A 267039-nucleotide genomic window follows, 5' to 3' on the forward strand; every position below is an offset into this window, starting at 1 on the left:
TTATCAAGGTGAGTACCCTCACAAGCATTTGAAAGAGCACCGGGAGAAGGAGAACCAGCAGGATTGATACACTGTATTGGGTGAGTACAAGCCATTCTTACCTACCTGCACCATTGTGTTCACCATGATCCCTGATACTGTGCCAATATATTATATTTGAGGTGGAAGGCGAACAAGGAGATTTATGGTGGCATCAAGTACAAATAAGAACACCCATCCTACAGACATCACAGATTAGAAATCTTGGGGATACGCAATCTTTGGGACTATCGAAAGATCCTTCTCCATAAGAGACAGCAGGATTATTTGATTCCAAACATTCCCGATTAGGGATAAGGATTACACGTCATCTTCACAACTGCCTGACTAATATATATATATTTTTTAAGAACACCCTACCTACAGATCCAAGTCGGGACATTTTGTGTAATGCACTAGCAGGACATTTTTACAGTCCGATTACAGCAAGAAAGTGACTTAAGTACTTTAGATCTACCTTTCCACACATAAATTGTCCTAGAGCGCACCACTATCATTTATTTGTGTATACGCTTATTTAGAAGGTCGGGATACCTTTAGTAGTGGAGCAGCTGGGGACAATTTCTAACAAGGATTAAGAGCGCTGTATACCCCTATCTGTAGACTACTATTTCAAGGAGTCTGGCTGACAAACGGAGAATTGGTAAGTATGTCCGTATTACATGTGTCATGAGGTATAGGACATGCGGACTCTCCGTATTACATGTGTCATGAGGTATAGGACATGCGGACTCTCCGTATTACACGTGTCATGAGGTATAGGACATGCGGACTCTCCGTATTACACGTGTCATGAGGTATAGGACATGCGGACTCTCCGTATTACACGTGTCATGAGGTATAGGACATGCGGACTCTCCGTATTACACGTGTCATGAGGTATAGGACATGCGGACTCTCCGTATTACACGTGTCATGAGGTATAGGACATGCGGACTCTCCGTATTACACGTGTCATGAGGTATAGGACATGCGGACTCTCCGTATTACACGTGTCATGAGGTATAGGACATGCGGACTCTCCGTATTACACGTTTCATGAGGTATAGGACATGCGGACTCTCCGTATTACACGTGTCATGAGGTATAGGACATGCGGACTCTCCGTATTACACGTGTCATGAGGTATAGGGCATGCGGACTCTCCGTATTACACGTGTCATGAGGTATAGGACATGCGGACTCTCCGTATTACACGTGTCATGAGGTATAGGACATGCGGACTCTCCGTATTACACGTGTCATGAGGTATAGGACATGCGGACTCTCCGTATTACACGTGTCATGAGGTATAGGACATGCGGACTCCGTATTACACGTGTCATGAGGTATAGGACATGCGGACTCTCCGTATTACACGCGTCATGAGGTATAGGGCATGCGGACTCTCCGTATTACACGCGTCATGAGGTATAGGGCATGCGGACTCTCCGTATTACACGCGTCATGAGGTATAGGGCATGCGGACTCTCCGTATTACACGTGTCATGAGGTATAGGGCATGCGGACTCTCCGTATTACACGTGTCATGAGGTATAGGGCATGCGGACTCTCCGTATTACACGTGTCATGAGGTATAGAAATGCGGACTCTCCGTATTACACGTGTCATGAGGTATAGGACATGCGGACTCTTCGTATTACACGTGTCATGAGGTATAGGACATGCGGACTCTCCGTATTACACGTGTCATGAGGTATAGAACATGCGGACTCTCCGTATTACACGTGTCATGAGGTATAGGACATGCGGACTCTCCGTATTACACGTGTCATGAGGTATAGGACATGCGGACTCTCCGTATTACACGTGTCATGAGGTATAGGACATGCGGACTCTCCGTATTACACGTGTCATGAGGTATAGGACATGCGGACTCTCCGTATTACATGTGTCATGAGGTATAGGACATGCGGACTCTCCGTATTACACGTGTCATGAGGTATAGGGCATGCGGACTCTCCGTATTACACGTGTCATGAGGTATAGGACATGCGGACTCTCCGTATTACACGTGTCATGAGGTATAGGACATGCGGACTCTCCGTATTACACGTGTCATGAGGTATAGGACATGCGGACTCTCCGTATTACACGTGTCATGAGGTATAGGACATGCGGACTCTCCGTATTACACGTGTCATGAGGTATAGGACATGCGGACTCTCCGTATTACACGTGTCATGAGGTATAGGACATGCGGACTCTCCGTATTACACGTGTCATGAGATATAGGACATGCGGACTCTCCGTATTACACGTGTCATGAGGTATAGGACATGCGGACTCTCCGTATTACACGTGTCATGAGGTATAGGACATGCGGACTCTCCGTATTACACGTGTCATGAGGTATAGGACATGCGGACTCTCCGTATTACACGTGTCATGAGGTATAGGACATGCGGACCCTCCGTATTACACGTGTCATGAGGTATAGGACATGCGGACTCTCCGTATTACACGTGTCATGAGGTATAGGACATGCGGACTCTCCGTATTACACGTGTCATGAGGTATAGGGCATGCGGACTCTCCGTATTACACGTGTCATGAGGTATAGGACATGCGGACTCTCCGTATTACACGTGTCATGAGGTATAGGGCATGCGGACTCTCCGTATTACACGTGTCATGAGGTATAGGACATGCGGACTCTCCGTATTACACATGTCATGAGGTATAGGTTATGCGGACTCTCCGTATTACACGTGTCATGAGGTATAGGGCATGCGGACTCTCCGTATTACACGTGTCATGAGGTATAGGGCATGCGGACTCTCCGTATTACACGTGTCATGAGGTATAGGACATGCGGACTCTCCGTATTACATGTGTCATGAGGTATAGGACATGCGGACTCTCCGTATTACATGTGTCATGAGGTATAGGACATGCGGACTCTCCGTATTACATGTGTCATGAGGTATAGAACATGCGGACTCTCCGTATTACATGTGTCATGAGGTATAGGACTTGCGGACTCTCCGTATTACATGTGTCATGAGGTATAGGACATGCGGACTCTCCGTATTACATGTGTCATGAGGTATAGGACATGCGGACTCTCCATATTACATGTGTCATGAGGTATAGGGCATGCGGACTCTCCGTATTACATGTGTCATGAGGTATAGGGCATGCTGACTCTCCGTATTACACGTGTCATGAGGTATAGAATATGCGGACTCTCCGTATTACATGTGTCATGAGGTATAGGACATGCAGAATCTCCGTATTACATGTGTCATGAGGTATAGGACATGCGGACTCTCCGTATTACATGTGTCATGAGGTATAGGACATGCAGACTCTCCGTATTACATGTGTCATGAGGTATAGGACATGCGGACTCTCCGTATTACATGTGTCATGAGGTATAGGACATGCAGACTCTCCGTATTACATGTGTCATGAGGTATAGGACATGCGGACTCTCCGTATTACATGTGTCATGAGGTATAGGACATGCAGACTCTCCGTATTACATGTGTCATGAGGTATATGACATGCGGACTCTCCGTATTACATGTGTAAAAAAAAAAAAAAAAAAGTGGGGGTACACAGGACATTCTCAGGAGCATCCCCCGTCACAGTTTCCCTCCTCTCACCCCCGGCGGCTGGCAGCCGACTGACGTGGCTGACCGGCCACCGCAGCATCAGTAGACTCTGGGCACTAGTGTGCCCAGAATCTATTGGGCATGCGCAGATCAGCGGGTAAATGGCGCGGCTGCCATTTTCCCGACGATTCCTCACGGTGCATGGGCAAAACGCCTGCAAAATGGCAGCCATTTTCTGGCGTTTTGAGCAGTGCTGAGAGACCCGACGCGGGACCTTGGAGAGGTAAGTCTTAGATAATATGGGTGCAGGGTGTGCGGGGCGGGACCCTTCTGGACCCGGGGTCCCTTGTGCACTGCACACCCTGCAGGCATTATATATACATCCCTGGACATTCTGTTATTACATGTGTCCTGAGAATGATTGGACTGTCTGTATTACATGTGTCCTGAGAATGATTGGACTGTCTGTATTACATGTGTCCTGAGAATGAATGGACTGTCTGTATTACATGTGTCCTGAGAATGATTGGACTGTCTGTATTACATGTGTCCTGAGAATGATTGGACTGTCTGTATTACATGTGTCCTGAGAATGATTGGACTGTCTGTATTACATGTGTCCTGAGAATGATTGGACTGTCTGTACTACATGTGTCCTGAGAATGATTGGACTGTCTGTATTACATGTGTCCTGAGAATGATTGGACTGTCTGTATTACAAGTGTCCTGAGAATGATTGGACTGTCTGTACTACATGTGTCCTGAGAATGAGTGGACTGTCTGTATTACAAGTGTCCTGAGAATGAGTGGACTGTCTGTACTACATGTGTCCTGAGAATGATTGGACTGTCTGTATTACATGTGTCCTGAGAATGATTGGATTGTCTGTACTACATGTGTCCTGAGAATGATTGGACTGTCTGTATTACATGTGTCCTGAGAATGAGTGGACTGTCTGTATTACATGTGTCCTGAGAATGATTGGATTGTCTGTATTACATGTGTCCTGAGAATGATTGGACTGTCTGTATTACATGTGTCCTGAGAATGATTGGACTGTCTGTATATTACATGTGTCCTGAGAATGATTGGACTGTCTGTATATTACATGTGTCCTGAGAATGATTGGACTGTCTGTATTACATGTGTCCTGAAAGTGTGGGGACATAAGGACTGTCTGTATTACATGTGTCCTCTTAACATAAGTGCAACCAGCACTAGTGGTGACCTCCTATAAATGTACACTACCAGTACTAGGTTATGCCAGCCAGGGCTAGTGGCACTATAGTAGCAGTACATGGTGTCCCAATGTTATAGTATCTACTAGCCCTAGATTAACACTCTGCTGGGCCACAGTAGCACTACCTGTGTGCTGATATCACTATTCACACACAGACCTGCGGTTGTGGATTAATTTCAAAATCTCATACAATCATACATTTTTCCAGATGCACTACAGACACCAGCATGCCCAACAGAGCCGTAACTAGACTTTCTACTTCAGGGTCCATAGGGGGTCCACAGGGTTGACCTTGGGGTATAGGTTGGGAACCAAATCCGGGCACCACGCAGTTAAAGCTTTTAGCTCCCAGGATGCACTGGGTCCACTCTCCCTATAACCCCACCCCCAAGCCAGAGGCACCTCAGTTTCAGTTGGTGCCCGGCCGGAGTCGGGTCACCGTTAGCGCAGGGGGAGCTGATTAGCAGCCCCTAAGCTTATTTTATTTTTTTAGGGACAAAGTTTTTTCCATGGACTTTGGACTCTTCAGAGCGGCAGCGTCGGACTGTCCATAGGACGTCTAAGCTGCCGCTCCGTCACCCCGCTGGCGCTGAGACGCCAGTACAGATCTGGGGATCTCAGCGGGACCCCAGAGTCTGTACTAGCCGGACTCTGTGGGCGCCCAGGACTGCTGCCGGATCCATTTCAAATGCAGTCCTGTGCCTCCGGTCTCAGGGGACAGACCGGAGGCGCCGGCAGTGGCGGCGGGCCCCCCATACCCCGTGTGTCCACTAGACCACCAGGGACTTAACGATCGGTGCAGGGAGCCGGCGTCCCGGGGGTTAATAGCCGGCCAGGGGAGGCAGCCTTCCCTGTTACAGCGGCTCCTTCCCTCAGCTCAGCGCGCCTTTCAGTATCCATAGTCTGGCGTCGCTGAGCTGCTTCCTCCGCGGGCCACGCTTCCTCTGAGGTCTCCAGCGGCCATTTTATCTCTGTGGTGCAGCAGAAATCTCTCAGGATGGCAGTTGGTCCAGTCCCCCTGCGTACCTCACCATCAGGTCAATGTACACAGCGCTGTAGCCTTCCCAGACACTGAATCTGGGCAGTTGAATGCAGTGTAATAGTGCAGTATATTATATGACATGTTTATGTATATATCTGCATTGTATGTGACTTATGCTAGTGCTGACTGTCTGTACTTTATTCTCTCACCTGTCAGTGTATATCTATCCCTTTTCTTTATCTGCCCTAATACAGCTGTACTTATGGTGGTTCTGAGACCTCACATTTATATACTTGTTAATATTTGTGTGGTTTGTCACATACTGTTGCGTGCTGCACGTTGCCATATTTTAGATGGAACTGTGTGTTGCATACGCTGAAAATGGGTCCCTGCAGCTAATTTTTGGCATCAGTCAGGACCAGTATAGTGCTGCTTAATATTTCCGCCAAGAGGGTTGGTCAGATATGTCTGACCTGGAGATAGAGCGTTATACTGCACCCATTTTTACTATCCTGCAAGTCATGTGCTGCAGGTGTTAGTGCGGAGGATTTGACTCATAAAGGGTTCTGTATGTGGCGTCATCTGGTGCTGGCCTCTTTCACGACCCCCTTGGGCGGTTTGTTTTCTCGGGATCCTCTCAATTGTGGATCGCCGGGCGGGCCCCATTGTTGTACCTCACTTGGGGTTACTTCACCATACTGCCCTTTTCATCTCAGGGTATCTCGCAGCTTCTTGCACTCTTCCCCTGTGACACAGACTACCGCTCCCTGCAGGGGTTTTTCGCAGTATATGAATTCCCCCTGGTGCCACAATAGTCTGTCATTCCCCTTGCAGGGATTACCACAACAGCCACCCTGGGTGGATGTCGTTTTCTACGAAACGCTAATTGGCGTGGTTGACGCCCTGTGGTTACTTCCCAGTTGGCTCTGCCGTGAACTGGATACTGTTTGGGGCTCTTTCCCTCTTACACGGGGGGAAGCCTATTTCAGGTATTATTATCCCTGCTTTAGGGCTGGTAGCAGGTCCATTCTGGTTAGAGTGAATGTTGACCTGCACCTGTATCATACACCCTCAGTATTGCGTGCCTTCGGGTTCCCTGTTGCTGACTAGCGGGTGGATCGCATAGCGGGACTCTGGCTGTTGCCAGATAGGAGGTGTTACAACAGTGTTTGGCCTCCTGTCCCAAATTCCCTGAGGGTCATCACGAGCCCCTCCTGGGGTGGATGGGCGTGTTACTCGTCTGATTACAGACGTTACTACGCCTCCCATTCCTGCGTGGCTATAGCATGGTTGGTTAATACTATTGCATATTGGGTTGATGCATTTGTAACGTTTTTTCCCCTCCAACACGTCGGGGGTTCAAATGTATTTGGTCGCTCACGTAATATATGCAGTTGTCATAGGTGGAAATGCCTATATTGGATACCAGTCTCCTAACTTTCAGAGTTCCGGCTGCGACTGTATCCTCCGTAATACCCTATGGCTGCGCTCTGGGAATGCAGAGGTGCAGATACCATCTTTAGGGTTGATATTGTTTGGTCCTGACCTTGACAAGATTGTAGTAACATTGGCAGTATTACTAACGACAAGTTTACCGCTTTCAGCTATGCCCACTACAAGGCCTCAGACTAAGTCTGTTAAGTCTTTTTGTCCTCTGGGTCAGCCTAAAGGTCTGTTTCTTCGTAGACTGTCGGCATCTACAAGGGCCGACATATCCAGTACCGAGCAGGCCTGGACTGCCAGCCGATCCTGCTTCTGAACCTACGGATATCTCTTCAGCCTGACGGGACAGGCCTACAACTGGGAGATACCGATTTTCTCAGTTCGCCCGGTACTAGTGTCAAGTTGCCGCGGCTACGTGGGTAGGAGGGTACGCCCTCTTTGCTCAGGCGGCCTCTTTACAAGGGCCTTACAGATCCAGAAAGCTATGCAGTTGTTGCGGTAAGCGGAGCTAATTAGGCCATCCCCACTATCTCAGTGAGGGACTGGTTGTTCTGCTTTCTTTCTGGTGCGGTGGCTGAATGGTCCTCTTTGGCCTATTCTCTGTCTCAATTCCCTGAACCAGTTCCTAAAGCTACCTGGGCTCAGGAGGAAATCCCTATGCTCCATCATACGATGTTTGGAACCTGGGGACTTTATGGTATCACTGGATATACAGGACGCGTGCCTACGGGTACTTACAGAGACCTTTCCTCAGCATGGGCTGAGGTTTGCTGTATCACAGCAACACTTACAATTTTTCGGGCTCTGCCTGTTGGGACTGTCCTCAGCCCCACAGGGGTTTACCAGCGTTTTGGATTTTCTGACAGTTCTTCTGTTCAGTATATCCCAATGCTCCTGTACCTGGACGGCCTCTTGCTCTTAGCGGGATCACCGGGGTACTTTACAGCCAGGTCAGGATGACTGTGGCTTCTTCAGGGTGCAGACGTTTAATCAACGGGGAAAAAGTCCTCCCTGCATCCCTCTCTGGGTATTCTTCATCTAGGATCCCTGCTGGATTCTCAGAATCTGAGAATTCTTCTGGCGTAAGACGGAATCTCCACTCTTCCATTAGGAGTACATGGTTGTCTGCGCAGTCGACAGATGTCTTTACACTCTGGGATGCATGGTGGAATGGGCTCAGTTCCATTCCAGGCCTTTCCATAATTGGCTCATCTCCAGATGGAACGAGTTTTTTCTGTCGGATAACTGTTCAAACGATGATGCTCTCTCCGGAGGCAAGTCGGTCCCTGTCCGGGTGGCTATGGCCATCTCGTCCAGGGTTTTCTTTGCTATGGACAGTGTCTGGATCGAATCCTTTTCAGTGCAGTTGGACGTCTGTCGATTCCACCCTGTCAATTAACTTACTCTGGCATAACTCTTGTTTCCCGGTGAACCTGAAAAGGTTCAGTCCGACAGGGTCAGGACAGTGGCTTCCTTTTTAGCAACACTGTTCGTTGGGTGGCAATGACAGGTATGTCACATATTCGGACATAGTCCGAGGGTCTCCTCCCGACCATCTCGGCAGCGTTCATTTCAGGAGCTCTCCATTGGGAAGCGGGAGTCCTCAGCCGTCACGACGTGCATCCCGGGGACTAGTCTCTTCCCCAAGAGAGGTTTCATCTCCTGGTGAGCAGGGGGGGCCCCCCTGAGGTGACCCTCATGGCCTTCTGACTTTATCACACTATGGTGTTACAGTCCAGCTCTGGGGATTCTGAAGCAACCTTCAGCGACTCTTTGTCGGTGAAGTGGTCCTTCCACTTTGTGTACCTGTGTTCTCCGGTCTCCCTTCTTCCTCGAGGTCTTTGGAAGTGTTTTCAATCGAGACAGAGATGCTTTCCTGCTGGTGGCTCCTGATTGCCCCAGATGTCAGGGGTACTTGGATCTTCGGAGTCTCTACATCGATACTCCATCCCTGATGCTTCACTGCCCGGACCTGTTGTCTCAGGGTCCTTGGTTTTGCCTTGGACCTGGGTCGTTTGTCTTTGACTGTGTCCTTACAGTGGTCTTACGGCTTCCCTGGCTTTGTCATCGTTGGAATGATTAGAGCACATGGATCAGCTTTTGCTGGGACCTACCACAAACTGTGGCAGCCATAAATCTTATGGTATTGTACCTGTCGATACAATCCTCCAGTGTCCAGGATTTCCAGATATTCTGGCATTCCTTCCGGCTGGCTTGGGTTTCACACTTGGCCTGGTCTTCCTGACAGTGTGGATCTCTACACTGTCAGTATGGTTAAGATATGGAATTGCTCCACTCTGGTATCCAGTTCATCCTTTGGAGTGTTTTCTGGATTATGCCTCCATTTGTCCTCCCTAGGGACTCCATGGGAGTTAGTAGTGGTTCTTCGTTCCCTCCGGGGACAGTCAATGGAACCGCTGGTTGTGATAGCCATTACATGGTCTATTGCTTAGGCTCTCTCTTTCTCTCAGGGTGTTTATATCAACCAGGAGAGTGTCTGAATTGGGAGCGTTCTCATGTGGCTCCCTCTTCTGGAGGGCATCATGTCAGGGTGTGAGTTGCTCTCGCCCTGTGTTTCTTCTTAGTGGTTTTCAGGTTCCATATTATTCTGGAACTTATGGTACGGCCATTCTGTCCCCAGTCCTCTCGGCTGGTGTGGCCTCATTGACTGTGGTCTGGCCTCTTTGGATTTATGTGATCCGTTCAGGTTCCTTACGGAAATCGGACTCCTTATTGGTGGTCTGAGATTTCTGGTTTTCACAGGAAAGTATGGCCGGCCTATAACCAAATGTTGGCTGGATGGCCTCGTAGGTCTTCCTCAGGGGCCTACCCATGGGTAGGCCTTCCTGTTGTTGATGCTTGTTTTTTCTCGGGCCATGTGACCCTCGTGTGCGGCTCGCTGTGGCGCCTCGGCTGTTTTGCCTTACTAGGTGGCCACGTGGTCTTCTGTCCACACCTTTTTAAGGTTCTAGGCATTGGTTTCCTTTGCCTCTCAGGATGCTTCCTTTTTGGCGACGGATTCTCCTCTCAGCACAGGAGAGTCCCCACCCTTGGTTGAACTGCTTTGGGACATCCCCAAGGTCAACCCTGTGGACCCCCTATGGACCCTGAAGTAGAAAACAAGAGATATGGTAAGAACTTACCTTTGTTATCTCTGTTTCTACGAAGTCCATAGGGTCCACAGGGCGCCCGCCCTGACGCACCTGGCTTCATATGGGCTGTGTGGCTGGTCACCGGTTTTCCGTCTCCCATTTCTGTGAGTATGGTTATTGAGTGTTCCAGTTTTCTCTCTCTTTTTCTCTCCTCCTCCGGCCTTTGGCTACTTACAAACTGAGGTGCCTCTGGCTTGGGGGTGGGGTTATAGGGAGAGTGGACCCAGTGCATCCTGGGAGCTAAAAGCTTTAACTGCGTGGTGCCCGGATTTGGTTCCCAACCTATACCCCAAGGTCAACCCTGTGGACCCTATGGACTTCGTAGAAACAGAGATAACAAAGGTAAGTTCTTACCATATCTCTTGTTTTTTGGCGCCCCCCTCATTTTTCAAAAGGACATAATGCACCCAAAAAAGAGGAATGGCCTCATGGGGAAGGGCCAGGGAAGAGATAGGGGAGGCCAGGAGCTGCTGGGGATAAATAGGGACATAACATAGTGCACCTGAGAGAGGGCCATGGCCTCATGGGGAAGGGCCAGGGAAGAGATAGGAGAGGCCAGGAGATGCTGGGGATAAATAGGGACATAATATAGTGCACCTGAGAGATGGCCATGGCCTCATGGGGAAGGGCCAGGGAAGAGATAGGGGAGGCCAGGAGATGCTGGGGATAAATAGGGACATAACATAGTACACCTGAGAGAGGGCCATGACCTCATGGGGAAGGGCCAGGGAAGAGATAGGGGAGGCCAGGAGATGCTGGGGATAAAATAAGAGGAAGCTACAAGTGAGAATGATAATAAACAGAAATTTGACAGGCCCAAACAGCGCCCCCTGACCTGTGGTGCCCTGTGCCATGGCACCGGCCGCACTACCCTAGCTACGGCCCTGATGCCCAAGCTGCCTTTAAGTGGATGGGCATGCTAGTATTTTTAGTATTACACACTCCAGCATATCTGTGGCTGTTACAGTGTGGATTGAAAGATCTACAGTATGTATTCAATAGGTCGACTCCAAATGGTCAATGGGCAATAGATTGGTTAAATGTTCAACAGGGTCAAAAAGACGACTGTTAAATGGTCCACATGGACCACGGTCGACAGGGTCAAATTGGCGACACACAAATTGCTAACACCGAAAAGGTCAACACATTATTTTAACCCAAAGCCTCACCTTAACCCTCCCCCAGTGCCTAACCTTAACCCTCTCCCAGTGCCTATCCTTACCCCTTCTTTCAGTGCCTAACCTTACCCCTCCCCCAGTGCCTAACCTTAACCCTCTCCTTCCGCAGAAAACTCTATTCTTCCACCAAGTGCCTAACCCTAAAAATAATGAAAAACTTGGTATTGACCATTTTGTGTCGACCTTTTCATCATGTTGACCATTTGCATGTTGGCAATCTGGTGACGACCTATTGACTGTCTATCTAGACACTGTAGATTTTCCATCCCTGTACCGGCTGCTAGGATAGGACCTGCTGACACTAGGGGAACCACAAGTGCCAGAATGCCTTGCCATCCAGGGCATACTGATATCTGTAATGCAAAGAGGAGAAATACAGTAAAAAAGAAAAAAGTTTCACACAGAAAATTTGTCTATAAGTAAAATAACCCATAAATCTGCTGGAATTTCCGGTTATCAAGGCCACCATTTTAGTCATCGGGGTATAGAGAGTATATTAGTCCCGGCAACACAAAGCCGTATTCATTCCTGGGTGGTGACTGGGATGTGGCCTGAAATGAACGTTAAAAAAAAGGTTCTCTCATGCGCGTGTTATGGGAGTGTCAGTAAATGCGGTTACAGTCCCAAACGCATAGTCGCAGCTACAGAGGCCATGGGCTGGTGCAGGTGTCGATGGTGAACGCAATGGGGTGCGTCGATGGTGGAGTGTTTGGAACCACTGGCAGAGTTGCACCATTCACGGGCAGTGAAAGTGGACGTCTCAGAAATTGCACAATCGGGTACTCGCCAGTAAACTAGGGGAGGGCTGAAACCAGCATTTGCACATAGACAAACGCAGGGGGGGGTTCCGTCTGCCTGGAAACCCCCCTCCCCAGCCCACACCATGATCACAATAGAAATAGTAATATAATAGAATTTTACTAGTGCTGCATTTTATTCTCAGTATCACAAATTAAATAATTAGTACCACCTGTGGATCTTTTAACATGTATCAGCCAGTGATAAATAACCTGTGCACCAACTAGGAGATCTGGAAAACATGTACTGTTAGGGATGCACTGCTATAGAGCCCAATATGTACATATATGTCCAGGGCAGTGCTAGGGTCTTCTGCTGCTCCCCCAGACTCCCGGACTTGCTCCAATGCTCTGGAATCTTATTTTAGATGTGTGCCCACATCTAACATAAAAACATTCCGCTCAGGCAGGATGGCCATACTGCTGCATCTAATGGGTTACTGTGATCGCTGGTCCTGTATATGCTGGAATTATCACACACAATACACTATGTATGATGCATATTAAAGCTGTTTAAGTACTAATTATCCCCTCTTCATGGACTGGCCACACTCGCTCTAAAATCAGGCATTTGGAAACCCCCCTCTAGAAATCCTGCGTTTGCCACTGTTGCATATTACTGCAGCTCCGTAGAATATCACACCCACGGCTGCATCTGCCCACACCTATGAATCAAGCCTCAAATTCTTTTCTGTTGCAGCAGTGGTTACTTAGGGCCTGATTCAGAGCCGCTCGTAAGCGGCCGCTCGTTCGTTCTGACCGATGTTTGCTCATGCGTACGGATTGTAATACGCATGCGCGAACCAGTCAGTGCGGCCGAAAATCGTTTGTTCGCTATATAGCGAATGCCTGCTATTTTGAGTGACAGGAGGAGGCGTTTGTGGGTGGTAACAGGGGAAGGTGCTTGAAAATGGGGAGTGGAATTAGAACGCAGGCGTGCTTAAAGGTCAAAACGGGCGTTTTAAGGGTGTGCATAATTAATACAGCAGCGTCATTGACCACGTCACTTGTTTTTTTTTACTCAGAACTGCTCGCAAAATAGCGGTTGAAAAAACCAACCACAAGAATAGCGAGCAGTTCATACGCTGTTCGATGTATTCGATTAATCAAATAAATAGCGGACATGACGTATGGTGCGAGCAGCAAGGGGGCGTATTTTTCAAAATTACAACCGCAAGTTTTGCTCGCTCGTTCAGACTTAGAGGCGTGAACAGACCGCAATGAGCGATCGGTTCATTTGAATAGCCACCCCTTGTTTTAGAACGAATGACCGCAAATAGCGAGCAGCTCTGAATGAGGGCCTTAATTACCAGAGCAATTCAGCATTGCTCCAGTGCAGGGACGGCTGTTCTGAAAAGCAGCTGTCCCCGCGATCAGTAACACTGCTACTTCAGTGCGCCGTCTGACCTGCATGCATGCAAGACCTGAAGTCACCCATGAGCATGGTCGCAGGATCCCTTTTTGCAACCCCAGACCTCATTCCCATGGGAAGGAGCGGGGGTCCGGGAGCCAACTAGCGTATCCACATGTGTAACGGGTAGGAAGGATTCACCGGAGAAATCAATTTTGCACTATTCAGTTTATCTATTTTTCACGCATTTGAGCATGAAAAGCGTCATACCCATAACCACATTTGTCTCTGATAAAAAGGTATAGGCTGACGATATGGCGTGCACTGGTGATCATTCCTCTCAGAACTGTCGCACCTGAGAAAAGGATGAAGAGTTTTATACATCAACAATTTTAATGTCAAACCGCTTAGAACTTCTGCAGAGCATGTGAAATAATCTAATTTAGTATATGTAACTAGATGGGGTACATGGTGTTGCCGGGTTAAAGAATGGACTTTAAAGTACATTTGCTGCCTTAATTTTTTACATTGCAGACCAAAATTGGAGAACATTGCATATGACAATGTGCTTGGAGGAGATTACTAACTGTCAGTGCAGATGCAATGTGACAGTTGATCCTCTGACTCATTGCTCTTCCGTTGGAGCTCTGCCTTCCCCCTCACTAGTACATAGCAGCATGTGCCTTCAGATCAGTGCAGTGTTAGGCACTGGAAGACATCCTGAGCGAACTTGCAGAAATCATTGCCAAACACAAATCTGTGTAGACCAACATTGGAGACCATGACATATAAAAATGTTCTTGGAGGAGATTAGTAACTGTCAATGCAGGTGCAGTGTGACAGTTGATCCTCTGACTCATTGCTCTTCTGTTGGAGCGCTGCCTGCCAACCACTGGTGCATATCAGCCTGTGCCTTTAGATCAGTGCAGTTTTAGGTACTGGAAGACATCCGCGGTCTACCTGATGGACACTTAGAGGGGTATTCAATATGGGAGCGAAAAGTCCGTGCTGGACTTTTCGCTCCACTTCGGAGATTTTTCTGGGATAAAGTATCGGGCGGGCCTGCTTTATCCCCGTATTCAATATAAAACATCAGAAAATGGGAACCTGCGAAGTGGGATTTGCGTAAAAAAACGAAATTTACCTGAAAAAAATTGTAGGACCCCCCTAAAGTTGTAAAAACATGGAGGATCACTATGGGTCCCCCCGTTTTAGCCTGCAAATGAAAGTCGGGGATTTAAACAGCTGCGGCAGGTGCTTTTTTCCCGACATTGATGAAGTGATGCAGAAGAGCACTTAGGTTATTTTTTTCGTTTTTTTAAGTGGTCCCATCAAATTTGGGGTACATGAAAATGGGTACTAGCATATTTTGATGTCCCTAAAGTAAGTTTTTAAAAATTCTGCAATTGTGCACCTGCCGCTATAAATCTATTCTAGAAAACACCTGCCGCTATAAATCTATTCTAGAATACACCTGCCGCTAATAATCTATTCTAGAAAACACCTGCCGCTAATAATCTATTCTAGAATACACCTGCCGCTAATAATCTATTCTAGAAAACACCTGCCGCTAATAATCTATTCTAGAATACACCTGCCGCTAATAATCTATTCTAGAAAACACCTGCCGCTAATAATCTATTCTAGAATACACCTGCCGCTAATAATCTATTCTAGAATACACCTGCCGCTAATAATCTATTCTAGAAAACACCTGCCGCTATAAATCTATTCTAGAATACACCTGCCGCTAATAATCTATTCTAGAAAACACCTGCCGCTAATAATCTATTCTAGAATACACCTGCCGCTAATAATCTATTCTAGAAAACACCTGCCGCATACTTGCACAATAGCCCTGAACCTATTTCCCTAGTTTTAAACAATTTTTTCCCATTTTTTTTTTTTCACCCCAATTTTTTAATTAATTTTTTGGGGTGTCCCTATTTTTTTTTTAAAACTTTTTTTGACACCGTTATTTTTAAAATGACATTCCCAGGGGTGCAGGCTATTTTTTTTAAGCCTGCACCCCTAAACCCCAATTCTGCACTTTTTTTCGACACCTATTCAATGGTGAAAAGTTATCCCCGTTTTTTATCAAAGACTTTCGAACCTGCGATAAGTCTTTGAAATTGAATACGGTGTAAAAGTAAAACCTGCGATAATGACGTCATAGGTGCGATATTAATGCAAAAACTCAGTTTTCGCTCCCATATTGAATTCCCCTATCTGTCCCCTGCAATCTTCAAACTTACCCAAAAACCAAATCCTGGTCAAACTATACCACCATGCCAAATTTGATGGAGCTAGGTACAAAACTGTGGCATGCATAATGGACAGACACACACGCACACAATTTCTCGCTTGTTACATAGATGACTAAGGCCCTCATTCAGAGCCGTACGCTCTGAGCAGAGCGCACGCTCTGAATGAGGGCCGCCCTCCATAAAAATGGAGCGTCCTCCTGGACGCTCGTATAGCTGTGGGTCACCACCCACAGCCTATACGAGCGTGCACTTTGATGGCCGCGATGGTCTTGACCATCGCGACCATCGAAACTGCGAGCCGGAGCCTGCGGTTGAGGTTTTCAACCGCAAGCCCCGGAGTGATTTTGGCTCTATCAGAGCCAAAATCACTCCCACTGACATCACTAGTGATGTCAGTGGGCCGGCTTCTGATGGGAGGCGTTCCCGTGGAAACGCCCCCGTCGAGGAGGCACGCCCCCGGCACGCCCCCGGCACGCCCACCAAAGGGGGAGTGCTGTCAATCAACATCGACAGCACGCCCCCTTTGATCAGACACAACGAGCGAAGGACTTTCCTTCGCTCGTCGCGTCTGGCGCATGCGCACGACGGAGCTCCCTCCGTCGTGCGCATGCTCAGTGCAGAACATCGACCCACTTGCGAGCGGACAGCCGCTCGCGAGTGGGTCTGAATCAGGGCCTAAAAGCTCAGGTTGGCAATAACAGACTAACTTCAAAACAGTTCTTTTACTACTATTATATTTTTTGTCCTGAAACCTTTTAACATAATATTAATCTCTTGGGGGGATAAAAAATGTTACTGTTATTTATTGGGTATATATTCGTGGACTGTTGCATAATTATCGATAATGTCTAAAAGACTTTACGCTATCGCATTGCCTGATAAATCCCCTGTTGACGAGATGACATTGGGATATTGACGCAGTGTAGTAAATATGGCTATTAGCGGCTAATTGAATGGCCCGTTGTGTGACAGGGTCAGCTCACATTTAATGGGTCGCAGTTGTAGAGTGTCAGTATTTGGAGATTTGTGACGCCCTGTCCGTATTACTCCTAGAGGCGACCGTGAAGTGAAGGTGCCTCTTATTTTATACTGAAGTGTTTTATTCACCACAAACTCAGTGTTGTGCGTCTCACTGGAGCTGTGGACCTCATTCAGAGCCGCTCGTAAGCGGCCGCTCGTTCGTTCCTAGCGATGTTCGCACATCTGCGCATGCGTATGGGTTGTAATGCGCATGCGCGAACCAGTCAGTGCGGACGGAAATCGTGTGCTCGCAAAATAGCGAATGCCTGCTAATTTGAGTGACAGAATGAGGCGTTTGTGGGTGGTAACAGGGGAAGGTGCTTGAAAACGGGGAGTGGAGATCAGAACGCAGGCGTTTTATGGGAGTGCATAATTAACAAAGCAGCGTCATCTACCACGTCACTTGGTTGTTTTTTAGTCTGAACTGCTCGCATGATTGCGGTAGGAAAATGCAACCACAAGAATAGCGAGCAGTTCATACACCGTTCGATGTACTCGATTAATCTAATAAATAGCGGAGATGACGTATGATGCGAGCAGCCAGGGGGCGTTTTTTCAAAAATAACGACCGCATGTTTTGTTCGCTCGTTCAGACATAGAGGCGCCAACAGACCGCAAAGAGCGAACGGTCAATTTTAATTAGCCAGCCCCTTTTTCTGAACGAAGGAGCGCAAATAGCGTCCGGCTCTAAATCAGACCGTGTGTGTGAGCTTATACTTCTCTGTGCCGGGTATTATGACAGCTGAGAGCGATGTGTTACGGAACCTATTCACGTTATGGGTAATAATACTCTGGAATAATCACAGATGGCCGGAGCACTTACCAGGCTGGCACTGACACTGTGACACCAGAGAGGTTATTTACTGGTCATTCCCTTACGTGATGTGGGATTAGCAGCACATATAATACTAGGGTTACACTGTACAATAATTGACCTGCTGTAGGCTGAGATTGCTTTGCAGCCTTTTATTAGACTGCTACACAAATAACACACCTATTTTATAATATATATATATATATATTTTATAGGCAATTCAAGCAAACATATGGGAAAATATTAAACTCTTACATAAAATTGTGCCAATTATACTACTATACAATTCATGCAAATCTAGATTTAGTAGGTAAGCTCTTACGAGCAGGACCCTCTCTCCTCTTGTTTTCCCAATGTAATTATTAGATTCTATTACATAGGCCACAGACCGAATGTAAATGCTGCACCCAGATTATCTCTGCTGTGAGGAAATAATAATAGGTCTGTCTGGATGTCCTGCTGGTATTAGTACATACACAATTCTCTTTTGCAGGGTGAAGTTATGTTCGTGATAATCTGCCCCATGTGGGCACGTGTACTGTACAATGCAGCAGTACCAGTAAGTAGGGTGATGGGTGAGCGAGAAGTTAGGGGCCTGGCGCTGTAGTTGGGGGTAGGGAGACACCTCCATGTTGTGATCTTCTGCATTTATTGTTGAGTGAGGTGCGCTCTGGCGTACAGGCTGATCCGAAGGTCTCTAGGACCGGCCGGAGTACAGCCAGCAAGCCCAACCTCTGATGTGCGCTACTACGCGGTGTCTCTGTGCGTCTTTCTCCCTGGCGTCCATACAGTGTGGATGGTACCCTGAGGCTCTCCTAATACAGAGGTGCGCTATACTACCACCGCTGTATTAGGAACTGGTTATATCGTGTGGACTAACCGCCACCAGCACCAAACACCTGCGCAACCCAAACCATCTCATATACTCTGGCCAAGTGTATCACCACCACCCGGGTTTTACCAAGCTGTCTGGGACAAACTATTATCCACCATTGTCTGTTGCTCACTCTGCTACACATTACTGCTAATAGGTTATGGGTCCAGTGCCCAGACCACCGGCATCATGTTAATTCTATACTCTGATAATATTTATAATTTGTGCAATATTGTGCCGATGTCGTGTAAAATGCATATTATACGGATTTGTACAGCAGGAGAGTGCAGCAGAGTTTGGGGCATATTGGACATTGCCATGAGATTACCAGGATAGGGATCTACCTTTATCCCTCTCAAACTGAGGCCCTGATTCAGAGCCGGATGCTATTTGCGCTCGCTCGTTCAGAAAAAGGGGCTGGCTATTTAAATTGACCGTTCGCTCTTTGCGGTCTGTTGACGCCTCCATGCCTGAACGAGCAAACAAAACATGCGGTCGTTATTTGGAAAAAAAACGCCCCCTGGCCGCTCACATTATACGTCATCTCTGCTATTTATTAGATTAATCGAGTACATCGAACGGCGTATGAACTGCTCGCTATTCTTGTGGTTGGATTTTCCTACCGCAATCATGCGAGCAGTTCTGACTAAAAGACAACCAACTGACGTGGTCGATGACGCTTCTTTATTAATTATGCACACCCTTAAAACGCCCGTTTTGACCGTTTGGCACGCCTGCGTTCTGATCTCCACTCCCCGTTTTCAAGCACCTTCCCCTGTTACCACCCACATACGCCTCCTCCTGTCACTCAAATCAGCAGGCATTCGCTATTATGCGAGCACACGATTTTCGACCGCACTGACTGGTTCGCGCATGCGTACTATAAACCCATACGCATGCGCAGTTGTGCGAACATCGCTCGGTGCGAACGAGCGGCCGCTTACGAGCGGCTCTGAATGAGCTCCTGAGTACACACTTAAGCGACCCAGCGGCCAACCAGCTTACCCGTCGGCCGATTTGGCAAGCTATACAAACTCACCAATCAGCTGCTCGATCTGTCTGGCCAGATATCACAACTGGACGGGCATTTAAAAAATTGTCCGACCCAGCTGTGATGTGTCGGCGGTTATTGCGGTCAGTGTACGAATGGTCGGCGGGTCGCCCGTACACACAGGCAGATGTACCGAGATATCTGCAACACGGCTGACACAATATATCTGTAAACGACATTGTTCGTAGACGTATCGTATGTACACACCTGCAGATGCATTATGCTACATGTTGTTCGTCAGCTGTAAGCGTGTACCTAGCATTAGTAATGTACCTGGTAAGACATTTACTGTGCTGGAAGATTGGATGAGACAGAGATTCCTAGCGAGATTGTGTTTCTTGTGGAAGCTGCTGGATTGTCAGCGCTGAGAAGTTAATAAATAGCGGAGGCTGGGCGGTGAGTATATACTGAGGCTCAGACTTAATTACTATCGATTAGCAGAGGAAGGCTGATTATTACCAGTTTTCCCATTAAATGTGACCAGTTTCCATGACATCACGCAGGGAGAAGGTCTGGATGTCCTGTGCGGGGAGATGGTTAATCAGGGTCCATCTTCCAGCAGGATCCGGGCGCTTCATTAATGCGCGGCAAACGGAAGATAAATCATTTGTATATAATTAGAGCGCAGCAAGGTTACAGCTGACGTGAGGTTTCATCTTAATTACAGGAGGAATTTGTTCCATTAATTTCATTTAATTTGCATGAATGGGCAGCAATAATCTCCCACCTGTCATCTGAGGAGAGAGCAGATCTTCTCACCAGCCTGGTCACTGTGTATCCCTCTACATATGTATTACACAGCAATATAATTTATATATATATATATATATATATATTATCATATTACATACTGTATGCAGCACATTATACAGCATCATAAATTATGCTGCATTATAGTACAGCAAATTACATTATACAGCTGACATAATATAGAGGATCACATTATACAGTGTGATTTATTGCACTGCATTATACAATATCACGTTATATCTTATACTGCATTATAGTGTCACATTATATACAGTAGAGTAGGAATGACTAGAGATCCCGGTGGTCGGGATGCTGGCAGGATAAGGTAAGCATGCTAACCCCTAACCTCCCCTACCCCGCAACCTAACCCTACCCTCCCGCAACATAAATCTAACTCCCACCACCCTCCCCCTGACCCTAATATTTACGGTTGCGACGCCAGTGCTCGGGATGCTGACTACTTCCCTATAGAGTCTTATATTACAGTGAATTATAGAGAATCACATTATTCAGTTTCATATATTATACCGCATTATACTATCACATTATATAGTGTCATGTTACACCAGGGCCGGATTAACGGGGGGGCAACAGGGGCGGTCGTGAAAGGCCCCCACACCCATCGGGGTTAAAGTGAGCCGGAGGAGACGGAACTAGTTCCGCCTCCTCCGGCAACCTAACCCCGACGCCGCAGGGGGTCTCCATTTGCCAGGCGCCCGCTGGGATTGTAACCAGTGGGCGCCCGGCTTCATCACCGCAGCGGCAGCCAGAGACTGGAACTCACTCGTGAGCTCCGGCTTACACAGTGCACTATGGGAGAGACACACTAATACAGAGGGAGCATTACTATTGGGGGCATTTATACAGAGGGTACTACTACAGGGGGCACGACTACAGGAGTATTACTACTGGGGGCATTTATACTAGGGCATTACTATTGGGTACACACAGGAGGCATGGCTATTAGGGACATTACTATTGGGGGCACAACTACTGGGGGCATTTACTGTATACAGGGGGCATTACTACTGGGGACACTACCACAGGGGGCATGACTACTGGGGGCACTACTAATGGGAGTATTGCATAGAGGGCACTACATAAGGGGCACCACTCCTGGGGGCTCTGCATACGGGGCGCTGACACTACTGGGGGCTCTGCATACGGGGCACTGACACTACTGGGGGCTCTGCATACGGGGCACTGAGACTACTGGGGGCTCTGCAAACGGGGCACTGACACTACTGGGGGCTCTGCATACGGGGCACTGACACTACTGGGGGCTCTGCATACGGAGCACTACTACTGGGGGCTCTGCATACGGGGCACTGACACTACTGTGGGCTCTGCATACGGGGCACTGACACTACTGGGGGCTCTGCATACGGGGCACTGACACTTCTGGGGGCTCTGCATACGGGGCACTGACACTACTGGGGGCTCTGCATACGGGGCACTGACACTACTGGGGGCTCTGCATACGGGGCACTGACACTACTGTGGGCTCTGCATACGGGGCACTGACACTACTGGGGGCTCTGCATACGGGGCACTGACACTACTGGGGGCTCTGCATACGGGGCACTGACACTACTGGGGGCTCTGCATACGGGGCACTGACACTACTGGGGGCTCTGCATACGGGGCACTGACACTACTGGGGGCTCTGCATACGGGGCACTGACACTAATGGGGGCTCTGCATACGGGGCACTGACACTACTGGGGGCTCTGCATACGGGGCACTGACACTACTGGGGGCTCTGCATACGGGGCACTGACACTACTGGGGGCTCTGCATAAGGGGCACTGACACTACTGTGGGCTCTGCATACGGGGCACTGACACTACTGGGGGCTCTGCATACGGGGCACTGACACTACTGGAGGCTCTGCATACGGGGCACTGACACTACTGGGGGCTCTGACACTACTGTGGGCTCTGCATACGGGGCACTGACACTACTGGGGGCTCTGCATACGGGCACTGACACTTCTGGGGGCTCTGCATATGGGGCACTGACACTACTGGGGGCTCTGCATAAGGTCCCCATTGCACTTACCCCCAGTTTGTCACATTTAATATGGGGACCCCCACATGTTTGTTGCCCAGGGGCCCCCACATACCTTAATCCGGCCCTGTGTTACACTGCCTTCCTAACCTTCATACATAGACCCTACTGTGTCATATATTACATACAGTGTCACATTATACAGTGTTATATATGACACTGCATTATAATATAACACATATCCCTAGCTCATATAGATCATATATTATACAGTGACATATTCAGTATAATACTACATTATAGGGTATAACATCAGTGTCATATTTTAAACTGCTTAATAGAGTATCACATTATATAGTGAAATATATTATACTGCAAGATACAATCAGGGGCGTATTTATAATGGGTCCAGGGGGGCCCACACCGCACACCCATATTTTCGAATTCTGGGCCTGATTCAGAGCCGGACGCTCTGACCAGAGCACTCGCTCTGAATCAGGGCCCTCCTACCTAAAAATGGAGCGGCCTCCTGGCCGCTCGCATAGCTGTGGGTGACCACCCACAGCTTATGCGAGCGGCCAAAAAGATGGTCACGATGGTCAAGACCATCGAGACCATTGGGCTTGCGACGAGACCCTGCGGTAGGGTCTCGCTGCTGCAAGCCCTGGAGTGCTTTTGGCTCTATCAGAGCCAAAAACACTCCCACTGACATCACTAGTGATGTCAGTGGGGCCGGCTCCAGACGGAAGGCGTTCCCATGGGAACGCCTCCGTCTGGGCAGCAACGCCCTCGGCACGCCCACCAAAGGGGGCGTGCTGTCCTCACCATCGACAGCACGCCCCCTTTGGTGCGAGACCCATAGCGACAGCTTGGCTGTCGCTATGCGGGTCTCGCGCATGCGCACGACGGAGCTCCCTCCGTCGTGCGCATGTGCACTAGGGCACCATCGACCCGCTTGCGAGCGCTCAGCGCTTGCGAGCGGGTCTGAATCAGGCCCTCTTACCTCTCCAAGGTCCCGCGTAGGGTGTCTCAGCCCTGCACAAAATGCCGGAAATGCAGGCCAATTTCCCTGCGTTTTGCACATGCACAGTGAGGATATTGCTGTGACAATGGTGGCCGCACCATTTTCCCGGCGACCTGCACAGTAGACTCTGGACACAGACTAATGACCAGAGTCTACTGCTGCTGCGGTCAGCCGCCTGGGAGAGAGGAGGGGGCCCAGATGGGGAATGCTCCTGGGCCCCCTACGCCCCTGGATAGAATGACATTATACTGTATCCTATTTTTACACTGCATTACATTATAGAGTATAACATTAAACAGTGTCATATTTTAAAATGAGTTATAGTGTATCACATTATATAGTGAAATATATTATACTGCAAGATAGACAAGATTATACTGTATCCTATTTTACACTGCATTATTAGGGTGTAGGATTATACCATGCCCTATTTTGCACTGCATCTATCTATCTATCTATAGATCCAATGACGGCACTCCACCAAAGCAACTTTTCAGCGCCTTTATTAGCCAATACACAGAGAAAATATAAAAAATGAAAAAAAATGATAAAGAAATATTTAAAAACAATGCTTATCCTGATTCTCAGAGTTCATCAGGCAAGAGGAAGCAGCCTCAAACGCGTTTCGTCCTCTTGGGACTTTATCAAGGGTCAAACGCGCTAAGAGCCGCCTCCTGATGAACTCTGAATTATTTATCATTTTATTAAAAAAAATTATTTTCTCTGTGTATTTATGTCTGAATTTTTTTTTTTTAAGAAAAAAGATTTATATATATATTATATCTTTTATTAAGATAAAAAAAAATGTGAGAACTGTATTAAATAACCAGATACTGTATATATTTTGCACAGCACACGGCACTTTTTAGCACAATTTAGAGATTGACTTATCGCTGCTAAAACTGTCTTGTTTGTTTTATGTTTGTTTGTTATATGTATAAATAGTTTATAAATGTCTTTCGTGGAAGTTAACACTAATGTATCTTTTATCTATTTGCACTTATATCTCACTAAACAAGTTGCTATATAAATCACTTATAGTTCTGTTTTCTGAAACACGCCAGGCGCTTGAACTAACAGTATGTACACATGTTTTACTGTAAGGGTATTTAACCCAATGTCCTATACCAATTGATTTAGCCGACACCCGGTATCTAAAGGAGTGCGGTTGCCATATATATGTATATTTTTTATAATAGTATAATTGTATAGAGTAGAATTTTACTGGGTTGGCGCAATAACCATATTTTTATTCTACATACATACGTATATATATATATATACATACATACTGTAGGTGGGGGACAGGGAGGTGAGCGGAGGGGAGGAGGGAGGTTGGGGGGGAAACAGAATTACCACAGCTGTATGCAGCGCTGCTCATGCGCCTATTTTATGAACGTAACGGCGCATGCGCAGAACTGATTACAGCTGCGGTAAGGTAGGTATAGGCGGGGAAAAGTATCTATTTCTCCAAAAGCTGTCATCGCAAAAATAACAGCTTTTCGGGAATAGATACTGATGGGGAGGAGGAATGATGAATTCCTCTGGTAATTAGGTAGAACTCCATGCGAGTTATAAACCTAATTACCTCCATCAATATTTTAGTTATGATGAATAGGCCCCAAAGTGTGAATTACATTTTGTCCTACACTTCAGTATAGAGTATGTAGCGTTCCCGCTAGGCTGTTTTAGCTGGGCTCTGCGCCCTGCCCTCTTTCTGGAGGGCAAAAAGCACCCTGCCCTCGCCGCGCAGCGCACCGTTAAGACAGCCTGCGGGTGCTGTCTTCACCCACGGGCCGCAGTGTCCCGCAGGTGGGGAAATGTGCGGTGACCCGGTCACCGCCGGTGAATAGACGCTGGGCGCATGCGCCCGGCATCTATTCTACTTGTCAGCAGCGCTTGGGGGCTGCCTGGCGTGTCCGTAAGTGCCGGGCACGCACCCAAGAGTGGCGAAAAGGTGACGCATAGATGTGCCCCCTTTTCAATGGCCACGCCCTCTTTTCGGGTGTGTGCGGAGGTGCCCTCTCTAGCTCCTGCGCCCTGCCTGCTGCTGGAGCTAGAGTGAACACTAGTATGATATTGTACTGAGTAATAAGGTAACTGCATTAGAGAGTAACACATCACATTATACGGTATCAGATTACACTGCATCACAGGGAATCACACACTGCCTTACATAACATTATACTGTACCACACTGCACTATAATACTGCATCATAAGGTACCACATTACATCACAGGGAATCACACACTGCCTTACATAACATTATACTGTACCACACTGCACTATAATACTGCATCATAAGGTACCACACTGCATCACAGGAAATCACACACTGCCTTACATAACATTATACTGTACCACACTGCATCATAAGGTACCACACTGCATCACAGGGAATCACACACTGCCTTACATAACATTATACTGTACCACACTGCACTATAATACTGCATCATAAGGTACCACACTGCATCACAGGGAATCACACACTGCCTTACATAACATTATACTGTACCACACTGCATCATAAGGTACCACACTGCATCACAGGGAATCACACACTGCCTTACATAACATTATACTGTACCACACTGCACTATAATACTGCATCATAAGGTACCACACTGCATCACAGGAAATCACACACTGCCTTACATAACATTATACTCTACCACACTGCACTATAATACTGCATCAAAATGTACCACACTGCATCACAGGGAATCACACACTGCCTTACATAACATTATACTGTACCACACTGCACTATAATACTGCATCATAAGGTACCACACTGCATCACAGGGAATCACACACTGCCTTACATAACATTATACTCTACCACACTGGACTATAATACTGCATCATAATGTACCACACTGCATCACAGGGAATCACACACTGCCTTACATAACATTATACTGTACCACACTGCACTATAATACTGCATCATAAGGTACCACATTACATCACAGGGAATCACACACTGCCTTACATAACATTATACTGTACCACACTGCACTATAATACTGCATCATAATGTACCACACTGCATCACAGGAAATCACACACTGCCTTACATAACATTATACTCTACCACACTGCACTATAATACTGCATCATAAGGTACCACACTGCATCACAGGGAATCACACACTGCCTTACATAACATTATACTGTACCACACTGCATCATAAGGTACCACACTACATCACAGGGAATCACACACTGCCTTACATAACATTATACTCTACCACACTGCACTATAATACTGCATCATAAGGTACCACACTGCATCACAGGGAATCACACACTGCCTTACATAACATTATACTGTACCACACTGCACTATAATACTGCATCATAAGGTACCACACTGCATCACAGGGAATCACACACTGCCTTACATAACATTATACTCTACCACACTGCACTATAATACTGCATCATAAGGTACCACACTGCATCACAGGGAATCACACACTGCCTTACATAACATTATACTGTACCACACTGCATCACAGGAAATCACACACTGCCTTACATAATATTATGCTGTACCACACTGCATCATAAGGTACCACACTGCATCACAGGGAATCACACACTGCCTTACATAACATTATACTGTACCACACTGGACTATAATACTGCATCATAAGGTACCACACTGGATCACAGGGAATCACACACTGCCTTACATAACATTATACTATACCACACTGCACTATAATACAGCATCATAATGTACCACACTGCATCACAGGGAATCACACACTGCCTTACATAACATTATACTATACCACACTGCACTATAATACGGCATCATAAGGTACCACACTACATCACGCACTGCCGTACGTAATATTATACTGTACCACACTGCACTATAATACTGCATCATAATGTACCACACTGCATCACAGGGAATCACACCTAGCGTTACATAACATTATACTGTTATATAAGGTACCACACTGGATCACAGGGAATCATCATAAGGTACCACACTGGATCACAGGGAATCACACACTGCCTTACATAACATTATACTATACCACACTGCACTATAATACAGCATCATAATGTACCACACTGCATCACAGGGAATCACACACTGCCTTACATAACATTATACTATACCACACTGCACTATAATACGGCATCATAAGGTACCACACTACATCACGCACTGCCGTACGTAATATTATACTGTACCACACTGCACTATAATACTGCATCATAATGTACCACACTGCATCACAGGGAATCACACCTAGCGTTACATAACATTACACTGTACCACATTGCACTATAATACTGCATCATAAGGTACCACACTGCATCACAGGGAATCACACACTGCCGTACGTAATATTATACTGTACCACACTGCACTATAATACTTCATCATAAGGTACCACACTGCATCACAGGGAATCACACACAGTGTTACATAACATTATACTGTACCACACTGCACTATAATACTGCATCATAAGGTACCACACTACATCACAGGGAATCACACACTGCCTTACATAACATTATACTGTACCACACTGCATCACAGGGAATCACACACTGCCTTACATAACATCTCACTGTAACGCTCTGCACAACACTGCAAGGAATCACACTGCACCACAGGGATCACACAGTGCATCACATAACATCACACTGCATCACACCCTACCACAACAAAGAATCACCCCCAGGGCCGGTTCTACACCTTGTGGATCTCAGGGCGAGAGTTCCCTTTGGTGCCTTCCCACACCCAAAAAAAATAAAAATCATCCCGAATAGGGGATGTGGCTTTGTGGCACGCCCCCTGTTCATCACTCTAGGAAACACGCCCAGCAGAAGGTGGATGCACTGCTGCTCCATCTTCTCCCACGGCTGCTCCCAGAATGCCATGCGTGACGACGTCACGCTCTGCACCACCGGCATTCTGGGAGACTGGAAGGGATTGGGAACAGCAGCGCAGTTTGTGAATACGGTGCAGCCAGTTTATATTATGCCACCCAGAGCCTTTTCACGTTATGCCACACAGTAGTACTCCTTATACACATTATGCCACACAGTAGTACTCCTTATACACATTATGCCACACTGTAGTAGTGCCCCTTACACATTATGCCACACACGGTAATGCCCCTTACACATTATGTCACACAAGAGTAATGCCCCTTACACAATATGCCACACAGGGTAATGCCCCTTACACATTATGCCACACAGAGTAATGTCCCTTACACAATATGCCACACAGGGTAATGCCTCTAACACATTATGCCACACAGTGTAATGCCCCTTACACATTATGCCACACAGAGTAATGCCCCTTACACATTATGCCACACAGAGTAATGCCCCTTACACAATATGCCACACAGAGTAATGCCCCTTAAACAATATGCCACACAGTGTAATGCCCCTTACACATTATGCCACAGACAATAATGCCCCTTACACAATATACCACACAGAGTAATGCCCCGTACACATTATGCCACACAGGGTAATGTCCCTTACACAATATGCCACACAGGGTAATGCCCCTAACACATTATGCCACACAGTGTAATGCCCCTTACACAATATGCCACACAGAGTAATGCCCCTTACACATTATGCCACACAGAGTAATGCCCCTTACACAATATGCCACACAGGGTAATGCCCCTTAAACAATATGCCACACAGAGTGATATGAATGATCAGGTATACTGTAAATACCTTTTTCACAAAGTCTGTCAGCAGGGGCCAGAGATCAGAGTCCGGCACAGGCAGGCTCAGAGGCTGTAGCAGTAATCACAACCTAGGTTGTTGAACAAGCAGGGACTGGAGAGAGCTGATGAGTGAATGGCGGTGTGAGGACCCGTAGTACCACACGCGCCACCGCCACAACCAACACCACTAAGCTGTTGCTGCTTCCGTGTCCAGGTGGGTTGCCTGTCTCTCCCCTACAGGCTCAGTGAAGACATCGCGGCCACCGGGGGGTGCTGCACTGTGGGAGGGAAGTGGCAGTGAACCGCCGTGGTGGGCTCAGGCACTGGGCAAGCCTGGGCGGGTGCCCTCTAATTGCATGGCGCCCGCGGGGACACCTCGCCTGAGCCCTTAGGCTGTAACGTCCCGGGCAATAGCCCTGCTTGCCCGCCCCTAGAACCGCCACTGAATCACAGTATACCTCACTACACATGGTGAATCACACACATTATATAACATTACACTATACCACACACCACTGCAACACAGCATCACGGTAACTTCACTACATCATAGGCAGAGCCGCAAATAGGGGGGGGGGGCTGGAGGTGCATGTGCACCGTGTGAGCCACTGTACCCGATGCCAGTGACCTCCAGCCCGGCGCTGCAGACAGGCTCCAAGCCGGACGTCCGCTGGTAATATTTATTACCTTCGGGCGCCCGGCTCCTTCTCTGCAGCGACGCGGTGTGGCCGGAGGCTGGAGTTCTCTCCCGAACTCCAGCTTCCGGCTCTCCCCACAGGCACTATGGGGGAGACGTCATGACGTTTCCCCCATAGTTCCAAGGACCAGCCGGCGGACGGGACGCGACGCTGAATGCAGGAGCAGGGTTCAAGGTAAGTATTTTTTTTTAATAACCTGCACTACAGGGGCATTACTATTACCACAGGGGCATTATTATGGGGGCATGGGCATTACCACAGGGGCATTACTATGGGGGCATGGGCATTACCACAGGGGCATTATTATGGGGGCATGGGCATTACCACAGGGGCATTACTATGGGGGCATGGGCATTACCACAGTGGCATTATTATGGGGGCATGGGCAATAAGGGGCATTACTAATGGGGCATGAGCACTACAGGGGCATTATTATAGGGGCATGGGAATTACCACAGGGGCATTACTATGGGGGCATGGGCATTACCACAGGGGCATTACTATGGGGGCATGAGCACTACAGGAGCATTACTATTGGGGCATGAGCACTACAGGGGCATGAGCACTACAGGGGCATTACTATTGGGGCATGGGCGCTACAGAGGCATTACCACAGGGACATTATTCTGGGGGCATGGGCATTACCACAAGGGCATTAATATGGGAGCATGGGCTCTACAGGGGCATTACTATGGGGGTATTAACATATGGGCATTACTATGGGGCATTACAATATGGGCTTTACTACAGGGGCATTGCTATGGGGCATTATCATATGGGCACTACTACAGGGGCATTACCTCAGGGGACATTACTATAGGGGCACTGCTGCAGGGGGGATTACCAGGGGGGGGGCGCGCCAAATTACTGTCTTGCCCCTGGTGACAAAAATCCTAGTTTCGGCCCTGTCACAGGAAATCAAGTACAACATTATATAACATTGCACTATTATTATTATTATTATCATTTATTTATATGGCACCACAAGTGTTCCGCAGCGCCTTACAAAGTACATAAACAAATAGGTGACCAGTGACTTACAGTACAATACAATACAATACAGGATAAGGATAATATACATAGCTGCATTAGCGACCATAACACCCAGTAAGTAAAGTAAGGAGAAGCACAAGAGGGTAGAGGGCCCTGCTCGTAAGAGCTTACATTCTAAAGGGGAGGGACAGACAAACAGGCGTGACACAGATGGGGAAGAGAGGGAGGAGGGAGCATGTAGCAGCAAGTTAGGATGGGAGCTGGAAAGCATTGATGAAGTAGTGGGTCTTGAGAGCCCGTTTGAATGATTGTAGAGAGGTGGAGAGTCTGATGGGATAGGGGAGAGAGCTACAAAGGTAGGGAGCAGTGTGGGCAAAATCTTGGAGGCGGGAGTGGGAGGAAGTAATCAGTTGGCATGACAGGCGGCGAGCATTAATTGAACGAAGAGGGCAGACAGAAGAGTGAAGGGAGGATCAGAGATGTAAATGGGAGAGGAATGGGTGAGGGCTTTGCAAGCGAGTGTGAGAACCTTAAATTGGGTTCTGAAAGGGAAGGGGAGCCAGTGGAGGGCTTGTAGGAGAGGGGAGGCAGATGCAGAGCGTTTGGAGAGGAAGATGAGCCGAGCAGCAGCATTGAGCACAGACTGGAGAGGAGAGAGATGGCAATTGGAGAGGCCAGATATGAGGAGGTTACAGTAGTCCAATCTGGAGATGACCAGTGAGTTTATGAGGATTTTAGTAGCATCCCGGGTGAGAGAGGGTCTGACCTTGGAAATATTTTTGAGATGACTATACCAAATTGTGGGGGCCAGGACTGACAAAAAAGGCAGCCCCACCCTACGGTGTTTCTGCGACTCCAGTCATGCAGTGTCTCTCCATCTCCAGCCAGCCACCTTCTGTCTCTCCGGCCAGCATCCCTTCTGTTTCTAAAGCCAGCACACCCCTTCTGTCACCCCAGCATACTTGCCTACTCCGAAATGGCTGGGAGGTTATGTGGTGATGTGTGAGTGTATATGGAGGTATACTGGCTGTGTGGTGGTGTGTGAGGCTATATGGAGGTATACTGGCTGTGTGGTGCTGTGTGAGGCTATATGGAGGTATACTGGCTGTGTGAGGGTATATGGAGGTATACTGGCTGTGTGGTGGTGTGTGAGGGTATATGGAGGTATACTGGCTGTGTGGTGGTGTGTGAGGGTATATGGAGGTATACTGGCTGTATGTGAGGGTATATGGAAGTATACTGGCTGTGTGAGGGTATATGGAGGTATACTGGCTGTGTGGTGGTGTGTGAGGGTATATGGAGGTATACTGGCTGTGTGGTGGTGTGTGAGGGTATATGGAGGTATACTGGCTGTATGTGAGGGTATATGGAGGTATACTGGCTGTGTGAGGGTATATGGAGGTATACTGGCTGTGTGGTGGTGTGTGAGGGTATATGGAGGTATACTGGCTGTGTGGTGGTGTGTGAGGGTATATGGAGGTATACTGGCTGTGTGAGGCTATATGGAGGTATACTGGCTGTGTGTGAGGGTATATGGAGGTATACTGGCTGTGTGTGAGGCTATATGGAGGTATACTGGCTGTGTGTGAGGGTATATGGAGGTATACTGGCTGTGTGGTGATGTGTGAGGGTAAATGGAGGTATACTGGCTGTGTGAGAGGGTATATGGAGGTATACTGGCTGTGTGGTGATGTGTGAGGGTATATGGAGGTATACTGGCTGTGTGGTGATATGTGAGGGTATATGGAGGTATACTGGCTGTGTGGTGATGTGTGAGGGTATATGGAGGTATACTGGCTGTGTGTGAGGCTATATGGAGGTATACTGGCTGTGTGTGAGGATATATGGAGGTATACTGGCTGTGTGGTGAATGGGGAGGCTATATGGAGGTATACTGGCTGTGTGGTGAATGGTGAGGCTATATGGAGGTATACTGTCTGTGTGGTGGCTATGGGGTTATATGGAGGTATACTGACTGTATGGTGCCATATTATCTATATAATACATTAGCATTCTGTAACATCAGACTGTAGTAATCAGACACCTCAGCTGTGGACAGGCCCCGTACACATCACAGAGCAGCCCAAAGGTGGATCATGCCTCTCTGTAAACAGTGAAGTTTATGACACATGAAATAAATTTTTAGATGAAGCCGCAATGAGCTCAGTGAAGACTATAAATCCATTTTGACAGAAAGTTTCGATTTTCTCATTGTGTTTGGATAATATAATGCAGTCAGTGGCTGTGTAATTAGGTGCTCTGGCCGGAGCGGGATTGTGCAGTAATTACCGTGATTGATAGATAAGGTGCGATTGTTTGGATAACACATTCAGAATGGAACTTGTTTATGGCGTAGTAATTAGTAATTACTCGCAAACTACAATAAACAGAGGAGAGATGCCAGGAGGACAAGTAACCGAGGGCCTGATGGCGGAAGCAGCGATGATGGCAGACACTGTGGATCTTTGCATTTTCTCTACGCATAGTCTACGTCGCACTGCGCACACGTACAGATTGCTGTACCTACCGATACATGGGGCTTACACATGCAGGGTGCAGGCTGTACACCAGGGAATGGCTTGTAATAGATGCACACATGGACCCTGCAACGTCCAACTCAGAATCAGGCCCTTTAAACCAGGCATATAGATGTGTCGTCATCATCAACTCGAAAACGACACACGTCTTCGGTAGGCGCTGAATTTACGCTTGGTAAGGAATGCATTATAAAAATATGTGTACCCAAAATTCCAGAGAAAGATGTGCGCGCATGTAGTGCGACTAATATTGCGTGATGCGCAGAATTATATTGCACAAATGCGCTTACATCCTACATTCAGTCATGGGGATAATTGGTCAGTGACAGCGGATTTGTCTGTTTTTTTTTTCCCAGGAGTTTTTCCTGGAATTGTTGGAAGGTGCCACCTGTGGCTGGTTTTAGCTGTGCTCCATTGCTGGTCGTCGTTCCTACAAAGAGGCGTTTTACCTCATCTTCAAGACAACACAGGACAGTTATTTATTCTATATGTCTCAAAGGAAAAAAATTCTCCAACAGAGATTGGCGGAATGTTGGACTCCGCTGATGAATGGACTCAGGGCCTGATTCAGAGCCGGACGCTCTGACCAGAGCGCTCGCTCTGAATCAGGGCCCTCCTACCTAAAAATGGAGCGGCCTCCTGGCCGCTTGCATAGCTGTGGGTGACCACCCACAGCTTATGCGAGCGGCCAAAAAGATCACTAGCGCACGCAGGGGGGGTTTCTGGGTACCCAGAACCCCCCCCCCTGTCCAACTAATTTTTTTTTTTTTCAGAGACAGAGACAGCCTTGTCTCTGCACAATCAGCGGGCCACACTCGGAGCTGCCTAGCCGCTGCCTGTTCAGCTGCCAGTGCTTCTGCGTCAGGTGGCTTTCATACCACCAGATGCGGAAGCGCTGACAGCTGCACTGACTGTGGCCAGGCAGCGTGTAGCAATCACCAGCGCCGTCATCAGAGAATAGACTGGAGGCCCGGATAGAGAAGGGGCCCCGCTCGCCCGGCATTGCCGATCCCAGCACCCGCTATTTTTTTGGAAGGAGAGAGAGACCCGGCGGCCGTCGCGCATGATATCACGCCGCACCACTGAGAGCAGAGGACTCGCGGCTTTTGACTGAGGAGCTACAAGCATCAGGTAAGTGTGTAGTTGGCTGTCTGGGGCTGGCAGGCTGGAGGTGTTTTATTCACCTCATGTGTTGCAAGTCAAAGTAATACCATTAGCTGGTCATCGTTTCAACCCATACAGTGCCTTTGTCAAGACCTCCCAGACCCACAGCAACATGGGAAATACTGATAAGTAGGTCAAGGGGCCTATTTATTAATGTACTATCTGCAGTCAATCTTCCGAAAAGGATTGCTGCTTTATTGAGTGTTGGGGCTATTTAACTTAATGGTACTTACATTTTTAATTCACAAAGCAGTGCCCAAATTGGCCTATTTACCAAGCTCTGAAAAGCTTAGCTTTCGGAGCTGGCACCTGGTAACTAATGCCACCTAGAAATTGTGTTCGTCATTGTCAGCCTTTCAGCAACCTTTTCGCAGAGAGGGATCCTCAGACCCCTGGGTGTGCATTCGCAAGAGGTCAGCGGGTCCTATCCTCCCAGTAAAGTGATCGCATATGCTATCATTTTACCTTTTACGGGTTGGGGCTGGCTGTCTAGATAGAGGCTGGCTATCTGGGGCTGGCTGGCTGGGGTGACTATCTGGTGCATGGGCTGTCTGGGACTGGTTGTTTGTGGCTGGGGCTGATATACAGTATATGTGTGTATGTGGAAACCCCCCCCAAAAAATCCTGCGTTTGCCCCTGAAGATGGTCGCGATGGTCAAGACCATCGCGACCATTGGGCTTGCGACGAGACCCTGACATCACACTAGTGATGTCAGTGGGGCCGGCTCCAGACGGAAGGCGTTCCCATGGGAATGCCTCCGTCTGGGCAGCAACGCCCCCGGCACGCCCACCAAAGGGGGCGTGCTGTCACTCACCATCGACAGCACGCCCCTTTTGGTGCGAGACCCATAGCGACAGCTTGGCTGTCGCTATGCGGGTTTCGCGCATGCGCACGATGGAGGTCCCTCCGTCGTGCGCATGCGCATTAGGGCACCATCGACCCGCTTACGAGCGCTCAGCGCTCGCGAGCGGGTCTGAATCAGGCCCTCAGTACGTGACTTCAGAACCTGCCATGTCCATAGAGTACTGTATTGAATAAGCCGCCGTGTCCACCATCAGGAATCATGGCATCCAAAACAGATAGCCCCTACTTCCTCACACTCTCCCCGAACCTATTGCCCACTCCAACCTGCTACATGCAGGAATATTATACTCTTCCCTTGTATAAAAAACACCCTCCCAACTCTAATCTAGTCACGTTTCCATACCCCTCTCTCCCCAATAGAGTACTGCTACTGTGGGAGGTCTCTGCTGCCATAACATATGGGTAAGACACCTGCTAATGCCATATGCTCCTACAATGCCCAGCTTCAGCTCGATCAAGTCTATTTATCCCACATCAACATTCGTTTCTGGGGCCTCATTTATCAACGAGTTTTATCATGCACAACAAGTGATAAAACTTACTGTGTATGATAAATGGTGCTCCAGCCAATCAGCTCTGGGAGCTGATTGGCTGGAGCAACTTTATCATATGCAACAAGTTTTATCACTCATTGTGAATGATAAAACTCATTGATAAATAAGGCCTCTGTCAGACCTTCTGGTTGTCGTAGCTGGGGCCCGTCCCTTGAAAATCAGGTCTGTTAGGAGAGTTAGGGTAAATTAAAGAGAAAATAATTTAACTCTTAGTGAAGTTACTGATATCTGTCTAAAATTTTCCAACAAGCAGGCTGTATAAATTCAAATGGGACAAAGAAGTTACCTAACCTTAATCCCTACATTTTACCACAGGTCAAACATAAGGCCTGATTCAGAGATGTACGGTCATCCGATGAGGAACGTGTATCTCTGATAGTTAGGGGTCTATGCAGGACCCGTTCTGCGCATGTGCAGATTGATTGACATGCTCTGCGTTTGGGGGGTGGATCGGGGGTGTGGGTGGTCACCGTTCTCGGAAACGGAGGCGTGTAACCATTTTCCGGGAGGGACGAGACCATGGTCTGCGTTGGCAGCTTCCTGGCTTCTGCAGTGACCAGCACCTGGTGAGGCTGCAGGAAACTTCACCTCCGGCAGCCTGACCAAAGGAGCAATCAGGTAGTGATGGTGTCTGACACCTCTTTCTGCATTTGCATTAAGACGGACGGACTTGCAAAGCTGCTTGTGTGCGGCTCCGCGATTCCGTCCATCTCTAAACCACGCCCATAGTAAGGGAAGGGCTCAATGTTCCTCCACTCCCTCCCAAAATTTGGGATGTATGTGCGAGGGGTAAATAGGATTTGCCTATAGAAGCAAATGAATGGTTTGTACATAGTATGAAATCCTAGCTACTAGATAGTTGCCGGTACTAATACCAACACCGGAAGCTGATTGTCCAGGATCCCGACAAGGGCAGTAAGTACCCTAACCTTCCCTTGGTGGTGCCTAACCCTATAACTTCCCCGGGGGATGCTTTACCCTAACCCTGCCAGGGGAAGGGAGGTAGCCTAACCCTAATCTTCCAATGGTCACTAACCCCCCCTCCCCCTTGCCTAACCCTCCCCGGTGGGTGCCTAACCCTAATCTCCCGCCAGGCGTGCCTAAACCTAACCCCCCCCATTCCCGGGCTAAGTATCTTACTTACCAGTCTTCTACCTTCGGGATAGTGGGCAACATTGGTATCGCGATCCTCTTCTGGATATCGTTGTTGCCATTATGCCGGGCGTCAGTATATCGGCGTGGGGATCCTATCTGCTGGCATATTAAACTTATACCGTATAATATGCTTGTGTTATGTCTATTACTGTACAAAGCCAGTGTGAAGGTCCCAGACCTCACTCAGATGCACCACCACAATATATAATATAGCGCTAACCACTGTGCCACCCAATATATATATATATATATATATATATATATATGTATATTTATGTTTCTCTGCTCTGGGAGAAGCCCAGAGAGGGGATGCAGCTGACCAGTTCAGGTTCAGGGGCTAATTCCGCAGTGCAAGCAAGTGAACTGCTGAACGCAGATTCCCGATTATCGGGAGTTCAGGACCCATCCTGCGAGTGTGCTGAATGGGTCCTGCTAACACCCACGCTAGCCCTTGAATGCCTCTGCCTGACTGACAACACGGCTGTCTCCAAACTCTCCCTCATGTCCTCCTTCGGCTTGTCACAACTTTCCCAGCCACCCACAGCCTCAGTCACTCCCCCGACTGAGTCTTCTTCCACTCTTGCACCATTTCTGACCTCTCTCCTTTCCGGTTCTCGCACCACCACCTCCCCTCCTTCACCCCAAATCCTGCACAATCTCGACTCATAATCCTCCACTCTCCTATCGGGAAGCAGTCACTATGTTGACAGTCACAATGTCAACACTACCGTTTTGACATTGTTGAAATGTCGACGTGAGATATCGACAATCTGCACAATGCCAACATTAGGGTTAGGTTGTGGGAGTGGAGTGTTAGGCTGTGGGAGGGTTAGGCTGCTGGAGTGGAGGGTTAGGCACTAGGGGAGGGTTAGGCACTTGGGTGGAGGGATTAGGCTGTGGGGGAGTTAGGCACTTAGGGGGAAGGTTAGACACTTGGGTGGAGGGCTAGGCTGCTGGAGGGTTAGGCACTTGGGGGGAGGGTTAGGCTGCAGAAGGGGGGGTTAGGCTGCCTGAGGGTTAGACACTAGGGAGAGGGATATGCTGTGGGAGGGAGAGTTAGGCTGCTGGCGTGGAGTGTTAGGCTGTCAGAGGCTTAGGCACTTGGGAGACGGGTTAGGCTGCAGAAGGGAAGGGTAGCCTGCTGGAGGGTTAGGCACTTGGGTGGAGGGCTCGGCTGCAAGAGTGTTAGGCACTTAGGGGGAGGGTTAGGCACTTGGGAGAAGGGCTAGGCTGCAGGAGGGTTAGACACTTAGCGGGAGGGTTAGACACTTGGGGGGAGGGTTTGGCTGCAGAAGGCAGGTTAGGTTGCCCGAGGGTTAGGCACTAGGGAGAGAGATATGCTGTGGGAGGGTTAGGCTGCAGAAGGGAAGGTTAGCCTGCTAGAGGGTTAGTCACTTGGGCGGGGGGCTAGGCTGCAGGAGGGTTAGGCACTTGGGGGAAGTGTTAGGCTGCGGGAGGGTTAGGCACTTGGGGGTAGGGCTAGGCTGTGGGAAGTTTAGGCACTTAGGGGGAGGGTTAGGCTGCAGGAGGGTTAGGCACTTGGGTGGAGGGCTAGGCTGTGGGAGAGATAGGCACTTAGGGGGAGGGTTAGGCTGCAGGAGGGTTAGGCACTTGGGGGAAGGGCTAGGCTGTGGGAAGTTTAGGCACTTAGGGGGAGGGTTAGGCTGCGTGAAGTTTAGGCACTTAGGGGGAGGGTTAGGCTGCGGGAGGGTTAGGCACTTGGGCGGAGGGCTAGGCTGTGGGAGGGATAGGTACTTAGGGGGAGGGTTAGGCAACTGGGTGGAGGGCTAGGCTGCCTGAGGTTTAGGCACTAGGGATTGGAATATGCTGTGGGAGGGAGGGTTAGGCTGCAGGCGTGGAGTGTTAGGCTGTTAGAGGCTTAGGCACTTGGGAGAAGGCTGCAGAAGGGAAGGTTAGCCTACTGAGGGTTAGGCACTTGGGGAGGGCTAGGCTGTGGGAGGGAGGGTTTAGCACTTGGGGGAGAGGGTTAGGCTGCTGGAAGGAGGAATAGGCACTAGGGGGAGTGTTAGGGATAGAACTCTGCGTCAGCTGACTGCAGGACAACAAGACAGGTAAATGAAGCTGCTGCATCACTGAGACTGTTTTGTAGATATTCTAATCATGTCGGCATTTCACCGGTATGGACATGATGCATGTCAACAATCTCATGTCAAAAAAGCAAACCAAACCCTCTCCTATCACTGCCTTGGCCTTCCCCATCCAGACTATTACCCTGTACAACTGCTTTCTTGTCTCTGTCCTGGACGCTGCAGCCCCTGCAACTGGCAGATCCAGGGGTGGGGAGGTCTCACTGACCACCTCTCCAACCCTGGATCTGACACTGCAGCAGTAGTGGGCAAGGGCAGAAGTGCTATGGGCGGCATTGCAGTGATCGCCCCCTCCTATATCCGCTCATGCGGCGCTCTAGACCCCAATCCTGCCACTTCAAACTGACAATGCTCCTACAAAAATGCAAAAACTGCCGAACATATGGGGAGGAATCTCACTCTACTGCTGACTTCCTTCACTTGAATTCATTGTCATTGGAAGATGGAGCTCATGAGTGAGCTCCAGCCCGGCTCCTGCAGTGGGTGCACCTGCCAGTGAAAGTCTGTGTGACTCTCAATGGTTGGCTGCAAAAACAACACACTGCCACCGGTGTGTGTGTTTCTGTGTGTAGTGCAGACTGCACTCACTGCGGTCTGCCCTACAGTAACCATCGACGGGGAACTGGGACGAAGACCCCTGGCCTAGTGGCTAACCCCCTCCCACAGCCTAAGCGTCCCCCCTAGTGCCTAACCCTAACCCACCCCTCCCAGTCCAACCCTTTCGCTGGTGCCTAACCCCCCCCCCCACAGCCTTAACAAATTTCTACTATTGGGGGCCAGATACGACATTAGAGAGAAAATAACAGCGCTGTCAGGGCATGGAACTGTACTTCTGCCCTCATGTCACGTCCGCCACATTCACTGAAGGAGATTTATAAACAACCGTGCAGTTATTCCCACCCTCTGCCTCCTCAATGTACAGCATAATAAAGTTCTGGGATCTGTTGCTCCCTCTGTGTGTGATGATGAGCACAGGATAAATACAGGACCTTGTGCTGTACCACAGCACCACCTGCTGGACACTATAAACATTCCTATATCACCCCGGCATTTTTCCAGATAAGAGTGATTTCCTATTGCTGCATATTGCGGTCTCTGGGGTATATTTACGAAAGATCGAACTTAATAGATGTTGTGTTTCTGGGGATAAATCACACATTTACTAACGAAATATAACCCCTTTAGCGCTCAATAAAGGGGTTATGCCACCTTTCTGCATTTAATTAACAGTGGTAATCTAAGATTACCGCTGTTTTCACAGCATCGCTCCTGCCATCTTTTAGATGGCGAGAGCGATGCGGTCCCCATTGCCGGCTATGGAGACCCGGCGATGCTTTTTCCGGTTTCAGCAAAGCCTTCCAGGCACTGCCGAGTCCCCGTGTCATGCACACGCGCAGACGGACCGTTGCGCATGCGCATAGCACTGGAGTCCTGTTGCTGGCAGCGTTAGGCTGCCAGCAGCCCAGCGGAGGACGAGGACTTCGCGGGACCTCGCCGGAGGGGTAAGTATTAATAAATACTAGTGGCATTTTTGTTTGTATCACAGTGATATTCCTGCTGGTATTTTCGTTAGTTTATAAATGGGGCCCAAGATGTTTGATTTATCTCCAGAAACACAACATTGATTCAAAATTGACCTTTAGTAAAAATACCGTCTGTGTGTGTCCCACATCCACTCATTCAAGTCTCTTCTGTCTCACTCTGTCTCCTCTCCACTCTGGGCCTGATTCAGAGCCGCTCGCACGATGTGTATGCAAATTGCGTAGGCAGTGCTATCACACAGCAATGCATTAGCACGCCCAGTATTTCTTACAGAGCGTCACATAGTATATGCAGACACCCACCAGCCTGTTTTAAGACGCCCACTTGTGCACGTCATGTCCAGAAAATGTATGCAACCATCGGTTCATCGGATGCTATCACAGCGCTAGAGTTTGACCATACCCTGCCGCAAGCACTTCAGTGTAAGAACCAGCCAGGTGCCGTGTACTATGACGCTGTCTTATAATTATGTACACCTCAAACACGCCGCTGAGATGCTCAGGCACGCCTGCGTTTGCACCTCCACTCCCCGTTTTTAATGGCCTGCCCCTGTTACCACCTACAAACGGCCTCTCCTGGGCTGTCTCTGCGCAGCGAGCGAGTGCATTGTGACCTTTCGCTAAGGTATGCGCATGCGCACAGTCACTCTCTCTGTTGGTCTCCTCTGTCTCTGGGTGTGTCTTACTCTCTGTCAGTCTCCTGTCTGTGTGTCTCAGTCACTCTCTCTGTCAGTCTCCTCTGTCTCTATGTGTCTCAGTCACTCTCTCTGTCAGTCTCCTCTGTCGCTGTGTGTCTCAGTCACTCTCTGTCAGTTTCCTCTGTCTCTGTCACTCTCCTCGGTCTCTGTGTGTCTCAGTTACTCTCTCTCTGTCTCCTCTGTCGCTGTGTCTCAGTCACTCTCTCTGTCGGTCTCCTCTGTCTCTGTGTGTCTCAGTCACTCTCTCTGTCGGTCTCCTCTGTCTCTGTGTGTCTCAGTCACTCTCTCTGTCGGTCTCCTCTGTCTCTGTGGGTCTCAGTCACTCTCTCTGTCGGTCTCCTCTGTCTCTGTGTGTCTCAGTCACTCTCTCTGTCGGTCTCCTCTGTCTCTGTGTGTCTCAGTCACTCTCTCTGTCGGTCTCCTCTGTCTCTGTGTGTCTCAGTCACTCTCTCTGTCGGTCTCCTCTGTCTCTGTGGGTCTCAGTCACTCTCTCTGTCGGTCTCCTCTGTCTCTCTGTGTCTCAGTCACTCTCTCTGTCAGTCTCCTCTGTCTCAGTCACTCTCTCTGTCAGTCTCCTCTGTCTCAGTCACTCTCTCTGTCAGTCTCCTCTGTCTCTGTGTGTCTCAGTCACTCTCTCTGTCAGTCTCCTCTGTCTCTCTGTGTCTCAGTCACTCTCTCTGTCAGTCTCCTCTGTCTCAGTCACTCTCTCTGTCAGTCTCCTCTGTCTCTGTGTCTCAGTCACTCTCTCCGTCAGTCTCCTCTGTCTCAGTCACTCTCTCTGTCAGTCTCCTCTGTCTCAGTCACTCTCTCTGTCAGTCTCCTCTGTCTCAGTCACTCTCTCTGTCAGTCTCCTCTGTCTCTGTGTGTCTCAGTCACTCTCTCTGTCAGTCTCCTCTGTCTCTGTGTGTCTCAGTCACTCTCTCTGTCAGTCTCCTCTGTCTCAGTGTGTCTCAGTCACTCTCTCTGTCAGTCTCCTCTGTCTCTGTGTGTCTCAGTCACTCTCTCTGTCAGTCTCCTCTGTCTCTCTGTGTCTCAGTCACTCTCTCTGTCAGTCTCCTCTGTCTCAGTCACTCTCTCTGTCAGTCTCCTCTGTCTCAGTCACTCTCTCTGTCAGTCTCCTCTGTCTCTGTGTGTTTCAGTCACTCTCTCTGTCAGTCTCCTCTGTCTCAGTCACTCTCTCTGTCAGTCTCCTCTGTCTCTCTGTGTCTCAGTCACTCTCTCTGTCAGTCTCCTCTGTCTCAGTCACTCTCTCTGTCAGTCTCCTCTGTCTCAGTCACTCTCTCTGTCAGTCTCCTCTGTCTCTGTGTGTCTCAGTCACTCTCTCTGTCAGTCTCCTCTGTCTCTCTGTGTCTCAGTCACTCTCTCTGTCAGTCTCCTCTGTCTCAGTCACTCTCTCTGTCAGTCTCCTCTGTCTCTGTGTCTCAGTCACTCTCTCCGTCAGTCTCCTCTGTCTCTGTGTCTCAGTCACTCTCTCCGTCAGTCTCCTCTGTCTCAGTCACTCTCTCTGTCAGTCTCCTCTGTCTCAGTCACTCTCTCTGTCAGTCTCCTCTGTCTCAGTCACTCTCTCTGTCAGTCTCCTCTGTCTCTGTGTGTCTCAGTCACTCTCTCTGTCAGTCTCCTCTGTCTCTGTGTGTCTCAGTCACTCTCTCTGTCAGTCTCCTCTGTCTCTGTGTGTCTCAGTCACTCTCTCTGTCAGTCTCCTCTGTCTCTCTGTGTCTCAGTCACTCTCTCTGTCAGTCTCCTCTGTCTCAGTCACTCTCTCTGTCAGTCTCCTCTGTCTCAGTCACTCTCTCTGTCAGTCTCCTCTGTCTCTGTGTGTTTCAGTCACTCTCTCTGTCAGTCTCCTCTGTCTCAGTCACTCTCTCTGTCAGTCTCCTCTGTCTCTCTGTGTCTCAGTCACTCTCTCTGTCAGTCTCCTCTGTCTCAGTCACTCTCTCTGTCAGTCTCCTCTGTCTCAGTCACTCTCTCTGTCAGTCTCCTCTGTCTCTGTGTTTCAGTGACTCTCTCTGTCAGTCTCCTCTGTCTCAGTGTGTCTCAGTCACTCTCTCTGTCAGTCTCCTCTGTCTCTGTGTGTCTCAGTCACTCTCTCTGTCAGTCTCCTCTGTCTCTGTGTGTCTCAGTCACTCTCTCTGTCAGTCTCCTCTGTCTCTCTGTGTCTCAGTCACTCTCTCTGTCAGTCTCCTCTGTCTCAGTCACTCTCTCTGTCAGTCTCCTCTGTCTCAGTCACTCTCTCTGTCAGTCTCCTCTGTCTCTGTGTGTTTCAGTGACTCTCTCTGTCAGTTTCCTCTGTCTCAGTGTGTCTCAGTCACTCTCTCTGTCAGTCTCCTCTGTCTCAGTCACTCTCTCTGTCAGTCTCCTCTGTCTCTGTGTGTCTCAGTCACTCTCTCTGTCAGTCTCCTCTGTCTCTCTGTGTCTCAGTCACTCTCTCTGTCAGTCTCCTCTGTCTCAGTCACTCTCTCTGTCAGTCTCCTCTGTCTCAGTCACTCTCTCTGTCAGTCTCCTCTGTCTCTGTGTGTTTCAGTCACTCTCTCTGTCAGTCTCCTCTGTCTCAGTCACTCTCTCTGTCAGTCTCCTCTGTCTCTCTGTGTCTCAGTCACTCTCTCTGTCAGTCTCCTCTGTCTCAGTCACTCTCTCTGTCAGTCTCCTCTGTCTCAGTCACTCTCTCTGTCAGTCTCCTCTGTCTCTGTGTGTTTCAGTGACTCTCTCTGTCAGTCTCCTCTGTCTCAGTGTGTCTCAGTCACTCTCTCTGTCAGTCTCCTGTCTCTGTGTGTCTCAGTCACTCTCTCTGTCAGTCTCCTCTGTCTCTGTGTGTCTCAGTCACTCTCTCTGTCAGTCTCCTCTGTCTCTGTGTGTCTCAGTCACTCTCTCTGTCAGTCTCCTCTGTCTCTCTGTGTCTCAGTCACTCTCTCTGTCAGTCTCCTCTGTCTCAGTCACTCTCTCTGTCAGTCTCCTCTGTCTCAGTCACTCTCTCTGTCAGTCTCCTCTGTCTCTGTGTGTTTCAGTGACTCTCTCTGTCAGTCTCCTCTGTCTCAGTGTGTCTCAGTCACTCTCTCTGTCAGTCTCCTCTGTCTCAGTGTGTCTCAGTCACTCTCTCTGTCAGTCTCCTCTGTCTCTGTGTGTCTCAGTCACTCTCTCTGTCAGTCTCCTCTGTCTCTCTGTGTCTCAGTCACTCTCTCTGTCAGTCTCCTCTGTCTCAGTCACTCTCTCTGTCAGTCTCCTCTGTCTCAGTCACTCTCTCTGTCAGTCTCCTCTGTCTCTGTGTTTCAGTGACTCTCTCTGTCAGTCTCCTCTGTCTCAGTGTGTCTCAGTCACTCTCTCTGTCAGTCTCCTCTGTCTCTGTGTGTCTCAGTCACTCTCTCTGTCAGTCTCCTCTGTCTCTGTGTGTCTCAGTCACTCTCTCTGTCAGTCTCCTCTGTCTCTCTGTGTCTCAGTCACTCTCTCTGTCAGTCTCCTCTGTCTCAGTCACTCTCTCTGTCAGTCTCCTCTGTCTCAGTCACTCTCTCTGTCAGTCTCCTCTGTCTCTGTGTGTTTCAGTGACTCTCTCTGTCAGTTTCCTCTGTCTCAGTGTGTCTCAGTCACTCTCTCTGTCAGTCTCCTCTGTCTCAGTGTGTCTCAGTCACTCTCTCTGTCAGTCTCCTCTGTCTCTGTGTCTCAGTCACTCTCTCTGTCAGTCTCCTCTGTCTCTCTGTGTCTCAGTCACTCTCTCTGTCAGTCTCCTCTGTCTCAGTCACTCTCTCTGTCAGTCTCCTCTGTCTCAGTCACTCTCTCTGTCAGTCTCCTCTGTCTCTGTGTGTTTCAGTCACTCTCTCTGTCAGTCTCCTCTGTCTCAGTCGCTCTCTCTGTCAGTCTCCTCTGTCTCTCTGTGTCTCAGTCACTCTCTCTGTCAGTCTCCTCTGTCTCAGTCACTCTCTCTGTCAGTCTCCTCTGTCTCTGTGTGTTTCAGTGACTCTCTCTGTCAGTCTCCTCTGTCTCAGTGTGTCTCAGTCACTCTCTCTGTCAGTCTCCTCTGTCTCTGTGTGTCTCAGTCACTCTCTCTGTCAGTCTCCTCTGTCTCTGTGTGTCTCAGTCACTCTCTCTGTCAGTCTCCTCTGTCTCTGTGTCTCAGTCACTCTCTCTGTCAGTCTCCTCTGTCTCTCTGTGTCTCAGTCACTCTCTCTGTCAGTCTCCTCTGTCTCAGTCACTCTCTCTGTCAGTCTCCTCTGTCTCAGTCACTCTCTCTGTCAGTCTCCTCTGTCTCTGTGTGTTTCAGTGACTCTCTCTGTCAGTCTCCTCTGTCTCAGTGTGTCTCAGTCACTCTCTCTGTCAGTCTCCTCTGTCTCAGTGTGTCTCAGTCACTCTCTCTGTCAGTCTCCTCTGTCTCTGTGTGTCTCAGTCACTCTCTCTGTCAGTCTCCTCTGTCTCTCTGTGTCTCAGTCACTCTCTCTGTCAGTCTCCTCTGTCTCAGTCACTCTCTCTGTCAGTCTCCTCTGTCTCAGTCACTCTCTCTGTCAGTCTCCTCTGTCTCTGTGTGTTTCAGTCACTCTCTCTTAGTTGTCTCTGACATTCTGACTCTCCCCACTATCTTCTTCAGTCACTTCCTCTCTCTGATCATGTGACCGTAGCTGTGACAGGTCACATGCTCCCCAGTGGACACGCCCATCGCTGGACGATACCACCAACAGGGCGAGGGGGGTGCTGCTGCTGCTGCTGCTGCTAAGACCTGTCTGAGAGCGGCGCCTCCACCCGAGCAGCGGGACCTAATCCGAGCCATGGCCGGGAGGAGGGGGGAGCCGGTGCCCGAGGTACAGTCCCGGAGGAGAGTTATATATACGGGGGTGGGATAAAGAATACAGACATCCCTACAATGTACCCACCCTATATACCCCCTGCCCCATATTCATCCAACAGCCTTATATACACACATAGCCCTATATACATCTCCATCCAGCCCTGCTGTATATACTGTACCTACATTCAGCTCTATATATTACATATATACATATATATCTTCTACATTTGCATTCTATCTATCTATCTATCTATCTATCTATCTATCTATCTATCTATCTATCTATCTCTGTATATATCCTGGTGTCTGATTACCCCCTATTCTAGTTGATTGAGGTAGTGTTACTAAAGTAGTGTTTGTTTATTTTTTTGTTTGCTACCCTTCCTGGAGCCAGACGACCCTGATTTGCCTGAATAACAGCTGAACCTCTTGACCATGTTTGCATTTTTGTATGCATTGAGATGTTGTCACATGATTGACTGACTAGATGTTTGCGACAACGACCAGGTGTACCTAATAAAGCAGAGTGTGTGTGTGTGTGTGTGTATGTATGTATATGTGTATATATATATATATATATATATATATATATTATATATATATATATATATATATATATATATATATATATATGCCTCTGTGGCCCACCGCTCCTCCTGCACCCAGTCACACATACAATGTGGGCAGGTCCAGTCAGGGCCATCGAGGGGGTCCGGTTGTCTGCGGTGTTCATTTTTTTGCCGGCCTGATTGCTGGCGCATCGGCAGGCAGACATGGAGGGACAGCGCCACCTGTCGCGAGGCAATCAGAGCTGGCGGACTGCCATCCAATAAGCAGTAGCTGCTCCTGATTGACTGCCAGTCTGCAAGCTTCGATTGGCGTGTGCAACTGGCGCCAGATTCAAATTGCACCAGTGCTGCCTGTCCATGTCTGCCGGTGCGCAAGCTGAAATTAGCTGGTGGCCCAGCACAAAATCCATATCTTCTGGCTGCTGATGGCACACAGGGGGAGGCTGCTAAAGGGTCACTGGGAGGTAAGTTTTTTGGGGGGACATATTGTGTAAGGGGCACTACTACTGCATGGCATAATGTGCATATGGGGTAGTACTGTGTGGCATAACATGAATGGGCTCTGTGTGGGGGCAAATGTATGTGTTCTTTCTTTTTTTTTTTTTTACCCCTGGGGAGGGCCCTTTTAAGATCTTGCTATGTGTCCCACAAAGTTCTTGTTACGCCCTTAAACACAGGGGGCTGACTAATATACATAGTCACTTTAAAAAGGACTTAGGGGCATATGTGTCAAAGCTTGATGTGAGATATATATCACCAACCAATCAGCTCCTATAATTTTTTAAATAGAGCCTGCAAGTGTAAGTTGGAAGCTGATTGGTTGGTGATATATATCACAATTTTATCTCACATCAAACTTTGATACATATGCCCCTAACTCTGGATTTAATATGAACTTGCGTGAGTTATAAAGTTTGACACTTGCTCAGGTTGTGAAAGGATACTTTTGTAGCTTTCACACAGGTTTTTGGCAGACTGACAATTTATACTTGATCCAGAACATGTGTACTGTAAAGGGGCCTATCCATTACACGACTTTGTGAACAATCCGACCAAAACCAGGAGGTTTTGGTCGCATTGTTCACAAAGTGGAGTAATGGATAGCTGGCAAGGACCAGCGATGCGTGTGCACTCTGGGTCTTGCCGATCCCGACTGTCTACTGAACATGCCCGCTTGTCAGGATCGGCATGTTCAGAGATAGGAGGTCGGGCTCCTGCACTGACTGACGTTCAGTACGGGCACCGCACCTTGGCGACCTGAAGGCCTGAACGCTAGACGTACTGTCTATCAGGTCGCCTAGTGGATAGGCCCCTTAATGCCGGGTATCCACTACCCGATTACATAGACCGATTGCACGATTCCGACATTGTAATCGTGCAATAGTTCAGTAATCAGGCACACATCGCGGATGTAAATTTCGGAAACGACCAGCGCTGCTGCTGGTCGTTTCCAACATCAATCATCGCCCGAACATAACGTCAGGTTGAGCATGTTAGGGGGATGATTGATGTGCTTACACTGAACGACTGATCGTTCAGTGTAGGCACAGCACAGACTGTGAAACGACTGCACACTTACAATGTCTTAGTCGTGCAGTCATTTCAAAGTCTGCTAGTGGATGTGCCCCATAAGTGTCCCCATTTTAAGGGATTGTGTGACAGTGTGTGGCCCTGACGAAGTTCAAACCTAGGCAAAAACCTAATCCTGTTCTAACTATACCACCATGCCAAATTTGGTGGAGGTAGGTCCAAAACTGTCATAAAGGACAGACCGACAGGCAGGGGCGTTTTAAGAGAGGAGGGAGCCCGTGTGCACTCCTCGTGCGGGGCCCCCTCCTCTCTCCCTGGTGGCTGGCTGCCAACTGATGCGGCAGCCAACTGATGCGGCTGGCCAGCCACCAGAGCATTAGGAGAGTCCTGGCACTAGAGTGTGCCCAGAGTCTACTGCGCATGCAGTAAAAAAAAAAAAATATATATATATATATATATATATATATATACACACACATACGATTCCAATATAACCCGCACTCACTGCAGCAGACGTCATTCATAGGGGGTGCAAGCTTAATGAGACCATATGGAATGTCCAGGGTCCATATGTGTATAAATTGTAGCAGTAACGAGGGCACTCACCAATAACAGAAAAAATGAGTCCTGTTTAATAACATACCACCGGTGTAATATCAAAGTAGAGTCCAACGTTTCGGTCCCTATGTGAGACCTTTGTCAAGGTATATCCATTACCATATGCTGTTCAAGCCATAAAATGAATGCGACACATTCATTTTATGGCTTGAACAGCATATGGCAATTTTTTTAAAAAAATGTTGAATCAAAATAACCCCGCTGTGCACAGTGGTAGTTTCCACTGTCAGACGGAGGCTGAGGGAGAATGTCTCTATAGACATAAAGTGGTTTATGACGTCTGAGGATGGCATAAACCAACAGGGCTAAACTCTGAAAATCTTCTATTTTTGGAGTTTGGTACATAATGGTCAGACTGTAGTCCCTATTGATAATAATAGGGGACTGCGATCTGCACCGAGTTTGCCTTTTACAAGCCTGTTCTGTGACGTCCTCCTGCATTAGGCTATTAGTACATAGCAGGGATACATACAATTATGCACAAATTCTAGTTTCTGCATAAATATAGGAAAAAAACGCCTTGATAAATAGGCTCGATAGTCTCTTTGTCAGATCATTTATCTCCGACCCTTAAGAAATGTCACCACTATTTTCTGCTGTTCTCCATTCATAGAGTTTAAACCTTTTACGTGAATTAAGTGATAAGAATATTTTATAAAGCTATCCCTACATCTTGGGTCCCCAGGTCGGCCATGAGGGTAAACTATAGCGGCTTGCCCCAGGCTTACCCATGTCGCTGCTGCATCTGTAGATCATACGTGTTCAGTGTGACATGGCTGAACTGCCAACTCCTCTTTCTATAAGTGAATGTTGCTGTTCTTATCTCCTGATATTGGCTGCAATGCAGTCACTGAGATTTGTGTAAATGTGGAACTGATCCCCCCCCCCCACCCCCCGGAACCCTATTGTATCTGGCGGAACTCAGAGCTCAGTGCAAGTTTTGCAATATCAGTGGGCCTAATTCAGACCCGCTCGCGAGCGAAGGACGATGGTGCCCGAATGCGCATGCGCACGACGGAGGGAGCTCCGTCGTGCGCATGCTCGAGACCCGGCGAGCGACGGGGAATCCGTCGCTCGGGGTCTCGCACCAAAGGGGGCGTGCTGTCGATGGTGAGTGACAGCACGCCCCCTTTGGTGGGCGTGCCGGGGGCGTGGCTGCCAGACGGAGGCGTTCCCATGGGAACGCCTACCGTCTCAAGCCGGCCCCACTGACATCAGTAGTGATATCAGTGGGAGTGATTTTGGCTCTGATAGAGCCAAAATCACTCCAGGGCTTGCGGCAGCGAGACCCTACCGCAGGGTTTCGTCGCAAGCCCGATGGTCGCGATGGTCTTGACCATCGCGACCCTCATCATGGACGCTCGCTATAGCTGTGGGTGGTAACCCACAGCTATGCGAGCGTCCAAGAGGCCACTCTATTTTTAGGGAGGAGGGCCCTGATTCAGAGCGAGCGCTCTGGTCAGAGCGTTCGGCTCTGTATCAGGCCCAGTGTGCGGTAAGTTAGGGTCCTATGAGTTGCAGTTTTGGGGTGTCCTGTAAGTGTCTTATTCTTCTCCTGCCCTGACTCACTCAGGTGCTCATCATTGGGGCCTTAACTCCTGTAATATGAGCATTAAATACAGGTTTCATTCATCATCATTTCAGGTTGAAATCAGAGAGGATGAGGAGCAGAACGTGAAACTGGCTGAGATCCTGGAGCTACTGGTGGCCGCCGGGTATTTCAGGGCCAGAATTAAAGGCCTCTCTCCCTTTGACAAGGTGACCTAGGATGAGCTCTTGTTGTGCTGCTCCCATGTTGCATGCTGGTGGTTTCATGTGTTTTACGATGTGTCGCCCCCTACAGGTGGTTGGTGGGATGACCTGGTGTATCACTACATGTAACTTTGACATCGATGTGGATCTGCTTTTCCAGGAGAACTCTACAATTGGACAAAAGATGTAAGTTTACTTCACACACTGAGGCCCTGATTCAGAGCCGCTCGTAAGCGGCCGCTCGTTCGCTCCGAGTGATGTTCGCACATCTGCGCATGCGTATGGCTTGTAATGCGCATGTGCGAACCAGTCAGTGCGGCCAGAAATCGTGTGCTCGCAAAATAGCGAATGCCTGCTAATTTGAGTGACAGGATGAGGCGTTTGTGGGTGGTAACAGGGGAAGGTGCTTGAAAACGGGGAGTGGAGATCCGAACGCAGGCGTGCCAAACGGTCAAAATGGGCGTTTTAAGGGTGTGCATAATTAACAAAGTGTCATCGACCACGTCACTTGGTTGTCTTTTAGCCTGAACTGCTCGCAGTGATAGCGGGAAGTAAATCCTACCACAAGCACTGCAAGCAGTTCAGACGCCTTTCGATGTACTCGATTAATCTAATAAATAGCGGAGATGACGTATGATGCGAGCGGCCAAGGGGCGTCTGTACAAAATAGCGAGCGCATGTTTCGGACGCTCACTCAGACATAGAGGCGTCAACAGACCGCAAAGAGCGAGCGTTCAATTTAAATAGCCAGCCCCTTTTTCTGAACGAGCGTCCGCAAATAGCGTCCGGCTCTGAATCAGGCCCTGAGACATCCAGAGGCACCAAGATGGCAGTCAGCCTTAAAAGGGATGACCGCAAAAAATCATCATTTAAAGTCTAAAATACCCCTACGTAGCTGTACTTGCAAATGACAGGACACTTTGAAGTGCGCTTGGTAGGCAAATAGAAGTATTTGCGCAGCCACAAATCCAGAGGGGTTCTGCAGTCCTCGCCGTCTGTAAATGACCGTTCGTGTCTTGAACGGCTTCTTTCTGCAGGTAGTTGCAACCAGCGGCAGAGTACCTGGAAATTGTTTTATAACGGTGGCAGCTACGTGTCCCCTTCAGTTCAGCTCTGCACATACTGATGGATCCTAGACCAATCTGCACCCCCCCCCCCCTAACGGCATGGGTCCTGTCTGATCCTAACATTTTGTGGTAACCGATCATAGCACAAACCATTCCAATACCGAGCCCATGCTACTACTGTGCTCAGATCATGACCTGTGATGAGGCAGAACACAGGTCCAGGGTCTCAAGGTTATTCAGTGCCTTCTCCTCATATTATCGGTATAGTATTTGTATAGGCTCCCACCCACAGCGTCCGGCACACGAATAGTGTGTGAAATTCTCCAACTCCATGTTGTGCCGGTATTGCCTGTAATACACGTGCTAAAAATAATTGGGTTTCACCTGCTCAGCTCGATCAACGGGTAAAACATATATATATAGTGGCGGTCATTCCAGCACCCTGCATCTGTCACAGCCCGTGCAGTTCCTCTTTTCTGCCTGGGGTGTCGCTCTCTGGTGCTTCTAGCACTCTCAGTAGATGCAACAAACTGCTGAGATACAGGCCAGAGGGTGCTAGAAGCACCAGAGCAGAGAACGACACCCCAGGCAGGTAAGAGGAACTTCATGGGTTGTGCAGGGTGCTAGAATGAACACTAGTGTCAGAGAGGTACAGAAAAATGGGGTACTCCGGTGTTTGATAAATGAATGCAGCATCTTTACACCTTGGTTAGTCCGTCTTCGTCTGTTACTAAATGCCAACAGGAACTGTCATTCACGAGTCCTGGTCTCTTGTTTCAGAGCATTGACTGAGAAAATTGTATCTGTTTTACCAAAAATGAAATGTCCTCACCGCCTGGAGCCGCATCAGATCCAAGGCATGGACTTCATCCACATTTTCCCAGTAATCCAGGTATGATGCCATGTACGACCTGAGGCTGTGCAGAGCTTTGTTGGGTGTGATGGTGGCTGTGCAGAGCTTTGTTGGGTGTGATGGTGGCTGTGCAGAGCTTTGTTGGGTACGATGGTGGCTGTGCAGAGCTTTGTTGGGTACGATGGTGGCTGTGCAGAGCTTTGTTGGCTATGATGGTGGCTGTGCAGAGCTTTGTTGGGTGTGATGGTGACTGTGCAGAGCTTTGTTGGGTGTGATGGTGACTGTGCAGAGCTTTTTTTGGGTATGATGGTGGCTGTGCAGAGCTTTGTTGGGTATGATGTGGGCTGTGCAGAGCTTTGATGGGTATGATGTGGGCTGTGCAGAGCTTTGTTGGGTACGATGGTGGCTGTGCAGAGCTTTGTTGGGTACAATGGTGGCTGTGCAGAGCTTTGTTGGCTACAATGGTGGCTGTGCAGAGCTTTGTTGGGTGTGATGGTGACTGTGCAGAGCTTTGTTGGCTACAATGGTGGCTGTGCAGAGCTTTGTTGGGTGTGATGGTGACTGTGCAGAGCTTTGTTGGGTGTGATGGTGGCTGTGCAGAGCTTTGTTGGGTGTGATGGTGGCTGTGCAGAGCTTTGTTGGGTGTGATGGTGGCTGTGCAGAGCTTTGTTGGGTATGATGGTGGCTGTGCAGAGCTTTGTTGGCTATGATGGGGGCTGTGCAGAGCTTTGTTGGCTATGATGGGGCTGTGCAGAGCTTTGTTGGCTATGATGGTGGCTGTGCAGAGCTTTGTTGGCTATGATGGGGGCTGTGCAGAGCTTTGTTTGGTATCATGTGGGCTGTGCAGAGCTTTGTTGGCTATGATGGTGGCTGTGCAGAGCCTTGTTGGGTATGATGGTGGCTGTGCAGAGCTTTGTTGGGTATGATGGTGGCTGTGCAGAGCTTTGTTGGGTATGATGGTAGCTGTGAAGAGCTTTGTTGGGTATGATGCGGGCTGTGCAGAGCTTTGTTGTGTATGATGGTGGCTGTGTGTGGTGTAATTATCTGGTGATCTGCCTGCAGAGTGGAAGCTCTGGGGATGATTGATGACAGTCTGATTGGAGCTGTGAGTACTCCTATGCACTCAGCCCTCATCTCTGTGTCTCTGACAGTGGCTTGTGAAACGTGCCATCGAGACCAGGCAAGAAATGGGAGACTACATCCGCTCATACTCCGTGTCTCAGTTTCAGCGAGAGCACAGCCTCCCAGAGGTGCGTATTGGGAACGTCTTCTGCCACGGAGGGGATTCTCTCAGCCACATGGAGGACACAGGGCCTAATTCATTATGGATCGCGGCTGCGATTACGCACGCAGATCTTCTGCGAAAATATGCTAATGTCTGCAATCGCAAAGCCATCGCACAGCCAGCAGAGACGCCCACTACCGCTGTCTCGCATCCGTAATACCTCTGTCCTGCATATACTTCGGGAACATCGAGTAACATCGGCCCCTCCCGCACAATTACAGCAGCCTGACCTTACTCAGTAATTGCTAACCTCATCGCACGCAGTGAGCACACAAGCCGCGTATGCCGTCGCAGTGGCTAGTTTATGCACGCCCAAGTAACGGCGTTCAGACAGAGAGGCACGCCTGCGTTTCTCTAACCACTCCCCCATCACCACTCTCAAACACTGACTACCTGTCACTCACTCTGCGATGAATTTGTATCTGCGTAGTTGATCGCAAAGCGATTGCAATGCTAACTCGCGCGCACGCACAGCGGTGCATGCGCAGTATGCGTTATCGACCGATCTGCGGACGCTGTTGCAATTGCGATCCATGCTGAATCAGGCCCACAGTGCTGAATAGAGCTTCCTTTAGGAATTTGGCACTTTATAATATTCCATATGTTGTTTGGAACACCCTCTCCTATCCCCTTTAAGTCAACACGGGCCCCTGGGTACAGGGGGGGCCCACACCGCACACCCTGTACCCATATTTTTAATACCACTCTGTCGCCAGAGTCCCATATCGGCGCCAGTATCAGCGCTGTCAAAATCACCTGGAAAATGGCTGCCGCGGCCTTTTTCCCGACGCTTTGCCCATGCGCAGTAGGGAAAACACCAGGAAAATGGCCGCGTTGCCATCTTCCCAGTGACCTGCACATGCACTGTAGACTCTGGGCACACTCTAGTGCCCAGAGTCTACCGATGCGGCGCTGCGCTCAGTGCCGGAGAGAGAGAGAGAGAGGGGGACTCGGACAGAGGCTGCACGCTGGCCCCCTCCTCTCTTGAAACGCCCCTGCTCTGAGTGTCCCCAGCTGCAGGGAAGTATATATAGAGCTGGTGTGGAGATTATACAGCGGGCCAGGGGGATTCTTTATACGCTCTTAGTGCTGGGTCTTTGTGTTTGATGATGCAGCTTTGTACTTTTCCAGATTGCTAGCCCTGTATCTCTCTCGTTTTCTGTTTTATCTGGGAAAGCGAGTAATTCCAGATTTGTGACTGGTGGTGCTTTATCGGTACCTTTTTTTTTTTAACTGTGTTTTTATTGAGGTTTTGTTTGAAAACACAGATATAAAGAAAAGGAAAGAAAGAGAAAAATTTTCAGGAACATATTTCACCCTACATATAAAATATACACGTGGAGACAAAAAAATAAATAAGTTTGTAATGATACATAAGGGTTGCATAAAAATCGGATTTAAAAAAAAAATATATCAAAAACTGATTTATTTGATTTAAATCAGATTTTTTTGGATATAAATAGAATTGTTTATAAAAAAATGTTTTTTTTAGTAAACGTTTTAAATTTTTAAACGTTTATTTAAAAAAAAAAAATTAAATAAAAAGATCCTGTTTAAATCAAATTTGTTTTGATTTTTTTTTTAAATCCTATTTTATGTTACATAATTTATTTGTTACCTTGTATATAATTTATAATATCAGATATAATTAACATTATCAGACCCCTGATAGAATACAACTTCCATCTGTACCAGTTTATTATGAAATAATTGGATGAGCGGTTATGAGGACAGTTTAGCGTCTCCATCAGGAAATGATGTTGGATTTAATTTTTTTACTAACGCTATTGTAGGTCATATATCTTATTTCCAAAATTCAGCTATAGTAGCTTTTGTGGCAATAAGGATATGACAAAAGTAGGTGTCTATAGTATTTTGGAGCAGATTCAGGAAAGATATGTAATAGAGCTATCTGAGAGGTTAGGCTTATTCTAAAGTCTAACACCTCCATAATTAGTTCCTCTACATCTCTCCAAAGCGGATTTATTTTTGGGCATAACCAAAAGATACGTAATGTATCTCCAACAGCAATACATCCTCTCCAGCATAAGTTAGGCTACATAAAATTTTTCCTATCTGTGGTCAGATATATATCACTAGTGATGTCAGTGCGAGTGCTTTTGGCTCTGATAGAGCCAAAAGCACTCCAGGGCTTGCGGCCACAAGACCCTACCGCAAGGGTCTCGTCGCAAGCCCGATGGTCGCGATGGTCTTGACCGTCATCATGGACGCTCGCATAAGCTGTGGGTGGTAACCCACAGCTATGCGAGCGTCCAAGAGGCAAAACTATTAAAAAAAATAAAACGCCCTGATTCAGAGCGGCCGCTCGTTCAGAGCGTCCGGCTCTGAATCAGGCCCACTGTGCGCACAGGTACTTCTATTCATTTCAGCCCATTATGGCTGAACTCGCACACAAACAAAAACGATTCCGCAGACCATCGGAAAACACGATACTGTCACACGTGTCCCAGCGCTGCCCAGCGTGTTCATTCACGGCCAGACATGATTCTTAGTAAATACACCCTTAGGTCTCAGACGCGTCTCAGTCCCGTGTTAAGCTGCATACACACGTAAAGATTTTCTGTCCAACCATCCAAATAGTTGATTGGTTGGAATGAAAATCTAGTAAGGTATGAAAGCAAATGACAATCAGCAATTTGCTCCCAAACGCCGGAAAATGGACAAAAAATGTTGTTTGAACAAATTGTTTAGATCAAACATTTAACAAACTTGTCTGACGCCATTTTCATCTGTTTTCTGGCATTTAGGAGCAAATTGCTGATTATCAGTTACTCCCATACGTTACCAGATTCTCATTCCAACCAATCAACTGGTTGGACAGAAAATCTTTAGATGTGTGGCCAGCTTTAGTCTGTCTCTGAATGCTCCTCTCAAAAAGCCTGTTAGGCAGACGAGGAATTGGACATTGAGGATTTCTTGTGGTTTTATTAAGATTTCTGAACGGTAGAGCATGGATTGGGCGATTTTAGTGTTGCTGTAGTCACTGCACATCCAGGATCACAAAGCCTGGCAATACACTGTGTAACAGGAAGAAGCCGTTGTTTTCCTTCCCTTCCCCAACCCTGGAAACTTTGCTCTGGGATGGATGATGGAAGCTTCAGGTTACTCTCAGATTACTGACTCTTTCTTCTTCGGGGTCCATAGGCTCCACAGGGAGACCTTGGGGTGTAGATTGGATCTGTATCCCGGGCACCAAGCAGTTAAAGCTTTGCTCCCAGGATGCACTGGTCCATCCTCCCTATACCCAACCCCCGAGCCAGAGGCACCTCAGTTTGAGTTGGTGCCACTCCGGAGTCGGGTCACTGTTAAAGCAGAGGGGCTACTTAGCAGCCCCCTAAAGCTATTTTATTTTTATTTTATGATTTGGTAGTTTCTGAACCATCTTCAGAGCGCGCTACAACAGACTGTCCATTGGACGTCTGTGCTGCCGCTCCGTCACCCTCGTGACGCCAGTACCGATCTGGGGATCTCGGCGTGCTAGCCGGGCCCCGCGGACTTCCCAGACATAACAAAGGCAAACACATTAGTTGGAAACTCCACCTAAAGTGGATGCCCTTATACTGCAATTGTCGCCACTCTTCCGATCCCAATGCTGCGACTTTTAATGATGGTACTGATAAGATATTGCTAGACCATTCTTAAAAAAAAAAAAAATCTTTTTTTTTTTTCCAATAGCTGGGTGCTTCAATTACCTATTCCCATCTTGGACTAGCTCAACCAGGCTGTGGATAAGTGGTTGGAGCATCTCGTTTAAGGTTTATTCTGGGACACCAAGGTTTGGATTAGTGACAGATCTGGGAAGCCGTCTAATATCTGGGGAGACTCTTGATGCTGGACTAATTGGGGCCAGATTTTCAGCTTCAGTTGTCTCATGCTGGCGGAGATGTACAGTACTAAGCCTTGGTGAGAGATAAAGTACCAACCAATCAGCTTCTGTCATTTTTCAAATACAGCCTGCAAATTGACAGTTAGGAGCTGATTGGGTGGTACTTTATCTCTCTCCGAGACTTAGTACATTTCCTCCGGAGTCCGAATGATGGGCCTTCTGCCCATCCAGTGCAGGCAGTCGATAAAAACTGTCTGCAACTCTGGCCCGTATTCCATTAGTTTCGCAGACGCGATACTTTTTCGCATGCCGAACTTTTCGCCTATATCTCGTATTTTAGCCGCGGAAACTTATCGTGCGTGCCCCCGCTATTCGCCGTTTTCAATTCTAAAAGACGCGAAAACGGAGACACACAAATTCAGAACAGGCGAAAAGTGGTGTCAGAATCGGGGAAATCAGCCTGAACCCCCCCCCCCCCCCCCCAAAAGATGCGGAAACATTGGGGATCAATGTAGTAGTGCCCGATTAGCCCTAATGAAACAGTTTGGGGTACTTAAGTTCGCACAATTGCCTCTAATTAGCGTCTTTGCACAAGTGGTGAAGAATGGCATAAAGCAGTAATTTTAGGAGAAAATAAGTAGTCCTGGCAAATTTGGGGTGCTTGAAAATGGGTGCACGCATATTTAAAAGTCGCTAAACTGAAGTTATAATAAACGTAAAAAACGCACCTTCAGCAAACACCCGCAATCCAAAAAATACTTGCAGACCCCCCCCAAAAGTCCTATTTAGCTACTTTTTATGTTTGTACCCCCACTTTGCACTTTTTCAAAGTGCTTTTCTGGGGTGTTCCTCACTTTTTTTTAAGGTTTTTTTTTTACGCAGTTATCCTTTGGGGGCTGTCCCAAGGGTGCTGAGTGGTTTCCCCACCTTTTGTGCCCCCATCATAGCAATTTTGCACTTTTTTTCTCCACCTATTCAGAGTCGAATCTTTTTTGCCTATTACATTGCATTGCGTTTTCGTGTACGCGAAAAGGGTTTGCAATTGAATACGGAGATAAGTTTCCATCCTGGCGAAAAGTTGCAATTCAGATTTCTGGATGACGAGTGTTACGGATGGAGAAATATATTCTCTGTCTCCTCCGAGCACAACCCAGGATGTTTCCTGATAATTCTTTCCAGTTAGCACAATTTTAAAATGGTTCAGAGAAAGTATAAAAACGGAGCTCCTGCAAGGTTCCGCAGTCTGTACTTTAGTTCGTCTTTGGAAGATGGTGGCATTCTTACCGGAAGTACAATAGTTATTTTTTCTCCTTCAGGGTTTTATGTATGTATGACCACCATACAGTCCTCCATTAGCCCTTTGGATGGATGTGAAGTTTCTCACATGGAAAACTGTTTTTACTCCTTGATAATTCCACTTCCTGGGTGGTCTCAGAGTTGGAGGCCCTGTCTTACAAATGTCTTTATTTGGCTATCCAAAATTGCGGCAGGGCTTGCTGGTATGTGTAGTTCCACAGCAGTTGGAAGGCCTTGTGTTGAATACCCCTGGGTTAAAGGATTGGATGTCGATAGGGCAAGGAAGATTTAGGTTGCTCAGGCGCTAATCCATAAAAACCGATGATCTTCCCCTCCTCTGATGTCTACAAAGAGCAGTCTGCCTGTGTCAAAACTGACAGCCAGCCAGATGGGTCATCACAGTGGGTCGGCACCTTTATATTGGTGCGGGGAAACCTGTTACTGACATTGTGGCGTCACATTCTATCAGATCTGTGAGCGCCTTGTGGGCGGTGCTGCATGTCGCTGATCAGCTGTGCCGGGAAGCGGCATATATCTCAATACACACTTTCAGAACTTTACAAGTTCAATAATTTTTGCATCCAAAGAGGCAAGTTTTGGTGGGAAGTTCCTGAGCACACCAGCTCCTGTGAGCTTACCCACCTGAAGGGGCAGCTTTGGGAGATCTCACTGATCCAGTGTTCCACAGGAAGCTGGAAGAGAAAATGGGATGTCTATACTTGTGTTAAATCTTTTTCTCTTAATCCATCGGGGACACTCATCTCCCTCCCATTCACGCCCTAGTCCTCCGTGTAGGTTCACTATAGTTAGTTGCGTTTCTAAGGTCTTGTTTCTCTCTCGGTTGGTTTCTCCCTGGTTCTGCCCCACATGGGGCTTGGTTAGAAAAGTAACAGAGTTCCCCGCGTGATAGAAAATGGAAAGAATGTATTAAATATTTTTCCAAAGTCCTTTAGGAAGCTGTATACCCCATGGTCCCATATCCCCAAATGGGTTCTGAGAAATGGATCAAAGGTAAGCATAAAAATCCCATTCCCATAAGTAGGCTAAATACATATAAGTAACTTTTTTCCCTCTCACATTGACTGTTGTCATAGGGAATACTGCTTTATATCCTCCCAACATTCACTGAACCTGGCATATTATAGACACCTTTTTAGTACTTTAGAAAATCAACATCACTTTAGTATAGATATGTTGGGTTGTTTGATTAATGCTACAATCCGCACTACAAATTAAAGTAAAAATACTCTCAGTGGCTTTGAGAATGTCACCAAAGACCGAGAACATGGTAGAAGGAGTTTTGGCCGACACGTTCCTACTTGTCTCTCTCTTTCCCTTCACAGGATGATGAGTTTGCGGGTCGGAGGGAGAAGGCTGTAAGAACTATTACCGAGACCTTTGTAAGTACCTCTGACCACACACATGCCCCAAATACTGCCATAAACAAAGGGTTCAATGAAACTAGGGGCAAAGTTGTGGGTGATGCCCGCCATGTGCCATTGGAACCTGGGCATCCTTCATCGCCCCTAAATTGCAGCCCCATAGCGGTGCAGGTTAAAATGGGCGATTTAGGTACTACCCTATGTATGGCTGATGTGCGCACTGCATTGCCGTCATCACACCTACTTGAGTCAACTCCTAGATGTACCAACAATAACCAATGTTTTTCATTAAACCCCAGATAGAACCATCTCAGTTGCAGCGTTACCAAGAATAGTCCAAGCTGAGAGCTTGTGTCTTATACTTCCCCTTATACTGATTACCAGGCAGCGGCTGCCCTGTTATAGATACATAGAATTTGACGGCAGATAAGAACCACTTGGCCCATCTAGTCTGCCCCATTTTTAAACATATTGTTACCTCAACCCTTATTGGTCCTTACTTCTTCTGAAGGACGTCCTTATGTCTATCCCATGCATGTTTAAATTGCTCTACTGTCTTAGGGGTAAATTTACTATTGCTCTATTTGCAGGTCGATTTGAGGAGTGATTTAGCACTTCTCAAATCGAATGCTGTGAAAACCGTTTTTTCACTGCATTTACTATGATTCGATTTGTTTTGCGATTTGCAAAACAAATTCGATTTGAGTTGGTTTTGAAGAGTGATTTGCAGTTCGATTTGACATGTTCATATCCAAATCGAACGGCAAATCACCCTTCAAAACGAACTGCAAATCCCGACACAACGAACTGCTTCATGCTTTCACTTTCAGCATGGGCAGCTCATTCTCACACAGATACATGCAGACGTCAGTGATCAGACAGCAGTGATTCCCATAGCCCAGTGCTGGTTGTACTGAGTACAGGGAGACCCTACGTCAATTTTTCCCTGTACTTAGTCAACCAGAACTGGGTTTCAGCAGTCCGGGGCTGGTTCTGATTTGGGGGGGGGACCTCACGTCAATTTTTTTTCAAAATGTAACTATTTACTTTTTACAGTCAGATACATGCAGGCATCTCACTGATGTCTGCAGGTATCTGTGTCAATCTAACCTGCTCATGCTCAAATCGAAAATCATGAAGCAGGTCTACTGGATTGGGGATTTGAAGTTCGATTTTGAGGTCGATTTCAAATCGAACGATAGTAAGTAAGGGTTTTGTGTGTTGGGCTATGTAAAAGCACCAATGTTTTTCCAATGGTCGATTTGAGGCCGATTTGACTCAAAATTCGATTTGAAGTCCCAATTTTACATTCGATTTGGCCTTTAGTAAATACCCAAAAGCAAAATCGAATGAAAATCTCAGCTCAAATCACTCAAAATGCCAAATCGTCCTTTAGTAAATTTACCCCTTAGCCTCTACCACCCCTGATGGGGGCTATTCCACTTGTCCACTACCCTTTCTGTGAAGTAAGTTTTTCTCAAATGTCCCCTGAACCTACCACCCTCCAGTCTCAGAACATGTCCTCTTGTTCTAATACTTCTCTTTCTTTGAAGAATGTCTCCTTCCTTTACCTTGTAAAACCCTTTATATATTTGAATGTTTCTATCATGTCCCCCCTTTCCCTTCTCTGCTCCAAACTATACATATTAAGATCTTTTAGTCTTTCCTGGTACGTTTTGTGGTGTAGACCTTGCACCATTTTAGTTGCCCTAATGTGGGAGGGGCACTAGCGCACCCGTGGGCCTGCCGCAGTAGGAATGAATCGTTGGGTGTCCGTGTCGGGTTGCAGTAATGCTGCCCAGGCGGAGAATATGGGAGGGGTGGTGTTAATTATTAGGCACTAAGGGGGTGTATGCAGAGCTGCATGCGAGTTGGCCGCAGTTGCACTTACATCACTTGCATACATCAACGCAGATATTCGCCTCTATGCCGAGTTGGGCCGGCCGTACTGTACGTGCATCAGCACTATTCAAGGTGCAGCAGATGTGTCTGATTTCAGCATACACACAAACATTGTCTGCAGTTCCATCAGCGGCCCTAACTAAACAGCCTGTGTGCGAGCGTACGCCCCACCCATCCATCCGCAAGAGGAGCTGTGACTGCATTTCCCATAGAAGCGTGCGCTCGTATACGGAGCCTGCACAGTACTGAAAACCGCAAGATCCGTCCGCAAAATAGACTTTCATGCAACTCTGCGCTGGCCCCTAAATGAGTAGAACAAAATGTTGGGGCAATAGTAAAATAGCGCTTCTGATTACTGCACAATGGGAACAGATCATTGGACTATGGGCCTCATTCAGACCCGCTCGCAAGCGGGTCGATGGTGGGGCACTGCACACGCAAGCCCCGTTGCGAGTGAGAAATTCACTCGCTCCAGGGCTCGCTACAAACGGGGCGGCGACAGCTTGCCCTGTTTTGTAGGCAGGGAGGGGGGGTGGCTGGTCAAATGGAGGCGTTCCTGAAGGAACGCCTGCCATTTGTGGGCGGCCCTACTGACCTCACTCGTGAGGTCAGTAGTGAGCTTCCTGCTCTATTTGAGCAGGAAGCTGACTGGGGCTTGCGGCAGACGAGACCCTACCACAAGGGTCTCGTCGCAAGCCCGATGGTCGCGATAATCGCGACCATCACCTGGCCGCTCGCAAAAGCTGTGAGTGGTCACCCACAGCTCAGCGAGCGGCCAGGAGGATGGGTTAAAAAAAAAAAAAAAGTGGCGCCCCTGATTCAGAGCGAGCGCTCGCTTTTTGCGAGCGCCTCTGAATGAGGTCCTATATACGAAGGATAATAATTATAGCAAATGCCCTGCACAAATGATCTCAGAGCTGAACAAATGCTGGAGAGAGGAAGAAGTTCCCAACTGCAACCAAACTTCTCAGTGTGGGGGGCGTGCCGGCTGCCAGAGCGGACAGACTTGTAGCCTCGTCCATCCTTATATAGTACCGGGTTACAGGGACTTCCTGTCTCCTAGGGGTCTATGTACTAAGCAGTGATAAGAGACAGAGTGAAAAGTGATAAGGAAGTGATAAGGTGCCAGCCAATCAGCTCCCAACTGTCATTTTTCAAACACAGCCTGTGAGATGACAGTTAGGAGCTGATTGGCTGGCACCTTATCACTGACTTATCACTTTTCACTCTGTCTCCTAACACTGCTTAGTACATAGACCCCCTAATCTCTTTCCTCTCCACAGGAAATCTACAAACCGCGCAGGAAGTACAAGCGGCCAGGAGACGCAGCGGCGCTGACGGATGAGGAGTCACGTGTTCACTCCACTCTTTTGGAGTATGGCAGGTAACACGCCGTGGCTGATGTGGCAGGACTTTGTTACTTTCTGAGTTCAGCTGTGTTTGCACAGCCGCCCTGTAGAACAACCCCGTTGCCCTGTAGTGTGCACAGTATTGCATCATTCAGGGCTTGTCCCCTCGGGTTCCCAGGATTGTGTCTGGCCTGATTCTGGATGAGGGAAGTGGCTTATGTACAGATGTTGTACCATGTTTTCTGTAAGTGCTGTACAGCTATCTGCCTTACTGCAGATACGCCAGTGCCCACGGGTTCACAAACCTCTTTCAATTAACATTAGCGACACAGGACAAGTATAATAGATGCTGGTGCGATCTCGCCTGAAAAACAAGTTAGGAGATATGAGAACTGGCGCACGGGAAAAGATGTTGTTACCAGTAGCAACCGTATGATAACTAAACACTATTGAGATCTTATCCATTAGAATTTAGTTATTACGGTGTACACTTACATAGGGGACTTCTGGTACAGGTGTCCATTTATAACTGAGAAATATCAATGGGTCTGTAAGTGTATAAATATGATGATTGTGCGATGTACGGTTACATTAAATCTTACATCCGCTTTGTAGCTGGTAAGTAATTAATTTTGAGATGTATGTAAAGAAATCCTTATATTTGTTCTTATTGTTTCTGCAGGAGATATGGGGTCAGTAAGCCAGGAAAGACTGACAAGGTTTGTTCTTCATACTTTATAGTCACACTCATACTCACACTCCTTTATCCCCATCTGCTCCCCTCTCCTGCTCACACTCCTTTATCCCCATCTGCTCCCCTCTCCTGCTCACACTCCTTTATCCCCATCTGCTCCCCTCTCCTGCTCACACTCCTTTATCCCCATCTGCTCCCCTCTCCTGCTCACACTCCTTTATCCCCATCTGCTCCCCTCTCCTGCTCACACTCCTTTATCCCCATCTGCTCCCCTCTCCTGCTCACACTCCTTTATCCCCATCTGCTCCCCTCTCCTGCTCACACTCCTTTATCCCCATCTGCTCCCCTCTCCTGCTCACACTCCTTTATCCCCATCTGCTCCCCTCTCCTGCTCACACTCCTATATCCCCATCTGCTCCCCTCTCCTGCTCACACTCCTATATCCCCATCTGCTCCCCTCTCCTGCTCACACTCCTTTATCCCCATCTGCTCCCCTCTCCTGCTCACACTCCTTTATCCCCATCTGCTCCCCTCTCCTGCTCACACTCCTTTATCCCCATCTGCTCCCCTCTCCTGCTCACACTCCTTTATCCCCATCTGCTCCCCTCTCCCGCTCACACTCCTTTATCCCCATCTGCTCCCCTCTCCTGCTCACACTCCTATACCCCCATCTGTTCCCCTCTCCTGCTCACACTCCTATACCCCCATCTGCTCTTCTCTCCTGCTCACACTCCTTTATCCCCATCTGCTCCTCTCTCCTGCTCACACTCCTATATCCCCATCTGCTCCCCTCTCCTGCTCACACTCCTTTATCCCCATCTGCTCCCCTCTCCTGCTCACACTCCTTTATCCCCATCTGTTCCCCTCTCCTGCTCACACTCCTTTATCCCCATCTGTTCCAGTCTCCCTTCCTGGCACCTATATCAAAAATGTTGTCATTTATTATACAGTAGGTGAATGCCTTAAAATACACAAGTGATGATGGCATATGTGTAACCGTCAGTAAATATCTCTCTAAATGGTGATTTCTGATTTTGTACAGTCTGTGTTCTCTAGGAAAGCTTGTGTAAGGAATAACGCACACGCATTTTTATCATGGCCTTTATAGCAGCACAGCACTCCTCTGGCTTATATACACTGAGGAGTGTTATATCACATATATATTGTATTCCTTTTGATTTAAGCCCTAGCGTCCTGGCTTCCCCAGGGGAAAACAAGAACATGTTGAAAGTGACTGTTCTCATTGCTCTGTCTGACAGCCAGATGACCATAAAGTATCCGTCCCATCGGGGCTAGCCGGGAAAGGAGACGCGAGAGAGGAGGAGGAGCTGCATGCGCAGGAAGAAGTGAGTGGCCCTTGGAAACGGCCTCATCAGTAAGCGGCATCTGATCAGTGAAGCCGCCAGCAGGCTGAATGAGATGCCGGTGACCGGAGGGGCGCTCAATCAGGGCGCCCGCCATTGCTACCGTATGGGTGTTAGTATAGGGCAGTGTAGGGCGCATGGTAAAAAGGTACTGACCCCCATGAGTGCCACTCAGAACATTCTCCAGTGCCACAAGGTGGCATTAGTGCCAAGGGTTTACCTACGCCTGGTATAGGGTGATAAGCCTGCCGTTGTCTACCTTGTAGCACTGCCTGGTGAATTACAATCATTATGAACACTGTTTCCTGGTGAGTACAGCTCACATGTGATGGTTAATTCTTTTATTAGAAAACTTGCAACATGCAGTCAATAAATAACACCTAAAACCAGACAAAAACAATTATAGCCAAAAATAACATAATATATAACAAAAGTCATAGCATATCCAACAGAATCCTACATATATTTTTTCATGGCTTAACAATATGTCAAGCCTAACAGCCTACACTAGACAATACAAAACTATATACAACATACAAATCTATCACAGCACTACAAACCATCTACATAAATTACAAGTACCGAGAAAATGAAGGGCTTGATAGCTGCATGTAAACCGTTTTAAACAAAAGCCAAGTCCAAAATCTACGGGGAGTGAGAAATAAATGAGAAAATAGATAGCCATATGATGGAGAGGGAGAAGACGTCTGCCACCCACTCAAGGGGGCTTCAGTTGGAGGCAAAGCCTGGACCACCCGACGGCATCCATCCTATCCATATCCATTAACCTGTTCACCTCGTGTAGAATGCTTTCCACCACCTCTGCGCAGGGGAGAACTTTGTCTAAGGGAAACTTGACACTGTGCTCTCCACTTGTGATATCTAACCGCTAAGCGAGCCATAAAAATAGTGGTCAAATCAAATCTCCTATACCCTTTAAACGCTCCATAAGCCCACTCAGGGTCTCGCATGTAATATTATTGTCACTGTGGTTAGATAGGGGGTTACTTGAGATACTCACTTAGATAGTGTAGGAGGAGAGGCCCAGGGCTGCAGCCTGTTCCTGGATGTGCGCACGGGCTGGATGTTCTCATCGGGGACTTTAGGTTGTGGTCTTCAGTAAGTGCTGACTGTGTTGATGTTTGTTTTCTCTCGGTATAGCTCCGTATAAAGGCTTTAATGACCGGAATGGCCGCCATGGACCTAGAACAGGTAGGACTCTGTGTTATTGGATCACGATCCTGTTCTGTAGTGAGATATTTAAAGAGACAGACGGCTTGTAGGTATGAAACAGCGGCTGCTATCAAATTAGGACCTCATTCAGGGGTGGCCACAGAAGTGGCCGCAGCAGCATCTATTGGCGTTCACCCATCTGTGACTTTATGCAAATTCCACTACAGAGTCCTTCCCTGATGCACAACCGTGTGTCCGACCGTGCAAGATCCGAGACGCCCACTGTCTGCATCCGTGCACGCTGTAATACGCATTGGTGCGGTTTTAGACGCCACCATCAAATTTGCACCAGCCCTATGGCAGGGGCAGTTTCTCCAGCCGAGTGTGGCCTCCTGTATGAGCAGGCGAGCGTCTGCCTAAGCGACCACTTTCACTGACGCGGATACGCATGCTCACGACACTCTGCTAACAAGCCCATAAGACAGACCGTCTCCGTGCGTGCGCTAAGACACCTCCCTGTCACCGCCCGGGAACGCCCAATACTTTGTCACTACACTTCCCCCTGCGTGCGCCTGAAATCACACCTGCGACAAAATAGGGACACGTGCTTAGAGTATGAGACACGTTCGCAGTAGCAAAAAATCTCTTGAATGGCTGTTTTTGGAATTTCAGGGGCGCCTGACAGCGAGCACGGTGGGTCAGATCGTGGGGTTACAGTCGGATGAGATAAAACAGGTGGTTTCTGAGTACGCTGAGAAGGTGAGTGCGTTATTCGATGAATATTTGTCATTGATAAGTGCCTCGTGTGTATTGATTTGCTGTGTAACAATAATTACAAAGAGAGATCATGAATCGTGTCTCTATGAGCATGCAGAGATGTCACCGAGCGCCCCATACAGGTTGTCTCCCTCCCTCCCCCTTCCACCTACTGCGTGCGGTCACATCCGAGCTGCTGTGACTAGACTGAGATCTGCCATACGTGTCCCTCTGACTGCTCGTCTCTACGTCTTCCATTCCAGCAGTCTGAGTTTACATCAGAGGAGCGTCCGGAGAACCTGGGGGCCGCTCAGCAACAGCGCAGGAAAGTGGCGTCCGTCACCAAGCAAATCGCCCAGAAGAGTAAAATCCTGGAGCAGGTACCTGAGCGGAGCGTTTATGTCTATTTCTGGACCATAGGTCATTTTTTAGCGCTGGCGGAATTTCTAAAAAGGATGTTTATAGATGGGACACGGCAGCAACTTGAGATAATATACGTCTTCACGCAGAGCGCTTGGAGGTGTGGGGTGGGCATGGGGGAAGGGCTGGCTTTGCATAATGATGCCCATGGGGAGGGACTAGCTTTGCATAGTAATACATGTGGGGGAAGGGCTTGCTTTGCATAGTGATACCCATGGGGAGGGACTAGCTTTGCATAGTAATACACGTGGGGAAGGGCTTGCTTTGCATAGTGATACCCATGGGGAGGGACTGGCTTTGCATAGTAATACATGTGGGGGAGGGACTAGCTTTGCATAATGATACCCATGGGGAGGGACTAGCTTTGCATAGTAATACATGTGGGGGAGGGACTAGCTTTGCATAGTAATACATGTGGGGGAAGGGCTTGCTTTGCATAGTGATACCCATGGGGAGGGACTAGCTTTGCATAGTAATACACGTGGGGAAGGGCTTGCTTTGCATAGTGATACCCATGGGGAGGGACTAGCTTTGCATAGTAATACATGTGGGGGATGGACTAGCTTTGCATAGTAATACATGTGGGGGAGGGACTAGCTTTGCATAGTAATACATGTGGGGGAGGGACTAGCTTTGCATAGTGATACCCATGGGGAGGGACTAGCTTTGCATAGTAATACATGTGGGGGAGGGACTAGCTTTGCATAGTAATACATGTGGGGGAGGGACTAGCTTTGCATAGTAATACATGTGGGGGAGGGACTAGCTTTGCATAGTAATACATGTGGGGGAGGGACTAGCTTTGCATAGTAATAGATGTGGGGGAGGGACTAGCTTTGCATAGTAATACATGTGGGGGAGGGGCTTGCTTTGCATAATGATACCCATGGGGAGGGACTAGCTTTGCATAGTAATACACGTGGGGGAAGGGCTTGCTTTGCATAGTGATACCCATGGGGAGGGACTGGCTTTGCATTGTAATGCACTCGGGGAATGGCCTGGCTTTGCACAGTGATGTACTTGGGTGAGGGTCTGGCTGTGCACAGTGATGCATTTGGGGGGGGGTCTGGCTTTGCATAGTGATGCACTTGGGGGGGGGGGGTCTGACTTTGCACAGTGATGTACTTGGGTGGGGGGGGTCTGGCTTTGCATAGTGATGTACTTGGGGGGGGGGGTCTGGCTTTGCATAGTGATGTACTTATTTATTTATTTTATTAACAGTTTCTTATATAGCGCAGCATATTCCGTTGCGCTTTACAATTGTAAGCATTAATAGAACAAAACAGGGTAATAACAGACAGATATATAGGTAGGAAGGCCCTGATCGCAAGCTTACAATCTATAGGGAAATAGGCATTGATACACAAGGATAGGTGCTATGCTATATATTGCATTTTGGTCCAGCCACAATGCACAGTTTCTTGGTTGGCTGCATGATCCAGTCACACAGAAATATCGGCCAAATGTCATGAGGATGTGAGAGAAAGACAATGTGTGAGGTTATGTGTGGACTGTGAAGGGGATGTAATTAGATATGGAAACTATGAAGGTTATGTGGGCGGTTCTGGGATCTGATAAGCTTGCCTGAAGAGGTGAGTTTTCAGGGATCGCTTGAAGGATTGGAGACTAGAGGAAAGTTGTATTGTACGTGGTAAGGCATTCCATAGAGTGGGTGCAGCCCGAAGAAAGTCCTGTAACCGTGAGTGGGAGCAAGTAATGCATAGGGATGAGAGACGCAGATCTTGTGCTGAGCGGAGAGGTCGGGTAGGGAGATATTTTGAGATGAGTGAAGAGATGTATGTTGGTGTAATTCGGTTAATGGCCTTATGTGTAAGTAAGAGTATTTTATATTGAATACGGTAGAAAACCGGCAACCAATGGAGGTACTGACAGAGCGGGGCAGCAGACGATGAACGTTTGGCAAGGAAGATAAGCCTTGCAGCTGCATTCATTATGGATTGTAATGGTGATAGCCTGTTTTTGGGAAGACCAGTAAGGAGGCTATTGCAATAGTCAATGCAGGAAATAATAAGTGCATGGATTAGAGTTTTTGCAGTGTCTTGTGTGAGATATGGTCGAATTTTGGATATGTTTTTTAGATGTATGTAACATGACTTTGAGACAGATTGAATGTGGGGAACAAAGGACAGTTCAGAGTCAAGGATGACACCAAGGCAGCGAGCTTGTGGGGCGGGGTGGATGGTTGAGTTATAAACAGTGATAGATCAGGTTGGTAACTGTTATTGGCTGGTGGAAATATAATTAATTCTGTTTTAGAAATATTAAGTTTCAGGTGGCGAGATGACATCCAAGATGAAATGGCAGAAATACATTTAGTGACACGGACCAATACAGATGGAGATAAATCTGGAGAGGATAGGTAGATTTGAGTATCATCCGCATACAGATGGTACTGAAATCCAAAAGAGCTGATTAGTTTGCCAAGAGAGGTGGTATAGATTGAGAATAGCAGAGGACTTTAGACAGAGCCTTGCGGTACTCCAACTGATAGAGGTAGCGAAGAGGAGGCAGAATCAGAAAAACGAACAGTAAAAGAGCGATCAGATAGGTAGGAAGGGAACCAAGAAAGAGCTGTGTCTTTAAGACCTAGGGATTGTAGTGTTTGTATGAGGAGAGAGTGGTCAACAGTGTCAAAAGCAGCAGAGAGATCTAGAAGAATTAGGAGTGAGTAATGGCCTTTAGCCTTGGCAGTGACAAGATCACTTACTACCTTAGTCAGTGCTGTCTCTGTGGAATGTTGGGAACGGAAGCCGGACTGAAGTGGGTCCAATAAGTTGTGCGAGTTAAGAAAGTGTGTGAGGTGGGTGTAGACAAGTCTCTCAAGTAGCTTGGAGGGGCATGGGAGCTGGGAGATAGGACGGTAATTCGAGAGAGTGTTGGGGTCACTTGGGGAGGGTCTGGCTTTGCTCAGTGATGTACTTGGGGGGGGGGGGTTTGGCTTTGCATAGTGATGTACTTGGGGGGGGGGGGGGGTCTGGCTTTGCATAGTGATATACTTGGGGAATGGCCTGGCTTTGCACAGTGATGTACTTGGGGGGGGGGGGGGGGTCTGGCTTTGCATAGTGATGTACTTGGGGAGGGTCTGGCTTTGCACAGTGATGTACTTGGGGAATGGCCTGGCTTTGCACAGTGATGTACTTGGGTGAGGGTCTGGCTTTGCATAGTGATGCACTTGAGGGGAGGGTCTGGGTTTACATATTATTTTATTTTTTGGTGGGGAGGGGTTGGTTGTGTTTTTAAATGGAAAAAAAAAAAAAAGGGTCCTGGGTGCATAATAGTTTAGTGGTGTTATTACAGGCAGTACTTGACTTTTGGCCCACAGAAAGGGCTTTGTGTAGTTGCTGCTGAATCTTTGTAGTGAGTCCGTGCAGTGCGAAGCTAGCGTTGCTGTAATATCCCTCTAATAATCGGGGGACACCTATGAATTACACAGGTTCTGTGGCTGATTAAACCAAGTGAAATGCAGAATTGATGTCCGGCAGCCACAGAATCTGTGTAATTCATGAGTCTCCTTGATTAAAGGGATATTATAGCAACCATATTCGAGGCACAGACAGGACCATAAACTGTGATCAGGCCCAAACCGAGTGTAGTGCCCAATAACCCGCTGGAAAACCATAGGATCATAAAATGAGGTTGGCCATGTAGTTACCTTCCAACCGTAATAACCGGCTCCGGTGACACTGAAAGTGGTCAGGATCCCGCAGATCTTGTCAGACACTAAGAGGTATATTTGCTAAAGTGCAGGTTTATAGAAGTGGCAACCAATCAGATTCTACTTATCATGTAACTAGCACCTTCTAGAAGATAATAGCTAGAATCTGATTGGTTGCTATGGGCAACATCTCCACTTCTAAAAACTATCACTTTAGTAAATTTACCCCTTATAGATCAGCGCTTTGACCCGTGCGTGGCCAGTTAGGCGTTACAGAATGCAGAGAGAGACGTAAAGACAGCCTGGGGCCATTGCTGCTCCTAATCCATTGCTGCGTTTGCCTTGATTAACGTACTTTGTTTTTATTATGTCTTGTCTCCTAATAGTTAGTTTTGCCATAAAAAAATAACCAAGCTAAGTAATGTGCAAAAAGTATTACCATGATTATTTTAGTAAATGTTTATTAGGATAATTGGAAAAGTAATAGAACCATAGATAAGAGTACTTTTATTGGCACGATCCTGACATCTCTTTAGAACCCTGTCCTGTCTATAGTACAGTGCATTATAGAGTGATAAAGTGGTTATTACAACATATAAATATTACATGGAGCATATATCCTACAAGCCAATGTTTCCAGTCATGGGGGGCACTGCTGGTGTCAGTGATTGCACATTTCTGGGTTCTTGGTCTGTGTTTTACTTCATTTATAAAAATACATTTTTTCTTTATCAGCTGAAGGAGAAATCCTGCGACCTCCAGGCTGAATGTGAGGCCGCAAATAAGAAGCTTTCAGAGGTGAGTAGCAGTGTGGCCCCCGAGGCTGGGCCGGCGGGTGCCCCCGAGGCTGGGCCGGCGGGTGCCCCCGAGGCTGGGCCGGCGGGTCCCCCCGAGGCTGGGCCGGCGGGTCCCCCCATGGCTGGGCCGGCGGGTCCCCCCGTGGCTGGGCCGGCGGGTCCCCAAGGTGATTTGTCCCCTCTTAGTCACTCATTGATTTTTCCTGACTCTCAGGTTACAAGTTACAGCGAGAAGTTGGATGAGGAGCTTGCGGCCCTGGAGACGGTAGAGGCCAAAGCTGATCCTGCGTAAGTATAATTAGTAATATTCTGGGTGTTACACCGCTGTTAGGTGTGGGTTACATCATGGACCTCAGTCCAGAGGGATTGTGTTCCCTACTTATTTCAGACTAAGGGCCGGATTCAATTAGTCGCGAAAAGCGCAATGTTTTCGCCTCATGTCTTGAGGCAAAGTTTTCACCTGCTTACTTAATACGCGCACCCGCTTTTCGCCCTATTCAATTGTAAAACAGGAAAAAACGCATATGGGCGAATGCAGCGAATAGTGGAACTGGCGAAAAGGTCAGTTTTTAAGGGGGAACTCAGTCTGTACCCCCAATAAAGCCGAACTCACCTGGGGATTAAATATAGAAGTGTATTATTAGCCATAATAAAAGTAATTTGGGATCTTATTTTGAATCAAGGGGCTGTTATATGCATATTTACATACGTGTGGAAACATGATACTAAGCCATGCCTTTTATGATAAATAATTGCTGTAGTTAAATTGGGGGTACATGTAAGTGGGTACTAGTATATTTTGGGGTTTGTAAAGTACAGAATAAAAAAGTTAAAAATACACCTGCTGCAGCCCTCCTGCAATCCTAAAAACACCCGTCCCATCTATAGAGCACCCCAAAATACCCATACCAGTACTTAAGCCCCATTTTCCAACACTTTTTACATTTTCACCCCAAAAATGACATGTCTTTTTTGGGGTGAATTAAGATAATTTTTTTTTTTTAATAATTCCTAATTAGAGGGGGGTGGGGGGGGGTCCAAAGGGTTCTGAACCAAGTCCCCACATTTGTACTGCCAAAAAATAAGGATTTTGCACTTCTGTTCTGCCTTTTGCTGGAGAAACTTTTTTGCCTATGGAGTTTTCGCCTTGGGCGAAAACGTCGTGGAATTGAATACGGCGATACTTTGAAAACAGGCGAAAACCTTTCGCCGATCGCGGCTTTTCGCCTCTAATTGAATGTGTAACTTTGTAGGTACTCACCTGGGGAATGTGTTTGGATCATTAGCGTGCAGTGCAGGTGCCTTGGTGAGAAAGCTGTAACTGGATGAATATTACACTATGTAATAAGCGTCCAGCAGTCGTCGTGTTAGTGGGAAAGGAATATAAACCTGATTATTCTGCGAACAGACCATGACACGGTACAGGATCCAGCACATAATATTTCTATGTTCAGCATCTTGCAGAAGCTCCGATCCATGGTGGCGATGAATGAAAGCCTGAAGACTCAGGAGCAGCAGTTCCGGACCCACTGCAGGGTGAGTCTCGTGTTATCCGAGGACCTCCCAGGAGTCTCTACTAACCAGTCACTGAGTGATAGCGTCCCGGGGACCTGATGTCACTTCTTGCTGCTTAAACGCTACAGTGAATCAGATGTGCTAGAAATATAATGGATGCTTATTGGTCCTGTAGATATTTGAGAACTCTCCCTTTTTTATATACATATATAACCGTTGTATAATGAGTTTATTCCGCCATACGCAGGAGGAAATGGCCCGTCTGCAGCAGAATATCGAGAATCTGAAGACTGAAACCTCAGAGAGCGGAGAGGAGAAGGTATAGTGAAGACTTTGTGTCCGGTAACTGTGTGTGTGACCTATACACAAATGTACGTGCTGTCACATTCCGTGGAGTTTGTCTACCTTGGTAATAGACGTTGTACTGTTCTCTGCGTTGTCATTTATTCTTGTGATGGAGGAAAAGACTGAAGAATTATTTTGTACGTTCTGCTGTATTTTCAGGAGCGATCTCTGTTATTTGAGCAGCAACACAAAGCGGAAAGGGAGAAACTGCAGAAGATCCGACTCCTCCTGGTGAGATGCCTGCACTTCTGTGTGTGTGCACCCACAACCATGGGCATTATATATGGAGCTGGTTCCTCCTTTGCTTCTGTAACAGCCTCCTCTCTTCTGGGCAGGCTTTCCACTAGATATTGGAACAAGGCTGCAGGCAGTAACTTCCATTCAGTCACAAGGGCATTAGGTGGAGCACTGATGTTTGGCAATAAGGCCTGGCTCCCAGTCAGCGTTCCAATTCATCCCAAAGGTGTACAATGGGGTTGGGTTATGTTCTCCCAAACCAAATTCAGCATTTTTTGTTGGAACTCTTTGTGCACATGGGCATTGTCATTGTCCTGCTGAAACAGGAGAGGCCTTCCCCAAACTGCTGGCACAAAGATGGAAGCTCACAATTCTCTAGAATGTCACTGTATGATGGAGCATTATGATTTCCCTTCAGTAGAACTAAGCGGTCCAGGCCAAACCTTGCAAAACAACCCCACACCCTTACTCCTACTCCTCCACACGGTTGGCAGTACACATTGTAGGCAGGAAGTGTACTCCTGGCATCTGCCAATCCTGCATTTGTCCATCAGACTGCCAGATGGTGAAACGCGATACATCACTCCTGAGAACACGGTTCCACCGCTCCATATTCCAATGGCGGTGTGCTGTACACCACTTTATGGTAGGGATGTGCAGGCTCGGTTCTACTCGGTTCCGTTCGGTTTTTTTTACCGAATCTTATTGGGTATCAGCTGTCACGAGTTTTGGATAGCCAATAAGATTCGGTAAAAAAAACCGAACGGAACCGAGTAGAACCGAGCCTGCACATCCCTACTTTATGGTATTGCACATGGTGATCTGAGGCCCGTGTGCAGCTATGGAAACCCAGTCCGTGATGTTCTTGTATGTACCAGAACTATGTCAGTGTCCTGTACAAGAACCTGGTCTCTGAGGGGTGTTTCAAACATAATGGTCTTAAATGTTTCAGCCAAGTCACCCTTCCGCCATGCTGAATATATTAATCTCCATGAGTACTTAATGACAGATTTACGCTTAAGTATATCAAGGATTTCATTAAGGTTCAGGAGAACAAGGAGGAAAAGTTCAGAATTGTGTATTCTTTTATTAATGTGCTATAGTAGTAGAGGCCTGGGGCACAGTCAGATGTAGTTGGGGCACCGTTAAGGGATTTAAGTAGTCCAGTTTCATGGACTTGAGCTGAGTCCAGATGAGGGTCTTCTAAGATCCCCAAACTGCCCATATCAGTCTTCTCACAGTGACTGTATGAGGAAGAGCTCAGTGACTGGGTGACATTCCCCTCCTCATTACATTGCTTAGTAGAGCTCCTCACAGTGACTGTATGGGGAAGAGCTCAGTGACTGGGTGACATTCCCTGCAACATTACATTGCTTAGTAGAGCTCCTCACAGTGATTGTATGGGGAAGTGATATTATTGTAAGAGGTGCTCGCTCATTATCTGTATGTATAACATTTCTCTTTATCTTGTGTAGCAGAGCTCCTCGCAGTGATTGTAGGGGAGGAGCTCGGTTATCTGTGTGTATAACATTTATCTTTATCTTGTGTAGCAGAGCTCCTCGCAGTGATTGTAGGGGAGGAGCTCGGTTATCTGTGTGTATAACATTTCTCTTTATCTTGTGTAGCAGAGCTCCTCACAGTGATTGTAGGGGAGGAGCTCGGTTATCTGTATGTATAAAATTTCTCTTTATCTTGTGTAGCAGAGCTCCTCGCAGTGATTGTAGGGGAGGAGCTCGGTTATCTGTGTGTATAACATTTCTCTTTATCTTGTGTAGTAGAGCTCCTCGCAGTGATTGTAGGGAAGGAGCTCCGTTATCTGTGTGTATAACATTAATCTTTATCTTGTGTAGCAGAGCTCCTCGCAGTGATTGTAGTGGAGGAGCTCGGTTATCTGTGTGTATAACATTTCTCTTTATCTTGTGTAGCAGAGCTCCTCACAGTGATTGTAGGGGAGGAGCTCCGTTATCTGTGTGTATAACATTTCTCTTTATCTTGTGTAGCAGAGCTCCTCACAGTGATTGTAGGGGAGGAGCTCAGTTATCTGTATGTATGACATTTCTCTTTATCTTGTGTAGCAGAGCTCCTCACAGTGATTGTAGGGGAGGAGCTCGGTTATCTGTGTGTATAACATTTCTCTTTATCTTGTGTAGCAGAGCTCCTCACAGTGATTGTAGGGGAGGAGCTCGGTTATCTGTATGTATGACATTTCTCTTTATCTTGTGTAGCAGAGCTCCTCGCAGTGATTGTAGGGGAGGAGCTCAGTGGTCAGGTCTATGTTTATGACAATATTAACAAGCAGCAGCAATTATTTACTTATTCACTTTCTGGTTCTCAGTTCTTTCTGGAATCTGAGTATCCGGATAACTTTAAGTGAGATACTTGGTACCTGAGATGAGTAATAACCAGTAACAGGGGCTCATTAGTTGTATCCACTTCTCCTCATCTGTCACCAGTATTTTATGTCTGTGAATGTTTCCTCCCCTTTAATTTCTGTCCATTACATTCCAGGCGCGGAGGAACAGGGAAATCGCTATTTTGCAGCGTAAAATTGATGAGGTTCCAAGTCGAGCAGAGTTGACGCAGTATCAGAAGCGATTCATTGAGCTGTATGGACAGGGTAACGATCGCTTTTACGGGTGTAATACGGGGTCTTTAGTCCCTTCTGTTCTCATTCAGTGATGATGATCTGGGAACACATTAAAGCAGAGAGATCCATTGTGTGACATACGTACATTACATGGAGACATCCTGTGTAAACGCACACATTACTGTTTTCTAGTCTCGGCCACCCACAAGGAGACCAAACAGTTCTTTACCCTGTACAATACCTTGGATGATAAGAAGGTCTATCTGGAGAAGGAGGTGAGATGCATAGATTTACACGCATGTCTGGTCATATAGAGCGGGTGCATAGACTTACATGTGTGTATGACTGGTCATATAGAGTGGATGCATAGACTTACATGTGTGTATGACTGGTCATGTAGAGCGTGTGCATAGACTTACATGTGTGTATGTCTGGTCATATAGAGCAGGTGCATAGACTTACATGTGTGTATGACTGGTCATATAGAGTGGATGCATAGACTTACATGTGTGCTTACCTGGTCACAGAGCTGGTACACAGAATTACACGTATGTATGACTACAGAGAGGGTACATAGAATTACACGTGTGTATGGCTGGTTATATAGTGAGGGTACATATTTCACTGGTAGTATAGGGAGAAGAAGGTACAGATATATGACCTATATGTATGAGTGTCCATATAGGGAGAAGACGGTACATATATTACACGTATGTATTAATGTCAATATATATTACACGTGTGTGTGGCCATATAGGATGAAGATGGTACATATATTGCACGTATGTATTAATGTCAATATATATTACACGTGTGTGGCCATATAGGATGAAGATGGTACATATATTACACGTATATGTATGAGTGGCGGTGTATGGGGTGGAAGTTACATAAATTGCATGTGTATACAGTATGAGTGGCCATATAAGGGGTAGAGGGTATATATCTTACACGTGTATGAGTGGCCATATAGGGGGTAGAGGGTACATATGTTACATGTGTGTATGAATATCCATATAAGAGGTAGAGGGTATATATCTTACACGTGTATGAGTGGCCATATAGGGGGTAGAGGGTATATAGAACAGGTGTGTACACCTGAATACAGGGTGGCTATATTTGGATAGCACTACGCAGTGTACAGAACAGAGGGAGAGTATAGTAAAGGGTGGGCTGTACCCGGGGGCGGCCAGGCAGGAAGATAGCGGCCTATTACAGGATGGGTTTTTGGGGCTCAGTTTTTGTTCTTTTTCTCTTTCAGGTGAATTTGCTGAATTCCATTCATGACAACTTCCAGCAGTGAGTGATCCCACTCCCACTGTTCCCTGACCTCTTCTAATAGGGGCTGTCTGGCTAATGAGGGGAATATGGGACTGGAGACCAGGGGCAGTGACCAGAGACTAGGAGTGAGCTGGACAGGGGACAAGCCGTATAGTGGACAGGAATCAGGGATCACTGTGATTGAGGGGGGGCGACGAGGGGCAGTGAGTGGGGGGGGGGGGGGGCGACGAGGGGCAGTGAGTGGGACGGGCCGGGGGTGAGCAGTAGAGTGGACAGGCAGCGGGGATCACAGTGATTGGGATAGTAATGGGGGCTGGGCACCTGGGGCAGTATCAGTGCCTTCTAATGAGTCATGGCTGCTTCTACTGACAAATGGCGTGCCCCCTATGGAAGAAGCGGCTGAGACTTGTTACATGGGGTCGCTGGGCAGCCAATGACAATGTGAGTAGCATTTATACTATTCTGTGACCCATGGACTTCACAAAGAAATTAACCTTTGTAATAATAATAATAATCCAGTATTTCTACTTCAGGGTCCATAGGGTATCCACAGGATACCTTGGGGTATAGGTGTGACGTCAGTCGCAGGGCACCAAAGAGTTAAGCTTTCAGCCTCCCAGGATGCACTAGGTCCCCCTCCTATACCCCGCCCCCGGGCCAAGGCACCTCAGTTTAGTTTGGTGCCCGGCCGGAGTCGGGTGCACCTGTTGGAGTGGGGGCTAGAAGAGCCCCTGAAGCTTATTCTTCATGCAGCTGTGGCTGCACAACTGGATGTACAGCATGGACAGTCAGTCCTGACGTCCATGCTGTCTTCCCTACACCCCGCCGGTACCAGAACGCCGGTACTGATCCGGGGATGCTGGTGGGCGTCTGGGGTCACAGCTAGCGGTGACCCCAGATGCTCCGGACCATGGCCGGATTCAAGGGGGACAGAGGTAAGCAGCGGGGTCCCGCGGTGGGTCCCCGCTGATCACATGGTCCTAAGTCCCCAGGCAGGGGGCTCCCTGGGGACTGGCTGCAGCGTGGAGCCAGGCGACCAACCTGCGCTTCCACTACCCCCTGGGACAGCGGACCGCAGCAGAGCGGTAGCGCTGCGGCGTCCCAGGGGTTAAATGCATGCCAGGGGAGCGCGCCTTCCCTGTCTCACAGCCGGCGCCTCCCCCGCTGCACACAGCCCTCTCTGCATGCTGCCGACTGGTCCTGTGGCAGCGCTCCTCCCCCAGGCCAGCCTCCTCTCTGCTCCTCGGCGGCCATCTTCTCCAGAACGCATGGTGAACGCTGCTGGAAGCGCTGGACGGAAGCATCGTGGTCTGGGTCCCCCCGCATACCTCTCCTCCGCTGTGGTCAGGTCTGTGTATGCAGCGCTGTGTCCTACCAGGCCCTGTGTCTGTGTAGTTGAGTGATCAGCGCTGTTAGTGCAGGAATTGTTATTTCTCTGCATTGTATGTGACTGTGCTAGCGCTGCTGCCTGTAATCTTTTCTTCATCTAAACTGTCAGCTTTATTACTGTCCCTGTTCTTTCTGCTAAAGCCCTTGCGGTGCGGTGCTGCAGGGTGGTCTCTCGCCTATTTAATACTTAATTGGTGAGAGAGGTCACATACGTGGTGCCATCATGTCTGAAAGTGATTTTCCCCTCCGGCTACAGTGTACCACGTGCAAAGTACCGTTAGCGGAGGGGGAGGGTAGCGCGGAGGGCCTTTGCCGGCAGTGTTTGTCCATGGCGCGGCCTATTACGGTTACAGCACCGGTACAGGAGCCGCCCTGGGCTTGTTTCGCTCAGGCGTTAACAGCTTTAGTGGGCCAGTTAGCTCCGCAGCCCGCGTTTACTCCGATGGGTTTGTCCCAGCAGTCTGTGGTGTCGTCACCCATGCAGGGGTTCCCACGACAATTGGTGGTACCCCACAGTCTCCCTATTTCTACTTCAGGGTCCATAGGGGGTCCACAGGGTTGACCTTGGGGTATAGGTTGGGAACCAAATCCGGGCACCACGCAGTTAAAGCTTTTAGCTCCCAGGATGCACTTGGGTCCACTCTCCCTATAACCCCGCCCCCCAGCCAGAGGCACCTCAGTTTAAGTTGGTGCCCGGCCGGAGTCGGGTCACCGTTACTGCAGGGGGGCTGCTTAGCAGCCTTTAAGCTTAAAAGAGTTTTGTTTTATTATTTTTTTACTACTCTTCAGAGCGGCAGCATCAGACTGTCCAATGGACGTCTGAGCTGCCGCTCCTACACCCCGCCGGCGCTGCGACGCCAGTACAGATCTGGGGATCGCAGCGGGACCCCAGAGTCTGTACTAGCCGGGCTCTGGAGGAATCCCTGGGCTGCTGCCGGATCGACGGGGACAGGTAAGTCGCGTGGTCACCGCTTGCGGTGACCCGCGTGTACATGCAGCCTTATGCCTCCGGTCTCTGGGGACAGACCGGAGGCGCTAGCGGTGGCGGCGGGCTCCCCCTCCATGGAGGCATACCCCGCGTGTCCACAGCCCACCAGGGATTATAGCGGCAGCGGGAGCCGGCATCCCGGGGGGTTAATTGCTAGCCAGGGGAGGAAGCCTTCCCTGTCTAGCGGCTCCTCCCCTCAGCTCAGCGCGCCTTTCAATAATACAGTCTGGCGTCGCTGAGCTGCTTCCTCCGCGGGCCACGCTTCTTCTGAGGTCTCCAGCGGCCATTTTCTCTCTGTGGTGCTGCAGAACTCTTAGGATGTCAGTGAGCCCAGTCCCCCTGCGTACCTGGCCATTTTGGGTGAGTGTACACAGCGCTATAGCCTTCCCAGACACTGAATCTGGGCAGTTGAATGTAGCGACATTGTGCAGTATATTATATGTCATGCTTATGTATGTATATATATTTTTCTGCATTGTATGTGACTTATGCTAGTGCTGACTGTCTGCTTTTTCTCTCACCTGTCAGTGTATATCTATCCCTTTTCTTTATCTGCCCTAATACAGGTGTACCTGGGGTGGTTCTGAGACCTCACATATATATATTTGTTAATATCTGTGAGGTTTGTCACATACTGTTGCGTGCTGCACGTTGCCATATTTTAGATGGAACTGTGAGTTGCGTACGCTGATAATGGGTTCCTGCAGCTAATCTTAGCGTCAGTCAGGACCGGTATGGCGCTGCTTAATATTTCCGTCAAGATAGTCAGATATATCTGACCAGGAGATTGCACACGATACTGCACCCATTATTGCTATCCTGCAAGTCATAGCCTGCAGGAATTAGTGCGGAGGATTTTAACTCAGAAAGGTTTACGTATGCGGCACCATCTGGTGCCGGGCCCCTTGCACGACCCCCTTAAAGGGCGTTGTTTCTCAGGATCCTCTCCTTTGAGGATCGCCGGGCGGGCCCCATTGTCGTCACTCGCTTGGAGTTACTTCACCATACTGCCCTTTTGAACTCGGGGTATCTCGCAATTTCTTGCAATTTACCCCTGTGTCACAGACTATCGCTCCCTGCCGGGGTTTTTCACAGTACATGAATTACCTCCGATACCACATCGGTCTGTCATTCCCCTTGCAGGGATTACCACAACGGCCACCCTGGTGGATGTCGTTTTATACGAAATACTAATTGGCGTGATATACGCCCTGTGGTTACTGACCAGTGGCTCTGCCGTGAACTGGATGGTATATTCGGCTCTTTCCCTCTCACATGGGGGGGAGCCAATCTCAAGTATTATTATCCCTGCTTTGGGGCTGGTAGCCAGGCTCATTCTGGATATAGAGAATGTCGATCCTGCACCTGTATCATACATCTCCCGTTTTCTGCCCAGCGGGTGGATCTCATAGCGGGAGTCTGGCTGTCCCCAGATACGAGGAGTCACAAAGGCCTCCTGTTTCCCATTCCCTGAGGGTCCTCACAAGTAATGGAAATCCCCTTCTGGGATGGATTTGTATGTTAATCATCGGGTTACAGGCATTAATACGCCTCCCATCCCGGCCTGGACGGATTTTACGGATCCGTAGGTGGTAACTTTGCCTGAAATCAATGTACTCGTTTTCAGGGCCTGTTGCCCGTCCTACCATGGCCATCGCATGGTGATGCTTTTGTGACGTTTTTCCCCTCCAACACGTCTGAGGTTCAAATATCTTTTTGCCGCTCACAAAATATGCAGTGGTCATATGTGGGATTACCTCATGGGATGCCGGTCTTCTAACTTTCAGGGTTTCGGCGGCATCTGTATCCGCCGCAGTACCCTATGGCTGCGTTATGGGAAAGCAGAGGTGCACACTCCTTCCAGGGGGAAGTTCTTGTTTGGTCCTGACCTTGACAAGATCGTTGCATCATTGGCAGTATCACTAATGGGGAGATACCGTCTTTAGCTACTCCCACTACATTCGGACTAACTCTGTTAAGTCTTTTTGTCCTCAGGGTCAGCCTAAAGGCCTGTTTTTTCCTAGGCTGTCGGCCTCCACGGGGGCCACCATATCCAGTACCGAGCAGTCCTGGACTTCCGGACGACCCTGTTTCTACACCTGAGGATATACCCTCAGCCTGACGGGACAGGTCTACATCTGGGGAATTTCCAGAGTGAGGTACTGATTCTCAACGGCCTCTCATTGCTCATGCAGCCTCCTCACAGGCATTGGTACACGGGCCCTTCTTCAGAACTGATCAGGGCCTTACAATCCCAGAAAGCTATACAGTCTTTGTGGTAAGCAGAGCTATTTCGGCCAACCTCACTATCTCAGTGAGGGACTGGTTGTTCTACTTTCTTTTTGGGGCGGTGACCGACTGGTCCTCCTTTGCCTATACTCTGTCTCAAATCCCTGAATCAGATTCCAACGGTGCCTTGACTCAGGTGGAATCGTCCATGCTCCATCATCCGATGTTTGGAACCTGGGGATTTTATGGTATATCCGAGTATTCAGGATACGTACCTACGGGTACATACAGAGCCCTCTCATCAGCATGGGTTCAGGTTTGCTGTGCCACAGCAACACTTGTAAGTTTCGGGCTCTGCCTTTTGGGGCTGTCCTCAACTCCACCGGGGTTTACCAGCTTTATGGATTTTCTGACAGTTCACCTGTTCAGTGTATCCGAATGCTCCTTTCTCTGGACGGTCTCCTACTTTTAGCAGGATCACCAAGGTACTTTACCGCCAGGTCAGGATAACCGGGGCTTCTTCTCGTCACAGAAAAGTCCTCCCTGCATCCCTCACAGGGTTTTCTTCATCTGGGAGCACTGCTGGATTCTCAGAATCTGAGAATTTTTCTGGCGTAAGACAAGATCTCCACTCTTCAACTTCGAGGGTGCGGATATCTACGCAGTCGACATATGTCATTACTCTTTGTGATGCGCGGTCTACCAGAGTGTCTACCTTTTGGTAGGGTGGAATGTGCTCAGTTCCATTCCAGGCCTTGCCATAATTGACTCCCCTCCAGATGGATCGAGTTTTTTCCATCGGATCACTGTTCGAACGATGATACTTTCTACGGAGGCGAGTTGGTCTCTGTCCGGGTGGCTATGGCCATCTCGTCCAGGGTGTTCTTTGCTAAAGACAGTGTCTGGTCCGCATTCATTTCGGGGCAGTTGGACGTCTGTCGCTTCTGCCCTGCCACTTACCTTGTTGATACTTTAAGCTGTCTTGGACTTTCACTCTGGCCTAACCCATTTGTCACGGTTAACCTGAATAGGTTCAGTCCGACAGTGTCACAACAGTGGCTTCCATCTAGGCAACACTGGTAGTTGGGTGGCAATGTTAGGAATGTCACCCATTCTGACATAGTCCAAGGGTCTTCTCCTGGCCAACTCTGCGGTGTTTATTCCCGGAGCTCTCCATTGGGAAGCGGGCTTCCTCAGCCGTCACGGCGTGCATCCCGGGGACTAGTCTCTTCTCCAAGAGAGGTTTCAACTCCTGGTGAGCAGAGGGGGCCTCCCTGAGGGGATTGATCCCCATGGCCTTCTGACTCGATCACACATTACCGGTGTTACAGTCCAGCTCTAGGAGTACTGAAGCTACCTTCAGTGACTCTTTGTCAGTGAAGTGGTCCTTCCACTTTGTGTACCTGTGTCCTCCGGTCTCCCTTCTTCCTCGAGGTCTTCGGAAGTTTAATTCGAGACGGAGGGGCTTTCCTTCTGGGGGCTCCAGGTCGTCCCAGACATCACTGGTACTAAGATTTTCGGAGTCTCCTCCTCGATGCTCCGTTCCTACTGCTTCACTATCTGGACCTGTTGTCTCAGGGTCCTTGTTTTTCCCTGGATCTGGATCGCTTGTCTTTAACTGCGCCCCTACTGTGGTCCTCGGGCTTCCCTGGCTCTGTCTTCATTGAGATGTTTAGAGCAGATAGGCCAGACTTTGCTGGGATCTGCCACGGACTGTGGCATACATAATTCTTATGGTATCGTACCTGTCGATACGATCCTCCGGTGTCCAGGATTTCCAGATATTCTGGCATTCCTTCCAGCTGGCTTGGGTTTCACCCTTGGCCTGGCCTTCCTGACAGTGCGGATCTCTACACTGTCGGTATGGTTAAGATATGGAATTGCTCCGCTCTGGTATCCAGTTCATCCTTTGGAGTGTTTTCTGGATTATGTCTCCACTTATCCTCCCTAGGGACTCCTGGGGAGTTAGTAGTGGTTCTTTGTTCCCTCCGGGGACAGTCCATGGAACCGCTGGTTGTGATAGCCATTACATGGTCTATTGTTTAAGCTCTCTCTCTCTCTCTCTCTCTCTCAGGGTGTTTAAATCAACCAGGAGAGTGTCTGAATGGGGAGCGTTCTCATGTGGCTCCCTCTTCTGGAGGGCATCATGTCAGGGTGTGAGTTGCTCTCGCCCTGTGTTTCTTCTTAAAGTGGTTTTTAGGTTCCATATTATTCTGGAACTTATGGTATGGCCATTCAGTTCCCAGTCCTCTCGGCTGTTGTGGCCTCATGGACTGTGGTCCGGCCTCTTTGGCTTTATGTGATCCGTTCAAGTTCCTTATGGTAAGCGGACTCCTTATTGGTGGTCTGCGGTTTCTGGTTTTAACAGGAAACGATGGCCGGCCTATAATGAAATGTTGACTGGATGGCCTCGTATGTCTTCCTCAGGGGCCTACCCATGGGTGGGCATTTCTGTCGTTGAGGCTTGTTTTTTTTCTCGGGCCGTGTAACCCTCGTGGGCGGCTCGTCGTGGCGCCTCGGCTGTTTTGCCTTACTAGGTGTCCACGTGGTCTTCTGTCCATACCTTTTTAAGGTTCTAGGCATTGGTTTCCTTTGCCTCTCAGGATGCTTCCTTTTTGGCGACGGATTCTCCTCTCAGCACAGGAGCGTCCCCACCCTTGGTTGAACTGCTTTGGGACATCCCCAAGGTCAACCCTGTGGACCCCCTATGGACCCTGAAGTAGAAAACAAGAGATATGGTAAGAACTTACCTTTGTTATCTCTGTTTCTACGAAGTCCATAGGGTCCACAGGGCGCCCGCCCTGACGCACCTGGCTTCATATGGGCTGTGTTACTGGTCACCGGCTTCCCGTCTCCTTTTCTGTGAGTATGGTTCTAGAGTGTTCCAGTTTTCTCTCTCTTTTTCTCTCCTCCTCCGGCCTTTGGCTACTTACAATCTGAGGTGCCTCTGGCTGGGGGGCGGGGTTATAGGGAGAGTGGACCCAAGTGCATCCTGGGAGCTAAAAGCTTTAACTGCGTGGTGCCCGGATTTGGTTCCCAACCTATACCCCAAGGTCAACCCTGTGGACCCTATGGACTTCGTAGAAACAGAGATAACAAAGGTAAGTTCTTACCATATCTCTTGTTTTCCCCGCTCCCGGGTTCTCAGGAGCCAGCGTGGGTTAACTCCCTGACGAGTTCTGTACAGCACTTGTCGGATGTGTTGCAAGGGGAGTCTGTGATGCGGTCTCATAAAAGGCCGGTGGCGTCTCTGTCCGCTCCTTATGAGGATGACGAAGGGACGTCTGATGATGGGGAGATTCTAGATCCTTACGATCAGGAACCTCTCCATACTAAGGACGCTGATGCTAAGTCCAAAGTATATATTCCTGGACTTATTCGGGCGGTCCGCACAGCCTTGGTGATTGAGGACGAAGTTCCCCCAGCGGCTAAATCTAAGTATGCCTTTCTCAAAGATGTGAAGGGCGATGCCACAGTCTTTCCTCTTTCGGGTCAGTTGGTGGACCATTTAGAGGAGGCGTGGAAACAACCTGGCAAAAGATACCAGCCGCAGAGACGCCTGGCGGTGGCTTATCCGTTCGCGGATAATTATTTTGCGAAGTGGGAATCCCCTCCACAGGTGGATTCTCACGTGACCCGTCTTGTCCGTAGTGCCACATTGCCGATGCCATCCATGTCCTCCCTTAAGGATGCTACGGACCGCAAGGTAGAAATCTGCCTGAAGTCCGCTTATTCCCTTGCAGGGGGGGCAGCACGGCCGGCTATGGCCATTTGCTGGGTTGCCAGAGCGATGGAGCGCTGGGCGGATTCATTAGAGGCTTCTTTTGAATCCGACTGTCCGGCCGATCAGGCGGAGTTGATTGGCAATCTCCGTGATTCGGCCACCTACATCAACGAGGCGGCTCTAGACATTAGTACTCTGGTGTCTAGAATTTCTTCAGCAGCGGTAGCTGCTCGTCGCACCTTGTGGCTGCGATCCTGGAAGGCGGACGCAGATTCCAAGAAAGGTCTGGAAGCGTTGCCGTTTACCGGAGAAGTTCTCTTCGGTCCGGATCTGGATAAGATTGTGGCCACGCTGGCGGCAGCCAAATCTGCCTGTCTCCCGTCGGCCGCTGCTCCTTCTGGTTCGGGACCATCGTCCTTTCGGTCATCTAGGGCCCAGGGCAGGCCCAAACCACAGTCGTTTCCTCGACAGGCTGGCCCTAAGAAATCGGTCAAGCCCCGGAAGCAGGCATGGAGTACCAGACGTCCGGCCCCCAAGCCAGATGACAAGCCTGCGGCCTGACGGTCCGGGCCTCCCTTTGGGGGATCCCAGGGTGGGAGGCCGCCTGCTACAGTTCGCCCAGTGTTGGTCGACCACTACGACAGACACTTGGGTTCTGGAGGTGGTTTCTCACGGATACGCCCTCTCCTTCCGGCACAGACCCCCGGCTCGCTTCTTCACCACGGGTCTCCCATCAGACCGGAACAAGGCTACGGAGCTGCGGAAGGTATTGCACACTATGCTCCAGGCTGGAGTTATAGTGGCGGTTCCATTCTCCCAGAGGGGCCAGGGTTTCTATTCAAATCTATTTTTGGTACAGAAACCCAATGGGTCATATCGTCCGATTCTCAACCTCAAAGCACTCAACAAGTCTTTGCGGGTCCCGAAGTTTCGGATGGAGACCCTACGGTCCATCATTCTGGCGCTGGAACCTGGGGACTACTTGGTGTCATTGGACATACAGGACGCTTACCTGCATGTCCCTATTCTTTGGCGCCATCAACAGTTCCTCAGGTTCGCAATCAGCAGCGACCACTTCCAGTTTCGGGCGTTACCTTTTGGCCTGGCAACAGCACCACGTGTTTTCACCAAGGTGATGGCGGTCATGGCGGCTTCTCTGCGGCTGCAGGGAGTCCGCATGTTGCCGTATTTGGACGACCTGTTATTGGTGGCAGGATCTCCAGAGCTCCTGTTACGCCACTTGGACCTGACCATTGCACTGCTGCAACGGCACGGCTGGCTAATCAACTGGCAGAAGTCCACTCTAATCCCGTCTCGGAGGATTCTGCATCTTGGAGCCTTATTGGACTCGGGACAGCAAAGGATCTTCGTGACGGAGGACAAGATCTCTGCTTTACAGTCAAGGGTGCGCAGTTGTCTGCACAGCCGCCGGGTGTCCTTACACTCGGCGATGAGGTTACTGGGCTCCATGGTGTCGGTGTTCGACATGGTGGAATACGCCCAGTTTCACTCCAGACCTCTGCAGCACCTGATCCTGTCCAAGTGGAACGGGCTGACTCAGTCTCTGAAGTCCCAGACGATTGTGCTCACCCAGGAGGTTCGCCTGTCCCTTACGTGGTGGTTACAGACGACCCACCTCAACAAGGGACGTCCGTTCTGGGTTCCAAATTGGGTCCTGTTGACAACGGACGCCAGTCTTCGGGGCTGGGGAGCAGTTTCGGGTCCACACTTGTTCCAGGGCAGGTGGACGCCGACAGAAGCGGAGCTTCCAATAAATATCTTGGAACTCCGTGCGGTCTTCAATGCTCTCCAGCAGGCACAGCGGTTTCTCCAGGGTCGCCCGGTGCAGGTCCAGTCGGACAACGCTACCACCGTGGCCTACATAAACAGGCAAGGAGGAACTCGCAGTCGGGCGGCTCTCGTAGAGGTCTCTCGGATCCTGGTTTGGGCGGAGCGCAATCTTCCGGCCATATCAGCGGTCTTCATCCCGGGAGTGCTCAATTGGGAGGCGGACTTTCTAAGTCGCCAGGACGTTCTTCCGGGGGAATGGTCCCTGCACCCGGACGTTTTTCAACTACTGGTGGACAGGTGGGGTCTTCCAGAAATCGACCTCATGGCGTCCCGGCACAACAACAAGTTGCCGGTGTACGGGTCTCGCACAAGAGACGAAGGGGCGTCTCTGGTGGATGCTCTGTCCGTCCGGTGGACGTTCCGGTTCGCATACCTGTTCCCTCCGGTCTCCCTTCTTCCACGGGTAATCCGGAAATTCAAACAGGAAGGAGGGACGCTCCTGTTGATAGCTCCCGCGTGGCCCAGACGGCACTGGTTCTCAGACCTTCAGGGTCTGTCCGTGGACATTCCTCTGCGGTTGCCGCTACGACCGGACCTTCTGTCTCAGGGTCCTTGCCTTCACCCGGACCTGACTCGGCTGTCTTTGACGGCGTGGCTGTTGAGACGGCCATGCTGAGGTCCCGGGGGTTTTCCAGCTCTGTGGTGCGTACCATGTTGCGAGCTCGGAAACCGTCTTCCGCGAGGATATACCATCGCGTGTGGCATACGTTCTTCCAGTGGTGTCGACCGAGAGGTTATGCACCGCGGGAGTTTCGTCTGTCTCGGATTCTCGCCTTCCTGCAAGCGGGACTAGATCATGGGCTTCGCCTTGCTTCTTTGAAGGTACAGGTTTCGGCCCTATCTGTCTGGTTTCACCGTAGGATTGCTACAATCCCGGATGTGCGCACCTTTATGCAGGGTGTTCTCCGCATTCAGCCGCCCTTTGTTCCACCTGTGGCGCCTTGGGATTTGGCTGTGGTCCTGAGGGCTCTCCAAGGACCGCCGTTTGAACCACTGGGCTCAGTGGATCTTAAATGGCTAACAGCTAAGACTGTTTTCCTTCTGGCCATTGCTTCGGCCAGACGTGTTTCTGAGTTAGGGGCTCTTTCTTGTAGACCCCCTTTCTTGGTTTTTTATGGGAACAGGGCAGTGCTCCGCACTCGGCCCGAGTTTCTTCCCAAAGTTGTTTCCCAGTTTCATATTAACGAGGAAATAGTTGTTCCGGCCTTTAACTCACCGGGTCTTTCCGTGGGTGAGGCCTCTTTGGATGTTGTGCGGGCCTTAAGGACTTATGTTGACCGCACTTCTTCGTTTAGGAAGTCGGACGCTTTGTTTGTCCTCTTTGGCTTCCGTAAAAAGGGTTGGCCTGCTTCAAAGCAAACTTTGGCAGCCTGGATCCGTATGGCTATTTCTGAAGCTTATCTTCATGAAGGCCTACCGGTCCCTCCTTCTCTGAAGGCTCATTCCACTAGGTCTGTGGGTCCTTCGTGGGCAGCTCGACGTGGTGCCTCGGCAGTTCAGATCTGCAAGGCTGCTACGTGGTCTTCTGTCCATACCTTCGTGAGGTATTACAGGTTTGACACCTTCGCCTCTCAGGATGCTTCCTTCGGGCGGCGGATTCTCCTTTCTGCACAGGAGCGTCCCCACCCTTAAAGGATACTGCTTTGGGACATCCCCAAGGTATCCTGTGGATACCCTATGGACCCTGAAGTAGAAAATATGAGATATGGTAAGAACTTACCCTTGTTATCTCTATTTCTACGAAGTCCATAGGGTTCCACAGGACTCCCGCCCTGTCGCACCTGTGCTGCAGATGGGCTTTGCTCTGGTCACCGGTTTTCCGTCTCCCTCTGGTGAGAATGTGATTCTTGTATGTGTCCAGATCTTTGTTCTCTCTCTTCCTTCTCCTCCTCCGGCCTATGGCTTGGTAACTAACTGAGGTGCCTTGGCCCGGGGGCGGGGTATAGGAGGGGGACCTAGTGCATCCTGGGAGGCTGAAAGCTTAACTCTTTGGTGCCCTGCGACTGACGTCACACCTATACCCCAAGGTATCCTGTGGAACCCTATGGACTTCGTAGAAATAGAGATAACAAGGGTAAGTTCTTACCATATCTCATATTTTTTCATAAAATGCACTGATCACATAGACAATGTACCATGATGTGTTGTGTGCGTGAAACGTGACCGCACGTCCCTGTGTTTACCCCGCAGGGCAATGGCGTCATCCAGCACCCGGGAACAGTTCCTCCGGCAGATGGAGCAGATTGTGGACGGCATCAGACAGAATAGGAATAGGGTATTTCTCCACCGTTTAGATTCATCTTATCCACACCTTGCACATCTATAGGGAGAGAGGAATACTATACCAAGGCTAAGTGGTACACTGTGCATATTGACGCACGTAGATTACAAAAGCATGTTTAAAGGGCTGTATGATTCAGTTTTACAGTGATGTTGGCCTAGGGTCAGAGGGTCACGTGAGTGGATTTGCAATGTGATAAACTGCCTCAGGTGAGATTTTGGGGAACATGTGAAGGTTTGGAGACTAGAGGAAAGTCTTGTTCTGCACGGGACTTCCGTAGAGTGCGAGCAGCCTGTGGCCTGGGTGCTGTTAATGTGTTAAAGTGTTAATGTGAGACACAGGTGTTAAGCAGAGCGGAGGGGTTGAGATGGGAGATAAATTGAGAATAGAAGAAAATAGCATGTAAAATAGATGTTGCGTTTTAGGGTTCCCTGCCTGAGGACAACATGGAATGTGAAGAGTAGCTGGGTCTAATGGATCAAGGACTGTTTCTAGGGTTTTATTTGGGATGTGGTACACACATTCTAGAACTGAAGGATGTGGGAATTCGGGAGAGAAGTTGTTGATCATTAATAGAACTGAGAGTTCTGCGGGTATGAGGAGTTTGTCAGTAGAGAGATCTTGCAGGTGATGATCTGGGAGTGGAGGAGGCGTTTTAAAGAGACACGTAACAGAGCATAGTCTGGGGGCAGTGGCTCCGAAACTGGGTGCTGTGGGGCACTGGCAGGCCTACCATGGGTTTGTGGGAAACAAATGGGCACCATGATTCAAGAAAGTTTCTGACATGTTCAAGAAATTGTTGGTGTGGTCCAGGGGACGATAGATCACAACAACACACAGAGAAAAAGCGTCGAAAGCCCTGATAGCATGGACATCAAAAGATGTGAATGTGTGTGATGGGTACGTAGTACTGTAAATATGACTTATTCCATCCCCACCTCCTTGTCTACGGACATCCCCAGGTCTGGAGGCAAAGTGGAGGCCACCATGTGACTGGGCTGCAGGGGAGGCAGTGTCTGATTGGCTGAGCCACGTTTCTGTTATTGCCCAAAGGTTGATGTTAGAGTGCCAGAAGTCATGGTTGGAGCTTAGGGCCTGATTCAGAGCCGCTCGTAAGCGGCCGCTCGTTCGTTCTGACTGATGTTCGCACATTTGCGCATGCATACGGATTTAAATACGCATGCGCGAACCAGTCAGTGCGGCCGAAAATCGTTTGTTCGCTATATAGCGAATGCCTGCTATTTTGAGTGACAGAAGGAGGCGTATGTGGGTGGTAACTGGGGAAGGTGCTTGAAAACGGGGAGTGGAATTAGAACGCAGGCGTGCTTAAAGGTCAAAACGGGCGTTTTATGGGTGTGCATAATTAATACAGCAGCGTCATTGACCACGTCACTTGGTTGTTTTTTACTCAGAACTGCTTGCAAAATAGCGGTTGAAAAAACCAGCCACAAGAATAGCGAGCAGTTCATACGCTGTTCGATGTACTCGATTAATCTAATAAATAGCGGACATGACGTATGGTGCGAGCGGCAAGGGGGCGTATTTTTCAAAATTGCAACCGCAAGTTTTGCTCGCTCGTTCAGACTTAGAGGCGTGAACAGACCGCAATGAGCGAACGGTTCATTTGAATAGCCACCCCTTGTTTTAGAACGAACGACCGCAAATAGTGAGTGGCTCTGAATGAGGGCCTTAGTTTCTTACCCGCAGAGTGTGCATTCCATAGGGAATTGGTAAAGGATTTACAGACTGATGGCAGCCGGGTGGTGTGTTTGAGGTTTGCTGGATTTCTGCACTGTTGTGAATCAGATGTATGTGTACAGTAGATGTGGGGAAGGCCTGGATTGGTGCCATATCACCAGGTAACAGCCGGAGTTGGAGGACAATTATAGAATGAGTGGGTGTTTACCTCCTGGCGACAGGCTGAGGATATTACAGCTAATGAATACAGATAGGAGTGTTTATAGTGTAGTAATCAGGGGAGTGATACGGACAGAGGGGTGTGATGCAGGGGGGGTGAATGAGGTTATTATTCTAATGATAATGCCATGGAAGGACATGAAATTACCAGAAACATTGTGTAGGAAGGTGAAATAGCTGATCACGTGACCATGGCAGCTGATCACGTGACCGATCATTAAATCACAGATGGACAGATGATCACGTGACCGATCATTAAATCTGTGATAGTCAGATGATCACGTGACCGATCATTAAATTAGAGATAAATAGATGGCCACATGGCAGCTGATCACGTAACCGATCATTAAATCTGAGCAGGACTGACAGCCACTTGTGTGCTGGAAGGAGGAATCTCACACATGCACGGCTTAGAGGAAGGCGCTATTACTGCACGTAGTATATTCTGGCAGAGCCGCTTACATCTATATCAAGCCTCCTCTGTATGGTGCCTGACGCTAAGCCCGGCGTAACGTCGACTTCTGTGTTCCCAGATGGAGAAGAAGAAGCAGGAAAATAAGATGCGACGCGACCAGCTGAACGATGAGTATCTGGAGATGTTGGAGAAGCAGAGATTGTACTTCAAGACGGTGAAGGATTTTAAAGAGGTGAGTGATGAGTGTCCAGCAGAGTCCTAGGCTCCGCCCTCTGCGCTGTCTTTATCATAACCAGTGCGTTTCTTCCTAGGAATGCCGCAAAAATGAAGTGCTGCTGAGTAAACTGAAGGACCGCACCACGTGATGGGGCGTCTAGGCCGTGCTCAGGGGGGACAGATCCTCACCTGCAGAGAAGAGATCGTTGTGTCGGACTTGGAGAACCTAGAACTCATTTTGTACGATTTCCATGTATTCCCAGGTGAATATAAACATTGCTGATTCCTGCGGCACATCTCGCCCTCCTCCAGTGTCGCCAGTAATGGGCAGTTATTGTACGTAACATCTACTGATGTCATTGGGATTAGTGCACTTTGGTCAGAGCCTTATCAAGGTCAATAATGTGTCTGACCGGATGGAGAAAATGGATTTGGCACAACCCTGATCCACAGCGATAAAACTCCATTAAACATATACGTCCTTTTTGTTACCAGACTCCAATATTCTTTCTATAGAAATTGCTCCACCCGGCTTCAGTGGGTTATGCTCCTGCTTGGTTATGGTTGTATTCCGTGTCCATGATCGCAGAAGGCACAACGGGGGTGGATCCATTGTTTTTGTGCGCTCGATTGCACCTTATCCCCCATCTAAATAAATGGGGAGATATTCAGTTGTATTTGTCGTGCCCAATTAGACCAGGTGTAGAAGCGTAAAACTGCTAAACCCGTGTAAAGTCCTGGTTAGCGTGCCCAAACCATGGACTGATTGCACACTTCTGCTCGCCACCTCAGGGTGAAGCGAGCTGAAATGTGTGCTACCGCGGCTATTCACGGCAAAACGGAGCAAGAATTGAATTGCCCTGTCAGGCGCCCATTACATGGCGCCCATTACATCAGAGCCGTGATAAAGACACTTAATTCCCCCCATTGAGTAAGGGCTCCTGCCACACCCCATGGTCTTCTGACTCCATTGGTACATTCATCAGGGATTTATTCTTACCTCCTTTTCTCTTTAGCCAATGGTAAATTTTGGGGTGGGTAGGTCTGTTCCCATCCACTCTCCCCCCAAGGGTTTTGGAGAATTGGATTTACAGGTGTTCTAAGGTTTTGGTGCTTTGAAAATGCCAACTGGAATTGGGAAGGATCAGGCGTATGTGCTTATTGTGCAAGACTAGAAGGATAAGATGGCATTCAGCAAAGCATGACTTCTACTGGCACAGATTGCAGGAGGATGGGCACAGGACCGCTACTGAATGGTTTGGTGAAAGCTAACAATGGGCATTGGCGCTCTGTGGTCTGGCCCTGTTTACAATGAGGGTTATTATCTCATCTATGTTGTCAGCATCACTATTATCTTCTAGTGCTGTGGTTCCAAAACTCTGTCCTCCATGGCTCCCTAACAGTCCAGGTTTTAAGGATATTCATGATAAAGCACAGGTGACTTAAGCTGGGCATCCACTATACAATTTGCTGTCAGATATATGTCTGGTTGGAATGAAAACCTGGTAATGTATGGGAGCAAATGAGTCGATAATATGGTTTTAAACTCTGAAAAAAGGACAAAAAAAATTGTTCAAATTGGTTAAATTCGGGTGTTTTAACCAATTTGTCTGAACAACCATTTTTGGCTATTTTCCAGTGTTTGTGAGCAAATGGACGATTGTCATTGGCTCTCATATATTACCAGATTTCAATTTCAACCAGCCAGATTGAGCAGATATCTGACAGATAATTGTATAGTGGATGCCCAGCTTTAGATGACTTAGAAAAAAAAAAATTAGGTGCAAGTCGGGTGCTGGGTTAGTTGGGTGCTCTCTCACAGTAAACTTGCATAGCAAATTGCAATTCATTTCCAAACTGGCATTGTATGTTCTGAGGAAATTGGGGATTTTGTTTGTGTGCACCCTCAGAGCAGGGGAAATGATGGGGAAAATCTTTATTGTAATGTAAAAATATCAGTACACATCAGAACCTGTGCTATTCCCCTCCCAATGAATAATCACACACATGAAGGGGTTTAAATAACAGCCTGTGGCCAATGAAGACTTGTCCGTTTTCAGAGGAATTCAGGTACGCGGGGCTGGTATTGATGAGAGAGGGGTTTTTGAACTTGCAGATGAGAGGTAAGTGTTTATTACAACTTTTTACAAATACTTTACAGCATTTTAGGGGACAGGAAAAAAGAGTTCTGGTAAGAACTTACCTTTGTTAACTCTTTCTTCGAAGTCCATAGGGAGACCTTGGGGTGTAGGTGGTGGATCTGGAATCCGGGCACCACGCAGTTAAAAGCTTTCAGCTCCCAGGATGCACTGGGTCCACTCTACCTATACCCCACACCCGAGCCAGAGGCACCTCAGTTTTTAATAAGCCAAAGGCCGGAGGAAGATAAAAAATAAGGAAGACTAGTACACACAAGAATCACACTCTCACAGAGAAGGAGACTGGAAACAGTGACCAGCAAGATAGCCCATATGAAGCCAGGTGCGTCAGGGCGAGTGCTCTGTGGACCCTATGGACTTCAAAGAAAGCGAGTTAACAAAGGTAAGTTGTTACCATAACACTCATTTTCTTCTTCAGGGTCCATAGGCTCCACAGGGAGACCTTGGGGATGTCCCAAAGCAGTCCTTTTAAGGGCGTGGACGCTCCTGTGCTGAAAGGAAAATCCGGCGCCCAAAGGAAGTATCCTGAGAGGCGAAGGTATCAAAGGCATAGAACCTTAGGAAGCTGAACAGCCGAGGTGCCACAACGATCTGCCCACGAGGGACTCACAGACCGAGCAGCATAAGCAGTAACAGAAGCCGGAACAGGAAGGCCTGCCTGCGTTTAAGCCTGTGAGATAATAATACGAAGCCATCTAGCCAATGTTTGTTTATTGGCTGGCCATCCCTTCCATAGAGCACAAATAAGGAGTCCGATTTCCATACAGAACTGGTATGGTCCATATAGATTGTAAGCTTGCGAGCAGGGCCTTCCTACCTATATATCTGTTATTATCCAGTTTTGTTCTATTAATGCTTACAATTGTAAAGCGCAACGGAATATGCTGCGCTATATAAGAAACTGCTAATAAATAAATAAATCCTGAGGGCGCAGACCACATCCAAAGAAGCCTCACCTGCCTAGAGGTCCAGTGATTGAAAGGCCGGGACTATAATGTCCTCATTAATGTGGAAACTAGAAAAACTTTAGGAAGGAACCCAGGGTGAGTCTGAAGCACAGCCCTGTCTTGATGAAATATCAGAAAAGGGGAGCAACAGGAGAGCGCCCCTAACTCTGATGCCCTTCTGGCGGAGGCAATAGCCAGAAGAAAAAGAGTCTTTACTGTTAACCACTTGAGTGCCACTGAATCTAGGGGTTCAAATGGAGGATCCGAAGAACTCCTGCCAAATCCCAAAGAGCCACTGGGGGGACAAAGGGAGGTTGAATCTGGAGGACACACTGGAGCAAGGTGTGGATATTCGGTAGTGGAGCAAGTCTACGTTGGAACCATACTGAGAGAGCAGAGCCATGCACTTTCAGTGAGGCCAAGATCCAATCCAGCTTGAAGAAAGGCCAGGACTCTGGAAATCCGAAACCCCTGGGGGGATCGTAATCTCTGGAAGGTCCACTTCACTGATAATGCGTCTACAAAGGTTCCCTCAGCATCTGTTGTTCTGGACCCGTACATTGGCAGTTTGTGATTGTGTCGGGAGACCATGAGGTCCACCTCTGGGAGGTCCCATCTGTTCACCAGGAGTTGAAACACCTCTTGGTAAAGAGACCATTCCCTGGGATGCACGTCGTGACTGCTGAGGAAGTCTGTTTCCCAATTGAGAACTCCCGGAAGAAACACAGCAGAGATGGCTGGGAGGTGACCCTTGGCGAATGTCAGAAAATGTGACACTTCTGTCATTGCTGCCCGACTTAGAGTTCCTCCTTGTGAGTGATGTAAGCCACTGATGTTGCATTGTCGGACTGAACCTGTACAGGTTTTCCGTGAAGTATGTGCTGGGCCAGTTTGAGAGCCCTATAGACGGCTCGAAGTTCCAATATGTTGATTGGCAGGGTTGATTCGACCGATGTCCACTGGCCCTGAAAGGAGTGCGGACCGGTCACTGCGCCCAGCTCTGGAGATTGGCGTCCATTGTTAGTATTACCCAGTCCGGGATCCAAAAGGGGTGACCCTTGGTTTGATGAGATGTCTGTAGCTACCAAGATAGAGACAGACGCACCTCCTGGAGAGAGCACCATTGTTTGTTAAACCCGTTCCATCTGGAGAGGATTAGCCTTTGCAAAGGCCTGAACTGAGCCTATTCCACCATGTGTCGAAGGTGGACACCATGGATCCCAGAACTTGCATTGCTGAGTGGATCAACATTCGGCGATTGTGAAGACCTCTGCGCACCCGTAGTTGAAGTGTGGAGATCTTGTCTGACTTCAGAAAGATTCTCTGATCCTGAGAATCCAGCAGGGCTCCTAGATGAATCATTCTCTGTGAGGGATTTAGGAGAACTTTTTCCAGTTGATTAACCATCCGTGCTTGTGAAGGAAAGCAATGGTTAGCTAGATGGCTTTGAAGCACCTCTGGGGATCCTGCTAACAGCAGGAGGTCATCCAGATACGGTAGCAGTCGGATACCCTGACCACACGGGAGGGCCGCCATGATAGCCATAATTTTGGTAAACACCCATGGAGCTGTGGACAGTCCAAAGGGTAGAGCCTGAAATTGGAAGTGTTGCTGTAGTATAGCAAACCGGAGATCACGCTGATGAGAGGGCGCTATAGGTACGCGTCCTGAATATTCAGCGATACCTTAAAGTCCCCAGGCTCCATAGCGAGGCTGATGGAGCGTAGGGTTTCCATTCTGAACCTTGGCACCTTTAGGAATTTGAGATTTGAGGATAGGCCATTGAGACCCATTTGGCTTCTGAACCAGAAAGAAAGTAGAATAATTACCAGTACCTCACTGAGATAGTGGGACTGGCATAATTACCCCTGCTTGCAGCAAGGACTGTATAGTTTTCTGGATTTGTAAGGCCTTGTTCGGGTCTGAAGGAGGGCCTGTGTAGAAAAACTGGTGGGGAAGCCGTCTGAGAAATGAGAGGGCGTACCCGTGAGAGACCACTTCTCTTACCCAAGCATCCGAGGTGTTTTGACACCAGCACTGGGCGAACTGAAGAAGTTAGCCTCCCACTCTGGGATCCCCCAGATGGAGGCCCGTCCCGTCAGCCTGAGGATTTATGCTCTGGTTTAGAAGCAGGGCATCTGGTGTTCCAGATCTGCTTGGTCCTGTGTTTGGCGACGTTCGTGGAGCCCGACTGCCTAGGAAAGGACTGGCCTTTAGGCTTTCCTTGAGGACGAAAGGACTTCAAATATATAGTCCGAGGCCTTGTAGAAGAAGAAGCTGAAGGCAGAAAAGTCGTTTTTGATGCTGCCAACGTGGTTACAATCTTGTCAAGATCAGGGCCAAACAAGATCTCCCCATTACAGGGTAATCCTTCAAGGCCATTCTTGGAATCCGCATTAGCCGTTCATTAGCGCCGCCACAGGGTACGGCAGACAGATACAGTCGCGGCTGAAACTCTGGAGGTTAGGAGACTGGCATCCAATGTTGCTTCTCCAATATAGGAAGTGGCATCTCGAATGTGAGCAACAAGAGACCTCTGATCCCTAGAAGCTTTTGAGGGAAAAGAGTCTTCAAGTGCATCAGCCAAGCTCTCTATAGCCTTAGCTACCCATGCAATAGCCATGGGTTGGACAGACAACAGTCCCTTAAAGAGATTATATAAATTTCAGGCAAGCTTCCACCTTCCTATCTGTAGTTCAAGGAAATAATTGTAGGAATTGGCAACATAGCGCTTTTAATTAAACGTGTAACATGGGAATCCACCGCAGGAGGTGTTTCTCATTTTGCACAATGAGCCTCAGAAAAAGGGTAACATGAGGTTAGATGTTTTTGTGGTTGAAACCTCTTACCAGGTGATTGCCAGGCTGCAGCCATGTGTTCAGCTATTGATCCGATATAGGGAATTCTGCTGAAGTCACTCTCTGTTGTTTAAACAGAGGGTGCTTGGGTTTAGGGGCTGGCTCGTCATCTTCTATTAATAAGATTTATCTGACAGCTCATACCAAGGCAGAAATATTATTTTTGACCGACTCTCATCCTCCTCCTGAGGGGAGTCAGGGCCAGAGTGCCTCCTTGGATGATACCTCAGAATCTGAGGGTTGCGTGGACTGTGACAATACCACAGGATGCTTAAAGGGGTTACTGGGTAGGGGCTTCTCATCTTGCAACATGGTTTGAAAGGCATGAGATGTAGCCACCAGACTCTGCACTGAGTTAGAGAGTACGTCTACCCATGGTGGGGGTACTTGTATCGCCTGAACCTGTTGTGGCAACCCCAAAAGGGGGCATTACTGCTGGCTGCGATAACCCCATAGGGGGAATTACAGCCGGATCCGCTAGGCAGTCCACAATAGTGGCCAGTACCTGAGAAAAGGAAACCCAGGGGGTGACTAGTACCGGCTCTTGTCTGATGGGCCAGGTGGAGTATAATACTTACTACATAGCCCATCTTGTATCAAAGCCTCCTCACTTAAGCCTGCAGCACATAACTTGCATGATAGTATGTGGGCAGATGCCTGTTGTTACTCTTGCCTTTGCTAGACATAGCTGCAGAGTAAACGGCACACAATATGGCACTGCGTATAATGCAACCACTGTGTATGTAGGGTACTAGTAGGAATGCAACATACTGGTCATGTCTTATGCTTGGGTAAGCTGCAGGAGCACACAGCCCAAATATGGCACAGTGCAACGAACAACTGTATGTGACAAACCTCACAAATGTTTAGTTCTATAGATGTGAGGCACAGGAAAACCTCTGAATATACCTGTATGTTAGGGTAATAGTCAGGGAAAAACACTGGTCCTGACTGATTCAATTCGGGGGACTGTCTTAAGGCTGCACGGGGGTTCCCGCAATGTTGTACCCCAAAACCCCAATTCTGCACTTTCTTCTGCCTGCTATTCATAGGCGAATTGTATACGGCGATACTTTTCCGCCTGGCGAAATGACATCATCGGCGAAACTTTTTTGCCGATCTCTGCTTTTCGCTCCTAATTGAATACGGGCCTAAGCCTCCTCTGGTGTCACCATGCCTCTCAGAGTCTGAGATGTCTTCTGATGACTGAGAGATTGTGGATGTCTCTAACCCTGAGTCCCCTCCACTGGAGATGAAGACTTGTTTTGGGGTTACTTTTCCTGCTTTGGTGTGGACTGTCAGAGCCGTCTGGGTCATAGAGGATGACAAACCAGCTCCTCTGTTCCAGCAGGCTTGGATTGTACAAATAAAAGGGCTACTTCTGCGGCATTCCCTTTATCAGATCATTTAGTTGGTCACAGGGCTACAGCCTGGCGGACGCTTGGTAAGAGGTATCGACCTCAGCGACGTTTGGCTGTGTTATCCATTTCCTGAAGTTCATGGCACGAAGTGGAGCTCATCCCCTGCGGTGGATTCCCATGTAATACGGTTACTTACCAGTGCTACGTTACCTATGCCTACCATTTCTTCCATGAAGGTTAGGAAGGTGCCGGAAGTCTATATACCCTTCCCTCAAATACTTCTGGGGTTCAGATGACTTTGGTTGGTAACATCAGAGATGCAGCCACTTATATTAGGAGACTGCTCTGGTTATCAGTCTCCTGACTTCCAGTGTCTCGGCTGCAGCTGTGTCTCATTGCCATTTCCTATGGTTGCGTTCTTTGAGAGCAGATGCTGATTCCAAGAAAGGCCTACCATGCTCGTCATACCCTGGGGAAGTATTGTTCGGTGGACACGTGGGCAGCGGTTAATTCTGCGTTTCTGCCTTCGGCTGCAGCTTCAGCGAAGCCTTGCACCTCTTTTCGATCCTTACGTCCTCAAGGTTAGCCCACAGGTCATGCCTTCCCCAAGGCCGTCCGCTTCCAGAAAGGCTGTCAAACCCAAGAGTACAAGACGTCCTGCTTCCAAGTCTGAGGATAAACCCTCAGCCTAATGGGATGGGCTTCCCTCTGGGGGATTCCAGGGTGGGAGGCCAACTTCTTCAGTTCACCCAGTGTTGGTGTCAGACCACCGCAGACACCTGGGTAAGAGAAGTAGTCTCTCACGGGCACGCCCTCTCCTTCCGCAGAAGACCTTCCCATCAGTTTTTCTGCACAGGCCTTACAAATCCAGAAGGCCGTACAATCCTTGCTTCAAGCAGGAGTCATAGTACCTGTCCTGTTGCCCCAGACGGGAACGGGTTATTATTTAAATCTCTTTCTGCTTCAAAGACCGAACGGATCCCATCAGCTTATCAATCTCAAGTCCCTGAACAAATTCCTCAGGGTACCTCGGTTCAGGATGGAGAGCCTACGCTCATTTATACTGGCTATGGAACCTGGGGATTTTATGGTGTCACTGGATATTCAGGATGCATACCTGCATATTCCAATTAATTCGGCTCACCAGCGTTTTCTCAGGTTTGCTGTACAGCAACAACATTTCCAGTTTCCGGCTCTACCGTTTGGCCTCTCTACTGCACCACGGGTGTCTACCAAAATGATGGCGGTAATGGCAGCCCATCTGCGGCTGCAGGGCGTCCACCTGTTACCCTACCTGGATGACCTTTTACTGTTGGCAGGGTCTCCAGAGGTACTTCACCACCACCTACAGCTGACAATATGTGTGCTTCAGGCACACGGGTGGTTGATCAGTTGGAAGAAGTCCTCTCTGATTCCATATCAAAGGATGCTCCATCTGGGAGCTCGGTTGGATTCACAAAAGCAGCGGATCTTTCTGACTGCGGAAAAGAAGTCCACTTTGCAGACGCAAGTACGCAGATGCCTCCACAGTCCCCGAGTGTCCATCCACTCACCATGGATCCCAGTAACTGCATTGCTATCTACTTTCGACATGGTGGAATATGCCCAGTTTCATTCCCGGCCTCTACAGATAGAGACAGCTGGAAGAAATGACAGTTTGTGAAAAAAATAGACAGACAGACAGCGCTAGCATAAGTCACATACCATGCAGAAATGAACCTACACCATGGCACTATAATGAACTACGCAGACTCAAGGTGCATACACACGTAAAGATTTTCTGTCCAAGCATCCAACTAGTTGATTGGTTGGAATGAAAATCTGGTAAGGTATGAAAGCAAATGACAATCAGCAAGTTGCTCCCAAAGGCCGGAAAATGGACAAAAACTGTTTTGTTAAATGTTTGATCTAAACAATTTGTTCAAACTTGTCTGACGACCATTTTAATCTGTTTTCTGGCATTTAGGAGCAAATTGCTGATTGTCAGTTACTCCCATACGTTACCAGATTTTCATTCCAACCAATCAACTAGTTGGATGGTTGGACAGAAAATCTTTACGTGTGTACCCAGCCTCAGTGTCTGGTAGGCAATAGTGCTGCATACACTGACCCAAAAGGGAGAGGTATACAGGCGGACTGGGCGCACGCTGGCCAGACAGAACTGTGACATTTCCACCAAGAAAATGTCCACCGGAGACCTCAGAGGTGGCGTGGCCCGAGGAGAGTAGCTCAGTGTAGCCCGACCGCAATGGAAAGGAGCACTGAGCTGAGGAGCCGGCTGTTAAACAAGGAAGACTGCCTCCCCTGGCCGGCAATTAACCCCCGGGAAGCTGAAAAGCATCTCAACTTGTGTCCCTGGTGTTCAAAGTGGCAGCGCAGGGAACTTAATGCCGGGCTCCACATTGCAGTCATTCCCTGGTGTCCCCCGCACCCGGACGAATGGGAATGCTCCCAGCGGGTCACCACTCACAGTGACCCGCCGCTTACCTGCTCCCTGTAGTACCTAGACACGGCCCATGGATACTCGCGGGGTCCCTACTAGCCAAGACCCTTGAGGCCCGGATCAGTACGGGTGACGTAGCGGCATCGCAGACACCCCCCTCGACTGTCCGCTCTGCAGAAATGAAGAATCTTTAAAATAAAAAATCTTCAGGGGCCGACTCCAACCAGGAACCCAACGAAACTGAGGTGCCTCTGGCCCAGTAGCGGGGTATAGGAGGGAGACCCAGTGCCTCCTGGGAGAAAAGGGTCTCCCTGTGGAACCTATGGACCCTGAAGTAGAAATATACAGGTAGGTTTACTGGCTCACGACAAAAATTAACCCTGTGTAGGTATGGAATATAGATTGTAAGCTCCACTGGGGCAGGGACTGATGTGATGATCAAATATTCTCTGTAAGGACAGTTTGTCCACTTTGCACCAAAAGAACAACAGTCCTACAATCCCCAGGAAAGTTCTGATTTACCTGAAGCCGTCTGTCCTTGTTTGCTCTGTTGATACTGTTATAATTATAAGCACTAACTTGGTTGGAGGACATATGAAGATAGTTCTCTGCTGCAGGTCATTTCTTAATGTGGTTTGTGATTGGGGGTTACCGTACTACCCAGAAACATCAGTATTATGAAAGGGGCAGAATCTGTAGCAATCCTGTATCTCTTCATAGTAAAATCACAATGTGGATGTAGATTACACCCCACACCTGTATGTATATAGTGAAGACTGATTTAAAAGTACATTTATTAGGAAGATGGAGCAAATAATGTTGCTGAAATCCAACATGACTGAGTCAGTAATCGTTTGTAAATCAGATCTTTGGCCTTTTATTCTATGATTTTATCTAGTGCTATTTGCAGCACAAACTGCATGATAATAACAACGTATTACTAATGATTCATTATAGCATTACCTGGGAGTATCAGGATGTGCAGAAAATATTTGGAAATTTTTTTTTTCAGAGAACTGTTGGGCAGTATGGACGGTAATATACAGAGTATTTTGATAATAGGACAGTGGCTGTAAAATGTATAAATGTTTATATCACCTCCTGCAGTATGTAATCGCCCTACAGAGAAAATGTTAATAAACTATGGCCCTTTCCTACACATTCCCATCAAACCCTCCTCTGCCCTGGGGAGAGAGAGATGTATAGGGGGAGTGTGTCTGGGAGTATATATATTACAGCCACTGTCCTATTTATTATCAAAATACTCTGTATATTACCGTGTGTGTGGTCAATTCCTAAAATGTCAGTTATAGGTAAATGAACATTACAATACGTGAACATGTATCATGACACTTTATTCTGTGCTGTATTAGATCATATAACGCTACAGGCGGCAGCTGCATGTCACTGGCATGTAATATATGGATGTAATAAACTCTGGCATGGAAAACACCAAATAAATCAGGGGGCGTGGAATGTACAATCCTTCCCAATACAGGCAGTTTTCTTTTTCACAGCACATGAAAGGTGTAATAAGGATCCAACACCCCACATGTGGCATTCTGGGATTCCATCAGTAGGGGGCAGCAAATAATCCCTGCACCGAGTTATCACTGATTATCTGAGGGCACAGAAATCGTCCCCATCCGGAGGTCTTCAGTAACCATGGCCGATGGATATCGGGGGCAGGGTGCTGCTGTTCTTTCCGCCTTTTGCTCATGATGATGATTTTGTCTCATTAATCCCATGAACGTGGTCTAGGTCCTGGGAATTATATCACAAAACAAAGAGCACTCTGTCCAACATTTGCTATGAACGGGCATCAACAGCTGTAGACCATGCTGAGCAAAGTAATGATGGATCAGACCTGAATTACCTTAAAAACGGACCATCCAGCAACAGCGGATTTAAGGTGCGGGGAACAAATGAACCACTTTGTGTGCAACACAATCAGAATGGCACCGGGTGGTCAATATTATCTAACAAGGGACGTTTAACGAACGCCAAGAACAGTCCTCTGAAAAAATAGAATATTGTAAAAGGAGAATGTTTGGGTGGAGAATTCGAGGGGGGGGGACAATCAGCGCGTGAACTGACGCCCGTTACTCCGACCACCCTTGTTAATGTGTTTGAAGATCTTGGCTTTCTGCAGATGTTTGGTGTTCTGGTAGCCGAAGCCCCCGCCCCCTCCTCGTTTCTGGATCCTCTTCCCTCCGCTGCTGTTCACATCTGGGAAAATTGGGTTAAAGAAAACAATACGACAATCCGATGAGCATCACCTGACGCGGCCCACTTCTTACCTGCCAGGAACCGTCACTCCAAATCAGAGGCTGTGGCCAAACACTGAGAGACCCCCCCCCCTCCCATGTCTACAACCCAAATGTGGTCTGTACATCCCCCACGTCACAAATATCTACTCTGATAAAGGATACTGAGGTCAACATAAGGTGGGATCTGGAAGCCGAAGGACAGGCAGACTTTGGGCAGGTCCAGCGTGTTCACATCGAATATCTGCTTGTGGGAGTGGGAGTCGTAGGATCGGATATAGGCTTTGTAGGCTTCCTGAGCTGACTTGTGGAGGTAATAATTCTTTTCTATCAGTTTCTCCATCTGTAACAGAGAAACGTCACAATCATCCGAGGAAAAATGAACACTTCCAGCTACACAGTCTGTACGTGTGAGGGGTCACTAAACAGCCCTACATCGTGACCACATCCCCTCCCTCAAAGGGGTAACCCAGTCCCCCCCACTACCACCACCCAGGGTAAAAAGGAAAATAAATGAAACAAGAGGAAATCAAATGGTCTGTGCAGTTACTTTCTGACATAATTGGGGGTCTGATTATTCCACTAAGGTCTCAATTCTAAACATAGTTTTATTTTTTTACACTTGTAATAGACAGATTTACACACAGAGGACCTCATTCAGAGTCGGTCGCGAACGCTAAGCGCTCGCAACCGACTCGATGTTTTGGCCCTGCGCACGCGCAGCAGCCGCACTGCGCCAGCCCTGGAGCGAGAAATTCTCTCGCTCCGGAGCTCTCTACAAAAGGGGCGGCTGTCTATGGTGATCGACAGCTCGCCCCGTTTTGTAGGCTGGGCGGGGGGGTGGTTACACAAATGGAGGCGTTCCCAAGCGAACGCCTGCCGTTTTGTGGGCGGCCGCACTGACATCAGCAGTGATGTCAGTGGGGAGTTTCCTGCTCGATCAGAGCAGGAAGCTCCCTGGGGCTTGCGGTTGCCGAGAGCCAACCTTAGGGTCTCGTCGCAAGCCCCGATGGTCGCGATAGTCTTGACCATCGCAACCATCACCCTGGTCGCTAGCTAAGCTGTAGGTGGTAACCCACAGCTTAGCTAGCGACCAGGAGGCCGCACTAACAAAAAAAAGAAGCGGCCGCCCTCATTCAGAACAAGCGGCCGCTTCTTGCGACCGCCTCTGAATGAGGGCCAGAGTCCTCATAGTACAGAGATTCCTAATACTGGATACAAAAAAATAAAAAAAAAAGGGTCGGCTTTTCCACTCTCCATTTGGAACAATACTTCTTACAGGAGTTTAAAGAGCAAGACAATAATACAAAATAGAATGTACCTGAGATTGGATGTCCGAAATTTTACTCCAGGAAAATTCAAACTCATTCAGAGGCACCTAGAATAGAAACAAAGCGGTAACTCTGCAGCACAGATGTGTAAACATGCGTGTGCACACACCCAAACACATGCAAGGGTGCACTGTACATACAAGATGCACCAAGAGCGCCCACCTTTGCCTGCTTTAGGTAACGCAAAAATCCCAGCTCCTCTGGCCTCAGAATCAGCAGCGCGTGGCCCTTGCCATCAATCCCCCGCGCCGTCCTGCCGACCCGATGGATGTATTCCTGAGAGCAGGGAGAAGGGGGTTATTCCACAGACCAAGAGCAGATCCCTACAGAGCTCCATACATGGAGTTCTATTCTCAGAGCTAGCGGAGTCACCTTGGGATCATCTGGGGGGTCGTATTGGATAATCCAGTCCACCTCAGGGATGTCCAGTCCTCTGGCAGCTACGTCCGTGCACAGGAGGATGCCGGAGTCAGCGTTACAGAACTGGAAGAAGGTGGTGGTGCGTTTCGTCTGTTTTTGCTTCCCCTATAGATATGAAAGGCAGAAAGGTGAGCTGTGCACACCCAGGTCCCGGAGGCAAGGCAGCCAACCAGAGGACTCTGGGCCAGGCAGCCAACCAGAGGACTCTGGGCCAGGCAGCCAACCAGAGGACTCTGGGCCAGGCAGCCAACCAGAGGACTCTGGGCCAGGCAGCCAACCAGAGGACTCTGGGCCAGGCAGCCAACCAGAGGACTCTGGGCCAGGCAGCCAACCAGAGGACTCTGGGCCAGGCAGCCAACCAGAGGACTCTGGGAGTTATTCACACGCTGGCTGTAGAAAATTAATTTACTTATTTCCCTCTGATTAAGGCTCATCTGTAGCAAGCCTCAAAATATGGGAAACAGATCATTTTGAGCACACTCACACAGGTATTTTAGAGTGTATATGTAACTATTGTAGATTACTGTACTCCCATATGAACTAAGGTATCAGGTATATTACTTGTTATAAAAGTAAATATATATTAAAGAGATACAAACTGACCACTTTATTAGCTACGCCAATACAATTGCTCATTATCGTAATTATCTAATCATCATTCGTGTGGCAACTCAATGCATAGAAGAATGTACATATGGTGAACAGGTTTGGTGGTTGTTGAGACCAAACACTGGGTAGAAATATGATTTAGTGACTTTGACCATGGAATGATTGCTGATGCCAGACTGCTGATCTCCTGGCTTTTCATGCACAACAGTCTGTAGGGCTTACAGAGAATAGTGGGCAAAACAAAAAAACAAACTAAAAAAATCCAGTGATAGTCTGTTCTGTGTTGAAAAACAACTTGTTAATTAGAGAGGTGAGAACAGAACGGCCAGACTGGTTCCCAAGCCGACAGGAAGGCTGCAGTTACATAAATAACCAGGCATTACAACAGTCATACCCAGAACAGCACCTCAGAACCTAAGTCATGTTAAGCCTTGATGTGAATTTGTTACAGCAGCAGAACACACCAGATCCCACTGCTAGACAGCAAAGACCAGGAAGCTGAGGCTGCAGCCGGCACAGGGTCACCTAAATGTGGCCAACTAAAGATTGGGAAAATGTCACTTGGTCTGACGAGTCGGGGTTTCTACTGCAACATGCAGAGAGTAGGGTCAGAATTTGGAGTAAGCAAAAAGAAGAGTTATGGTAGACTTACCTTTGTTAACTTTCTTTCTTCGAAGTCCACAGGGAAGACAATGGTATAGGTGGTGGTTAGGAGGACTGTACACCAAAAGTTAAAACTTTTCTGTCCCAGGATGCTTTCACCCTATACCCCGCCCACAGCATGGGGCAATTCAGTATTGTCAACAAGCCCAAGGCAGAAGCAAGATAGGCGAGAAGGAAGACTGGTACGAAGCACAACAACAAAATAGAGAAGAAAATCGGTGATCAAGAGGAGAAACCCATAGAAGCTAGGTGCGTCAGGGCGGGTGCCCTGTGGACCCCATGGACTTCGAAGAAAGAGTTAACAAAAGGTAAGTCTACCATAACTCTTCTTTTCTTCTTCAGGATCCATAGGACTCCACAGGGGAGACAATGGAAATGTCCCAAAGCAGTTGTTCAAGGGCGGGGACACTCCTGAGCCGAGAATCTGACGTCCAAAGGAAGCATCCTGAGAGGCAAATGTATCGAAGGCATAGAACCTAAGAAAGGTGTGGACAGAACACCATGTGGCCACCTTGCATAGTTGTTCAGCAGACGCGCCACGGTGGGCTGCCCACAAAGACCCACAGAATAGAATGAGCATATACCGTATCCGGCACAGGAAGGTCGGCCTGCGTGTAAGCATGTGAAATAGTCATGCAAAGCCATCTGGCCAGAGTGTGTGCTAGCTGACCAGCCCTTCCTGTCGAATCCATATTAGGACAAAGAGGGAATCAGTTTTCCTGATGGAACCAGTACGGTCCACGTAGATCCTCAGAGAACAGGCGACATCTAAGGAGTCCTCACCTGCCGAGAGGTCTGGTGATTGGAAGGCAGGACGAGTTCAAAGAACAGCCCTGTCCTGATGAAAGATCAGAAATGGAGAGCGACAGGAAAACGCCCCCAAATCTGACACCCTACGGGAAGACACGATAGCCAGAAGAAAAAGAGAGTTTGCAGTGAGCCATTTGACGTCTACTGAGTCCAGGGGTTCAAACGGAGGTCCCTGAAGTGCATGGAGAACCACTGACAAATCCCACGGAGCCACAGGAAAGACAAAGGGAGGTTGTATACGAGGACACTCTGAAGGAAGGTGTGAACATCCGGCAGTGGAGCAATTCTGCGCTGGAACCAGATGGACAGAGCAGAGACGTGCACTTTCAGAGAGGCCAGGCGGAGTCCGAGATCCAATCCAGCTCGAAGGAAGGCAAGGATACGAGAAACCTGAGGGTCATAGCTTCTGGTAGCACATCATTGGAAGTCCCCAGGTTCCATAGCTGGGACAATAGAGTGGAGGGTTTCCATACAAAACCTGGACAATCTGATAAACTTGTTCAGAGACTTGAGATTGAGGATAGGCCGATGAGACCCATTTGGCTTCTGAACCAAGAAAAGGGTAGAGTAATCAACCGGTCCCTCGCTGTAACAAAAGGGATCACCCCCGAGTGCAGCAAGGACTGAATGGCGTCTGGAGGAGCAGGGCCTTGCTCGGGCCTGTGGCACAGGAGTTAATGGTATCGGTGGGTGTACCTGTTGTGGCAATCCCATAGGGGGAGCTACCACAGGGCCTGCTAGGCGGTCCGCAATTTTTGCCAACACCAGTGAAAGGGAAGCCGAGGGGCGTTCCTGAGCAGGGGCTGACTGACCTGGGGCAGTATAACAAGATGCACATAGGCCATCTTGAATTAAATCTTCCTGGATTAACCCTGCTGAACAGGACCTGCAAGAGACCAGTATCGGAGCAGCAGCCTGCTTGTTACCCTTGTCTTTGCTAGACACAGCTGCAAGGAGAGTATAAAACACAATGTGGCACTGAGCAGCATGCAACACCCGCAGTATGTGACAGCCTTCACAAATACAGGTAGATGTGAAGTACAGGGAACCTCCTATACACCAGTACCCCAGGGTTATTGTGAAAGAAAGAGAAAAACAGCAGCGCTAGCACAAGTCACACACAATGCAGAGTATAAAATAGAACTGCAGTGGGCACTAGATTCAACTACACAGACCGCAGGGGCTGGTAGGAGATAGCGCTGTATAACCTGGCCAGTAAATAACTGTTGGTGTCCAGTCCTCCTAACCACCACCTACCTATACCATAGTCTCCCCTGTGGAGCCCTATGGATCCGGAAGAAGAAATTATTCTATGGCTCCATCCTGCCTTGTATCAGTGGTCCAGGCTGCTGGTGTAATGATAAGGTGGGAAAGTTTTCTTGGCTTGCATTAGGCCCCTTAATAGCAAACAAGCATTGCGTACCTGTCACAGCGCACCTGGGTATTGCTCCTGACCTAGTGAGCCATGTCACACAGCACACGTCATGTCACGCTGGCACCAGGAACATGATAATGAGCTCTGTGCCATACCAGATCTCAGTACAATAGGGCACCTCTGGGATGTGGTGGATCAGGAGCTGCACTATGCCTATCATGTCATTATGGGCCACAGTATGTAAGGAATGTTTCCTGCACAATTCTGAAAGTTCCCTGCATCAGTATCATCCTCACTCTGGAACTATGGGAACCTCTTGACCAGCTGCTCCCAAACTTTCTTGAATCACAGGGGCCCAGAGCATCAGCATTTTTTTCACGGTGCCCCTTTAGGCTAATAGTTTCTCATTGAGAAATTCTGCAAAAAAAGATTAAAATTAGGAAAATTGGGCCGGATTCCAGTATTGCACAACCGCAAGGAAGTGGCTGTAAAATACCCCCCCCCCCAACTAAAACACAAATGCAGCAGGTGGTGTCTGTAGGTGATAGACACCTCCTGCATTGCATCTGCGATACGAGTGCTGCGTCCGTAGATGCTGTTTCGATCACAATCATCGAAGCTTACTCAACCTGGGCAGTCGAAACCCCTCTGTCAGGTCCAGGAAGTCTGCGTCCGATGACGCAGACCCTGGGCTCGGCCCACTTACAATAAAGGGGACGGCACACAACATTTTGAACAGCGGTCCAGGCCGCCGCCCCCCAAACGCTGCAGCTTGTCAGTCAGGCTGCATCTGATGGGGGACTGCGAGCAATCACGTGGGACCAGTTCTGTACAGATCAATAACAATCGGATATGTATGTAAACCATCGGGAATACGCACTTATCGGAAATCCGGCCCATTGTGCTTATATGGCCTCCTTAGGGTCAGTCATGTGGTGGTGGAAAATCTGTTTGTCCACATGGTATGCAGTCAGGAAGCAGACGGTCGAAATGCCGACCGCCGGCTTCTCGACTGTCATATCCCGGCAAGGTACTAATGATAGGCGTCGAAATCCCGACACCTATCATTAGCCCTACGCTGCGAGACCAACACCTGGTATACTGAACAAAGGTAAGCCGGACGGCGGCAGCGGACAGCCACGGGGGTGGGAGGGTTAGGCAACCCTGGGGGGAGGTTAGGTTTAGGCACCCCCTCAGGAGGGTTAGGGTTTAGGGTGTGGAGAGGGGAGTGTTTAGGTTTAGGCAACCCTGGGGGTAGGTTAGGGTTAGGCACACCTAAAGGAGGGTTAGGGATAGATTACATACTTACCGTGTCGGGATCTAGTCCTGTTGAGCTTCCAGCGTCGGTATTACATCCGCAGGGCGGATTTCATACCGATCCCGTCCACATATGTTATGATTGGGCAGTGACAGAGCTGGTGGCTGCCAATCGAATCAATCATAAGTAAATTGATTTGGCCCTGGACCACAAATCAGCAGCACCTCAGTTTGAGAATCATGGCTGTAGACTAGGGGTTGGGCAATATGCAGCCCCCCAGCTGTTGTAGAACTACACATCCCAGCATGCTCTGCCACAGTTTTGCCATTTGGCCTTGCTAAAACGGTTGCAAGGCATGCTGGGATGTGTAGTTCATCAGCTGGAGGGTCACTTATTGCCCACCCCTGCTCTAGATGGATACAGATCAGAATTATACATGTAAGGTACAAGGTCAACCAGTCTTCACTTTATGCCAGTGTTACAATGACTTCACTAATCCCCAATCTCCCCCAACCTATATTTTCTATATAAAATGTCCAGTAACCAATCATTACCACCCTCTGGTTGTTTTGTGCGATGATCAGTAGATTGATCCTGTTACATTGTAGCAGACTCTCCAATATAACTGGTAACGTGAAGAGCAGCATGGTACGGGCAGCGTATTGGGTATAAATCCCAGCTCCGGCTATAGGCACAAGATACTCACGTGAATGGCCATCACTGACAAGTCGATGTAGTTGAGGAGCTCATAATGGAATTTCACAGACATGCAGGAGGAGAAGAAAACCATCATCTTCTTCTTTCGGTTTTTCCTCAGGAAGGTGAAGAGCAGCAGGAACCTCTTCTCGGAGGAACAGACCACGTAACCCTGATACGGAAACACACGGCATTGTGCAGTCAGCAACTGTAACGAGCTACACGACCCCTCGCTGTGTGCATCATGTAATGAGAATATTTGTGAGCATGACACCCCCCCCCTCAGATGAGCAGAGGAACAGGATGCTGGCAAGAGCACCAGATTACCAATGCATCCCTTTCCTAGTGCCTCGCACTGCAGACCATTACACCTACAGATCCCACGCACAGCATATCACTACTGCGCTAATCTGGCCAAAGTAACAACAGGTGCGTCATATCGCTGTGACCGGGGGCCTTCAATCTCCAGAAATCTGACGGTGCAGTCTCGCCGTGCACATAACCGGGCGCAGGAGGTTACAGCAATCACCATCATGTAGCATCTGACACCTGAATCAGTGAGATTGTATAGAATCTCAGGGGTTTCCTCACCTGCTCCAGACCCTCCACTGTGGCCGTGTCCTTATGATCATCCACACCCACATAAAGTGGTTCCTTCTTGAGTGAAATCCGGGCCAGGTCCTCCACCTTCCGGGTCTGCGTGGCAGAAAACAGCATGGTCTGCCTGCGTTCTAGGAGGAGAGGGAGAAGCGCGATCATTCCTGGGATTCAGTGGATGGACCCGACACAGCTGTACAGAGATACCCCTATATATTATTAGATATGCGACTCCCCTTCTATGCGTTATACGGATACCAAGAGTTCTGTGGCCATAAGGCTGTAGGCCGAGTCACAGTAATCCAAGACAACTTCTAGGATCTGTAATAACTTATGGTAGTAGTGTAATAAGGACAGAACAGATTCTTATACAAGTATAGATAGATGCTCAATATAAAACATTTCCTTCCTCCAGGCTCTATATAGACTGAGCTACATGTCTGTATACCTCTATATGCTATGCATGTGCAGCCGTATACGACTTCTATATGCTCTGTGTACAAGTGTACATACAGCCATGGCCAAATATTTTGAGAATGACACAAGTATTGGTTTTCACATAGTCTGCTGCTTCAGTGTTTATGATGGCAATTTGCATATACTCCAGAATGTCATGAAGAGTGATCAGATGAATTGCAATTAATTGCAAAGTCCCTCTTTGCCATGACAATGAACTTAATCACAAAAACATTTCCACTGAATTTCAGCCCTGCCACAAAAGGACCAGCTGACATCATGTCAGTGATTCTCTTGTTAACACAGGTGAGAGTGTTGACGAGGACAAGGCTGCAGATCACTCTGTCATGCTGATTGAGTTAGAACAACAGACTGGAAGCTTTAAAAGGAGGGTGGAGCTTGAAATTATTGTTCTTCCTCTGTTAACCATAGTTACCTGCAAGGAAACACATGCAGTCATCATTGCTTTGCACAAAAAGGGCCTCACAGGCAAGGATATTGCTGCTAGCAAGATTATACCAAAATCAACCATTTATCAGTTCATCAAGAACTTCAAGGAGAGAGGTTCAACAGTTGTGAAGGCGGCTTCAGGGAGCCCAAGAACGTCCAGCAAGTACCAGGACAGTCTCCTAAAGTTGATTCAGCTGCGGGATCAGGGCACCACCAGGGCAGAGCTTGCCAAGTAATGGCAGCAGACAGGTGCGAGTGCATCTTCACGCACAGTGAGGCGAAGACTTTTGGAGGATGGCCTGGTGTCAAGAAGGACAGCAAAGAAGCCACTTCTCTCCAGGAAAAACATCAGGGACAGACTGATATTCTGCAAAACGTACAGGGATTGGACTGCTGTGGACTGGGGTAAAGTTATTTTCTCTGATGAATCCCCTTTCAGATTGTTTGGGGCACCTGGAAAAACGCTTGTCCGGAGAAGGAAAGGTGAGCGCTACCATCAGTCCTGTGTCATGCCAACAGTAAAGCATCCTGAGACCATTCATGTGTGGGGTTGCTTCTCAGCCAAGGGAGTGGGCTCACTCACAATTTTGCCTAAGAACACAGCCATGAATAAAGAATGGTACCAAAACATCCTCCAAGAGCAACTTTTCCCAACAATCCAAGAACAGTTTGGTGATGAACAATGCCTTTTCCAGCATGACAGAGCACCTTGTCATAAGGCAAAAGTGATAACTCTCAGCCATTCACTGTTGAAAGCAATGATTGGTATTTAATGCAAGGGGAAAATACAACTCCTTTAAACCACATGAATTGCATTGTTCGGATTCTGAAATGGAAACCGAAAAATTAATTGCAGTCAGATGTGTTTTATGTGTAATCCTCAAATGTGTTCTGTTGTGTCAACTATGGGGACTTTTATAGTCATTGTGGGTTTTGGATCATTTATGTGTAAGTGTACTATTTTGGCCTTCTGAAATATTTGTAGGTATGTGGTACTGATCTTTTAGTTTAGTTAAAATTGAACAAGTCTGTAGTTGGCAGAGAGTAGGCCATATGCAATGATTACTAACTAGGGTCCAAAGTGCTCTTAGTCCTCCACTGAGCATTTGGGCTGACTGACTAAGTGAAAGATATTTACTGCTAATCTCCCTTGAAAGAAGAGTAGTATCTCAGCTACTGCAAATGTGAAGAATAGCTTTGCATGACACTCCGTTCTGCAAAACAAGGTCCGATGAAAAGAGACCTCACACATATTTTATGGGAGAGTTTAGCTGCCCAATGGGATGGCTGTAGAATAACACCCATTTAAATCTTTCTCCTAGACGATGTCCCACCGCTAGTGTTATAATCTCCTTTATGTATTTTAGGTGTAGCAATTGTTTAGTGATAGGTATGATGGTTATCAGCACAATGTAGTTTGCCTTTCTATGCTTACCAAGGTTAGTTGGAAAACTGTATTGGCTTGGGATTGTTGGGCCACAGTATCACCTTCTTAAAAATAAGAAAATAAATTTGACCAATTAGAACATTGAGCTAAAATGTGCCTTATGGCTGGGAATTGCTTGGTAAACTTAGGGCCTGTTTCAGCGTTGTACGCACTAGCATAGCTACTGTGTCATTGTACGCGGCGGCTGTGTTACAATATGCAAATGCCGCAGGAGGGGTCTTGTGTAAATGGACGCCCCCTACCGGCTTCTGAGATCAGATGCTGACTCCGGAGGCGCAGCATCGGATCGTTTGCGTGACCTTCGGACATCTGAGTGACCATCTGGTAATCACACTGGAGAGGCCAGGAAATCTACGTTGGAAGACGCAGACCCTGGCCTCAGCACACCTTGAAAACTGTGCCGACGCGCACCCAATTTCAAAAACACAGCCCGTTGCCGCCCGTCCCAGTCCCCAAACGGCCACAGCATGTCAATCATCATCTCAGACACAGATCAGCACGTGCAATACAGATGCTGTGCATGCGCCGATCGGCAAGTGTTGGAGTTGTACGTAAACCATCGTGCTTTCATACAACTCTGAATCAGGCCCGTTGTAATTACAATGAAAAACCCTGTATTTCCTGCACTAGATAGGTTACTGTACAATGACTTTTACAGAATAAATGCATGGGGTCTCTTAAATAGTCAACATGTTAATTAAATGTTTCACATTGTACCCCCGGTATAGCTTTTAGAGGAGACTGAAACCCATGGCCGAATTGTAATACTTGGTTGGCTAGGAAGCTTACCGGGAAGAGGTGTTTTATTTACAAAGACCAAATCCATTACAGATTTTCATTCTCCCCCTTCTTCCTATATTGTCCAAAACAGCTGTGTATTTTTTTGGGAATTTCTTTTACCAATTGACACTGTTATCAACGACTCACTAAATGAAACAGACAGATCTATATAGTACAGTCTAATGTAGGTGCCACTTAAGGTTACAGTAACATTTGTAGTAATTATTGTCATTTTAAGTGTGTAAAAAATCTTACATGAAATAGCTGTCTTTAGTCATACATTTTATGTTGTTGTGTTCTTTGTTCCTATCCCAAGAGCCTTACTGTAGATGTGCCCGAAATTATAGGACTGTCCTATTTGTCACCTTAGGATATTGTGCCTAAAGAAGTTCTATTTTACAGACCTTTTTTAGTCCAGTCAGTGTTATTTACACTACCTGTGTGTTTCCATGTTGCATAAGCCATAATTGGTATTGTGTATATTCCACAAGCATATACATACAAAAGCCATATACCTTGTACAATCTTAAATATGATCATATGCTTTTGTTTAGATACAACATGGTACATAATGTCAGTTTGAGGGGTATTATGCTTCTATAGGTCTAGACAAATAGTTTTGCATGCCTTCTGTTAATCTTCATATCCTCCATCCATCCTAATGCCTAATTTCTAAACTAATTAGAAATTTAGAGAAACCCCAACAGTAGTTATTTTATGGTCTTGCTGTTTGCAGCTGCTATCATTGGTTAAAAACCTGGTTTCTCTGCGAGGATACCTCCCTGTTACCGGCAGCCTAACGGTGCCAGCGTATAGTGATTTGATCTGGGAGGGGGGGCCCAGCACAGCCTCTCAGAACCCCCAATGACTGTTACGTCTAACACTATCCTAAGATGATGATATATTTTTAACCATGAGCTTCATAAGGTTAAGCTGTTTTTGCTTGATAAATAGACTATATGGTCAGTTTCAGTCAGTAACTCCTTGGCCAGCATACCCCAACCAAAGGGTGAAGTCTTACAGGCATTTTTTACTCCATGTTTAAAGCATAGTTTCTAATCACTTCAAATTGAGATCAATCATTACAGTGACTAAAATGGTGAAGTCTTATGAGCGCTTTAATCATGGGGTGGTTTTTAAAATACTGGCAGCAATGTTTGGGCAAGTGTCCAAAGTGCACAATAAAATGTTTTTGTTTTTTTAACATTTTATAGAAATTCAAACTTCTATTTCATCAGACCCTGGGGGTGATTTATCAAATCTTGGAGAGACATAAAGTACCAACCAATCAGCTTCGGTCATTTTACAGGTTGTGTCAGAAAAATTACAGCTAGCAGCTGATTGGCTGCTACATGCTCCTTCCTCCCCGTCTACCCCATCTGTGTCACGCCTGTTTGTCTGCCCCTCCCCTTTAGAATGTAAGCTCTCATGAGCAGGGCCCTCTACCTTCTTGTGCTTCTCCTTACTTATACTTTCACCTACTCCTTACTCCCCACTAGGGCACCTAACACTTGGTTGCTTATGCCCAGCTGCTTATTTGAGTGTTACGATCGATAATGCAGCAATGTATGCAAACCATGTCCTTGTCCTGCATTGTATTGTATTGTAAGTCACTAGTTTCTTGTTCACTTATTTATGTGCTATGTAAGGCGCTGCGGAACACTTGTGGCGCCATATAAACAAAAGCTGATGATGATGATGATAACTAAGTGGCTCGGGGAACAAAACATCGAAATTTGGGGTCCATGGCCAGGAACTCCCCAGACCTTAATCCCATTGAGAACTTGTGGTCAATCCTCAAGAGGCGGGTGGACAAATAAAAACCCACAAATTCTGACAAACTCCAGGCATTGATTAGGCAAGAATGGGCGGCCATCAGTCAGTATGTGGCCCAGAAGTTGAGTGACAGCATGCCAGGGCGGATTACAGAGGTCTTCAAAAAGAAGGGTCAACACTGCAAATATTGACTCTTTGCATAAGCTTAATTGCCAATAAAAGCCTTTGACACTTATGAAATGCCTATAATCTTACGTCAGTATACCATAGTAACATCTGACAAAAAGGTCTAAAAACACTGAAGCAGCAAACTTTGTGAAAACCAATACTTATATCATTCTGAAAACTTTGGGCCATGGCTGTATGCTACTTCTATATGTTCTATACTTAGGTTCATATCCTTCTTTATACTTATTTATTAACATTTACTTATATAATGCCGAAATATTCTGTTGCAAAAACAGTATAGAACAGTTATAAGCCAAGCCTATGCATACATATTCTATATGCTCTATGTATATGTCCAAACATTTCCTCCATAGGCTCCTTACTTGGCAACAGGTTAATGATCTGTTTCATTTCTTGTTCAAAGCCGACTTCCAGAATACGATCGGCCTCATCGATCACCAGACACTGGAGGTTCTTGTACATGAAGCCTGGGGTGTTCTGCAGAGAGACACATAATGGTGGGGACATATAATAATATATCTTTATATACAGGGAGTAGTAGTATGTATACTAGAGCTTCTCATATGATGAGGGTAAACTACTCATCTACAAGTACAGGGGAGGAAGGTTACAACTACTACTATTCTCTGGTAGCTACGTCACCACGATGCGGCTCCCAATCTTCCCATAGCGCCACGACTCCCTAACCTCCCATATTGTCACCACGCTGCGACTCCCAAACCTCCCGTATCGCCACCACGCCGCGACTCCCAAACCTCCCGTAATGCCACCACACCGCGACTCCCAAACCTCCCGTATTGTTACCATAAATCATGCCACCAGCAGAGACAATTATTCTCTACATCACAGCATGTCAGCCTATGGGGGATCTATGAAAAGCCCAACAAGCATATCTACCTACTGCACATGAACCTACCTGCATGTGATCCAGGAGTCTCCCTGGTGTGGCCACAACAATATTGACCCCATTGGCAAGTTTCTGAGCCTCTGCGGATCGATTGCTGCCCCCCATTATCAAACCATAGGTGTGAACGTGATGGGCCATCAGCTCCTTCAGAACCCCGTATGTCTGCATGGCCAGCTCCCGTGTGGGCGACAGGATCAGGACGCCAGTTCCTGGGGGAGGAAGAAGGATTACATGGGAGTGGGCACAGATAATACGCTCCATGGTTGCCCTAGACTTGGAAGCATACCCACCAAAAACATTTATCAGACGCTATATAAATAATGCGGAGTTTCTCGTTTAGTATATATTATTGTACAGGTCTCCCAAACGGAGAATGCAATTATCTGAGGGTGTAATAGTCACAGATCTACAGGCATCACAGTAGGGTGAAATAGGGACATATATAAGCAGCATAAAAGATCCTTCACACAATGTCTTTATAGTAAACCTAACCTTACAGCTCAGCGTTCTCCATTTCTAATCAATAATGTCTCTTACCGTTGCGTGGCATAAACTTCAGCTTGTAGATCAGTTCTATGGCCGGGATGAGGAATGCCAGTGTCTTACCACTACCAGTACGCGCAGCTGCCAGCACATCCCTAGAGGAAGAGGAAATACTTTGACTTCTCTCTAAGCCAATAGACAGTATAAAACATGGGGCACCTGGGCGGCGGCGGAGGTTAACAAAGCTATATCACTGTTGTCCTCACACTGCAGGAGACTCCGCACTAACATAACCAGCAGTCACCCATGCGTAGCGCACCGCTGTCATGTGCAAAGTGAGCAACTAGGAAACAAACAAGGGGTCCAAGAGTTATTAGGAACCAGGACAGGCGTGAATCAATCATAAGCGCTTACAAAGAGGTGGACACACGTTTAAGAGACATCCGTCCAGCCTTGCAATAGAGTACTTGCGAGCAGTCAGATATAAAACACACGTGTAACGGCCTCACCTTCCCTCCAGGAGGGGTCTGATGGATTTATGCTGGATCTCAGTCATATGTGTGAAGCCCATTTCAGAAATGGCTCTCAGCGTGTTCTCATTGACGAGGTCAGAGAGGGAAGAGAAAGCGGTGTCCTCGAACGCCCCTAAATATAGAGTAGCATCAGTACTTATATCACAGAAGAGGGGAAAAAATGCACAGTGTTGTGTCATTTAAAGTAAGCAGCGAAGTAAAACGGATGTCGCTCTGCAATGAAACCCAGACACTACCTGTGATCCTCAATCACTGTTCATTTCAGCACCACTGTACCTGTCAGTCCCATTGGTAAACTGGACTCCTCTTCTTCATCTTTATCACCTGTGACCCCTGCTGACTGTCCCTCCTTCACACTGTCATCCAGCGCTGCAGGATCATCCTCTTCCTCATTCTTTGGTCTCTTTGCATCTGTGAGGGATAAATAAACATAATGAGCAACAATGGCGAGCATCTCCCGTGAAAGTGTTACACAGATCTGTACTCGGTGTTCCAAGAGTACAAATTGTTTAATAGAGACGTGGTAAGGAATGAAATCCCAATAATATAGTATACCCCCCCCACCCTCCGACTGTATCTGTGGGCTGCAAATCACGGCAGACTCTGCCTGGATACCGTGATTGCACATCGCAACCATTAGTAACACCTATAATGGAAGGAGGTGTCTAGACATGTATGTAAATAGCAGCAACACAGGACGTGGTTCTGTATAACCATGGGATGGACCCCCACCTGTTTCTTCCGTCTGCACCACAATCTTTCGTTTCTTCTTCTTCTTCTTGGCGGCGGTTAGATGCTGGGGGATGTCGTCCACCTGCCCATTGGCCGGGGCTGAGTTTATCTTAGGACTGGTGATCTCACTGTTCTCCTCGTCCACCGCAGACTCTGCTGCCGCTGTTTTATCTGCCAGAGACAGAGCAAATGAGAAAAGACACATTATCATCAACATACACGTTCTAGCTGTCATCGCGCCAGATATTACTCCGAACTGAAGAAAGAGTGTTGACTGGGAGTGAGAGGGGCACCGGGTCATTCATGATTTCCATGTACTGGGCTCATGCGGAGAACTTCTGAGGGCCTATTCATTAACACACAATGGCTCCAGGTAACTTGTGCATCTAACTCGTTGTGCGTTATGGTGGACACCAATGGTAAATGGGCATGGGGCGCTGCCTGACTGGGCGTCACGGGTCCCGACGCTACTTTCCTGGGTTCCATGGGCAAGGACGTGGCCTGTCTGGGGGCCAAAGGCCTCGACGGGCGACATGGGTGAGGGCGCTGCCCGCCCGGATGACACAGGTGAAGGCGCTGCCCGCCCAGATGACACAGGTGAGGGCCCTGCCCACCCGGATGACACAGGTGAGGGCGCTGCCCTCCCGGATGACACAGGTGAGGGCGCTGCCCTGCCGGATGACACAGGTGAGGGCGCTGCCCTCCCGGATGACACAGGTGAGGGCGCTGCCCTCCCGGATGACACAGGTGAGGGCGCTGCCCTCCCGGATGACACAGGTGAGGGCGATGCCCGCCCAGATGGCACAGGTCAGGGCGATGCCCGCCCGGGCAACATGGATGAGGGCGCTGCCCGCCCAGGCGACACGGGTACACTCACTGTAGTGAATAGGCCCCTCAGTGTGTTATTACCAGTATGCAGCAGCTCCCCGATAGCGGGGTAACGTGCAGCTCCGGGCACATGCAGCAGATGACACTCAGGGGCCTCCTCCCCTTCTCCCCCGGGATCCCTCACCCTCTAACTGTCGCTGGTTCCTTTGCCGGATCTTCTCGTTCCTCTTCTGGAGCTTCCTCCTCAGCAGCTTCATCTGCAGATCCGCCATGCTGGCTGTACACACACGTGCGGGACCACCCGGAACTGACGTCACACCGACAGCAGGCGTCCCGGGACTGGGGTGCCCTCAGAGATGCCTGACCGGAACCAACACTGCGGGGTCCTGTCGGGAGGAGACCGGGGTGCCCGCAGAGAGGGGGAGGGACGCTGCTCTGTGAGAAAAATATTTTCGGTGAAGATAAACTTGAAAGTAATAAATGAAACTTGCTCCCCAGTGCCGGAAGTGACGTGTAGCCAGAGCGGAAGTGACGTGTAGCCAGAGCGTTCCCCCGGGTTACCTAGCAACGCAGCGCTGTGTATATTATAATGCCATTACCAGCAGGCGCTGCCGCTGTCTGTAGCCGGTGCTGGGTCACTATAAGCGGGGGGAGGCGCCGGTGCAGGTAACGGTCCTTTAGTCACCCACTAATCATTCCCAGTCACTGTTACCTCTGCACACCATCATCTTGCAGATGGATTAAGCCTTAGAGACCGCTAAAGTACCAACTAATCAGCTCCTAACTGTAATTTTTCAAGCACAGCCTGTAATATAGCAGGAGCTGATAGGTTGGTACTTTGGGTCTGATTTAGACCCGCTCGCTAGGATGCGTTCGCACGCAGCCAGACGATTAGTTTGCATTCTGCGCATACGTACGCATCGCAATGCGCCTGCGCGAACCAGTGCGTGCAATCGGGAAGCGATCGCTCACTGCGCATAGACAGCCTGGCTGTATGAGTGACAGGAGAAGCTGTTTGTGAGTGGTGACGGGCCGGCCATTAAATATGGGGGAGTGGAGGTGCGAACGCAGGCGTGCCTGAGCGTCTCAACGCCGTTTTAGAGGCGTGCATAATTAAGAGGCAGCGTCATAGTACACGTCACTTGGCTAAATTTTTACACTGAAGCACTCGCCGTGCTTGCGGTAGGGTATAGTCAACCACAAGTGCTGCGATCGCATCCCATGGTACCTGATGTTACCGATGGTTGCATACACTTCCTGGAGATGACGTGCGCAAGTGGACGTCTTAAGACAGGCTCGTGGGTGTCTGCATACACAGGGCGATCGCATGCTAAGACATAGTGGGCGTACTAATGCCTTGCCGAATTTGCATACGCATCTAGCGAGCGGGTATGAATCACGCCCTTCGTCTACATCCAAGGCTTAGTACATCTTTCCTCTGGACTCCTTTCATGGAGCATGAATAATGTCGCAGCCGCCTCCTAGTTACTCCAGTTGGATCCCACCAAGTCAGAGCAACTGTGACCATTCCACAATTCATTCCTCCCCCCTCCGTGACCATCCCACCGCCCTCCCCCACCTCTGTGACCATACCATGGCTCCCCCCCTCCGTGACCATTCCATGGCTCACCATCTCCGTGACCATACCATGGCTCACCCCCCTCCGTGACCATACCATGGCTCACCCCCCTCCGTGACCATACCATGGCTCACCCCCCTCCGTGACCATACCTTGGCTCATCCCCCTCCGTGACCAATCCGTGGCTCACCCCCCTCCGTGACCATACTATGGCTCATCCCCCTCCGTGACCATACTATGGCTCATCCCCCTCCGTGACCATACCATGGCTCACCCCCCTCCGTGACCATACCATGGCTCACCCCCCTCCGTGACCATACCGTGGCTCACCCCCCTCCATGACCATACCATGGCTCACCTCCCTCCTTGACCAATCCACAGCTCATGCCCACCATTACCATCACACAGCTCATCCACTTCAGTGACCATCCCACAGTTCATCTCCCGCCATGACCATCCCATAGCTATTACAGTTGAAGGAAAGTGGCATTTGGAGGGAATAAATAATAAATAGTATGGCAATGCATGTCACAGGGAATGTACCATTCTCTTATGTAATATTTAGAAAAACGCAGGTGCATAAGCAATGTCGTACACATGTAAGAAGGCAGCAGTGGGCGTCCTTATGCTTGGGTGGTCCTTGGAGCAATTAGCATATTTTCGCAGCTGCGTTGCTTTCAAAATTGCAGTAGTGTTCATCTCTGAATCACAGGTGGATCAGGGGACTTCATGTGCAAGTATGGATGCGCAGACGCAAGTTAAGCACGCCTCTTTTAAAATTCTCTTTTGGCTACATACACACTTAATGTAAATACTATAAAGTGTTGTATGTACAAACAGAAGGGTAATCCATAACACAGGCGGGTCACTAACCGGGTCACAGCAGCTTCTAGCGACTGGGGAAACTTGTCATTCCCAAAAAGTAATACTAGAGAACAAACAATGGACCTGATTTGGAGTCGCGCACTTTCTGCAGCCACTTTTCCCTATGGATGCGGCATTGTAATCCCTTTCATACGCTGATGCTGAACTGAGGGCCTGATTCAGTGATTAATCCAAATCCCGTTGCAACTGCGATTCCGTACTCAGTGGACTTTGTGAAATCTGCTAATGACTTAGCTGATATCTTGTGCACTGAGACGCTCACCACCGGCGCCTGACAACTGCCGCTTATGTAATAAAGCAGGAACATCAAAAGCATCGGTCACACATTAAACTTCCGAGTAAGTCTATGCTCACTCAGGCAGAGCGTCTCTCCCAAAATGCTGGTGGCCTCTCCAGTTGCGTACGAATTCGCAGAGGTTCACTACAGCGTGCCCAGAAAAACGGTCCTGACCTGCCATTACCTCCCCCCCAAATGCTGATTACCTCTCGCTCACTTTGCAAATTAATCCTCTCTGCGGCCACCATCGCTAAGTCATCACCATGTGTGTGCAGTGCAGCTTTGACTCCTGCGCAGTGGCACAAAAAATCACTCCACTGTGTCCAACGTGAATCCTGTGCCCATCACCTTCCTTCAGGATCACTGCATCTGTATCGGGATGTTAAAGCCTAAACTAGCCTAGTAAAAGAGGCCGACCTTCAATTAGTCCTTGTCTAGGTAATCGCATGACCACCTAGGCGATCACGTGATCACCTACAGTAGGCGCAAGTAGCCAGAAGCCAAGCAACAGCTTTAACTACAAGTGGCTACCTGGCTGCAGTACCCATTTGGCCACTTAGAGGTCTCTGGTAACCAGACGTCCACTGGTATCTGGGAAGGAGTTTGGCTTTGTGCATTTGAATCTACCACATACTGTATTTCAAGTGTAAAATGTGTTTCTCACCTTGGCTTCAGGCGTTAGCAGTGATTCCACAGTAAACAATACGGTTATCCACGTTCCTGTATGTAAAATGTATCACTTAGGATTTTAGTTCTACTATTATTCGTGAGCTACACAAAGGGCCTGAAGTAATCGCTGCTGCATTCTCTCACGGATCGCAGTTGCTAAATTATACTAATGCCTTACGAATCACAGCCGAGCATAGGGACGCCCACTGCTGCCTTCTCATATCCGTCCGACGACGTACAACATCGTAAACATCGGTACTATCGACGCACATCGGGCAGTCAGGCAGCATGTAAGGCAAGTCTGACCAGCCACAAACACCGCAGCTCTCCTGTCACGCAGAGAGCTCATGCGTTTAAACGGTCAGACACGTGTGCAATTATGATTTTTAAACAAGAAGTTCTGACTCAATGTTCATCGTTTCACAACACAGATAGCTGAAAAGAAAATCTCATGCCTTGCCTCTTTGTATTTTCAGAGAAGAGGGTATGGGATTTAAATCCGCTCAAGACTAAAGCTGGCCACACACAAGGCGATCTGCACACGATCAGCCGATGTGTACGATTTGTGTACGATTTCCCTTGAAACTCTCCCCGGCAGCTCTGCACACGATTTGGTGTCCAATCTTCATACGATCTTTCCTGCATCCAGACTGTCACAGTGCATCGCCTCCTAGATTGTCAGATCTGCCCTACTGCATGGCAGATCTGACGATGCGATGTGCGACCAGCGGGGACGCGCATCGTGATCGTGAGTGGGGACTCACGATTTACTCAGGATTTGGCCATATGTTACACGATCTGTCGTTCCAATGCGTCGGGATCAGCCAGATCGGGTAAAATATCGCTATGTGTGTGGGCAGCTTAAGTTGAGATAGGTGTAGTGTAAAAACACAATATAACTATCCACAATGAGTTTGCCAACTATTGTATAATGTATCAGCTTTAAGAATAACTTAACATGATTACTAGCGCTGGCGGTGCACCAGGGAGTAGAAATTTAGAATTAATACAGGAACTGGTCCAAGTTGCTTACCAGAGAAAGCTAGACTCCTTGGGCCTGATTCAAACCCACTCGCGAGCGGCTGTCCGCTCGCAAGTGGGTCGATGTTATGGACTGAGCATGCGCACGACGGAGGGAGCTCCGTCGTGCGCATGCGCCAGACGCGACGAGCGAAGGAAAGTCCTTCGCTCGTTGTGTCCGATCAAAGGGGGCGTGCTGTCAATGTTGATTGACAGCACGCCCCCTTTGGTGGGCGTGCCTCCCTGACGGGGGCGTTCCCACGGGAACGCCTCCCGTCAGAAGCCGGCCCACTGACATCACTAGTGATGTCAGTGGGAGTGATTTTGGCTCCGATAGAGCCAAAATCACTCCGGAGCTTGCGGTTGAAAACCTCAACCGCAGGCTCCGGCTCGCAATTTCGATGGTCGCGATGGTCTCGACCATCGCGGCCATCACAATGCACGCTCGTATAGCCTGTGGGTGGGGACCCACAGCTATACGAGCGTCCAGTAGGACGCTCCATGAAAATGGAGCCTGGCCCTCATTCAGAGCGTGCGCTTTGCTCAGAGCGTACGGCTCTGAATGAGGGCCCTTGTTTGGTGACTCTTACAGTATCTTCAAGATAAGAGTGCACCAACCAAGGAGTCTAGCGTTCTCTGGTCTGCATCTTGGACCAGTCCCCATATATACTCTTTGTATTTTCATCTGCATTTTAAAAAGGTTAAACTAGTAAAATAGTAAATGTGTGTGCATTTTTTTTTCAGCTGTGTGTGAAGATGCGAAGGAATAAACACAATTATTAAGCAGATCATTGAATATTTGGCTGTGAAACTGAAAATATTTATTGGATGCTCTGAGATCGAGTTACTGGGCTGTGAAGATGACCATAGCAATCTGTGTTAAATTGCTGCTGTAGCTGAGCTTTTAATTAAGAATGTTAAGATCCATCAAGAAACCGCTAATGAAACCGCTAATTAAACCGCCAGTCCACGATGAGGTCTTCATGGCGGAAATGACGGTGCAGAGAAATGCCAGCGCTTTCTTTGACAAATTTGAACGAAGCGAAGTGCAAGAACTCCTGGCCCATACCATTGCCAGCTGGCTGGTGTCCATGGACGATGCCCACCTACCCCTCCACCTTCCCAGTGGTTTGATCACTCAGCTGAAGAATCTCACCCATCCCAACGTTCTCCTCTTAGCTCCAGCTGAGCCCGATGTCGGTTTGGATTACCGTGAGGTTCATCAAATATTAAGGGAACTGGTTATTGGCATCTATTGCTTTAACCAAGTGCCGTCCATCTGTCTAAATGCCAATTTCGACTGCAGCACATCATGCCAGTTACCCCCTTCCTACTATGACACTAGAGTTGGGCAGATTCTGATCAGAGTGGACTACATGATAAAGGCCCTATGGCATGGTTCCTACATGGCAGAAGAGAAACGGTCCAGATTCTCTGAGCTGTGGAGATCTAGTATGGACATCGATGCAAATGGACGTCCCCAGACAAAGAAAAACATGTTTGTAGACTTTTGCTTGGCTGGTAAGCGTTCCATCAGAGGGTAGCTACCCCGATTCACCAGGTAGCAATCACCGATGTACATTCCATAATAAATGTATATGTGTAATTCAGGTGTATCGATGTGGGGTGGACATGACAGCCTCTCTAGTTAGTTTACAACACACTCTTCATCTGTCGGTTCACAATAATCTGGTAGCTAGTTCACAGTATAGACCAATTTTGAAGGCTAATGTGTGGTATCTTGTGTACAGTACAGAACCCAGTCAGATGGCTAGTATGTGATACAGATCCATATACAAACAAGTCCTTATATCGTTGCGCAAAAAAGCCAAGCGCAACAGGTCCCACGAGACTCTGCGAACGCCGAGCTCTTTTTTGCCAAAAAATCACCTGTCACAATGTGATGCGACTAGGGCACGCCAGCAGACTGTGCCGACTAATTTGATATATGACAGTTATATATCTGTGTGCAACTGAGTCTCGGAATCTGTATACGAAGTGCTAATACTCCAAAGTAGGCCAGAGCCTCACTCTCAATTTTCAGCTGGCCATGAGAAAGTGTGGAGGACACCTTGGTAGGGAGGTCTGGGTGGATGGGCTCTGTTGGTGTGTGTAGTCCCTTACTGTTGGGGATATATTTACTAAAGTGTGGGTTTTTAGAAGTGGAGATGTTGCCCATAGCAACCAATAACAGTCTAGATATTATCTTCTAGAAGGTGCTAGATGAATGTTAAGTAAAATCTGATTGGTTGCTATGGGCAACATCTCCACTTCTAAAACACTGCACTTTAGTAAATATACCCCTTGGTGTGTAGACAGAGAGATGTAGTAGAGGTGAGTGAGAGTGGCTATTAGGGCCAGTGGCCAGATGAGAACAGGCTCTTGGGTGCATCACTGTGGTTAAAAGTGACAAGGAAGAGAACATAGATAAGTTACAATAGAAATAAGCAGTGTAGAGTCAGATATGAGGTATGAATTGCAATGGAAAGGCATCGCAGAGCAAGGCTAGTGTGCACAGCGGACTCCAATCCTGGTGACTAGTGTGCACAGTGGACTCCAATCCTGGTGGCTATTGTGCAAAGTGGATTTCAATCCTGGTGGCTAGTGTGCACAGCGGACTCCAATCCTGGTGGCTAGTGTGCACAGCGGACTCCAATCCTGGTGGCTAGTGTGCACAGCGTATTCCAATGCTGGTGGCTATTGTGCACAGCGGACTCCAATCCTGGTGGCTAGTGTGCACAGCGGACTCCAATCCTGGTGGCTATTGTGCAAAGTGGATTTCAATCCTGGTGGCTAGTGTGCACAGCGGACTCCAATCCTGGTGGCTAGTGTGCACAGCGGACTCCAATCCTGGTGGCTAGTGTGCACAGCGTATTCCAATGCTGGTGGCTAGTGTATTTAGCAGACTCCAGTCCTGGTGGGTGTATTTAGCGGACTCCAATTCTGGTAGCTAGTGTGTTTAGCAGACTCTAATCCTGGTGGCTAGCATGCACAGTGGACTCCAATCCTGGTGGCTAGCATGCAGAGCGGACTCCAATTCTGGTGGCTAGTGTGTTTAGAAGACTCCAGTCCTGGTGGCTAATGTATTTGGCTGACTCCAATCCTGGTGGCTAGTGTGTTTAGCTGACTCCAATCCTGGTGGCTAGTGTGCACAGCGGACTCCAATCCTGGTGGCTATTGTGCACAGCGGACTCCAATCCTGGTGGCTGTTGTGCACAGCGGACTCCAATCCTGGTGGCTATTGTGCACAGCGGACTCCAATCCTGGTGGCTAGTGTGCACAGCGGACTTCAATCCTGGTGGCTAGTGTGCACAGCGGACTCCAATCCTGGTGGCTAGTGTGCACAGCGTATTCCAATCCTGGTGGCTAGTATGCACAGCGTATTCCAATCCTGGTGGCTGGTGTATTTAGCGGACTCCAATTCTGGTGGCTAGTATGTTTAGCAGACTCTAATCCTGGTGGCTAGCATGCACAGTGGACTCCAATCCTGGTGACTAGCATGCACAGCGGACTCCAATTCTGGTGGCTAGTGTGTTTAGCAGACTCCAGTCCTGGTGGCTTATGTATTTGGCTGACTCCAATCCTGGTGGCTAGTGTGTTTAGCTGACTCCAATCCTGGTGGCTAGTGTGCACAGCGGACTCCAATCCTGGTGGCTATTGTGCACAGCGGACTCCAATCCTGGTGGCTATTGTGCACAGTGGACTCCAATCCTAGTGGCTAGTGTGCACAGCGGACTTCAATCCTGGTGGCTAGTATGCACAGCGGACTCCAATCCTGGTGGCTAGTGTGCACAGCGTTTTCCAATCCTGGTGGCTAGTATGCACAGCGTATTCCAATCCTGGTGGCTAGTGTATTTAGCCGACTCCAGTCCTGGTGGGTGTATTTAGCGGACTCTAATTCTGGTGGCTAGTGTGTTTAGCAGACTCTAATCCTGCTGGCTAGCATGCACAGTGGACTCCAATCCTGGTGGCTAGCATGCACAGCGGACTCCAATTCTGGTGGCTAGTGTGTTTAGCAGACTCCAGTCCTGGTGGCTAATGTATTTGGCTGACTCCAATCCTGGTGGCTAGTGTGTTTAGCTGACTCCAATCCTGGTGGCTAGTGTGTTTAGCTGACTCCAATCCTGGTGGCTAGTGTGTTTAGCTGACTCCAATCCTGGTGGCTAGCGTGCACAACTGTCCAAAGAAATGTGGACATCAGCTAACCCTGTGTGTATAAATTGTAGCTAGTTGGGTTTTTTATTGAATGCATTTGTTTTTTATGTCTTGTAGTCCTTTAAACTATGAGATATAGAAACTCAAACAGTAAAATGTAGTGAGAAAACATACAATAAAGATACATTTATCATTTGATGAGCCACAGTAATGTGTATGAGCACCAAAAATGCTCTGTGCTTTGTAAAAGATAGACTGAATGACAAGTGTGCAGAACCAATGGAAAGCATCAGTAGACTGAGCAGGTTATCATTAGGAAATCGCACAGAATTTAGCAGGCATGACCAAGAGGTCAACTACATATAAAAAAAAAAAGTAACTAGCATTTTAAACAACTATGGCCCTCATTCAGAGCCACTCGCTAGCGGCAGTACGCTCATTCCGAGCGATGTTCGCACATCTGCGCATGCGTACGGATCGTTATACGCATGCGCGAACCAGTCAGTGCGGCCGAAATTCATGTGCTCGCAATATAGCGAATGCCTGCTATTTTGAGTGACAGAATGAGGCGTATGTGGGTGGTAACAGGGGAAGGTGCTTGAAAATGGGGAGTGGAGATCCGAACGCAGGCGTGCTTAAAGGTCAAAACGGGCGTTTTATGGGTGTGCATAATTAATACAGCAGCGTCAGTGACCACGTCACTGGGTTATTTTATAGCCAGAACTGCTCGCAAGATTGTGGTAGCAAAAACCAACCACAAGAATAGCGAGCAGTTCATACGCTGGTCGATGTACTCGATTAATCTAATAAATAGCGGACATGACGTATGGTGCGAGCGGCCAGGGGGCGTTTTTAACAAATAAACGAGCGTATGTTTTGCTCGCTCGTTCAGACTTAGAGGTGTGAACAGACTGCAATTTGCGAACGGATCATTTGAATAGCCACCCCTTGTTTTTGAACGAACGACCGCAAATAGCGAACGGCTCTGAATCAGGCCCTATGTTTTGCAGGTGAATTTACTTGTGTCCTTATTTATTGCTAGGTCTAGTTGATATTGCAAGTGAACCAGAGTTTGATGGCCTCTACTCCCAGACATTGGATTTGGATCCCACATACGACCCAAATAAGCAAGAAGAAAAAAATCTGTTCATGCGCTATGCGGATCACATGACCATAAAGATGACGTGCGGAACCCTTCAGGTACAACAGCATGAGAACGTGTTTGTGTATGACGCCTCTTACTTCCTGTCCAATGTGATAAAGCTGACGGAGGAGGATCTAGACCCTGTAACGTACCAACGCCTTCAGCAGAGGCTAGCCATCCATTCACGGGAGGCTTGTGAAAGAGAACATAGAGAAAAAGCCAGAGATCCGCAGAAACATCGCCTATCTCACCCTCATCAGCTTCCTCGTACCTCTGCTTCTGGGGATGAAAAAGAAGCTGAAAGTGCCAGATTTCAGCCGTCTCCTGCAGCCGTTTTCTGGTAAGTCAGATATTGGGAAGGAACTGTATAAATCAGAACAATATGCAAGATGCATCGCGCCTGATTCTGAGTCGCTCGCTGCTGCGACCGCTTTAGCGTCTTTTGCTGTAGACTTGGATAATGATAGTAAAAGCCCTTCCCCTGGTGTACCAGCGCGCTTCTGAATGTGCACAGATTTGGATGCTGTAATACTGCTTGGTGCGTCTTTAGATATGATATGGGGGCATTGTGTGGCATTATTACTGTAGATGATATGGGGGCACTGTGCGGCATTATGTGATATATGGGGCACTGTGTGGTATTATATGATATATGGGGGCACTGTATGGTATTATGTGATATAGCGTTCCCGCTAGGCTGTTTTAGCGGGGCGCGGCACCCTGCCCTCCTTCTGGAAGGCAAAAAGCGCCCTGCCCTCCAGAAGGAGGGCAAAAAGCGCCCTTCCCTAAAAGCCTGCAGGAGCCGTCTTCACCCGCGGGTCGCAGTGTCCCGCGGGTGAAGAAATGTGCGTTGACCCGGTCACCGCCGGAGAATAGACGCCGGGCGCATGCGCCCGGCATCTATTCTCACTGTCTGCAGGACTTGGGGGCTGCCCGGCGTGTCCGTAAGTGCCGGGCACGCCCCCAAGAGTGACGAAAAGGGGACGCGTCTTATAGACACGCTCTCTTTTCAATGACCACGCCCCCTTTTCGGACGCGCGCGCACGAGCATGCCCTCTCTTGCTCCGGCGCCCTGCCTCGCACCGGAGCTAGAGTGAACACTATGATATATGGGGGCACTGCATGGTATTATGTGATATATGGGGGCACTGTGTGGCATTATTACTGTAGATGATTTGGGGGCACTGTGCAGCATTATGTGATATATGGGGCACTGTGTGGTATTATATGATATATGGGGGCACTGTATGGTATTAAGTGATATATGGGTGCACTGTATGGTATTATGGAATATATGGGGGCACTATGTGGCATTATTACTGTAGATGATATGGGGGCACTGTGCGGCATTATGTGATATATGGGGCACTGTGGTATTATGTGATATATGGGGGCACTGTGCGGCATTATGTGATATATGGGACACTTTGTGGTATTATGTGATATATAGGTGGCACTATATGGTATTATGTGATATATGGGGGCTCTGTGTGGCATTATTACTGTAGATGATGTGGGGGCACTGTGCGGCATTATGTGATATATGGGGCACTGTGGTATTATGTGATATATGGGGGCACTGTATGGTATTATATGATATATGGGGGGTCTGTGTGGCATTACTACTGTAGGTGATATGGGGCTTTGTGGCATATGTGATATAAATTGGGCACTGTGTGGCATAGTGGGGGAGATGTATGAAACGCTGAAGCGGCATCAGCACAGATACCGCTCTCCCCCATGTATGATTGGGGGTCTGGGCGGTAATTAACAGGGGCGTTATGTCATTATTGGCAGCGCTGATGAGCAGGATAATGTATGAATGGTCAATTCACATGACCATTCCACCAGCTGCAGCTATTGATATCGACAGCTTGCAGCTGGTGATGCCCTATCCGCACAGCAGGAACAGCGATGTCCCTGATGCGGTGGCTGCCGGCGCCAGAGCTGCACGCACAATGCTTGTGAGATCCCGCGCATGCTCAGTGGAGCTGGCCGGGAATGAGACACAGCGCATGAGCACTAGGCTGAAGCGCTGTGAGCTCTAGTAGGGATCGCCGGAGGGGGGGGGGGGAGTTTTCACTCCCCCGCTCCGGCCGATGAGATGTTAATACATCTCATCGTTAGTGCTTCCTGCTTCGCCTCGGTAAAGAGGCGAGGCAGGAAGCATTATAGCAGCACGATAAGTGTGTCATTATTATGTGGTATATGGGGTCACTGTTTGGTATTTTTATGTGATATATTAAGGCACTGTGTGGCATTATGAGATCTATGAGAGCACTGTGCGGAATTATTATTTGATATATGGGGCACTGTGTGGCATTATTATGTGATATTTGGGGACACTGAGGTATTATGTTATATATGATATAGCTGGGCACTGTGTGGTGTTGTCATGTGATTATATGGGGACACTTTTGTGGCATGTGATATATGGGGGCACTGTTTGGCATTATAATATCTTATATGGGGGCATTGTGTGGCATTAAAATGTGATATTTGGGGGCACTGTGGCATTATTATGTGATATATGGGGCACTGTGTGGCATTGTTATGTGATATATGGGGTCACTGGCAGTATTATGTGATATATAAGGGCATTGTGTGGCACTACTATGTGATATATTAGGGCACTGTGTGGCATTAGTATGTGATATATTAGGGCATTGTGGGGCATTAGTATGTGATATATGGGGCACTGTGTGGCATTGTTATGTGATATATGAGGCACTGTGTGGCATTGTTATGTGATATATTAGGGCATTGTGTGGCATTAGTATGTGATATATGGGGCACTGTGTGGCATTGTTATGTGATATATGGGAGCACTATGTGGCATTATTTTGTGATATATAGTGGCACTGTGTGATATATGGGGCACTGTGTGGCATCATTATGTGATATATAGGGACACTGTGTGGCATGTGATATTGGGGGCATTATGGCATCATTATGTGATATATGGGGCACTGTTACCAACGAGATCTACACACAGATTTATTTATATCCTACAACAAAAATAAGGTGCTTTCAGAATCATTACTTTTAACTTTACTATTTTACACCTGTCTCTGCTGGCCGCCTGCCGCGCTTTGCGCTAGGGAACGGACGGGTGCCGGAGGTGAATGGTTTAGACAGAGACATGTTTGTGTGTCTGTCCTTTGCAGATGATAAAGTGAAGACGGAGCGAGATTTGCCCCCACTGATGCTCGGACAAGATTTTAAGTGTCAGCACTTTCAGTATTCGCCTAATGAGTATTTTCATCTGCATGGAGGGATAGAGTTTGACCTGGGAACGCCGCCTCTGGGAAAAGCCTCAGAAGAAATTAAGGTTTGCGAGACGTCAGTCACAATGTATTATTATTCGGAAGGCACTATGCAGTTGTTGTGGATGTATAGTGCTTTCCCGTCTCTTAGTATGGAATGACTAGTGCCACTTTATGTATAAATCGTGTTGTGAATTAATAAAAATAAATGTTATTTAATATACCGGATCCCCAGCTTACTGCGGTATGAGGGGATGACACGTCCAATCTAGTAATACATCATCACTCTCAGGCCGAGCCTCCTGACGATGATTTTATTTGACAGATTTTATCAAAAACAGCTCAGAAATTCTTTATTTTTATTTTGAAATTAATTAAGTGTAGAACATATTTAAAAACATTTATTTCAATATTTAACTTTAAAAAAAAAAAAAACATGCCAAGGTGGTGTCTTGCCCTATGTCCATACGCCCCCATTGTAAAATGACTGGTCTTAAGATCCCCCAGCGGCAACAGATCCCTAGTGGCAATACCCCCCCTCACCCCTCTAGGGGTGATCGATCACCACTGGCTCATCCCCCACCACCCATAGGTGTCCATAGGCTCCCACTGTTTTACTACCTCCTATCCTTGTGAATAATAACCCACGTGTGCAGAATGGATGAACAGGGGTGCCAGGACGAGGGGAATGGGTACAAAGCGGGTGCAGATCCCTAGAGAGGGTACAGCAGAAGGGTGATGTTCCAGCCATGCCCTCCCTGTGCACACAATGACAGGGCGTGATTACATGGCAGGCTTTGATGTGTCGGTGGCCCTCTACACGTTTGCTTCAATACTGTTTATTAGAGTTGTTTTGTACACAAATATTATGCATTTCATCATGTTCACAGCTTTTCTCTGACTCTATATGATGCTGTATTTCTGTCCACACTATTTAATATGGAAAATAACCCAGCTTTACTCTGCAGGCCGCTTACGGAGACATATGCAACACCGCAATAAATCACATTAATAGCCTCCTTGATCTTGATACAACTTACAGAGAACATTATCCTATCCCTGTGATGAAATTCAATGGAAAAAGGTTAGTGCTGGACCCTCCCCAGCGTCACTGGTGCAGGCTCCGCCCAGCTTCACTGGTACAGGCTCCTCCCAGCTTTACTGGTACATGCTCCCCCCAGCTTCACTGGTACAGGCTCCTCCCAGCTTCACTGGTACAGGCTCCGCCCAGCTTCTCTGGTACATGCTCCCCCCAGCTTCACTGGTACAGGCTCCCCCCAGCTTCACTGGTACAGGCTCCTCCCAGCTTCACTGGTACAGGCTCCTCCCAGCTTCACTGGTACAGGCTCCCCCCAGCTTCACTGGTACAGGCTCCTCCCAGCTTCACTGGTACAGGCTCCTCCCAGCTTCACTGGTACAGGCTCCCCCCAGCTTCACTGGTACAGGCTCCTCCCAGCTTCACTGGTACAGGCTCCTCCCAGCTACACTGGTACAGGCTCCTCCCAGCTACACTGGTACAGGCTCCTCCCAGCTACACTGGTACAGGCTCCTCCCAGCTACACTGGTACAGGCTCCTCCCAGCTTTACTGGTGCCAGATCCCCCCAGCGTCACTGGTGCAGGCTCCCCCAGTTTCACTAGTACAGGCTCCTCCCAGCTTCACTGGTGCAGGCTCCTCCCAGCTTCTCTAGTACAAGCTCCCCCCAGCTTCACTAGTGCGGCCTCACTCACCCCAGTGTCACTAGTGCGGCCACCCACACCCCAGTGTCACTAGTGCGGCCCCCCCCGACCCCAGTGTCACTAGTGCGGCCCCCCACACCCCAGTGTCACTAAAGTCAAGGTCAATTAGTTTGAAATACATTATCATCTGTTCTGTTACATTGTATATAACAATACAAGTCCGTGTTCATGAAACTGTCTTTCATTTCATGCTAGGTAGGAAGATTAGTCACCTCCTTTCTTATTATGCCAGTTGCGTCACATGTGTGCAGATAAGTCTGTAGGCTGCAGCATAACATTAGTGTTTTATTTATGTATACAATATATTGTGGTCACTTGTTTTATAAAATAATTCCAGTTGCAATTCAGTGTATTTTTTTCTTCTTTTACTTCTGTTTCTTTTTTTTATTACTTAATATCATTGCGTTCTCTATAGTTACCGTGTCATTGTGTTCTCTATAGTTACCGTGTCATTGTGTTCTCTATAGTTACCCTGTCATTGTGTTCTCTATAGTTACCCTGTCATTGTGTTCTCTATAGTTACCCTGTCATTGTGTTCTCTATAGTTACCGTGTCATTGTGTTCTCTATAGTTACCGTGTCATTGTGTTCTCTATAGTTACCGTGTCATTGTGTTCTCTATAGTTACCCTGTCATTGCGTTCTCTATAGTTACCGTGTCATTGTGTTCTCTATAGTTACCCTGTCATTGTGTTCTCTATAGTTACCCTGTCATTGTGTTCTCTATAGTTACCGTGTCACTGTGTTCTCTATAGTTACCCTGTCATTGTGTTCTCTATAGTTACCCTGTCATTGTGTTCTCTATAGTTACCCTGTCATTGTGTTCTCTATAGTTACCATGTCATTGTGTTCTCTATAGTTACCCTGTCATTGTGTTCTCTATAGTTACCCTGTCATTGTGTTCTCTATAGTTACCATGTCATTGTGTTCTCTATAGTTACCCTGTCATTGTGTTCTCTATAGTTACCGTGTCATTGTGTTCTCTATAGTTACCTGTCATTGTGTTCTCTATAGTTACCCTATCATTGTGTTCTCTATAGTTACCCTGTCATTGTGTTCTCTATAGTTACCGTGTCATTGTGTTCTCTATAGTTACCTGTCATTGTGTTCTCTATAGTTACCCTATCATTGTGTTCTCTATAGTTACCCTGTCATTGTGTTCTCTATAGTTACCCTGTCATTGTGTACTCTATAGTTACCCTGTCATTGTGTTCTCTATAGTTACCCTGTCATTGTGTTCTCTATAGTTACCGTGTCATTGTGTTCTCTATAGTTACCCTGTCATTGTGTTCTCTATAGTTACCCTGTCATTGTGTTCTCTATAGTTACCCTGTCATTGTGTTCTCTATAGTTACCCTGTCATTGTGTTCTCTATAGTTACCGTGTCATTGTGTTCTCTATAGTTACCCTGTCATTGTGTTCTCTATAGTTACCGTGTCATTGTGTTCTCTATAGTTACCCTGTCATTGTGTTCTCTATAGTTACCGTGTCATTGTGTTCTCTATAGTTACCCTGTCATTGTGTTCTCTATAGTTACCCTATCATTGTGTTCTCTATAGTTACCCTGTCATTGTGTTCTCTATAGTTACCCTATCATTGTGTTCTCTATAGTTACCTGTCATTGTGTTCTCTATAGTTACCGTGTCATTGTGTTCTCTATAGTTACCCTGTCATTGTGTTCTCTATAGTTACCTGTCATTGTGTTCTCTATAGTTACCCTGTCATTGTGTTCTCTATAGTTACCTGTCATTGTGTTCTCTATAGTTACCCTGTCATTGTGTTCTCTATAGTTACCCTGTCATTGTGTTCTCTATAGTTACCCTGTCATTGTGTTCTCTATAGTTACCGTGTCATTGTGTTCTCTATAGTTACCCTATCATTGTGTTCTCTATAGTTACCGTGTCATTGTGTTCTCTATAGTTACCGTGTCATTGTGTTCTCTATAGTTACCCTGTCATTGTGTTCTCTATAGTTACCTGTCATTGTGTTCTCTATAGTTACCCTATCATTGTGTTCTCTATAGTTACTGTCATTGTGTTCTCTATAGTTACCGTGTCATTGTGTTCTCTATAGTTACCCTGTCATTGTGTTCTCTATAGTTACCCTGTCATTGTGTTCTCTATAGTTACCCTGTCATTGTGTTCTCTATAGTTACCGTGTCATTGTGTTCTCTATAGTTACCCTATCATTGTGTTCTCTATAGTTACCCTATCATTGTGTTCTCTATAGTTACCGTGTCATTGTGTTCTCTATAGTTACCCTATCATTGTGTTCTCTATAGTTACCCTGTCATTGTGTTCTCTATAGTTACCCTATCATTGTGTTCTCTATAGTTACCCTGTCATTGTGTTCTCTATAGTTACCGTGTCATTGTGTTCTCTATAGTTACCTGTCATTGTGTTCTCTATAGTTACCTGTCATTGTGTTCTCTATAGTTACCCTGTCATTGTGTTCTCTATAGTTACCGTGTCATTGTGTTCTCTATAGTTACCCTGTCATTGTGTTCTCTATAGTTACCCTATCATTGTGTTCTCTATAGTTACCGTGTCATTGTGTTCTCTATAGTTACCCTATCATTGTGTTCTCTATAGTTACCGTGTCATTGTGTTCTCTATAGTTACCCTATCATTGTGTTCTCTATAGTTACCCTGTCATTGTGTTCTCTATAGTTACCGTGTCATTGTGTTCTCTATAGTTACCTGTCATTGTGTTCTCTATAGTTACCCTGTCATTGTGTTCTCTATAGTTACCCTGTCATTGTGTTCTCTATAGTTACCCTGTCATTGTGTTCTCTATAGTTACCTGTCATTGTGTTCTCTATAGTTACCCTATCATTGTGTTCTCTATAGTTACCCAGTCATTGTGTTCTCTATAGTTACCCTGTCATTGTGTTCTCTATAGTTACCCTATCATTGTGTTCTCTATAGTTACCCTATCATTGTGTTCTCTATAGTTAACCTGTCATTGTGTTCTCTATAGTTACCCTATCATTGTGTTCTCTATAGTTACCCAGTCATTGTGTTCTCTATAGTTACCCTGTCATTGTGTTCTCTATAGTTACCCTATCATTGTGTTCTCTATAGTTACCCTATCATTGTGTTCTCTATAGTTACCGTGTCATTGTGTTCTCTATAGTTACCCTGTCATTGTGTTCTCTATAGTTACCGTGTCATTGTGTTCTCTATAGTTACCCTGTCATTGTGTTCTCTATAGTTACCCTATCATTGTGTTCTCTATAGTTACCCTATCATTGTGTTCTCTATAGTTACCCTGTCATTGTGTTCTCTATAGTTACCCTGTCATTGTGTTCTCTATAGTTACCGTGTCATTGTGTTCTCTATAGTTACCCTGTCATTGTGTTCTCTATAGTTACCCTGTCATTGTGTTCTCTATAGTTACCCTGTCATTGTGTTCTCTATAGTTACCCAGTGTTTTATTTATGTATACAATATATTGTGGTCACTTGTATTATAAAATACTTCCAGTTGCAATTCAGTGTATTTTTTTCTTCTTTTACTTCTGTTTCTTTTTTTTATTACTTAATATCATTGTGTTCTCTATAGTTACCCTGTCATTGTGTTCTCTATAGTTACCCTATCATTGTGTTCTCTATAGTTACCGTGTCATTGTGTTCTCTATAGTTACCCTGTCATTGTGTTCTCTATAGTTACCCTATCATTGTGTTCTCTATAGTTACCGTGTCATTGTGTTCTCTATAGTTACCCTATCATTGTGTTCTCTATAGTTACCGTGTCATTGTGTTCTCTATAGTTACCCTATCATTGTGTTCTCTATAGTTACCCTGTCATTGTGTTCTCTATAGTTACCCTATCATTGTGTTCTCTATAGTTACCGTGTCATTGTGTTCTCTATAGTTACCCTATCATTGTGTTCTCTATAGTTACCGTGTCATTGTGTTCTCTATAGTTACCCTATCATTGTGTTCTCTATAGTTACCCTGTCATTGTGTTCTCTATAGTTACCCTGTCATTGTGTTCTCTATAGTTACCCTGTCATTGTGTTCTCTATAGTTACCCTGTCATTGTGTTCTCTATAGTTACCTGTCATTGTGTTCTCTATAGTTACCCTGTCATTGTGTTCTCTATAGTTACTGTCATTGTGTTCTCTATAGTTACCGTGTCATTGTGTTCTCTATAGTTACCCTGTCATTGTGTTCTCTATAGTTACCCTATCATTGTGTTCTCTATAGTTACCGTGTCATTGTGTTCTCTATAGTTACCCTATCATTGTGTTCTCTATAGTTACCGTGTCATTGTGTTCTCTATAGTTACCCTATCATTGTGTTCTCTATAGTTACCCTATCATTGTGTTCTCTATAGTTACCGTGTCATTGTGTTCTCTATAGTTACCCTATCATTGTGTTCTCTATAGTTACCGTGTCATTGTGTTCTCTATAGTTACCCTATCATTGTGTTCTCTATAGTTACCCTGTCATTGTGTTCTCTATAGTTACCCTATCATTGTGTTCTCTATAGTTACCGTGTCATTGTGTTCTCTATAGTTACCCTATCATTGTGTTCTCTATAGTTACCGTGTCATTGTGTTCTCTATAGTTACCCTATCATTGTGTTCTCTATAGTTACCCTGTCATTGTGTTCTCTATAGTTACCCTGTCATTGTGTTCTCTATAGTTACCCTGTCATTGTGTTCTCTATAGTTACCTGTCATTGTGTTCTCTATAGTTACCCTGTCATTGTGTTCTCTATAGTTACTGTCATTGTGTTCTCTATAGTTAACCCGTGTCATTGTGTTCTCTATAGTTACCCTGTCATTGTGTTCTCTATAGTTACCCTGTCATTGTGTTCTCTATAGTTACCCTGTCATTGTGTTCTCTATAGTTACCGTGTCATTGTGTTCTCTATAGTTACCTGTCATTGAGTTCTCTATAGTTACCCTGTCATTGTGTTCTCTATAGTTACCGTGTCATTGTGTTCTCTATAGTTACCTGTCATTGTGTTCTCTATAGTTACCGTGTCATTGTGTTCTCTATAGTTACCAAGTCATTGTGTTCTCTATAGTTACCCTGTCATTGTGTTCTCTATAGTTACCCTGTCATTGTGTTCTCTATAGTTACCCTGTCATTGTGTTCTCTATAGTTACTGTCATTGTGTTCTCTATAGTTACCCTGTCATTGTGTTCTCTATAGTTACCCTATCATTGTGTTCTCTATAGTTACCTGTCATTGAGTTCTCTATAGTTACCCTGTCATTGTGTTCTCTATAGTTACCAAGTCATTGTGTTCTCTATAGTTACCCTGTCATTGTGTTCTCTATAGTTACCCTGTCATTGTGTTCTCTATAGTTACCCTGTCATTGTGTTCTCTATAGTTACTGTCATTGTGTTCTCTATAGTTACCCTGTCATTGTGTTCTCTATAGTTACCCTGTCATTGTGTTCTCTATAGTTACCCTGTCATTGTGTTCTCTATAGTTACCCTGTCATTGTGTTCTCTATAGTTACCGTGTCATTGTGTTCTCTATAGTTACCCTGTCATTGTGTTCTCTATAGTTACCCTGTCATTGTGTTCTCTATAGTTACCGTGTCATTGTGTTCTCTATAGTTACCGTGTCATTGTGTTCTCTATAGTTACCGTGTCATTGTGTTCTCTATAGTTACCCTGTCATTGTGTTCTCTATAGTTACCCTGTCATTGTGTTTTCTATAGTTACCTGTCATTGTGTTCTCTATAGTTACCCTATCATTGTGTTCTCTATAGTTACCCTGTCATTGTGTTCTCTATAGTTACCGTGTCATTGTGTTCTCTATAGTTACCTGTCATTGTGTTCTCTATAGTTACCCTATCATTGTGTTCTCTATAGTTACCGTGTCATTGTGTTCTCTATAGTTACCCTGTCATTGTGTTCTCTATAGTTACCCTGTCATTGTGTTCTCTATAGTTACCCTGTCATTGTGTTCTCTATAGTTACCGTGTCATTGTGTTCTCTATAGTTACCCTGTCATTGTTTTCTCTATAGTTACCCTATCATTGTGTTCTCTATAGTTACCCTGTCATTGTGTTCTCTATAGTTACCGTGTCATTGTGTTCTCTATAGTTACCCTATCTTTGTGTTCTCTATAGTTACCGTGTCATTGTGTTCTCTATAGTTACCCTGTCATTGTGTTCTCTATAGTTACCCTGTCATTGTGTTCTCTATAGTTACCCTGTCATTGTGTTCTCTATAGTTACCGTGTCATTGTGTTCTCTATAGTTACCCTGTCATTGTGTTCTCTATAGTTACCGTGTCATTGTGTTCTCTATAGTTACCGTGTCATTGTGTTCTCTATAGTTACCGTGTCATTGTGTTCTCTATAGTTACCTGTCATTGTGTTCTCTATAGTTACCTGTCATTGAGTTCTCTATAGTTACCCTGTCATTGTGTTCTCTATAGTTACCGTGTCATTGTGTTCTCTATAGTTACCGTGTCATTGTGTTCTCTATAGTTACCGTGTCATTGTGTTCTCTATAGTTACCCTGTCATTGTGTTCTCTATAGTTACCGTGTCATTGTGTTCTCTATAGTTACCCTGTCATTGTGTTCTCTATAGTTACCCTGTCATTGTGTTCTCTATAGTTACCTGTCATTGTGTTCTCTATAGTTACCCTGTCATTGTGTTCTCTATAGTTACCTGTCATTGTGTTCTCTATAGTTACCCTATCATTGTGTTCTCTATAGTTACCGTGTCATTGTGTTCTCTATAGTTACTGTCATTGTGTTCTCTATAGTTACCGTGTCATTGTGTTCTCTATAGTTACCGTGTCATTGTGTTCTCTATAGTTACCGTGTCATTGTGTTCTCTATAGTTACCCTGTCATTGTGTTCTCTATAGTTACTGTCATTGTGTTCTCTATAGTTACCGTGTCATTGTGTTCTCTATAGTTACCCTGTCATTGTGTTCTCTATAGTTACCTGTCATTGTGTTCTCTATAGTTACTGTCATTGTGTTCTCTATAGTTACCGTGTCATTGTGTTCTCTATAGTTACCCTGTCATTGTGTTCTCTATAGTTACCGTGTCATTGTGTTCTCTATAGTTACCGTGTCATTGTGTTCTCTATAGTTACCGTGTCATTGTGTTCTCTAAAGTTACCCTGTCATTGTGTTCTCTATAGTTACCCTATCATTGTGTTCTCTATAGTTACCCTGTCATTGTGTTCTCTATAGTTACCCTGTCATTGTGTTCTCTATAGTTACCCTGTCATTGTGTTCTCTATAGTTACCCTATCATTGTGTTCTCTATAGTTACCGTGTCATTGTGTTCTCTATAGTTACCCTGTCATTGTGTTCTCTATAGTTACCGTGTCATTGTGTTCTCTATAGTTACCCTGTCATTGTGTTCTCTATAGTTACCCTATCATTGTGTTCTCTATAGTTACCCTGTCATTGTGTTCTCTATAGTTACCCTGTCATTGTGTTCTCTATAGTTACCTGTCATTGTGTTCTCTATAGTTACCCTATCATTGTGTTCTCTATAGTTACCGTGTCATTGTGTTCTCTATAGTTACTGTCATTGTGTTCTCTATAGTTACCGTGTCATTGTGTTCTCTATAGTTACCCTGTCATTGTGTTCTCTATAGTTACCGTGTCATTGTGTTCTCTATAGTTACCGTGTCATTGTGTTCTCTATAGTTACCGTGTCATTGTGTTCTCTATAGTTACTGTCATTGTGTTCTCTATAGTTACCGTGTCATTGTGTTCTCTATAGTTACCCTGTCATTGTGTTCTCTATAGTTACCGTGTCATTGTGTTCTCTATAGTTACCGTGTCATTGTGTTCTCTATAGTTACCGTGTCATTGTGTTCTCTATAGTTACTGTCATTGTGTTCTCTATAGTTACTGTCATTGTGTTCTCTATAGTTACCCTGTCATTGTGTTCTCTATAGTTACCGTGTCATTGTGTTCTCTATAGTTACCGTGTCATTATGTTCACTATAGTTACCCTGTCATTGTGTTCTCTATAGTTACCTGTCATTGTGTTCTCTATAGTTACCCTGTCATTGTGTTCTCTATAGTTACCCTGTCATTGTGTTCTCTATAGTTACCCTGTCATTGTGTTCTCTATAGTTACCCTGTCATTGTGTTCTCTATAGTTACCTGTCATTGTGTTCTCTATAGTTACCGTGTCATTGTGTTCTCTATAGTTACCCTGTCATTGTGTTCTCTATAGTTACTGTCATTGTGTTCTCTATAGTTACCGTGTCATTGTGTTCTCTATAGTTACCCTGTCATTGTGTTCTCTATAGTTACCCTATCATTGTGTTCTCTATAGTTACCGTGTCATTGTGTTCTCTATAGTTACCCTGTCATTGTGTTCTCTATAGTTACTGTCATTGTGTTCTCTATAGTTACCGTGTCATTGTGTTCTCTATAGTTACCCTGTCATTGTGTTCTCTATAGTTACCCTATCATTGTGTTCTCTATAGTTACCCTGTCATTGTGTTCTCTATAGTTACCGTGTCATTGTGTTCTCTATAGTTACCCTGTCATTGTGTTCTCTATAGTTACCGTGTCATTGTGTTCTCTATAGTTACCCTGTCATTGTGTTCTCTATAGTTACCGTGTCATTGTGTTCTCTATAGTTACCCTGTCATTGTGTTCTCTATAGTTACCGTGTCATTGTGTTCTCTATAGTTACCCTATCATTGTGTTCTCTATAGTTACCGTGTCATTGTGTTCTCTATAGTTACCCTATCATTGTGTTCTCTATAGTTACCCTGTCATTGTGTTCTCTATAGTTACCCTGTCATTGTGTTCTCTATAGTTACCCTGTCATTGTGTTCTCTATAGTTACCTGTCATTGTGTTCTCTATAGTTACCCTGTCATTGTGTTCTCTATAGTTACCGTGTCATTGTGTTCTCTATAGTTACCCTGTCATTGTGTTCTCTATAGTTACTGTCATTGTGTTCTCTATAGTTACCCTGTCATTGTGTTCTCTATAGTTACTGTCATTGTGTTCTCTATAGTTACCGTGTCATTGTGTTCTCTATAGTTACCCTGTCATTGTGTTCTCTATAGTTACCGTGTCATTGTGTTCTCTATAGTTACCGTTTCATTGTGTTCTCTATAGTTACCCTGTCATTGTGTTCTCTATAGTTACCCTGTCATTGTGTTCTCTATAGTTACTGTCATTGTGTTCTCTATAGTTACCGTGTCATTGTGTTCTCTATAGTTACCGTGTCATTGTGTTCTCTATAGTTACCGTGTCATTGTGTTCTCGATAGTTACCGTGTCATTGTGTTCTCTATAGTTACCGTGTCATTGTGTTCTCTATAGTTACTGTCATTGTGTTCTCTATAGTTACTGTCATTGTGTTCTCTATAGTTACCCTGTCATTGTGTTCTCTATAGTTACCGTGTCATTGTGTTCTCTATAGTTACCGTGTCATTGTGTTCACTATAGTTACCCTGTCATTGTGTTCTCTATAGTTACCTGTCATTGTGTTCTCTATAGTTACCCTGTCATTGTGTTCTCTATAGTTACCCTGTCATTGTGTTCTCTATAGTTACCCTGTCATTGTGTTCTCTATAGTTACCTGTCATTGTGTTCTCTATAGTTACCTGTCATTGTGTTCTCTATAGTTACCGTGTCATTGTGTTCTCTATAGTTACCCTGTCATTGTGTTCTCTATAGTTACTGTCATTGTGTTCTCTATAGTTACCGTGTCATTGTGTTCTCTATAGTTACCCTGTCATTGTGTTCTCTATAGTTACCCTATCATTGTGTTCTCTATAGTTACCGTGTCATTGTGTTCTCTATAGTTACCCTGTCATTGTGTTCTCTATAGTTACTGTCATTGTGTTCTCTATAGTTACCGTGTCATTGTGTTCTCTATAGTTACCCTGTCATTGTGTTCTCTATAGTTACCCTATCATTGTGTTCTCTATAGTTACCCTGTCATTGTGTTCTCTATAGTTACCCTGTCATTGTGTTCTCTATAGTTACCGTGTCATTGTGTTCTCTATAGTTACCCTGTCATTGTGTTCTCTATAGTTACCGTGTCATTGTGTTCTCTATAGTTACCCTATCATTGTGTTCTCTATAGTTACCGTGTCATTGTGTTCTCTATAGTTACCCTGTCATTGTGTTCTCTATAGTTACCCTGTCATTGTGTTCTCTATAGTTACCGTGTCATTGTGTTCTCTATAGTTACCTGTCATTGTGTTCTCTATAGTTACCGTGTCATTGTGTTCTCTATAGTTACCCTGTCATTGTGTTCTCTATAGTTACCTGTCATTGTGTTCTCTATAGTTACCCTATCATTGTGTTCTCTATAGTTACCCTGTCATTGTGTTCTCTATAGTTACCTGTCATTGTGTTCTCTATACTTACCCTATCATTGTGTTCTCTATAGTTACCCTGTCATTGTGTTCTCTATAGTTACCCTGTCATTGTGTTCTCTATAGTTACCCTGTCATTGTGTTCTCTATAGTTACCCTGTCATTGTGTTCTCTATAGTTACCCTGTCATTGTGTTCTCTATAGTTACCGTGTCATTGTGTTCTCTATAGTTACCCTGTCATTGTGTTCTCTATAGTTACCCTGTCATTGTGTTCTCTATAGTTACCCTGTCATTGTGTTCTCTATAGTTACCCTGTCATTGTGTTCTCTATAGTTACCCAGTGTTTTATTTATGTATACAATATATTGTGGTCACTTGTATTATAAAATACTTCCAGTTGCAATTCAGTGTATTTTTTTCTTCTTTTACTTCTGTTTCTTTTTTTTATTACTTAATATCATTGTGTTCTCTATAGTTACCCTGTCATTGTGTTCTCTATAGTTACCCTATCATTGTGTTCTCTATAGTTACCGTGTCATTGTGTTCTCTATAGTTACCCTATCATTGTGTTCTCTATAGTTACCGTGTCATTGTGTTCTCTATAGTTACCCTGTCATTGTGTTCTCTATAGTTACCCTATCATTGTGTTCTCTATAGTTACCGTGTCATTGTGTTCTCTATAGTTACCCTATCATTGTGTTCTCTATAGTTACCCTGTCATTGTGTTCTCTATAGTTACCCTGTCATTGTGTTCTCTATAGTTACCCTGTCATTGTGTTCTCTATAGTTACCCTGTCATTGTGTTCTCTATAGTTACCCTGTCATTGTGTTCTCTATAGTTACTGTCATTGTGTTCTCTATAGTTACCGTGTCATTGTGTTCTCTATAGTTACCCTGTCATTGTGTTCTCTATAGTTACCGTGTCATTGTGTTCTCTATAGTTACCGTGTCATTGTGTTCTCTATAGTTACCCTGTCATTGTGTTCTCTATAGTTACCCTGTCATTGTGTTCTCTATAGTTACTGTCATTGTGTTCTCTATAGTTACCGTGTCATTGTGTTCTCTATAGTTACCGTGTCATTGTGTTCTCTATAGTTACCGTGTCATTGTGTTCTCGATAGTTACCGTGTCATTGTGTTCTCTATAGTTACCGTGTCATTGTGTTCACTATAGTTACCCTGTCATTGTGTTCTCTATAGTTACCTGTCATTGTGTTCTCTATAGTTACCCTGTCATTGTGTTCTCTATAGTTACCCTGTCATTGTGTTCTCTATAGTTACCCTGTCATTGTGTTCTCTATAGTTACCTGTCATTGTGTTCTCTATAGTTACCCTGTCATTGTGTTCTCTATAGTTACCGTGTCATTGTGTTCTCTATAGTTACCGTGTCATTGTGTTCTCTATAGTTACCCTATCATTGTGTTCTCTATAGTTACCCTGTCATTGTGTTCTCTATAGTTACCGTGTCATTGTGTTCTCTATAGTTACCCTATCATTGTGTTCTCTATAGTTACCCTATCATTGTGTTCTCTATAGTTACCCTATCATTGTGTTCTCTATAGTTACCCTGTCATTGTGTTCTCTATAGTTACCGTGTCATTGTGTTCTCTATAGTTACCCTGTCATTGTGTTCTCTATAGTTACCCTGTCATTGTGTTCTCTATAGTTACCCTGTCATTGTGTTCTCTATAGTTACCCTGTCATTGTGTTCTCTATAGTTACCCTGTCATTGTGTTCTCTATAGTTACCCTGTCATTGTGTTCTCTATAGTTACCCAGTGTTTTATTTATGTATACAATATATTGTGGTCACTTGTATTATAAAATACTTCCAGTTGCAATTCAGTGTATTTTTTTCTTCTTTTACTTCTGTTTCTTTTTTTTATTACTTAATATCATTGTGTTCTCTATAGTTACCCTGTCATTGTGTTCTCTATAGTTACCCTATCATTGTGTTCTCTATAGTTACCGTGTCATTGTGTTCTCTATAGTTACCCTGTCATTGTGTTCTCTATAATTACCCTGTCATTGTGTTCTCTATAGTTACCCTGTCATTGAGTTCTCTATAGTTACCATGTCATTGTGTTCTCTATAGTTACCCTGTCATTGTGTTCTCTATAGTTACCCTGTCATTGTGTTCTCTATAGTTACCCTTTCATTGTGTTCTCTATAGTTACCCTGTCATTGTGTTCTCTATAGTTACCCTGTCATTGTGTTCTCTATAGTTACCGTGTCATTGTGTTCTCTATAGTTACCGTGTCATTGTGTTCTCTATAGTTACCGTGTCATTGTGTTCTCTATAGTTACCTGTCATTGTGTTCTCTATAGTTACCCTATCATTGTGTTCTCTATAGTTACCTTGTCATTGTGTTCTCTATAGTTACCGTGTCATTGTGTTCTCTATATTTACCCTGTCATTGTGTTCTCTATAGTTACCGTGTCATTGTGTTCTCTATAGTTACCGTGTCATTGTGTTCTCTATAGTTACCCTGTCATTGTGTTCTCTAAAGTTACCCTATCATTGTGTTCTCTATAGTTACCCTATCATTGTGTTCTCTATAGTTACCCTATCATTGTGTTCTCTATAGTTACCTGTCATTGTGTTCTCTATAGTTACCCTATCATTGTGTTCTCTATAGTTACCCTGTCATTGTGTTCTCTATAGTTACCGTGTCATTGTGTTCTCTATATTTACCCTGTCATTGTGTTCTCTATAGTTACCCTGTCATTGTGTTCTCTATAGTTACCCTGTCATTGTGTTCTCTATAGTTACCGTGTCATTGTGTTCTCTATAGTTACCCTGTCATTGTGTTCTCTATAGTTACCCTGTCATTGTGTTCTCTATATTTACCCTGTCATTGTGTTCTCTATATTTACCCTGTCATTGTGTTCTCTATAGTCACCATGTCATTGTGTTCTCTATAGTTACCGTGTCATTGTGTTCTCTATAGTTACCTGTCATTGTGTTCTCTATAGTTACCCTATCATTGTGTTCTCTATAGTTACCCTGTCATTGTGTTCTCTATAGTTACCGTGTCATTGTGTTCTCTATAGTTACCTGTCATTGTGTTCTCTATAGTTACCCTATCATTGTGTTCTCTATAGTTACCGTGTCATTGTGTTCTCTATAGTTACCTGTCATTGTGTTCTCTATAGTTACCCTATCATTGTGTTCTCTATAGTTACCGTGTCATTGTGTTCTCTATAGTTACCCTGTCATTGTGTTCTCTATAGTTACCGTGTCATTGTGTTATCTATAGTTACCGTGTCATTGTGTTCTCTATAGTTACCCTGTCATTGTGTTCTCTAAAGTTACCCTATCATTGTGTTCTCTATAGTTACCCTATCATTGTGTTCTCTATAGTTACCGTGTCATTGTGTTCTCTATAGTTACCCTATCTTTGTGTTCTCTATAGTTACCGTGTCATTGTGTTCTCTATAGTTACCGTGTCATTGTGTTCTCTATAGTTACCCTGTCATTGTGTTCTCTATAGTTACCCTGTCATTGTGTTCTCTATAGTTACCGTGTCATTGTGTTCTCTATAGTTACCCTGTCATTGTGTTCTCAATAATTACCTGTCATTGTGTTCTCTATAGTTACCCTGTCATTGTGTTCTCTATAGTTACCCTGTCATTGTGTTCTCTATAGTTACCCTGTCATTGTGTTCTCTATAGTTACCCTGTCATTGTGTTCTCTATAGTTACCCTGTCATTGTGTTCTCTATAGTTACCCAGTGTTTTATTTATGTATACAATATATTGTGGTCACTTGTATTATAAAATACTTCCAGTTGCAATTCAGTGTATTTTTTTCTTTTTTTACTTCTGTTTCTTTTTTTTATTACTTAATATCATTGTGTTCTCTATAGTTACCCTGTCATTGTGTTCTCTATAGTTACCCTATCATTGTGTTCTCTATAGTTACCGTGTCATTGTGTTCTCTATAGTTACCCTGTCATTGTGTTCTCTATAGTTACCCTATCATTGTGTTCTCTATAGTTACCGTGTCATTGTGTTCTCTATAGTTACCGTGTCATTGTGTTCTCTATAGTTACCCTGTCATTGTGTTCTCTATAGTTACCCTGTCATTGTGTTCTCTATAGTTACCCTGTCATTGTGTTCTCTATAGTTACCCTGTCATTGAGTTCTCTATAGTTACCATGTCATTGTGTTCTCTATAGTTACCTGTCATTGTGTTCTCTATAGTTACCCTGTCATTGTGTTCTCTATAGTTACCTGTCATTGAGTTCTCTATAGTTACCATGTCATTGTGTTCTCTATAGTTACCTGTCATTGTGTTCTCTATAGTTACCCTGTCATTGTGTTCTCTATAGTTACCGTGTCATTGTGTTCTCTATAGTTACCGTGTCATTGTGTTCTCTATAGTTACCCTATCATTGTGTTCTCTATAGTTACCTGTCATTGTGTTCTCTATAGTTACCTGTCATTGTGTTCTCTATAGTTACCCTATCATTGTGTTCTCTATAGTTACTGTCATTGTGTTCTCTATAGTTACCTGTCATTGTGTTCTCTATAGTTACCCTATCATTGTGTTCTCTATAGTTACTGTCATTGTGTTCTCTATAGTTACCGTGTCATTGTGTTCTCTATAGTTACCCTGTCATTGTGTTCTCTATAGTTACCCTGTCATTGTGTTCTCTATAGTTACCCTATCATTGTGTTCTCTATAGTTACCCTGTCATTGTGTTCTCTATAGTTACCGTGTCATTGTGTTCTCTATAGTTACTGTCATTGTGTTCTCTATAGTTAACCTGTCATTGTGTTCTCTATAGTTACCGTGTCATTGTGTTCTCTATAGTTACCCTGTCATTGTGTTCTCTATATTTACCGTGTCATTGTGTTCTCTATAGTTACTGTCATTGTGTTCTCTATAGTTAACCTGTCATTGTGTTCTCTATAGTTACCGTGTCATTGTGTTCTCTATAGTTACCCTGTCATTGTGTTCTCTATAGTTACCCTGTCATTGTGTTCTCTATAGTTACCCTGTCATTGTGTTCTCTATAGTTACTGTCATTGTGTTCTCTATAGTTACCGTGTCATTGTGTTCTCTATAGTTACCGTGTCATTGCGTTCTCTATAGTTACCGTGTCATTGCGTTCTCTATAGTTACCGTGTCATTGCGTTCTCTATAGTTACCCTGTCATTGTGTTCTCTATAGTTACCCTGTGATTGTGTTCTCTATAGTTACTGTGTCATTGTGTTCTCTATAGTTACCCTGTCATTGTGTTCTCTATAGTTACCGTGTCATTGTGTTCTCTATAGTTACCCTGTCATTGTGTTCTCTATAGTTACCCTATCATTGTGTTCTCTATAGTTACCCTATCATTGTGTTCTCTATAGTTACCCTGTCATTGTGTTCTCTATAGTTACCGTGTCATTGTGTTCTCTATAGTTACCGTGTCATTGTGTTCTCTATAGTTACCGTGTCATTGTGTTCTCTATAGTTACCGTGTCATTGTGTTCTCTATAGTTACCGTGTCATTGTGTTCTCTATAGTTACCGTGTCATTGTGTTCTCTATAGTTACCCTATCATTGTGTTCTCTATAGTTACCCTGTCATTGTGTTCTCTATAGTTACCCTGTCATTGTGTTCTCTATAGTTACCTGTCATTGTGTTCTCTATAGTTACCCTATCATTGTGTTCTCTATAGTTACCCTGTCATTGTGTTCTCTATAGTTACCCTGTCATTGTGTTCTCTATAGTTACCCTGTCATTGTGTTCTCTATAGTTACCCTGTCATTGTGTTCTCTATAGTTACCCTATCATTGTGTTCTCTATAGTTACCCTGTCATTGTGTTCTCTATAGTTACCGTGTCATTGTGTTCTCTATAGTTACCGTGTCATTGTGTTCTCTATAGTTACCTGTCATTGTGTTCTCTATAGTTACCCTATCATTGTGTTCTCTATAGTTACCGTGTCATTGTGTTCTCTATAGTTACCCTGTCATTGTGTTCTCTATAGTTACCCTGTCATTGTGTTCTCTATAGTTACCCTGTCATTGTGTTCTCTATAGTTACCCTGTCATTGTGTTCTCTATAGTTACCCTGTCATTGTGTTCTCTATAGTTACCCTGTCATTGTGTTCTCTATAGTTACCCTATCATTGTGTTCTCTATAGTTACCCTGTCATTGTGTTCTCTATAGTTACCGTGTCATTGTGTTCTCTATAGTTACCGTGTCATTGTGTTCTCTATAGTTACCGTGTCATTGTGTTCTCTATAGTTACCCTATCATTGTGTTCTCTATAGTTACCGTGTCATTGTGTTCTCTATAGTTACCCTGTCATTGTGTTCTCTATAGTTACCCTGTCATTGTGTTCTCTATAGTTACCCTGTCATTGTGTTCTCTATAGTTACCCTGTCATTGTGTTCTCTATAGTTACCCTGTCATTGTGTTCTCTATAGTTACCCAGTGTTTTATTTATGTATACAATATATTGTGGTCACTTGTATTATAAAATACTTCCAGTTGCAATTCAGTGTATTTTTTTCTTCTTTTACTTCTGTTTCTTTTTTTTATTACTTAATATCATTGTGTTCTCTATAATTACCCTGTCATTGTGTTCTCTATAGTTACCCTGTCATTGTGTTCTCTATAGTTACCCTGTCATTGTGTTCTCTATAGTTACCCTGTCATTGTGTTCTCTATAGTTACCCTGTCATTGTGTTCTCTATAGTTACCCTGTCATTGAGTTCTCTATAGTTACCATGTCATTGTGTTCTCTATAGTTACCTGTCATTGTGTTCTCTATAGTTACCCAGTCATTGTGTTCTCTATAGTTACCCTGTGATTGTGTTCTCTATAGTTACCCTGTCATTGTGTTCTCTATAGTTACCCTGTCATTGTGTTCTCTATAGTTACCTGTCATTGAGTTCTCTATAGTTACCCTGTCATTGTGTTCTCTATAGTTACCCTGTCATTGTGTTCTCTATAGTTACCCTGTCATTGTGTTCTCTATAGTTACCCTGTCATTGTGTTCTCTATAGTTACTGTCATTGTGTTCTCTATAGTTACCCTGTCATTGTGTTCTCTATAGTTACCGTGTCATTGTGTTCTCTATAGTTACCCAGTGTCATTGTGTTCTCTATAGTTACCCTGTCATTGTGTTCTCTATAGTCACCATGTCATTGTGTTCTCTATATTTACCCTGTCATTGTGTTCTCTATAGTCACCATGTCATTGTGTTCTCTATAGTTACCGTGTCATTGTGTTCTCTATAGTTACCGTGTCTTTGTGTTCTCTATAGTTACCGTGTCATTGCGTTCTCTATAGTTACCGTGTCATTGCGTTCTCTATAGTTACCGTGTCATTGCGTTCTCTATAGTTACCCTGTCATTGTGTTCTCTATAGTTACCCTGTGATTGTGTTCTCTATAGTTACCGTGTCATTGTGTTCTCTATAGTTACCCTGTCATTGTGTTCTCTATAGTTACCGTGTCATTGTGTTCTCTATAGTTACCCTGTCATTGTGTTCTCTATAGTTACCGTGTCATTGTGTTCTCTATAGTTACCCTGTCATTGTGTTCTCTATAGTTACCCTGTCATTGTGTTCTCTATAGTTACCGTGTCATTGTGTTCTCTATAGTTACCCTGTCATTGTGTTCTCTATAGTTACCGTGTCATTGTGTGTTCTCTATAGTTACCCTGTCATTGTGTTCTCTATAGTTACTGTCATTGTGTTCTCTATAGTTACTGTCATTGTGTTCTCTATAGTTACCGTGTCATTGTGTTCTCTATAGTTACCGTGTCATTGTGTTCTCTATAGTTACCGTGTCATTGTGTTCTCTATAGTTACCGTGTCATTGTGTTCTCTATAGTTACCGTGTCATTGTGTTCTCTATAGTTACCCTGTCATTGTGTTCTCTATAGTTACCCTGTCATTGTGTTCTCTATAGTTACTGTCATTGTGTTCTCTATAGTTACCGTGTCATTGTGTTCTCTATAGTTACCGTGTCATTGTGTTCTCTATAGTTACCGTGTCATTGTGTTCTCTATAGTTACCGTGTCATTGCGTTCTCTATAGTTACCGTGTCATTGCGTTCTCTATAGTTACCGTGTCATTGCGTTCTCTATAGTTACCCTATCATTGTGTTCTCTATAGTTACCCTGTGATTGTGTTCTCTATAGTTACCGTGTCATTGTGTTCTCTATAGTTACCCTGTCATTGTGTTCTCTATAGTTACCCTGTCATTGTGTTCTCTATAGTTACCCTGTCATTGTGTTCTCTATAGTTACCGTGTCATTGTGTTCTCTATAGTTACCCTGTCATTGTGTTCTCTATAGTTACCCTGTCATTGTGTTCTCTATAGTTACCCTGTCATTGTGTTCTCTATAGTTACCCTGTCATTGTGTTCTCTATAGTTACCCTGTCATTGTGTTCTCTATAGTTACCCTGTCATTGTGTTCTCTATAGTTACCCCTGTCATTGTGTTCTCTATAGTTACCGTGTCATTGTGTTCTCTATAGTTACCCTGTCATTGTGTTCTCTATAGTTACCCTGTCATTGTGTTCTCTATAGTTACCCTGTCATTGTGTTCTCTATAGTTACCTGTCATTGTGTTCTCTATAGTTACCATGTCATTGTGTTCTCTATAGTTACCCTGTCATTGTGTTCTCTATAGTTACCCTGTCATTGTGTTCTCTATAGTTACCATGTCATTGTGTTCTCTATAGTTACCATGTCATTGTGTTCTCTATAGTTAACGTGTCATTGTGTTCTCTATAGTTAACGTGTCATTGTGTTCTCTATAGTTACCCTGTCATTGTGTTCTCTATAGTTACCCCTGTCATTGTGTTCTCTATAGTTACCCTGTCATTGTGTTCTCTATAGTTACCGTGTCATTGTGTTCTCTATAGTTACCCTGTCATTGTGTTCTCTATAGTTACCCTGTCATTGTGTTCTCTATAGTTACCCTGTCATTGTGTTCTCTATAGTTACCTTGTCATTGTGTTCTCTATAGTTACCCTGTGATTGTGTTCTCTATAGTTACCTTGTCATTGTGTTCTCTATAGTTTCCTGTCATTGTGTTCTCTATAGTTACCCTGTCATTGTGTTCTCTATAGTTACCGTGTCATTGTGTTCTCTATAGTTACCTGTCATTGCGTTCTCTATAGTTACCTGTCATTGAGTTCTCTATAGTTACCGTGTCATTGTGTTCTCTATAGTTACCCTGTCATTGTGTTCTCTATAGTTACCGTGTCATTGTGTTCTCTATAGTTACCGTGTCATTGCGCTCTCTATAGTTACCGTGTCATTGCGTTCTCTATAGTTACCTTGTCATTGTGTTCTCTATAGTTACCCTGTGATTGTGTTCTCTATAGTTACCTGTCATTGTGTTCTCTATAGTTACCCTGTCATTGTGTTCTCTATAGTTACCCTGTCATTGTGTTCTCTATAGTTACCCTGTCATTGTGTTCTCTATAGTTACCCTGTCATTGTGTTCTCTATAGTTACCCTGTCATTGTGTTCTCTATAGTTACCCTGTCATTGTGTTCTCTATAGTTACCGTGTCATTGTGTTCTCTATAGTTACCCTGTCATTGTGTTCTCTATAGTTACCGTGTCATTGTGTTCTCTATAGTTACCGTGTCATTGTGTTCTCTATAGTTACCCTGTCATTGTGTTCTCTATAGTTACCGTGTCATTGTGTTCTCTATAGTTACCGTGTCATTGTGTTCTCTATAGTTACCGTGTCATTGTGTTCTCTATAGTTACCCTATCATTGTGTTCTCTATAGTTACCGTGTCATTGTGTTCTCTATAGTTACCCTGTCATTGTTTTCTCTATAGTTACCCTGTCATTGTGTTCTCTATAGTTACCCTGTCATTGTGTTCTCTATAGTTACCCTGTCATTGTGTTCTCTATAGTTACCGTGTCATTGTGTTCTCTATAGTTACCTGTCATTGTGTTCTCTATAGTTACCTGTCATTGTGTTCTCTATAGTTACCATGTCATTGCAATCCAGCTGGAAGACTTTTACCAGACAATGCTGACAAAGCAGTGGTGGGGATCTATGAATGGAATAATGAGCATACTGAAGCCCAAGCGGCTCCCACTTTCTGACGTCCAGCTCCATGAGCAGTTCAAGAAAATATTTGGTTATAAAAAGGCCATTAAGTGCAAGGTAGGTTACATGGTAACTTGGTGTTGGGATATTTTGAAAAAAAACAAACTTGAAACATATTGGGTTTAACACTGAATCGCCCGCGGGCATCTGAACTGGCACTGCCCCCATCCCTCTGTATGCAAGAGCTGCCGTCATTACTATTATTGGGCCGTATACCTACCCCATTCTAGGTGCCGCAGATCCTTCTGCAACGGGCGTTATCTCAGCATACCCACAGCTCAGAATATGGTGTCATTCTGACAACACGCTCACAGCAGTCCCTCGAGACGGTTCCCTATTGTATGTGCCCAGTTGACACCCAGAAACGCCCCATTTCATGGCTGGAGCAAAACGTCAGAGTCCGTCTGATCGCTTAGAGATACGCAAAGATGCGCTTGTTCCAAACAGCACACGCACTCACAGGCCCATCGTAACTTCCGTCGTCATTATCACAATATATCTGATTTTGAAACTCATTTGGTCTCCTGGGGTTTTGTAACGTTGTTTTGCACCAAAACCATTTCTACATAGTAAATTCTTAATTTTATAGATATTGGTTGAGCTTAAATAAAAATAAAAACTAAATGTATCAGATGTATCAGTGTTGTTTTGTTTTTCACAGAATATAATATAAAAGGTCTGAGAGCAATAGGCGCTCTCACATACAACAGAGATAGAGAACATGTAGCAGAGAGATTTGTGAGAGACGTATGAATTAGCCCTTTAGATATTTTGTTTTCACTTTATAATATTTTTAGGGGCCGATGTATCAGGTGCAATTTTGCTGAAAATCCTTAATTTGCATGACTGAAGTTTGCACTGTATGAAGAATGTACAGCAGGAGATCTGTGGCCCCTCTACTTTCAGTTGGCATCGCAGTTCCCCGTGGTTGCTCATATTTAGTGTGCACAGCATTCTGGGGGGCGATTCCGGCGCTGATAGATTCCCCCCCCGAACTCTAAACCTAACCCTACTCCCCTAGTGCCTAAACCTAACCCTCTTCCCCCTATTGCCTAATCCTAACCCTCCTTCCCCAGTACCTAACCCCTAACCCTCCCACTAACCCCACTACTTACCCGTCGGGATGCCGGCACCAGGATTCTGACAGGTGTCGGGATTCAGGCGCTGGTATTCTAAGCACCGGCATCCCACTTGCCCGGGATTATGACCGCATCCCTGTACAACACACACATAGACTATTGTGACAAGAATCACATAGACCGGAGTAAAATCCAACAGATGTTTATTTTCTCACCACAGGCAGATATACAGGTCAGTGCAGTGTTCATAGGCAAGATGTTATAGCAGGTACACAGAATCTTCCTTACAGCAACACAGTTCTTTTAGTGGACCCTCAGGTCCAGGATCCCTAACACTAGTCACACCCGTGCCTATAACCTGGGCGACTAATTCACTGTCAGGATCATTGTGGATTTGCACTGACACAACTTTAAAGACAGATAACAGGTGCTACTAATTAGCCTTGCTTTGTGGCTTACAACTGACCCCAGGATAACCTGGACTGGACTCAGGATCTCATTCAGAGCCGGACGCTATTTGCGCTCGCTCGTTCAGAAAAAGGGGCTGGCTATTTAAATTGACCGTTCGCTCTTTGCGGTCTGTTGACGCCTCCATGTCTGAACGAGTGAACAAAACATGCGGTCGTTATTTAGAAAAAAACGCCCCCTGGCAGCTCGCATCATACGTCATCTCCGCTATTTATTAGATTAATCGAGTACATCGAAAGGCGTATGAACTGCTCGCTATACTCCCTTAAAACGCCCGTTTTGACCTTTTGGCACGCCTGCGTTCTGGTCTCCACTCCCCGTTTTCAAGCACCTTCCCCTGTTACCACCCACAAACGCCTCATCCTGTCACTCAAAATAGCAGGCATTCGTTATTTTACGAGCACACGATTTTCGACCGCACTGTCTGGTTCGCGCATGCGTACTAAAACTCGTACGTATGCGCAGTTGTGCGAACATCGCTCGGAGCGAACGAGCGGCCGCTTACGAGCGGCTCTGAATCAGGCCCTCATTACCATGCTGTTTATTGCTCCATCTCTGCACAAACCTGCTGCTCCACATTAACCTCATGTGAAAGCATACTGTCCCTGTCACACTATGTACAGCACACACATACACTATATACAGCACACGTATACACTATGTACAGCACACGTATACACTATGTACAGCACACACATATACACTATGTACAGCACACATATACACTATGTACAGCACACATATACACTATGTACAGCACACACATATACACTATGTACAGCACACACATATACACTATGTACAGCACACATATACACTATGTACAGCACACATATACACTATGTACAGCACACACATATACACTATGTACAGCACACATATACACTATGTACAGCACACACATATACACTATGTACAGCACACACATATACACCATGTACAGCACACACATATACACTATGTACAGCACACACATATACACTATGTACAGAACACATATACACTATGTACAGCACACACATATACACTATGTACAGCACACACATATACACTATGTACAGCACACACATATACACTATGTACAGCACACACATATACACTATGTACAGCACACACATATACACTATGTACAGCACACACATATACACTATGTACAGCACACACATATACACTATGTACAGAACACATATACACTATGTACAGCACACACATATACACTATGTACAGCACACACATATACACTATGTACCGCACACACATATACACTATGTACAGCACACACATATACACTATGTACAGCACACATATACACTATGTACAGCACACATATACACTATGTACAGCACACACATATACACTATGTACAGCACACACATATACACTATGTACAGCACACACATATACACTATGTGCAGAACACATATACACTATGTACAGCACACACATATACACTATGTACAGCACACACATATACACTATGTACAGCACACACATATACACCATGTACAGCACACACATATACACTATGTACAGCACACACATATACACTATGTACAGAACACATATACACTATGTACAGCACACACATATACACTATGTACAGCACACACATATACACTATGTACAGCACACACATATACACTATGTACAGCACACACATATACACTATGTACAGCACACACATATACACTATGTACAGAACACATATACACTATGTACAGCACACACATATACACTATGTACCGCACACACATATACACTATGTACCGCACACACATATACACTATGTACAGCACACACATATACACTATGTACAGCACACATATACACTATGTACAGCACACACATATACACTATGTACAGCACACACATATACACTATGTACAGCACACATATACACTATGTACAGCACACACATATACACTATGTACAGAACACATATACACTATGTACAGCACACACATATACACTATGTACAGCACACATATACACTATGTACAGCACACATATATACACTATGTACAGCACACACATATACACTATGTACAGCACACACATATACACTATGTACAGCACACACATATACACTATGTACAGCACACACATATACACTATGTACAGCACACACATATACACTATGTACAGCACACACATATACACTATGTACAGCACACACATACACTATATACAGTACACACATATACACTATGTACAGCACACATATACACTATGTACAGCACACATATACACTATGTACAGCACACATATACACTATGTACAGCACACACATATACACTATGTACAGCACACACATATACACTATGTACAGCACACACATATACACTATGTACAGCACACACATATACACTATGTACAGCACACACATATACACTATGTACAGCACACACATATACACTATGTACAGCACACACATACACTATGTACAGCACACACATATACACTATGTACAGCACACACATATACACTATATACAGCACACACATATACACTATGTACAGCACACACATATACACTATGTACAGCACACACATATACACTATGTACAGCACACACATATACACTATGTACAGCACACACATATACACTATATACAGCACACACATATACACTATGTACAGCACACACATATACACTATGTACAGCACACACATATACACTATGTACAGCACACACATATACACTATATACAGCACACATATACACTATGTACAGCACACATATACACTATGTACAGCACACATATACACTATGTACAGCACACATATACACTATGTACAGCACACACATATACACTATGTACAGCACACACATATACACTATGTACAGCACACACATATACACTATGTACAGCACACACATATACACTATGTTCAGCACACATATACACTATGTACAGCACACACATATACACTATGTACAGCACACACATATACACTATGTACAGCACACACATATACACTATGTACAGCACACACATATACACTATGTACCGCACACACATATACACTATGTACAGCACACACATATACACTATGTACAGCACACACATATACACTATGTACAGCACACACATATACACTATGTACAGCACACACATATACACTATGTACAGCACACACATATACACTATATACAGCACACACATATACACTATGTACAGCACAACACATATACACTATGTACAGCACACATATATGCACTATGTTCAGCACACATATACACTATGTACAGCACACACATATACACTATGTTCAGCACACACATATACACTATGTACAGCACACACATATACACTATGTACAGCACACACATATACACTATGTACAGCACACACATATACACTATATACAGCACACACATATACACTATGTACAGCACACATATACACTATGTACAGCACACATATACACTATGTACAGCACACACATATACACTATGTACAGCACACACATATACACTATATACAGCACACACATATACACTATGTACAGCACACATATACACTATGTACAGCACACATATACACTATGTACAGCACACACATATACACTATGTACAGCACACACATATACACTATGTACAGCACACACATATACACTATGTACAGCACACATATACACTATGTACAGCACACACATATACACTATGTACAGCACACACATATACACTATGTACAGAACACATATACACTATGTACAGCACACACATATACACTATGTTCAGCACACACATATACACTATGTACAGCACACACATATACACTATGTACAGCACACACATATACACTATGTACAGCACACACATATACACTATGTACAGCACACACATACACTATATACAGTACACATATACACTATGTACAGCACACATATACACTATGTACAGCACACATATACACTATGTACAGCACACACATATACACTATGTACAGCACACACATATACACTATGTACAGCACACACATATACACTATGTACAGCACACATATACACTATGTACAGCACACACATATACACTATGTACAGCACACACATATACACTATGTTCAGCACACACATATACACTATGTACAGCACACACATATACACTATGTACAGCACACACATACACTATATACAGTACACATATACACTATGTACAGCACACATATACACTATGTACAGCACACACATATACACTATGTACAGCACACACATATACACTATGTACAGCACACATATACACTATGTACAGCACACACATATACACTATGTACAGCACACATATACACTATGTACCGCACACATATACACTATGTACAGCACACACATATACACTATGTACCGCACACACATATACAATATGTACAGCACACACATATACACTATGTACAGCACACATATACACTATGTACAGCACACATATACACTATGTACAGCACACACATATACACTATGTACAGCACACATATACACTATGTACCGCACACACATATACACTATGTACAGCACACACATATACACTATATACAGCACACACATATACACTATGTACAGCACACACATATACACTATGTACAGCACACACATACACTATATACAGTACACACATATACACTATGTACAGCACACACATATACACTATGTACAGCACACATATACACTATGTACAGCACACATATACACTATGTACAGCACACACATATACACTATGTACAGCACACACATATACACTATGTACAGCACACACATATACACTATGTACAGCACACACATATACACTATGTACAGCACACACATATACACTATGTACAGCACACATATACACTATGTACAGCACACACATATACACTATGTACAGCACACACATATACACTATGTGCAGCACACACATATACACTATGTACAGCACACACATATACACTATGTGCAGCACACATATACACTATGTACAGCACACACATATACACTATGTACAGCACACACATATACACTATGTACAGCACACATATACACTATGTACAGCACACATATACACTATGTACAGCACACACATATACACTATGTACAGCACACATATACACTATGTACCGCACACACATATACACTATGTACAGCACACACATATACACTATATACAGCACACACATATACACTATGTACAGCACACACATATACACTATGTACAGCACACACATACACTATATACAGTACACACATATACACTATGTACAGCACACACATATACACTATGTACAGCACACATATACACTATGTACAGCACACATATACACTATGTACAGCACACACATATACACTATGTACAGCACACACATATACACTATGTACAGCACACACATATACACTATGTACAGCACACACATATACACTATGTACAGCACACACATATACACTATGTACAGCACACACATATACACTATGTACAGCACACATATACACTATGTACAGCACACACATATACACTATGTGCAGCACACACATATACACTATGTACAGCACACACATATACACTATGTGCAGCACACATATACACTATGTACAGCACACACATATACACTATGTACAGCACACACATATACACTATGTACAGCACACATATACACTATGTACAGCACACATATACACTATGTACAGCACACACATATACACTATGTACAGAACACATATACACTATTGTAGAAATTGGCTTACAAAGGAACAACTCTTGACACCGTTTTCAGATGGCTTTTTCTCACAAATGTTATCACAGCACTTTTGTACATAGTCTTCATTCTAGCACCCTGCACCTGTGCAGTTCTTCTATACTGCCTGGGGTCTAGCTCTCTGCTATAGTGCTTCTAGCACACTCAGTTACTGCTACAAACTACTGAAATAAAGCAGTTTATGTGCTAGAAGCACCAGAGCAGAGAGCGACACCCCAGGCAGGATGGTGGAACTGCACGGGTTTTAATAGGTTCAGGGTTCTAGAAAGAAGACTATGTACATATGAGATGGTTTCCTGCCACTAGCTATGCCCCACCAGCCCTTCTCTATCTTCTGGCTGCTAGTCAGCGTCATGTTTGGTTAATGAAAAACGACAGTTTTACAATCATGTGGTTAATATAATTCATTCTAATTGTCTTGTAGAATTTACCTTTTGGACTAAGAGCGGCCGCAGAGCGAGGACTGGCCGCCATCTTTTATACCTTTTGCCGCAAAACACCTGTTTCTGGTCTCAATGTTCTCGATGACGCCGGCTACTCCATTTTACACCACGCTGCTATACACAACAAGGCGTTCATCGTATCACAGTTAGCAAAAGCCGGATTGAATTTAAATCAACGTCGCCGCGATAGTTATTCAACACAAGGCGAGTTTGTCCTATTTTATCTTCTAGTATAACAATTACCTGTTGGACTATTGCGTGTATTTTTCTTCTTACATTTTATTAGGTTTCTATATGAGTTATGTTCTCTTTACAGACTTTTCTGGCTAAATGAATTGACCTTTATAAATAGTTAGAATAATAATAATTGGAGGTTATATTACCAAAGAGAGAGTGAATCTTAATTTATATTCCTGCAGGCTCTCTTCAATTAGGTGATTAACAAATGAAACAAGCCGGCCTCATTGATTAATGTGACTTTATATCAGTTCCTTTGCCACAAACAAATGCTAAACCTAAATACAGAATAAGCGAAATTCCGGAATAAACATACAAGCACAGGGATCGCTACCCATGGAGGAGTGTTGAAGTCACTCAAGTCATCGCGCCATAGTGCGCAAAAAGGATGGATATATGAGGACACACCTATGCGAGGGAATGGGTATGATATGCCGGTGCATGAGATGCTGGCGGCTTCAACTACCGGCGTCGGAATCCCAATTGTGCCGAATCCCGACAGGGGCCGGTAAGTACCCTAACCCTCCCGCTCCCCCCCCTAACCCTCCTTTGGTGGTGCCTAACCATAACCTTCCCCCGATGGTCCCTAACACTGACCCCCCCCCTTCCCACAGCCTATACCTAATCCTCCCCGGGTGGTGCCTAACCCTAGCCCTCCCCTAACCCTAACCCACCCGGTAGGTCCTAAACCTATCTCCCCCATCCCCGGGCTAAGGCTAGTATACTGTATACTTACCCTCGGGATATCGTCGTTTGGATTGCTGACGTCATTATCATGATCTCTTCGGGATCGTGGTGTCGGCTTCCTGACGAGCATCGGGATCTCCGCGTCGGTATACCAGCGTCCGGCATCCCATCCACCATCATCGTAACCGCATCCCCTATGCAAGTTACCACTTGCTCCACCTTGTGAAAAATGGCAATAAATGAAATTCATGGTATAGGTCACAAGTCAGTGGGCTTCTCGCCACGTGAGCAGGTCGTGATCTGCTTTTAGTTTGTTAATGTTTTGATGTTTCGTATTGTACTACACTGTTGTAGATCTTTTAAATAAGGCTAGGAAGTTATCAGGAATAAAAATGGTCACATAAAATATAGTTTCTTATGGATATAGGGATAAAAACCTGATTTCTCACAATTGTGGATAGATTTTTTTACACATCTCTTGGTGCAATAAAATAAATATATTGCATTTTTATGTAAAAATCTACAAAATAGAAGATTTATGGGGCCCAAATATCTAACCTGTATCGGGGCAATTCCCCTTTCTGCCATGGTCGGGGGGTTCAGAGAAATCCAACATGTCGGACAATCTCGACTCCCCCGATTCCGACCTGACAATGGTTGGAATCAACGAGTCTGGGTTTTTTAACATGATGATTTTCCCCGATTCCTTGACGGATTGCGGATCATCGATGTACACCGATTGGCAGAACGGGAAATCGTTAGATGTATGGGCCCGCATGACTTGAACTTGTCCAGATGGAAATTGAAATGATTTAACTATGAAGTAATGAAAGTCGGTTGTGTTAAAAAAAAATTTGAGACTATGGGCTGATTGGGATGTACACCAGGGAAGCGTTTTATAGCAGCATTAGAATAATGTCACAGATGTTTGACCACCAATAGATGCATGACACAAATGCAGCTGCACCCAATTAGCATCAGCAACTATATGGTCCTAATTGCACCACTGTTTGTAAAGAACTTTCTTTAATAGTGATAGATAAACAGTTCTGTGTTGTTCGCCCCTCTCATAGATATATAAGTCTCCCCTCTCATAGAAACATAGGAAAATATAGCTCCAAAGCCATATTATAGAGACTTGGGGGCTCGTCCGGCAATAATTATATGGAGTCTTGTGCATGGATTTCCATGTTGACTGAAACTGATGGAACAGGAAGACTGCGCTCTTACACCAGTCTCTATATGAATCCTAGTTCGTACATTCACCGTGTTTAGTATGTAAAGTTTTAAACAATTTTTCATTCAGAATTGTTAATGTTTTTGTTCTTGCAGGAAAAATAAGTATTCAGAATACGGAAACTGTTGCTGAAAGAACTGGTAAGTTTTTGCTGACAATTAAACTTCTCTTTACCACTATCCATCCATTTACATTGATGACAGTATTGGGTCCCTGGGATAGCTAGCCAAAATGAAATAGCAGATGCAGAATGTTAGTAAAAGTAATAATGATATTGGTATTGTGACAATAAACAATTGAAGGACAACTCACATATTTATTTTTACATGAGCAGGCTAGAGGAGATTACACTTGCCATGCTTATAGCACCATGGTCGTAACTAGGAATGTGCAAGAGGTGGCGCTACACAGTGCACAAGGCCATGGGTGCCGCACTGTGGCTGCCCCTGTGGCACCTGTAATTGGCTTGCAGGGTGCCTGGAATTGCACACTGAATCCTAGACAGCAACCAGAGATCTTCCTGCGCGTCCTTAGTAGGCGACTGTCCCTTAGCTTTCTGGTTCTGGCCCCCTCTACGGTATGACATTACGTGGACAGGTAGGCGGTGATGGAGTGGCTATTATATAAATCTTGTCATCATCTCTAATCAGATTCCTTGGTCTTTAAAACCAATCCCTAAAACCAGTCCGCAATCCTTATACTTAGGGCTTGATTTAGACCCGCTCGCTAGTTGCGGCCGCTCGCTCCCAGCGTATGGAAATTCAGCTAAGTGACGTCAAGGCAGGCGATGGCACAGCAAGGCATAAGCACGCCCACTATGTCTGGGTGAGCGATCACCTTTTGTTTCTAGACACCCACCAGCCTGTCTTTAGCTGCCCACTTGCGTACGTCATCTCCAGGAAGTATATACAACCATCGGTACATCGGGATCCATCAAATCTGACCGCAGCGCTTGCGGTTGTCTGTACCCTACCACAAGCACTGCAAGCAGTTCAGTGTAAAAATCACCCTGGTGACGTGAACTATGACGCTGCCTGTTAATTATGCACGTCCCAGAAATGGCGTGAAAACACTCTGGCACACCTGCGTCCGCAACTCCACTCCCCCATTACTACTGGCCTGCCCCTGTTACCACCCACAAACGGCCTCTCCTGACACTCATTCCACTGGGCTGTCTTTGCTGGGCGAGCGAGAAATTTGCGATCGCTCGTACTAGTTTGCGCACGCACACTGCAAACTACATGCATGCGCACATTAGTGAACATCGTTTGCAACGAGCGGCCGCTTGCTAGCGACCGGCTCTGAATGAGCTCCTTAGTCCCTAATTGTATGGCAGATGAAGAGATCAAGAAATTGGTGACAATTGTCAGTATAGGTGAATTGGCTTCTAGACAAGTGGTTCCCATATTATACATACTCTATACAGTACAATCTAGAACAGGTCTCTGAGCTCAGGGCCTGATTCAGACCCAAACGCTGTTTGAGAGCGCTCGCTATGAATCAGGGCATCCCTGTTTTTTTCTAAAGACGGCCTTCTGGCTGCTCGCTAAGCTGTGGGTGACCACCCACAGCTTTAGCGAGTGGCCAGGTGATGGGGCTTGCGACGAGACCCTTGTGGTAGAGTCTCGTTCCCGCAAGCCCCAGTGAGCTTTCGGCTCTAATAGAGCCGGAATCTCACCCACTGACATCACTCGTGATGTCAGTGGGGCCGCCCCCAAACGGCAGGCGTTCCTTCGGGTACGCCTCCGTTTGGACACCAACCCCCTGCCCGCCCGCCTCCAAAACGGGGCAAGCTGTCAATCACAATCGACAGCTGCCCCTCTTTGGTATGAGACCCGTAGCGACGGAGCGCCCGTCGCTGGCCGGGTCTCGCTCATGCGCAGCGGGGGGACCATCGACCCGCTTGCGAGCGCGTCTGTATCAGGCCCTCAGGGCAATAAGAGAATCTTGTCAGTTGGCTCTCTGTCATTTGGAAGGTCCTGGATTGGAGTCCATCCACTGAGTATGTGTGTTCAGCCATAGATGTTACACCCCGATTATCATCATTATCCTTCCACAAGTTCCTATCACTGACAGGTGCCCTCCCCAGACACTGTGCGGCCAGTGAATGTTCCTGTCCTTGTTTGCAGGACCTACTGCGTTACACCTGGCAGCTAAGTGTGGCTCTCTGGAAGTCCTCTCCTGCCTTCTGGCCTTGAACGCAGACTACACGTTATGTGACCAGCGTGGCTGGATGGCGATACATTGTGCTGCTTTCTACGGCAATGTTCCCTGCATTAGGGCTCTATACAGGAAAGACACTTCCCTACTGGAGATGGAAACAGCTGGAGAGTAAGTAATATTGTAACTGAGAGTGAATATGGTTTGTCAGTCCTAGGAAATAGTACTAATTCGCTATGGAAGGGCAATTAGATTGATGTTATACTCTGTATCCTTGGCAGCATGACTTGTAGGACAGAATATAACATTATGCTCACCATCTATATATATATATATATATATATATATATATATATATATATATATTCCACGTTATGCCGGCACTCACTGATAATATATAATCGAATCCGGTGCTCGTCCTGTACATATCATCAACATCCACCAAAAAAATGAACGCACTCAGATATTTGCAAAAATATAAAGCTGTATTCCATAAAGGCCCGCAGGCCAGGCAACGTTTCGAGGTGTGACCCTCTTTCTCAAGCCCACAGCATAGTGACAAAGGCAAACAGACATAGACTTCACTTACCCCCTTAAATGCCATGCCGCTGGAACTCTCACGCCATGCAGTGCGCCCGAGTGGCCCGGCACCCGGAAGTGTCGTCTGACGTTCTTCCGGCTCCTGCGCTCCACCGCTGCCTAGCGACCGGAGATCGCTAACCAGGTAAACTTCCTGGTACAGTCAACCTCCGTCAAATCAGGAACGCGGATCGCCCTCGCCATCCGTCCTGTCAGCATACAATACCGGGGACCACCTCCACCACGGGACACATCTGCAGACTAGAGACACAGTGACATAGTTGAAATTAACACACCCAACACAAAAATGATATACTCGAGTGGAAACGGTCCCTTTGGATCAAGGAACACAGAAATCTGTGAATTTTACAAAAGAAAGGCCACCCGTCGAAGGCAGCAAAACAAGAGGGGGAGGCAGGAGGTGCCCGAAGAAGACAATCACCTAGTATTTAATCTCTCGAGTAGGGAACTTTCTGCAGTTCAATTTTTCTCCCTGGATGCACTTGGGTCTCCTCCTATACCCCGCCCCCGGGCCAGAGGCACCTCAGTTTCGTTGGGTGCCCGGCCGGAGTCCAGCCCCTGAAGATTTTTTTGTTTTAAAAAGAAGCTTCTTTATATTTCTTTCTTCTGAGTGGACAGACCAGAGGAAGTCCGCGGTGCCACTCCCGTCACCCCGCTGGCACCGAGACGTCGGTACTGATACAGGGATCGTGCTAGCCAGACCCCGTGGGACTCCCAGGACTGCAGCCGGATTCACGGGGCAGCAGGTAAGTCGCGGATCACTGCTTGCTAACTGCAGTATGTCCGCCCAGATCTCTGGGGATGGACCAGGGGATGACGGCAGTGGAGCCAGGCCTGAGAAACCTGCGCTTACACGTAAACCAGCCCGGGGACATTATACTGGGGCACAATCCACAAATATATTGCGCTTCCAGCGCCCCAGGGGTTAAACGCCGGCCAGAGGAGGCAGCCTTCCCTGTTTATAGCCGGCTCCTCCCCGCTGCACAGCGCGCCTTTCCACTGCGGTCTGGCTGAGCTGCAGCAGCACTCCTCTCACAGGAACGCCCCCTTCTGAGGTCTCTGGCGGCCATTTTCTCCCTAGCATGTCGCAGATCTCTCAGGAATGCGGAGTCTGGGTCCCCCTACATACCTCTCCTTCCTGGTCAGTGTATGTAGTGCTATATCCTGCCAGACACCCAGTCTGGTTAGTTGAGTGGTAGTGCCATTGTGCAGGTGTCATTTCTGCATTGTATGTGACTTTATGCTAGCGCTGTCTGTCTGTATTTCTTACTCATTCTGTCAGACAATATAACTATAACTTTTTCTGAGCCCTTACAATAAAAAGCGTCAGCGTGTTTATTTTACCTCACATTTAGATATATACATTTATTGTGTGGTTTGTCACTAACAGTGTACACGTCCCTCATTGCTATGTCTGAAAGTGGGGATGATGTGCACGATCCCGCTCCAGTCCTGCTGTCATGCAAATCATGTGCTGCAGGACTAGGTGAGGGGGACAGGGTTTCACAGGGATTATGCGTGCAGTATTATTATCCCCAAGGCCACTCTGTGGTCCCAGCCACCTCGCAGCAGCCTCCATCGTCATGCTTTGCTCAGACAACCAAGGCGGGGTGGTGGGCTGCACCCCCTGTGTTTCCCCAGATGGGGTTCACACAGCAGGCGATTATGCCCTCACAGGGCCTGCCTTTACAGATTTCACCCATGCAGGTTCAGTCTGTGCCTCCTCCATGGGTAGATACGGTGCAGACCCTGGCACTGTTACCCTCCAGGCTATGTTGCAGGGGGTTAATCCCCCTTAGACCGGCTAAAAGGCCTATGCCGTCATCCCAATCTACACAATGTGATGATACTGATACCGGGGAGATGGTAGAGGAAGATGACTCTGAACCAATCAGCGAGAGGAGTAGTCTAAGTCGAAAAATTAATATTCCAGCTGTGATACGTGCTGTCCGTTCGGCCCTAGTGATAGAGGAGGCCGAACCGCCAGCTCCCCGGTCCAGACATGCGCTGTTCAAGGAAATAAACTTCTGCGGTATTTCCTTTATCTGATCAGCTAGAGGAGCACATGGAAGTGGCGTGGAAATCGCCTGGGAAGTGATTTCAGCCTCAGAGACGCTTGGCTTCTGCCTATCCTTTTCCTGGGGAACATTGTACTAAATGTGAATCACCTCCTGTGGTGCACTCTCATGTGACGCGCTTGATCAAAAGTGCTACTCTGCCTATAACATCCATTTCATCCTTAAAGGATTCCACAGATAGGAATGTGGAGGTGTGTTTAAAGTCAATGTATTCTCTTTCAGGGGCAGTCGCCAGGCCGGCTATGGCTATCTCCTGGGTGGCCAAGGCTATGGAGTTCTGGGCAGACTCCCTAGAGGAGTCTTTTCCGTCAGATGCTACCGCAGATCGAGTGACTCTGGTGGGTAACCTCCGTGATTCAGCTACATATATCAATGAGGCAGCTTTGGATGTCACCCCATTATCCTCCCGGTTTCGACTGCTGCAGTGTCAGCTCGCCGTTCCTTATGGCTGCGCTCTTGGAGAGCGGATGCGGACTCTAAGAAAGGATTGGAGATTCTACCTTGTAATGGTAAGATCTTGTTTGGTCCTGATCTGGACAAGATTGTGGATACGTTGGCAGCGGCTAAATCAGCGTGTCTGCCTTCTGCATCTACTTCTACAGGATCCTGGGACTACCAAGCCCAAGAAAGAGGCCTCGAGTACCAGACGTCCGGCGACCAAGTCCGATGACAAGTCTTCAGCTTGATGGAACGGGTCTCCCCTAGGGGGATCCCAAGGTGAGACACCGACTTCTTCAGTTCGCCCAGTGCTGGTGTCAGACCACCACAGACACTTGGGTAAGAGGAGTGGTCTCTCAAGGGTACGCCCTTGCCTTCTGCAGAAGGCCTCCCCAGCAATTCATCTGCACAAGCCTTCTGTCAGATAAAGACAAGGCATTACAAATCCAGAAAGCCATACAATTCTTGCTTCAAGCGGGAGTTGTCATCCCAGTACCGCTTCCTCAGAGAGGAACGGGTTATTACTCCAATCTCCTTCTGGTCCAGAAACCGAATGGATCCTATCGGCCTATCCTCAATCTCAAGTCCCTGAACAGATTCCTCAGGGTACCTCGGTTCTGGATGGAACCCCTCCACCCAATTATACTGGCTAAGGAACCGGAGAATTTGATGGTATCGCTGGATATTCAGGATGCATTCCTGTATATTCCAATTGCTTCATCTCACCAGCGTTTCCTCCATTTTGCTATAAAGCAACAACTACCCAGTCTTGAGCTCTGCCGTTTGGTCTCTCAACAGCTCCTCAGATGTTTACCAAAGTTATGGCTTTCAAGGCAGCACATCTACGGCATCAGGTACGTCGACAGTTGCCTTACCTGGACGACCTCTTATTGTTGGCAGAGTCTCCAGGAGTACTTCACCATCATCTACAGCTGACAATTTCTGTGCTTCAGACTCACGGGTGGGTGATTAATTGGACAAAGTCCTTTTTGACTCTGTTCCGGAGGATGCTCCATCTTGGAGCTCTGTTGGATTTCCATTAGCAGAGAATCTTTCTGTCCGCAGAAAAGATCTCCACTTTGCAGATGCGAGTATGCTGATATCTCCACAGTCGCCGAATGTCAATCCACTCAGCAATGCAAGTACTGGAGTCCATGGTATCGACATTCGACATGGTGGAATATGCCCAGTGTCATTCCAGGCCTCTGCAGAAATTAATCCTCTCCAGGTGGAATGGATTACCCCATCGGATAAAAGCACAAACAATGGTGCTCTCTCCGGAGTTGCGTCTGTCTCTTGCCTGGTGGCTACAGGCGTGTCAACTCACCAAGGGGCGCCCCTTTTGGATTACGGAATGGGTCCTCCTAACGACGGATGCCAGTCTCTGGGTTTGGGGCGTAGTGACAGGTCCACACTCGTTTCAAGGACGGTGGACAGCAGCGGAGTCGGCTCTACCAATCAACATATTGGGACTTCATGCGGTCTTCAGGGCCCTACTGCAAGCCAGACTCATACTTCACGGAAAAAAGTGCAGGTTCAGTCAGACAACTCTACGACAGTGGCTTACATCAATCATCAAGGAAGAACTCGGAGTCAGGTGGCGCTGACAAAAGTATCACGCATTCTAACATGAGCAGAAGGCCATCTCCCAGCCATATCTGCAGTGTTCATTCCGGGAGTCCTCAATCGGGAAGCAGACTTCCACAGCCGTCATGACGTGCATCTAGGGGAATGGTCTTTTCACCAGGAGGTGTTTCAACTCCTAGTGGACAAGTGGAGCTTTCCGGAAGTGGACCTTATGGCCTCCATACTCAACCACAAGCTGCTAAGTTATGGGTCCAGGACAAGAGATGCCGGGGCACTCCTGATTGACGCTTTGTCAGTAAAGCCGACCTTCCAGTTTGTGTACCTGTTTCCTTCAGTCTCCTTTCTTCCTCGGGTCATTCGGAAGTTCATGCAAGAGGGAGGAATGGTCCTGCTGGTGGCTCTAGTGTGGCCCAGAAGATATTGGTACTCAGATCTTCGGAGTCTCTCCATCGACACTCCGTTGCTGTTGTCTCAACGTCCGGACCTGTTGTCTCAGGGTCCTTGCCTTTACCCGGACCTGGTTCATCTGTCTTTGACGGCGTGGCTTTTGAGACTTCCCTCTAAAGGTCCAAAGGTTTTTCCAGCTCTGTGGTCAGTACCATGCTCAGAGCCCATAAATCAGCCTCTGCTCGTATATATCACCGAGTGTGGCATACTTATTTTCCATGGTGTAGTCCCAGGTGTTATGACCCTCTGGTATTTAAGATACCTAGAATTTTGGCTTTCCTTCAAGTGGGTTTGGACCTTGGTCTCCGCTTAGCCTCGCTGAGGGTGCATGTTTCAGCTCTATCAGTTTGGTTTCAATGAAGGATTGCTCCTTTACCGGACATTCGTACTTTCCTGCAGGGTGTCCTGCAGATTCAGCCTCCCTTTGCCCCTCCTGTGGCTCCTTGGGATTTGGCTGTTGTCCTTAAGGCTCTCCGGAGCCCTCCATTTGAACCACTGACCTCAGTGGATCTCAAATGGTTGACAGCTATGACTGTTTTTCTTCTGGCCATTGCTTCTGCCAGAAGGGTGTCAGACTTAGGGGCGCTCTCTTGTCGTTCCCCATTTCTGATATTTCACCAGGATAGGGCGGTTCTTCGAACTCACCGTGGGTTCCTTCCTAAGGTGGTCTCTACTTTCCACATTTATGAGGAAATTATTGTTCCGGCCTTTCAATCCCCAGACCTCTTGGCAGGTGAAGCCTCACTGGATGTGGTACGTGCTCTCAGGACTTTTGTGGACAGTAACAGTTCCCTCGGAGATCAGACTCCTTGTTTGTCCTCTACGGTTTTCACAAAAAAGGGATGGCCAGCCAATAAACAGTCATTGGCTAGGTGGATTCGTATGACAATATCTGAGGCTTACACTCATAAGGGCCTTTCTGTAATGCCTTCTATTACTGCTCATTGTACTCGGTCTGTTGGTCCATCGTGGGCAGCTCGCCGTGGCGCCTCGGCTGTTCAGCTTTGTAAGGCGGCCACTGTGCTTCAGATGGGCTTCGCTCTGGTCACCGGTTTTCCGTCTCCTTCTGTGTGAGAATGTGATTCTTGAGTGTTCCAGACTTTCTTCTCTCTCTTTTATCCTGCTCCGGCCTTTGGCTTGCTACGAAACTGAGGTGCCTCTGGCCTGGGGGCGTGGTATAGGGGGAGCCCCTGTGCATCCTGGGAGAAAAATGTAACTGCGTGGTGCCCGGATGACTCTATCATCACCTATACCCCAAGGTCTTCCTGTGGACCCTATGGACTTTGAGGAAAGAGAAATAACAAAGGTAAGTTCTTACCATATCTCTCATTGCATTCATCAATACAGGCTACTGTTATATCTGCATAATATATCTTTATAGATTTATTGAGTGCCCACTCTATTTGGTTTTTTGATTTATCATTCTAGAGAAATAATTCCCCAAACCGTGATGGTTGCCGCATCCTTCTCCATCTGCATTATAGCGCACCTGCTATTCACTGCAATGCCTCCATTTACTTACTTTATTAATGACTAATAAAGGGACCCAGTATATGCCGCGTCACCACTGGCGTGCCCACAGCTCCACTCTGCCCAATTCAGCCCCGCCCCTCTAGTCCCCAAACCCGCCCCTTCACACCCACCCTGCCCCTGCAGCGCTCTTTACTTACCCTGACCCGTTCCCAGTGCAGAGTGCCCCTGCTCCCTCTAAGATAAGACAGACCTTAGCCGATCATCATATAGATTCTTGAATTCTTAATCAATAAATAATTTCCCTCGTATGTTTATTGATCAGATAGCTTTTACAATTTTCCCAGCGCTCTTGTCTAACCCACCGGTGATTTTACCATTTGATAAACTGCAGCGCACAGCCGGCGGTTTAAGCATCACCCCTACATATTGCTGATTAGTAAATCCAGTGGTTTTGGAGGGGGAGAAAACATTTGCTGCGACGTGCGGCACTCTGAAGGTGCGTACACACTAGACGACTCGCAAAAGATACGATGTCGTCAACGATTTCCCTTGAACTCCCCCGGCAACTCCCCTGCACTCCCAGACAAACGATATCGCGCATAAACTGTCCAATCTGACAAACGATCTGACCAACGACCTGAATCTTGTTAACGAGATTGGCAGATCTTGCCTGCTGTAGGCAAGATCTGAAGTTGCGATATACGACACGCGGGGACGCGCATCGGCATCGTGATCGTAAGTGGACACTCACAGTTGGGACATACATTACACCATTTGTTGCTCCGGTGCGTCAAAATCGGGGAAATCGTGCAAAATATCATCTAGTGTGTACGCACCTTAGAACCGCCGCACAAGACCATTTTTAGTAAATTTCCAGCGAGCTCCATCTATCAGTGACGCAGATTATAGGATGATAACTATGGACGCTTCTGTCCCCAGGCATAAATCTACCCCGCTGCTGCTCACAGCCACGTCCGGAGCCTTAGATGCCCTCAGACATCTTCTCTCTCTGGGAGCAAACTGGAGAAGAACAGACAGCGCGGGGAACAACGTGATACACTTGGCTGTGCTGTTCTTCCATACGCACATTCTGAAACATGTCATAGAATTACATATCCCGGAACTACATGTATGGCAACATCTAGTAGGTAAAGCTAATTATATTCTGTGACATACACTTGTATAGTGACCTGTGTTGGGCATTGTATTCCCTGCACATTGCCAGCCCTGCCTCTAGCAGGGACTTTGGGATCTAGACCCGCTAGCATGCGCCCATGCATATTAGTGTGAGTGCGACACGCTGGGACAGACATGACACTATGCTGAGATGTGCGTCCTTTGTTGTTTGTGCATGTAATATGTTTTGTTTTTATTCACGAGATAGAGAGCTGTATCCAAATATATTAGAAAGGTTTTACTGAAGCCTAATGGTGCGTACACACGGTCAGATAAAGTGGACGATTTAAACAATAACGATCATATTGTTATCATTCGAATTGTCCAGGTTCTGGGCCCCTCAAACGACCGAACGATGGTCGATGCACGGGCACGAATGGTCGATAACGATATCAACCATCGGCCGTGCATGCAGACCAACCTGGTCGATATCGACCTGGTTAGCCTCTGTACTATAGGGACCCGCTATCCTTGATCGCAGGTCGTTATAGTCATTGGGGGGTTGCTGCATGTTCGATATCGAACATCCAACACATGCATGACGATCAGATAACCTTGGTGATGTATGCAAATCATTGGGTTTTTGTTTTTACGTACATCTCTGTATTAGGCCCTTTGTGTTCATAACAAACTAGTTACAGAAAGGCGTAATGATAAAACTTGATTAGCGCTCATGTCCGCTGGCAGCAGTACCGACCCATAGTTATTGTCTCTTAATTTGCATGACTAATTCAGGGCCTGATTCAGAGCCGCTCGTAAGCGGCCGCTCGTTCACTCCGAGCGATGTTTGCCCAACTGCGCATGCATACGGATCGTAATACGCATGCGCGAACCAGTCAGTGCGGCCGAAAATCGTTTGTTTGCTAAATAGCGAATGCCTGCTAATATGAGTGACAGGAGGAGGCGTATGTGGGTGGTAACAGGGGATGGTGCTTGAAAACGGGGAGTGGAGATCAGAACGCAGGCGTGCTTAAAGGTCAAAACGGGCATTTTATGGGTGTGCATAATTAATACAGCAGCATCACTGACCACGTCACTGGGTTATTTTATTGCCAGAACTGCTCGCAAATTTGTGGTAGCAAAAACCAACCACAAGAATAGCGAGCAGTTCATACGCTGGTCGATGTACTCGATTAATCTAATAAATAGCGGACATGACGTAGGATGCGAGCGGCCAGGGGGCGTATTTTTCCAAAAAACGACCGCAAGTTTTGTTCGCTCGTTCAGACCTAGAGGCGTGAACAGACGGCAAAGAGCGAACGGTTCATTTGAATAGCCACCCCTATTTTCTGGACGAGCGAGCGCTAATTGCGTCCGGCTCTGAATGACTTCTCACATGTAGCTTACACGTATGTTGGTGAGATCTATATGAACTCTGGGCCTGAATCAGACCCGCTCGCGAGCGCTATGCGCTCGCAAGCGGGTCGATGGTGGCCCAGTGCACATGCGCACGACGGAGCCGGCTCCGTCGTGCGCATGCGCGAGACCCGGATACCGACGGCCAAACCGTCGCTCCGGGTCTCGCTCCAAAGGGGGCGTGCTGTCGATTTTGAGTAACAGCACGCCCCCTTTAGTGGGCGGGCCGGGGGAGTGGCTGCCCAAACTGAGGCGTTCCCATGTGAACGCCTCTCCGTTTGGGGGCGGCCCCACTGACATCACGAGTGATGTCAGTGGGAGAGATGTCGGCTCTGTTGGAAACTAAATCTCTCTGGGGCTTGCAGCCACGAGACCCTACCACAAGTGTCTCGTCGCAAGCCCGATGGTCGCGATGGTCATCTTCCTGGCCGCTTGCTATAGCTGTGGGTGGTCGCCCACAGCTATGCGAGCGGCCAAGAGGCTGTTCTAAAAAAAAAAAAAAAGACCGGCCCTGATTCAGTGCGAGCACTCTGTCAGAGCGTCCGGCTCTGAATCAGGTCCTCTGTCGCCTCTGCTTGGAAATCAATTTTTTTTATTTATTTGTTTCAGAGATGCTGGAATGTAAAGATTCATATAGAACAGAGATGGCGGCCAGGTGCCTGGAGGTTCTGTGCGCTGTGAAGGAGCATTATTGGAGAGACATTTATGAAGCAGGTAGGAGAGTGGAAGTTACTGTATGTGTCCTGTGTCTCCTTACTGACTGTACCCAGTATAATACATGCCATTACTCACAATATATTAGGAAAGTTTCCGAGCGATTGCTGACAGGTAGGTGAAGTTTCTGTGTTAGGATTAGCCTACTGGCTAGGGTAGAGTAACTGGGATTGAGATATTGGGCTATGGGCCTGATTCAGACCCGCTCGCGAGCGCATAGATCCTGGAGCTGAGATCCAGGAGGAGGAGACAGTTATCGGGCGAGAGCGCAGCTTGTGCTAAATGCAGCTGCCATAAACGCTCAGTGAGTGGGAGATACTGGAGGAGGAGACAGTTATCGGGTGAGAGCGCAGCTTGTGCTAATTGCAGCTGTCATAAACGCTCAGTGAGTGGGAAATCCTGGAGGGAGGAGACAGTTATCGGGTGAGTGCAGCTTGTGCTAATTGCAGCTGCCATAAACACTCAGTGAGTGGGAGATCCTGGAGGAGGAGACAGTTATAGGGCGAGAGCGCAGCTTGTGCTAATTGCAGCTGCCATAAACGCTCAGTGAGTGGGAGATCCTGGAAGAGGAGACAGTTATCGGGCGAGAGCGCAGCTTGTGCTAAATGCAGCTGCCATAAACGCTCAGTGAGTGGGAGATCCTGGAGGAGGAGACAGTTATCGGGTGAGAGCGCAGCTTGTGCTAATTGCAGCTGCCATAAACACTCAGTGAGTGAGAGATCCTGGAGGAGGAGACAGTTATAGGGTGAGAGATCAGCTTGTGCTAAATGCAGCTGCCATAAACACTCAGTGAGTGGGAGATCCTGGAGGAGGAGACAGTTATAGGGTGAGAGATCAGCTTGTGCTAAATGCAGCTGCCATAAACACTCAGTGAGTGGGAGATCCTGGAGGAGGAGACAGTTATCAGGTGAGAGCGCAGCTTGTGCTAATTGCAGCTGTCATAAACGCTCAGTGAGTGGGAAATCCTGGAGGGAGGAGACAGTTATCGGGTGAGTGCAGCTTGTGCTAATTGCAGCTGCCATAAACACTCAGTGAGTGGGAGATCCTGGAGGAGGAGACAGTTATAGGGCGAGAGCGCAGCTTGTGCTAAATGCAGCTGCCATAAACGCTCAGTGAGTGGGAGATCCTGGAGGAGGAGACAGTTATCGGGTGAGAGCGCAGCTTGTGCTAATTGCAGCTGCCATAAACACTCAGTGAGGGGGAGATACTGGAGGAGGAGACAGTTATAGGGTGAGAGCGCAGCTTGTGCTAATTGCAGCTGCAATAAACACTCAGTGAGTGAGAGATCCTGGAGGAGGAGACAGTTATAGGGTGAGAGCGCAGCTTGTGCTAATTGCAGCTGCCATAAACACTCAGTGAGTGAGAGATCCTGGAGGAGGAGACAGTTATCGGGTGAGAGCGCAACTTGTGCTAATTGCAGCTGCCATAAACACTCAGTGAGTGAGAGATCCTGGAGGAGGAGACAGTTATCGGGTGAGAGATCAGCTTGTGCTAAATGCAGCTGTCATAAACACTCAGTGAGTGGGAGATCCTGGAGGAGGAGACAGTTATCGGGTGAGAGCGCAGCTTGTGCTAATTGCAGCTGTCATAAACGCTCAGTGAGTGGGAAATCCTGGAGGAGGAGACAGTTATCGGGTGAGAGATCAGCTTGTGCTAAATGCAGCTGTCATAAACGCTCAGTGAGTGGGAGATCCTGGAGGAGACAGTTATCGGGTGAGAGCGCAGCTTGTGCTAAATGCAGCTGTCATAAACGCTCAGTGAGTGGGAGATCCTGGAGGAGGAGACAGTTATAGGGCGAGAGCGCAGCTTGTGCTAATTGCAGCTGTCATAAACGCTCAGTGAGTGGGAGATCCTGGAGGAGGAGACAGTTATAGGGTGAGAGCGCAGCCTGTGCTAAATGCAGCTGCCATAAACGCTCAGTGAGTGGGAGATCCTGGAGGAGGAGACAGTTATAGGGCGAGAGCGCAGCTTGTGCTAAATGCAGCTGCTATAAACGCTCAGTGAGTGGGAGATCCTGGAGGAGGAGACAGTTATAGGGCGAGAGCGCAGCTTGTGCTAATTGCAGCTGTCATAAACGCTCAGTGAGTGGGAGATCCTGGAGGAGGAGACAGTTATAGGGCGAGAGCGCAGCTTGTGCTAATTGCAGCTGTCATAAACGCTCAGTGAGTGGGAGATCCTGGAGGAGGAGACAGTTATAGGGTGAGAGCGCAGCTTGTGCTAATTGCAGCTGTCATAAACGCTCAGTGAGTGGGAGATACTGGAGGAGCAGACAGTTATAGGGCAAGAGCGCAGCTTGTGCTAAATGCAGCTGCCATAAATGCTCAGTGAGTGGGAGATCCTGGAGGAGGAGACAGTTATCGGGCGAGAGCGCAGCTTGTGCTAATTGCAGCTGTCATAAACGCTCAGTGAGTGGAAGATACTGGAAGAGGAGACAGTTATAGGGCAAGAGCGCAGCTTGTGCTAAATGCAGCTGCCATAAATGCTCAGTGAGTGGGAGATCCTGGAGGAGGAGACAGTTATCGGGCGAGAGCGCAGCTTGTGCTAATTGCAGCTGTCATAAACGCTCAGTGAGTGGAAGATACTGGAAGAGGAGACAGTTATCGGGCGAGAGCGCAGCTTGTGCTAATTGCAGCTGTCATAAATGCTCAGTGAGTGGAAGATCCTGGAGGAGGAGACAGTTATCGGGCGAGAGCGCAGCTTGTGCTAATTGCAGCTGCCAAAAACACTCAGTGAGTGGGAGATACTGGAGGAGACAGTTATAGGGTGAGAGCGCAGCTTGTATAAACTGCATCTGCCATAAACGCTCAGTGAGTGGGAGATACTGGAGGAGGAAACAGTTATCGGGCGAGATCGTAGCTTGTGCTAATTGCAGCTGCCATAAACACTCAGTGAGTGGGAGATCCTGGAGGAGGAGACAGTTATCGGGTGAGAGCGCAGCTTGTGCTAATTGCAGCTGTCATAAACGCTCAGTGAGTGGGAAATCCTGGAGGGAGGAGACAGTTATCGGGTGAGTGCAGCTTGTGCTAATTGCAGCTGCCATAAACGCTCAGTGAGTGGGAGATCCTGGAGGAGGAGACAGTTATAGGGCAAGAGTGCAGCTTGTGCTAAATGCAGCTGCCATAAATGCTCAGTGAGTGGGAGATCCTGGAGGAGGAGACAGTTATCGGGCGAGAGCGCAGCTTGTGCTAATTGCAGCTGTCATAAACTCTCAGTGAGTGGAAGATACTGGAAGAGGAGACAGTTATAGGGCAAGAGCGCAGCTTGTGCTAAATGCAGCTGCCATAAATGCTCAGTGAGTGGGAGATCCTGGAGGAGGAGACAGTTATCGGGCGAGAGCGCAGCTTGTGCTAATTGCAGCTGTCATAAACGCTCAGTGAGTGGAAGATACTGGAAGAGGAGACAGTTATCGGGCGAGAGCGCAGCTTGTGCTAATTGCAGCTGTCATAAATGCTCAGTGAGTGGAAGATCCTGGAGGAGGAGACAGTTATCGGGCGAGAGCGCAGCTTGTGCTAATTGCAGCTGCCAAAAACACTCAGTGAGTGGGAGATACTGGAGGAGGAGACAGTTATAGGGTGAGAGCGCAGCTTGTATAAACTGCATCTGCCATAAACGCTCAGTGAGTGGGAGATACTGGAGGAGGAAACAGTTATCGGGCGAGATCGTAGCTTGTGCTAATTGCAGCTGCCATAAACACTCAGTGAGTGGGAGATCCTGGAGGAGGAGACAGTTATCGTGTGAGAGCGCAGCTTGTGCTAATTGCAGCTGTCATAAACGCTCAGTGAGTGGGAAATCCTGGAGGGAGGAGACAGTTATCGGGTGAGTGCAGCTTGTGCTAATTGCAGCTGCCATAAACGCTCAGTGAGTGGGAGAGCCTGGAGGAGGAGACAGTTATAGGGCAAGAGCGCAGATTGTGCTAAATACAGCTGCCATAAACGCTCAGTGAGTGGGAGATCCTGGAGGAGGAGACAGTTATAGGGTGAGAGCGCAGCTTGTGCTAATTGCAGCTGTCATAAACGCTCAGTGAGTGGGAGATACTGGAGGAGCAGACAGTTATCGGGCGAGAGCGCAGCCTGTGCTAAATGCAGCTGCCATAAACGCTCAGTGAGTGGGAGATCCTGGAGGAGGAGACAGTTATCGGGTGAGAGCGCAGCTTGTGCTAATTGCAGCTGTCATAAACGCTCAGTGAGTGGGAGATCCTGGAGGAGGAGACAGTTATAGGGCGAGAGCGCAGCTTGTGCTAAATGCAGCTGCCATAAACGCTCAGTGAGTGGGAGATCCTGGAGGAGGAGACAGTTATCGGGCGAGAGCGCAGCTTGTGCTAATTGCAGCTGTCATAAATGCTCAGTGAGTGGAAGATCCTGGAGGAGGAGACAGTTATCGGGCGAGAGCGCAGCTTGTGCTAAATGCAGCTGCCATAAATGCTCAGTGAGTGGGAGATCCTGGAAGAGGAGACAGTTATAGGGTGAGAGCGCAGCTTGTATTAACTGCATCTGCCATAAACGCTCAGTGAGTGGGAGATACTGGAGGAGGAGACAGTTATCGGGTGAGAGCGTACCTTGTGCTAATTGCAGCTGCCATAAACACTCAGTGAGTGGGAGATCCTGGTGGAGGAGACAGTTATCGGGTGAGAGCGCAGCTTGTGCTAATTGCACCTGTCATAAACGCTCAGTGAGTGGGAAATCCTGGAGGGAGGAGACAGTTATCGGGTGAGTGCAGCTTGTGCTAATTGCAGCTGCCATAAACGCTCAGTGAGTGGGAGAGCCTGGAGGAGGAGACAGTTATCGGGCGAGAGCGCAGCTTGTGCTAAATGCAGCTGCCATAAACGCTCAGTGAGTGGGAGATCCTGGAGGAGGAGACAGTTATCGGGTGAGAGCGCAGCTTGTGCTAATTGCAGCTGCCATAAACACTCAGTGAGTGAGAGATCCTGGAGGAGGAGACAGTTATAGGGTGAGAGATCAGCTTGTGCTAAATGCAGCTGCCATAAACACTCAGTGAGTGGGAGATCCTGGAGGAGGAGACAGTTATAGGGTGAGAGATCAGCTTGTGCTAAATGCAGCTGCCATAAACACTCAGTGAGTGGGAGATCCTGGAGGAGGAGACAGTTATCGGGTGAGAGCGCAGCTTGTGCTAATTGCAGCTGTCATAAACGCTCAGTGAGTGGGAAATCCTGGAGGGAGGAGACAGTTATCGGGTGAGTGCAGCTTGTGCTAATTGCAGCTGCCATAAACACTCAGTGAGTGGGAGATCCTGGAGGAGGAGACAGTTATAGGGTGAGAGTGCAGCTTGTGCTAATTGCAGCTGTCATAAATGCTCAGTGAGTGAGAGATCCTGGTGGAGGAGACAGTTATAGGGTGAGAGCGTAGCTTGTGCTAATTGCAGCTGTCATAAACGCTCAGTGAGTGGGAGATCCTGGAGGAGGAGACAGTTATCGGGTGAGAGCGCAGCTTGTGCTAATTGCAGCTGTCATAAATGCTCAATGAGATCATCGTATAAAAACAGAAGTTATCCATTCATTTTCACAGCGAGTCGTATACATGCATCACGTATGGGCCCAATCATGTCCGTGCCTTCACCCACCACTCGACCCTGAGGTCACGCGGCCCTGTGCACACAGATTGCCGACGGACGTGAATTCCCAACCGCTGGCCATATGCGGCCCTGTGCAAAGTTAGGTGTTTTAGTTTACTACTTACCCCTCTTGAATACGGGAGCGATTATAGCCTATCCTATTCCCTGATATGTACCAAATACAATAGAGAAGGTTTTACCAAAATCGGTTCAGTAGTTTGTGAGTTTACCCGGAACAGAAAGACAAAAATTCAAAATAATGTCTATTTTGATCTAGGTACAGATGTGTCCTTACACATCTTTGCTGCAGCTGTGCTAAACAGCCCCTCGCAGCGTTCCAGGTCCCATGAGGCTCTTCTAGTGTCGGGTGTCTTTTTTTAATCGGTGCCAGGCGTCTTGTCTTGCATGGCGTATTTAGGTGTATGAAGACACTTCTGCAGTTGAAATCGCCTGAAAAAATGTACAAAGTTACAATTTTATTTCTATGTATTGATATTATTTTTACATTCCTGTGTTCCTATAATTTGTTTTAAAATATCCTCTTTTGTAGGAAGCATACCCTGTCTAGTAAACCTTTTAAAAAGTGGGCAAGTGAATCTGGAGTGTGTGGCTACCGGAATACTAAGCAATATCTCACATAACGTGCCCTTTGCAAACGCCCTGGTAGAGGCAGAAGCCGTACCCATCCTTATATCCCTGCTACACTCCCAACAGGCCGAGCTACAGTCCCGCTGCTCTGTTATATTGTCAGACATCGCCCAGATGGAGGGTAACCAAAGCCTCATTGCACAGCTGGTAAGTGTGGGGCATGTACAGTAAGGCTCAATAACTAGCCAGTGTACGCTCATTTGTGTGGGTAATGCTCCGCAAGATTTGCATCGGTCCATACGGGCGTTGTCTTTCACCACCGGTGGTTTTCTGTGATCAGCTAAAGTTACAAGATATATATATATATTTATAGCAGTACCCATACTGTGGGCAAGTCTCCAGGCCTTAGTATAAGACCATGATTTTCACTTATCACTTAGGCTGCAGCTTAGTTACGCTGTAGAAATCTATAACCAATGGTGCTGAAATATGGAACACTAAGAAATCTTAATAATGCTTTCCACGCAGCTGTTTTAAGGTTGCAAGGCAAAAGAAAACACAAAAAAACAATGGACAACAGCGCTGTGTAACACCTAAAACTTAAATCAAAATTAAAGAAAGAAAATTAAATAAAAAATTGTGCCATAAGTAAGAAAGAAAAAAAAAAAAATCATAAGAGATACTTAAATATATAAATAATAGAAATGTAATAATATGAAACGGACATCATTGGCCAATGTAACAAATATATATGTATAATTTTTTATTTGGTACTTCTGGCACAATCTTTTATCTAAATTTCTTTCTTTAATTTTGATTTAAGCTTTAGGTGTTACACAGCGCTGTTGTCTATTGTTTATTTTATTTTTTTTACGCCGTAGGCTTAATATATAGCTCTAATCACTACGCCTCCTCCCTGCCCCCAAATATACATGCTGCGGCTTAGGGGGCACTGCGTGCGTCGTTGCAGACACAAATCTGAACATGCGCATGCACCAATCGGCAAACATCAGAGTCGTACGTAAACCATCGAGTTTGAGTACAATCACAATCAGACCGCGAGTTTTTATAATCACAATTTACCCCATAACTGCCATACTATAATTATAACCTAAACTGCAAAAACCCTTCCCCCCATCCTCCCACATTGTATCCATAACAGGTATCCGACTATATAATATTGCAGCTCCACCAGTACAGCGCTCCCTGCGCGTTTCCAGTCTTCTTTTAAATTGTTTTGCCTCTGCTTCCCCTCAATCCACCAATGAGAAGTAAAGGGGTGTGTCTATGGGGTTGGGTATGGGATCCTGGCTGTCGGGATGCAGCCTGTCAAAATACCGACAGCTGCATCGCGACAGTCACAATCCCGACAGTAAAAGGTAAGTTATCTAACACTAACCCTGGAAAGATATAACTTAGATTGCTTTTTAAATGTATCCCCTTAGGGTGGAATTCCACCTCTGGTTCAGCTGCTCCTGGAAGAGTTGGAAGATGTATTGGTAAATGCCATCAATTGTATCAGGGTTTTATGCAGCAAGAACCGGGCCAACCAGAAGACAGTCGGAGATCTAGGAGGCATCCCGCTGCTTGTAGAGTTCCTGGATGATAAATCTGGTAAATATTAGGACATGCACAATGCATGAGCCCTGACTTTACTGGTTTTCATATGGATACTATGCTCTTTTTAACATTCTGTCATTGATGGTTTTAACACAAATTGGGTGCCCTCTGCACGCACCAGTATATAGATGATTACTGCGTCATCAGTTACCTCTATAGATATACAAATAATTCTTGTGGATTAGGCGCCGGCATCAAACTGCGAAATAAGAAATACCAATTTCAGTATAAGTTGCGGATAAGCCCAATATCAATAAGTGGGCGTCAGTTCCCTGTCAACAATAGGTAGTATTGGTGATGTACTACTTTGTAAAAAAGGAAAGGGGGAAGTTGACTGAGAGCGACAATTTTCCTTGGTAAGTGTAAAATTGCAATACTGTGCAAATAATAGCATATAAAGTGCTAATTAATTAAAGCGCATAACTGTGCTGAATAAAATCTCATGTAAATGAATACAATTATTAAATAAATACCAAAGTATAAAGTGCTTAGGTAATTAGGTAATACAGACGCCCACGCTAGCCGCTCTGATCCCTGACTGGCGCCGCAACGCCAGTACTGATCTGGGGATCGCGGCGGGAGGCCAGAGTCCGTACTAGCCGGACTCTGTCTACCTCCCAGGACTGCTGCCGGAGTCGCCGGGGATTCAGGTAAGCCGCGCGTCGCTGGCTAGCGGCGGCGCGCGGAATGCCTTAAAATGCAGTCCTTTAGCCTCCGGTCCTGGGGACAGACCGGAGGCTGCTGGCAGTGGCGGCGGGCACCCCCATAACCCGTGGGACCACTAGACCACCAGGGATAACCGGCAAGCGGGAAGCCAGCATCCCTCGGGTTAATGGCCAGCCAGGGGAGGAAGCCTTCCCTGTTCAGCGGCTCCTCCCCTCAGCTCAGCGCGCTTTTCAGCCTGCATGTCTAGCGTCCCTGAGCTGCAGTTCACTCGGCCACTCCTCCTCTGAGGTCTCTGGCGGCCATTTTTTTCTACATGTGGCAGCGCAGATCCCTCAGGGAGCACGCGGACCGGTCCCCCTGTGTACCTCTCCCCTGTTAGGACAGCGTACACAGCACTATAGCCCTCCCAGACACTGAATCTGGGCGGTTGAGTGTAGTGTAAAGGTGCAGTAAGTAGTTCTTCCTGCATGGTATGTGACTTTTGCTAGTGCTGCTGTCTGTATTTTTCTCTTATTACTGTCAGCTTATATCTATCTCTTTCCTTCTTCCTTAGCCCTACAGGTGTGGAGGAGGGGCTTTTCTACTAACCTCACATATATAAATCAAGTATTTGTGAGGTCTGTCACATACAGTTGTGTGCTACACAGTGCCATATTCAGGACTGTTGTTCAGCACACAGGGAAGTGCAATTCTTTTTTCCTTTATTGCCATATATATTTTGTCTGTACATTATATTTGGTCATGTCTGAGGGTGAAGTTGAGCACTCCGGGACTCCAGTGTTGTTTTCCTGCAGGCGCTGCTCTGCGGGATCACATAGGGAAGAGGCATCTCTGGATGGCATTTGTGAGCGGTGTCAGTTGACTCCTGGTCAATCCAGACCCCCTATGACACAGGAGCCACCATGGGCTATGTTTTCACAGGTGCGGGTGTCTCTGGCGGACCGCCTTGCGGCTCCGTCTGCTGTCCCTACGAGGACTCTGTCCCAGCCTACCATTTCCCATTACCAGTGTACCCCGCAATTATTGCAGAGTTCCTCTGGGTCACAGACTGTGGACCCTTATTCAGGATTGCCTATCTATTTTCAGGCCTCTCCTGCTACACAACAGTCTGTGATGCCTTTCCAGGCCAATGTGGCAGCTCCTCCACCATGGGTGGACGTGCTCTCCAGTTCAGTCCAGAGTCTGGCAGCTGCATCTTCGACTTTTCAGTCGATGCTGCACAATGACAGGTCTGCAGGGGCGTCTAAGCGTGCACATAAGTTGCATGCGGCGCAGATTTCGGACACTGAGGGGTCCTCAGATGAGGGTGAGGTCCAGGACGACTCCGATTCGTACACCTCGGCTCAGGAGGTGGAATCTCGGTCGTCTATTAATGTACGAGCTCTGGTTAGGGCGGTGCGTGCCATTCTCCTAATAGAGGATGAGGCACCTGCTCCTAGGTCGAAATTCCCTAGTTTAAAAAAAAAAAAAAAAAAAAAAAAAAACTAAGGTGACTTCGGCGGTGTTCCCCCTGTCTGATCAATTAACGGATCATATGGCGGTGGCTTGGCAGACACCCAGTAAGAGATTTGTGCCTCAAAAGGGGTTGGCTTCCAATTATCCATTCCCGGAGGCGCATTGTAGGAAGTGGGAAGCTCCACCGGCGGTGGATTCCCACGTCACACGCCTTATTAGGGGTGCTACGCTGCCAATACCGTCAGTTTCCTCGTTAAAGGATCCCACGGACAGAAAGGTTGAGGCATGCCTTAAGTCTATTTATTCCCTCTCGGGAGCAATTGCTCGCCTGTCCATGGCCATTTCCTGGGTGGCTAAGGCCATTGAGGGTTGGGCCAATGCCTTAGAGGACACTTTTCCTGAGGATACTCAGGAAGTCCAGAGGGCATTAATAGGACAGATGAGAAATGCGGCTTCTTATATTGGAGAAGCTTCCTTGGACGCTAGCCTGCTAACCTCTAGGGTGTCGGCTGCGGCTGTGCATGCCCGCCGCTCCTTATGGCTGAGGTCCTGGAGAGCAGACGCTGATTCAAAGAAGGGCCTGGAGACCTTACCTTTTAATGGGGAATTACTTTTTGGTCCAGACTTGGATAGGATTGTGGATAGACTGGCTAAGTCCAAGTCGGCCTTCCTTCCTTCCGCTGCAGCATCTGCCAAGGTCCGGAGTTCGGCTTTTCAGCCCTTTCGGGTTCAGAGTAAGGCAAGAGGTCAGTCTTTCCCGAGGCAAGCAGCAGTTAAGTCTGCCTCCAGGTCCAAGAAACAAGCTTGGAGTGCCAGGCGTCCCTCTTCCAAACAGGAAGATAAGCCTTCCGCCTGATGGGACCGGCCTCCCTCTGGGGGATCCCAGAGTGGGAGGCCGACTTCTTCAATTCGCCCAGAGCTGGTTCAATACCACCACCGATGCCTGGGTGCGATAAGTGGTCTCCCAGGGGTACGCCCTGTCTTTTCGGCGTAGACCGCCTCACCAGTTTTTCTGCACGAGTCCTTCTCAGGACATAGCCAAGGCTATGCTGATCAGGGAAGCTATAGACTCCTTGCTGACTGCAGGGGTCATTGTACCTGGTCCACAATCTCAGCATGGGATGGGGTACTATTCTGCTGTTTCTGGTACAGAAACCCAATGGCTCCCATCGACCCATTCTAAATTTAAAGTCTCTGAACAGGTTTCTCAGGATTCCCAAGTTCAGAATGGAAACCTTGCATTCCATAATTCTGGATATGGAACCAGGGGATTACATGGTCTCCCTGGATATCCAGGACACTTACCTCCATGTGCCGATAGCAACGTCACATCAGAGGTATCTGCGGTTCGCTCCGTTGCACCATCACTACCAGTTCCGGGCTCTCCACAGCGCCGAGGGTGTTCACCAAGGTGATGGCAGTTATGGCTGCCCACCTTCGGAACCAGGGGGTACGGTTGTTACCGTATCTGGACGACCTGCTATTGCTGGCAAGCTCTCCGGAGGTTCTGCTGCAGCATCTCCAACTGACGTGGCTTGTCTGCAGGCGCACAGGTGGTTAATAAATTGGAGGAAGTCATCCCTGATCCCATCTCAGCAGATGGTCCATCTGGGGGCCCTCCTAGACTCTCGTCAGCAGCGGATCTTTCTAACGCCACAAAAGGTATCTTCCCTACAGTTGCGGATACGCAGTCGCCTGGATTGTGCCAGTCTTTCGGTACACTCGGCAATGAGAGTGCTGGGGTCCATGGTGTCGGCATTCGACATGGTGGAATTTGCCCAGTTTCACTCCAGGCCTCTGCAGAGGCTGATTCTAGCAAACTGGAACGGGTTGCCTCACCGTATCCGGTCCCAGACGCTGGTGCTATCTCCGGATGTACGACAGTCCCTGAATTGGTGGCTTCAAACAGCTCACCTCCTCGAGGTTCGCCCCTTTTGGATCCCGGACTGGGTTCTGCTCACGACAGATGCCAGTCTTCGGAGTTGGGGGGCGGTGACAGGCTCCTTGTCACTTCAGGGTCGTTGGACAGTGGAGGAAGCGGCTCTCCCCATCAATGTTCTGGAACTAAGAGCCGTGTACAGGGCTCTGCAGTTGACCGGCACCACTCTTCACGGAAGGGCAGTGCAAGTGCAGTCAGACAACGCCACCACGGTGGTGTACATCAATCACCAGGGAGGAACCCGCAGCCGGGCTGCAATGGCACATCCTAACTTGGGCGGAGTGCCACCTTCCAGCGATCTCGGCAGTCTTCATTCCCGAAATCCTCAATTGGGAGGCAGACTTCCTCAGCCGTTACGACGTGCATCCAGGGGAATGGTCGCTTCATCCAGAGGTATTCCAACTACTCATGGACAAGTAGGGACTGCCGGAGGTGGACTTGATGGCCTCTCGTCACAATCACAAGTTGCCCGTGTACGGGTCAAGGACAAGGGACGACGGCGCCAGTCTGGTGGACGCTCTGTAGGTCAGATGGACGTTTCAGCTGGCATATCTGTTTCCTCCGATATCCCTTCTGCCTTGGGTCCTGCGCAAGTTCAAGCAGGACGGAGGCACTCTGGTACTGGTGGCCCCAGCGTGGCCAAGACGTCCGTGGTACTCCAACCTACAGAGTCTGTCCATCGACGTTCCGTACCTTCTTCCTCAGCGGCAGGACTTGTTGTCTCAGGGGCCCTGCCTTTACCCGGATCTGGGTTGACTGTCTTTAACGGCGTGGCTCTTCAGACGGCCGTCTTAAGGTCCCGGGGCTTTTCTAGTTCCGTTATTTCTACCATGCTGAGGGCACGCAAGCCTGCTTCTGCAAGGATTTACCATAGAGTGTGGCACACGTACTTTCAGTGGTGTGAGTCCAGAAAGTATGATCATCAGGTATTCAGAGTTTCAAGGATTCTGGCTTTTCTTCAGTCGGGTTTGGACTTAGGTTTACGCCTTTCCTCTCTGAAGGTGCACGTGTCTGCTTTATCGGTTTGGTACCAACGTAAAATTGGTATGTTACCGGACGTACAGACTTTTTTCCAGGGTGTTCTCAGAATTCAGCCACCCTTTGTGTCTCCGGTGGCACCGTGGGATTTGGCGGTGGTTCTTCAAGTTCTGCAAGGACCTCCCTTTGAGCCTCTTGAGTCAGTTGACCTCAAATGGTTAACGCTTAAAACTGTGTTTCTCCTGGCTATTGCTTCAGCAAGGAGGGTTTCCGAGTTGGGGGCACTGTAGTCCCCCTTCTTAATTATTTTCTCCAGGACAGAGCAGTGCTTCGCACTCGTCCTGAGTTTTTACCTAAGGTTGTCTCTAAGTTCCATATCAATCAGGAACTGGTGGTCCCAGCCTTTCAGCCCCCTGATCTTACAGCAGGGGAGATTTCGTTGGACGTTGTCCGTGCTCTCAGAGTTTATGTTGATTGGACTGCTTCTGTTCGAAAGTCCGACTCCTTGTTTGTCCTCTTTGGTTTTCATAAGAGGGGTTGGCCTGCCAACAAACAGACTTTGGATCGTTGGCTTTGTTCTGTTATTAGGGAGGCTTAGATACGAGAGCATATGCCTGTTCCAGCCTCTGTTAAGGCTCATTCCACTCGTTCTGTGGGCCCTTCTTGGGCTGCTAGACGTGGTGCCTCAGCTGTTCAGCTGTGTAAGGCAGCCACTTGGTCTTCGGTTCAGACGTTTCTGAGATTTTATGCGTTTGACACCTTTGCCTCTCAGGATGCATCCTTTGGGCGCAGGATTCTCCTTTCTGCACAGGAGCGTCCCCGCCCTTAGTTGAACTGCTTTGGGACATCCCCAAGGTCAACCCTGTGGACCCCCTATGGACCCTGAAGTAGAAAACAAGAGATATGGTAAGAACTTACCTTTGTTATCTCTGTTTCTACGAAGTCCATAGGGTCCACAGGGCGCCCGCCATGACGCACCTGGCTTCAAATGGGCTGTGTTGCTGGTCACCGGTGTTTCCGTCTCCCTTTTCTGTGAGTATGCTTTCTTGTGTGTTCCAGTCTTCCTTCTCTCTGTTCCATATTCTCCTTCGGCCTAGGCTGCTTACCAACTGAGGTGCCTGTGGCTCGGGGGCGGGATATAGAGGAGGACCCAAGTGCATCCTGGGAGCTAAAAGCTTAACTGTGTGGTGCCCATGGATCCTGATCCAGCTATATCCCCAAGGTCAACCCTGTGGACCCTATGGACTTCGTAGAAACAGAGATAACAAAGGTAAGTTCTTACCATATCTCTTGTTTTTTTTAACTATATATTGGCATCATCCTGATATGTTTATTTATTCATTTATTTATATGGGTCTTATTAGTTAATTAAAGTGCACAGTTATGCACTTTAATTAACTAAGCACTTTATACTTTGGTATTTATTTAATAATTGTATTCATTTACATGAGATTTTATTCAGCACAGTTATGCACTTTAATTAATTAGCACTTTATATGCTATTATTTGCACAGTATTGCAATTTTACACTTACCAAGCGGAATTGTCGCTCACAATCAACTTCCCCCTTTCTTCACCTCTATAGATATATGTAAATATAAACATTATTACACAACAGTGGAGGTAGTAGCATGTACAACCTTTCTATAGAAAAAATGTAAGGAGAGAGGTGTTGCCTGGGTGTGGGGCAATTATTTAAGGAAAAATATAAATTTAATTTATTACATTAAAATAATCTTTAGCAAAATATTAAAAGGTATCTCCGGGATAAGAATGTCAAATAAAATTAGGGAATCACTCTTCACTGCCTGAGGAAGTGGACAGGTGCCATGAAACGCGTCCAGTTTTAAGTGAGACTTTTATGGTTTTATTTTATGCTTTATTTAATTTTTTTTGTGTCTTTTCATTTTATTCCCATTTAAGTGATCTTGTGATACTGTTGTTCCATACATTTTTTTATGTTTTTTAAAATATATATTTAAGTGTAATGGGATTATATTTTTACATTTGTTTATGACAATAATTATGATGTGCAATAAGCCATTTAAATGAATAATATTCTAAAAGATACATGTCTCGGGGTCGTTACCATTTTGTATTGCAGCTCACTTTGCTTAAATAAATGACCCACTATATATGACGATGTGACGGTTTTCTGAAAACATTCCGACTATTATTAATTATCACTTTTAAATGAGGAGTAAGGGATTGTGTAGTCACATCCCACAGTGTCATTGGCACTCTTATACTGTTCCCCTATCAGCGCCTGAGATACCTTCCGTTAGCTTAACGCCCGATTCAGATCCGCTCGCTAGGCTTCGTTCATACGTAGCTGGCTGATTTTCGCTCTCTGCGAATGCGTAAAAGACGCAGTGCATGTGCGCAAACCAGTAACTGCGATCGGGAAGCGATTGCACGTTGAACACAGACGGCTCGCTAGAATGAATGACAGGACGAGCCGTTTGTGGGTGGTGACAAGGGAAGGTCGATGAAAACGAGGGTGCGGTGGTGCGAACGCAGACGTGCCTGAGCGTTATAACGCCGTTTCAGGGGCGTGCATAAATAAGACGCAGCATCATAGTACACGTCACCTGGCTGTGTTACACACTGCAGCATTCGCAGTGCTTGCGGTAAGGTATGGTCAGTCACAAGTGCTGCATATGGTTCCGATGGTACTCGATGTTACCGATTCTTGCATATACTTCCTGGAGATGACGTGTGTTACGAAGGGAGAGTGGGCGTCTTATGACTGGCTGGTGGGGGTCTTATATACAGACCGCGATCGCACGCTAAGACATAGTGGGCGTACTAATGTCTTGCCGTGCGATCACGGAATTTGCATACTTTAGCAGCTGACGGCTGCGTGCGAACGCATCTAGCAAGTGGGTCTGAGTCGAGCCCTTAGCTCCATATCCTGGGGTTCAGTTGGGGAACCCCTATCTCTCCTTTGGCTGCAGAGAGAGGATTCTTTCTTGGTGCCACCTATAATTAAAGTTTTGCATCTTAGAAATATTGTACCTATAAAATAAAGAGAAATGTGCAAAAGTAATAAAACAAATAATACAACTATTTCAACCTATTATTTCATACAGTCAGGTGCATAAATATTGGGACATTGACAGAATTTTCATATTTTGGCCTCTATTCACCACCACAATGGCTTTGACATGAAACAAACAAGATGTGCTTTACCTGCAGACTTTCAGATTTAATTTGAGGGTAATTACATCCAAATCAGGTGAACGGTGTAGGAATTACAACGGTTTCTATATGTGCCTCCCACTTTTTAAGGGGCCAAAAGTAATGGGACAAACTAAACAATCCTAAATCTAACTTTCACTTTTTAATACTTTGTTGCAAATCCTGTGCAGGCAATTACAGCCTGAAGTCTGGAACGCAGACATCACCAGACGCTGGGTTTCATCCCTGGTGATGCTCTGCCAGGCCTCTACTGCAAATGTCTTCAGTTCCTGCTTGTTCTTGGGGCATTTTCCCTTCAGTTTTGTCTTCATCAAGTGAAATGCATGCTCAATCGGATTCAGGTCAGGGGATTGACTTGGCCATTGCATAACATTCCACTTTTTAGCCTTAAAAAACTGTTTGGTTGCTTTTGCAGTATGCTTCAGGTCATTGTCCATCTGCACTGTGAAGCGCCATCCAATGAGTTCTGAAGCATTTGACTGAATATGAGCATATAATATTGCCCGAAACACTTCAGAATTCATTCTGCTGCTTTTGTCAGCAGTCACATCATCAATAAATACAAGGGAACCAGTTCCATTGGCAGCCATACATGCCCACGCCATGACACTACCACCACCATGCTTCACTGATGAGGAGGTATGTTTTGGATCATGAGCAGTTCCTTTCCTTCTCCATACTCTTCTCTTCCCATCACTCTGGTACAAGTTGATCTTTGTCTCATCTGTCCATAGGATGTTGTTCCAGAACTGTAATGGCTTTTTTAGATGTTGTTTGGCAAACTCTAATCTGGTCTTCCTGTTTTTGTGGCTCACCAATGGTTTACATCTTGTGGTGAACCCTATATATATTTTCACTCTTGTGAAGTCTTCTCTTGTTGTTGACGTTGACACATATACACCTACCTCCTGGAGAGTGTTCTTGATTTGGCCAACTGTTGTGAAGGGGTTTTTCTTCACCAGGGAAATAATTCTTCTGTCATCCACCACAGTTGTTTTCCGTGGTCTTCCGGGTCTTTTGGTGTTGCTGAGCTCTCCGGTGCGTTCTTTCTTTTTAAGAATGTTCCAAACAGTTGATTTGGCCACACCTAATGCTTTTGCTATCTCTCTGCTGGGTTTGTTTTGATTTTTCAGCCTAATGATGGCTTGCTTCACTGATAGTGACAGCTCTTTGGATCTCATATTGAGAGTCGACAGCAACTGATTCCAAATGCAAATGTCACACCTAGAATCAACTCCAGACCTTTTACCTGCTTAATTGATAATGAAATAACGAGGGAATAGCCCACACCTGTCCATGAAATAGCTTTTGAGTTGATAGTCCCATTACTTTTGGCCCATTAAAAAGTGGGAGGCACATATAGAAACCGTTGTAATTCCTACACCGTTCACCTGATTTGGATGTAATTACCCTCAAATTAAATCTGAAAGTCTGCAGTTAAAGCACATCTTGTTTGTTTCATTTCAAAGCCATTGTGGTGGTGAATAGAGGCCAAAATATGAAAATTCTGTCAATGTCCCAATATTTATGCACCTGACTGTATATAGCAGCACTTTTGTTGACTGTACTCTATGGATTGATTGGCAAATAATTATACCTTAATATGCATAACCCACTTGTGCAATGCTAGAAATATCTGCCTAAAACACAGATGAATGTGCATACAATCTACATGAAACGCGTAAGCTGACTAAGCTGATGCCAAATGTCTTTATCTTTGTGTTACTGTATTGTCCTTGCATGGAAAGGGTCACACAAGTGGCCCGTCCCATGCAGCGTCCTGGGACTGGACCGCGCTTATCTCTGTTATTCTCCCTTTCCCCGTTAAGATGTCTTACTAGGTGCGGCCTCAGCCGCCATTGCAGAGATGGCTCGGGGGAACAGACTCATCCAGGATGCTATTGCCCAGGAAAACACAGTCGTATCGCTCATTAATATTATCCAGCAGAAGAAACTCCATATTCAGGTGAAGGCGGCTATGGCGGTAGAGGCTCTTGCTGATCGCAATGCCGCCATACAAAGAGAGTTTCTGGACAGATCCGTGTGGAAGCACATATTAAAGCTCCTCAAGGCAAGTCCCCTTCATCCATGCCCGTAAAGTGTGATACGTTTTGATTGCCGTTAGGTGGCGTAATATGTTGTAGAGACAAAAAAGGGAGGAGGTCGTTTTACGGCGCACTAATCGGTATAAGGTAAATGTATATTAGGACGTAACCTTTATTAAGTAATCAATTAAAATAGGAATACAAATAAGCCCAGGAGTAACATAATATTAAAATATAAGTGAAAGGAGTAAGTAGAAGAAGTGATTAAAGTGATCAGAGACTGATTATTATAATATATATTGAGTAATGTCGTAGCTAATAAGATGCACAAACGTTGGTATAAATATGTACACACAGGGGTATATTTACTAAAGTGCGGGTTTATAGAAGTGGAGATGTTGCCTATAGCAACCAATCAGACTCTCACTATTATCTTCTAGAAGGTGCTAGATAAATGATAAGTAGATTTTGATTGGTTGCTATGGGCACAGTAGGAGTATAATTATTATGAAAGGAAGTGATGTAATTGTTACATTTTCCTTGGTCAGACAGCAATCTGCAGAGATATTATACCCCTCCTCCGTGTACTGATCTGGATATAAATTAGGAGACGTCATTTGGCCGGGGCCTGTGCGAGTGACCCCCTTAGTGACTGCAGTATACCGTATAGGTCAGGTCTCAGGTGACACGGAGCTGCCTTCCTTATTTCAGGTGTTTCAGCTGGAGGTCAGAGAACAGGGCAGCACTACTCTCTGGGCACTGGCCGGTCAGACATGGAAGCAACAGAAGTCAATGGCAGAACGTATCGGGTGTAACTTCATTATAGACATGCTCCTGTCACCCTCCGACAAGATGCAGTATGTTGGTGAGTACGTCTTCTGCCCTGAGCCCAGCGGGTGCCACCAGCCCCAGGTCAGCTGGATGATTGATGATACCTTTATGAGCACTTTGCACCTTCTGACTGATACCTATGGGGACATGTGCCGTAGACCCCCTTCTCTCAGGGTCCTCCCTGGACACAGCAGGGCTGGATTAAGAGTCACATGGGGCTGGGGCTGGAAATGTTAAAGGACTTATACTGGGAAGGGGAGGAGCTGTGACCACTGCTGCGTGGGTGTGGGCAGAAACACGTGGGTGTGTTCACCGGCTGCAGTATCAGCCCCACTGTCACCCTATATACATAACAAAAATAGAAATATTATTATGATGATGGGCCTATTTTTTATTTGGAGGCCTGGGGCTGTAGCTTCATCTTCCCTATTTCTAATCTGACCCTCAGTTAGATGACCCAGACCTAATAGGACTGTGGGTGATTCTCACCAGCCGCGCACTCCACACTCTTCTGTTTAAACTTACAGGATGACTCAGGAGCCACATCATACAGGAGGCGATAGGAGATGTCGGGGAGCCACGCCTCCTGCAGGGGCACCTTAGTCAGTTCCTTTAATAGATGGTAGCGTAGCTGTATGTACTCGGGGCTAAAAGCATTTTGCTATAAACTGATATGACTGCCCTTCATTATACAGGAGGTCAGGCAATTATAGCCTTGTGCAAGGACAGCAAGCACCACCAGGACCAGCTCTGTGAAGGCAATGGCATTGGGCCTTTGGTGCGATTGTTACGGAGCTCCAGAGTGGCGGAAGGAACACTGATTAGCGTCATTAAAGCCTTGGGCACCATGTGTATCGGTAAGTTGTGTTTGTACGTTGGTATAATGGAAGCTGCTCTGGTGCTTAGCTACAGATGTGTCCTCATACACTTTTGCTCGAGGTGCGCCCAGTATCGCCTGTTGGCGCACCAGGGTCCCTGCCACTTAGCCACGGTAAGCCTCCTTTATTCAGCAGTTTAAACACTGCAGGAAGCGGCAAAGCTACATTGCTGGCATACTCTGAGCACTGGGGATTGCGGCATTTGTACATCTGTGAGCGACTAGGTTACAAATGTAAAAAAGTTTCCAATAAGGGCAACCGCAGCTATTCCTCCCACCACGTTCCACTATGCTGAATTTGCGCCTTTGTACATAGCTTGTACCAATTCCTTTGTGACAAAAGTTGCAACTTGGTATCTGTAATACACTGTGTGCGGCTTTGTAAGTGCCTAAGATGCAATATTTAGTGAAAACGTGCGGAGAGCATCAGGTGCATGCAGCGTCTCACGGTGTATATGTTTATATATATATATATATATATGATATATAAATATATATATTTTAATATACAGTGCAGAAGACACTATGGGCCTGATTCAGACCCACTCGCAAGTGGCTGTCCGCTCGCAAGTGGGTCGATGTTGTGCACTGCGCATGCGCACGACGGCGGGAGCTCCGTCGTGCGCATGCGCCTGACGCGACGAGCGAAGGACTTTCCTTCGCTCGTTGTGTCTGATCAAAGGGGGCGTGCTGTCGATGTTGATTGACAGCACCCCCCCTTTGGTGGGCGTGCCGGGGGCGTGCCTCCCTGACGGGGGCGTTCCCAAGGGAACGCCTACCGTCAGAAGCCGGCCCACTGACATCACTAGTGATGTCAGTGGGAGTGATTTTGGCTTTGATAGAGCCAAAATTACTCCGGGCCTTGCGGTTGAAAACCTCAACCGCAGGCTACGGCTCGCAGTGGCGATGGTCGCGATGGTCAAGACCATCGCGGCCATCAAACTGCACGCTCGTCCAGGAGGACGCTCCATAATTATGGAGGGCGGCCCTCATTCAGAGCGTGCGCTCTGCTCAGAGCGTACGGCTCTGAATGAGGGCCTATGTGGTGTCCTTACAATGTGAAGGGAAAACGAGGTGACAATTTCAGTGTTTTTTTGGGTGAACAAATCAACAAATCATTATTTTGTCTTTAAACATGTAAAACTTATTATTTGGAGCTGATATGTCCATCTGGGAGTAGCTGCTCCGTATTGCACTGGACAATGTACTGGAACATGAAGTGTCTGTGTCCTTATACAGGTGTAGCCCTTATAAATAACACGGTCACACAGGAGAGAATAGTGGAGGAGCGAGCGCTACCGACTCTCGTCCACCTGCTGAAAACTCACAGTTCTACCAGAATCAAGGTACAGTATCCAAGTACCAGCCATGGATATCAGATAAGGCCCTTGTGGACCCCGATTACACTCTAGCATATTATAGACAATCAATCATCTTATGTTTCATTATCCACACTTCCTACATATAAGTGTGATTGTCTTCTGTATGTCATCGATTTAGCTGATTTGAAAATGATACTATGGGGTCGATCCATTGAGGTGCGAATTGCTGTTTTCTCTTTGAATTCGCACAGCAAATTCTTGCAATCCAATTAGCAACTCGCACTGAACCAGTCAGAGAGAATTCGCATTTTCACCATTCGGAAAGGAACATCTATATTTAAAGGTTAAAATGTTGGGAAAACCGTGCTAAACCCCTTGGACACCCCCTAATGATTAATTAGGCAATTGAAAGTTTCCAATGAGCTTAGGCCCTCATTCAGAGCCGTACGCTCTGAACAGAGCGCACGCTCTGCATGAGGGCCGGGCTCCTTTTTCATGGAGCGTCCTCCTGGACGCTCGTATAGCTGTGGGTCACCACCCACAGGCTATACGAGCGTGCATTTTGATGGCCGCGATGGTCGTGACCATCGCGACCATCGAAATTGCGAGCCGGAGCCTGCGGTTGAGGTTTTCAACCGCAAGCTCCGGAGTGATTTTGGCTCTATCAGAGCCAAAATCACTCCCACTGACATCACTAGTGATGTCAGTGGGCCGGCTTCTGACGGGAGGCGTTCCCGTGGGAACGCCCCCGTCAGGGAGGCACGCCCCCGGCACGCCCACCAAAGGGGGCGTGCTGTCAATCAACATTGACAGCACGCCCCCTTTGATCGGACACAACGAGCGAAGGAAAGTCCTTCGCTCGTCGTGTCTGGCGCATGCGCACGACGGAGCTCCCTCCGTCGTGCGCATGCTCAGTGCAGACCATCGACCCACTTGCGAGCGTACAGCCGCTCGCGAGTGGGTCTGAATCAGGCCCTTAATTAGTTCAATAATTACATGTCATTTTTTGGGGGTAAAAAAAAGACCTCAAATTATCCCCAAATCAACTTTTTTGTTGATTTAGTCATCCCAAATTTAATTACAATATTTTTTAATTGAAAAATACTTGGTTTCTTTTTTTGTTTGTTTGTTCTTTTTCAATTTTTCAAAGTGCCCTCAAAGTACCCCAAAATCATTTTTTTTTTTTTTCATTTCATTTGTTTGAAATTAAACGAAAAGTTGGGGATTTTTGTAATTTTTTTTTTTTTAAAAGCACAAATCAGCCATTTGACACCATTAAAAAACCTTCAGTACTTTCCTAATACCCACAAAGAGCCTTCTATACGGTCCTGCTAACAAAATTATCCATCTTGGGGGGTCCAGGATGGTCTCCCCATTTTTTCTTGCACTTCTCTCACATCGCATTTGGCAGTCAATTCGTACTCCGTTGCGAGTACCGCAAATAGGCATTTTTAACTGGATTGGAGCTTTCCTGGGTGCGCGCATTCCCGCAAAGCCTACGAGTTTCATGAAACAAACTCGCTACTCGCAATTCGCACCTAATTGGATTGACCCCTATGATGGATATGAGGGGTCTGTGTCTGTGCAAAGATAACTCGTGTATTGTTGATGATGACAGCTTCAGTATGTATATTTACGGTTTGTTTGGTTTAAATGTAAGTAAGTCAATAAAGAAATAAAAGAACCTATTCACCATCTACATAAATAACACAGCGCTATACCTTAGTCTGGTTATTTTTAAATGACATCTGAGGGACAGCCTGTAGCTTGTTACCATAGCCTCAGGGGAATCCCTGTTTGTCCCCCTGCTATAGCTGCTGGTAATTAATTTGGGGAAAGGAGAGGGGGGTTGTTTATTGTTTAGACAGTGACAATAACGCAGTCTCTATTATCACATGGGTGATGGTGTTTATGAATCCTGATTTTAGCCTCATCTGTACGTTAGACTTTGCCCCAGCTGCTCCTCTACGCTGGGTTGTCAGTAAACTTCCCCCTCTCCCTGGTACTGTTTCATGTATGTTCAGGCCACGTTTTACATACAAGTCTAATGTGCAGGCAGCCAGTAGTTTGCACCTAGGTCTAATTGTTTAAATCCCATCTTTCAACTTTTTACAAAATCTAATGATTCATTATTATTTGTGCCCTTGTAACTGCTGTGGCAGGTGGAGGTGGCCTGTACCCTGGCCTGTATCGTCCTGAGGAACTCCGGCCTGCAGGATCGCTTGCACCAGGAAGGGTTTCAGTACAGTGATGTTCTAGATCTTCTCTGTGACTCTGACCAGGTACCTTATCCTCAGGTGTAGACTCACCATTGCCGTCTCCGTGGCTTCCATCAGTGGCCCGATAGCCTAAATACAGCCTTTGCCGTTTCTGACACCAAAACATTTCCAGCCGTTTCTGACACGTCTACGTTGTGTGACGTTGTGGGGCCGATTCTGAGGCGGATGCCGCGGCGTCCGTGTGCTCGTCTTATGCCGGAGTCGTGTCAGCGTCTTTATGCTAATGCTGGTATCCGCCCCTCCCCTGGTGTACAAGCGTGCCTCTGACTGTGCAAGGACTGTGATGCCCACTTTGGGAAACAATCCCGCTCGGTGCGCCATTTTACACCACTATCGGTTGTACCATTGGAAACTTTCACCAGCCCCGTGCTAGGTGCAGGATCTCCGTCAAAGTACAGCCTCCAATGTGAGTGATTAAGCATCTTGAGTTTGCAACCAGTTATGCGACACGTCCGCGACAATCCCATAACACGCCCATAAGACGGTGCATCTTCGTACGTCTGAATAGTCTCCACCCATGAACACCCAATACATGTAGCATACATTTCTGAGGCTGCGCCTCAATCGGTCCTGCGACTCTGTGCACTCTCACGTGGGACGTATGCGCTGCTCAACTTTTTAGCGACTTAGACTCATGCACAGTTGATAAACATTGACCATACCATATAGCTGCTGCCTGTGACTGAGGATCAGCCCCTGTGCGTTTAGGACACACCACGTCCTTGTCCATGTCCTCGTACATTTAATAAGTGTAAATCATTAGCTGCCGTCTGCAGATGAGTTTCCCAAGTTACTGTCCGTGGTCCAGGCGCCATGTCCCACACTGCTCTAGGTGCACATTACTTTATATGCAGTTATTGCCAATTCTTAAATAAAATGATTTTTGCCTAGTGATAATGAACAAGGTCAGATATTAAATATGCAGATGCTGGCGATAAAACAATATGTAATCCATGTAGCTTTTGTGCCTTAGTAAAACCATGATGTGCTACTAGGCGGGCACAGATCACACGCCTTAGGGCCTGATTCAGAGAAGAACGCAAAGCCAATGTTTTTTGCAGTTGAGCGATTGTCGGTAAACTGCGCATGCGTCAAAGTCCATTGCCGTAGTTGCAAGCAGCGACTTTTTACTTCCAGAGTGATTGACAGTTAAGGGGCTTTTGGGGGAGGTAATGGGTGTGCCGCCGATAGTGCAGGCGTGACGCAAGAGTTTTTGGGGGTGGCGGTGTGTGTCCTGCCTGTGTCTGCAATCCCATACACATAAAACATGGCTTCAGCGTCTCAGTTCAGACCGCTATTCTACGCGACAATAGGGGTTACTCAGGAGACCGGTTATTACGTGGCTGCATATCAGTAGGCAGTTGCTTGGATTTACGTTAGCGTCGCAATACAAAACCCGGCACCTGCAACATTACCATTTTTTTGCATATTCTCTGCGTACAGAATCACAGCAGCGACAGCGGTAGCGGACTCTCTGGGTCTTAGTTACAGGACCCGGATTCTGTAACATTTGTTTTCTCTCGCCAAACAATTGTGGCAGAAAGTAATTGGCCATCTGTATGTGATTCCAGGATCTTTGCCTACGAGCAGGCTACGCATTAGCCCTTTTTGCTTACAACAACACTTTGCAACAATTCTATATTTTGGAGAATAGAGGCATCGAAATATCCATCTATGAACCTTTCCTTCAGTCTGCAAATGAGTCAGAGAAGGCCAGAGCTGCGTTCCAGGTATGATAAGATAAATCAATAAGCGTACCCGTCATCTACCTGTATTAATCAAGGGTATACTACATGACGTATAGAATGTTGTCATATCTTTAAGTTTATGTAACAAGTATAAGTGAATTTATGTATGGCCCTTAGGCAATAGAGGAAATGGCAAAGTCAAACAAACTGGGGTCAGGAACCATATCAGTGGTAAGGTCAGGACCAAACAAAGGTCAGGGCTGTCAGACTACAACTAGAGGCCCTGATTCAGAACCGGACGCTCTGACAGAGTGCTCGCTCTGAATAAGGACGTCTTTTTTTTTTTTTATGGAGCGGCCAGGATGATGGTCGCGATGGTCAAGACCATCGTGACCATAGGGCTTGCGAAGAGACCCTTGTGGTAGGGTCTCGTTGCCGCAAGCCCCAGAGAGATTTCGGATAACAGAGCCGAAATCTCTCCCACTGACATCACTCGTGATGTCAGTGGGGCCGCCCCCAAACGGAGGCGTTCACATGGGAACGCCTCCGTTTGGGCAGCCACTCCCCCGGCCCGCCCACCAAAGGGGGCGTGCTGTCACTCAACATCGACAGCTCGCCCCCTTTGTTGCGAGACCCGGAGCGACGGAGTGCCCGTCGCTATCCGGGTCTCGCGCATGCGCACACCATCGACCCGGTTGTGAGCGCACAGCGCTTGTGACCGGGTCTGAATCAGGCCCAGAGTCACAGGTTCGATTAGTCGGCACACCGCACAATACAAAGCCTTCGGGTAATTCGATTATACCGGGCAATGTGTACATGCGGGAGAAGAAGATTCTCTATCTCAGATTCACATCCTGAACTAAATATTTTCTTAATGATAAAAATGTAGGCACTTTATTCATTTCTTTTAATATAATATTAAGCCTGTTAGTCATCATTATATCAGGTGGCGAAACATTAATGTACACATTAATATATGATAGTTATGTTTGAAACAGGTAAGAAAAAAGTTGAGGGTTAAATTTACTCCCTGTAGGACATTCCCATTGTGTACTTACAGTTGTCAGAGTGCATTATTGTAGTTTTATTAAAAATAAAAAACTCTTTTAGAACTATGTATAGATGCTTCATTATTGCACAGCAGGACATTAGTGCTGTGTATTCAATCATTAGTCTATAAATTCTTAGTATCAATGCCTTATGTATCCCTCTCCATCCATTCATTTTGTAAGTTAAGCATTTCACAGATAACGCTTTGGCCCTGATTCAGACCCACTCGCAATTGGGCTTACGTACGTTCGGCGTAGGTAAAAAAATATTTAAATTCAAGGCCTCGCTCGTATTTTCGAAAGCATATAAAAATCCGCCCCAAACTCAGCCGACCCCTCCTCTAACTAACGAGCGTGCCAAATAGCGAGTGTACATCCCCGAAATGGCTTGAAGGGAACGCACGCACAAGTACAAACCGGAAGTGGGACTGTCAGATTCCGATTACCTGCTCCTTTATTCTGCCTACCTCCCTCAATCGTATCATGCCAATCAATGTATCAATTAGCTTAATTGTTTTTTTTTTTTTCAACACAATGCAATAAACTTTAATCTTGTCTGTGTTTGTGTTTGCTCGCAGAATACGTACGGCTGAAACCTTCGCTTTTATTGTTCAAAAGACATGTTAGCCCCAATTAAACAATTGTTCTATTTGTTTGTATCCCCACAAATTTTCTGTGGTTCATTTCTTTATTGAAATTTGCTTACGCATGTCACTGCATCAAGCCTATCATAACTCTCAAGAGATTTGTGGCCCTGTCGAACACATGACTCATACACTAACCAATAGAATTTGTCCTGTTAATTTCCCAAATACATTAGCCAATCAAATTTGTTTTGGGTGCTTTATTAAAAATATTTTTCTAAAAAAACACCATTGCCATCATGAGATCCGCCGCATTCACCAGGCGCGAACTGCTGGTGCTGACGGAGGTGATGGACAGGCGGATCACCAGTCAGCCTCCACCCATCTCAAATAGCCGAAAGCGTTCCGCATATGCGGAGGTACGTCGCCGCCTGCGCTCCTTCGGCTCACGCCGACATATTGGCCAGCTGGAGCGCAGGTGGTCGGACCTGCACCGGCGTACGCCCCACTTGCTGGCATGCTTTCGCATGCAGATCGCGGAAAGTAAGTTTTATGGACTGTGGTTTTCAAGTTTATCTTGTGGGCCCTAACTGCGTGTGCATGTTTTCATGTCTGTCCTATTTAGTCATTGTAGTCATATCTGCATGTGCATGTTTTCATGTCTGTCCTATTTAGTCATTGTAGTCATATCTGCATGTGCATGTTTTCATGTCTGTCCTATTTAGTCATTGTAGTCATATCTGCATGTGCATGTTTTCATGTCTGTCCTATTTAGTCATTGTAGTCATATCTGCATGTGCATGTTTTCATGTCTGTCCTATTTAGTCATTGTAGTCATATCTGCATGTGCATGTTTTCATGTCTGTCCTATTTAGTCATATCTGCATGTGCATGTTTTCATGTCTGTCCTATTTAGTCATTGTACATTTTTTTTTTTATTTTGGATTCCTGTTAAAACTAACCACAATATTTTTTTCATTTTTTAGGGGCACAGCAAAGACTACGGCGTCATCGCCAGACAAGACGCCGGTCCCGGCCCCTCTCTCCAACCCCCAATTCCTCAATTACCCCCTCCTCCCCAGACCCTGTGGCCGAGATTTCAGGTCTACTTCCCCTCCAGCCCAATTCCCCCTCTCCTCCATCCGTCCCTCCTCCAAATACCCCCTCCCAGGATTCTTCAAACACCCTGCCCCTAGGTTTGGGGAATGTAGCCCCCTCCGAGGTGGTCCAGGGAGTGGCTTCTGGCTCTGGCGTTTTGCCGAACGGTATGTTTTTTAATTTTATTTTGGGCACCACAAACTGTTTGTATGTAATCATGTGTCGTCCCCATTTTTGTTGGCTTTCTGTTGCCTTAGGGTATTTTTGGGGGTTGTCTTTACCTGTTCCTGCTGATTTCACCATACACATATCACACCTGTGTGCATTTTTTTAGGGCCCTTGTATTTTTGGCCTAGGACATTTTGGGGTGCTGGGTTTTATCCGTGTAATGTTTTTTTTGGCCACAAGCTTTTAAGTTTTGGTTTGCTTGTTTTGTGTTTTTTTAGAATGTTGCTTCATTATATATTTATTAATCCCCAAACTTTTGTCACCCACAGAGGAACAGAGGCGTCGGGCAGAAATCTGTCATTGTGTGGCCCGTATGCTGGAGCAGGTCACCGGGCTTCTGCAGGGCCTTGACCATCTGTTGGTCCTCCTTAGGAATTAGTTTTTTTTTTTTTTTCTAATTGTTTCCTAATAAATCAGTTTTAAGTCAAGCTCTGTCTCATGTGTTTTTAGTAAATCCAAGATTCTTTACACTGACATAAGTAGACTCTTCAAGCAAGGATTGCCAAAGAATCTCACTACAGATTGTGTGTTGTATTTTGAATGCAAACAGGCACAAGAAACACCTCCCAGTACCAATGTCATTTTCCTTTTTTGTGGTGGCCAACATGATAGTTTACACCATTTTTCAGGTTCCTATTTGGTGGCCAAACTGCTTAGGACAATCTTACGAAGGCAACTGATTGTACAGGATTCCTTGTTGTGTTGGTTAGTACCCCGAAAACATATTACATTTTAGCTCCACTTGCTTCATTACTGGGTTACCCCTTAGGTAAAATTAACGTTTGGGAGTTTGTTTACACTTGCTTCTAACGTGCCCAAAAAGGAAACAAATTACACTCTCCAAATATTTATTCACAATAGAAATCAAGATACAAAGTGGTCACTCACAAACAAAACACACAGTGATAATCAGAAATACACCACATACCAAAAACAGGAAACAAACACACAACAAATCAAGAACTGGTTGACGAAGGTCCATGCCCACATGATTTCAAAATTATGGCGTTGCAATATGGGTGTCATAATATATTCCAGAAGTTTCCACATAAAGGTTTTTGAAGGGTAGCAGGAAGTAGTCATCGTGGGAGTGCCAAAGATTATGCAAACAAACAGAAGATGGTGCAAGAATTAATATCAAAAAAGATGAATGCCAAAAAACCGTAACACATTGGGTATACACACACTGTTGTTTGGTCAATAATTACCTAAAATATCGGGCCACCACATCATCGCGTATGGCCCCCCCACATACTGACCTCCGACCAACCTCGGGGGGCCATCCTCAGGTAAGGCATCCTCTGGCTGCATTGGAACACCACTCCTTATGGCGATGTTGTGAAAGATCCCACACAGGACCACAATTTTCGAAACCATATCCGGCAAATACATGAGCTCGCCACCAGAGCGGTGGAGGCATCTGAATCGGCCTTTTAAAAGGCCGATACAGCGCTCCACCACTTGCCTGGTGGCTGTAAGTGCGGTATTAAACTCACTTTGTGGGCCTGGTGTGGGAGCCAAATAAGGAGTGAGCAGCCAGGGCATGCAAGGGTATCCACTGTCTCCTGTGAAAAAGAATAGACAACATCAGGATCACTGTGTATCAAGCTTAACATTGTTATGTACTAAAGGTCTCCACTTACCCGCATCACCAGCTTGTAGGTTGTTTAATTTGTGCCATATCCCTGATTGCCGGATGACGAAGGAGTCATGTGCACTTCCTGGTAATTTTGCATTCACAGACAGGATCTGGAGGGAGGCATCACATACCACCATTACATTCAGGGAGTGATAGTGTTTACGGTTGCAAAATATTGCCTCCAGCCGTGCTGGTGGCTGAAGTGGTATGTGAGTACCATCCACAACCCCTATGATGTGTGGGAAGCCAGCTATTTGGTAAAAATTGGCCTTGGCCACACTAAGGGCACCCATATCCAAAGGCATTTTAATAAAATGATGGAGGTGCTTGAAAAGTGCCTCCATCACTGCCCTCAGGATCCTTGAAAAGGAGGATTGTGAGATGCCCGCCACTATTCCCACCGTTGTTTGAAACGATCCTGAGGCACAGAAATGTAACACCGCCATAAATTGCGTAAGTGGTGGTATTGCTGTCGGACTGTCACTTTGCCGCTCAAGATCACTCTCTATTAATGAGAGAGTGTCTATGATGATTTTGGGAGGAAGACGGTAGCATCTTAAAACCTCAGCATCGGGCATTCCAAAAAGGGTGACACGTGTTCGAAATATCTGGGGCCTTGCACGCCTACGATGCCTACGCCTGGGACGAGATTGAGGTTGGTCGGCTTCCGGGAGCATGGCCAGAACAATCCGCCCAAGATCAACCTGAAATGGCAAGATTTGAATGTAAGGCTTTGGACCCACCCCAAAAGAAAATTAAGAACAACTTAGCTTGATGATAGCATCCATTGCTGCTTACATGCCGGGGTATTGTCATGATACGTCCAAACTGAAAATAATCCCAATATTAATTTGTAAAAGTTTAGTCTGTGCATTTATGTTTCTAAATTTTGTGCTAGACAAAACATAAAATAGGCGAAACACACATTTGGCCAAAGAGCAAAACGGCATTGCACACAGTACATCAAAATGGGTTGAAATGTAAGCCAAAAATGCGAAAGGGCAACCACAAACAATTTTACAGGATTAATAAGCATTTAAAAATGCGCTAATTATTTCGCCTATACAAGTCACTATACAAACAGAGAAAAATGCGCTAATTAGTTTGCAAATACAAGTCAAAAAACAAACATAGAAAAATGCGCTAATTATTTCGCCAATACAAGTCACTATACAAACAGAGAAAAATGCGCTAATTAGTTCGCAAATACAAGTCACTATACAAACAGAGAAAAATGCGCTAATTAGTTCGCAAATACAAGATAAAAAATGGACTTACCAAGAGCAAATATATAAGATTCCAAATCAAAACGTCTTTGGGTCCGAAATAAAAAAAAAAGCTAAAAGAGATGAAATTATGGATCCAAAAATTAAAAACAAGAAGAAACACAATGAGACACCAATTGAACCAAAGTTAGACTTCACAAAACTTACCAAATCAAGAAACGAGGCCAAAAAAAAAATAAACAAAAAAAGCGAACGGAAAATAAAAACGCAAATCTAGCAAACAAAATAAACTCCAAACGCCAACTCCTTTATCCGCAAACAAGAAACTCCAACCAAGGTAACCTCCAACAATCCAAAAACGCCACCTCGACTCGAGACACACCAAGCCATAAATAGTGTTTCGTTTCCCGCACAAATTAAGGAGGGATCATAGGAACGCACAATCAATGATGCGGCCGCAAAATAAGGACGCATGTATAAATACGTCACGAAAACACATTTAAATTCTGGTGTATTTCTTGTTTGGACCTCAGACATGGCTACAGACCAGGGAAACAATGGACAAGAGTCAGGCGGTAAGTCTTTCATGCATTTTGTCTCAATGATTAATTTGAAACATAAGATTGGGCAAGTTGTGATTTTGAGAAATCTGAATATTTACACAAATAGGTGAGGAGGATGACATGGAAGAGGCTGCTGGGCCCAGTATTCCGGCCAAAGCTGCCAAAAAAAAAAGGCAGCCACATTTCACAAGAAAGGAGATGGAGGTTTTGATTCAGAAGTGTGTGGACATCCTGCCACAGGCAGACAGGAATATGAGTACAAGCCAGAAGTGGAGAATGTGGGAAGAGGTAGCCGTTGCTGTCAATAGGGTGGGTGATTATGTCCGTCTAGCCCGGGATGTCAAACGGCGGTAAGTAAACACTTGCCCCCCCTAAAAACAAACCCCATTTTAAACAAAAGAATAGTGGTTTCCATTTTATCCCACAGATGGGGCGACTTCAAATATCGCCTAAAGCAAAAACTCGCGAACAGGGCTAGGCATGCAAGGGGGACAGGTGGGGGTCCCACCCCTGTGTCATTGGAGTTGACGGATTTAGAAGAGCTGGCACAGGGGTGTGTGCAGCCTGTGGAGGTGTTTGGCGTGTCCAACATGGATACGGACATGCCAGACTTTGCGGCTCCTCATGTTGTCCCAGGTAAATCTTGTGATGTCACCAACTCTGAAATGTTAGTGGGCCAATATGTAGATTCTAATGTGAGTCTTTTCTCATTTTTCCTAACAGAGACACAGGCGGATGAGTCTGCTCCAGAGGGGAGCCTTGGCCGCCGAATTTCTGCTGGCTCTGCAGGGGAGGAACCAGTACATCCGGCTGAGGACCCTGCAGAAGCCAGTCCAGGGCAATCCCCCTCGCAGGCAGTGGCCCTCCTCACAGAACTCAATTTCAAAATGGATTTCCATACGGAGATTCTGCAGAGGATGGACGCCAGTCTGCTACGGGTGGCTGAGGCCCTGGAGCAAAATGCTGCGGCCAATGTGACCATTGGTCAGGCCCTGGCGGAAAATACCAGGGCCAACATCCGCATCGCCAATGCCCTGGAGCAGCTCGTTCGCCAGCACATGGTGGAGCCGACCTCCCTTCCTGCCGGAACATCAGGATCCTCCACCTCTGGCACAACATCAGCCAATCCTCCAAATGTGCCTAGCCCTGTGCCTAGTCCAGAGGCCACAACATCTGCCTCTGGACAGGCAAGCCCGATGACATCCCGGACCCGGTCTGGCGCCCTCCCTCCCCCAGCCAAACGGGTGAAAAAACTGTGAAAGCAATGGCGACTTTTCCCACACTCCTTCTGTGCTTGGCTCATATTCCTTTCTGGTCAAAACTTCCCTCTCCTTTCTTGTGAATTGTTTTTAATTTTGTGTTCTACATTTCATAAATCTTTTATGTTGGCCCAATTATTGTAACTTTGGAAATGAACCCTGCAAAAAAACTTTGCCAAAAATTTTTTTTATTGTGATTTCTTGTTTGAGCAATAAAAAAATAATAAAAAACTGACATTGTATTCTCACATTATTGTCACAATGGATTACATTTAATCCTGGGCCAAAAGGCACAAACTGGCAAGAACCACATTTTACATGCCCCCCAAAAAAAGGGCTCTTTAAGGAACGTTTCAAATTTAACATAACGAGGCAAATTCAACAGGCCAAAAGAAAAAGGGAAAAACCAAAAAAACATGATGACATTATTGTTACAATAGGCCCTAACCAACAAATTGAGCCCAAAAGAAACTACCACAAATGTACGTAAATTGATTGTGTAATCATCACATTAGCAGCTATGATTTCCACCTGCGTACGCTTTTGTGCTAACACAAAAAACTACTTTCAAAACACATACCAAGCCGGTTTTCAATCCACCACTAATTGCTGTTCAGACCACCCGCGATTAATCGCAGCAACATCGAGGAGTGCCGAGATGTGGTCGAGTAATCCAGACCCTAAGCTGTGCGAGCATTTTGAAGGGAAAGAGGATCATCCAGTGACGTATGAGTCGGTCCGTACACATTTTACGCTCGCATCTGCTAATGTATGTACGCCCCAAAAACGCCTCGCCACGCCTGCGTTTTTCCATCTCCACCCCCGTCAACACCCAAAAACGCCCTGTTCTGTCAATCACATTTGACATGTCACTTCCTGTACGCTATTTGACGAACGAGACCAAAAAAACTCGCAATCTGCCGTACGCACATGCGCAGTGTTACACCGACGCAGGAGCGGTTAGTCAACATCGGAACGCAACGAGCGTACTGCTGTTTGCGAGTGGCTCTGAATGAGGGCCTTTGTACAGTAGCACTAATTAATGCTGTCAGAAGTAAGCAAACATTCTCGTATGATATAATGTCTTCAATTTAAGGGGACACTATTAAATATGATCAAATACTGTATACTGGGACGTTACTATGTATTGTCATATATAAGCGGGCACTATTATGTATTATGTGACAGGATCACCAGAGATGGTGATAGTAAGCCATGGATTCTGGAGGGATCCACCCACACAGGGAATTAAAAGCCAGGTGTTAGCTCACCGAATTGCTGCCCAGTGAATTCAGGGAGGACTGAGGCAGACCAGTCAGACAGAGGGCCTGATTCAGAGCCTGACGCTCTGACCAGAGCGCTCGTTCTGAATCAGGGCCCTCCTACCTGAAAATGGAGCGGCCTCATGGACGCTCGCATAGCTGTGGGTTACCACCCACAGCTATAGCGAGCGTCCATGATGATGGTCGCGATGGTCAAGACCATCGCGCCCATCGGGCTTGCAACGAGACCCTGCGGTAGGGTCTCGCTGCAGCAAGCCCAGGAGTGATTTTGGCTCTATCAGAGCCAAAATCACTGCCACTGACATCATTACTGATGTCAGTGGGGCCGGACTGTAGGCGTTCCCATGGGAACGCCTCCGTCTGGCAGCCACGCCCCCGGCACGCCCACCAAAGGGGGCGTGCTGTCAGTCACCATCGACAGCACGTCCCCTTTGGTGCGAGACCCATAACGACGGCTTCGCCGTCGTTATTCGGGTCTCGCGCATGTGCACGACAGAGCTCCCTCCGTCGTGCGCATGCGCATTAGGGCACCATTGACCTGCTTGCGAGCGTCCTACGCTCGCGAGCGGGTCTGAATCAGGCCCAGAGCTCACTGTGCTAGCAAGCCATTGAGGGCCAGGAGGCCTGAGCCTAGACCTGTGGGAGACAGGGAAGGTTACCAAACTCTGGGACTGAGATATGTTACCTGCAAGGAAGCAGGCCAGACTGTGAGGCTGTGGCAGCCAGCCAACTAAAGACCAGGCCGGAGACTGTGTTAACTTGCAGGAAGCAGGATTAAGCTGACTTTTATTTGCAGACTAGATGCCCAAGGTTAGTCAGGGGCGAAGATGTGAGTCAGTGCCCGAATGGGGCTAGGCCCGAGGTTCCCAATCACAGTCCTCAAGGCTCCCCAACAGTTCAGGTTTTAGAGATATCCATGGTTGAACACAGGTGATTTAATTAGTACCTCAGTCAATTTGATTTAACCACCTGTGCTTAACGATGGATTTCTCTAAAACCTGACCTGTTGGGGGGAGCCTTGAGGACCGCGTTTGGGAACCTCTGGGCTAGGCATTTGTTATTTTTTTTCCAGATTTATGCTGACAGTAAAGCATTTTTCTTTTATTTATAACCTGAAATGCTATGTGTGGACCCTGATTCAAGAACCTACTGTAACACCGCACCACTGACACTCTACCAAGCTTATTACCCCAAGTTATTACAATTGTCATATATAGGGGTTACTGTTCTGTAATGTCATATGTAATGTTGTACTATAATGTATTGTCATATATAAGAGGGCACTATTATGTATTGTCATATATAAGGAGACGTTAGTGTGTATTGTCATATGTAATGGGGCATTATTATGTATTGTCATATGTAATGTTATACTGTATTATGTATTGTCATATATAAGGGGGCACTATTATGTATTGCCATATGTAAGGGGCACTGTTATGTATTGCCATATGTAAGGGGGCACTATTATGTGTTGCCATATGTAAGGGGGAACTGTTATGTATTGCCATATGTAAGGGGGCACTGTTATGTATTGCTATACGTAAGGGGGCACTGTAATGTATTGCCATATGTAAGGGGGCACTATTATGTATTGCCATAGGTAAGGGAGCACTGTTATGTATTGCCATATGTAAGGGGGCACTGTTATGTATTGCCATATGTAAGGGGGTACTGTTATGTATTGCCATATCTAAGGGGGCACTATTATGTATTGCCATATGTAAGGGGGCACTGTTATGTATATCCATATGTTAGAGGGCACTGTTATGTATTGCCATATGTAAGGGGGCACTGTTATGTATTGCCATATGTAATGGGGCACTATTATGTATTGCCATATGTAAGGGGGCACTGTTATGTATTGCCATATGTAAGGGGGCACTATTATGTATTGCCATAGGTAAGGGAGCACTGTTATGTATTGCCATATGTAAGGGGGCACTGTTATGTATTGCCATATGTAAGGGAGCACTGTTATGTATTGCCATATGTAAGGGGGCACTATTATGTATTGCCATATGTAAGGGGGCACTATTATGTATTGCCATAGGTAAGGGAGCACTGTTATGTATTGCCATAGGTAAGGGGGCACTGTTATGTATTGCCATATGTAAGGGGGCACTGTTATGTATTGCCATATGTAAGGGAGCACTGTTATGTATTGCCATATGTAAGGGGGCACTATTATTTATTGCCATATGTAAGGGGGCACTATTATGTATTGCCATATGTAAGGGAGCACTGTTATGTATTGCCATATGTAAGGGGGCACTGTTATGTATTGCCATATGTAAGGGGGCACTGTTATGTATTGCCATATGTAATGGGGCACTATTATGTATTGCCATATGTAAGGGGGCACTGTTATGTATTGCCATATGTAAGGGGGCACTATTATGTATTGCCATAGGTAAGGGAGCACTGTTATGTATTGCCATATGTAAGGGGGCACTGTTATGTATTGCCATATGTAAGGGAGCACTGTTATGTATTGCCATATGTAAGGGGGCACTATTATGTATTGCCATATGTAAGGGGGCACTATTATGTATTGCCATAGGTAAGGGAGCACTGTTATGTATTGCCATAGGTAAGGGGGCACTGTTATGTATTGCCATATGTAAGGGGGCACTGTTATGTATTGCCATATGTAAGGGAGCACTGTTATGTATTGCCATATGTAAGGGGGCACTATTATTTATTGCCATATGTAAGGGGGCACTATTATGTATTGCCATATGTAAGGGAGCACTGTTATGTATTGCCATATGTAAGGGGGCACTATTATGTATATATAAGAATATATAATATGCTGCATCTTTCCGCAGACTGTAGTATTGGCCAGGATAATTGTAGGCGTGGATCAGGTCACTCTGTCTGCCAGAGCGGTGACAATATTATCAGCGCTGCTGCACTCACAGAGTCCCAGCACGGTTGTGTTAGCAGGTAGGTGCTGCGCTTATTATTATATAGTTACTTGGGCACAGCCCAGGTGTTTAGAGTAAGTACTTGTACACACAGGCATTCTCCCTGTGCCCCGGTACATGTAGTGTGATCTGCGTTCATCACTTGCCAATAGCACTTTGCCTGCCGCTGATTATTTATTCCCGTTAAGGGAGTTCATTCTGAGGCATCTATGTAATAAGCCCCTGCGGTATCAATCATTACATTCTATTATTACTCCAATAAAATTTTTCGGGGTGCAGCTGCGCAGATACATTGGTGGTGTAATACTAGTATTTACGGTGTGAAGGAATCAGACCTAGGTACAGATCACTGTGATGTCTGTGTAAGTGCTGCATTATGCCCAGTTACAGCCTCATTCTTATGTGACAGGGGAGCTGCTGGCCAGCCTGGCTCACACAAGAGCTGGTATTCCTGATGCTATAACTACCTTAGGAACAGTGGAGTGCCTCTGTAGCCATCTACAGTCTGAGGATGAAGAGGTGAGCAGAATATTGTGTGCGCTGTATTCTCGTCACTTGTCCTTGCTCTCTAATCACAGATGGACTTATTTTCATAGACTCTGCAAATCACCATTGAACAGTGTAAACATGTTTGTCTATAATGCTATCTTCTGGGGTTATCATTATTGTGTGCAGTGCACATGGGTCCAGGGCCCCCCCACACTGCACCTGTAACAAGCCTCACAGCTTCTGTGTAACGGGCCCCCCTGTATATGTAAAGTACTGGTGGCGCCATCTCTCAGGTGACGTCTTCAGAAAGATGGCTTCGCACAGCAACAGCAAAGCCAGAACCTATGCTATCTCCTGTATATGCATCATCTTCCTGAATATCAATGGGAAGATGGTGCACAATGGGGGGATGTCCTACTAGCAAGCGGGACCTGTGACCATATTAAGTTCATTTGATGGCTGTGGGGTACTTAAAATAGATAGATATGGAAATATATTGTTGAAGCTGATACAGTTATGTGCAGATGATATTATGGGAAGTTTAGTTCCTTATATGTACTTGCTGTTCTTTTTGTTGTGTTTTGGTGCGCTGTTCTTTTTGTTGTGTTTTGGTGCGCTGTTCTTTTTGTTGTGTTTTGGTGCGCTGTTCTTTTTGTTGTGTGTTGGTGCGCTGTTCTTTTTGTTGTGTTTTGGTGCGCTGTTCTTGTTGTGTTTTGGTGTGCTGTTCTTTTTGTTGTGTTTTGGTGCGCTGTTCTTCTTGTTGTGTTTTGGTGCGCTGTTCTTTTTGTTGTGTTTTGGTGCGCTGCTCTTCTTGTTGTGTTTTGGTGCGCTGTTCTTTTTGTTTGGTGCGCTGTTCTTTTTGTTGTGTTTTGGTGCGCTGTTCTTTTTGTTGTGTTTTGGTGCGCTGTTCTTTTTGTTGTGTTTTGGTGCGATGTTCTTTTTGTTGTGTTTTGGTGCGCTGTTCTTCTTGTTGTGTTTTGGTGCGCTGCTCTTTTTGTGTTTTGGTGCACTGTTCTTTTTTAGTGCGCTGTTCTTTTTGTTGTGTTTTGGTGCGCTGTTCTTTTTGTTGTGTTTTGGTGCGCTGTTCTTTTTGTTGTGTTTTGGTGCGCTGCTCTTCTTGTTGTGTTTTGGTGCGCTGTTCTTTTTGTTGTGTTTTGGTGCGCTGTTCTTTTTGTTGTGTTTTGGTGCGCTGCTCTTGTTGTGTTTTGGTGCGCTGTTCTTTTTGTTTGGTGCGCTGTTCTTTTTGTTGTGTTTTGGTGCGCTGCTCTTGTTGTGTTTTGGTGCGCTGTTCTTTTTGTTGTGTTTTGGTGCGCTGTTCTTTTTGTTGTGTTTTGGTGCGCTGTTCTTTTTGTTGTGTGTTGGTGCGCTGTTCTTTTTGTTGTGTTTTGGTGCGCTGTTCTTTTTTATTGGTGCGCTGTTCTTTTTGTTGTGTTTTGGTGCGCTGTTCTTTTTGTTGTGTTTTGGTGCGCTGCTCTTCTTGTTGTGTTTTGGTGCGCTGTTCTTTTTGTTTGGTGCGCTGTTCTTTTTGTTGTGTTTTGGTGCGCTGTTCTTTTTATTGTGTTTTGGTGCGCTGTTCTTTTTGTTGTGTTTTGGTGCGCTGTTCTTTTTGTTGTGTTTTGGTGCGATGTCCTTTTTGTTGTGTTTTGGTGCGCTGTTCTTCTTGTTGTGTTTTGGTGCGCTGTTCTTCTTGTTGTGTTTTGGTGCGCTGTTCTTTTTGTTGTGTTTTGGTGCGCTATTCTTTTTGTTGTGTTTTGGTGCTAAACACCTTGTGCAGGGAAGTGCTTACTTCCATTTGCTTGTATGGGAAGCTTCTCCGAGCTTTTCTCATAACGCGGCTCACTCAGTGTCCTGTGAGAGTCTGTAGCGGCCATCGCACTTTATGGTAACATGGGGAGCAGGGCCGGGGGCAGCATGGTGGCAGGTACATGAGGTTCTATCCAAATAGCTACGCCCATACATAAGGCTAATCCCAGCAGTATTTTAGAAAATTAATTGAATGGTGTAAATGATGGGATTGGTCGTACGGTGGAGGCAGATTGGGCTTTGAGGTGACATTTTTACTCTTTGCACCAGTCTTTTACAAGTCATGTCTGGAACCTGGACGTGCACCGTGGATTGCACTAAGTGGACTAGTGAGATCACTTGTGCAAGAAAAGTAGCAAAGTAGCAGTGTGGGGTCCACATATTTTGCCTAAGAAAATTATCATTTGTTTCCTCACCTAAAGGTTCGCGTAGCCTGTGCCAATGCATTGGGATATTTGACGTTCAACCGCACTGCCTACCGCCATCTTTTAATGGAATGCAGGAACAGACCAACGCTGTATAACCTGCTCGTCAGTAACCTCAGCACAGATGCAAAAATCTCTGTAGAATTTACAGAGGAATTTAAAACGCACAGACAGATAGGACTGCCCTCGCTCAGGTAAGTACATACTGTATACTGTCCTTTGTTTACAATGGTGCCGGTAATCAGCGGCGTTTTAAAACAGGAAAGGGCCTGCATTTAAAAGAAAAAGACCATTACTGATGTTGCCACAGTGCAGTTGATCTTTGGCAACAATCAGAGAGAGACAGAAATCCCAGCACAGAGGTACTGCTATAAGATATTTGTCTATCAAAATAAAACATTTTATTAATCAGTGTAGGAGTGAAAGTAGATGGGTAAGAGGTTTAGGTGCTGTGAGATGTGTGTAGAGGTGCTGTGAGATGGGTGTAGAGGTGCTGTGAGATGTGTGTAGAGGTGCTGTGAGATGTGTGTAGAGGTGCTGTGAGATGGGTGTAGAGATGCTGTGAGATGTGTGTAGAGGTGCTGTGAGATGGGTGTAGAGGTGCTGTGAGATGGGTGTAGAGGTGCTGTGAGATGGGTGTAGAGGTGCTGTGAGATGGGTGTAGAGGTGCTGTGAGATGGGTGTAGAGGTGCTGTGAGATGGGTGTAGAGGTGCTGTGAGATGGGTGTAGAGGTGCTGTGAGATGAGTGTAGAGGTGCTGTGAGATGGGTGTTGAGGTGCTGTGAGATGGGTGTAGAGGTGCTGTGAGATGGGTGTAGAGGTGCTGTGAGATGTGTGTAGAGCTGCTGTGAGATGGGTGTAGTGGTGCTGTGAGATGGGTGTAGAGGTGCTGTGAGATGGTGTAGAGATGCTGTGAGATGGGTGTAGAGGTGCTGGGAGATGGGTGTAGAGGTGCTGCGAGATGGGTGTAGAGGTGCTGCGAGATGGGTGTAGAGGTGCTGCGAGATGTGTGTAGAGGTGCTGCGAGATGTGTGTAGAGGTGCTGCGAGATGTGTGTGGAGGTGCTGCGAGATGGGTGTGGAGGTGCTGCGAGATGTGTGTGGAGGTGCTGCGAGATGTGTGTGGAGGTGCTGCGAGATGTGTGCGGAGGTGCTGTGAGATGTGTGCGGAGGTGCTGTGAGATGTGTGTGGAGGTGCTGCGAGATGGGTGTGGAGGTGCTGCGAGATGGGTGTGGAGGTGCTGCGAGATGGGTGTGGAGGTGCTGCGAGATGTGTGTGGAGGTGCTGCGAGATGTGTGTGGAGGTGCTGCGAGATGTGTGTGGAGGTGCTGCGAGATGTGTGTGGAGGTGCTGCGAGATGTGTGTGGAGGTGCTGCGAGATGTGTGTGGAGGTGCTGCGAGATGTGTGTGGAGGTGCTGCGAGATGGGTGTGGAGGTGCTGCGAGATGGGTGTGGAGGTGCTGCGAGATGGGTGTGGAGGTGCTGCGAGATGGGTGTGGAGGTGCTGTGAGATGGGTGTAGAGGTGCTGTGAGATGGGTGTAGAGGTGCTGTGAGATGGGTGTGGAGGTGCTGTGAGATGGGTGTGGAGGTGCTGTGAGATGGGTGTGGAGGTGCTGTGAGATGGGTGTGGAGGTGCTGTGAGATGGGTGTGGAGGTGCTGTGAGAAGCTGCAGAGAACAGGCGAGTGAAGGAGATATAAGATAGGAGATATAGGAGGTGTGATAGAGGAAATAGGGCCCCATTCTCTAGTCCGATATTCACAGCTGATGTTTTTTTTGCTGCACATGCATCCCTATTTTATACTTAGCAGTACAGATTTGGACGCACGGTAACAGAAATGTAAGGGGCGTCCCTGGACAGTGAATGGGAGGTAACAGGAATAGGAGGGTCAAAGGCGTGTTATGGGCAGAGACACACAGCCGCTCACATAGAGGCCATTTTCTGAGAAACTGACCCTGTCATAAGGGCTGGGTACGGGATCCCGGCGGTCAGGATGCCGATGGTCAGAATAACGGCAGTGCCATCCGACAGTCAGTATCTCAACAGAATTTGGTAAGTAACCCTAACCCTTAGCCTCCCCCTAATCCACCTTTCCCGCAGCCTAACCCTGAACCTCCCGCAGCCTCAGCCTAACCCTGCTCCTCCCCCAGGCTAACCCACCCCGCTCCTCCCGCAGCCTCAGCCTAACCCTGCTCCTCCCGCAGCCTAACCCCACTCCTCCCGCAGCCTTACCCAAACCCTGCTCCTTCCGCAGCCTTACCCTGCTCCTTCCGCAGCCTTACCCTACTCCTCCCGCAGCCTGACCCCGCTCCTCCCGCAGCCTGACCCCGCTCCTCCCGCAGCCTAACCCCACTCCTCCCGCAGCATAACCCTAACCTCGCTCCTCCTGCAGCCTAACCCCACTCCTCCCGAAGCATAACCCTAACCCCGCTCCTCTTGCAGCCTAACCCCACTCCTCCCGCAGCATAACCCTAACCCCGCTCCTCTTGCAGCCTAACCCCACTCCTCCCGCAGCATAACCCTAACCCCGCTCCTCTTGCAGCCTAACCCCGCTCCTCCTGCAGCCTAACCCCACTCCTCCCGCAGCCTAACCCTAACCCCGCTCCTCCCGCAGCCTAACCCCACTCCTCCTGTAGCCTAACCCCACTCCTCCTGCAGCCTAACCCCAGTCCTCCCGCAGACTAACATTAACCCCGCTCCTCCCGCAGCCTAACCCCGCTACTCCCGCAGCCTAACCCCACTCCTCCCGTAGCCTAACCTTAAAACCCGCTGCTCCCGCAGCCTAACCCTAACCCCACTCCTCCTGCAGCCTAACCCTAACCCCACTCCTCCTGCAGTCTTACCCTAACCCCACTCCTCCTGCAGCCTAACCCTAAACCCGCTCCTCCCGCAGCCTAAACCTAACCCTATTACTTACCAATGGGATGTCAGCGGTCAGGATTCTGAAGCTGGGATTCTGACTGTTGGCATCCTGACCGTTGGGGTGGCAACTACATCCCTGCCACAAGGCTGGTGCAAGTTTCATTGGTACGACCGATGTCGACATCTAAAGCCGCACCAAGCGGTATTAGAGCGTCTATGGACGTGGACAGTGGGCGTCTCAGTCCTTGCACATTCATACAAATGGATGTAGACCAGGGACGGACTTTGTAGTGGCATTTGCATAAAGTCGCAGACGGACCATCGCCAATAGGCGCAGCCGTGTCTCCGTTGCCTCTGAATCAGGCCCATAGTGTGTAAAGCAGGAGAAGGGGTCTTACACACAAGGTATTGAGTAGGAATTAACAAATAAAAAAACTACATATACTATTGCTATACTACTAATTTATTCAGCAGCGAGTTACCGTCTGTGCGCTGGAGACTGGGCAAATGACGGCTCACAAATACTAGTAACAGTATAATACAGCTCTCTTGTATCAGCTCCTGGTCAGTGCTGTGATTATACTGCTGGGGACGGCGTGACTGCAGATTCATATCATTATATATATTATATATATGTGTGTGTTTTTGTTTGTTTATAGCTTGGTGGTAAATGGAGGACCCCCCATCAGCCCATCATTATGGAAAGGTGAGAAGATTGCTGTGTCCCTGTTCTATGTATGACGCATTATCGATATTACTCCTCCTACAACTTTAGGGAACATATTGTTGTTGATAGACTCCCCTTTCGGGAAGCAAGCAGGAGCGTTTCACAGCTAGAGGGGGCCTGTGTGCAAGCGTCCGGGGACCCCTCCCCTACTGTAGAGAAAGCTGGTGCATGCGCAGAGTCAGAGATACTATCCCTGTGCCAAAGTCTTCAGCGCATGTGCCTATATTACACTCCGACCGACCACCAGATATAAACACTTGCGGTATTCTTTCTACAATGGAGATCATACAGTATATTGTTCAGGGAGTTATTCCCGGCCCTGCTGCAGACGTTCCTATAAGTGTGCTTCCACCCTTCTGTCCAGTTCATAACAAACCAGCAATTAAGGGGATTAAGGCTGGAGACTGTGGGGCTGATTCAAGTGAGGACACAAATGGTCGTTCTCAAACAGTTTCCCGATGATTAGGAATCTGCGCATGCGTAGGACCCATTCTGCGCAGGTGCATCCTGCCAGGGTTAGGATACCGACACCCTGGCAGGTAAGTATCCTAAACCTAACCCTCCCTCTCCGCAGCCTGAACCTAACCCTCCCCCCCTTCTAGTGCCTAACCCTTAACCCTCCTAACCTCAGTACTTACCATCGGGATGCTGGCATCGGGAGTCTCAGTGCTGGGATCCTGACAGCTGGGATATCCCTAAGCAAACACATTGTGCCTGATTCTGAGTTGGGTGCAAAGTGAAAAAGGAGTAACTTTGCACCTGGACAACCCATGCTGCACTGCTGCGCTGCAATACATGGATTATGCTCTGCATGCAGGGTAAATACTGGCTGCTTTTGCATGTAGCCCACACATGCTGGACAGCTATATTATTACACTGCAATTCAAATTTGATCACCTTCATTTTTAAATATGTAAGGAAAATATAAGTGTCAATGAAATAACAGGAAATGGCATTCTGATTAGTGTCTAGTAACAGTTTCAGCATGGCCAAATAGCAAAACTGTGGCAGGGCATGCTGGGATGTGTAGTCTACAACAGCTGAGGCCGCTTATTGCCCACCCCTAGTCTAGTTACACGTGGACTGGGGCTAACAATCACATGCACTAAAAAAAAAAAGGTAATGGTCACGAGTCACAGGTTTGTGTCATGTGTCACGGGGGTGTGGCCTCACATTACGCACCGTCTTCCAGCGGCTTCCCTGGTATCTATCATGACCACATCACGCCCGCAAATTAGAGAAAGCCTGCTGGGTGCACGCCAGCCATTGGCCCTTGGCTAATCCGGCCATGTACATGTATAAAACGGAGCTCTATGTATTGTTATATAATGTCATATAGTAAGCGCTTGGCAGAGCCGTAACTAGACTTTTTGGTGCCCTGTGCCAGAAAGAGCATTGGCGCCCCCCTCATTTTTCAAAGGGACATAATGCACCCAAAAAAGGGCCATGGCCTCATGGGGAAGGGCCAGGGAAGATATAGAGGAGGCCAGGAGATGCTGGGGATAAAATAAGAGGAAGCTACAAGCAAGAATGATGATAAACAGAAATTGGACAGGCCCAAACAGCGCCCCCTGCCCTGTGGTGCCCTGTGCCATGGCACCGGCCGCACTACCCTAGCTACGGCCCTGGCGCTTGGGATGTGTAAGCTCCTTGTTATAGATCTTTAGAAGAGCCATTTTCTTACTTAATACCCATATTGTACTGTTTTTATTCAGGGACACAGGGAGGTCCTCACTGCAGAGATACAGAGCGTCACTACCGGAGAAAACAGGCTAGATCCAAATCCGCAGCCGCCTGCCTGTCACAGAAGCCCAGGATGGCTGACGCCAGTAACCAAGACCGTGTCAGTGTATCATCTCCAGCAGTTACACGTCCTAAGACCACCAATCTGGGACATATAAAGCCTTTCCAGCAGAAAATAATAAAATAAAGGACAAGGCCGTGAATACCATAACAATTGTTATTGATCATTAAAACTATATATTCATATTTTTTTCTATATTGCATTTTTAGTCTCCAATTTCAGTCTATGTAACCCCTTTCCTTGGAGAATATTTCTTCATGTGTTTGTAATATATGAAGTCCCTGTAAAAAAAATAAAGTATTTTATTATAGTTACATAATAATGTACCTTCTCCGTGTGCTTCTGTTACATAGGGCTCTATTTATTAACATTATTTTTACTAAAATAAAGTGAAAAAGGGTGTTTTCACACCCTTTTCACATTATTTTAGTTTCACCTACAGTTACTGTAGGGCATTTGGAGTAGAATTCGTAAAATTCTACTCCAACCCCTAAGTATCACTTATTTTTAGTAATCAGATCACATTTCCCATAATTGTAATGGGAAATGTGATCCGACCAAAGTTACTAAAAATAAATTGTAAAAAAATACCTAGGGAGGCCCTGTGATAATAACGCCACCTGGAGGTGGCGTTATCCAGGGTCTCCCCCGGTTACCGGACTCCTGCTACGCTCTAACGGGGAGAGCAGAGCCGGGAGTCGGTCCCAGTAATCAGCTGTGTGGTCTAAACAGACCGCAAGCTGATACACTGCTAAACAGACCACTTACCTGACTCCAGGGACCGGTGGTCAGGGCTCCGGGTGATGTCCTCCCTCCGGTCAGCTGGTCTCCCATGCTGCACTGCGGCCCGGTCATCAGGTGATCAGGTCCCAGTGCAGTATGGGATATCACCTGACCGGAGGATATGGAAGACATCACCGGAGCCCGGATCATGCAGGTATGTGTAATTAAGGGAGAGGGGGGGTCCGCGATCGCGGGGAGTGGGGCTTAACGAAGGGGGTGGGGCTTAGCGCCGGGGGCGTAGCAGCAACGGTCGGTCGGCGCATACGCGAGGCACTGGTCACAGTATTTTTTTTTGCAAATACCGTGACTCGTGTGCAGAGGGATTTGCAGGGACAGCGCTTTATCACAAGCTCTGTACCTGCAAGGGATTTGTAGTAAATCCCTGTGATATTGCCTGAATTCGCAATGCAAATTTAGTCGGTAATATCACACTACAATCTGCATTACCAATGCGGATTGTAGTAACTAGAGCCCATAGTGAGGTTTCTGGCCATGCAGGGAGACAGTTTCTGGGTACTCTCTTCTATACTATCCAAATAAAATACAAAAATAAAGCTTGAAACAGCAATCCAAAATATTTTTGTTTGTTTAAATATCAACTGAAGTACCTTTTACATATTCATCTGATAATCGTGTTTAGTTATCCTCCAACAAATCATTATCTCCTTTTCAAAAGCTCTCTGGCACGCATAGACAGGTTCACAGCTCTCTGCATGTCATGTGATGGCAGACGGGAAGAAGGAGAATGTCACAGTGCAGTCAGAGCTCAGAGGGGCATTCCAATACCTCTCTGCTGGCTACTTTATACCATGTGCTGCCGTGGTAATCCAAAACAATGAATAGCATGGGATACTGTTTTAACCACTTAACTGACTTATTTTACAAAAGAGTCATCAAATGTTTTCTTTATCTGTTAAATTTAAGTTAAGAACACCATGTATGTTTAGCACCCCACCACCACCATCCCACAGTGCCAATAGATCCTCCTGCCAGTGGCATTACCCCTCCTCCATCAAGCAGAGTGTGTTTCATGGGGAGCCTGATCAGAGTATTAGTGCTCAGAGTTCCTCACCATCCCTTGCACTTTTGTACTAGCGCATGTGCTCCAGAATTCTGGGGTGCAAAATCATTAGCGATGACGGCAGTCAGTGACCGGTACATCGCTGCTGGGAGCCAGACGAGAAAGAGGAAATAGTCTTTAAAACCCGGGGGAAGGAGCAGGACAGCATAGTCACATGGGATGTGAGGAAGGTCCAGCTGGCGGGCCGCAGCAGTTAACTGGTTAAAAAAAAAAAAAAAATGTAATCGTGTATTGTCATTGTTGCCCAAAATACATTACAACAAACATGATATAAAATACACACTTTCCTCAATGGAAAAGCTAATTACCTGACTCACATAAATGATGACACAGTACACCCTGATTTAGCAATATGACAGGACAAAACACAACACGACATGAAGACGGTGAGGTATGACCGCCGTCAGTAAAAGGGTTAATGAGGTTTCTCAGCTCTGACCTCTTTTAATTCTATGTACTTCTTACAGCAATGTAACCAAAACTTTGCCCCCTCATTCAAGATGTGGCCTTACGAGTGACTTGTTTTGGAAACAGGTCAGACTGGCGACACTTGGACAACTACTAAATAACGGGTGTATTCCAAACAGTTATGGGTCATAGACAGGAGAACAGAGGGTCTATCCAAACCAGCTCCAGATGATACTGTTTGTAGATTATTTCTGGCACAAAGGAATATACAGTGTGTACTGTACAACAACTGTGATATTAGAGAGTCTGGCAGGGCGAGGAAGTGAGCTCCAGGGCATGGGGGCATCAGGAAGTGACTAGAGTGGAGGAGAGACAATGGTCAGAGGGAGAGGAGAGGGCGGAAGGGAGTGTGGAGAGAGATGTAGGTAGGGGAGAAGAGGTTTAAAGCTTCCTACATGAGGGTGGGTAGTTGGAATTGGATAGGGAGCCGGTGAAGCAGGTTGCAGAGGGGAAAGGCAGACACCGCACGGCCGGAGACAAAAATGAGACAAGCAGCAGCGTTAAGAATAGAGTGAAGTGAGGAGAGGTGAGAAAAAGAGGGAGATCAGAAAAGAGGAGGTTGCAGTAGTCTGAGCGGGAAATGATGAGAGCATGAATGAGAATTTTGGTGGCGTGGAAGGAAAGGAAAGACTGGATTCTGGCAATTCTCTGAGCTGGAAGCCGCAGGATTTAGGGCTGAACATGGAGAGAGAAGGAAGGAGTGGAGTCCAGGATGACACAGAGGCAGGAGACTTTGAGGACAGGATAGAAAGGGGAATTAGTCAACCGGGAGAACGGGGAAGAACAATAAGTTCTGTTTTGGCCATGTTAAGCTTCAGGAGGGACTGGGACATCCAGGAGGAGATAGCAGATAGACAGTCGGAGTCATGTGAGTGAGGTCAGGGTAGGAAAGGTAGATTTGAGTGTCATTAGTGTATAGATGGTACTGGAGGCTCTGATAAAGTTTCTAATGGTTGAGGTATAGAGGGATAAGAGAAGGGGGCTGAGAACAGACCGTTGTATATAAAGCTCAAACATGCGCAATGATGTTGGGATTCTATGTCCTAGGAAAAATTACACCATTCTCATATCACATGTGATAAACCGCTTACGAGACTGCAATGATTAATTAATATGTGACACCTGTATATCTGTATACGAAGCTCTACAATGCAGCGGCTGAGGCTTTTTTTTTTATCGTTCCGTTGTGCTTCATATACAGACTCCAAATATCGCATATCAAATTAATCAGTGCAGTCTCGTGAAGCGGTTTTGTCGCATCCGATTGCAACAAAGTTGCATTTTCCAGGCAAAAAATATGCTCTGCGCAAGCTGAGTCGCACGGGACCTGGAGGCTCACTCGGAGCAGGCGCCGCACGCCTCATGGCGTATTCAGGCTAAGTGTATGTGGCCATATCTGTAGGACTCGGCACTTTTCTATTGTGCAGCCATCTCTAGCTGTCATCATATATACAGTGCATCTGGAAAGTATTCACAGCGCGTCAATTTTTCCACATTTGTTATGTTACAGCCTTATTCCAAAATGGAATAAATTAATTTTTGTCCTCAAAATTCTACACACACGACCCCATAATGACAACGTGTAAAAAGTTTTTTTGAGATTTTTGCAAATTTTATAACAAAACAACAACTAAGAAATCACATGTACATAAGTGATTTCAGCCTTTGCTCAATGCTTTGTTGATGCACCTTTGGCAGCAATTACAGCCTCAAGTCTTTATGAATATGATGCCACAAGCTGGGCACACTTATCTTTTGGCAGTTTCGCCCATTCCTCTTTGCAGCACCTCTCAAGCTCCATCAGGTTGGATGGGAAGCGTCGGTGCACCGCCATTTCCAGATCTCTCCAGAGATGTTCAATTGGATTCACGTCTGGGTTCTGGCTGGGCCACTCAAGGACATTCACAGAGTTGTCCTGAAGCCACTCCTTTCATATCTTGGCTGTGTGCTTAGGGTCGTTGTCCTGCTGAAAGATGAACCGTCGCCCCAGTCTGAGGTCAAAAGCGCTCTGGAGCAGGTTTTCATCCAGGATGTCTCTGTACATTGCTGCATTCAGCTTTCCCTCTATCCTGACTAGTCTCCCGGTTCCTGCCGCTGAAAACATCCCCACAGCATGATGCTGCCACCACCATGCTTCACTGTAGGGATGGTATTGGCCTGGTGATGAGCGGTGCCTAGTTTCCTCCAAACATAATGCCTGGCATTCACGCCAAATAGTTCAATCTTTGTCTCTCATGGTCTGAGAGTCTTTCAGGTGCATTTTGGCAAACTCCAGGTGGGCTGCCATGTGCTTTTTACTAAGGAGTGGCTTCCGTCTGGCCACTATACCATACAGGCCTGATTGGTGGATCGCTGCAGAGATGGTTGTCCTTCTGGAAGGTTCTCCTCTCTCCACAGAGGAATGCTGTAGCTCTGACAGAGTGACCATCGGTTTCTTGGTCATCTCCCTGACTAGGGCCCTTCTCCCCCGATCGCTCAGTTTAGATGACCGGCTAACTCTAGGAAGAGTCCTGGTGGTTCCGAACTTCTTCCATTAATGGATGATGGAGGCCACTGTGCTCATTAGGACCTTCAAAGCAGCAGATATTTTTCTGTACCCTTCCCCAAATTTGTGCCTCGAGACAATTCCTTGGACTTCATGCTTGGTTTGTGCTCTGACATGCACTGTCAAGTGTGGGACCTTATATAGACAGGTGTATGCCTTTCCAAATCATGTCCAATCAACTGAATTTACCACAGGTGGACTCAAATTAAGCTGTAGGAACATCTCAAGAATGATCAGTGGAAACAGTATGCACCTGAGCTCAATTATGAGCTTCATGGCAAAGGCCGTGAATACTTATGTACATGTGATTTCTTAGTGGTTTTTTTTTATTAAATTTGCAAAAATCTAAAAAAAAATTTTACACATTGTCATTATGGTGTATTGTGTGTAGAATTTTGAGGACAAAAACTAATTTATTCCATTTTGGAATAAGGCTGTAACGTAACAAAATGTGAAAAAAGTGAAGCGTTGTGAATACTTTCCGGATGCACTGTATACTAGGGATGAGCGGGTTTGGATTTCCGAAACCTGAACCCCCCCGATCCGAGACCAGATCTGACCTCGGAGTTTCCCGCCTGACTAGCAACTGAAATTGAGGCAAAACGTCATCATCCCGCTGTCGGATTCTTGCGGGTTTTGAATTCTATAAAAGGTCCCGCGATCGCTGCCATTTTTCATTCTGGCTGTGGAGCGTGCAGACAGAGGGAGGGAGCTGGGATCTGTTGGCTACTGTTTAGTACTTGAGTCTTGAACGTTATTAATATTATACATAACATTACATGCTGGGTTGGCTGGCTGGCTACTGTGAAGAGGGAGGGAGCTGGCAGCTGTTGCTGGCACTGACCATAGGGGCTGGCTGGCTGGCTACTGTTGTCCACTCCAAGTCCATATACAATTATACATACATAGGAGCTGGCTACTGTGAAGAGGGAGGGAGCTGGGAGCTGTTCCTGACGCTGACCATAGGGGCTGGCTGTAGTGCTGTGTTGTCCAGGGGGAACTCGCTCCTTAAAAAAAAAAAATTCTGTGTGCTTGTTAGCCACACCTGTCATCAGTGTAGGTGCGAAGGGGTGCTGTGCTGCTGTCTGTCAAGAGGCTGCTGTCTCTTTCAGGGGTTCACCCCCAGTGTTCCAAAAAAAAAATATTAAACTTTAGTGTGTGTGTTAGCCACACCTGTCATCAGTGTAGGTGCGAAGGGGTGCTGTGCTGCTGTCTGTCAAGGGGCTGCTGTCTCTTTCAGGGGTTCACCCCCAGTGTTCCCAAAAAATTTTTTAAACTTTAGTGTGCGTGTTAGCCACCCCTGTCATCAGTGTAGGTGCGATGGGGTGCTGTGGAGCTGTCTCTTTCAGGGGTTCACCCCCAGTGTTCCCACAAAAAAAACATTTTTTGTGTGCATTTTAGCCACACATGTCATCGGCGTAGCTGCGCAGGGGTGCTGTGCTGCTGTCTGTCAAGGGGCTGCTGCCTCTTTCAGGGGTTCACCCCCAGTGTTCCCAAAAAATAAAATTTGTGTGTGTGTTAGCCACACCTGTCATCAGTGTAGGTGTCTCTTTCAGGGGTTCACCCCCAGTGTTCCCAAAAAATAAAACATTTTAAAAATAAAACTTTTTTGTGTGCGTGTTAGCCACACCTGTCATTGGCGTAGGTCCGCAGGGGTGCTGTGCTCCTGTCTGTAAAGGGGCCGCTGTCCTGTGTGTTGTGGTGTAGGCCGCTGCCCTTCTTAGATTTTTACAGGTGCTGTCCTGTGTGGTGCAGGGCTACGCTGCCCTTCAAAAAAAACAAAACTTTTACAGGGTTATTCACTCCATAAAATTATGCACTCCATAAAATAATGGAGGATAAAATAGGGGAAGATCAAAAACCACTTCCTCCTAGTGCTGAAGCTGCTACCACTAGTCATTTATTTATTTATTACAAGTTATTTATATAGCGCACACATATTCCACAGCACTTTACAGATAATATTTGGCCACTCACATCAGTCCCTGCCCCAGTGGAGCTTACAATGTATGGGCTTCATTCAGACCCGCTCGTTCGTTCCGAGCGATGTTCGCACATCTGTGCATGCGTACGGATTGTAATACGCATGCGCGAACCAGTCAGTGCGGCCAAAAATCGTGTGCTCGCTAAATAGCGAATGCCTGCTATTTTGAGTGACAGGAGGAGGCGTATGTAGGTGGTAAGAGGGGAAGGTGCTTGAAAATGGGGTGTGGAATTCAGAACACAGGCGTGCTTAAAGGTCAAAACGGGCGTTTTAAAGGTGTGCATAATTAAGACAGCAGCGTCATTGACCATGTCACTTGGTTATTTTATAGTCAGAACTGCTCGCAAGATTGCGGTAGGAAAAACCAACCACAAGAATAGCGAGCAGTTCAGACGCCGTTCGATGTACTCGATTAATCTAATAAATAGCGGACATGACGTATGATGCGAGCGGCCAGGGGGCGTTTTTACCAAAATTACGACCGCAAGTTTTGTTCGCTCGTTCAGACATAGAGGCGTCAACAGACCGCAAAGAGCGAACGGTTAATTTGAATAGCCAGCCCCTCTTTCTGAACGAGCGAGCGCAAATAGCGTCCGGCTCTGAATCAGACCCTATGTTCCCTATCACATGCACACACACATACACACTAGGGATAATTTGTGTTGGGAGCCAATTAACCTACCAGTATATTTTTGGCGTGTGGGAGGAAACTGGAGTACCCGGAGGAAACCCACGCAAGCACAGGGAGAATATACAAACTCCGCACAGTTGGGGCCATGGTGGGAATCGAACCCATGACCTCAGTGCTGTGAGGCAGTAATGCTAAACATTGCACCATCTGTGCTGCCCATGACATAGACGATGAAATGCCATCAACGTTGTCTGCCAAGGCCGATGCCCAATGTCATAGTATAGGGCATATAAAATCCCAAAAGCCTAAGGCCCTCATTCAGAGCCGCTCGTTAGTGGCAGTACGCTCGTTCCGAGCGATGTTTGCACATCTGCGCATGCGTACGGTTTTTAGTACGCATGCGCGAACCAGTCAGTGCGGCCGAAAATCGTTGGTACGCAATATAGTGAGTGCCTGCTATTTTGAATGACAGAATGAGGCGTATGTGGGTGGTAACAGGGGAAGGTGCTTGAAAATGGGGAGTGGAGATCCGAACGCAGGCGTGCTTAAAGGTCAAAACGGGCGTTTTATGGGTGTGTATATTTAAAACAGCAGCGTCATTGTTCACGTCACTGGGTTATTTTATAGCCAGAACTGCTCGCAAATTTGTGGTAGCAAACACCAACCACAAGAATAGCGAGCAGTTCATACGCTGGTCGATGTACTCGATTAATCTAATAAATAGCGGACATGACGTAGGATGCGAGCGGCCAGGGGGCGTTTTTAACAAATAAACGAGCGTATGTTTTGCTCGCTCGTTCAGACTTAGAGGCGTGAACAGACTGCAATGTGCGTACGGATCATTTGAATAGCCACCCCTTGTTTTTAAACGAACGAACGCAAATAGCGAACGGCTCTGAATGAGGGCCTAAGTTCAGTAAAATTACCTTAAAAATAAATTTAAATTGTCTTAGGATAAATGTAAACTATATGCCATTTACGACACGGAGTGGCAAGGAACGGCTAAGGTCCTTCCTATTTTTATGACTAGTGGTTCAGTTTCACATGACGATGGAAGCCCTCCTCCTCCCGCTAGAAAAATTAAACTAGTTAAGCTGGCAAAAGCACAGCAAAGAACTGTGCGTTCTAATTCTAAGAAGATATCACAAATCCCCAAGGAGAGTCCAAGTGTGGCGGTGGTTGCGATGCCTGACCTTCCCAACACTGGACGGGAAGAGGTGGCTCTTTCCACCATTTGCACGCACTCTGCAAGTGCGTAAAAGGAGCACCCACAGTCCACTTGCTGATATGCAAATTGAAGATGTCACTGTTGAAGTACAACAGGATGAGGATACTGGTGTAGCTGGCGCTGAGGAGGAAGTTGGCGAGGAGGATTCTGATGGTGATGTGGTTTGTTTAAATCAGGCTCCAGGGGAGACAGTTGTCGTCCGTGGGATGAAAAAGCCCATCACGGTCATGCCTGGGCAGAAGACCAAACATTCCACCTCTTTGGTCTGGAAATATTTCTATCCAAATCCGGAAAACTACTGTCTTGCCATATGTACCATATGTAAAGGTGAAATAAGTAGGGGTAGGGACGTCAACCACCTAGGAACATCCTCCCTTATACGGCACCTGCAGCGCGTTCATGAGTTACTGTCAAGTTCAGAAACTGTGGCTAAGACCGTAAGCAGTCCAGGGACACCTAAATCCCTTTGTCCTGTTGTATCCAAGCGCCTGCAAACCACACCGTCAACTCCCTCCTCATCAATTTCCTCCTCAGTCAGGATCAGAAGTAGTCCTGCAGGCCATGTCACTGGCATGACTGACTCCTCTCCTATCCGGGATTCCTCCGGAGGATCCTGCATTGCTACACCTACTGCTGCCACTGCTGCTGCTAGGAGTCATTCATCATCCCAGAGAGGAAGTAGGAACACCACTACTTTTACTAAACAATTGACCCTCCAACAGTCCTTAGCGAGGAGGATGAAGTACGACAGCAGTCATCTTGTTGCAAAGTGGATAACTGAGGCCTTGACTGCTATGTTGGTGTTAGACGTGCGTCCGGTATCCGCCAGTAGTGCAGTGGGATTTAGACAATTGATGGAGGTAGTGTGTCCCCGGTACCAAATCCCGTCTAGTATCCACTTCACTAGGCAGGCGATACTGAGAATTTACAGAGACATCAGAAAAAGTGTCCTCAGTGTCCACAAAAATGCGGTTGTACCCAATGTCCACTTAACCACGGACATGTGGAGAAGTGGAACAGGGCAGACTAAGGACTATATGACTGTGACAGCCCACTGGGTAGATGTATTGCAATACGCAGTAACAACAGCAGCATCACCAGTAGCAGCATCTCAGAAATGCCAGCTCGTTCCAAGGCAGGCTACGCTGTGTATCACCAGTTTCAGTAAGAGGCACACCACCGACAACCTCTTAAAGAAACTAAGGGAAATCATTGCCCAATGGCTTACCCCACTTAGACTCTCCTGGGGATTTGTGATATCTGACAACATCACCAATATTGTGCGGGCATTACATCTGGGCAAATTGCAGCACGTCCCATGTTTTGCTCACGCAATAAATTTTCTGAAAAACGACAAGGGCATGCAGGAGATGCTTTGGGTGGCCCGAAAAATTTCTGCCCACTTTTACCATTCAGCGACTGCGTGCCGAAGACTGGAGCGCCAGCAAACACTCTTGAACCTGCCCTGCCATCACCTGAAACAAGAGGTTGTAACGCGGTGGAACTCAACCCTCTATTTGCTTCAGAGGATGGAGGAGCAGCAAAAGACCATTCAAGCCTATACATCCACCTATGACATAGGCAAAGGAGGGGATATGCACCTGACTCAAGCGCAGTGGAGAATGATTTCCGTGTTGTGCAAGGTTCTCCAGCCCTTCGAACTTGCCACATGTGAAGTTAGTTCAGACTAGGGATGAGCGAGTTCGATTCTCCGAGAACCGAACCCACCCAAATTGAGGGGATCCAGGACGAGCCAAGCTAGGATCTCCCTTCCTGCCCCGGATCCCTCACCCGAGGCAAAACCTCGCAATCCCGCTGTCGGATCACGGTTTTGTATTGAGCAGGCTTAACGCTGATTGGCTGAGAGAGCCGTCAATCACGGCTCTCAGCCAATCAGCGTTAAACCAATTATGCACACAGTCAGGAAGCAAAAGATGATGGTGCCCGCCATCCCCCGCTGCCTGCAGCTGCTGGCACACCCCGATGCCGACACCGCCGGCACCACCACTGGCAGCATCCCCCGATGCCGACACCACCACTGATGACAATGCCGGTACCCCTGCACTGCTGCCCCATGTGCTGACGACACCATCAGCGACCCCCACACTGCTGGTACTCCCACACTGAGGACACCACCAGAACTCCTGCACTGCCGACACTGTCAGCACACATGCACTGAGGACACCGCCGGCACCCTGCATTGAGAACACCCCTGCACTGCCGACACAGTCAGCAAACCTGCACTAAAGACACCACTAGGACTGCCGACATCGCTGGTACCCTTCACTGAGGACACTGCCAGCACCGCAGCACTGCCATTCCATATACTGAGGACACCATCAGCATCCCCTGCACTGAAGACACCGCTGGCACCACCGATACCCTGCACATTTACGGAGGACACAGTCAGCAATCCCGCTTTGCCGACACAGCTGTCACAGTAAGTGCACTGTTGGTGTATCCAACCCACACTGTATAACACATTGTATCTGTATTGGAAATTGGAAGCTGAACTGCCACATGTTAGTGATGCCCACTGCAACTCTTTGGCCTTAACTAGATGAAAAAAATAATATTGTGAGGTGGTCAAAATTGATTGGAAATGACTGGAAATTAATGTTATTGAGGTTATTAATACTGTAGTAACAAAAAAAGGCCAATTTTATGTGATTTTAGCTGTTTTTTTTATTTTTTAAGAAAAAATCCAGATATAAAACCAAAACCCGAAAACAAAACACGGAGGTGAGGTTTTGGCAAAATCAATCCAGATCCAAAACCAGGGGAGATCCATATCCAAAACAAAACCAAAACACCGGGGTCGGCGCACATCCCTAGTTCAGACACTGCCAGCTTGAGTCAGGTCATTCCCCTCATCAGGCTTTTGCAGAAACAGCTGGAGAAAGTGAAGGAGGAGCTAAGACGGAGCGATTCCGCTCGGCATGTGGGACTTGTGGATGAAGCCCTTCATTCGCTTTGCCAGGATTCCAGGGTGGTCAATCTGTTGAAATCAGACCACTACATTTTGGCCACCGTGCTCGATCCTAGGTTTAAAGCCAACGTGGTGTCTCTCTTTCCTGCAGACACAAACCTGCAGAGGTGCAAAGACCTGCTGGTGAAAACACTGTCAGCTGAAGCGGAACGTGACACGTCAACAGCTCCTTCTTCATCTTCTCCCGCAACTGGGGCTGCCAGGAAACAACTTACATATCCTAAGCAACCCGCTGGTGGTGATGCAGGGCAGGCAGGACCAAGTTTGGACATCTGGTCCGGACTGAAGGACCTGACAACAATTTCTGACATGTCTACTGTCACTGCATATGATACTGTCACCATTGACAGAATGGTGGAGGATTACATCGGTGACAGCATCCAAGTAGGCATGTTTAGACAGTCCGTACCTGTACTCGCAGGAAAAAGAGGCAATTTGGAGGCCCCTGTACAAACTGGCTCTATTTTACCTAAGTTGCCCCCCCTCCAGTGAGTACTCCGAAAGAGTTTTTAGTGCAGCCGCAACCTTGTCAGCGAAAGGTGTAGGAGGTTGCTTCCACAAAACATGGAGAAGATGATGTTAATCAAAATGAATTATCAATTCTACCGGGAAGACCAGCCTCCAGAGAGTACAGAGGGACCTGTGGTGGTGGATTCCAGCAGGGACGAATTAATACTCTGTGAGGATGTACACAACACTGACGAGGGTGAGGAATCGGTGGATGAGGATGCAGACGACATCTTGCCTCAGTAGAGCCAGTTTGTGCAGGGACAGATTAATTGCCAGCTTGTTTTGTGGGGGCCCAAACGAACCAATCATTTCAGCCACAGTTGTGTGGCAGACCCTGGCACTGAAATGATTGGTTTGTTAAAGTGTGCATGTCCTGTTTATACTACGTAAGGGTGGGTGGGAGGGCCCAAGGACAATTCCATCTTGCAACTCTTTTTTTTTCTTTGCATTATGTACTCTTTGGGGCCTAGTTTTTCAAACTGCCATCCTGTCTGCCACTGCAGTGTCACTCCTAGATGGGCCACGTGTTTGTGCCGCCCACTCGTGTCGCTTAGCATAGTCATCCAGCTACCTTGGTGCAACCTTTTAGCCTAAAAACAATATTGTGATGTGTGAGGTGTTCAGAATAGACTGGAAATGAGTGGAAATGAATGTTATTGAGGTTAATAATACGTAGGAACAAAAAAAAAATAATTATGTGATTTTAGCTGTTTTTATGCTTTTTTCCACAAAAAATACAGATCCAAAACACAAAACCCAGAACCCAAAACATGGAAGGGTGGTTTTGGCAAAACCAATCCAGATCCAAAACACGAAGAAAGATCCAGATCCAAAACACAAAACATGGCCGGTACACACGTCTAGTGCAACCGCGAATCACCATGGTGACAACTGGTCGCAGCTTCAGCCCAGCTGAGAAAGCCAAAGGCTTCTCACTATGGCGTCTTACCTGCATTGCTGAGGCCAGGAAATCTGCGTCTTTCCACACAGAGACCGGCCTGGCCAATCCCAGGAAACGGGGGAGACATGGCTCCGTTTCCGAGAACACAGGCCGGGGCTGCCCCCTCCCCCAGTTGGGCACTAGGGGGGGGTTATGATTAGTAGATAAGAATTAGGATTTGGGATAATGGGGAAAATACTCACCGGATCGCTGCTGTTAACAAGTTACCAAAAGAAAACATCTCCACACGTGATCCGGAAGAAGTCGCTGCGGCTAGGAGTAGATAAGACACTACTAGGCCGCCAGGGACAGATAATCATGTCGACATATCATCCGTGTTGGCATGATGAATTTTGACACGACAGCTGTCGGCAAATCATACCACACCCAGGCGCTATAATCCTGACCTTAGCTGTTGTGTGATATGTGGATTTAATGAATTGCGTGAATAGTACATTCTAGGTAAGGACTGAATATAACATAGTAATAATCCTCATAGTCAGTCACCTGTGCACAATTCAATGTAATATTAGTGACTCAGTTATATAGGTGATGTAATATTAGTGACTCAGTTATATAGGTGATGTAATATTAGTGACTCAGTTATATAGGTAATGTAATATTAGTGACTCAGTTATATAGGTGATGTAATATTAGTGACTCAGTTATATAGGTGATGTAATATTAGTGACTCAGTTATATAGGTGATGTAATATTAGTGACTCAGTTATTTAGGTGATGTAATATTAGTGACTCAGTTATATAGGTGATGTAATATTAGTGACTCAGTTATATAGGTGATGTAATATTAGTGACTCAGTTATATAGGTAATGTAATATTAGTGACTCAGTTATATAGGTAATGTAATATTAGTGACTCGGTTATATAGGTAATGTAATATTAGTGACTCGGTTATATAGGTGATGTAATATTAGTGACTCGGTTATATAGGTAATGTAATATTAGTGACTCGGTTATATAGGTAATGTAATATTAGTGACTCGGTTATATAGGTAATGTAATATTAGTGACTCGGTTATATAGGTGATGTAATATTAGTGACTCAGTTATATAGGTAATGTAATATTAGTGACTCAGTTATATAGGTGATGTAATATTAGTGACTCGGTTATATAGGTGATGTAATATTAGTGACTCGGTTATATAGGTAATGTAATATTAGTGACTCGGTTATATAGGTAATGTAATATTAGTGACTCAGTTATATAGGTAATGTAATATTAGTGACTCAGTTATATAGGTGATGTAATATTAGTGACTCAGTTATATAGGTAATGTAATATTAGTGACTCAGTTATATAGGTGATGTAATATTAGTGACTCAGTTATATAGGTGATGTAATATTAGTGACTCAGTTATATAGGTAATGTAATATTAGTGACTCAGTTATATAGGTAATGTAATATTAGTGACTCAGTTATATAGGTGATGTAATATTAGTGACTCAGTTATATAGGTGATGTAATATTAGTGACTCAGTTATATAGGTAATGTAATATTAGTGACTCAGTTATATAGGTGATGTAATATTAGTGACTCAGTTATATAGGTGATGTAATATTAGTGACTCAGTTATATAGGTAATGTAATATTAGTGACTAGAGGGCCTGACTCAGCGAGGAGCACAGATGAGAATACGCACGCTGATTTTTGCGTCCTGCACATGCGTATGTATGCATCGCAGTGCACGTGTGCGAACCAGCCACTGCAATCGGGAAGTGATCGCAGTGAGCGCACAGTCTCAGCATAAAGTGATTGACAGGAAGTGGCCATTTGGGGATGGTGACGGGGGGTGGCCAGTGAAACGCAGGCGTGCCAGTACGTTTGAACGCCGTTATAGGGGCGTGCAGAAAATGAGCCAATGTGATGGCATATGCAGCCTGAGCGCTCACTGCGTTCAGGAAGTTTAGCTGTTTGTGAGTGAGGTCAGGCATCCACAGCTGTGCGTATGTGTCCGATGGTTCTCGATGTTACCGATGTATTCGCTGTATTGCTAACTATTGTGGCTGTGAGTAAAGGTAAGGGGGCGGCTTTGTGTATTGCTGGGCGTCTGCATCTTGTACTGCGGCGGCAGTGTGATCATATTAATTTGCATAATTGCGCAGCGGCCGGGTGTGTGCGTGTGTAAGCTTGTTGTCCGTGCTGAATCAGGACCAGAGCCTTGAACGATTCATAATCAGCCCTAGAATGTAGCATCTAATAAGCTGTAAATTAGCGCAGAACATAATGGGCCTGATTCCGTATGAATTGCTATTGTGATCGCAGCAGCTCCGTAATCACATGCAGAGCTGCTGCGATAATACGCTAATGTTTGCAATCAGGGCAGTTTCTAGGGTCTGAGGCTCCCAGTGCGAGCAGTCAAAATGCGCCCCCCCCCCAAGAAACAGTAGTATTGCGGGGTGGGCGTGGCCTCATCGTGAGGGGATGTGGTATCAAAGTAAGGGAGCGTGGTCTCGAAAGACCATAGAATGTCAGCCACTGTGACTACTGAGCCCAGGGGTAGCTAAACTGTAAGAGGCAAAGCGCTGAAAAATATATGTAGTTAAAATAAAGCCTGACAGCATACGCGCGCCTACGGCGCGCGCTCAAATAATGGGGTGTGGCCTAGCTGTCACAAGCCCACGCCGCATTTGTGTTTGCATGCCTGTGGTGTGACATTTGCAGGAGTATGACCTTGTATCACACCTGTTTTAGTCATGTTGGGGCCGAGACCAGCACATTGAAAATACAAGCCATATCCATATAAAATACACTAAAATAAGCCAGGTCCACATAACCTTCAAGCCACTTCAGGATTACACTGCAACAAACCACTTCCACATAAAAAATAATGGAAAAGCCAGAGCCACATAAACTACGTTTTAAAAGCACATCCACCTCAAATACATTATTAAATCCAGAACCACATAAAACACATTGAAAAAACATGATTCACGTAATACACACTTCATTCCAGCCCGACAACTGACATTACACACTCATATCCATTACTCATCATGCTGCACCCCCCAATTGATATTACACATGCTGCACCTCCCCAGCATATACATTACTCATCATGCTGCACCCCCCATTGATATTACACATGCTGCACCTCCCCAGCATATACATTACTCATCATGCTGCACCTCCCCACTGATATTACACATGCTGCACCCCCGCCCCCCCAATTGATATTACACATGCTGCACCCCTGCCCCCCAATTGATATTACACATGCTGCACCCCTGCCCCCCAATTGATATTACACATGCTGCACCCCTGCCCCCCCAATTGATATTACACATGCTGCACTGAACCCCCCAAATGACATAGCACATGCTGTGCACCCCCCCAGGCCCCAACATGCTGCAGGCAGCCTGCACAACTGACAGTGACACTTACACCACGCTGCACGCACTTCCCCTTCCCCCCGCAGAGGTGCAGTTTAGTTACCTGGAACTGGAAGAAGTAAATTGGAACCTGCTGCAGCTGCTGTGCGCTTGCTGCGCTTCCATCCCATGCCCAGTCAGTGCCGCCCAGTCCGGAGTGCGGGTGCCGCCGCCGCCACCAACCACCCAGTCAGTGAGACCACCAGAGAGAGAGTGAGTAAAGAGTCGAGCTGAGGGCAGCCAGTAGCAGGACGGAGCGGAGGTCACTCTCAGCCGACGGGACCGGACAGACTCTTCAGTGCTGATGTGTGGTGTGCGCGCCGCCCCCTTCCTGTCATGTGACACCCAGGAGGAGAGGAGGGAAAACGGCTATTGGGTGCGCGCCGTGTGCGCGCGAAGTTACTGTAGGTAAGACAGGGTGATGCAGCCTGCAGGAGTCAGACCCGGCGTATTTTGCATTGAGGGCGGAGCGCCCCGTGCAATTGCACGGGTTGCCCGCCCCTAGAAACGGCCCTGTTTGCAATCGCACAGCCGGCATAGAGAAGCCCACTACCGCTTTCTCACATCTACAATACCTCGCAGTCCTGCGTACACATCAGTAACATCGCGTAACATCGGCCCCTCACTCACAATTACAGCAGCTCTGACCAAGAAATTACAAGTCTCAGTAAGTACACAAGCTGCGTATGCCGTCACAGTAGATAATTTATGCATGGCCGTGTAACGCATTCATACAGACTGGCACGCCTGCGTTTCTCTGACCACTCCCCCCGTCACCACCCCGAAATGCTCACATCCCGTCACTCACTCTGCGATGGCGTTCTTTCTGTGTGCGTGATCGCAGTGTGACCGCAATGCTATCATGCGCACTGTTGTGTATACACATGTGCAGTACACACCATAGACCGATATGTGTACGCGGTTACATATGCGCTCCATGCTGGATCAGGCCCAATAGTCAGTAGCTGATATAAGTAACCACAAATTCATGTATGTGCAATTAGACTATTCGTAAATGCATGAGGACTATGGGGCCTATTCATCACACAATAAATGGCCGGTAACCATGAGGGAACACTATTATTCCGCATATTTAGGTTACCGGGCCAGGTACCAGAGTTTGCTTGTAGGAAAAAGCGCCATCTTCATATGGGAAGGAGATCCAGGGATGTGAAGAGAGATCCCAGCGGATCCCTCTGCCACCTCCTCATTGGCTCCCCAGTGGCCTTGCGCACATGTGACCTCGGGTCAGGCATGTGTTGGAGCACAGACGGGGGAGAGGTAAGTAACGCAGATACTTCTGTAGCTGCGATACTAACCGAGGGGAAAGCTGCTTTTCGGAGTAACTGTCCCCACACCGGAGCAATGATGACCCTGCCATATGGCCCCCGATGATAAATATGGCCCATAATGATTGTGTAGCGATGACACTGTGAGCGCCAGCATATCCCACACCCCAGTAACCTGTCACTCACACTTTGGGCCTCATTTACCAAAGAGTTTTAACATTCACGAGTGATAAAACGTGTTGCGTATGATAATGGTGCTCCAGCCAATCAGCTCCCAACTGTCCTCTGTTTAGAAAATAACAGTTGGGAGCTGATTGGCTGGAGCACCATTATCATACGCAGCGAGTTTTGTCACTCGTTGTGAATGATAAAACTCATTGATAAATAAGGCCCTTTATCTTTCCATAATATAGCAGACAATGTAATCACAGAGATCCGGGTCACTATCACTAATACACCTCTGTGTAACATTGTATCATTGTGCCTATAGCAACATTTGTAGACAGTATTCGCTTATACCCCCTTCCCTATAGATGCCAATTGGGACATCACTGGGAATGCATTGGACCCATTGCTCTACTCCTTTAGCATTGCCTGGGCCTCTCACCTCTGGGCCCCATAGCAGCCAAACCATTTGCTGATGTGTCAGGGGCCTAAGACAGGATAACTGCACACCTCCCAACATTCGGAGTCCCAGAGTTGAGACCTCCGCGTGCCTTTGGCGCGCGCTTTCGAAAAGGGTGTGTGGCCTGATCATAAAGGGGGCGTGGTCTGATGACATGCCACCCCATTTACATCACTAATGGGGCATGCCCAGCATCTCCAAGATACTCGGCTGCCCCCGGGCTTCTCCCCGTACTGTGAATAGATGCTGTGCACATGCACACAGCATCTATTCTCGCTCTGCATACCCGCTGCTCTGCTATGCAGAGCAACGGTGTATGCTCCCCCCCCACCAAGGGAAACTGACGCCCGCGGTGGGACTGTCCCTCTGAATGCGGGACAGTTGGATGGTATGTTACGGCAAGTTTTCTCAGTAGACCTAAAAACAGGAAAACTGGTATGCATATGACAAAGTCTTCCACCACAATTACTGCCTCATGTCACATATATTCATTGCTGACAGGTTACTGAGATAGATGTGATATGTAATTGTAAATGTTACTATTAGTTCCTTTATGTAATGCAGCATTTTAGCCTCAGTGGCCCCTTTAAGTCATGTTGTATCCATGACAACAGCACTAAAACATTAGTCATCAAAGGTTGTCATTGTGACATCACTTGTGATTGTTCAACCTGGCTGAGAGCTCTGGAGTCTTATGACATAACAGCCAGACCACTGATGAGCATTAGACTTTAGTTGCATTTCTTTATTGATTTCATTAGTTAGTTAGTTATACATTTATTTATTTATTTTATTATATTATACTTAGCATTAGATATAGGCAGTAGGATAAGTTGTATTTATATTTTCTACGTTTTTTTATATTTATATATATTTCATTTATTTTATTATATTATACTTAGTATTAGATATAGGCAGTAGGATAAGTGTTATTTATATTTATATTTCTTTCTATTTATATATATTTCATTTATTATATTATACTTAGAATTAGTTGTAGGCAGTAGTATAAGTTTTAATTATATTTATATTTTGTTATATTTTATATTTTTCTATTTATATTATTGTTTTCTACTTAGAATTAGTTAGTATTAGTTAGTATTTTATTATATTTTCTATATTTTTTTACTTTTCAGATAGATTTTAGTTTTATTTAGTTTATTTAGGTCTTATACTCTTCAGTCTTTGCTGGTTGTGAGTGACAAGCAAAGTTATGGACAGTGGGTAAGTACCATAAGCGAGTCATTACAATAGTAAGCTATAGGGTGAGTAATAATAGGGGGTCACGCTGGTAAGGGGATATAAATAATGTATAGGTGACTGTGCACATAGTAGAGTTAGATATTATGCAGACATACAATACCACTGATTTCTGCAGGCCAGTATAGAGGGTACAGATTTGTAACTAAGGGTCTGCTTACTAAGCCTTGGATGGAGATAAAGTGTATGGAGATAAAGTATCAGCCAACCAGCTCCTAACTGTCATTTTTCAAACACAGTCTGTGACATAGCAGTTAGGAGCTGATTGCTGGTACTTTATCTCCGTCCACTTTATCTCCATCCAAGGCTTAGTAAATACACCCCTAACTTTGTTATAGTTTTAGATCTAATATTCTCTTTGAAAAATAAATATAACAGAATGTATTAAGTCATAGAGCCAATATGACCCTCAAAATTATTCCACATGCAAATCGTCATTATCTGGGACAAAGTATTTAAATAAGATTAAAGCACATTTACAGAGGAATGACCTGATCTGTGGGTGGCTGCAGAGTTTCCACCTGCAAAACCATTTGTATTACTATTAGCACTTAGGAGAGGCCACTAATTGGGGATTGCTGTTATACTCTCAGTAGGATGACATTATAACCTCACATTATAACTGTTATCACTATGAGCATATTAGCCAGAACTACCATCCTGCAAAAGTATCTGCACCCCCATTTTATGATGGCATTTCCCAAAAGCGGTATGTTACCCTCCTGTGCTGGGCGCACACAAAATACAGCAAACAATGAATTGCAGAGGGGCATTTAATGATGCTAAATAGTATCCATTATCTTTAATTTGAAAATACTGTAATTGATCATTAATATCATATATAATAGAGAAAACTTTCTAATCACAGGACGCCAGCCGAGTTACATCCTGCTAAGAGGAGGAGAGTAGACAGCAGCCGAGATTCCCTGTCTACTTTCCTCGGACAGAAGGAGAGAGAGGCTTTCTGTGAATTGCTGGGTAAGGCTTATTCTCTTATTATTTATTATCACTTACACATAATGTCTCAGGGTGCACTTCACTATTGATGCTTAATAATCAGTATTTACTGATAAACTCTACTTAGAATACCTAATAGTTTGTAGAATCCTCTCTTCCCATTTTCTGGTGATGGATGAATTTTACCAACTGTTGGTTCTTCCAAGTGGAATTTATCAGTGACTACTGGGCCTGATACAGGGAAGGACAGATGGGCAGAGCGGGACACAAGCGGTTGTGCTCATCCCTCCATCTCTGATACATGTGTCATTCAGCAAACCCCTATAAAGCATGGTGGCAGAGTAAGCTCATCCCAGCACAATGGGTGCAAAGCATTCAGCAAACCCCTATAAAGCATGGTGGCAGAGTAAGCTCATCCCAGCACAATGGGTGCAAAGCATTCAGCAAACCCCTATAAAGCATGGTGGCAGTGTAAGCTCATCCCAGCACAATGGGTACAAAGCATTCAGCAAACCCCTATAAAGCATGGTGGCAGTGTAAGCTCATCCCAGCACAATGGGTACAAAGCATTCAGCAAACCCCTATAAAGCATGGTGGCAGAGTAAGCTCCTCCCAGCACAATGGGTACAAAACATTCAGCAAACCCCTATAAAGCATGGTGGCAGAGTAAGCTCATCCCAGCACTAGAAGATTTCAACTGTAATAAGACAAAATTCACTTGCAAAGTTTTGTTTATATGCTACATTACTTGATGTATTACATGTATAGCATAATGAATACTATTATATGGGTAGCTATGTAGAAAGTCAGTTACCTATCAACCAATGAAATTCTGTCATGTTCCCCACTATATCCTGTAACATTATTACATTTCATGCTTTTCATTTCAGAATTACCTACAATCCAGAGGTTCCTGCAGAGGGATAAAAAAATGTGGATGTCTGACAAGGTATTTCCTTATTATTATTAGCCAGTACTTCTCTCACTATACAGCACTTTATAGGGGATTCCAACTTCATATGTTATTTAGTGTTTGCTTTATCTCTCATTATGGAAGTTCCCAGTGGCGGGCTGGGCCGGTGGCGGGCTGGTGCGGGTCGCGGGCAGTCTGTGTCACTGTGACACAGACTGCACCGCGTGTGCAGCGCTGACCGGACGGAGTCCGGTCAGCGCTACACAGCACAAACACACAGCCGCCGGAGCCAGCAGCTGTGTGTTTGCTGTAATCAGCAGCCGCTGAGAGTTTGTCTCTCCCATAATGCAAAGCGTCCAGAGGAGGCGGTGGAGGTGTCGGGACCAGGAGCGGGGGTTTCAGGTAAGTGTTTTTTTTTTTTTTTATTAAGTCTCTCTCTACTGGGGGGGGGGGGCTACTGGGGGCACTACCAGGGGGGGATTACTATGGGGGCACTACCAGGGGGGGGATTTCTATGGTGGCACTACCAGGGGGGGATTACTACTGGGGGCACTACCAGGGGGGTGGATTACTACTGGGGGCACCACAAGGGGGTGACTACTACTACTGGGGGCACTACAAGGGGGGGACTACTACTACTGGGGGAACTACAAGGGGGGGCTACTACTACTACTGGGGGCACTACAAGGGGGGGCTACTACTGGGGGCACTACAAGGGGAGGGGACTACTACTAGGGGCACTGCATAGGGGGGAGGGGACTACTACTAGGGGCACTACATAGGGGAGGGGACTACCACTGGGGGCACTGCGAGGGACCACTGCTGGGGGCTCTATATATAGGGCAATACTGGGGGTACTGCATAGGGGGGAGACTACAACTGGGGCCACTATTTAAGGGACATTGCATAAGGGTTACCACTATTGGGGGCACTGCATGGGGGGGTGGACTGCTACTGGGGGCACTGCATAGGGGTACCACTATTGGGGGCACTATTTAAGGGGCTTACTACTGGGGGCACAAGGGGCACTGAACAGGGGGGACCACTACTGGGGGCACAAGGGTCACTGCATAGGGGGGATCACTACTGGGGGCACTACTGGAGGCCTGCATAAGGGTGTTATCTCCTGTGGCACACGGGGGCACTGCATATGGGCACTACGACAGGGGGCTGCCCCATATCTTTATTTTTACCTTACATTAATCCCATATGGACCCGCCTCCTCCCTGAAACACTTGAGGGGGGGCGGCGCCGTAGCACGCATGTTCTTCGGGAACCCTGGCTACACGCTACTCCTCTGCCAGGGCCGCCTGCATGCATTTGCCCCCCAGGCTAAAAGTTGCCAGCCAGCCCCTGGAAGTTCCCCATGTCGCTCCCAGTAATGTACTTCCCAACATATACCAATGGCTGTCTCTTCTGACATAAGGATCATTGTGTGTAAGATTATCACAGAGGCATGCTAAGAGATGAGAGGGCTCTCATAGTAAAGCACCCCCCATACCAGTGCTGGCTGTGGTTGTGCCCATGTAGTTCCCCTCCCCATACTTGCTCCCGGCTGAACGACCATCTTTCCAGCAATGTATCTGGCATAGTGACCGAGTCTGTGCTATCTGTTGTGGAGTCTCCATCTTTCCCAATAAATTGCCGGAAAGATACGATGACCTGTGCCCATTATAGAGCCGCCACCAATTTATCTGCATCGTACTCATACACTTACTTACCTACATTACTTGTGAGCATTAATAAATGCGGATTGTGATAAAAATGCCCCATATTATGAATTGGTGAGGGCACTGTTGTGTGGCATATTATGAATAGGTGGGGGTACTATTGTGTGGCATATTATGAATTGGTGAGGGCACTATTGTGTGGCATATCATGAATTGGTGGGGGCACTGTTGTGTGGCATATTATGAATTGGTGAGGGCACTATTGTGTGGCATATTATGACTTGGTGGGGGCACTATTGTGTGACATATTATGAATTGGTGGGGGCACTATTGTGTGGCATATTATGAATTGGTGAGGGTACTATTGAGCGGCATACTATGAATTGGTGAGGGCACTATTGTGTGGCATATTAGGAATTGTGGGGGCACTATTGTGTGGCATATTATGAATTGGTGAGGGCACTATTATGTATTACTGAATAGAATTATAGAAGGGTATAAATAATATTCAGTGATTCTATGTACATATTTAAATGCATATCAATAACTATATGTTTCAGATTTAGCAATGCATCACTCCCAAAATGTTGCCCTTCAAAATTATAATGTGCCCTACTCGGTGGTCAGCACCCTGAGAAACAAATCCAACAGTGGACACTATTAGACCACATTTAGATCCTCCAAAACTACGCTCCCAAATCTCATAACCATGTTACCAATTTTATTCCCAACATTGGACAATAGTACTGCTGGTGTATGTATACACACATTTCTTCATCTAATAATGTATCTGGTATTTCTGTTCTAGTACTTACTGGCGATGGCCCTCATTTATTTCATGAGGGCTGGTCTCACTGAGGATGAATACACCGTCGGCAACTTTTACTGCGCACTGTAAGTAATTTAACTCATTGATCAGATGAGACCAGAATACAAAAAGTTCCAGAAGAACTAACTAACCAAGTCAGAGGTTATTTACTCATCTAAAAACAATTTACTGTACTTCCAGACAATAAGTTTCCTTTTTTCAAACTAAACATCACAAATTATACCGTAGCTATCAGTGTAACATCAGGACACAGCAATGTACTGGCCAGTCTAATCTTTTATCACTGATTATCGTGGCAACATAAGTGTACGTATCACAGTGATTCAACAGTGATTTATCACCATGGCAGGTGAGCACCAATACCCAGCTGCCATGGAGAAAACAATCCAGAGCAATAAAAGTTAGTTATCACGCTAGAGACCTCCGTTCTGATCTGAGCATGTACATGGCCAGGTCATCAGTATACCTGACAGAGTAATGTAAAAATACAACATTATCCCCCCCAAAATACTATTTATTTCTAGGGGAGGAACGATATGCCCATTCTTAAAAAGATCAAGGTGATTCTTTCTGTTACTGCCATCCTGAGATGGCGCTAACAAAATAGGAATCGTTTTGGATAGTTGATAAATGATACAATAGCTGGAGAGGAAATTATCTATGGAAATCTCATTAGTAAATTGTGTTCAGTAAAGAGAGGCCCTTTACACCATTATGCCCAGAGAAGGGCTGTACCCTTCCATAACACAGTCTATCCATAGCCTTGTACTTGGCATACAAGGAGCTGTGGAATACATGGTAGGTCCTCTGTAATACTGGTAATTTAGACATGTTTGCAGATGTGATGCTTATTATTACTGTGTTCTTCTGTTTCTATAGCTTTCTGGCCAATCAAATGGAAGAAGATAAACTGTTCTATATAAGAATGTACGATGACATTGCTTGGGTGTATCCATTATGGTTCTTCCGGAAGAAAAAAGATGCATTTTGGGCCAGGATCCAGCGCCGCACATACGTGGCTCCAGAACAGCTGGAAGAGGTGAGTAATGTAGTAGATTAAGTTCATGGGTGAGAATGTCATGGACCACACTGGGAGTAATGTTACCTACACACTATACAATTATTGGGGCGATTTGTCAATAATCGGGTGATCGGCCTGATTTATGTTATAGTGTGTATGAACGATCGTTTTAGCATTTTACGGAGAAAATGGTTAGAAAAAATTAAGAAACGCATTCCTTCCCTTATGCGATCTGTCGGTCAAGAACAAAAATCTCGGCCTCAATTTCCCGATATCGAGCAGTGTTTGTTTGCATTCTCCATAATCTTCCCATATTCCCTGTGTTCTCCTGTCACTATGTCATCCTCCATAATCTGCCCGTATTCCCTGTTCTCCTGTCACTATGTCATCCTCCATAATCTGCCCATATCCCCTGTGTTCTCCTGTCACTATGTCATTCTCCATAATCTACCCGTATTCCCTGTGTTCTCCTGTCACTATGTCATCCCCCATAATCTGCCCGTATTCCCTGTGTTCTCCTATCACTATGTCATCCTCCATAATGTGCCCGTATTCCCTGTGTTCTCCTGTCACTATGTCATCCTCCATAATCTGCCCGTATCCCCTGTGTTCTCCTGTCACTATGTCATCCTCCATAATCTGCCCGTATTCCCTGTGTTCTCCTGTCACTATGTCATCCTCCATAATATGCCCATATTCCGTGTTCTCCTGTCACTATGTCATCCTCCATAATTTGCCCGTATCTCGTGTTCTCCTGTCACTATGTCATCCTCCATAATATGCCCGTATTCCCTGTGTTATCCTGTCACTATGTCATCCTCCATAATCTGCCCGTATTCCATGTGTTCTCCTATCACTATGTCATCCTCCATAATCTGCCCGTATTCCGTGTTCTCCTGTCACTATGTCATCCTCCATAATCTGCCCGTATCCCCTGTGTTCTCCTGTCACTAGGTCATCCTCCATAATCTGCCCGTATCCCCTGTGTTCTCCTGTCACTATGTCATCCTCCATAATCTGCCCGTATTCCCTGTGTTCTCCTGTCACTATGTCATCCTCCATAATCTGCCCGTATCCCCTGTGTTCTCCTGTCACTATGTCATCCTCCATAATCTGCCCGTATCCCCTGTGTTCTCCTGTCACTATGTCATCCCCCATAATCTGCCCGTATTCCCTGTGTTCTCCTGTCACTATGTCATCCTCCATAATCTGCCCGTATCCCGTGTTCTCCTGTCACTATGTCATCCTCCATAATCTGCCCGTATCCCCTGTGTTCTCCTGTCACTATGTCATCCTCCATAATCTGCCCGTATTCCCTGTGTTCTCCTGTCACTATGTCATCCTCCATAATCTGCCCGTATTCCCTGTGTTCTCCTATCACTATGTCATCCTCCATAATCTGCCTGTATTCCCTGGGTTCTCCTGTCACTATGTCATCCTCCATAATCTGCCCGTATTCCCTGTGTTCTCCTGTCACTATGTCATCCTCCATAATCTGCCCGTATCCCCTGTGTTCTCCTGACTATGTCATCCTCCATAATCTGCCCGTATTCCCTGTGTTCTCCTGTCACTATGTCATCCTCCATAATCTGCCCGTATTCCCTGTGTTCTCCTATCACTATGTCATCCTCCATAATCTGCCCGTATTCCCTGTGTTCTCCTGTCACTATGTCATCCTCCATAATCTGCCCGTATTCCCTGTGTTCTCCTGTCACTATGTCATCCTCCATAATATGCCCGTATTCCCTGTGTTCTCCTGTCACTATGTCATCCTCCATAATCTGCCCGTATCTCGTGTTCTCCTGTCACTATGTCATCCTCCATAATCTGCCCGTATCTCGTGTTCTCCTGTCACTATGTCATCCTCCTTGTAGGTGGACATATGTAAAATGAGTGTTGTGTGGTGGAAAATTGGGAGTTTCTAATAAAATATTGCATAATGTGTTGCACAGATATTGGGACTTTCAATTTGCCAAAAAATTACCATTTTCCTCGACCCATCAAAACAATCTAAAGTTGCCTACACACTAGGCAATATTTTACACGATCCGCCCGATTCCAACGCATCAGAACGAGAGATCATGTAAAATATGTCCTAATCGTGAGTGTCCACATCGCATCTTCAGATCTTTCTTGCTGCAGGAAAGATCTGACAAGCTCAGTCACGATGCACTGGAAATAGGTTGCACCATAAATCATGGGTCAATTTGGACAGTTTGTAACACCAAATCGTGCCCATGACTGCCGGGAGGAATTCATGGGAAATCGGACACGATATCGCATCGTGACCACATCGCCTAGTGTGTAGCCAGCTTTAGCGGGAAATTGCCTCTAGTGGGAAGTTTATTGTGTGATATAAATGGAAAAAACCATCACTCCAGTTGAGCAAAATATAGTTCTAGTGCAGTTGGGAGGATAATATGTACAGTGATATTACACAGGGATGCTGAGTTATTATACTCACACTTTGGTATCACTAGGTAGGGAAAAACTAATTGGAGGGAGATAACAGGGCAGTCTAGTGCTTGTCCCATGACTCTTGTCTCGGAGAACCACAGTCACTACAGCAATGCGTTTCTCAGCAGACACCACAGGCTCTTGCAGTAAGAGTTGTGCTGTGTGTAGGTTTATCTGTAATGTGTGTTATCTACATTCCAAGATTTAAAACTGAAGACAATCTAAGCCTTGGCCCTGATCTGCCAGGAGCCACAATTAGATCATCTAAAACTATTCCCCCAAATGCCATAGTCCTGCACCCATAGTTCCAGGCTCATTGCCCCAACTCTAACTTCTGCTGTAAGTGTTATCTTCCTATCACTGCTTGGTGAGTGCACTATTGTCAGCACTGGACCTCCAAAGACAGGGTACAACTGAGCACATGTAACTGTCCAGCCCCAGATTACAGCCAGCAGAATGGGACGTGCTTCCTAGTGACTTTATGTCACATTCTCCAAGCCAGCATCACATCCCATGACATGGGGAGGAGGTGCGGGCAGGGAGAGGGGAGACATGAGGAGGAGGTGCGGGCTGGGAGCAGAGACATGAGGTGTGGGCAGGGAGAGGGGAGACATGAGGAGGAGGTGCGGGCTGGGAGCAGAGACATGAGGTGTGGGCAGGGAGAGGGGAGACATGAGGAGGAGGTGCTGGCTGGGAGCAGAGACATGAGGTGTGGGCAGAGAGACGGGAGACACGGGGAGGAGGTGCTGGCTGGGAGAGGAGACCTGAGGTGTGGGCAGGGAGACATGAGGAGGAGGTGCGGGCTGGGAGCGGAGACATGAAGTCTGGGTAGGGAGAGGGGAGACATGAGAAGGTGCGGGCTGGGAGTGGAGACATGAGGTGTGGGCAGAGAGAGGGGAGACATAAGGAGGAGGTGTTTGATTAGAGCAGAGACATGAGGTGTGGGCAGGGAGAGGGGAGACACGAGGAGGAGGTGCGGGCAGGGAGAGGGGAGACATGAGGAGAAGGTGCGGGCTGGGAGCGTTTTTTTGGATGTGATACTTTAGTTAATGAGGCATGATGAATGAGGCATGATGAATGCCTCCAAACAGTTTTTTTTAACTCGTAGTGAGTTCAAAATATTATGATCACCATTGATAATTACGTAATGATGACTAAACCCCTTTGTCCCTGGAAAGTTGAATTAGACTTTTATTTTTTTATGTTTTTACTAGGTGATGAGAGGGGACGATCACTGGGCGTGGAGACGAGAGAGGAATAACCACCTAGGAGGGGCCATAAGGCACTATCTGCCCCGTAACGCCATACCTGCCCGCCAAATGGCAGCTGAGGTCCCCAGGAATAATGTCACAGGACCACCCCCTGTGAGAGCAGAGGGAAGCCCAGCTGCCAGCGTCCGCCTTGCCGAGGTGCCACAGAGGAGGTGGAGTGGAGGTTGCCGCTGCGCATAAAGACCACACAGATTTAGACATCATGAGGCCCTAAGCAAGACACCGATTTGGGGCCCCACTTCCTCAAACAATCCGTCTGACAAAGGATCCGGTGTGGTCTGAAATGTGTTAACAGGACAATGGGAGCGCAATATATCAAGTATAAAATTTTATAACACTGATAATAGATTATGGGTGGAACAAAGAATTGAAAAACAATATATCAAATAAAAAGCATGTTTAATAAAGACTATGGATTATGACAATATAATTGTGTATGAATCAGATGGATTATCCACAAATTGATATACCACAATAGACCTTGAAAAATACCAATTGTAAAAGATAAAAAATGATGATTAAAAATTAAAAACATATAACAGAAAAACATCACTGCATATTTGAGAAAGTCTGATGGACTCCTTTGATTGTTTGAAGAATATAACCATGATACTGTGTCAGAATGTTGATTTAGGGGTTGCAACATTCAGACATAAATAGTCAGATTGAAAGTTATTAAATATCCAAGTGGATAGACTTCCACAATGTGGTGGGTATAGGTAGCTGATGACCTGTGGAACAGGTAATAGATAGTACCTGAAATCGGCGTGGTACTGGCCGGATGAGGTAAAACAGAGGGCAGTGTCCGGATTGCCGCTCTGAAATAGTGGCTGCCCGTTCCTCTGAGACCGAGTCCCGTGAAGTGTAGATAAGGCTCTGGCTGAGACATGCTCAGAATCCGGGCAGTGTCACACGGGCTGATCGGTCTGCAGCCGCGATGGATCCCGATAGGAAGTGAGCTCACTGGAACAATAGCGCCCCGGTGAAGAAATGTTTACTGCATCTGGAGTGTGTGCAGTGATGGAGATTTCTTGATTAAATCCACCAGTAAGGTAAAACTAACGCGTTTCTTGGCCTTAGTGGGTCTGGCCGTTTCCTCAGAGGTAATGCACCTTACTTCAAAGGGGTTTCCAGTTATAGCACGGGCAATCAGTGTGATCGTAGACAGGTGTGCTTTAACATTTCTATCAATTTGGTGAGGGATCAGCCTCATTCGTTTGGTGATTTATACCATAGGTATAGAAAAACACATTAATATACAGCATATATAAGGAGCCATTGTCTATGAATATACATATGTTCTCATACATATTGTATATAAAGAAATGATACAAATAAATACATTTACTACCGTAGCTATATAGATGTAGCGGTCTGATTATTTCTATAAAATAATAAATATATTCCAACAGAAAAATGAAATAAAGGAACTCTAAGACCATTATAAAGGAATTAATGTACATAATTAGAATACACCAATTGTACTTATTTTGATACATTTGTTCATTGTTGAACAATAATATTGTGCATATAGAACTTACAATATATAGAAATGTAATTATTATTCCTACATAAATAAAAATAATAATTAATGAATAAATGATAACAAGAATAATGATAAAACAAAGTATAGTATCATGATATGTTGTAATGAAAAATGTAAATGACGTGGGGCGGCACAGACAGACTCGCCATGCTGAGATATATTTAGACTCAACATGGCGAGGACGTCAGCGCCGATCCACGTCTAATTAGTTGGGGTAAGAAACCTCTCATATTGATAAAACATCTTCCTCAAAATGACTCAATCCACCCACAGGGATCTGTGGTCTAGAGTAAGAAAAACCAAAGAAGCATATATCAAATGTTGTTTAGTTCGACAGTGTCGTTAAGGCTGGACGGAGTAAGAGTATTTAATTTAAATATCCAAAATGCCTCTCGTCTATATAAGGATTTGAATCTATCTCTGCCTCTTGATGTTGGATTTATTTTTTCTATGGCCATAACGGTCACACTTTTCTTATTGTTTTTAAGACAGCTATTAACGTGTTGTGAGAGGCTGTGTAATTTAAAACCCTTTAAAATATTACGTCTATGCTCTAGAAATCTTATGTGTAGGCTAAGAGTGGTTCTACCAATATATTGGACTCCACACTTACATTGTATCATATAGATCACATATTGTGATCTGCAGTTCAGAAAACCAGTGACATCAAAACTTTCTTGTGTGTTAAAAGAAGTAAATTTCGTGTGATTTTGTGCTTATTGGCATGTGATGCATTTGTCGTGACAACATTTGAAGAAACCTTTGGGTTTGGGTGGTAACCAATTTGAAGGTGTTAAAGTGTTTATACTGGTAAAAAAGCTTGGAGCTAATTTTTGTTTGAGGTTGATGGCTCTCCTAAACACTACTTTACTTTTCTGTGGGAGGGATGAATTTAAAAATGTATCATGTTGTAAAATATTAGAATTTTTTTGAATAATTTATTTATATAGTTATTTTACTTGCAGCTAAATTGTATTGTGTGATAAATGACAATGTTTTTTCAGTTGTTTTTGATTGTGAATTATTAACTTTTGTCTTACTGATTGATTTGGAATTGCTTTTTTGTAAAAGAGTTAATCTTGGACAGTTCTGTACCTCTTTCAAGGCTATGTCCAAGATGTATTTAGGGTAGCCTTTGTTGATTAATGCTAAATACATATCCTTACTTTGTTGAGTGAATATTTCCTCTGTTGAGCAATTCCTCCTCAATTGGAGGAATTGGCCTTTGGGTATATTGTTTTTCCATGGTTTAAAATTAAGGTAATTTTGACAGTCCACTTCCTTGATATAAGTAGCTGATTGTAGTTTGCCAGCAGATACATATACATTAATATCTAAAAAATTAATTGTTTCATAATTAAAATTATGAGTGAACTTCAACCCAAAGGTGTTCTTATTCAAATGCGTGACAAATTCAATAAGTGCATTAACAGTCCCATCCCAAATGATAAAAATTTCATCAATGTATCTCCCGTATAGGACCAAGTTCGCCCCAAAACCACCTGTCCATACATGGCATTCCTCAAAAAGTGGTTAATGACAAGTAATCCAAATTCATGTGGTATGTTTGTATACAATGACTCCACGTCACACGTTAATAAGATGTAGGTGTCCTTCCATACTATGGTATCTAAAATCTGTAAAAAATTTGTAGTGTCTCTTATATAGGATGAAAGGGAAGAAACATAATTTTGTAAGTGTGTGTCTACATAAGCTGACAGATTCGTTGTAAGAGAGCCGATGCCTGAAATAATTGGACGTCCCAGTGGAGTTTCTAATGACTTAAGTACATTAGGTAAATGGTAATATATTGGAGTTATTGGATGTTCTATATATAAAAATTGAAAAGTTTCCTTTGAGATCACCTTCAGGCAGAGAGCTAGATCTAAAAGACATTTAAATTCTTCTCTATATCCAGCTGTGGGATTTGAAGATAATTTGGAATAAAATGATTGATTATTAAGTTGTCTATGGGCCTCTAATATATAGTCTTCAATATTTTGAATGACTAGGCCTCCACCTTTATCGGCTTGTTTTATAATATCATCTTTATTTTTCATCAGACTGGCTAATGCTAGTCTCTCAGCCTTAGTCAAATTATCTCTAAAGGAATGATGATCTGATTTATTACATAATTCTCTAAAGTCATTCATGGTACAGGTATAGTAACTTTCTATGAAGAGACCTCTATATTGTAAGGGGTAGAAATCGGATGGTTTTTTGAAAGGTTTGATGTCACTTGGTCTCTGAATATTATACACAGGAATATCTTTATTTGTTCTGATATTGTCACTTGTAGAAGAGATTTGAGTGTTCCTAAGGCTAAAGAGTCTTTATCATCAAGTACAATTGGGGATCCTTCTATATTTTGTTTGGGCAATGATTTTAAACAGAAGTACCTTTTTCTACTTAATCTACGTGTTGAGGTCGACAAAAAGTGTAAATAGATTTGGTTTAGTATTAGGGGCAAACTTTAGACCTTTGGTTAGAAGATTCTGTTCTATAGGAGTTAATTATTTTTTGGATAGATTGAAGATGTTTGTGGGGGTTGATCCCATCTCACATTTTTCACTTGTTTTTGTAACCCTTCTTCCTCTGCCTCTACATCCTCTCGTTTTCTTCTTTTTACCATTTGTTGAAAATATAAGTTTCTTTTTTTTGGAGAGTGATGTGGAGGATCTCTGTGGGACATAAAAGGGGGGTCAGATGTATCATCAATCCTAATTGAATGTGAATTTCTCTGTGGATCATGTCTTTTGCTATCCATAGATCTAATCGGGGAGTCATCTCTGTCATTAAATACTTCGAATCTATTTGTGTGGTCGTAGTCATTCCAGGAATTTTTCCTGGAATTATGACTGTGCGAATTCCTATGGTTATTATAGTGTCTAGAATACAATGTCCTATATGGGACATCTTGTGAGCTAACAACTCTTGGTGCATAATGTGTAGAGTGGTCTTTAGATATATTCCTATTAATATATCTCAGTGATTTCCTATGTGACACTTTGTAGTGAGGTATAAATGATTTTCTATATGGAGTGACTTGTTCGTGTCTATTAAATGTGCGAATCCTATCATTTGAGTAGTCCTCTCTATCTCTGTAGAGTTTTTTGTCTTTTCTCTGTATCAGAGATTTTTCATAATCCTCTAATTTTCTATTCAATTTAATATCTTTATTTTCAAACTCTGGATGTTTTAAAAAATTAGAAAGCGAGTGTAACGTTTTTTTCAATGTCTTTTTGTATCTCACTGACTTTTTGTTCTCTATATTTAAACAGTGATCTCATCAATGTTTTGGAGCATTGATCTAATATTGTATTCCATTCTTTTAAAAAGGTGGGATTATCTTTGAAAGAGCAAGATTTTAGGATCCTCAGGCCTCTAGGGATCATGTCTTTCTCTAGATATTTTCCAAGTGTTATTACGTCCCACCAGTGTCTTGTTTCTGCTAGACATAAATCCTCCACTTCATTAAATAATTGATGCACTGTTTTTGTTTTGTTCCACAATAATTTGAGGTTAGCCACCTCTCTCTGGTTGAGCTGCTTTATATGCACAGATTTATTTCTCACCTTCAGCTACAGCGGCCATGATATTGTGTCTTGAAACGCGTTAAACCTGGCTTATTATTTATCTAACTCAGGGGGACAATTGTTGGTACCGCTCATCATCGCAGGTGGCAGGGACAGAGGACCTCATTCAGAGTCGGCTGTAAGCGGCCGCTCGGTCATACCCAGCGATGTTTGCAAAACAGCGCATGCGTAAGTTTCGCAATGCGCGTGCGCAAACTAGCTGTTGCGATCGGAAATTTCTCTCTCCTTCAACTTGGCCAGGTCGTTAGTTTGAGTGACAGGATGAGGTGTTTGTGGGTGGTAACAGGGGAAGGTAATTGTGAACGGGGGAGTGGAGATCCGAACACAGGCGTGCCTTACTATGCAAATGGCGTTTTATGGGAGTGCATAATTAACTAAGTAGTATCATGGCACATGTGACATGGGAGGTTTTTACACTGACTTGATCGTAGTGCTTAAGAGAGGGTATGGTCAACCTTAAGCTCTACGACCAGCTCCGATGGTTCCCGATGGTCTCGATGAATCCTTATATGCCCGGAGATGACGTGTATTGCGATCGAGAAGGGGGCGTGTTTTTAGTCTTACGGCCGCATCCTCCCCTCGCTCGTCCAGCTAACGATCCCATCTTAACGACGCAACTTGCGAGTGCTTCATTTGCATATCCGGCCCCTTTTCCCTTACAACCGAGCGGCCGCAACGACCGACTCTGAATGAGGTCCAGAGTCCAGAACTGCACCCACACCACCATTCCCTATTATCAGCTGCGGGACTGTAAGATGGAGACTGACGTGCTCCTATGTTACCACCATTCCCTATTATCAGCTGCGGGACTGTAAGATGGGGACTGACGTGCTCCTGTGTTACCACCATTCCCTATTATCAGCTGCGGGACTGTAAGATGGTGACTGACGTGCTCCTGTGTTACCACCATTCCCTATTATCAGCTGCGGGACTGTAAGATGGTGACTGACGTGCTCCTGTGTTACCACCATTCCCTATTATCAGCTGCGGGACTGTAAGATGGGGACTAACGTGCTCATGTGTTACCACCATTCCCTATTATCAGCTGCGGGACTGTAAGATGGAGACTGACGTGCTCCTGTGTTACCACCATTCCCTATTATCAGCTGTGGGACTGTAAGATGGGGACTGACATGCTCCTGTGTTACCACCATTCCCTATTATCAGCTGCGGGACTGTAAGATGGGGACTGACGTGCTCCTGTGTTACCACCATTCCCTATTATCAGCTGCAGGACTGTTAGATGGGGACTGACGTGCTCCTGTGTTACCACCATTCCCTATTATCAGCTGCAGGACTGTAAGAGGGTGACTGACGTGCTCCTGTGTTACCACCATTCCCTATTATCAGCTGTGGGACTGTAAGATGGGAACTGACGTGCTCCTGTGTTACCACCATTCCCTATTATCAGCTGCGGGACTGTAAGATGGTGACTGACGTGCTCCTGTGTTACCACCATTCCCTATTATCAGCTGCGGGACTGTAAGATGGGGACTGACGTGCTCCTGTGTTACCACTAAGGATTATTTTATACTGTACAAAACGTCTTTATAGTGTAAGTGCATTGTGTGATAAATGTGGTTGTTATGTCTCTGCACTGTGGCTTGTTCCTGTCCTTGTGTCCTCCGATCATTGTCACTGGTCACATGTATGGGGGACACATTTCTTGTTACAGAGAAGATACTAGAAGGACACCGTATATCTATGGGATGATCGCCCTATGGGACTCTCTGTTTCTTCCTGATAATAAAAGAAGAAAACTACTATACACAGGAATTAATGGGACTTTGGAAAACTCATTTTACTCTTATTTGTTCACTGGACTCAGTCACCTAAGTGTGTGAAATAGTCACTAGGTAGTAATTATACATGTATAAATAGGGAGCGCTGGCTAATGGCAGATTTCTCTTATTTGGTTATTGTGTCACTTGGGGTAGTGGATGAATTCTCCTTTTTTTTTTTAAACAATTTTTATTGAGATACAGTGAAACATCTTTCAAGAAAAGTTCACAACCACTGAAATATCTTCAGTACAATTCAAGGAAACATTATCAAAAAACAATAAATCTTGAATACAATACATTACACTGACTTACAATAAACTTCAGAGTAAAAAAAAAAAAAAAAAAAGACACAATATCAGTGAATTATGAAATGGATACATACAACCATACATAGTAATAAGAATGAAATAATAGTGATCCTGGCCGTGATTCCATTAACCAAAATAAAGTATCGTCACAGAGCCCCAGATGAAAGACCCACCATTACCCCACTAATTCATCTAATAAGATTGGTTGGTCCTGTGCTGCTAGTCTGGTTAAATACCACGTTGAATTTTTAAAACTGTGGTGGGCTTGTAGTCTTACTGTTAATGATAGAGCGTTTACATAAGACTCCCAGGTCATAAATAGTCTTTCTGCTCTCTCATATCCCTAAGCAAAATAATTTCTATCCAATCCATCCTAAATAGAAAATTAAGTTTATTGAGAAACAGAGGTATTTGGGGGGGGTCTGCAGCAATCCATCCTTGCAAAATGGTCTTCCTCCCTGCAGCACTAAGCGCTAGCAACAGTTTCTTCCCTGCTTTTGTGATTCTGAGATCTGGATCAATAATCCCTAAAATTGCCCATTCTGGAGTAAAGGGTACATAATTAATCAATCTCGCCTCAGCGTATCTTCGGATAAGGAGCCTGAATACTCCTTTTTATGTAATTTTTACCTGGATGCTCTATTTTTGACAGCGAGAAGGGAAGACATGTAATGTACATACAGGGCCGTAAGTAGGGTAGTGTGGCCAGTGCCATGGCACAGGGCAGGGGGCGCTGTTTGGGCCTGTCAATTTTCCTGTTTTAATCATTCTAACTTGTAGCTTCCTCTTCTTTTATCCCCAGCATCTCCTGGCCTCCCCTATCTCTTACCTGCCCCTTCCCCATGGGGCCATGGCCCTCTCTCAGGTGCACTATCTTATGTCCCTATTTATCCCCAGCATCTCCTGCCCTCCCCTATCTCTTCCCTGGCCCTTCCCCATGAGGCCATGGTCCTTTTTCAGGTGCACTACAGTATCTTATGTCCCTATTTAAAAAATGCGGGGGTGGGGGGCACCAATGCTCTCTCTGGCACAGGGCACCAAAAAGTCTAGTTGCGGCTCTGTGTATATAATCCTGTCCCACAAGTACACACAGTCCCAGGGTGCACCGGATGTAATTGTGCAACTGATCACTGAGATCACCCCAACTTCTCCCATCGTCACCTGATGAGACTTGTACCGCTGCTGCCCTTGCTGGTTACATCTCGCTTCCCCATTGCCGTACATGTCTGCTCTCGGTGACAGCCTTTGTCAAGAAAAATATTTGGTCAGACTGACACTGATGTGACATCGATTCACAGGAGCTTTCAGGGGACGGGAGTTGGACAGTAAACACGTGCCAACATGGTATGACCACACCCACAATGTGATATAACCTATAGTCCTTCATTCGCTTCGCCAGGATCCAAGGGTCGTCAACCTCTTGAAATCAGATCACTAAATTTTGGCAACCATACTTGATCCTAGGTTTAAGTCATACTTTGTGTCTTTTTTTTCCCGACGGACATAAATCTGAAAAGATGCAAAGAGCTGTTGGTGAAAAAATTGGCAGCTCAAGCGGCACGTGACACGGCAGCATCTCCTCCTCCAGTTTCTGAGGCTGCCAGGAAAAAACTAAATTTTAGTAAGAGACCCACTGCTGGTGGTGATGCATATCATTCGGCAAAACCTGATGACATCTGGTCGGGTTTGAAAGAACTCCCTACAATTACTGACATGTTTACTGTGACTTCCTCTGATACGATCACCATTCAGAGGATGGTTGACGACTATTTTAGGGATAACATCGAAATAGGCATGTCAGAATGTCCGTTTCACTACTGGCAGAAAAAAAGAGGCAATTTGGAGGTCCTTACACAAACTGGCTTTGCTTTATTTAAGTTGCCCACCCTCCAGTGTGTACTCTGAAAGAGTTTTCAGCGCAGCCGGGAACCTTATCAGTGATCGGTGTAGGAGGTTACGTCCCAAAATGTGGAAAAGATGATAATCATTAAAATGAATTACAAGTTCCACGAGGAAGACCTTTACCAGGAATTCACTCAACAAAATACAGAGGCGCCTGTAATGGTGGATTCCAGTGGGGACAAATTAATATTGTGTGAAGAAGAGGATGTACACACTGATGGGGATGATGATGACGTTGACGACATCTGATCCCTCTTACCAATATTGTAAAGCCAGTTTGTGTATGGAGATCATTGCCACCAATGTCCACTGTGCATTGGCAGCTTGTTTTGTGGGGGCCCAAACAAACCAATCATTTCAGCCTCAAGTGGCAGTCCCTGTCGCTGAACTGATTGGTTTGTTAAATTGCGCATGTAATGTATACTTAAGGGTGGGTGGGAGGGCACAAGGACAATTCCATCTTGCACCTCTTTTCTTTGCATTATGTGCTGTTTGGGGCATTGCTGCCTGATATTTTTAATTTTATAGTTCCTGAAACTGCCAACCTGTCGACCACTGCAGTGCCACTCTGCGACATGTTGAAAGCTGAACTGCCGCATGTTAGTGCCATCCACTGCTGTCGCTTAGCTTAGTCAGCCAGCTAGTTGGATGCAACCTTTTTGCCTAAACTGGATGAAAGCAATATTGTGAGCTGTGAGGTGGTCAAAATTGACTAGAAATGGCTGGAAATATATGTTATTGTGGATAATATTACTTTAGGAACAAAAAAATTGCCCAAACTATGTGATTTTAGCTATTTTTATGATTTTTTTTAAAGAAATATCCAAAACCAAAACACGCAAGGGTGGTTTTGCCAAATCCAGATCCAAAACACGAGGTAGATACAGATCCAAATAAAAATAAGAAAAAAACAGTGCTTACTCAGATCAGGGTAACAAGTATTTATGCAGCAGTAAAAAAAAGGTTTTTGCTACCTCTTGACAGCAGTACAGAAAAGGCAATATACTGCGCTTAATACCCCAGTCAGGACATTAATTCAAACACACGTAAAAGACTAATAGGTTTAATTACCCACACTTATGGTCAGAAAACGTACATAAATTTACATAGACATATATACCAATAAATACACTACCTAAAGGAATATATATATCATACTAATTACAATCTAGATAGTATTATAAAAAATACAGAGAGTTGATCAGACTCTATGTATAGGAACCATACATTACTTTCCCAAATAGGAAAAAATCCCCAGTCAGGGGTCTCTGGAGTAAAACAGAAAATCACAATGTAATTCAGCTTATTTGCTCAGTGGTGCCCGGATACATCAGATGTGATACATATTATACATAAGAAAAAATGAGTCTCATGTATCCAATGGAATTATTGCACTTTGTATTCAAAATAAAATCCTCACTTGCCGCAAGCGGTATGAGAAGTATACGGCAGTCCCCCTCAAAGCATTCATATAGTCATTCTCAATTTGATTGCAACATTAGTACATCTATTTCCCAGCACCCCAGCTGGGAATGTAGGTCTGGTGTATTACTGAGAGTATTAGTACTTGCCGTCACCTCTCATCAGCAGCCTCAGGCAGCGTTGGTAGAATGTAATACCCGCACTATAGGGGTTTCCCTTATCTCAGTGGAAAACACTCCCATATGCCGTCAGTCTCTGTAGCAATGTGGGACCCCAAATTAATAGATCAAAAGACAGCTTGGCGCTGGCAATAGGTGAATGCTGAGGGTACAAGTCCAAAAAGCAAGGAGAGCAGCAACGCACGTAGCCTTTTTCAAGCTGATATATACAGCTCAGGCGCCTGTTATCCCACTGAGGTACGGGGCTCCCTTCCAGTGCGGCAAGTGAGGATTTCAGGTCCCATGATCGCCGCCATTTATCATTCCGGCTGTGGAGTGTGCAGAGTTAGGGAGCTGGGGGCTGTTGGATACTGTTGTCACTCAGTGTTGTGTGTTACTTATTATAAATAATAAAGTACTGCTGGCTGGCTGGCTACTGTGAGGAGGGAGGGAGCTGGGAGCTGTTGCTGACGCTGACCATAGGGGCTGGCTGGCTACTGTTGTCTATATACATAGAGGCTGGTTGGCTACTGTTGCCCTTGTCCATATAGATAGGGGCTGGCTGTTGTCCTGTCCATTGGGGCTGGCTGGCTGTAGTGCTGTGTTGTCCAGGGGGTGCTCTGTCCTTCAGGGGTGCTCTCTTCACCCATCCCCAGGGTGAAAAACTGGCCTTCATCCAAATATTTTTTACAGGGGCTGTCCTGTGTGGTGTAAGCTGCCCTTCATCCAAATAATTTTTATAGGAGCTGTCCTGTGGGTTGTACGCTGCCCTTCATCAAATTAATATGTTTACAGGGGCTGCCCTGTTTGGTGTAAGCTGCCCTTCATCGTCAAAATAATTTTTACAGGGGTTATTCACTCCATAAAAATAATGGAGGACAAAAATTTGGAGGCTAAAATAGGGAAAGATCAAGAACCACTTCCTCCTAGTGCTGAAGCTGCTGCCACTAGTAATGACATAGACAAATGCCATCAACGTCGTCTGCCAAGGCCAATGCCCAATGTCATAGTAGAGGGCATGTAAAATCCAAAAAGCCAAAGTTCAGTAAAATGACCCCCCCCCAAAAAATTGAAATAGTCTGAGGAGAAATGTAAACTTGCCAATATGCCATTTACGACACGGAGTGGGAAGGAACAGCTAAGGTCCTGGTCTATGTTCATGACTAGTGGTTCAGCTTCACATGACGATGGAAGCCCTCCTCCTTCCATTAGAAAAATGAAAAGAGTTAATCTGGCAAAAGCACAGCGAAGAACTGTGCGTTCTAAGAAGATATCACAAATCCCCAAGGAGAGTCCAAGTGTGGTGGCGGTTGCGATGCCTGACCTTCCCAGCACTGGACGGGAAGAGGTGGCTCTTTCTACCATTTGCACGTCCTCTGCAAGTGCTGGAAGGAGCACCCACAGTCCACTTGCTGATATTCAAATTGAAGATGTCACTGTTGAAGTACAACAGGATGAGGATACTGGTGTAGCTGGCACTGAGGAGGAAGTTGGCGAGGAGGATTCTGATGGTGATGTGGTTTGTTTAACATCAGGCACCGGGGGAGACAGTTGTTGTCCGTGGGATGAAAAAGCCCATCACGGTCATGCCTGGGCAGAAGACCAAACATTCCACCTCTTTGGTCTGGCAATATTTCTATCCAAATCCGGACAACTGTCTTGCCATATGTACCATATGTAAAGGTGAAATAAGTAGGGGTAGGGACGTTAACCACCTAGGAACATCCTCCCTTATACGGCACCTGCAGCGCATTCATAAAAAGTTACTGTCAAGATCAGAAACTGTGGCTAAGACCGTAAGCAGTCCAGGGACACCTAAATCCCTTTGTCCTGTTGTATCCAAGCGCCTGCAAACCACACCATCAACTCCCTCCTCGTCAATTTCCTCCTCAATCAGGATCGGAAGTAGTCCTGCAGGCCATGTCACTGGTATGACTGACTCCTCTCCTAGCCAGGATTCCTGCATTGCTATACCTACTGCTACCGCTGCTGCTGGGAGTCATTCATCATCCCAGAGAGGAAGTAGGAACAGAACTACTTCTTTTACTAAGCAACTGACCCTCCAACCGACCTTAGTTGTTAGGATCTGTGTTTGTTGTGGACCCGGGGTGGAAACAGGAGCAGACACCGGAACAGATTTCAACTGAAAGGTGGGTTGTTTAATGTGACTGTTGGTAGACATGAACAATAATAATACTGATTAACAACTGTGACCGAAGGAACAATAGTAATGCAATGAATGAATGTCCAGATCAGTGGCAGAACTAAAATAAAGTCTTGATTAACTGAGGTAACTGTGGAGCTGAAGGAAAAGTCCAGTAAGTCAGTGATAATAGTAGGGTAGGGAATCCGGGAATACTGTGATAACAGCTGGAAGGAAAATCAGGTAATGCTGAGGCGATGACTAAACAGGGTAATCCAGAAATGCTGTAATAGTTGCTGAAAACTTAGGTGCAGGCTGGAGTAGGTAATTGGGAACAACAGGTTCAGGAAGGAATGGGTAGGTTTGTGGAACTTCAGGTTCAGGGGGGAGTGGGTAGGTAGGAGCAGGACTTGATCCACAGCAGGAAGCATAGCAGGGTAGCATGGTGCAGGTTTGCAGGGAGCCAGGGACCAAAAAGGAGTTAGGGCAAGCACCGGAGCACAAGACTAAGGTCAGGAGCGCAGGAACTCTCTCATAGCTGATGCTGAAACACAAGGTTGCATTGGCAACTTCAAGGAGCTTCCAACCCCCTTAAGTACCCATCAGCAGAGCATGAGTGACTGGAGAGATCACCTGACGCATCAGGATAGGCCCACTATGTCACATGACCTGAGGCAAGATGGCCGCTCCCATGTACCTGTGATGCTGAGACATTGCTAGACTTACCCTTGCCAGGATGGCCCAACGCTGGCAGACCCCCGCACACACATAATGCCAGTCTCCACGCGCCAACTCCCTCACTGGAAGGATCGCAACCTCCACGCTGCGAGACCCTGGTCGTGACATTAGCGAGGAGGATGAAGTACGACAGCAGTCATTCTGTTGCAAAGCGGATAACTGAGGCCATGACTGTCATGTTGGTGTTAGACGTGCATCTGGAATCCGCCATTAGTGCAGTGGGATTTAGACAATTGATGGAGGTAGTGTGTCCCCGATACCAAATCCCGTCTAGATTCCACTTCACTAGGCAGGCGATACCGAGAATATACAGAGATGTCAGAAAAGTGTCCTCAGTGTTCTAAAAAATGCGGTTGTACCCACTGTCCACTTAACCACGACATGTGGACAAGTGGAACAGGGCAGACTAAGGACTATATGACTGTGACAGCCCACTGGATATCGCCTTATGCAGCAACAACAGCAGACCCTCCAACATGACCCATTCCATTAGGTACAAAATGTTCTGC

At 46.4% G+C, this 267039-nt stretch overlaps 4 protein-coding genes across 5 annotated transcripts; 3 read left to right on the forward strand and 1 right to left on the reverse strand.

Moving 5' to 3' along the window:
* Nucleotides 1–46210: 46210 nt before the first annotated feature.
* Nucleotides 46211–94166, forward strand: CCDC93 (CCC complex scaffolding subunit CCDC93). The gene is made up of 23 exons (XM_088475490.1): nt 46211–46383; nt 50732–50845; nt 50931–51025; nt 52687–52798; nt 53911–54009; nt 60531–60587; nt 63755–63855; nt 64503–64539; nt 65774–65860; nt 67040–67090; nt 67724–67810; nt 68071–68187; nt 72639–72701; nt 72915–72988; nt 74155–74236; nt 74463–74534; nt 74720–74791; nt 77306–77414; nt 77577–77659; nt 78646–78683; nt 91037–91121; nt 93578–93691; nt 93771–94166. Exons 1-23 carry the CDS (start codon nt 46351–46353, stop codon nt 93822–93824), a joined length of 1836 nt encoding a protein of 611 aa, XP_088331616.1. The 5' UTR covers nt 46211–46350; the 3' UTR covers nt 93825–94166.
* A 10613-nt stretch (nt 94167–104779) lies between these two features.
* DDX18 (DEAD-box helicase 18) lies at nt 104780–122577 on the reverse strand. The gene is made up of 14 exons (XM_088475492.1): nt 122235–122577; nt 121223–121393; nt 120767–120901; nt 120467–120602; nt 120012–120112; nt 119484–119683; nt 118930–119044; nt 113464–113603; nt 112883–113044; nt 107414–107566; nt 107204–107317; nt 107032–107088; nt 105876–106053; nt 104780–105672 (listed from the first exon to the last, which is right to left on the reverse strand). The coding sequence occupies exons 1-14, from the start codon at nt 122320–122322 to the stop codon at nt 105524–105526; spliced, it is 1899 nt and encodes a 632-aa protein (XP_088331618.1). The 5' UTR covers nt 122323–122577; the 3' UTR covers nt 104780–105523.
* ANKAR (ankyrin and armadillo repeat containing) lies at nt 122575–224365 on the forward strand. Its single transcript, XM_088475491.1, is given in 25 exon segments — nt 122575–122716; nt 127225–128001; nt 131678–131964; nt 131966–132119; nt 134947–135110; nt 136014–136129; nt 157036–157216; nt 164853–165075; nt 167128–167172; nt 169162–169363; nt 176755–176963; nt 178957–179061; nt 185180–185424; nt 186663–186831; nt 196906–197147; nt 197833–197986; nt 198648–198809; nt 200069–200175; nt 202314–202433; nt 204002–204160; nt 215879–215996; nt 216387–216496; nt 218692–218888; nt 222217–222263; nt 224000–224365. Coding segments are annotated over 24 exon segments (4338 nt in total). The 5' UTR covers nt 122575–122716; nt 127225–127394; the 3' UTR covers nt 224215–224365.
* Nucleotides 224366–244285: 19920 nt separating this feature from the next.
* LOC148521187 (speedy protein 1-A-like) lies at nt 244286–253417 on the forward strand. 2 transcript variants are annotated; one of them, XM_088475551.1, is made up of 5 exons: nt 244286–244793; nt 245663–245721; nt 248164–248249; nt 249064–249223; nt 252877–253417. In XM_088475551.1, the coding sequence occupies exons 2-5, from the start codon at nt 245704–245706 to the stop codon at nt 253111–253113; spliced, it is 501 nt and encodes a 166-aa protein (XP_088331677.1). In that variant the 5' UTR covers nt 244286–244793; nt 245663–245703; the 3' UTR covers nt 253114–253417. The 2 variants fall into 2 exon arrangements, with proteins under 2 accessions (XP_088331677.1, XP_088331676.1); XM_088475550.1 differs by lacking the exon at nt 244286–244793 and having other exon boundaries at nt 245645–245721.
* The last annotated feature ends 13622 nt before the right edge of the window (nt 253418–267039 follow it).

Source organism: Taudactylus pleione, unplaced genomic scaffold (genome assembly GCF_031769625.1).
Source record: "Taudactylus pleione unplaced genomic scaffold, aTauple2 ptg000173l, whole genome shotgun sequence".
NCBI lineage: Eukaryota > Metazoa > Chordata > Amphibia > Anura > Myobatrachidae > Taudactylus > Taudactylus pleione.

Coding starts and splice junctions, on each gene's coding strand:
- CCDC93 (XM_088475490.1), top strand. CDS start 46,351: ATGGCCGGGAGGAGGGGGGAGCCGGTGCCCGAG. Junction 50,846..50,930: donor GCCTCTCTCCCTTTGACAAG/GTGACCTAGGAT, acceptor CGCCCCCTACAG/GTGGTTGGTGGGATGACCTG. Junction 67,811..68,070: donor TTTCTGAGTACGCTGAGAAG/GTGAGTGCGTTA, acceptor CTTCCATTCCAG/CAGTCTGAGTTTACATCAGA.
- DDX18 (XM_088475492.1), bottom strand. CDS start 122,322: ATGGCGGATCTGCAGATGAAGCTGCTGAGGAGGAAGCTCCAGAAGAGG. Junction 120,902..121,222: donor GGTGCAGACGGAAGAAACAG/GTGGGGGTCCAT, acceptor TATCCCTCACAG/ATGCAAAGAGACCAAAGAAT. Junction 120,603..120,766: donor TTTACCAATGGGACTGACAG/GTACAGTGGTGC, acceptor CTCTATATTTAG/GGGCGTTCGAGGACACCGCT.
- LOC148521187 (XM_088475550.1), top strand. CDS start 245,647: ATGCTTTTCATTTCAGAATTACCTACAATCCAGAGGTTCCTGCAGAGG. Junction 245,722..248,163: donor AAATGTGGATGTCTGACAAG/GTATTTCCTTAT, acceptor TTTCTGTTCTAG/TACTTACTGGCGATGGCCCT. Junction 248,250..249,063: donor GGCAACTTTTACTGCGCACT/GTAAGTAATTTA, acceptor CTGTTTCTATAG/CTTTCTGGCCAATCAAATGG.